Below are 288,358 nucleotides of genomic sequence, written 5' to 3' on the forward strand. Positions count from 1 at the left end.
TGCTGACTTTGGAATAACATAGAATGATTCCCTGAATTGGGTCAGTACTTCAGGAGCTGGGAAACTTCTCACCCACCCTTAGCCTCATCTGATCCCACATGGATCCTGCAAAGCAAACAGGATCGATGTTACTCTTCACGTGTGATAGATAAGGAGAAATATGGCCATAAGGAGTTACAGAAACAGACCAGCAAGCTCTAGGAAATGGAAGAACAGACACAAAAAGACTGCTCTTCTGTCTTCAGGGTTTTCTCCTGTGCTTTTCATGGGTTTCTCTTTCTTCCTCTGTAAAGTGGGAAAAATACTAACTTTGTGGTGTTTTGAGGAAAAACGAAAACAAAAAAAGAATCTAAGTAAAACACTTAGGACAGTGCTTGGCTCCTAGTAAGTGCTCAGCAAAAGTTTACTGTTATCTTTGACTTGTCATAGAACAGATAAATTAGCGGACAAACATGCACATGAAGCTGCTTTCTGTCCACATCATGATGTCTTAGTCTACAAAGAAGAGCTTTGCCTTTTTTTTTTTTTTTTTAATTTTAAGTAATCTCTGACCCAACATGGGGCTCAAACTCACAACCCTGAGATCAAGAGTCACGCATTCCACCAACGGAGCCAGGCAGGCGCCCCCCTAAGCAGAGTTTTTAAGTAGCCATTGACTAAAATATAATGATTGGAAATTTATGTTTGGTTCCAGCTATTCAGCAATAACAACTCTCCTCCTCTGCTCCCATAAGGAAAATTACACATATAGGTTGATTCTTCTACACAATGAAATCAGCTAATCTAAAGGCAATGTGGTGTACATGTGAATAACAGATTCTGGACTTGTATGCTGTCTCACAATTTACAAGCTGTCTGATTATGGTTTGGACAAATTATTTCCTCTCTCTGTGACTCAGTGTTCCTACCTATAGAATGTGGTTCTTGACACCTATCAAACAGGTTTGTTGAGGGGACTAAATGCATATAATAGGGATGTTTAATTGGCATTTTTTTTAAACAATTAGACTGAGGACAGGTAGTTGTAATATTTTAACCCAATTTTATTTTTAAAGATTTTTATTTATTTATTTGACAGAGATTATTCGTAGGCAGAGAGGCAGGCAGAGAGAGAGAATGGGAAGCAGGTTCCCTGCTGAGCAGAGAGCCCTATGTGGGGCTCGATCCCAGGACTCTGGAATCATGACCCAAGCTGAAGGCAGAGGCTTTAACCTGCTGAGCCACTCAGGTGCCCCTAATTGGCATTTTTGATCAAGACACCAAGATATGATAGACATCAGATATAATAGATGCTCAAAGTGTAGATTTACAGACAAAACACTGAAGTCCTTTGAGATTATGAGTCCTTTACCCAGGGGCCTTTCATTCAGAGTGCGTTCAGGTGGAAAAGGACCAGATAAGTTGAGATTTAGGGCAGATTAGTCAGGAGACTTTTCTGTAGGTGAGAGATGCATTCTTACCTCCCAGGTGGGGAAGGGTATGGTGGTGCTTCTTCCCAGTGGTAGGTCAGGTGAGAGGAGTTTCAGCGGAACCACTCAGAAAGCATGAGAATTGTTCCCGAGCCCATGGACTGTGAATTAACTCACCTGTGAGGAAGTGAAAACATCTGATGACAACAAAGCAAACAGAGGCCCCTGGGAAGTAATTGCATCTGCCTTGTTCTATAGTAAGTGAAAGCCCTTATTGACCCCAAAACAAAATGTCGAAACTATGATTGTGATGCCAACCTGGGATTGTTTTTAAAGGGATCTCCCTCAAGTACACGGTCTATCAAGGAAAGGAGGTGGTGGGCACGTGACTATACCAGCTAGGGCAGCAACTGAGGGAGGACAGTGAGTCCAATCAAAGTTGAGGCCCAGCCCATGACAAGGGAGTCCCCAGAGACAAAAACTTTCCTATGCAAGAACAAGTCGGCATCAACGCTGGCTCCGACAGGCTCCTGAGGACACGAACCATCCTAACAAATATGCCTGTTGGGGAAAATTGTTCCTCTGCCCCCTCTCATGCCTTGCCTGAGCCTTCTTACACTGCAAGCTGCCAACCACAGGCAGGCTCAGGCCCATGAGGACATGAAGGCAGGAGTGTTTTCACTTTAAATCGAGTTTTAAATTTTGATCAAAACACGATAATGGATGTTTTAAATTATAAATTAGATCATGTTTGTGATTGGAAGTGACTGTAGAACTGTTATTTGAGTATAACTTGTGAAGTCACAGACTGGCCCAGGATATCATCCAAAGAGGGAAAGGAATAGCCCCACTGAGCAGGATTAAAAGGAGGGAGAGAAACAAAAATAAGATCATTTTGTAATTATATCCGTGGCCTCTGACTAAGATTAGTTAGTTAAAGAATCTTGAATATAGTATGTTCTCCAAGCTATTAGTATTCTTTTCTCTTTACTTTGCAGACCTATTTTCTTAATCCGAAAAAGAGAAATTCTGAATGCAGAAGAATATTAAGAAAATTTAAAATATTTAAAAATCTTTCACCCAATGGAATAATAAGCCATCGAGTTTCTGCCTGATTACTTCCAGGAGTAAGGAACCCAGTAGCTCATTAAACTGCCTGTTGGAAATCCACAGATGTTAGAAAGTTCATTCTTATTCCAGAACAAAATGTATATTCGTATCATTTCTATCCATGTGTTCATGTTTTATCTGCCAGAGGCATACAGATCATGTTTAGCTGAAGTTCTGTGGGTTTTCTTCTCTCTTCTACATAATATTAGAAGACAGTTATGTCTTCCTTTAGTCTCTATTTTCAGCCTAAATATTACCGTTTCCTCCAACATAGCATACTGATCATTTTGATCTCCCTCATCTTCAGGGTTTCTGGTTTGCTGATGTCCCTCCTCTGAACTAAGCATGAGGCCCAGATGGAACATGAGGGCAGAGCTAACTAGCAGCCATACAACATGCATAGTAGGTCTGCGGTCAATTCCAGCTCATTGGGTAATTTTCACAGGAAATTCCTCCACAAGTCAGATCTTCCTCGTCCCGTATATATATATAGTTGGCTGTTACAAAGTGAAGAAAAAAATGTATCTTTGTTAAATGTCATTTTGTCAGTTTTAGACTTGCACCAATATTTGGGATCCTTCTGATTCAGATGGATTTTTTAGAAATTATTTTCTAAATAATCCTGGCTTTGGCTATTTGACATTTTATAAGTGGTCTTTCAAATTTGCCATATAAATCAGTGGTGAAGAACTGAAGAGGACAATTATCCTTCTTTTCTTTTTTAAATTATTTATTTATTTGAGAGAGAGAGAGAGAGGGATCACAAGTAAGCAGAGAGGCAGGCAGAGAGAAAGGGAAGAAGCAGTTTCCCCGCTGAGCAGACAGCTGGACCTGGGGCTTGATCCCAGGACCCTGAGATCATGACCTGAGCCAAAGGCAGAGGCTTAACCCACCGAGCCACCCAGGCACCCCGAGGACAATTATTTTTCAGTAAATATCCTTGGATATGTAGATCCTTGTACATACTGAGTTTCACCAAGGCATATACTCTGAATTACTGGAATTACTGGGTGATACAAGCATCTTCATTTTTATTAGGTATGGATAATTGCACATTCTTCAAAGAAGTTAAATACAAACAATTTGGTTACAGTTAGATTTCCTTATATGAGGCAGTTGCTGCTTGGGAAATCACTGTTCACACTGAATATGTGTGAAACGGGCCACAGAACACATATGGCATGATACCCAGGGTCTAGGGCTGAGTGGGCACACGGCAAGGTCCAGATTCTTAGGGTGACAGAAGAGGTGTCATCACACTGGCTTGTAGCATGATTTGGGTTCTGGTCTGACCTTGTTTCTGCAACAGATTCTAAGCCTAATTTTCTGGCACCTTTATGAGCTAAGCTATATTCTTTCTTTTCTTTTCTTTTTTAAATATTTTATTTATTTATTTGACAGACAGAGATCACAAGTAGGCAGAGAGGCAGGCAGGGGGGCGGGGAAGCAGGCTCCCTGCTGAGCAGAAAGCCCAATGCGGGGCTCAATCCCAGGACCCTGAGATCATGACCTGAGCCGAAGGCAGAGGCTTTAACCCATTGAGCCACCCAGGCCTCCCTAAGCTGTATTCTTTCAACAAACTCCATTTCTCCTTAAGCATAAGGCCAGAATTATTTTCTGTTGCACACAGTTAAGAGAATATCATAACTATTTTCCCACTGCTTCTTAATGATCATTTCCATTTCTTCTCCCCAACAGTTTCAGAGCAAGATTTCTCACTTCTGTTAATCTGCATATTCATAGCAGTCTAGGCTCTCCTGCAGACTAAACACATGCTATCATAAATGGGATTCACTTCGTTCCTTTCTCTCTGAATGTCCATGCTGCTGCTTCATCTAGGAAATCCATCGGTTCTGAAGAATGGGGTTTTACATCGTTTCCATGCTCTACATATTTTTTCCTTCTCTTGTTTACTCTGTGCCTTCATTTAGGTTTTGTTTCCATGTTTATTTCTCACACAGGCAAAAAAAAACAAAACCAAAACCAAAATAAACCCCAGAAATAAATAGACCTAATATTAGCCAATTTAGCCATGATCAATACTTGGGGAGAGTTGCGTGTGGACCAAAAATATGTTAGTTTTTTTTTTCTGTTGGAAGTTTACATAATCAGCGCCGTGTATACATGATAAGTCAAAAAAATTAAATAGTAAGAATCCTGTCATGTCCTGCTGGTGTTAAGTGCCATTCTGGTTCTCTTAGTTTGCTTTGCCTATTTATATTCCAATCCGTGATATGACTGCATATCTTATAATGTTTCTCAAAGGACAATTTTATTTCTTGTACTTACTAACTCTTAGGGAAAGGAATGCCTTTGTTGTACACAACTGCATTTTAGTAGGAGAGTTTTACACAGACTTTAAATAAATGGTTGAATTAGGAGTCTCTCTACAAGTTCTGGTCACCAGCTCCAGTGTGTGTGTATGGGGTCCACACCACCAACAAGCCATTCTCCAACACCGGGGGCAGGGGGCGAATCTTACAACTCAACTTAATTCCGACCCTATCCGTCTGAGATAGTGTCAGATCCCAACGGTATGGGTTCAGTCTCACCTAATGACCCTGCCCCTTGTTAGATGACAGTTGCAAGCCTAGGATGTCACGTGTGCTTCTGACCCACGAGCTATAAATTAGAGGTCCCCCTCCTGAGGCTGGAGTAATTTGCTAAGCTGCCTCACAGAACTCAGAGAAACATTTTCCTTAACTAGTTCATCAGTTCAGTATAAACATATGTAATTCAGGAACAGCGAGATGAAAGAGAGGCAGAAGGTTAGGAATGTGCAAAGGGCATGGAGCTTCCATGCCCAATCCATTTGTCATTCTTCCAAATCTCCACATGTTCACCAACCTGGAAGCCCTCCAAACCTACTCCTGGGTTTTTATGGAGCTTCTTTACATACGCATGATCGATTAAATCCTGAACATTGGTGACTGATTCAACCTCCAGCTCCTTTCCCCTCCCAGGAGGTCGGGGGTAGGACTGAAAGTTCTAATCCTCTTGGTCGGTTACCCTGGCAAGTAATCACCAGCCCACTCCCCACCCTTAGATGCTCTTCAGAAATTACATCATTAACACAAACTCAAGTGAGTCTGAAAGGAGCTCACTAGGAATATCGAGACACCACTATCACTCTTTATCACTTAGGAAATTCCAAGGGTTTAAGAGCTCTGTGCCAGAAACAGGGATGAAGACCAAATATGTATTTAATCACGATGTCACACTCTCATTGGTGTCTAATAACTTACACTCCAAAAGACTGTATCTCATTAAACTATCAAGTAAAAAAGAAAAGTACCTCTGAGCCGAGTCCCTGGTCTCTGTAACCTGGAACGGCTTCTGGGAAGTATGTAATCAGGATATCTGAGGGTAAGCCTCTGGCATCTGTAGTTTTTAATAAGCTCCCACGTCCTTTCAGTGCACAGCCTCATTGAGTATTAGTGGCCCAGCGGAAGGTTGATAATACTGTAGTGGACTTACTAGTGTTGCCTGCCTGGAGGCCTTCTTCTCTTCCGGGGAAGCCACCTTGATTTTCTTCCAGGAAGACACCCTGCTTCACTCCCAGCCAATAGCTCAAAGGTGGTTGGTCCCAGGCTGCCTGCTGGAAGGGGAAAGAAGCAACCTGTGCAGTAGTAACCAATCCATAGGGACTGGTTCAGGGACCTGATCCAAGCTAGCCGAGTAAGGCTCAGAACTGTCAGTAAAGAGAAGCATTTTTCTCTTGTAAAATCCCTGGGATTTTACTAGGATCGTGCACTAGGGTTGACTGGGGTCAGCTGGGAACTGAGAATAACAACGTCGGCCTGTGGGAGTGGGGGCGCTTAGAGGACGCTGACCTGAGAATGTGGTCAATTCAGAGGAAAACAAAAACTAGAATGGGTAAAAAGGAGAGCAGGAGAGGAAGGGAGGGATTGAGAGCCTAATATTATTTGAGTCCCAGAATCCATCTGTGTGTAATTAGATTAACCCCAGGACTTTGCAGAGTTGTAATGTATTTTAGCCTGCTCCAGGCTGCCATAACAAATACCAACACTGGGGGGCGTAAGCAGTTGGAATTTGTTTCTCACGCTAATGGAGGCTGGAAGTCCAAGATCGAGGTTCCAGTGAGGCCAAGTTCATTCTGAGGCTTCTTCTCTTGGCTTGAAGCAGCTGTCATCCGGCTCACAGAGCCTCCCCTTTGTGTGTCCCCAGGAAGACAGAGAAAGACGGGGGTTGGGGTGGGGCTGTCAGGTTGTTACTATAAGACACTAATCCTATTGTGTCAGGGCCCTACCTTTATGAGTTTACTTGACCTTAATTAACTTTTTTTTTTTTTAAAGATTTTATTTATTTATTTGACAGAGAGAGATCACAAGTAGGCAGAGAGGCAGGCAGAGAGAGAGAGGGAAGCAGGCTCCCCGCTGAGCAGAGAGCCCGATGCGGGACTCGATCCCAGGACCCTGAGATCATGACCTGAGCCGAAGGCAGCGGCTTAACCCACTGAGCCACCCAGGCGCCCCAACCTTAATTAACTTCTTATAGGCCCTTTCTCCACATAGTACCATTGGGAAATAGGGTTTAACCTATGAACAACACAGTCCATAGCATGACTCAAGAAATTCTCCTTTTCCCCCCAAGTCAGTAGGTTGGGTTTTTAGTCACTTAATATGACAGAGTTGTAAAGTCACTGCTGTTGACTTCAGCATTCAGCCCACAGTTCTGTCCTTTTTTTTTTTTTTTTAAGATTTTATTCATTTATTTGACAGAGAGAGAGAGAGATCACAAGTAGGCAGAGAGGCAGGCAGAGAGAGAGAGGAGGAAGCAGGCTCCCTGCGGAGCAGAGAGCCCGATGTGGGGCTCGATCCCAGGACCCTGAGATCATGACCTGAGCCGAAGGCAGAGGCTTAATCCACTGAGCCACCCAGGCGCCCCCACAGTTCTGTCCTTACGAACTAGTCTGACTTCCAAAGCAGACCACAGTAGTGGGCAACAATGCCTTTAGGACAGAAAAGGCCTCTAATGCAATGGTTCAAAAAAAGGCCTCCGGGGGCACCTGGATGGCTCAGTGGGTTAAAGCCTCTGCCTTCGGCTCAGGTCATGATCCCGGGGTTCTGGGATCGAGCCCCGCATCGGGCTCTCTGCTTCACGGGGAGCCTGCTTCCTCCTCTCTCTCTGCCTGCCTCTCTGCCTAGTTGTGATTTCTGTCAAATAAAAAAAAATATTAAAAAAAAAAAAAAAAAAAAGGCCTCCGGAGTCCGCCTGCATGGGTTTCAATTCCAGCTCTGTCATTTGTGTAATTTTCCTCCGTCTGAACGTACTCATCTGTAAGTGGTATGGACTCCCTACTCCTGGAGTTATGAAGATTCGATCTATGAATATTCATAGGATACTTAGAATAGTGACTGGTGCTGTGCTACAACCATGTTTGCGAAATACACAGGCTGACCTGCATTAAATCTCTGCTTGTGCATCTCCAGCGTGTGACTGCATGTCACCCAGCTTCTTGGATCCTTTTTCTAAGGAGGAAAAAGAGGAGCTGCCTTCTTTGGGTGATAGCATGTGTACACTTACTAGCGCAGGTCCCGACATTGTAAACACTGAACAGATGTGTGAACAAATGGGTAAATTGCAATTAGAGAAAGAAGTTTCCCTTTTCGTCTGGAAATTTTCACTTTGAACTTGAGCATATTTAATTTAGAACTACTTCATAGATCTATTAGATTCATCTATTTTTCTCTCTTTACTTAAGAAAGCATCAGTTACCTAATGCTCAGATGTAATTACACGGAAATGACAGTTGTGCCCAAATGAAATAGAATAATTTAGATAAGCATTTGGTAATGGTGCTCTCCACAATTCTTACAAAATCTGGTGCTGAAAAAACAGTAGTGCAGGGGCGCCTGGGTGGCTCAGTGGTTTAAGCCTCTGCCTTCGGCTCAGGTCATGATCTCAGGGTCCTGGGATCGAGCCCCGCATCGGGCTCTCTGTTCAGTGGGGAGCCTGTTTCTCCCTCTCTCTCTGCCTGCCTCTCTGCCTACTTGTGACCTCTCTCTCTGCCAAATAAATAAATAAAATATAAAAAAACAAACAAACAAACAAAAAAACAGTAGTGCAAAGTGGAAGTCTAAGGGAAGCTCTGTACTTAGCGAGCATTTAGATGGATTACTTTTCTAAGAAACTTTCTGTAATGAAGTAAACCATTAGGCTGCCTATTAAAATTATACTCTGTGTATTGAAAATAAAGTCCAGAAAAGCAGAATGGATTGCCTCTTTCTGACGTGTTTAGAAAGGCTTATTCGAAGTCAGGGTTCTACCTGACTTTAAATGAGATTTATAGAATGGAATTCCACTTCAAAGATTTTCTTGAACTGCTGACTTGAGTTGGAGAAAAAAAGATGATAATTGCACGATTTTGCAGGCAGATTCACATTATAAATTAAGTTTTCTCCACTTCACCAGAGTTGGTTAGTCTCAGAAGCAGACCTCTTTTTCTTATCAGGGAAATGGATTCTTGTCCTAAATAGACTATGAAGGTTATTAGAGATTTTGTTTCCAATTTACACCTTAAAATTTTTCTATTTTAAAACTATTCCTATAAAAAGTCAAACAATAAAGATATGTTTAAAGAAGTTTAAATAGTCTTTCATCCTTGACTTCCTCCTCCAGTCTTATCTGCCTGAGGAAACTAATGTCATCAGTGTATTCCCCCCCCCCTTTTTTTTAAGATTTTATTTATTTATTTGACAGACAGAGATCACAAGTAGGCAGAGAGGCAGGCAGAGAGAGAGGAGGAAGCAGGCTCCCTGCGGAGCAGAGAGCCTGATGTGAGACTGGATCCCAGGACCCTGGGATCATGACCTGAGCTGAAGGCAGAGGCTTTATCCCACTGAGCCACCCAGGCGCCCCAGTGTATTCCCTTTTTTAATGAAAACTGAATCATATTGTACGTATTACTCTGCAATTTGTTTGTTTGTTTGTTATTGGTATTTAATGAACCTCTCTCCTCCAGGGCAGTACAGGCATAATATTTCAAGTGAGTGTGCACCAGAATTTATTCACCAGACCATTTGTTTTCAGATTGTATTTTTTGGTCACCACAAAGAATGTGTCCAAAAATATGTACATGTTCTTATGTTGACAAAACATGAAATAGATTTCTCTAATTTGCAGTTATTTCAGGTAGTTTGAAGGTGCTACCACATCCTTATTAACACAGAAGAAAATAATGACCTTTGTTGACAGAAGAAATTGATGATAAAGATAAAAGAACATAAAAAATTAAATAATTTAGGACACGAGTGATCCCATTCACTTTTGCAATGTGGTACTTGTAATACCTGATCTTTGTAAATTATTTCTAGATCTCCGAAGAGGCCATGAAGTCTCCATATTCATGTGAAGGCCTTAGGTAGTTTATCAAAGTGTGGTTCCTCGAGCATGTTCACAGTGAAGATTCCATTGCCCACTACCCAGATATTTTTATTTAGTGGGTTTGGAGTGGGGTTCAGGTAGCTTTACTTTCAACAAAAAATCCTAAAGTGGAATTCCCACGTGAAAGCACTGGGGTGTGCAAGCTTTGGACTAGACCAGGGGTCAGCCAAGTTCAGCTGTCCACCTGTTTTTTTACAGCTTGCAAGCTAAGAAAGTTTTTCACATTTTTAAATGGTTGAAAAAAATCAAAAGAAGTATATTCATGATATGTAAAAATTATCTACAATTCAAATTTCAGTGCCTATAAAGAAAAGTGTTATTGGAATATAGCCACACCCATTCATTCCATATCATCTATGGCTGCTTTGGTGCTGCAACAGCAGAGTCTCATAGTTGCCACAGAAACCATATGGCGATAGCCAAAATATTTACAATCTGTTTCTTTAGAGAAAAAGTTGTGCCAACTCCTGGACTAGATGATCTCTAATGTCCCTGCCATTTCTGAATGTGTTCTATTCACTGTAGTTATTTACCTCCTTTAATATGCAAATACCCTGGAGCTGGTGCAGACACATAGAGGCACGCAGTGTGTGTGAAGGTCAGACATCATGATGACTTTCATGATCAGTCACTTAGAAATTAGGAGGTCATGTGACCAACATAAAATAAATTACATTAGCACAATCAGAAAATGAAAAACAACCACAATAGTTAACACTCTTGTGGCGCATTATACCTATCAGGCCCTGTTTTCAGTGCTTTCCATACCTAGACTCAAGGAATCATCACAACTCTATGGGCAGGACCTATCTTTACCTTTTACAGTTGAGGAAAGTGAGGCATAGATAGTTAAGTAACTCGACTGAGGACACCTAATTATAAGTAGCAAAGTGGGGAATTGAACCGATGCAGGCTAGCTGTGGAATCTGGGCTTGAAAATACTACGCTATTACTGCAAGGGATAAGGTAAAAGAAATTTAAAGGTAAAAATAACTACATTTGGAATCTGATCTTAATTCCAATTTGAAAGCCAGGGGAGTGGATAACTATCCTCAAATGAATATTCTGCCACCTCAGGGTCATGAGGTCTAATATCCTCGGGGCCAATTAGAAACATCACTGAAAGAGGAACACTGCCTTCTCAAACTCAGTTCCTTTTTCTACTTTGAATAACACCGTGGAAACAGTCTTTAAAAAAAAAAATTTTTTTTTAATTTATAATTTAAAATTTTTTTTAATAAACACATAATGTATTATTAGCCCCAGGGGTACAGGTCTGTGAATCGTCAGGTTTACACACTTCACAGCACTCACCATAGCACACACCCTCCCCAGTGTCTATAAGCCTCTCCCTACCCCCCTTCCCCTAGCAACCCTCAGTTTGTTTTGTAAGATTAAGAGTCTCTTATGGTTTGTCTCCCTCCCAATCCCATCTTGAAACAGAGCCTTTTTATCACAGGAAAACTTGGTCGTAAGCTGTGATGGTAACTAGTAGTTGCAGGAAGGAAACCATCATGTGTGTTGGGGATTGCATTCAGCCAGAGAGGGCCTGCCCCACTGAAAAAGGGCCTGCCTCTCATCTCTAGTTTATTACTGACATGTAGAAATGAGGACAATTCAAATTTTTATAGTGTAATTTCCCAATACTTAAAAGTTCAACAGTTAACTCAAATATTAAAAACAAATAAAGCCCACTGTCTGGGCCAAACAAAATAAGACTTCGAACTACAAGTGTGTGACCCATACTTAAGCAATTTTCTCTTTAGGCTAAACCATCACTTTTTTTTTTCTTAAGATTTTATTTATTTGACAGACAGAGATCACAAGTAGGCAGAGAGACAGGCAGAGAGAGAGGAGGGGAAGCAGGCTCCCTGCTGAACAGAGAGCCTGATGTGGGGCTCGATTCCAGGACTCGATCCCAGGATCTGGGATCATGACTTGGGCCAAAGGCAGAGGCTTTAACCCACTGAGCCACCTAGGCGCCCCTAAGCTAAACCATCTTAATTACAAACTTTTCCAAATGGATCTCTAGGTCCAGACCTTTAAGAATCATGGCTGTACCCTTGAACCGTTGTCAAGTTTTGCAGTCCTCTGGAGTTGATGTGAGTTACAAAGTTAACTTTTATTTGACAGACAGAGATCACAAGAGGCAGAGAGGCAGGCAGAGAGAGAGGGGGAAGCAGGCTCCCCACTGAGCAGAGAGCCCCACGTGGGGCTTGATCCCAGGACCCTGAGACCATGACCTGAGCCAAAGGCAGAGGCTTTAACCCACTGAGCCATCCAGGCGCCCCTCAAAGTTAACTTTTAGAAGTTGAAGTCCTACCTGCAGATAGTTACACTATGTTCAAGCCTAATGCGCTTCTCAGGCATGTTATAAGAAATGTCTGCTTTATATTATAGTAGGCAATCTCCACCTAGACCAGCACCATTGATAAGTGTTTTTCCTTAATGGAAAAGTGTATTTTCATAGCTTTTCCAGGAATATCTTGATGCCTTTAATGGAACCATAATCCGCTTATTTAATCTTCAATCATGCAATGCTTATTTCACTGAATATAATGGCTTGTGCACATTCACTAATGGCTCCTAAATAAAAGACTTTTTAAAATTTGAAAGTGCTTCAGAGTACACAAGGAAAAGAAAAAAAACAGAAAAATGCCAGTTGTTTAGTTGAAGTGAAAAAAAAAAATGCCCAAAGTACTGAAACTTGAGTGATAAATCACTGTAATAAAATCATTGAAAAAAATTTGTCATTCTAACAATCTGAAATAGTATTTAAGTTGTTCAGACATTTTACTAAAAATCTACCTAAAGAACTTTCAGATCCTATAGGAAACAGTTTTTTTTTTTTTTTAAGATTTTATTTATTTGACAGACCACAAGTAGGCAGAGAGGCAGGCAAAGAGAGAGAGGAGGAAGCAGGCTCCCCGCTTGAGCAGAGAGCCCGACACGGGGCTCAATCCCAGGACCCTGAGACCATGACCTGAGCCGAAGGCAGAGGCTTTAACCCACTGAGCCACCCAGGCGCCCCAGAAACAGTTTTTTAAAGATTTTTTTTTTTTTAATTTATTTGAGAGAGAGAGATCATAAGTAGGCAGAGAGGCAGGCAGAGAGATAGGGGGAAGCAGGCTCCCTGCCAAGCAGAGAGCCCGATGCGGGGCTCGATCCCAGGACCCTGAGATCATGACCTGGGCCGAAGGCAGAGGCTTAACCCACTGAGCCACCCAGGCGCCCCGAAACAGTTTTTTATAAAACGATATTTTAAAATATTTTCCATGAGGGTCTCTTCAGAAAATAGTGCCTTAAATGGAATTTCAAAATCAATCAAAACTTATTGCTCAAATTTGACTTTTATGTGTTCTGGTTGGAGTTCATGAACTCTGCACAAAGTAAGCATTATTTTGAATATTTTCAGTTAGTTTAATAGATAGTGTCATAAATAAAGGACAAGTTGTCTTCAGAGGCCTGCCTACGAATTTGGAGTGTGAAAAACACGGCACTTTGGCACACAAAAATAATTCTCAAATGAAAATTAAGTAATTATATAAAAGGACAAATAGGACACTGAATTCTTAAATGTGGACCTTTATAAAACATCGATTAAAACAAAATCACAAAACTCTAAATACAATGTGGTATCCTGGATTAGATCAGAAAACAGAAAGAAGACGTTCGTGGAAACCTGCTGAAATATGAATAAAGCCTGGAGTTAGGAGTAATGTACCAATGTTGGCTTCTTGGTTTTGACAAATGCAGCATGGGACTGTAAGATGTTAACGTTATAGGAAACTGGGTGATAGGTATATGGGAATTTTATTTTGGAACTTTTTTGTAAATCTAAAATTATTCCAAAATAAAAAGGTCATTTAAAAAAATCACAGAACAATAGGTGTACTGATCTGTGCCCTTAAAGCTTTCAACAGAATAGGGTAGGCTGACAAAAGTCACATGCATCTAAGTGCCATTTGTGTATGGTATGTATGTGTGGGTGGTGTGTGCAGGTGAAGTGGACGGGGGGAGATGTGTGCAAACTGTTAACACACGTCAATCTTTTCCTCTGAGCCCTACTGCTTGAAGTTTAAAAGGACATAAATGAGGGCAGAAAGTGAGTTCCTAAACATTTTATTCATAAGATAAATATTAATAAATAAAATATATTAGTAAATGATAATAAATACATTTAAACTTTGGGAATTTGTCACCATGTTTAAAAAGATAGATCATCTTAACTGGACAACTTACAATTTTGCTTTCTTCTGTATGCTTTTGATTTTTTAAAACAGTTTTGTGCCTTTTTGTGGTATCTTTAAATGTATACCAATGAAAATGATTATGCTTTGTTTCCAAATTCTATAAAGCACAACTTTATCCTAATTTCTGTCCCTTCACCAAAAAGACTACTTTTTAATAGGAGGTTTCTCGTTGCTGTACAGAACAGAGACATTAATGAGGTGGATGAAACATAGGTCAGCATGCTAAATTTAACAGGTCTGCTTTCAGGCAGGATACAGTAGGTCATGGCAAACTAACACATTCACTGCAAAACCAAAAAAAAGGTAAGAACTACAAAACACATATTTTTAATGATATCAGCGTAAGGAAATAGCATAAACAAAAATTCCAGAGAAAGGAGAACCACGGTCTGAAATAGACTGGCACTTGTTGGCCATCATTTTGCTTAGGGTTTGAGAATTAATCTGGATTGAGGCAGAGAACTCCCACTGGGGAAAAGAGATCCGAGCAGATCTTTCAGCTTTCTTTTGGGCTATGGGAATTGAAAGGAAGCGTGAAGGGTCTTGGTGATAGATGAGAATGATGGGACATCTGAAATGCAAGCAGAGTCTGAATTGTGCCAAATGACATTCTGATATGGCTGAGATCTCAAGAATCAGGATAAGGACCCATGGATCTAGCTGACACAGGTCCCATACAGAAACAAAGGGTGGAGTACATTCATGGCACCAATGACTCCTACTCACCACCTGCTGTGATCGCAGCAGCCAACTGTATCCCCTTTCTCTGTACAAGCACCAATTCTGTGTCAAAGGTTCCAGCAAATGCAAACCATCAGAGGAGCAACCTTAGGTTCAGCGGTGATGGACTGTATGAGTGAAGAGGGCGAGGCTCCTTCCTGGAGACCAAAGGAATCTCAGATGGAAGCAGCCCAGGGTGAGCTCATCTATACACTGACCACTGGGTGCTCTGAAGACGTCCCATATTCCATGAGGAAAATGCATGTCAGCTGTCAGTATGACTCCACCCCCATGACATTAAGAACTGATTCCTGTTTGGGGCTTTCAGTCTTCTGGATTAAATAGGTGTAACATTTTTTTCTCTCTCAGTAAAGATGAATTCACGGTATTTGCCTCGAGGGAGCCAGAATCTTTCATTTATACACAGAGTTGCATTTAAGAATAACAGCCGTGACTCTGCTGAAAATGGTGCAAAGCTAACAGAAGAGCTGAGCTGCAACTAGTGATTGAATGTGGAAACATTTCTTGATGGATCCAGTCACTGTTTTTGTTTTTTAATTTGTTTTCAAACTCCACTACTCTTGGTCTTATTCCAACATGCATTGTTCTAAGGAGCCACGAAGGGAATGCCAAATTCTAGCTTCTTGGGGTACTTCATTTGTCACCAGAAAAGAACAACTTAAACCAAATCAGCAGAAAGATTTGTTTCTGGGCTTGTTAATTACAGTGAAATTGAAGAATTAAAATGCAATGTCATGACTTCCGAAAATATTTCATTCCCTTTATTTCATCCTCATCTCAATGTATAACCAGCCATATTTCATAGCCTAGGGTTTATTTATTGAAACAGAGCAGGTATGTGGTTTTCTCTAAACCACTTCAGCTTGGCCTATTTGTCCATCGAGGCGTTTGCTCAAGTTAGAATGGCTTCTGCTCACTCAGGGCTCTCTCACATGCTTGGTGGTTAAAGAGTTAGATTTATATAAAGTTCTTGACACCACAATAAAAGAGGCCACGTTTATATCAACTGCAAAGTACAATAAAAGCTCAGAAAAACCAAATAAAATCTTGGAACACTGCCAATATATGGAAAGATGGTATAGCATATATTTTTATTTTATTTTGCTTTGCTGATTTGTATACCGAGTTCTCAAAAATGGGGAAAAAATGATACGTTCTAAAAAAACTTAAAAGCAGCATTGCATTGTTTTGTTTAATGAAGGCCTCAATTTGAATTTTGATTATAAACAATAGGAAATTGGAGCCATTTTAGTAGTTAATTTGTCACAAAAGTTTTCCTGGCCACCAAATAGCATTTAATTTACACACTTTTACTCTTATAAAAGATTCTAATAGAGGAAAATAAAATGTCAAACATCAATAAATGTTATTTTAGCAAATATAATTTTTAGAGGTACAATTACTTCGCATATATTAAACAGACAGTAGATAGGAATATCATATATTTAAACATAAATCCATTTAGAAATACTTGCTAGATCTTTTATAGCATCTTTCTCACACAGGTCAACTAGAAAGTCTATAATAAACAGTAGTTGCCATATATTACAGATCAATATTAGTTGCAGATAATTTATAGTTTTTAGAATCAAGTCAATCTTTCACACAAGTTTAGGGTCCTCTGTTACTTCCTTTCATAACATCCTGTTTAGTTTTTCATTTTATTTGTTAAATTATAATTGCTGAATTGTGCAATTTTTGTTAGTGCTTTTCCTGTCATGTTCTGAACTCCATAAGATGTGCGACTACATTTTCTTGTTCACTACACTTCGCTTAATATGTACCCCAGTGCTTAAATCATAGATGTGCTCAATAAAGGTGTGCTTAATGAATCAAGGACTGAAAGGTCTGCACTAGGGGTGGGCAAACAATGGTTCAAATCCAGCTTGTTGCCTGCTTTCTACAGCCATCAAATAAAGAATGCTTATTTTCTTCTTCTATCTTTAAGTGGATCTATTTTTCAAATGGTTATTTAAGTACCTAAATAGCAGCCTCAGTTTTGCTTTTTGAGCCATAAATTCTAAAATATTTACTATTTGGCCCTTTAAGAAAAATGTTTCCTGACCGTGATTTAGACCACTCCTGACCAAAAGAACTATGGCAATGATGGAAATATTACATATTTGTGCCCTCCAATAGGATAGCTACAAACCACATATGGCTATTAACCACATGAAATTTGTTTAGTGTGACCAAAAAAATGCAACTTTTCATTTTAACTAATTTAAATAAGTCCATGTGGCTAGCAGCTAGTTTATTAGCAGCAGATCTAGATATACAACACAACAGACATCACGTGAACACAGTAAAAACTTGGAGATCAAACATATCTCCGGAAAAAAATGAGAAATATTTGAAGGTAGTTTGGCCTTTCTGGCAAAACTGAATAAAAAAATAAAATAAATTATCACCGGTTCATGAAAACAACTAACATGACAACAGTACAAGACCTGAAGGTAAAAGTTAATTCATTTATTTTGGCAGTTACATAGAAACTCATTTAAAATAAGTGGTGGTTGGTTCTTCATTCTATGAACTACGAATGAAAAAAATTATTTTGGATAAGGCAGATAATGTTACTGTTCTATTAATAAGTAAACAAAGGACATTGCTTTTTTTTTTTTTAAAGATTTTATTTATTTATTTGACAGACAGAGATCACAAGTAGGCAGAGAGGCAGGCAGAGAGAGAGGAGGAGGCAGGCTCCCTGCTGAGCAGAGAGCCCTATGTGAGGCTGGATCCCAGGACCCTGGGATCATGACCTGAGCTGAAGGCAGAGGGTTTAACCTACTGAGCCACCAAAGCGCCCCCAAAGGACATTGCTTTTATGAAGATTTTGAAGCTTCTCCTCACTTTATTGAAAGACACATCACTCACTTCCAAAGAAATTCTTGAAATACACAGAATGCTATTAAAGCAAAATGTTCTTCTAGCACAGTAGGAAAACATTAAGAGCACATAAACAAGTAAAAACATTGATATAATCCAACAGTATCCTCAAACAGCATTAAAAAGGTATTAAAGTGGCCTGAGAAGTAAAGATTCAAATTGCAAAGTGAAGTTTAAACACCCACATTTATATGTAATTTCAAGCCTTTTAAGTTGAGAAGCGTTTATAAGGGAAGCTAAAATATGTGCTTTTTAGGACTGAAATTGTTTGCTGCTGTTATTCATAACACTTAAAGTAACTTAAAAAATTTAAAAATTAGAGTATATCTCCTTTTCCTGTTTATATTGTTTCTTACATGTCTATATATGAAATACTACCTCCCTGAGTAAAACTACTTTGGCTGCCGCCTTTTATTTCAAATGATTTTATCATTAGGGAAAAATTTGAAATCATAGTGGACAAATAATCCCTTAATGCTCTTCCTGGCCAGCAAGTAATTTGTCAAAGCAATCCAATTTCCAAATAGCATACAAACTCAATAAGACACTGAGCCAATGCATCTGTTTCTCTCTGCAGAGTATGCACAAATGCCTTTCCTTCTGGGAGAAAATCCTAAGACTGAATTCTCTGAAAGGACAAGTTAGCTCTAGTAACAAAATATCATTTATAATGTCTCTCTGATAAAACTTTAGAATTTTGTAAAAAGTCAAGTTTTATTGAGATACAATTATTTACATGCAGCAATATTCACCCATTTTAAGAGTACTGTTTAATGAACTTGACAAACATACAAATCATGCATTTACTATCCAAATAACATATGGGACATTTTCATCACCCCAAAATGTTCCCTTATACCCTTTTGTAGATGATCCCTTTCTTTACCCACAGTCCACTGGCAACCAGTGATCAATCTGTTTTCTGTCTCTTTTCTAGAATGTCATATCAATGGAACCATAGAGAATGTAATCTGTTGTGTCTGTCTTATTTCACTTAGCCACTTGGTGTAATGCTTTTGAAATTCATCCATGTTGTTGCACGTGCATGTAGTTCATTGCTTGTTGCTGAGAAGTATTCCATTATATGAATATATCACAATAATTTTACCCATTTTGCTGGTGATAGACTTTCAGCTACAGGAATAAAGCAACTATTAACATCTGCTGTGTGGACATAGGTTTCCATTTCTCTTGGGTAAATATCTAGGAATGGAATCGTTGGGTCATATGGTAAGTACATGTTTAACCTTATAAATATCTGCCAAACTGTTCTCCAAAATAACTGTAGTATTTGCATTCGCATGAGCAATCTTCACAGCTCTCATTGTTTTATGTGGGGATCTAACAATATTATCAATCCTTTTAATTTTCATCATTTGAAAGGTGATATGGTGCTATCTCCCTGTCTTCTTGTGCTTTTAATTCATATTTTCCTGACGATTAAAGATGAATACTTTTGCATATGTTCATTGCCATTTGTATATATTCCTTTGTGAAATATTTGTTCAAATCTTTTGTCTTTGTTTTTACTGAATTTTTTGTTGATTTATGTATTCTGCAAACAAGCTCTTTATCAGGTAGGAGCTTTGCTAATTTTTTTTTCTTTCACCAATCTGTGGACTATTAACAATGTCTTTTGAAGGTCAGACATTTTAAATTTGTTAAGTCCAATTTGTGAAATCTTCACTTATGGTTCATGCTTTTGGTGCCTAAGAACTCTTTCCTTAACCAAAGGTCACAAATATTTTTTCCTAGGTTTTCTTCTAGTAGTTTTTTTTTACATTCAGGTCAAAGATCCATTTCAAGTAACTTGTATGCGATATGTGGTAAGGGTTAAGCTTTTTTTTTTAATTTAAAAATTTTTTTTTATTTTGATATGCAGTTGTTTGCAACACTTGCTGAAAAAAAGTATTTAAACCCACTGAATTGCTTTGGCAGCTTTGTCAAAAGTCAACTGACTGAACAGGTATGCACTGATTTCTGAGCTCCCTAGATGTGCCATTCATCTATAAAACTATCTTTAAACAAATGCCATCCTGCTGTCATTATCACAGTTTTCTAGTAAGTCTTGTAAATCGTTATATTTTATATTAAAAAAAGTGAATATTGATATCCTTCAAAGTACCTCTGAAACAGTTGTTCACTATAGAGTGTGGGTAGAGGCCTGCACTGCTTTGAGAAGATGTCTTTCCTCTGAAGATGAAAGAGCTGGTAGTTACTCCAGGTGTTCTACATCCCTGTGTTCCACAGACAGGGGGTTTGCTGAGCCCAGGGGATCCACAGATAGAATTCAGGGCACCCATGATCTTGGTTCTGGAGAAAATGTTCTTCTTTATTTTCACTAACTGCTAATCGTAATTTAGGCTTTCTGTCAGTTATAAATGTGGACAACAAACCTCAGTAGTACTGGTAGTACTCGCAACTGCTGCCAATAGAAGGTACAGATATTTCCATGTCACATTACAGATATGGCTGATATCTTCAAATATTGTTGATATTTATGGTCACTTAAAAATCAGAGTTTTAGAACTGCTACGTGATCTTTTTATTCAATGAGTTAATAAACACACATGTACTATTAAATCATAACTTAAAAAAATTCTTCTAGCAGTGATCTTAATATGATTGGTTTCCTTTGTCATATTATGTATTTCACTTTTATTCAAAAGAAAATGTTTGAGAAGAGGCCCAGAGTCACTTCTAGATAGCCAAAGGGGTCTGTGGCACAGAAATGGTTCAGATTGGTCCTCCGTATTCCCATTTCACAGACCTACTACTTAGGCTGTCTTCCATTACAAGGGTCTTTACTACTACAGTTTAGAATATTGCATTACTACCAGCTCTGCCTTATTTCATCTTATACTATATATAATCATAATATATTGTACTTATTTCTTTCTTTTTATTTATTTATTTGACAGAGAGAGGAGAGATCACAAGTAGGCAGAGAGGCAGCTAGAGAGAGAGAGAGAAAGAGAGAGGGAAGCAGGCCCCCGCTGAGCAGAGAGCCCGATGCGGGGCTCGATCCCAGGACCCTGGGATCATGACCTGAGCTGAAGGCAGAGGCTTTAACCCACTGAGTCACCCAGGAGCCCCCATTATATATTGTATTTCATCTTATTAAGAAAGGTTCAATAAATCTTTATTAAACTCGTGAGATTAGATAATGTTGTAGGTCCAAATCTAGAGATTCAAAGGTGTATCACATGGCTCCTGCCTTTGAGGAACTTCGGTTCCCCTAGGCAGATAAGGAAGTAGGCATGCAATTTACAGTCTCTGTGCCCTAATAAGTATACGTGGGAATGACCTAGATGATGTTCTTACCCTTCACTTGGGTGGTGGTGGAGGTGTGGGCAGAATATCAGCAAATGCCTCCCACAGGAACTGACACACATGAGGACACCTGGAGAATAAGAAAGCAGTAACTAGAATGGGAAGAGACTGCATCACAGAGGAAACATGAGCAAGCATCCAACTCCACTCTGCCTGGAGCCCTGGGGCAGAAGAATGGCCAAGGAATGAGGAGGAATGAGGCATTGCCTATCCCCAGCTCCCCTGCGAATTGTCAAGGAAGACAATCCTTCTCACAAAGCGGAAGCCAAAAGGGCTTCCCACTGTTGATTAGAATACTCAGCTTGCATTGGCCAGTGTATCTGGACAGGCAAGGAGTTCTTTTTCAGTTCCTTCTTTCCCCAGAAGCCCTTAAGCCCTTCTTGCAAGGGCCCCTCCCTATCTTCTGTGCCTTCTTCAGGGTGCCCTCCCCAGGCTATTTTAGTGTGTCTCCTGGGCTGTAGCGTTTCCTTCACTCCTACACTGGTGGTGGCACATGCTCGTGTGTTTAGACATGGGCAAAGTGTAGGGACACCCGAATATAGACTTAGAGCCCCGCGCTCTCCTTTAGCACTTCAGCCGCAGGGGACCCTAGAGCAGCGCAGGGGACCCTAGAGCAGCGAGATCCTCTCCTATCCTGGATTGAATGAGTCATTTATTATATCCTAAACAGAGACTGTTACTAAGAAACATCCCTATTTAAACTGTCCTCAAGCCGGGCAGCAGCAGGGGCTGCTCAGCTAATTAGGGACTAATGGACTCTTTAGCAACGTTATCAGCTGTGACAGAGTCTTTCCTGCCTCTGTCTGCCAGGGTACAGGGACCATTCTCTGTGATGGGCTCCATTTTCACTTTGTTTATCAGGATCTAAATGGAGCAAATTCCAGCCTCATATCCCCGATATCTCATGAAGGTAGGAGTGTAGATATAAAATCTTTCTATTTTTGAGGGTTTCTATTTAGTCCGGGAAACTGCTTCATCTTGCCCAGTAGTAATCCTTATGGGAAACAGACTGCTTACCTTTTAGAGGTTTCTGCTTCCAGTTACTGAGGTGACATTACCTTTTCTGAGGAAGAGATTGGTGCCCTTTCTTGCTCTTCTGTAGGAAAGGACTTTTTTTTTTCATTTTTGGTAGGCATTTTTAATTATGACCACAAAATTTCATGACTTCACTTACCTGGCATTATTCTTTTCTCTCAGAGGAAGGGGCTAGTTTTTTCCCATGGAGGATCAGTGTATTCATTTCCTCCCTTTTCTCCACAGCATGTTCTGAACATGTTCACTGCTAGGCATAGGACAAACAGTAAAAATGATATGTTTTCTGCCCTTCTAGGATGGACAAAGGAAATACAAACATTTTAAAGGTAAGTGCAATAAAGTCATATTCATGTGTACAAAGTTGGGACATCACAAAAAAGACAGTGACTTATATGTGGAGGCAACATCATAAATATTGAAGGACAACATAGGAAAGTGTTGACCAGAAGAGAAAGGGATGTTAGCCTTCCTGGGAGGGATCAGTAAGGGCAAAGTCCAGATGGAGGCAACACTTGAGATATTACAGGAGTCACAGAAAGTCTGAATACTGAAACTATGATGAGATGGAGCGCAGCAAAGGATTATGCTGATGAAGTAACCAGGAAGAGCATCACAGAAGATTTGGACGCCATGTCCATGTTGAAGAGTTGGGATTCTCCCGTAAGAAAATGGGAAGCCCACAGAAGAGTTAAAGGCAGGGGTAGGAGACTGATGCCAAGGAAACCAGGAGGGTACTTATGAGACCCTGAACTTAGAGAGTAGTGGGACTGGAGAGGAGAGGCAGTGAAGAGAAACATAAGAGGTTGAATGGAAATGACTTAATGTTTAAATGGATTGGAAGGAGAGAGAGAAGTCTAGGGTGATTTTGGTTTTCAGAGGCAAGTTCCCTTCACTGAAAAGGAGTATCAGAGGAAAAGTGCTTTTGACAGGAAAGTTTAATTTTAGACAGGTTGATTTGGAGGTGCTAGGGGAAAACCCATTGGGAAAGGCAATGTCTATCAGGCAGGTGGGTAAACATGGCTAAAAGCATAGGAGAGAGATTCAGGAGGGAGAATTAGCCCAGAAATTACATCTGAGTGAGCATCACCAGATTCAGGCAGTTTTGGAAGCCAAGACCATGTTTCTTGGAAAGAATATAGATTGAAAAAGGCCCAAGGACAGAGCCCTCAAAAGAAAAAACTAATATTTGAATGATGAATAGAGAAGAGTCTGCAAAGAAGGCTGGGAGGGAACAAATAATGGGAGAAAACTCTAAAGTAAAGTGGCTCTTTTGGTTTCTGGGAAGCAGGTTCTTGGGGGTCAGATGTCCCCTCTACCTCCCTAAATCTTATGCCCTGTTTCTCTCTGTGTTGGCTTTATCTCTTCTCTCTCAAGATCTCTTCCTCTGCTCATTTGCAGTTTCTGACCCTCTTAATTTTGGCTTCACGTGATGAAATGTTGCCTCCAGAATCTCTTTATACATCATGACCTTTTAGCTCCCATGCCAAATTCCTGAGAGAGAATCTGTTAAGTCTGACCCTTCTATTTTTTTATTTAATTTTTTTTTCAGTGTTCCAAAATTCATTGTTTATGCACCACACCCAGTGACTCTTCTTTTTGAGCCGGATCACAATCAGGGATCTAGGCTACTCCGACCAGGTCTCTAATCTCACTCCTATCTCCTACGGTCTTAAGTATAAAATATGGTTGCCCAGGTTCACCCTTTGGTAGAAGATATGGGCAAGAAGAAAAGAATGTGGTGAAGCTGAACAACATCTATAGTTTAAGAAAGATGAGAATCCTCAACAATGGCAGATACCAAAGCATGGTAAAGAAAGAGTCCTTTGGATCTAATGATATGGATGCCACCTAGGCCCCTGGTCAGTTGCTGGAATGGCAAAGAGGTATCTGGTTGCTCTGAGTTGGCAATGAATAAAGGCAGGAAGTGGAGACATAGAGTTGTGGCTTCCCCTAAATCAGGATCTTAACCTCAAACTTTATAATATAAAGGCAAGGAAGGGGGGTGATATTGATATAGAACACAGAGTCTAGTGGTAGCTCTAACTATCCTATGGGTTCTATGTTGCATATTGGATATCTTTATCATTTGGGTGTTGCACAGACAGCATATCCAAAATTGAACAATACCCCCCTAATTCCCAAGCAACCCTAGACTTTCTCCCTCAGTAAGTGGCCATACTACTCAGCTAGCCAACCAAACTAGAAACCTAGGGGGGAGGTGAAGGGTGAGTATCTTAGACTTCATTCTCTCCCTCACTTATGATACACAATCAGTAACATACATGATAATTTTGTCCCTTGGATTATCATTATTTTTTATTTTCCATTTCTACTTCCTCTGCATTAATCCAGGCATTATCACTTTTCATTTAGGTTTCTGAAATGGGCTCCTAACTGCTGTCCCGGCCTCCTGCTAGATGCTACTCCAATCCATCCTTTAGCCTATAGTCACGGTGATTTTTCTAAAATAGAAATATATAATCACATCACTCTTTTCTTAAACTCCCTCAATGAAACCTTATGCTGTGAAAGGAAACATACGTCTTTAGCATGGCATTCAAAGTCTTCTAGATTTAGGATCCTGTCAAACCTCTTTGTGATCTTATCTCTGTACTCAACTGTTCACATCAAATCTACCTTCAGGCCCTTATAGGAGCATGCTCTCTCACGTTTTTGAAATAATTGTTGCTAATCCTTATTGAGAGGTTACTATTTACAAAGATCTCTGTTAATTGATCTATTCTTTCTCACAACCCCAACTGGTCTGTTACCCTAACCCAGTTGACAGACCAAAAAATGAGCCACAAATCAGTTATGTAACATAACCAAGGTTACACAGCTAGTGAGGGACACAACTAGAATTTGAACTCTTACCAGTTTCTCTACAGAACCCATTCTTTTAACCACTGTACATAGTACTACCACACTGCCCCTTCTTCTGGAAGACCTTTCTTTTTTCACTTTGCTTACCTCATACTTACTTTTTATCTCTGGCTTCTCCTTCCATCAGAATTCTGAAAAACCTCTCACAAAAAATATCAGTGAACTCCAAAGGAAAATTTTCCATTCTCTTCTTACTTGATTCTCAAATGCTTTCAACCACTCCATAGGTCACTGAAATATCATATGGTCACTCCATAGGCCCTGAAATATCTTCTTCTGTGGTTCATGTGATGATATTCTTTGGTCTTTCTAATTTATCTGTGAATGTGCTTTCTCAGCCTCCTTTGTTCTTCATCCTCCTCTACAGAATCTTCGTACTGTCATCATTAAAGATTCAGTCCCACTTTTCCCATTCTTCTTTCCCTGTGCTTTTTGTCCTAGCTTCAATTTCCATCTATATGTTGATAACTTCTAAACTTGTATTCATGCTTCCCTTTGTTCCATATAGACCCTTACACATAAGTGCTTCTTTAACATTGCTTGAATTTCTCAAAGGCACTCTACACTCAACATATTCAAAATGGAATTGTCAGTTTTCTCCCAAATATTGCTCTCCAGTGTACCTCAGCACTGCTTTTCATCTAGTTAAATAATCTAGACAACTGTTACATCCCATTGACCAAAGAGGAGTAGGAAAAAAACCCCGTAGTCCACCTTAGATTTATTTCACTTACTGCAGCTGAGGGAATGCACTCCAGGGGAACTGTAGGTTGTCTCAATAAAGTAGAGTTTTAGGAGCTTTTTTCAGGCTTTAGGCCTATACTGCATTGTTATAGAGAGGATTGAAAACCATGGGATCCAGTTTTGAATTGGAGGTTGTCAAAAAGCTAGGGAAATCTAATGACTAGCTTTGCTTTATTTTTTAAGATTTATTTTATTTGTGTGTGTGAGAGAGAGCATGTGTATGCATGTGCAAGAGAAGGGGGAGAGGTAGAGGGAGAGGGGAGGGAGGGAGAATGTCAAGCAGACTTTATGCTAAGTGCACAGTCTGCCATGGGGCTTGATCTCAGGACCCCGAGACCATGACCTGAGCCAAAATCAAGAGTTGGATGCTTAACTGACCGCACTCCCCAGATGCCCCTTTGCTTTTTTAAAAAAACAGGAACACTAAAGTGGGCTGAGGGTGGTCACTGCTAAAGAAGTAGGAGTCATTTACATGTTAGAAGAGAGGATGTTGACAATGACCTTGTCTTTGTTTCAAGTATGCCATTGAGTGAATATTAATCATATTTTTCATTTACTTTATATTTTAGTGTCTCCAAGTTTTAGCTAGGTAATTTTGGGAAAAATGACTTGAAGTCTCAGCTTTAATTTTCTAGTACAAAAAAACAAAAGAATTATCTATTATTTCAGACAGAAAACTCAAAATTACTTTACATATCGTTTTAGTTGCACACATATTTTCTTTCACTTTAGTACTGAAACATTCTTTAGGTTTCTAAGAAAAACCCCCAAATAATATTCTAGCCATTTGCAAAAAGAGTTCTGATTGGCAGACTATGATACCTACCCATTTAGAGGCAGGACATCCAAGAAATCATCAACTGCTTGAGGTCTAGAGGGTTATGCATCCACCAATATCTTGCTTTTCTCAAGAGGAAACTGAAAAAATGGAAGAAGACCAACACAGAAGACCCTCAAATGATCAAGAGGTAGGATAGTTGCTATAGTGGGTAGGTAGTTAGCCTGTCAAGCCAGAACATCAGGAATTGAATCATGCCTTTACTGTTTCATAGCTTTCTTCCTGCATCCTCCTCCTTGGAGTAAGTTGCTTGACCTCTTTGTATCTGAATTTCCTCTGCAGTACAGCAGCAGAAATAATACAGTCCCTTCCTCTTAGGATTATTATGAGGATTGAATAAGTTAATAAAGTACTTAGAACAGCACCTAGCACAGCATAGGCACTCAATAAATATTTACTTGGCATTATTATTTTAACCCATCATGTCATTTGGAGTTTAAAAAACCTTTTAAAAATTGAGTAGTTGCCAAGGACACTCTATGAATGGTATGTATGTAAGAGAAATATAAAGTTGGAGTCACCTCTAAAATTTTTTAAACAGATCTGGCCACTCAAGAAGACTCCTTCAGAGAGAGCTGCTCAGAGGCCAGCACATTTGAGAATAGTGAATCTGGAATTATGTTAACATATTGGAACCTTCCATGGAGACTGGGATGGTGAAAGAGCAATTTGAATAGTAGACTTTCAAAACTGTCAAGGAAATTGATGATGTATTCCTGCTTGCCAAGAAGGGGCTTATGCAACACCTTTGGACTGAATATGAGGCCAGTAAAAATGGAACTTCTGGGGAGATTCAACTTAATCTATAACTGAATTCTTCTCTTCCTGTTAAGCTGGCCATTTTGACATCTATTAACTATACATGTAAGTGGAGTAAATATTTTTTTGATTATGACATCTGTTTAAATTGGCCTTCTGTGTCTGTTCATACTTTCGGTTAAACTATACGCTGTTAGCATTTACTGGATTGGAGGTGGTTTCTTTGGTCCAGAGAAAAAGTTTGCAACCAAGAATAAATTAAGATTATTTTAAAAAATCATCTGTAGTACATAAGAAAGTTCTTTGTATCTTTTTATTTCGTGACTAGCCATTTGTGCATTTTTGGAGGGTATGTTTGAATTAAGTTTACCGGCACATTTATGTAGAAGACTTGTTATCTTATTTTTTTTTAAGATTTATTTTTTGACAGACAGAGATCACAAGTAGGCAGAGAAGCAGGCAAAGAGAGAGAGAGGAGGAAGCAGGGTCCCCGCGGAGCAGAGAGCCCGACGCAGGGCTCGATCCCAGGACCCTGGGATCATGACCTGAGCTGAAGGCAGAGGTTTTAACTCACTGAGCCACCCAGACACCCCGAAGACTTGTTAATTGATTTGTCAAGTCATTCACAGATTGCTTGCCTATGCTTCCTTGTATTTTATGTACAAATATCTAGGCTGGAGACTATTCAAGAAGCTAGAAACAACCTAAAGGTCTAACAATAAAATAATGGGTAAACAGAATATATCTCATTAAGATGGACTTTTATGAAATCATTAAAAATGATCATTATGAAGGCAGTGTAGAATCATGGGAAAATGCTTCTTATATAATATTAGGTAAAAGAGGCAAAATACAGAAGGGTATGTTGACTACTAAGGGAAATACAATGTATGCATTTGGACCAACTGAAAATAACTACTTGATCGTGGGAATATGAGAAATTTAAGTATATTTTCTTCACTTCTCTTTAACAATAAAAGAAAAAAGTAAAGAGCTTTAAATGGCATGACCAAATTATTTAAGAGCCAGATTCCTCACTCATTTTTCATGGATTTGTAAAAATGACAGCTTGTGTGTTAAAGCAACTTGAACTTCAGCCCAAAAACCTGACTTGTTTGCCTCAATAGATTCACTGTATCTTGACTTTCTTAAATTCTGTGCAAATTTCAATCCCAAAGGTTTGCTATCTTTATTAATATGAAAAGATCTCATGGGTGAAAAGATACCATAATCAGAGATAAACAGGAGAAGCAGAACACAGGGTGTGGAATGTCCACCAAAAGATATAATGGCCTTTTGAAGAGCTGTTCATAGTTGCTATATAAATTTTTTAGAAGTTAGAGTTTTGAGAGATATATAGATAAAATACAGAATATTTTCACATTCTTAAAATTTACTTCCACATTAAATCTTTTACATTGCAATTAAAAGACACAACTATTAAAAGAAAAGTGGTTGCAAAAAACCCACAACTCAAAACCCAAAATTTATTAACAAGCCCTCTTGGAGTAATGCCTGTTAAAGAACGTTAGCTAAAGGCAGGGGGGGGGGGGGTTGTGAAAATCTGGTTTCCTTTGTATTTATTCTTCGGCAGTGACTGAAGAAAGGGGGATCTAACCTTCTTAGATACAGACCTCTTGAGCATGAGCCAAGATGGAGGTCCATTTAGGGCAAGGTTGTGAGTACCCTTAGGATTTGCATTATCCTGAGCCCTGGGATGGAATGCAGTAGACACTACAGGGCCTGGCAGGGTATTCCATGTTCTTGGGCATAAAACTATCTCAGAGGAACCATTTTAAGACTGACTTATTAAATGATAAACGCTTGGAGATTCCCTTAAGATGCCCATTCTAACTGAGTAGATTTGAGGTAGGGACTGAGGTCTTGTATTATAAGAAGCTCCCAGGTGATGCTGATGCTGTTGGTTCATGGATTGCATTTTTGAGTAATAAGCTCTAAGCTTGGTTTACCTGAGAAAAATAAGGAATGAAGGAAATTTCCTGCTTAATCTTTGCTTTCCATATATTATCTATAGCTGGTAACTAATCTTTGGACAGGGAAGTACATCATGGAGTGGACTCCAATTTTTTTTTTTTTAATCACTCTGGGGGTCAGAAAGATCAGTATTGGTCACTAAGAAATACACCCTGTAACTCTTACATTGAAGTCTTTATTCATTGCTCTGTTTTCACCGGCTTTTGGGAAGTTATTGCCTTAACATTATGATGTGTGCACATCCGCTTGGATGGCTACTTTCAAAATTTCATTTATAAACAGATCTCTTTATAAAATCCCTTCTCTGATTCTTTTCATGACCCTTTTATATATGATATGTAAAATGCCAGGGTTTTGGTATTTAATAATCAGCAATTGTCTTTAGGTTTGTTCTTAGTAATTAATTAAGATTTAATTAAAAAAAGTAAAGTTATGGGGCCGCCTGGGTGGCTCAGTGGGTTAAACCCTCTGCCTTCGGCTCAGGTCATGATCCCAGGGTCCTGGGATCGAGCCCCGCATCGGGTTCTCTGCTCAGCGGGGAGCCTGCTTCCTCCTCTCTCTCCCTCTGCCTGCCTCTCTGCCTACTTGAAATCTCTGTCTGTCAAATAAATAAATAAAATCTTTAAAAAAAAATTAATGTCTTCGGCAGGAAACCTATTGATTTTCATTGATCTTCCTAACATTTTTTTAAAAGATTTTATTTATTTATTTGTCAGAGTGAGAGAGTGGGGCAGGCAGAAGGAGAAGCGGGCTCCCCGCTGAACAAGGAGCCTCATGTGGGACTCAATTCCAGGACCTTGGGATCATGACCTGGGCTGGAGGCAGATGCTTAACCAACTGAGCCAACCAGGTGTCCCAGATCTTCCTAACTTATAATTAACCACTATTATTTGTGTTCAAGTCTTTCAAAAGTGGCCTCACAATGTAACTTTTAATTTTAAATTACAAAGTTCTTATTATACCTTATCATATACTTATGAGACAATAAAAACTAAGTATGAGATATAGTACCCAAACTGGTAAAAATGAATACCTTATTTCGAATGTCAATCGGTTCTTATTATTGAATTATTTTATTAAACCTGCAAACAGTGAGCTGAAATAGCTCTTATATTTCCTATGAGAACACATTTAAAAAAAAATATTTTATTTATTTATTTGACAGAGATCACAAGTAGGCAGAGAGGCAGGCAGAGAGAGAGGAGGAAGCAGGCTCCCTGCTGAGCAAAGAGCCCCATGTGGGGCTCGATCCCAGGATCCTGGGATCATGACCCGAGCCGAAGGCAGAGGCTTTAACCCACTGAGCCACCCAGGCACCCCGAGAACACATTTTTATAGAAAACATATCTACATATTTTTTTTCTATTTGCTTTATTTGTATGCTTCAATATAGTATATTTATATTGTATGCTTCAATATAGTACTAGACCTTAATTCTTTGGCTCACAAAAAACTTGGAGACCACAAAGGTAGACAAAAGTAAAAGACAAAAGTAAAAAACAAAAGGGTGGTCTTTAAACAGACATTGGGCATTCAAATAACTATGTTTGGGGCACCTGGGTGGCTCAGTCAGCTAAGCGTCTGCCTTCGGCTCAGGTCATGATCCCAGGGTCCTGAGTTGAGCTCCTTGCTCAGCAGGAAGCCTGTTTATCCCTCTCACAGTCCTCTCGCTTGTGTTCCCTCTCTTCGTGTCTGTCAAATAAATAAATGAAATCTTAAAAAAAAATCACTATGCTTTCAGGATAATAATTCCTAGAGTGAATGAGGAATGGGTGAACCATTCTGAAGTATTATTGCTTGCTCCGTGGATGTATACTACGGTTATGATTATTAAAGATCTATATCCCTAATGCATGTTATTGAACTACTCTGTTGTTCTAAAGATGTTCAATGAAGTTTTGTTGGATTTTCTAATGTCTTACTTGATGAAAACACACATACTCTGTTCTTTGAAAGCTACAGAAATTCGGTCTTCTGTTTCCTATCTTTCAAAGATGGCACTTCTCATCTGGCCAACAAACAGCTATCCTATCCTCCTTATGCATTTGCATCTCTCTACAATAGAGAGGTTGGAATCTAAAAATCAAGACATAAATGTGTATACAATGTCACTCCACGAGACACCTATGACCTAAGGCTCTGTAACACTGCTCTATTTACTTAACAAAACTCCATGAGATTTTGTTTTAATTTTTATAATAAAAGAATGGTTAAGGAGATCTTGGTTGAACTTTCTATGGTTTCATTAATCTTAAAGGTAGAAATTATGCTATTAACAGCAAAAATTTTAATGAAATCCTTTCTTCTCTAAGCAATTCTCTAATAAATTGCAACCAATTTATTAGAATGAAAACATTACCAATAATCTCATCAACAAAAGTAGATATCAAAACTGTGCTAAAGATCTAAAATATGAAGCATATTTTAAAAGAATTTCAAATCTGTTTATATTCAAGACAAACAACAGTATTTGCTATCAATGAGAGCAAAGTTAACTAAGAAAATAATTTACCTTGCAGTAGTTTCAATATCTACACTCTAAATGTTGACCCTCAAAAAGTCTAAATATCATTTCTCAGTACAGTGTAATGGGCACTTCAGGGATGGCTTCTCGAACCTAGCAGAAACTGGTAATGTGAATAGTTTTAGAGCCTTTAAAGGGAACAATTTATATACACAGAAAGATACTTCGCATTCCAATATATGTTAAAAGTAAATCTCTTTGCCTTCAATATTATTTTTAGTTCTGTTCTTCTAAGTTAAAGTAGAAATACAACACTTAATTTTTTCATGATTTAAAGTCTCTTTGTATGCCTTTATTCATAGAGGTTTACCTGCAGCTACTGTCTATTAAAAGTAGAAATATTCTGAAGTCACCAGAATGCAGAGATGTTTGTTGTTATAATCAAATGGTATCTGGAATTGTTTTATCTTTCCCCTGAAACACATTATTTGAGTATACTTTGCTTGATGGAAAACCATCGTTGAGTCTTTTGCTTAAAGAGTTGTAGCAGTAATAGAAGACTGGATACTTTCCCGAGAGGGGAGCTAATTCAGAATATATGTGCACTTAGTTCAACATGATTAGCTAATGCACACCAAGTCCCATGTTGACCAAATGGTGAATTTTAGATTGGAATTTGTATACTTTTTTTTTTCTCAAATTCAACATGTTCAATCATAACTGTCTGAGTACAAGTTAAAGGCTTCTCCTCCCATGAGATTTAAATACATGCTACTTTGTTCTGTGCTGAAATGTGTTAACTCTCTTATTCTGGATTGTCCATTGGAAAACTCTAATAAAAACAGAATAATTTTTTAAAGGTCTTCCACTGACAGAACATCTGCAAACTTAATGAGGCAATCCATTGAGATAAATACACCAACTAATAAATCCCCGTACATGCAGCCAGTAGCATCACTGGCCAAGTACAAACCATCTGGGGAGGTTTGGAGACTTTCAGTTCCTTTGGTCACAGGTTAGCAAAGCACATATTTCACATAGCGGATTATTTCTTAAACAGTCCTCCTACCTGAAAATAAGCCCTTCTACTGACTACATTTAGAAACAACCTAAAGGAACCCATAATTAAGGAGGAGAATGGAACAGAAGCGAACAGTTTAGGACAAAGGTAGTTCAGAGTAAAGGACTATGTGTTTGTGTACATACTTTTTTTCCTTCCCAAATATCATTATCTAAATCTTAACTCTTCCATATGCCTCTTATATGTGTTTTAATGAATATATTATAAACTCCTCAAGATTAGGAACTGTCACAGTCTAGTTCTATGAATCTTTCTCCCAATCTATAGTGTCTAGAATAGTCTTAGTCATAGTATTGCAAACAGACAGTGGTTGACTGAATTTTGTGCCACATCTACAAAGTACTTTTATTGAGATGTGGGAAATTAATAAAAGATTAGTTGCAGATTCAATTTAATAGTTGTATGAATATTCATATTTTATTTTCCTTCTTGAGGCTGTTTTGGCATACTGTGTTTCTTTGAAAACTTTTTCCATTTCATGCATTTATTGTCATAAATGTATTGGCAAATTTCTTGGCATGCTCCCTTTTTTAAATTTTTATGTTTTTAAAGATTTTATTTATTTATTTAACAGAGAGAGAGAGAGAGAGATCACAAGGAGGCAGAGCAGTAGGTGGGGGGGGCGCAGAGCAGGCTCCCTGCTGAGCAGAGAGCCCAATGTGGGGCTTGATCCCAGAACCCTGAGATCATGACCTGAGCCAAAAGCAGAGGCTTAACCCACTGAGCCACCCAGGCAACCCGGCATGTTCCCTTTTATACTCCTGATACTGATTATTTGTATGTTTATCTTTTTAATGATTAATCTTGCCAGAGTTGTATGAGTTTTATTAGTTATCTAAGAACCAACTTTTGAAGGTGTTAATCGTCTCTGTGTATTTCTTTCACTAACAATATTTTGATTTTTAGTCTCTTCCTTCTCTAATATGTTTCAAAGCTAATGTTTTCTTATGTTACGGTTTAGCTCATCTCACAAGTTTTGATGCGCAGTGTTATTATAATTCAGTTATTTTATTACTCAAAATATTTTCTGATTTCCACTGTGATTTCTTCTGAGACTCAAAAGTTGTTTACATGTATAATTCTTAAGTTTAAAGCATATGGGAATTTTCTACTTAGATTTAAAACAATTTTTTTAAGCTTAAGTGCATTGTGGGTCAGAAGCTATAATTTCCATTTTTTGAAAATTTATTAAAATTTATTAATTTATATTGTCAGGAGACAATATTTACAGGATTGTAAAGTCTGGGCTCAAGTGGTTTAAAAAGGTGGCTCTTTTCAGGTGGGGACCAGACCACAGTTTGGAAAAGTTCATGACAATAGTTTTATGATTGGTATCTCTAGCAAGGGAAAGGTCTTGAAGCCAGTCTTGGTAAGCAAACTGTTACTTGATAAGTGAGCTTTTTGCCAGGGTGAGTGGATTGTCCAAGATAAATTAATATATGAGTTTTTCCTGAAACAATGAAGTTATTTATTGTCTTAACAGTCCTAACTTTCCTGGGCAAAGTTTTTCTTTTCTTTTTTTTTTTTAATTTTATTTTTCAGTGTTCCAAGATTCATTGTTTATGCACCACACCCAGTGCTCCATGCAATACGTGCCCTCCTTCATACCTACCACCAGGCTCACCTAACCCCCCACTCCCCTCCCCTCCAAGACCCTCACTTTGTTTCTCAGAGCCCACAGTCTCAGAGTTCGTCTCCCCCTCTGAAAGTTTTTCTTTAACAAACAAATCATGTTGGTATAGGTGGTCTCAGTTCTTAGACCCCTTAGCTCTGTCAGATTAATGCAGATGGTTGCAGTTCTCAATGTAAGAGTACCTTCAGAAACTGTCAAGGCAGAATCCTTTATTACTACAGAGAGTTCTAATAAACTTAATTTTGCTTTATTAACAAATTGGGGATATTTTGGGGGAGTTCAAAAACAAATTTATTCCTTTAATCCTCATAACAACCTTGTAAATAAATTATATTCTTGTGTTTCTTTTACAGATGAGAAACTGAGGCATACTGAATACTAAAGTGGCTTACACAAGGACACACAACAATTTAACTCACATGAATCTAAACTATTCTACTAATATTACTGAGTCTATCTGTCCCCGAAGTCTACCTTTGAAGATACCATAAAGGATCCTATGTCCTGACCCTCTCTGCCCTATGCAATAATTACAGTACTGATTATAGTAATTAGTAATTTTGTTGTCTTCCTCACTAGACTGTGAGCTCTTTAAGAACAGGGGCATGTCTTGTTTACCTCCATGCTGCCAGAACTGAGCATAACCTCTGACACATGATAATCATTCACTAAATGTTTCCAAAATGAAAACTAAATGTTTCCAAAGTGAAACCCCACTTTACAAATGAGGCTCAGCCATATTAAGAGTCTTGCTGTAGCCCAGTTAGAATGTAACTGTCATGACTTATGCTCCTGCCAGTACCCCGCAATCCTTAGCTCAACTGTAAATGAGTTCTCCAACAGCAGTTTTTATGAGATGGGAGTCTACACACACTGCAATGGGGATTGATACTTATAAAGCCACAGTCCTATCAAAATATTATATTTCTTTGTTTTTTTGCTGAAATATTATCATCTCAGTGTGATCATACAGGTTATCTCATGTGGATTAGCTTGAGTCACACAAATGTCTCTAATAAAAACAGAAAGTATTAATTGGTAAATGTACTTTCTAACAACGTTTTAAGACCCGGGGAAGTTACTAAAAAGTTCTCTTGGTTTTGAAAGAGCTGGAATTCACTTCTCTATACTAAACAGGGCTTTACATATATGAAGTTTTTTTTTCTTTATTATAAGGAGAAAATAATGTTATATAAATATTTGGTCATCAGGGGAAAAGTTCAAAATTTGACATATCTGCGAGTGGGGCCTGGGGTGGCAAATATGAGTGTGTGCATGCTTGCTTGTAACTGTATAGATGAAAGAAGACTGGTAAAAAGTTGATAATTACTGAAGTTTGTGATGAGTACATGGGGATTCATTGGATTCTTCACTTCTGAACACATTTGAAATTTTCCATAATAAGCTTAAAAATGGTTAATATCCCCAGTATTGTGCTAGATATATAAAGTACCTGATCATTCACATATATACTGGCTGCAAACTTAGTATCACAACCTAAAGCAAAAGTTACTCTTTTCATCTGCGGATAGACTCTAAAATTTAAGAGAGTAGCTACTTCTTCTGCTGGAAGAATTTTCATAGTCTTTTGCTGAGCATCAAGGAAGCTTTTCCCCAACTGTCCATCTCTTCTGTGTCCACCTCTATATTAGAAACCTCAAGATTTCTGCAGATGAAAGGAAGCTGCACCATACCATGCTCAGCACAGGCCTTCTTTCCTTCACTCCTGCTTTTCTCAGACTGGCTTTCTACAGAGCACAAGGTAATTCCATTAAGTGCAATCCAGCCCTTGATTTTAGTAAGATAAACAGCTTCAAGAATCCTGAAAGTGATGATCTCACAAGATGTATATTCCTTTAAGGGCACAAAATATTTCGTCATGTAACTTAGATTAAAACACACCTAGTAAGCACTTTTTATGTCTGCCTGGTTCCTGAGTGTTTTTTACCCCTTTAAATGTGGATTTTCTCCTCTGGATAACATGGAAAATTCTTCTAAAATCTGGAGAAAAATGCAAAAGATCTTCTGCACCAACTAATTTTATTATATACACACCTCTACCATTCCTGTCAATAAAAGTTTTTAAGTCAGTAAAAGTCAAAATGTGGTATGCAGCAAATATCTAAAGTCTCAAATATAGAACAGAAAACAAATGTCAGATTACAATGTCCTACTGATGTACTAATTCAGGAATGTGGGTCAATCCTTTTTTAAGATTTCCATGAGTTCTTATTTTATTAATGTATGCTTTGACAATGGAAAAATAGATTATGATATTCTGTTGTTAGCTAGTATTTTATTGTTTATTTAAAATATAGAGCAATGTTTTTCAAATATTTACATAACACAACACAAATGTTCAGAAGAGCAAAATTAGCGATAGGCTCCACAGATACATCTAATACCTTGCTTCAACTGAAATCATTGCTGCTTCTTCAGGGCAATAATAGCATAACATCTGGGAGATTTCACAGGATCAAATAACTTCACAAGTGCAACCCATGCAATATCTTCCTGCAAATTGATAAGTGATTTAGCAATTTGTTGAAGATAAGAATGAAAGATGAGTCAGACTATACACTGTAATATTTAAAAAAAAGAACATAAAAACCAAACTATGTAAAAGAAAATTATTCTTTGTTGAATGGAATTAACATTTATAATTTCACCTCTGCGGAAATAAAGAGGTATATAGCTAGTGAACTACAAGGTTACTCTTTGCTGCAATTGTGAAAAATGAAGTGGTCAAAAAAAAATTGGGTATTACTGAAACAAATTATTATATGATGAAACATTATCCAGCTTCTGTAGTATATTTAATGAGCTGGGAAAATTTTGAATAAAATGAAACAAATTATACGCAAAACTGTACTTATAATTTGATTCCAATTTTACTTAAAGCAGGCATAGTGTGCTCATACATATATGTGTTAGCATATATATATTAGAGAAAGGCACTAGAAAACATATCAAAAATTGAAATTAATGCTGAAAGATGAAATTTTTTTAATTTTTTATATTCTTCATTTAAAATCTCTAACATAAATATTACTCTTATAATAAAATATTATTTATATTATTTAAAATGCTATTTAAATATTTAAAGTATTTACAAATTAATATGATTTCTATCACTTCATTACCAATCTATTAATCTTCATGCATACCATTTACTTATTTTATTTCCTTATTTTTTTACCACTTACTTATTTTATTAAGGTCAATGGAAATTGTTTTGAAAAGGGACATAGGGAGTACCTAGTAAAACAGGCCTGATTCTGTCACCTACAAATTTGGAAAACTAACATTTCCAGTGACTCTAAGTTAGTTGGCAGCTTAAGAAAGTAAACAAATCCAAATATTTAAAAATTGCCTTTTTTCTATAAAAATACAAATTAGAACAAAAACAAATTTATTAAAATCCATTTGTTCCAAATGGCCTGTTGAAGAAGTAAAACTACTCACGATGATAAAATAAAATAGTTAAAATAAAGCACCGATGATGGAAACTTAAGACTGAATCCATGTGTGGATTTAATTTAAATAGTTCACATAACTATTTTGATCACAGCCAGAGTAAAATCTGCAAAAAAGTATTTTCCCTAAAGATAACCAAGAAAACAATTTTGGGGGGCGTTCAGCAAAGGTAAAACAAACAAGACTGTGAAAAAAACAAAAGTAATTTGCACTGATAAGAAGAAGTTTTTATACTGTGGAGTGCATATGTCCAAAATCCAAAAGTGATTTAAAAGGTAAATTCTTATAAAATGAAAAAAATACATATTATCTTTTATATCTGGCCTTTATTATTTTTAGCTATACAATATGTCATATATGATGGTTATGTGTACTGCCTACTGTATAGCAACTACCATACAATTAAAAGAATATAAACATTTTTTCCAGAATTTGTAAGTGCTTTTATTTCAAATTCCATTAGTTTTGATTTGAATAAAAAACCCATCCCACCCCTCTCCTGTAAGAATATAAACTTTTATAAAAGCAGCCTTGCTGAAAACATCTGTTGTACATGTTTATGTTTAAAAAGAGATAGAATGAATATTTAAACGTCAAAAATATAATGAGAAAAATTATCTGACTAGTTTTAGGTCAAAGAAACTTACTTTAGATATAAGTGGGTCCATTTACTGGATTTTATGAAGATATTTACTATGTATTTTAAAATATCATAATTTACCTGTTCTTTTAGGTAGCAAAGTCGATCTAGAAGAATCAATGCCTCTATACAAGGAGCCAGAACAACTTTCAACTAAAAGAAAGAATAAGATAGGATGGTAGAACTTAAAGAAAAAAAAAAAAAAAAAAAAAGACTAGCTTAACACTTATGTTTAAGAAAATGTATCTACAAAAATTTATGTAAGGCCAAATCTCCAATACCAATTGTATATCTTCAGAAAACGAATACTGCAGAGATAAAAAGTTTTTCTTTAATGGTAATAGGAAAAGAATGTCCTTTGTATGACTTTGAGGTAGTCCTACATATGTGATAGAGAGCTTTCAAAGGTACTAAAAGTAAAATTCATTAAAAGGAACGCTTGTGAAATAACTGCATTGAGACCAATATGTGTTCAAAGAACTCTGAAATTTCTTTCTGTGCATTTATGATACACTTTAAGAGAAATCTACCATGTGTTCTCTTTATTACATTACTGACACCTAATATAGTTCTGAAATAGGAAATGATCCAAAAGGGTTTTTCTGCAGTAAGAGAAAAACAACATAGATTGGTTGGTCCCATAATAAAATTTAATAGAACCCTATTCAAGTCTAGCAACATATCCAATTTAATAGGTTTAATTCTGAGATTTACCATATTAAAAGCTTCCAGCTCATTCATTCTAGGCTTATACTTCTCGTAGTAGTCCATTATAACTTTTTCTGGCAGCTTCAAGATAAAACAACAACAAGAAATTTAACAACAATTAAAAAAAGTTTTTCCTTATCAGACATAACCCCTAAAGTAAAATCAACATAACAATTTAAAACAAAACTCAGTGTCTGAAGAACTCTAAGGATATGCATGAAGCAGGTCAATATAACAAAGTTCTTTTGATATCTTCTGTACCTAGTTTATTTAGCATATCATAAATAAAATCAGCAGTAACATCCTATTACTATTGTTTAATTTTAGTAAATAGATGAAATATTTACTTTCACTTGTTTCTATGCTTGGAGTACACAGGAGCTCAATAAACCCTTTTTTCAGTAAAAGTAAAGATTTAAAATGTTGTATCTATATGTCCTAAAGAATAATCTTCAAAGGCAACAAGAACACAATAAGGACATATGTTCACATTTAAGGTAATTTCCTCTAACATCCACTTAACAATCCACCAACAAGCATTACTTTCTGATGTTTCTCCAAAACAGGATGCCTACAGTACACTGAACATTTGTGGTTCGCAGGCCACTTTTAAAAAATACACGTGCTTCTGTTCACACCAGCTGAACTTTATCTTTACTGAGTCAACTGTATTCATGTCTAAACTTGATATAAGTATTACATAACTAATGAAATACTAATGCAAAAGCAGAAGTTTTTTTTCTATAAATTGGATGCCTTTTTTAAAGGCATGATAAAGGAAAGCCATCAGAAGAAACTGCTGTCAAATTACATACGGTCAAAACAAATGAAAGACTGGATGAAAAGGAGTAAAAAATCTCAAAGGATTTGTATTTATATTTTTTTGCAGATGTTGAAATGAATTTATTATTTTTTTGAAAGCCTTTATTCTTTTTCTTACTGCATTAAATTTCTTTTGAACTTCAAAAGTACAAAAAATTAACAGTGAAAAGTTTTTGTCTCATTCAATTTCTAGTGCAGCCTTGCAGAAAAGATTTCTCCCTTGGTACAGAACCCAAGCAGATTATACCTCCTTCCCCAACCCTTTTAAAATTTTGTCCATCTTTCAATCAAATGACTACCTCCTGAACCAAATTTTTGCACTAGTGTATACCGAACTGGATCCAGGCCTGAACTTCAAGCCAGCAGAAATTCTCATCTTACAAAATTCTGTGTGTATTTGAATTATAGCCTTTATTTGGTCTTTACTTCTCTCCTGCCATCTGAGATCAGCAGTTACAGGACAACTCAGAACTCACACTTTTTAAAAAATCTTGCTTCACCAGCACATTGCTTCCTATAAACATGGTTTTTCAATGTGATTCCATGGATTCTCCAGTATTCTTTGTTTCTCTTTTATGCTAAATTGGGAAGCACTACCCTGGTCATCAACTGCATTTGTTCCAAACTAGGAATGGCTGACTTGGCTCCTCAGCATATTCCACTTTAGAGAACTGTGTTCTGTTGGTTTTGTCAGTGATCTGTGACCCTCGGAATTTTCTCTTGGTATCCTTCTGCATTCATAATACACATGATTTGAGATTTAACATGCTTTCTGATTTTGTTAATGAAGGAGTTTGTGTTTTGGTTTCTATTTGTTAGTTTTGTGTGATTCTAAAAAATAATGGAAGTCTGTTGTTTAAATGAACCAAAGCTGGAAACTGGAGACTGATACACTGTTGTCAGCTAAAGTCCACACTATCTCAGCCAGGTACTCAATGTCAACATCAATGATGGTAAGTTATATTAATAGATACACTTGAGGGACGCCTGGGTGGCTTAACCATGGCCTGGTTAAGGGCCCAGGTCATGATCCCAGGTCCTAAGATTGAGTCCCACATCTGGCTCTTTGCTCAGTGGGGAGGCTCCTTCTCCACCTGCCTGCTGTTCCTCCTGCTTGTCCTCTCTCTCTGACAAATAAGTAAATAAAATCTTAAAAAAAAAATAGATACCCTTGATATGACAGGAACATGGCACTCTATCTTTCTCTCAGAAACCTTTAGCCCTAGTCCAATTATGAGGAAAATAAACTGCAAATCCAAGTGAAGGAACATTCTACAAAATGTCTGATCAGTACTCCTCAAAACTCTCAAGGTCATCAAAAACAAGACAAGTCTGAGAAACTGTCACAACCATAGGACTAAATGCAGTGTGACATCCTGGATGGGACTTGGAACTAGAAAGGCATTGGGTAGGGTGGGAGGTTGAGGAAACAGGTGGTGGGTAATAGGGAGGGCACGTACTGCATGGAGCACTGGGTGTGGTGCAAAAACAATGAATACTGTTACGCTGAAAATAAACAAAAAAACAAAAAAAAGGCATTGGGTAAAAACTAAGGAATTCTGATTAAAATAGGGACTTCAGCTAACAACAGCTTATCAGTCTACAGTGTCCAGCTTTGGTTTACTGGTTCTTGTGCATTTGCCCTTAAAATGTTATTAGGCGTGGCTTTTACATATAATATTGAAATACTGTTTTTGATCTCAATTTGAAAGTATAATTGTTAATTCTTGTTTTGTTCTTCTACCAAATGTAATGGCTACAAATCTATACAATCATAAGTTACAGGACACTTCATTATTAATAGTTCATTAATTAAAATGTTCATTTTCAAAGATAATTTGAAGTTCTTTATAATATGATGCATAAAAACATATCAAAGGTAGGGCCTTAAAGAAAGGATAAATATTCAAGGGTGTATAATTAAAAGGCGAAAAACATGACACCAAAGTCATCTAGCTAAGGACAGCTGCTAGAATCAAGTATAAATGTACAATTGAGCCTCCTGATAGCTAAGGCAAAAAAGAAATAAGTTTAGTGTTCTCTGGAGGAGATTGTCCTATTATTAAAAATTAAATTATCATGTAGATTGTTATATAACAGAACCTAGATAATATGAAAAAGTTTTGAAATATTGTCTTTATTGAATGTTCAAAAATATCCTCATACAAAATACATTAAGACCCTGAATGCCTCTAAAACCTAAGCCCCATTTTAATGTGTTTCTGCCCAATCACTGCTTCAGGAAAGACTCCTAGGCTGCAACTTTTGTAAAAATCTTCCTGCAGGTACAGTTTCGCCTTCCTACCTCTCTCACCTTATTTGATTTAGAGTGTTTGTTTATAAAAATTCTACCCAAACAGCTGTGAAAGCAATCAAATGAATCAACTAGATCCTCTTTTTCTGGGTCAGAGAAAAACTCTCTGGGCCTAGAGAGTAGGCTATGCAGTGAGGGGAAGTGATAAAAGTGATATACAAAGTTTGCTGCAGGTGGGAAGCAGAGGCATGAATAAATAACTTATAAATAAGCAAAAATCTGGAGAGAAATTTTACCTAGAACAGAAAGTGAAATATCTTTAGTGTAGAGCTCTCATTAACAAAACACATTCTGAGGAGACTAGGCTGTATATTACTTTCCTAGCTTTTGTGAAGCCAAGAGATCTCAGTCTTTCTTTTAAGTATATGTATTCCTAGAATAGCCTCCCATGAATTACTTAGAAAACCTGAGTAAATCTTTATTTCTTGCAATCAAATGACCACATAACTTCCTTCTTAAAACCATAATAAAAGCAAACAATTTAATCGTAATTCTGATAATGCATCCCTACAAGGATGACTTACTGTAGGCATAGGATTGTAAATAGTGGAATATAGTTCCTCAATGATGTGAGTTGATACAGAGATTTATGACAACATAGACAGATCCAGAGGGTATCATGCTAAGTGAAATAAGTCAGACTGAGAAAGAAAAATACCATGATTTCACTCATATGTGGAATCTAAAAAAACAAATGAATGAACAAACAAAAAGCAGAATCAGACCTATAAAATACAGAGAACAAACTGATGGTTTCTAGAGGGGAGGGGAATGGGCAAAATGGGTAAAAGGGAATGGAGATCCAGGTTTCCAGTTATGGCATGAAAAAGTCACTGGAATAAAGGTACAACATATGGGATGTAGTCAATGGTATTGTAATAGTGTTGTATAGTGACAGATGGTAGCTACACTTGCGGTGAGCACAGCATAACATATAAAGAAGCTGAATCATTATGCTGTATACCTGAGAGTAATAGAACATTGTGTGTCAGCTTTACTCAAATCACAAAATTCAAGAAAAAAGATAGGGGCTGGGTATCTAGAATTTGGATGGGTAGTATGTGCATTAAAAGTGGGGAGTGAAGGGTGCCTGGGTGGCTCAGTCATTAAGTGCCTGCCTTCGGCTCAGGTCATGATCCCAGAGTTCTGGAATTGAGCCCCGCATTAGGCTCCCTGCTCAGTGGAAGCCTGCTTCTGCCTCTCTCACTCCCCCTGCTTATGTTCCCTCTCTGGCTGTGTCTCTCTCTGTCAAATAAATAAATAAAAATCTTAAAAAAAAAAATGTGGGGAGTGGGGTTTAGTTCAAAGTTCTTTACTGTCACTGAGGTAAGACCAAGAAATCATGGGACATTCATGAGATACTATAGGTAATTCATCTGCAGCTGCTGCGGGGTTCAAGGCCACATTCTGAAGTAATGAGGCTTAACTGAGATAAGATTAGAAGGTATAATAGGTGAAGGATTAGGGTTTTACCATTAAGAATCAGAACTCTGCTGAGAATCCAAAAAAACACAATGGACAGGTCGTTCATGAGAAGGGGGAAAAAAAAAGCACGAAAACTGAACAAAGGGGAAAACTAGAAATTTAAAGCCTGAAGAGGAAGCTGTGCTGCACGACAGTGATGACATCAGGGTAACAGAAGCAAAGGCAAGGATTTGAACAGTGTTCTGTACAAATCCAATCTGTTGCTATGGTTAGACTTCTGAGGTCTGAATTTGCACTTGGAAAAAAAGCTCATGCACTTTCTGATTTCCAAACAGGACTCCCTCAAAAGCTCCCCCAACTCCTTAGTACTTATTTGACTGCATGAAAGGAACTGCACATGTGCCTACAAGGAGGGCCAAAAGTTTCCTAAAGAAGTATCTGAGCTGCTCAAACACTTGAACAAAGTGCTCAAAGTCATAGTCTTGTCACATACATCAACCTGTTCTCCTAGATACAAAATATACAAATGACATTCTTGCAAGAAAATAAAGTCTTCAGAGCTCTCAGATCCTGGTATGGGAGATCAGAACTGCTGAGTTTCTGGAAAAAGGAATAAATTACTACAAAGTTCCCAGAAAAGTGATCTCCAAATCACTGACCTATGATTTCTTTTTCTCCCAAGGTCCACTGAAAGTTCAGGATAACCTTCCAATTAATTTTGCTCTGAACTTTTTTCTTCCCTCCTTCCTTCTTGAACTGGAAGAACTTGGCAGACAAAATCGTTATACAAGACGTTTTACATCCATGGTATTTTTAACTACTGACAATCTATAAACAAATAGTCAAGAGATGGTCTGCTATGGCACTTAAAAAAGAATTATTAAGGGGCACCTGGGTGGCTCAATGAGTTAGGCCTCTGCCTTCGGCTCAGGTCATGATCTCAGGGTCCTGGGATCAAGCCCCACATCGGGCTCTCCTCTCAGTGGGGAGCCTGCTTCCCTCTTTCTCTCTGCTTGCCTGTCTGCCTGCTTGTGATCTCTCTCTCTGTCAAATAAATAAATAAAATCTTAAAAAAAATATTAAAATGGGATCCTTCACAGCTATTTTCCAATAGGAAAAAGTCAAGTTCATTAAGGTATGAATTCTAACGGGGAGCACCTTTCTATAAAGAAGCATTAGAAAAGATGGTCTAAGGAGTACCTGGGTGGCTTAGTGGGTTAGGTTTCTGCCTTCAGCTCAGGTCACGATCCCAGGGTCCTAGGACTGAGCCCGGCATTGGGCTCCCTGCTCAGTGGGAAGCTTGCTTCTCCCTCTCCCTCTGCCTCACCCCTGCTCATGCTTGCTCTCACTTTCTCTCAAATAAATAAAATATTTATTTTTTTTAAAGATTTTATTTATTTATTTCACAGAGAGAGAGACAGCAAGAGAGGGAACACAAGCAGGGGGAGTGCGAGAGGGAGAAGCAGGCTCCCCACTGAGCAGGGAGCCCGACTCAGGGCTCAACTGTAGGACCCTGGGATCATGACCTGAGCCTAAGGCAGATGCTCAATACCTGGGTGACCCAGGCGTCCCCTAAATAAAATCTTTAAAAAAGAAAGAAAAAAAAATGACCTGAATATAAACTATACTGATGTTCTACATGCTTGCTGTACTGTTTTCCTAAAATGCAGAATTATAGTTACAAAATATGGACAATGATTAATATTTTATGTAAGGCAAAAGGATGTTTGATTAGTAAGTGAGGAATCTGTCTAAATGTGGCTTTTGACAGCTGGTAGCCAGCAGCTTTGGCAGGTAAGTCACAGTCAACAGGGGTAATGAGGTTAGTGGCAGCACAAAGGTACACTTGTATCAGACTGAGAGGCAGGCTTAGGCTGGGCCACAGTATCTCCGAGGAGAACATCTAATAAAGGCCTTTAAAAAGGCCTGAAATGATTTCTGTCCTTTACCAGAAGACGTTTATCTTTTCTAAGGCTCCCACCCTTCTCAATATTAAGCAGGCTAAATTTTAATTCTCCAAAAACTTTTGTTGTTTTTACTTTATGTGAGGTTCACTTCCTTTGGGTTTAGTGGTTTCAGGTTTCCAATTTTTTTTTTTTTTAATTAAAGCTTCAGAAAGTGCAACATTTATATACCCATTACTTAGATTCACCTATCATTACTATTTTGCTACATTCATTATAACCATCCACCCATCCATCTTTATTATTGTTATTATTGCTGATCCATTTGAAAGTAAATTACAGATGTTATGACTCTTTATCCTTAAATGCATCAGCAAGTGGATTCTAGGAACAGGATATGCTCTTACATGACTGCAATAATCAAGTTCAGTAATTTAACAATGATCAAATATTATTATCTATTATATAGTCTATGTTGAAATTTCACCATTTGTCCTAATAATGCCTTTTATAACCTCCTACCCTTTAAAGATATTTTTTTTTTAAAGAGTATTTTTATTTATTTATTTTTAAGAGAGATAGAGAGAGGGAGGGAGAGAGGAAAAAACGAGCATGGGTGGGGGAAGAGGCAGAGAGAAGCAGGCTTCCCAATCAGTAGGGAGCCTGATGTGGGACTTGGTCCCAGGACTGTGGGATCATGACCTGAGGCAAAGGTAGACACTTAATCAACTGAGACACCCAGGTGCTCCCCCACCTTTTTAAAGCATCCAATCTGGAATGGGGCATTAGTATCTGTAGTCACATTTAATCTGGAACAGTTCCTCAAGTCTTCTTAGTCTTTCATGAAATTGATATATTTTTTAAATTGAAGAATTGGTATACCATATGCTGTTAGTTTCAGGTATACAACATAGTAATTTAACATTTACACACATTACAAAATGGTCAGCACAATAACTCTAGGTACCACCTGCCACCATATGAAATTGTTATATTATTGACACCCCTGTGTCTTATATATTTTAAAACTGAAAGATTGTGCCACCTAATTCCCTTCAACTATTCTCTGCATCCCCGTTTCCTTTGTCAACCAACAGTTTGTCCTCTGTATCTACAAGTCTGTTTCTGTTTTGTTTGCTCATTTGTCTTTCAGATTCCTCATATTAGTGAAATCATATGGTATTTATCTTTCTCTGACTTATTTCACTTAGCATAATACCCTCTAGGTCCATGCACATTGCAATTGACAAGATTTCATGCTCTTTAATGGTTGAGTTATATTCTATTGTGTATATATACCGTATCTTCTTTATTCATTCATCTATTTATAAACATTTAGATTTCTTCCGTATCTTGGCTACTGTAAATAATGCTGTGATGAACATTGTGGTGCATATGTCTTATAGTGTTTTCACTTTCCTTTTTTTTCCAGATAAATACCTAGAAATGGAATTTCTGGATTGTATGGTAGTTCTACTTTTATTTATTTTTTTAAAGATTTAGTTATTTTAGAGAGAGAACGCGTGAGTGTTGGTGGGGGGATGGACAGAAAGAGTGAATCTTTAAGCAGACTCCCCGCTCAGCATGGAACCAAACATGGGGCTTGATCTCACAACCCATGAGGTCATGACCTGAGTCAAAACCAAGAGTCAAATGCTCAACCACTGAGCCACCCAGGCACCCCTATTTTTTAATTTTTTGACGAACCTCATATTGTTTTCTACAGTAACTGCACCAGTTTGCATTCATACCAACAGGGAACAAGGCTTCCTTTCTCCACATCCTAGCCAACAGTTTTTATTTCTTGTCTTTTTGATGACAGCCACTCTAACAGGTATGAGGTGATATCTCATTGTGGTTTTAATTTGCATTTCCCTGATGGTTGGTAATGTTGAGCATCAATTCCTGTGCTTGCTGACCAACTGTATGTTTTCTCTTAAAAAATATCTATTGAGATCCTTTGCCCACTTTTTAATTAGCTTGTTGGTTTTTTGTTTTTGTTTTGTTTTGTTTTGTTTTTTGGATATTGAGTTATATGAGTTCTTTATTATTTTGGATGTTAACTTCTTATCAGATACATCATTCATGAATATCTTCTTCCACTCAGTAGGTTGCCTTTTCCTGATGGCTTATGGTTCCCTTCCTTATTTGGCACTGACATGTTTTGAAAAGGTCAGTTACCTGGGTGTTTTCTCATGAGTAGATTCAAGTTATGCATTTTTGGCAGGAATGTTATGTAAGTGATGCTGTATCTTCTTCAAAGCACTGCATTATGAGGCAAATGATGTACGTTTGTTCATTACTGATGATGCTAACTTTGAAGGTTTATCACCTTTTTGAAATGAATAAACAATCTGTGGTAGGTACTGTCAGTCTGTGTAAATACCCTGTTCCCCCAAAAATATTTTACCCAATGGTTTTAATCCCTTGGTGATTCTCCTGTGAATCAATTACTACCACGGTGGTCGCAAAAAGTAGCCAGAATTTACTTATGGGCATAATGCACATGTCAAAAGGATTCAATCTGTATCACTTATGGATATATCAACACATGGAAGAGTTCATGAGCTCTCTACACTTGTTGACTTTCCTGTGGAGTAATTCCTGCCCTCTCACCCATATTTAAATCACCTGGTGCTTATTCTTAGCTCTGATAAAATCTCTGATTTAACATCAAAAGATCAGTTTACTTGGCCCCTCCAGATGTGCCTATTCCTTTAGCCTCATCTCTCACTGCTCCCTCTCCTGCTGGCTTTGTGTTCTAGCAATGCTGAGTTCAGATTCAGATTTCTCACATCTGTGTGTGAGATGCACAAGTAACCCCCAGTCGGTACCTGCAATGAATTCCTTGCTCCCTACTTGCCCACCTTGTCTGCTTGAATTCCTATACATTCCTTCAAGACCAAACAAAGCCATGACATATCCTTTGTGAAATCTTCACAGGCAAAATGAGTTATTCCTTTCTCTATGCTTCCATCCCACTTTATATATGTGTCTATTGTTGTAGGTTCACGCTTTATTGTAACCACTTATTTTCTTTCTAAATGGGTTATATCCCCAGAGTTTATACTGTTCTTGACACATGGGAGATTTTTTCAAAATAACTGTTTGTTGATGAATAACTAAATAATTTTGGTCTCAAAAGTTTTCCTTTTGCTTTTCCATTTTGGAAACATAGTTAAGAATATTTTTCTAAACTATTCTTTACTGCTCTTTCTTATCTTGAAAGATGGCAGGTAAAAAAGCTAAGAAGAAACCTGAAACCAAGAAGGCTGATCCTGGTGGCAAGGTTAAGAAGGGTAACCTCAAGGCCAAGACACCAAAAAGGAGAAACCCTGTCCTAGTCAGAGGAATTAGCAGGTATTACTGATCAGCTATATATTGCAGAAAGGCCATAGATAAGAGGAAGTATTCAACAGCTGAATTCTGGGCTGAGAAGCAAAAGAAAGAGAAGGTTCTTGCTACTGTTACTAAACCAGCTGGTGGTGACAAGAATGGTGGTACCCAAGGTTAAACTTCGCAAAATGCCTAGGTATTACCGGACTGAAGATGCACCTTGAAAGCTGCTGAGCCACAGTAAAAAACCTTTCAAGCAGCATGTGAGAAAACTGTGAGCAAGTATCACTTCTGGGACCATTCTGATCATCCTCAGTGGGCGCCACAGAGGCAAGAGGGTGGCTTTCCTGAAGCAACTGAGCAGTGGTTTGCTACTTGTGACTGGACCTCTGGCCCTCACTTAAGGTCCTCTGTGTAGAACACACCAGAAATTTGTCATTGTCACCTCCACCAAAATTGATTTCAGCAGTGTGAAAATCCCAGAACATCTCCCTGATGCTTGCTTCAAGAAGAAGAAGCTGCGTAAACCCAGACTGCAAAAAGGTGAGATCTTCAACACAGAAAAGGAGAAATATGAGCTCATAGCAGTGCAAGGTTGATCAAAAAGCTGTGAACTTGCAACTTCTGCCAAAAATCAAAGCTGTTCCTCAGCTTCAGGACTATTTACAGTCTGTGATTTCTCTCACAAATGTAGTTTATCCTCAAATTGATGTTCTAAATTTCTTACAAGGAACCTAATTAATTGATCCATTAAAAAATAAATTATCTTTTACTTACTTCCATTAAGGTTTTAGGTTAGTAGTTTTTCAGCTCTACCCATTCAATAGCATCCCCATCAAATCACCAGTTTTATTGTCTTCTACTTCTCAATATGTGAAATTAACTTCAATTATTTGAGTATTCATTATGTAACACACAAGTTCTAGAAAATAAACTTTACTTTCTCTCTTCTTATCAACAAATACTACAGCTCATTCTTTGTCTAGCAAATAATACCAATTCTGATGCTTTTAAAATCTAGAGGATATATGTGTGTTTGCAATTGTATATTTGTGTACATGCACTATAAACCAGGGAAGAGACAGAAAAGCAGAAAAGTAATTATCAACTGACAATAGAAGGGAAAATGCTATGGACCATGAAGAAATCATGAAAACTTGAAGACAATTTTGAAGTTTTCTGAAATTGGTGATATACCCAAGTTTGGGAAGATAAAGTTTGAAAATACCTAATCTTTTTTTTTTTTTTCTTTCCCACATTCAGGTAAAACTAATCATAGGATGTTAATATTTAGACACTTTTGAACTCCTATGAGAATGTTTTATAAAGAAGCAACTGAATGTTACAAGAACTTTACTCAAATGTTTCATTCTGGGGCACCTGGGTGGCTCAGTGGGTTAAAGCCTCTGTCTTCAGCTCAGGTCATGATCCCAGGGTCCTGGGATTGAGCTCCGCATCAGGCTCTCTGTTCAGCAGGGAGTCTGCTTCCCCTCTCTCTCTGCCTGCCTCTCTGCCTACTTGTGATCTCTGTCAAGGAAAAAAAAAAATCTTGGAAAAAAAAAAGTTTCATTCTAAGAAATTCATTATAAACAGTTTACTTGTTGATACAAAGTAGTTGATGTTCTGCCACAATTTATTGTTTTCAGTGGTTATATAGAGTTAGGCTTAACTTTACTATAGAATCTAAACACTCTGCTTAAATAGACCTATATTTTATACTGAGCTGAAACAATATTTCTATAAGCAGTTAGAGCTACAAATGAAAGATCAAGGAGGGGACTGTTTTGAATAAAAAGTCTTCAAAATATAAGAACAGAATCATTGATTTTTCCCCACTTCCTCTTTGTGTTTCTTGGTGTAACATGTAAAATGCCATTTAAAAAAATATATGGGGTTTATAATGGAAATGTTAGATGACTGCAAATTGCATCACTGAGATGACAAATGCTTGAGGACAGTGGACCTCAACTGGGGGTGGGGAGTGGGGATTTTCCCCCCAGGGAATTTTTGGCAATGTCTGGAGACTACCTCTTTCTTTTAATTAATATTTTAGTAATAATCAATAATAATAATTAATATTAATTATTATAATTAATAATAATAATATTAATTATTATAATTAATATTTAATTATATAGAACATATTATAATATATAATATATAATAAATATATTTTAAAGTAAATAAATAAAATATATTTATAAATAAATATTTTATTTTTATTTTATTAATTTTATTTTTAAATTTATATATAATATATTAATAATATATAAAATATAAATCTATATATAATAAATTTATTAAATTTACTGATTTTATTAATAAAATATATTTATTAATAAAATGAATAGAAATAAATAATATAATGACTAGTAAATAAAATAAACAAAATTATATAATATATAATTATAATTAATATTTACCAATTATTAATATAAATAATTAATATCTACATTAACACTACAATATTTATATTATATTAATAATGATTAATATTAATAATTAAGTTAATAAAAATTAATTAATTAATATATATTTAAAAGATTTTATTTATTTATTCGACAGACAGGGATCACAAGCAGGCAGAGAGGCAGAGAGAGAGAGAGAGGGAAGCAGGCTCCCCGCGGAGCAGGGAGCCCAATGCGGGGCTTGATCCTGGAGCCTGAGATCATGACCTGAGCCGAAGGCAGAGGCTTTAACCCACTGAGCCACCCAGATGCCCCTTAATATATATTTTTTAATACCAGTGGGGTGGTACTGCCGACGACGTTTAGTGGGTAGAGATCAGGGACGCTGCTAAATATCCTTCAATGCACAGGACAGCCTCCCACAACAAAGACTTATCCAAATGTCAATAGTGCTGCCAAATCCTGCTCTAAGAGAATTGTCCAATGCTGTCTTTCACAACTGACTACAGGAATTATAGACTAAGCTTTTAAGCTGCACATAAGCCACTTACATATCTAGTACATGGAGCTCTGGTTTCCTTTGGAATGATTATTTGTTTGGGAATGTTTTCTGTTTACTTCCATACAGTTAACATGATTTCTTGTAACTAAAAATATATCCAGAGCACATTAAGAGATTATCTAGATACTTCATAACTACATAGTTTTGAGTATTAAGATATTTGCTTAAAAAGATTAGAAACACATCAAGGCATTCAACACACACCAACTATATGTTTATCAATAAATGATAATAAATTTAGTCAAAGATCTTTTAAGTACTGTGGTATATTTAACATTTTAAACTTAAGTGGTTTTGATATTTTTCAGTGCTTACTTTTTACTGCTTGCATGTAAAATTAAATTCATTTTTAAAATGAAACCATACACAAACTTCTTTTTACTGAGCTTGTCAAAACTTTAATTTGAGAACTGATACTTCATGATGTGGGAGAAAAATATTAGGAGTTTGTATTGGATCAAAAACATAACTTTGGTTTTGTGCTCTTTCCAACAACTCTGACCTGACATAAAACCTTCTCAATTCCTCTTGCTTAAAATTCAAACCAACCTCCCACCCCCAAAGCACCTACTCATCTGTTTTCTACCTTTCACCAGTACATGATTTTAAGTATTTGTTATGTTGTTATTATGTTGTTCTGTACCTTCCTCCCCCAAAGTGTTCCAGCTTGGGTTTCTTGTTCCTTTTTGTCTGACATATTTGTTCTTAATGAGCTTAAACAGTATTATGAGAAAATCAGTAGGGTACTATTATTGCCTTTATTAACTAATACAAAGAATAAGACTAATTTTACATGGTGATATCTATGTACCTTAGTCTTTTTTTCTCTTGTTTTACATTTCACTTCTCAGTATAGTGGTGGTTAACAGTTGAGGTTTTGATGTTAGTTGAATCTGTGCTCAAGATCCACCTTTACTACTTGCTGGCTCCTTCACCCTGGGAAAATGACTTGCCTTTTTTTACACCTCTCTTTCTACATCATTACATTGGGAATAATGATAGGATCTACTGTAAGTGTTTCTATGAAGAGCTAATGAGATAATGTGATGTTCTTAGCACAATAACTACCACACAGCAAGTACTTAGTAAATATTAGTTATTAATTAATATTCCTGTCAGGGGTGCCTGGGTGGCTCAGTTGGTTAAGCATCTGACTCCTGGTTTAAACTCAGATCATAATCTTAGGGTCGCTTTGCATAGGGTGACTGACCCTCACATCAGACTCTGCACTCACTAAGGAGTCTGCTTCAGATTCTCCCTCTCCCTGACCCTCCCCCTGACACCCTGCTCTCTCTTTCCCTTAAAAAAATTCTTATCAGTCATATAATAAGTGAATGAAGGAATAATTACTATGGTTATTAAAGACAAATTTGTAAAGAGAAAGCTATCAGAGAGGATAAGCAACATTTTTTTCTGGATTTTTGCTGTTTAGTTTTTGGCAAAGGGTAATATATTTTTAGTTTAAGTAAAAACTTAGTTCTTCATCTGTGAAAATAATGCTTAGGTCTGTGTTCTTAACATTACTGCAATATATAAAATTGAGTTATGGAATAAAGATGTATATTAAATAAGACTATGGAAGGAAAACCAGTCTGATTTATTAAAAATATTTAAAAAAAACCCAGAAATAAAATAATCAAGATAAAAGTTGTCCATCCTCATTCATTTATGTAAGACTAGAAGGATTTTCATTTAGTTACTAAATAAAAATATTGACAAGAGTCATATCAATTGTGTTATTACTGGTCAAATATACACAAAGATCAGAATAATAAAAACTATGCATAAAGTATAATATTATTAAAATAACATTAATAAATAATATCCTAATATAATATATGTCATTATATTATATTAGGATATTATTTATTGTTATTATATATTATAATATAATAAAAACTATATATAAAAATGAAACAAACTAATACTATCTTGCTTGCATTTACTATGTAAAAACATTGTGCTTGGTATTTTATATATATTACCCCATTTAATCTCACATCATATGAGTTCGAAACGCTTTTGAATAGCCATTTTATAGAGGAGGAATCTGATTAATAACAGTCTAATTCTTTAAATAATAAAGCAACTGGGAAGTAAGTGAAAACTGGTACAATAAATAATACCCTTCAGCGATTCAATGTAATCATACCTGTGTTACTTCTTCAAGAAATCCATCTCATTCCTTTAACCACCTATTTTACTCTTTATTTCAGTTTATAATAAATTCAAAATACATAGTGGGGCACTTGGGTGGCTCAGTCGGTTAAGTGTCCAAATCTTGATTTCAGTTCAGGTCATAATCTCAGGGTTGTGAGATGGATCCCTGTATCTGGCTCCACTCTGGGCATGACCTGCTTAAGATTCTCTCTCCCTCTTTCTCTGCCCCTTCCCCACAAACAAACAAAAAACCTAGACCAACAAACACAAAAACCCAAAATACCAGAGTGGTCCAAGTTCAACTTAATACTTTGGTAAATAACTCTGAATTGAAAGTTTATTTTTTTTCTCAGGGTTAGAATATTTATTACTACTGGCCAACCAGCTTACCATTTTATCTTCAACATTATGTTCTCAATGATTAGCTTGGGCCCCCCATTATGATGTCACCACCTTCCAGGATTCTCCCACTCAAAAAGGCTTTTGAATTTAAGATTTTTTAATTAGTTATACATATTTTTTACAAGATTTTTAAATTAGTTATACATATGTATGTACATATACATACATACATATATAATCTTTAAATAAATGCAGTTTATTGTTTTATTGCTCCTCTGTACTTATAATTTCCATTTGTTCTGTTACTTGTTTTTTAGCTGTTTTGGTTTGAGAACTGGTACATGGTATCTGAATAAACCTAAGGAGGAGTCTCTCTAGAGATGTATGATCTCAATATAATTAGACGTTTTTCACAAATGGGAGAAAAGTAGAAGGTAAATTATTTTGTATCATCTCAATTCATTACTCCTAGAAGTTCTCCTGCTTTGTTTTTTATGAAAACAACAATCATATACTGACCTTGGACTCATCTAATCCAAGCTTCTTTAGAGACTTTCTGACATAGTCCGGAAAGGAAGAGGATTTGGAATAAATTTTACCAACGTGCCGATCACTGCAAAATAAAAGTGAATCACTTTTTCCCAATTTAAGTTATAGATGATTTTAAATTCAATCATGAAATATTTTTAAAAACTTCCTGTGTATATGGCACAAGCTTGAGATTTGACAAAAATGGAGTAATATTTTTGTAAACATTTTAAAATTATATATTATAAAGTGTTTAAGATCTGCTTCTGAGAATTCCTTCAACATGCAGCAGTGGAAAACAATATCTGAAGACAATACTATGAGAAAGAACTTGTAAACTTACAATATTACAAAGCTTAATTTTTAAAGAGAACTATAGGTCTTTCAAAAGTTTCCATTATGCTACAAAACACATTTAATTTTACTGGCAACATTAGAGTGCATATTTCACTGCAACACCTGTTAATGGTGGCGATAATTCAACAGCTATGCAAAGAGAACTCTTTCAGTGCCAGCCATTAAAGCACCATATGCTGAGTTGAGTCTGACTTGATCTCATTTATGCCCTGCAGATTTTCACCACAGTTTAAACAAAATATCATCAGATGGTTTTAAATTTAAATAATGAAATGCTAGACTATCACATCACACAATTTTGGTTGCAACTGAGGTAGAATATAGAAAAAATTAAAAGAATAAAAAATTCACCACTTTCAAGTTATCAAAAACAATGAATAAAACCTCACTTACTACTTTTCTTTGTTAACATATAATGTATTATTTGTTTCAGGGGTACAGGTCTGTGATTCATCAGTCTTACACAATTCACAGCACTCACATACGCTCCCCAATGTCCATCACCCAGACACCCCATCCCTCCCACCCCTCTCTACTAAAGCAACCCTCAGTTTGTTTCCTGAGATTAAGAGTTTCACTTATCACTCTTGGCAGTATAAATATTAATCCCTCTAATTAGACATGAAGGTCTATCAATTCTTCTTTTGAAATATACCTCAAATATATTCTCTTAGCTCCATTTCTAGATGGCCACCTCAATTCCAATAAAGATTACCACAAATCCTAAATATTATAGCTACTTACTATTTAAGCCTGAAGTCTGTCCTCTTCATTTCTGCCTGCACTGTCATATTTTCTTAGAGGAACATTTTTATTTACTACTTCCTTGCTCAAAAAACTTTCAATATCTTTGCCATTTCTTGGGGTAAATTTGAAACTCCTTAGTTAAGTGATCAGGGCCCAATATTTTCTGGCTATTCCCACACTTTCCTGTTATAATCCAGAATTCAGTTTTCTCTACTCAATGTTTCAGATTATTCACCACAGTTATGTGTTGGTGAATTTGTTTATTTACTCACTTCCTAATAGATTATAAGGTTCTTCACTCTCTTCTTCAGTTCAGCTAGAGTCACCTATACAAACAAGTTCAAATTATGTATTCTCTTTGGTAACATGACTAGCAATAATCTTTTCTAGTTTCTATAGCCTGAATCCTTCTTCATTTGTTATTTCATCATTGCTTTTAAATAATAATTGTTTGATTAAAAAAAAACCTATATTTTTGTTATGTCTTTGTTAGTGACAGTGCATTTTGTAGTACTGTACAAGTGTTGTGCTAACAGTAAGCCATTTCTTAAGTTTTTTGCCTTGATTAGGGTGCCCTAATTTGAGGGTTTAAAAAAAAATAATAGTTGTTTGAATAGGTATAAGTTCCAGGAAACAGAAATTATATCTCTTATAAGTTTTTGTGTAATTTTCAGTTCCTACACATACTTATGTATCTTATGTGTAACAGATACCATATAATAGGTATGTATATCTTCCCTACTATAGGTAGTGAAAACAGAAGCAGTAAGACCATTTAGGAAGTTATTACAATAATCTAGAGGAGAGGTTTAAATCAGGGTGGTGACCTTGAGGATGGTTAGAAGTAAGACAATTTTAGATATATTTTGATGGTAGAGACTATAAAAATAGTTGAAGGACTGTATCTAGGCAGTGTGAGAAAGACGTCAACACTGCCTCCACGATTTCTAGCCTGAGCAATGGGAAGAGTAAGACTGTTAGTAACTGGACTGTAGTTCGGGATTCATCAGCATATAGATGGTATTTAAAGCCATGAGCCATGATGAAATCACCTAGGTAGTAACTACAGATTAAAAAAAAAACAAACAAAACTTTAAAAAAAGCACTCTAACAATTAGAGCTTTTAAAGAAGAGGAATCAAAAAAATAAAGCAAAAAAAGAAAAGAGAGAGAGAGAAAGAGAGAGAAGGGAAAAAAGGACTTTGAAGGACTTTGCTTACAATATGAGAGAAAAAGGACCATCACTTGAGTGTTAAATTATGTAAAAAACTGATGAGGGCCAAATAAGATGTTTGAGAACTGACAATGGGATTTAGAAACATGGGTCATTAGTGCCCCTGAAAGGGTTGTTTGATGGGTGATGGAAGTAAAATCTGATTGGAATTCAAGAGAAAAAGGGAAAGAAATTGGCAGCATTTTCTTTTTTTCTTTTTTTTTTTTTTTTTCTCATTTTATTTATTTTTTCAGCGTAACAGTATTCATTCTTTTTGCACAACACCCAGTGCTCCATGCAAAACGTGCCCTCCCCATTACCCACCACCTGTTGGGAACAGGCAGCATTTTCAAGGAGTTTTTCAGTAAAGAAAAGAACAGATAAAAGATTGTTGAAGGGAAATATGGGGTCCCAAAAGGATTTTCAGAATCTATGCTCTTAAGCACTATGATAGTCGTTTTTCATTTAATAAAACTAAAAACTGGCCACTGAGGAACTTACTAGGTGGTAGAGGAGTAGAAACAAATGACTAATTGTACTATCAGGTTCGATCAGAACTGCTAAGTCCTATGACTTTGACACTATGACACTGATTAAGTCCTATGGGAGAAGAGGGTGAGAAGGAGAAAAGAAAGATATCACAGAGATGTCTTCTAAACTGGGTTTTAAAGAGCGCCTAGATTTTACCTGCCAGAAGCTGTGGAAGGAAAGGGTGGCAGAAATGGGGAGGATATTCCATGTAGATAGAGGAACTCCAAGGAAATACAGCAGATTTAAAGCTAACTGCGTGGGAAATGATGAATAATCCAGTGTGCCAGGACAGTGTGCATGGGTAGCTGCTTTGGGTGCAGAGGGAAGAAAAATGGGGTGATGGGTTAGGCTGCAAAGGATCTTACTGACAAAGCAGAAATGGCCTTGAATGCCATAATAAGGATATTTTATTGTTTGAATATAAAGAAGAATTATCAAACATTTTGAAGTTAGAAAAGTGACATGACTGTTTCTGAAAGATAAATGATGGGACTTGAAGAACAAATTTAAAGAGGGCCCTCTGTCAGAATAAAGCACGGTCAGCATGCTAAAAAGGAATTAGTATTCTTTCGTTTAATAAAAGTGAATGCAGTAGATCTAATTAAAATTCTACTCAAGTGAATCCAACACCACCCACACGCTTTTCCAAAAATACAATTGCAAGAACATGGTTTACATGTAGCACTTTCCAAAGAGGCAACATTAGTGTAGGAAATTTTAGGAACATGTGAAGTAGATATATACTAAATAAATGAAAACAAGCACGTGCAGGACAGAAAACAGTTTCTCCATCACTACAAAATACTTATAAAATAAATTATTTTGTGCCTTTTTATGCTAATAGATACTGAAAGACTTGAGATCCAAAACATAAAATTTTGCTGAAAATGGTCTTCAAACCACTCTTAAATTTAAAAGACAGACTTCCTAACTTCAATTTGGCCACACATTATAGATTAAGTAACTAGTTTTAATTTTGTGAGCCAGTTATTATAATCTGGCTTATAACTTTTATATTTGATTATAGAAAAATCAAAATGAAATTATGTAATATATAATGGTATCAAAAATTATAATATTTATTATACAGCTATATACCATACTCATTATGAAAGAGAATAACTGAGTAAAGTGTATATATTTCCCCTGCTCTCTAAGTGTTTGAAGAGATTTTTACACCATGAAATTCCTTCTTTCATACTTTATTCCTCTTAGAAAGTTTCCAGATAAGGACTGATTATAAAATCAAGAGTTTCTATAAATTATTGAGTTTGAACATAAATGTTAAATGCTCAATCACAATTAAAATTAATAGAGTAAAATGGTATTATTTAAGTCCATGAAAAAGTTTACTTCTCATCTTAGGCTATAAACAATTACACTTAAACTTTTAGAATAATGTTTCAGATATTCTAAAACTATGTGTTACTTGCACATTATTTTAGTTAACAAGAAAATAAATTAAGCAAAATGAGAAAGAAGTAATTAGGTAATCTTATTTTCTGTTTCTAGCATTCATACTTTTTAAAAAATTGAGGTATACTTGACATATAACATATTAGTTTCAGGTATACAAGGTAATGACTCGATTTTTGTATACACTGTGAAATGATCACAAGTCTAGTTAATATGCACCATACATAGTAAGAAAAACATTTTTTTTTCTGGTGATGAGAACTTTTAACATTCGCTCTCTTAGCAACTTCCGGTAAGCAATAATAGTTGTATTATTAATAAACAACAGTCACCATGCTGTATGTTATATCCCCATGACTTACTTATTTTATAATTGAAGGTTTGTACCTTTTGACCCTCTTTACCTACTCTGACCACTTCCTACCTGCCTCTTCTCTGGCAACCACCAGTGCGTTCTGTGTATCTACTAGCTTGTTTTTTTTGTTGTTGTTGTTTTATTTTGTTTTGTGTTGTTTTGATTTGTTTTGCCTTTTTTAGATTCCACATATAAGTAAAATCATATGGTATTTATTTTCTCCACCTGACTAATTTCACTGAGTATGATGATGCCCTCAAGGTCCATCCACTTTGTTAGAAATGGAAGATTCCATTCTTTTTTATGACTGAGTAGTATTCCATTTGTGTATGTGTTTCTTTATCCATTCATCCATCAGTGGACACTTAGGTTGTTTTCATATCTTGGCTATTGTAAATCATGCTGCAATAAACATAAGGATGCAGGTGTCTTTTTGAATGAATGTTTTCATTTTCTTCAAATAAATACCCAGAAGTAAAATCGTTGGATCACATGGTAGCTCTGCTTTTAATTTTTTGAGGAACCTCCATACTGTTTTCCATAGTGGCTGCACCAAATTATATTCCCACCAGTGCACAGGGTTCCCCTTTTTCCACATCCTCACCAACACTTGTTATTTCCTGTCTTTTTGGTAGCACTCATTCTAACAGGTGTGAGGTGGTATCTCAGTGGTTCTGACTTGCATTTCCCTAATGATTAGTGAGGTTGAATATTCTTTCACATGTCTGTTGGCCATCTGTAGGTCTTCTTTGAAAAACTGTGTCCTTTGCCCATGTTTTAATTGGATTGTTTGTATTTTTGCTATTGGGCTCTATGAGTTTTTATATATTTTAGATATTAACCTCTTACTTAGATATATGACTTGCAAATGTTCAGCAGGTTGCCTTTTCATTTTGTTGATCATTTTCTTTGCTGTGCAGAAGCTTTTTAGTTTTATATAGTTCCACTTGCTTTTGCTTTTCTTGCCTCTGTTTTTTGGCATCAGATCCAAAAATTGACTGCCAAAACTGATGTCAAGGAGTTTATTGCCCATGTTTTCTTCTAAGAGTTGTATGGTTTCAGGTTTACATTTAAGTTTTAAATCCATTTTTGAGTTAGTTTTTGTGTATGGTGTAAGATGGTAGTATAATTTCATTCTTTGGCATGTGACTGTCCAGGTTTATTATTTTATACATCTTGATGCAATTGCAAATGGGGTCATTTCCTTCTCTGATAGTTCATTGCTAGTGTGTAAAAACAATATCTTGTACAATGATTTATTATCCTACAACTTTACTGAATTCAGTTTTTTCAATACTTTTTTTTTAATTTAAAATTTTCAGTGTTCCAAGATTTATTGTTTATGCACCACACCTAGTGCTCCATGCAATACATACCCTCCTTAATATCCACAACCAGGCTCACCTATCCCTCCATCCATCACCCTTCCAAAACCCTTAGTTTGTTTCTCCGAGTCCACAGTCTCTCATGCTCCGTCTCCCCCTCCGATTTCCCCCAATTTTTTCCTTTCCTTCTCCTAATGTCCTCCATGTTATTCCCTATGCTCCACAAGTAAGTGAAACCATATGATAACTGACTCTCTCTGCTTGACTTATTTCACTTAGCACAATCTCCTCCAGTCCCCTCCATGATGATACAAAAGTTGTGTATTCATCCTTTCTGATGGAGACTTAATATTCCATTTTATATATATGGACCATATTGTCTTTATCCATTCGTCTGCTGAAGGGCATCTTGGCTCTTTCCAGTTTGGTGATTGTGGTCACTGCTGCTATGAACATTGGGGTACAGATGGCCTTTCTTTTCATTACATCTGTATCTTTGGGGTAAATACCCAGTAGTGCAATTGCAGGGTCATAGGGTAGCTTTATTTTTAATTTCTTAAGGAATCTCCACACTGTTTTCCAAAATGGCTGCACCAACTTGCATTCCCACCAACAGTATAAGAGGGTTCCCCTTTCTTCACAGCCTCTCCAACACTTGTTATTTACTGTCTTGTTAATTTTGGCCATTCTAACTGGTATAAGGTGGTATCTCAATGTAGTTTTGATTTGACTCTCCCTGATGTGACTGTTGGCCATTTGTATGTCTTTGGAGAAGTGTCTGTTCATGTCTTCTGGCTATTTTTTGACATGATTACCTGTTCTTTTGAGTGTTGAGTTTGAGGAGTACTTTACTGATCTTGGATATCAGTCCTTTGTCTGTCTCCAACACTTGTTATTTACTGTCTTGTTAATTTTGGCCATTCTAACTGGTATAAGGTGGTATCTCAATGTAGTTTTGATTTGACTCTCCCTGATGTGACTGTTGGCCATTTGTATGTCTTTGGAGAAGTGTCTGTTCATGTCTTCTGGCTATTTTTTGACATGATTACCTGTTCTTTTGAGTGTTGAGTTTGAGGAGTACTTTACTGATCTTGGATATCAGTCCTTTGTCTGTAGTGTCATTTGCCAATATCTTCTCCCATTCCATGTGTTGCCTCTTTGTTTTTTTGACTGTTTCCTTTGCTGTGCAGAAACGTTTGATCTTGATGAAATCCCAAAGTTCATTTTTGCTTTTGTTTCCTTTGCCTTTGGAGACCATGTCTTGAAAGAAGTTGCTGTGCCCAATGTTGAAGAGGTTACTGCCTATGTTCTCCTCTAGGATTTTGATAGATTCCTGTCTCACATTGAGGTCTTTTATCCATTTTGAGTTTATCTTTGTGTATGGTGTAAAAGAATGGTTGAGTTTCATTCTTCTATACATAGCTGTCCAATATTCCCAGCACTATTTATTGAAGAGACTCTTGACTCTTTGTCAAAGATTATTTGACCATAGAGTTGTGGGTCCATATCTGGACTGTCTACTCTGTTCCACTGGTCTACGTGTCTGTGTTTGTGCCAGGACCTATGAAAAACCCACAGCGAATATCATCCTCAAAGGGGATAAGCTGACAGCCTTCCCTTTGAGATCAGGAACATGACAAGGATGCCCACTCTCGCCACTGTTGTTGAACATAGTACTAGAAGTCCTAGCAATAGCAAACAGACAACAAAAAGAAATAAAAGGTATTCAAATTGGCAAAGAAGAAGTCAAACTCTCTCTCTTCATAGATGAGATATTACTTTATATGGAAAACCCAAAATACTCCACCCCCAAACTACTAGAACTCATACAGCAATCAGTAATGTGGCAGGATACAAAATCAATGTACAGAAATCAGCTGCTTTCTTATACACTAACAATGAAAATATAGAAAATAGATTTAGAGAATCAATTCCATTTACTATAGCACTAAGAACCGTAAGATACCTTGGAATAAACCTAACCAAAGAGGTAAAGGATCTGTACTCAAGGAACTATAGAACACTGATGAAAGAAATTGAAGGAGACACAAAAAGACAGAAAGCATTCCATGCTCATGGATTGGTAAACATTGCTAAAATGTCTATACTGCTAAAAAGTCTATACTTTCAATGCCATCTCAATCAAAATTCCACTGGCATTTTTCATAGTGCTGAAACAAACAGTCCTAAAATTTGTATGGAACCAGAAAAGACCCCAAATCGCTAAGGAAATGTTGAAAAACAAAACTGGGAGCATCACATTGCCTGATTTTAAGCTTTACTACAAAGCTGTGATCATCAAGACAGCATGGTACTGAAATTCATTTTTTAGTTCTTACAGTTTTTTGGTGGAATCTTTGGGGTTTTCTCTGTATAAAATCATGCCATCTGCAAATAGTGGCAGTTCTACTTCTTCCTTCCCAATTTGGCTGTCTTTCATTTCTTTTTCTTGCTTACATCTCTGGCTGGGAATTCTAATACTATAAAAGTGAATAAATACTGAATAAAAGTACTGAAAGTGGGCATCTTTGCCTTATTCCTCATCTTAGAGGAAAAGATCTAAGCTTTTTACTATTGAGTATGATTATTAGCTGTAAATTTATCATACATATATGGTCTTTATTACATTGAGGAACGTCTCCTCTATACCTATTTTGTCAAGAGCTTTTATCAAAAATGGATGTTCAATTTTGTCAAATGTTTTTGCTGCACCTATTGGGATCATCGTATGATTTTTAGACTTCACTTTGTTAATGTGGTTGACTTGAGTACATTTGCTGGACAGAGATTCCACTCAAGTTAACCTTGGTTTACAATCCTAATAAAAAGATCTATGCAACTCAAATCTTATTAAAAATATTCCAAAAAATGTAAATTAAAAAGAAGTATGGGATAGTGAAAATACTTATGGACTATGAACTTAGTCCTAATCCTAGTTTTTCAGGCTGTATGACTTTAGGCAAGCTTTTAATCACTTTTATCTTAGTTTTTCTTATCACTATAAAGAAGGGACTATAATAGATACTATGAGTATAACTTGTTGCTCAACTAAGCTTGGGGTATAGCCTAATAAAAAATTAAAATGTTACTGTTATTGAACACAAACATGTATTTATAAAATATGTATAAAAGTACAAAGAATGTCAGTAAAATGAACTGTTGTACCCAATACCAAACTAAAAAGTAGAACATTACCAGGATACTGAAATCCCTCTGTACCCCTTGTCTTCCCTGTCTCATCTCCCTGTCTACTCAAATGTCCCCTCTCCCATAAGAAGCTACAATACTGAATCTTGTTTGTGTTTATCATTCTTATATTTTTCTTGACTGTTTATCATATATTTATGTTCCTAAATAATTATACAGTTGTGCTTGTTTGAATTATACAAATGGAACCATTCTATAGAAGTTTTACTATGACTTTTACATTCACAAGATTCATCTACACTGATGCATGTAGTTGTACTTAATATATTTTCACTGTGGCATAGTATTCTATTATAATTTATTCATTTTCTTATTAATGAACTTTAGGTTCCTAGATTTTTGCTCTTATAAATATTGCTATTGATCATTCTTGTAGAAGTCTCTGGGAGCACATGTACAAGAGTTTCTAGGATATATACTTAGACATGGAACTGCTGAGACAATATTTTCAACATTAGTAGGTAAAACTAGGCAACTATGCATTTTTAACTTTACTGGGTAGTGCTAACTTGTTTTCTAAAAGACTGAAAACTTTTTTCCCTCTCACCAGCAATTCTAGTTGCTCTACATTCTTGCTATCATTTGATAACGTCAATCTTCTAAATTTTTGCTTATTTAATGGTTTTAATTAGAAATACCTAAATTATCCATTTGTTTTTCTCCTTTACTCTCTCAACACTTTGCTTCTGTAAGAGCACAGTTACAATGCTTCTGACACTGGACATGTGTGTTTTCCAAGCAATTCCACAACACCAGCTGGGTATTCTACAATTCAAATCAATTCTGGCACTATCTACCTAGAGATAGCATTGATCCATAGGTCAAGGACTCAGTCCTACTAGACTGCCTCCCACTTCAGATGCCAACTGCAAGTAGTAGTTACTGAGGTTACTTACAATGTCTGTCCAACCTAGCTACAAACTTTGGGTCCCCTCCCCCTTGGATTCAGTTATTTCCAAGAACAGTTCACAGAACCCAAGAAAACACTCACATCTCCCAGTTTACTAAAGCACATGACAAAGAATACAGATGGACAGCCAGAGAAAGAGATGCATACAGCAAGATCTGGGACAGTTTCAAACATAAGTACTTCTGTTCCTATGGAATTAGAGTGCATCATTTTCCTTGTAGCTGGATGTCATGTTCACCAACCTAAGAGCTCTCTATACCTTACACTACTGGAATTCTTATGGAGGTTTCTTCACATAGGCATGTCAATTATTAATTCCATTTCCAGGCCCTCTTCCCTTTCTGGAGAAGAGGTGAAAGTCTGAAAACTTCAAGCTTCTTTTATGATGACCAGAGTTATTTCATAGAACAAAAGATGGTCTAAGTATCCTTATCACTTATGAATTTACAAGGGTTTTAGGAGTTCTGTGCCAGGAACAGGGATGAAGACCAAATGTATATTTCTTATTGCAAATAAAAATATCACATGGTTATTAAGAGAATATCCTATAGTGGTTTCATTTTAAATTATCCTGATTACTAAATAAGATTGAGCACTTTATCCTATGTTCCCATTGGGTGTCATCTTTATGAACGAACTAATCAAGTCTTTTCACTATTTTTCTTTAACATAAATTAATTTTCCATAAATTTGCAGGAATTATTTATGTGTTTTAACTATTAGTCTTTTTCTAATTATAGTACTTGCAAATAGTTTCTATCAGTGGTCACTTTTCTTTCCACTCTTTCTATGACATCTGAAAACAGAAGTTCTTAATATTAACGTGACTGAAGGGTGCCTGGGAAGCTCAGTTGGTTAGGCATCTGCTTTCAGCTCCGGTCATGATCCCAGGGTCCTGGGATTGAGTCTGCTTATCCCTCTCCCTTTGTCTCTTGCCCCACCTTCATCTGTGCTCTCTCCTATGTGCACACTCTCTTTCTCAAATAAATAAAATCTTCAAGGATTTTGATGGATTCCTTTCTCACATTGAGGTCCTTCATCCATTTGGAGTCTATTTTCGTGTGTGGTGTAAGGAAGTGGTCCAATTTCATTTTTCTGCATGTGGCTGTCCAATTTTCCCAGCACCATTTATTGAAGAGGCTGGATATCCAGATGGCCAACAGACACATGAAAAAGTGCTCCACGTCAAATAAATAAAATCTTTAAAAATATATTAATGTGATTGAATTTTCAATCTTTCAAGATTTGCTTCCTTCCCCTATCTCAAGGTCATAAAACTATTCTTCAATATTGTCTTCTAAAAGTACTGTAGTATTGCTTTTTATACTTAAATTTTAATCCACTATGAATTGATTTTTGAGTTTATTGTAAAGTAAGAGTTCTAATTTTATTTTTTTGTGTAGTGAGCGGAATAATAGTCTACCAAAGATGTCCACATTCCAATCCCCAGAACATATATATATATATATATATATATATATATATATATATATCATGAAAAGAGAAATTAAGGTTGCAGATGTAATTAAATTTTCTAATCTGCTGACTTTAAGATAGAGAATCATGGATTATCCTGGTGCTCCAAGGTAATTTCAAGGATCCTTTAAAGTGGAAGAGGGAGACAGAAAGAATGTGAGAATTACAGAAAGATTTAAAGATGCTATGCTCTGGGCTTTGAAGACTGAGGAAGGAGCCATGAGCCAAAGTATGCAGGGTCCTCTAAAAGCTGTCAAAGATAAAGAAATGCATTATCCCTTAGAGCCCCCAGAAGAAACACAGCCTTGAAGTTACCTGATGTCGCACACTGAAACTGACTTTGGACTTCTGACCTCCAGGGGGCTAGATAATAAATTTATGTGGTTTTAAGTCACTAATTTTGTGGGACTATGGTATAGCATCAAAAGAAACTAATATACTGTATAGCTGTATAAGTCACTACTGTCCTAGCACTATTTAATGACTACTCCTTCTTCTAATGATAAAAAATGATATAACATAGTGTTTGTTCTGCACTATTAGCTCCACCAGCTAGCCAAAAAGACAATCATCTAAATCACTATTGTTTAAAAAAAAATAATGCTGTTATATGGGTAAGACAAGTTTCTCAACCTTGTTTTTCTTCTTCAGTCGTGTCTTGGCTTTACTTGCTATTTAGCTCTCTCACATGTATTCTGAAACAACTTACAAATTCCATAACACACACAAACACACATGTATACACATACTAATAAATTTTGGGAATATTTATTAGATATACTGAATTGCAACAATCTAGCAATCACTTTGTTAAGAGCTGACATTTATAATACTAAGTTTTTTAAAATTCATGAACACATTTCTGCATCTATTTAAGAATTCCCTCTCAACTAGTAACATCCAAAAAAAAAGGCTCTTGTGTTCCCAAAGCATATTCATTTTTAAGGATGGCCTCACTGTTGCAAGAATTTAGCTCTCCCAGTACTAAATGGTCACGTTGGTTAACCATTAAGTAACTTTGGTACCTGGTCAGGTACCCCCATGCCTGTTTCTTGACACATGTATGACATGTATCCATCATTATGGTATCACACAGAGTATTTTCACTGCCCTAAAAATCTCTGTTTCATTTGTTCATCCTTCATCCCCCTGAGCCCTGACATTTTTGTTCTCTCCATAGTTTTGCCCTTTCCAGAATGTCATATGATTGGAATTCTAAAGTATACAGTCTTCTCAGATTGGGTTTTTTACTTAGCAATATATATTTAAGTATCTTCCATGTCTTCATGGCCTCATACCTCTTTTTTTTTCTTTCCATGTTACACTGTACACACAATAGTACACACAATAATGTTACACTGTCTAGATGTACCACAGTTAATTAATCCATTTTCCTACTGAAGGATATCTTGGTTGCATTCAAGTTTGGGAAATTATGAATAAAGTTGCTATAAACACCAATGTGGAGATTTTTGTGGGGACATGTTTTCAACTTCTTTGGGTAAACACCAACGAGTGTGATTGCTGGATCATATGGTAAGAGTAGGTTTAGTTTTATAAGAAACTACCAAACCCTTCCAAATTGGCTCTCATTTTGCATTCCCACCAGCAATGAATGCAAGTTCTTATTGTTCCACATCCTTTCTAGCATTTAGTGTTGTCAGTGTTCTGGATTTTGATATTCTGCTGTTTAATTGCATTTCTCTGCAATTTCTCTATTCACTTCTCCACAGGGTTACTGTACTTTTTAAAAAAGATTTTCTTTATTCATTTGACAGAGAGAGAGAGAGCACAGAGGGAGAGTGAGAGAGAGAAGCGGACTCCCCACTGAGCAGGGAGCCCAATGTGGGGCTTGATCCCAGGACCCTAGGATCCTGAGCCAAAGGAAGACAGATGCTTAACCAACTGAGACATCCAGGCGCCCAAGGGATTAGTGTACTTCTTAAATCTCTTGGACTCATGTATTTTTTTCCAATATTGGAATATTCTTACTATTACTACTGCCCTATTTGCTCTTTCCTTTTTTCTCAAACTGCAACTAACATGCCTGTGAAGCCTATTCACTGTATTCTCCATAGCTTAGTCTTTCTTTTGTATGGAGATCTTTTTGTTTCTTCATGCTTCACTGTGAATGTTTTCTTCTGACCTGTCTTCCAGTTTACTAACCATTTCTTCAGCTGTGTCTATAATGCTATTACCACCCACAGATTTCTTAATTTTAAATATTTTATTTTTCAGTTGCAGATTTTTTACCTGGGGTATTTTTTTGCATGTTTTGGTTCTCTGACAAAATATTTTTATTTCAACATAAATTTTAAGTAGTTTTTTTAAAGTTTTTTTTTTAAATTAACATATAATCTATTATTTGTTTCAGGGATACAGGTCTTTGATTTGTCAGTCTTACACAATTCACAGTGTTCACTATAGCACATACCCTCCCCAACATCCATCACCCAGCCACCACATCCCACCCAACCCCCTCCTCAATGGCAACCCTCAGTTTGTTTCCTGAGACTGAGTCTCATATGGTTTCTCTTCCTTTTGGGTTTCATCTTGTTTCATTTTTCCCTCCCTTCCCCTATGATACTCTGTCTTGTTTCTCAAATTCCTCGTATCAGAAGACAATATAATTGTCTTCCTCTGATTGACTATTTCGCTTAGCAAAATACCCTCTAGTTCCATTCACGTCATTGCAAATGGCAAGATTTCAGGGTTTTTTGAGGGCTGCATAATGTCCCATTGTGTGTGTGTGTGTGTGTGTATATATATATATATATATATATATATATATATATATACACATCACACCTTCTTTAACCATTCACCTTTGATGGACATCTGGGTTCTTTCCATAGTTTGGCTATTATGGACACTGCTGCTGTAAACATTCAGGTGCATGTGCCTCAAGTAGTTTTTTAATAAAAATGTTTAATTGTAGATTCACATGCAATTATAGGAGAGAATTCAAAGAGACTGTTATTCCCTTTATCTGGTCTCCTGAAAGTCTCAAAATGGTAACAACTTGCAAAATGATAGTATAGTATCACAACCAGGATACTGACATTAATGCTGTGAAGTTTAGGAACATTTCCATCACCACAAGGATCACTCATGTTGCTGTTTTCTAGCACACCCCATTACATTCCATCTCACTCCTTCTTCCCCAGAAACAACTAACCTTGTCTCCATTTCTATAATTTTGTCACTTCAAGAGTGTTATTTAAACAGAATCGCACAGTATATACCCCTCGAGACTGGATTTTTTTTCAAAACTTTTTTGTAGTTTCATCCAGGTTGTTACATTAATAGCTCATTCCTTTTTATTGCTGGATAGTATTCCATGATATGGATTAGCGCTGTTTAAACATCTACCTGCTGAAGGGCATCTGGGTTGTTTTCAGTTTGGGATGTTATGAATAAAGCTGCCATAAACATTTATATACAAGTTTTGTGTCAAGATAACCCAGCCTCTGCTGAAACCTTGTTGGTGCTAGGAGTTCCAGCTTCCCACATCTTCTCCACTGATGTTCTGGTAGGGGTAGCTGTGTAACTCCTGGGAAATGGTGAAAATCCTCTCTACTAGGCCTTCTCTGATGCCAAACTAGTGGGAAAAGAGTGTAACACCTTTTTATTGCTGGGTGGGCAAGAAGTTCAAATTCCCACATGGTGTCTGACATTGTGGCAGCAGTGGTGGGGTGCTTGTTACCACCTGGTGGGGAGGAAATCCTAGTTTCCTACTTGGCCTTCTCTGACACCATTCCCTGAGTGGTGTTCAGGAACCTCATTACAGTGTGGCAAGAATGGGACTCTAGGCTCTCCATTTTGCCTTTGTTGACATGGGTGAGAGGGGGGACACAATGTTTTCTTTGGTTTCTGGCTGCAATATGGTAGGTCTATCAAAGGTTTTCCTGCACCTCCCTCTTTCCTGGTCCTTTGGATAGAAAGAGAAGGTTTTTTACTAGGGCTTTATTTGTTTGTTCATTTTTTTTTTTTTTAATATGCCCATAGCATTTCTGGATTGCAGTTTACTTCAGTTCCAATATAAGGTTTTTTAAGGCAAAAAGAAGTGGGTGTTACGTGTAACTAATGAGTCACTGAACACTACATCAAAAACTAATGATGTACTATACAGTGGCTAATTAAACATAATTAAAAAAAAAAAAAGAAAACCCAGGAACTCCCACTATACTATTTCTTGGGTCCTGAGATCTTGAGCTAGTTTGCCTTATTCTCTCCAAGATTCTTTCAGAGTCTTCTTATATTTTATAGATAGTTCTAGATTTCTAGCTATAGTTACCAGGAAAAACAGAAAACTGTATATCTATTCCATTTTCCCAAAATGGAAGTTTCTCAACTTGTTATTTTAAGCTTTTCTCTAATGAGTCCAAACTACACTGCATGTAGTTTACCTTGGTTTTTGGTCATGTCCTATTTTATCATATGGCTGGTTATTTTGGGTTGCTTGCCAAATACTATATATAGCAAACTATAGTGATACTGGCTTAGATTTATATTATTTTTGTCCAGAGCAGGTCTGCCAATAGTAGACAGCTAGAGCAAGTAGTAATCCGAAATACTTTAATCACAGCTTCAGATAATTCCAAGTGGGGCTTTAGAGCACTTTATAGCAGTTTTATTTATAGCTCATCTTTACTCATACTGTGGACCTAACTCAAGATATGAGTGGTGTGCCTGGCATAAGGAGTCCTCCTTCTAGGGCAGGCCATGAATTTTCACTTTTAACTGTTATTCTACTGAAAGTTGTGCTCCCCTTCTCTCTCTGCTTTGTTAACTGTTAGACAGCTACCTTTTCAAGAATTGGCAGATGCTGCTGGGGAAATGCAGCCCTAGAAGCTGGGCTTATCTTTCTTGATTCCCATCTTCTTCTAGGTATTTGCCCTATTGTTTGTTGCTGTTGTTGTTGTTTTCCACTAATAAGAAGTATTTTAACATCTAATTTTGACTTAACATACAGAGGCCTGATTTTTTTCCAAGTGTCTCAGAAAAGGATTCACGTCATGTACGAATAAACTAATTTCATAAGATACATGGTGAAAATCAAGTACCTACATAAACACAGAACTTATATTTTTTTCCCTAGTTTTATTGGGAAATAATTAGCATACAAGTTTAAGGTATATAGCATGATGGTTTGATATTACCACAAAGGTTCAGCTATAACATCCATCTTCTCATATAGGAACATTTAAAAAAAGAAAGAAAGGAAAAAAAAATTTCTTAGGATGAGAACTCTTAGGATTTACTCTCTTAACATTTCTATGTATCATATAGCAGTGTTACCTATAGTCATTGTGTTGTACTTATTTATCTTATAACCTAAAGTTCGTACCTTATAGTCACCTCTCCCCAACTCCCCATCCCTCTATCCTCTGTCCCTGGTAACCATATGTCTGACCTCTTTCAATGAATTCAGGGTTTTCTCTTTATATTTGTTTTTGTTTTGTTTTGAGATGCCACAATAAGTGAGATCTTACAGTATTTGTCCTTTTCTCTTATTTCACTTAGCATAATGCCTTGAAGGTTCACTCATGTTGTTGCATATGGTAAGATTTCCTCATTTTATAATTCCATTATACTTTCATCCATCAAAGCACACTTAGATTGTTTCCATATCTTAGCTATGGTAAACAATGATGCGATGAACATGGGGGTGCAGATACCTTTTTGAGTTAGTATATTCATTTATTTCTGATATATTACCAAAGGTAAAAATGCTGAATCACTTGGTAGTTTTATTTTTGAAGTTTTGAGGATTCTCTATATTGTTTTCAATAGTGGTTGTACCAATTTATAATTCCACCACAGTGCACAAGGGCTCCCTTTTCTCTGTATCCATACCAACATGCTATCTCTTATTTTTTTAATGATGGCCATTCTAACAGGTGTGAGGGGATCTCTTTGTGGCTTTCCTTTAGTAAAGATTTATTTATTTGAGAGAGAGTGAGCAAGCAGGGGAAGGGAATAAAGAGGAGGAGAGAGAGAAACTCAAGGAGACTCTGCACTGTGCATGGAGTTGATGCAGGGCTTGATCTCACAACCCTGAGATCATGAACTGAGCCCAAACCAAGTAGGGACATTTAACTGACTGAGCCACCGCAGGCACCCCAAACTCATTGTGGTTTTAATTTCCATTTCCCTAATGACTAGTGATGTTAAGCATCTTTCCATGTACTTGTTGGTCTTTTGTCTACCTTTGGAGAAATGTCTATTCAGGCCCTTCGTCCATTAAGAATTTTGTTATTGCTGGGGCGCCTCCATGGCTCAGTGGGTTAAGCCTCTGCCTTTGGCTCCGGTCATGATCTCAGGGTCCTGGGATGGAGCCCCGCACAGGGCTCTCTGCTCAGCAGGGAGCCTGCTTCCCCCCTTCTCTCTGCCTGCCTCTCTGCCTACTCGTGATCTCTCTGTCAAATAAATAAATAGATCTTAAAAAAATTGTTATTGGGGCGCCTGGGTGGCTCAGTGGGTTAAAGCCTTTGCCTTCAGCTCGGGTCATGATCTCAGGGTCCTGGGATCAAGCCCCGCATCGGGCTCTGTGCTCTGCAGGGAGCCTGCTTCCTCCTCTCTCTCTGCCTGCCTCTCTGCCTAGTTGTGATTTCTCTCTGTCAAATAAATAAAATATTAAAAAAAAATTGTTATTGCTGTCATCAAGTTGTATGAGTTCTTTATATAACAGATATATAGTTTACACATATATTTTCCCATTCCATAGGGGTTTTTTTTTTTTCACTTTGTAGATGGTTTATTTTGCTGTGCAGAAGTTTTTTTAGTTTGATGTAGTCTCATTTGCTCATTTTTTTATTTTGTTGCTTGTACTTTAGATGTCATAACAAAAAAATCATTATCAACCCCCATATCAAGGACCTTTATTCCTATGTTTTGTTACAGGACTTTCATGGTTTCAGGTTTTACATTTATGTCTTTAAGCCATTTTGAGTTAATTTTTGTGAGTGGTGTAAGATATGGGTCCAGTTTCATTCTTTTACGTATGAATATAAAGTTATCCCCGCACATTTACTGAAGAGATTGTCTTTTCTCCATTGGGTATTCCTGGCTCCTTTGTGAAATATTAATTGACTATATATGCTTCTGTTTATTTCTGGGCTCTCAATTCTGTTCCATTGGTCTATTGGTCTGTTGGTCTGTTTTTATGCCAGTACCATCTTTTTGTGATGAGTACTTTGTTATTCTTTCTCAGGAATTCTCTGACTACTCAGGGTCTTTTGTGGTTCCATATAAATTTTAGGAGTGTTTTTTTTTTCTTTTTTTCTTTTTTTAAGTCATTGGAATCTTGATTGGGACTACACTGAATCTAAATGGCTTCTGGAAGTATTTACATTTTCACACTATTCTTCCAATCTATGGACACTGGATAGTTTTTCATTTATTTGTGTCTTGACTTGGCTTGTCATGTTGAATTCTTTCATCAGTGTTTTGCACTTTTCAGAGTAGAGATCTTTAACCCTCTTGGTTAAATTTATTCCTAACTATTTTATTGTTTTTGCTGTTGCTGTATTTGCATTTCCCTAAGTTTCTTTAATTCTTTTTTAGAAAATTTATTGTTAGGGTTGAGAAACACTACTGATTTTTGCTATGTTAATTTGTATTCTGCAATTTTATTGAATTCAGTTTCTCTCACTGAATCATTAGGATTTTTTATACATAAAATGTCACCTGCAAATAGAGACAATTTTACTTTTTCCTTTCCAATTCTGATTCCTTTTCCTTCTTTTTCTTGTTTGACTGCTCTAACTAGTACTTCCATTACTATGTTGAACAGGAATGGTGAGAGTGGGCATCCTTTTATTCCAGATGTTAGCAGAAAAGCTTTCTACCTTTCACCACTGAGTATGATATTAGCTGTGGGTTTGTCCTCTATGGCCTTTATTATGTTGAAATAAATGCCTTCATTATGCTGAAATAAATGCCTTCCATGCTGAACTTGTTGACAGTTTTATCGTAATTGGATGCTGAATTGTGTCAAATGTGTTTTCTGTGTCCATTTAAATGATAATGACTCTTCCCTTCTATTAATATATCACATCAACACATTGCATATGTTGAGCCATGCTTCTATCCTGAGGATAAATCTCACTTGATCATGGTGAATGGTCCTTTTAATGGCTACCGAATTTGGTTTGGTAGTATTTTATTGAGAATTTTTATACCTATACTCATCAGGGATATTGGCAAGTAGGTTTCTTTTCAACAGTGTCTTTTTTTCTGGTTTTGGTATCAGGATAATGCTAGGCTCATAAAATAAGTTTGGGAATATTCTCCCCTTTTGGGTTTTTTAGAAAAGTTTGAGAAGAACTGTTGCTAATTCTTCTTTAAATGTTTCATGAAAGGGGCATGTGGGTGACTCAGCTGGTTAGGCTTCTGACTCTTGGTTTCGGCTCAGGTGATGTTTTCAGGGTGGTGGGATCAAACCCTGCATCTAGCTCCGTGCTCAACATGGAATTACCTGGTATTCTCTCTCTCCCTCTGCCCCTCCCCCGACACACATGTGTGTTCACTCGTGCATGTGTTTTCTTTCTAAAATACATACACAAATAAAATCTTTAAAAATAAATAAATAAATGTTTCTTAAACATCATCAGTGAAGACAGTTGGTCCTGAGGCTTTCTTCATTGAGAGGTTCCGATTACTGATTCAATCTTCTTTCTGGTAATTAGTCTATTCAGACTTTGTATTTCTTCCTGATTCAGTCTTCATAAGTTGTGTGTTTATAAAACTTTTTCCATTTTCCAAGTTGTCCAGTTTGTTGGCATATAGTTGTCATAGTAGTCTCTTTTGGTCCTTGAATTTCTGTGGTATCAGTTGTAATGCCTCCTTTTTCATTTATAATTTTTATTGATTTGGGTTCTTTCTCTTTTTTCCTTGGTTATTCTAGCTAAAGGTTTGTCAGTTTTGGGGGTGTGTAGGTGGCTCAGCCAGTTAAGTGTCTGACTCTTGATTTTGGCTCAGGTAATGATTTCAGGGTCATGAGATTAAGCCCTGATCTGCCCTGTGCATGGAGCCTGTTTAAGATTCTGTCTCTCCTTCTCCCTCCCCAACTTCCTGCTCATGCTGTCTCTCTCAATCTCCCCCTCAAAAAATGGTTTGTCAATTTTGCTTACCTTTACAAAGAACCAACTCTCAGTTTGGGTAATCTCTTCTATTCTTTTTATATTCTCTAGTTCATTTGTTTCTGTTTTAATCTTTATGACTTTTCTTCTAACTTTGGGCTCAATTTGTTCTTCTTTTTATAGTTCCTTAAATCACGAGTTACGGTGTTTGGGATCTTTCTTGTTTCTTTTTTTTTTTTTTCCTCCACCCCCACCTTCTTTCTTGTTTCTTAATGTAGGCACTTATTGCTAAAAACTTTCCTCTTAGAACTGTTTTCTCTGTATCCCATAAGATGTGGTATATGTTGTATTTCCATTTTTATTTGTTTCAAGAAACGTTTTAATATCTTCTTTGATACTAATTTTCATGTATTTGTGAACTTTCCAGTTTTTAATTTTCAGATTTTTAATTTTATGCCATTGGGGTCAGAGTATACAGTTGGTATGATTTCAATCTTCTTGAATTTGCTAAGTCTTGTTTTGTGGCCTAATATATGATCTATTCTAGAAAATGTTCATGTGCACTTGAAAAGTATGTGTATTTTGCTATTCTTGAACAGAATGTTCTGTACATGTCTGTTAAGTCCATTTGGTCTAGAATGTTCAAATTTGCTGTTTTCTTATTGTTTCTCTATCTGAATGATCTAGCCAGTGTTGAGAGTGGGACATTAAAAGTTTCCAACTATTCTGGTATTACTATTCATTTTTCTTTTTAGGTCTGTTAATTTTGGCTTTATATATTTACGTGCTCCAATATTGGGCATATAAATATTTACAACTGTTAAATCTTTTTGGTGGATTGGCCCTTTTATCATTATATAAGTGACAATGAGGGTGTCTGTTTTTACCATTTTTATTTTAAAGTCTATTTTGTCTGTTTAAGTATGGCTACCTCTGCTTCCTTTTAATTACTATTTGCTTGAAGTATCTTTTCACCCCTTCACTCTCAGTCTCTGGGTATTTTAAGGTGAAAGTGAATCTCTTATAGGCAACATTTTGTTGGATCTTGGCTTATTTTTGTTTTTTTTTTAATACAGTCAACTACTCTATATTTTTCAACTGGAGAATTTAACCCATTTTTCATTCAATTGGAGAATTTCACCCATGTTCACTCAAAAGTAATTATTGACAGGTAATTACCACTGACATTTTGTTAACATATTATGGTTGTTTTGCAGACATTTTATGGTTGTTTTGTTCCTTATGTTTTCTCCTGTTGTCTTTTGTTTTGATGTCTTTTGGTATCTGTATGCTTTGAATTCTTCATTGTGTTCTCTTATGCAATTATTACAGGATTCTTCCTTGTGGTTACCATGATACACCTCTTAAACTTATAACACCCTATTTTAAATTGATAACAACTTAGTTTCAATAGAAATCACAAACTTTACACTTTCATTTCTTCTCCCCAACATACATTTTTTTTGTTACAATTTAAATCTTTTTATATTGTGTAACTAATAACATTATTATAGTAGTTGTGGTTATTTTTACTACTTTTTTTAAACTTTTAAACTGGAGTTTTAAGTGAACTATGCACCTTTATTACTATATTGCAGAATATAACTATATATTTATCATTATCAATGGTTTATACTATATTTTTATGATTTAATATTCCTATACTTCCATTCAAAGAACTCTTATTTAGCATTCCTTATGAGGCAAGTCTAGTGGTAAAGAGCTCCTTTAGCTTTTGTTTGTTCAGAAAAGACTTGATCCCTTCTTTGTTTCTGATGAACAGCTTTTCCAGGTATAGAATTCTTGTTTGACTATTCTTTTCTTTTTTTCAATATTTTCAATATGTCATTCCATTCTCTTAGCCTGAAAAGTTTCTGCTGAGAAATCTGCCAACATTCTTATCAGAGGCTGTAACTTGTATATAACCCCTCTCTTCTCTTATTGCTCCTAAAATTCTTTGTCTTTGACTTTTAACAACTTAATTATGTCTTGTAGTGCTACCTGGGTTCAATCTATATGAATTCCCTTAGATCTTAGGGATCAGGATGTCCTTTTCTCTCACCAGGTTTGAGAAGTTTTCAGCCATTATCACCTTAAATACACTTTCTGTCCCTTTGTTTCTGATCTGGAATTCTTATAATACTAACACTGTTTCTTTTCAATGTGTCCCATTTTGCCATAACGTTTCTTCATTTTTTTCACTTTTTGCTTCTCTGACTGGGTAATTTTTAATGCCTTAGCCTCTAGGTCACTGATTCTTCCTTCTATATGAACAAGTCTACTATTGAAACTCTCTGAAATTCTTCCATTCAATTATCATATGGTAGACCCTTGAATGCCATGGGGTTAAGGATATTGAACTCCCATGTAGTTGAAAATCCATTTATAACTTTTGATTCCCCTAAAACATAGCTACTAATAGTCTACTATTCACTGAAGCTGTACTTATAAACAGTCGATCAATACATATGTTATATATATTGTATATCATATTCTTACAATAAAGCTAGAGAAAAAATATTATTAAAAAAGTCATAAGGAAAATATGTTTACAGTACTACACTGTATTATCCAAAAAAATCTGTATATAAGTGAACTGTGAAGTTCAAACCCATGTTGTTCAAGGGTCTTCTGTACTTTTCCAACTCTAGGATTTTTTTTTTTTAAATGGCTGCTTTTTCCTTGTCAAAATTCTCATTTTGTTCATGCATTGTTTTCTGAATTTTTTTTTATTTGTTTGTGTTTTCCTATAGTTCACTAGATTTCCTTAAAAGGATTACTCTGAATTCTTTTTTGCTAGATCTCCATTTCTTGAAGATCACTTACTGGAACTTTACTAGTTTCCTTTGGTGGTATATTTATCTGATTTTTTCATGATCCTTGATTCTTTATGTTGATATTTGAGCCCTGGAGTAATTGGGCTCCTCTTTCACGTCACAGATTTTCTTTGATAGAGACCATTTATTACTCAGCTCAATTTGAGTTTCTGGGTTTGCCTACTGGTAACATCCACAGGTAGCAGGGACTAGCTATTATGGTCTATTTTGGGGTGAGGCAACTGTTCAAGCTCTGAGGATGGGGAGTATGCCTCTGCTTGAGAATAGGGGGATAGAAATGTTGGCTTGGTTCTCTACTGTGTGAGGCTATGGAATGGATTCCATGGTTGCCTGGATTCTCTAGTCATGCTAAATAGATGGTTAGTAGTATATGGGGCTATCAATTAACTTCCTTGCCATGGCAGGGAAGCAGGATAAGACCCAAGGCCTATATAGCTCATTGTTTGGGGACCCAAATCAGGCCAGAGTGTGCACTGAATTCCCTGGTCAGGTGATATTACTGGTTTGATTCTGCAGCTAAGGGATGACATGGGCAGTGCTCTCTGTTCAAGTGCCACTAGAAGTAGGGCTGTTGAATGGGCTATGTGGCTTTCTGTGTGTTCTGGTTAGGTTTCCTGGTTGGACAGGCTGAAGGCTGTATTCAGCAACGAGTGGGTCTATGAATTAGATTCCTTGCCCAGGTGCAGTGGGAGAAGCAACTTTAAAGCTGGGAGAGCTCTGGAGTTCCCTGGGGTTTAGTGGTTACCATGCAGTGTTCTCTAAAGTTAGGAAAGCTCTTTGCTGTCTTAACTCAAGCCAATCTGCACCCCAAGTTCCCCAGCTGAAGAGGGCCATTGGCTTTGCTTTGTAAACTACTGGCTTTGGCTTTCTCTAGACTCAAGCATTGCCGGACCACACACCATCCTGGAGTTGTTGCCAGCCCTTTTGTTCAGATGGGTCAAAAAGACACATTCCACAGTGATGTTATCTGTCAGCGCCCTTAACTAGGCAAGAGGGAAGAGGCTACTCTAGACTACTCTCCAAATTTTCCAATATTCTACTATTTCCCAAATAGGTTCTCCAGTTGGGAGGGGCTGAGAGTTACCTTAACCCTTGGCCAAATTAATATTCCTGTCTGTGCCTAATAAATCAATCCTTCATACTTGGTACTGGATTTGTTGTGGGGTTAATCAGCTCTGCCAGCCTGTCTCCTGGCTGGAATGCCACTGAGCTTCCAGAAGTTTTCACCAACTTATGGTCAGATGGCACCAGAAGATACTCTCAACAGCAGATGGGTCCCCTGCCTAGGAGGGCAAACCAGGCTCTACGGATGGCAAAACTTCTCATCCAAGGATCTGAATCAGTCAGAGGTGCATGCATCCCACTGAGTTTCCTGGTCAGAGTGAGCCCCTGACTTGGTTGTGCAGATGAGCAAATCCACCAATTGGGATTATTACTTGGGCACTACAGGTATGAACCTGGTCTGCCAATATCCATGTGCTGACTATTGCAACCCCCTTCCTCCTTCTCCATCTCAGTAAGATTATCAGTGGTTACACCCCCACAGACTTCCCTGCAGTAACTGTGGGGCAAGATCAGAATATGGGCTTTCACAAAGTAACCCCCAATTCTGGTGGGGTGGCTGTGCTAGGTTCTTTTCCCACTGGAGGAACCAGAGGCTCAGGGGAAAACTCTCCATATGCTGGCTACACTGGCCTGAGGGGAGAAGCAATGTAGTCAACATGTGGCTGCTTCTCTTGCCCTTCTGATGAGTCTCTCTTGGTCTCTGAGGTACAGGGAGGTGCTTTGGCCTTGCCCCCATGTTCTAGGATTCTTTCAGTGGTGTCTTATTTTTTAAGAGCTGTTAGTTGTTCTCGTAAGGGGGAACAAAGTGAGGAACAATCTCAATCTTGGTGAAATCACTACCTGCCCTGTAATTCTTAACTTTCTTGATAGGTCTTTGATGTTCTCAAACCAATTAAAAACAAACACACACACACACACACACACACACACACACACACACACCCCTTCAATGTTTTTCACTTTTCTCGGGATGGATTCTAACGATCGTCTGTCGTTACTGGAAGTGGGTTTCTATCACTGTCTTTGTCTTTTGCACATGTTATCCTGACTAGAATACAAAATATTTCTCTGTGGAAAAAAAAATCCTATGGATCCAGAACCTCACAGGCTGCCTGCCATATAACAAATTAGTTGCTGGATTGAAAGAATAACAATGTGTAAGTCTTGGCAAGTAACGAGACTATTTAGGTCCGATGATGGAACAATAAAATTAAATATAACAGAGATTTACAAAGCTTGATAATGGTCATGGCATTCCTAGGTTTAACAAAAGAAGTCAAGATAAGAAAGAAAGAGGACTAGAATTGGTGGGGAGTTGACTTTTAGATATGCTGAATCTGATGTATTGGTAAGGTACTTAAGTAAAGTGGTAAGAATGTATACTTGATTTAAGATATCAGTTGTGGGGGTGCCTGGGTGGCTCAGTGGGTTGGGCCTCTGCCTATAGCTCGGGTCATGATCCCAGGGTCCTGAGATAGAGCCCTCTGTCGGGCTCTCTGCTCAGCGGGGAGCCTGCTTCCCTGCCCCCGCCGCCTGCCTCTCTGCCCACTTGTGATCTCTCTGTCAAATAAATAAATAAAATCTTAAAAAAAAAAGATATCAGTTGTGAGGGAAACTTGTAAGAGAAAGAGGAAGTATTAAGAGACTGGCACTGAGTATAAAAATATTAGAGAACATAATCTATAGAAACAAAGGCTTCATAGGCAACATGATGACAATAAAATCGTACCTTTCAATAATCACTCTCAATGTGAAAGGCTTAAATGCTCCTATAAAATGGCAGAGGGTTGCAGATGGGATAAAGACAGGACCCATTTATATGCTGTCTACAAGAGACTTATTTTGAAGCTAAAGATACATCCAGACTGAAAGTGAAGGGATGGAGAACCATCTTTCATGCCAACAGACCTCAAAAGAAACCAGGGGTAGCAATTCTTATATCGGACAAATTAGATTTTAAGCTAAAGTCTATAGTTAGAGATACAGAAGAATACTATATCATTCTTAAAGGGTCTATCTAACAAGAAGATCTAACAGTTGTAAATATCTATGCCCCCAACATGGGAGCAGCCAACTACATAAGCCAACTGTTAACCAAAATAAAGAGACATACTGATAATAACATGTTAATTGTAGGAGACCTCAACACATTACTCTCAGCAACAGACAGATCATCTGAGCAGAAAAGCAACAAAGAAACAAAAGCTTTGAATGACACACTGGACCAGATGGACCTCATAGATGTATACAGAATATTCCACCCAAAGTTCCATGTGTGCAGAATATTCAAGCACACATGGAACTTTCTCTAGAACAGACCACATACTGGGTCACATATCAGGTCTCAAGGGATACCAAAAGACTGAGATTATTCCCTACATATTCTCAGACCACAATGCTTTGAAACTGGAACTCAATCACAAGAAAAAGTTTGGAAGAAATTCAAATACTTGGAAGCTAAAGACCATTCTGCTCAAGAATGTTTGGGTTAAGCAGGAAATCAAGAAGAACTTAAACAATTCATGGAAACTAATGAGAACAAAGACACATCAGTCCAAACCTATGGGATACAGCAAAGGTGGTCCTAAGGGGGAAATACATAGCCACCCAGGCCTCACTCAAAAAAACAGAAAAATCCCGAATACACAAACTATCATTACACCTTAAAGATCTGGAGAATCAACAACAAATTAAGCCTAACCCATACACAAGAAGGGAAATTATAATAAAGATTAGAGCAGAGATCAATGAATTAGAAACCAGAAAACAGTAGAACACATCAACAAGACTAGAAGTTGGTTCTTTGAAAGAATTAATAAGATAAATAAACCACAGGCCAGGCTTATCCAAAAGAAAATAGAAAGGACCTAAATTAATAAAATTATGAATGAAAGGGGGAAAGATCATGACTAACACCAAGGAAATAAAAACAATTATCAGAAATTATTATCAACTGCTATATGCCAATAAATTAAGCAACCTGGAAGAAATGGATGCAGTCCCAGAAACCTATAAACTACCAAGACTGACACAGGAAGAAACTAACCTGAATAGACCAATAACCAGTAACAAGATTGAAGCAGTGATCAAAAATCTCCCAAAAAAAACAAGAATCCAGGACCTGATGGATTCCCTGGGGAATTCTACCAAACATTTGTAGAAGAAATAATATCTATTCTCCTGAAACTGTTTAAAAAAACAGAAAACAGAAAGAAAATTTCCAGACTCATTCTGTGAGGCCAGCATTACCTGGATCCCAAAACCAGGCAAAGACCCCATCAAAAAGGAGAATTTTAGATGACTATCCCTGTGAATATGGATACCAAAATTATCAACAAGATCCTAGCTAATAGGATCCAACAGCACATTAAAAGGATTATACACCAGACTAGGTGGGATCTATCCTTGGGATGCAAAAGTGGTTCAACATTTGCAAATAAACCAATGTGATAAAACACATAAATAAAAGAAGAGACGAGAACCACATGGTCCTCTCAATTGATACAGAAAAAACATCTGACAAAATATAGCATCCTTTCCTTGTTAAAACTATTCGGAGTATAGAAATAGAGGGAACATTCCTCAACTTCATAAAATCTATTTATGAAAAACCCACAGCAAATATCATTCTCAATGGGGAAAAGCTGAGAGCTTTTCCCTTAAGATCAGGAACATGACAAGGGTGCCCACTCTTGCCACTATTATTCAACAAAGTACTAGAGGTCCTAGCAACAGCAATCAGACAACAAATAGAAATAAAAGGTATTCAAATTGACAAAGAAGAAGTCAAACTCTCTCTCTTCACAGATAACATGATATGTTATGTGGAAAACCCAAAAGACTTCACCCCTAAATTACTAGAACTCATACAGCAATTCAGTAATGTGGCAGGATACAATCAATGCTCAGAAATCAGTTGCTTTCTTATAAGCTAAAATGTAACAATAGAAAGAGAAATTAGAGAATCGATTCCATTACAATCGAATCCATTTACACCAAAAACCGTAAGATACCCTGAAATAAACCAAAGAAAGAGGATCTATACTATAGGAACTATACTATAGGAACTATATCTATACTATAGGATCTATACTATAGGAACTACAGAACGCTCATTAAAGAGACTGAAGAAGACACAAAAAGATGGAAAAACGTTCCATGCTCATGGATCAGAAGAATACACATTGTTAAAATGTCAATGCTGCTCAGAGCAATCTATACTTTCAATGCCATCCCGATCAAAATACCAATAGCATTTTTCAAAGTGCTGGAACAATCTTAATATTTGTATGGAACCAGAAAAGATCCCAAATCACCAAGGAAATATGGAAAAGGAAAAACAAAGCTGGGGGCATCACGTTGCCTGATTTTAAGCTATATTACAAAGCTGTGACCACCAAGATAGCATGGTAGTGGCACAAAAACAGACACATAAACCAATGGAACAGAACAGAGAGCCCAGATATGGACCCCCAACTCTATGGTCAAATAATCTTTGACAAAAGAGGAAAAAATATCTAATGGAAAAAAGACTCTTCTTATAAATAAATAAATGGTGTCTCTTCAATAAATGGTGCTGGGAAAATTGGATAGCAATGTATAGAAGAATGAAACTTGACCATTCTCTTACACCATACACAAAGATAAACTCAAAATGGATGAAAGACCCCAGTGTAAGACAGGAATCTATCAAAATCCTAGAGTAGAACATAGGCAGTAACCTCATCGACATCAGCCACAGCGGCTTCTTTCAGGATACATCTCCAAAGGAAAGGGAACAAAAGCAAAAATCAATTTTAAAAACCTTTGGCACAGCAAAGGAAACAGCCCACAAAACAAAGAGGCAACCCACAGAATGAGACGATAATTGCAAATGACACTACAGATAAAGGGCTGATATCCAGGATCTATAAAGAACTTCTCAAACTCAACACCCCAAACCAAATAATCAAGTTAAAAAAATGGACAGAAGACATGAACAGACATTTCTCCAAAGAAGACATAAAAATGGCTAACAGACACATGAAAAAATGTTCATCATCATCCGTCATCAAGGAAATTCAAATCAAAACCACATTGAGATACCACCTTACACTAGTTAGGACAGCAAAAATTGAAAAGACAAGAAACAACAAGTGTTGGAGAGGCTATGGAGAAAGGGGAACCCTATTGGGCTGTTAGTGGGAACACAAGTTGGTATAGCCACTTCGGAAAACAGTGTGGCCTTTCCTCAAAAAATTAAAAATAGAGCTACCCTATGACCCAGCAATTGCACTGCTGGGTATTTACCTCAAAGATACAGATGTAGTGAAAAGAAGGGCCATATGTACCCCAATGATTATAGTAGTAATGCCCACAACAGCCAAACTGTGGAAAGAGCCAAGATGCCTTTCAATACACGAATGGATAAAGAAGATATGGTCTATATATACAATGGAATATTACTCAGCCATCAGAAAGGATGAATACCCAACTTTTGCATCAACATGGACGGGACTGGAGAAGATTGTGCTAAGTGAAATAAGTGGAACAGAGAAAGTCAATTATCATTCAGTTTCACTTACTTGCGGAACATAAGGAATAGCATAGTGGGCATTAGGAGAAGGAAGGGAGAAATGAAGGAGGGGGGGAATCCGAAGGGGAGATGGACGATGAGAGGCTATGGACTCCAAGAAACAAACTAAGAGTTTTGGAGGGGAGAGGGGTCAGGGGATTGGTTAGCCTGGCATGTATTGCACGGGGCACTAGGTGTTATACACAAACAACAAATCATGGAACACTACATCAAAAACTAATGATGGACTGTAATGATGGACTAACATAACATAATAAAATATATATATATTAGAGAATGTCTAGCTATACATAGGAGACAAGTAAGAGGAAGAATCTTTCATTAAATAGAAGACTGTGCACAGTAGAAAAAAGAAACTCAGAATGCAACTTAATGGAAGAGAAGGAGGACAAGCGTTTGGGAAAAAAAACCAATTATCAAATGGTCAAATGTGACTGAGAGGTCAATCAGGCTCTGAATGAAAGAAGTCTTATAATACATACTATCTATCTTCTGAGTAGTAAAAGAAGACAGGAACATGGAGGGCTGGAGGGTGTTTAATTTTCAAGTGAGAAGAAAGATTCACAAAAGAATGGAGACAATTTTAAGTTGTCATTAAGAGAATAAAAAAATTATAAAGAGATTTGAGGTCTCAAAAGAGGCAGGCAGTCAATATTTGAGTGGACATAAATTTGCAAAATTATGTGACTTTTTCAAGCAGGCTGGTATCTTGTGGTGAACTCCAGAGAGGGAACTACTTCGCAGGAAAGCATGAGAAATTCACTTGTAGACAATTCTGAAGATTGGTAAACATGGGAAAGAACATGGAGTCTGCAATCAGATCTGGGAGTTATCTACATAGAAATGATAGTTTAAACCAATGGTATATGTAGTATTGATATGTCACAATTTCTATCAGTAAAAAAAGGTTATTTTCTCTCTTACAGAGAAATAATAACTAATCTAAAAGTAGTTTCTATCTCTGTTAATATGTATGGATTTGTTTTCGAGAACCTTAAAATTGTCCTATTTTATTTATTTATTTATTTAAAAAGATTTTATTTATTTGACAGAGAGAGACACAGCGAGAGAGGGAGCACAAGCAGGGGGAGCAGGAGAGGGAGAGGGAGAAGCAGGCTTCCTGCCGAGCAGGGAGCCCGATGTGGGGCTCAATCCCAGGACCCTGGGATCATGACCTGAGCCAAAGGCAGATGCTTAACGACTGAACCACCCAGGCGCCCCCAAATTATCCTATTTTAACTTCAGGAGTAATCCTATTGCAATCAAATGGTTATCAGAATCCTAAAATTGTAATTAGCAAGGGCATATTGTTGAAATTTGCCAGAATTGCAAATGTAAGCTTGAGTATAACAGTTACTGAACCAATGTATTATGGAAAAATTCTCCCATCCCTACCTCTTTGTCTATATAATGAATTACTTACATATAACATTCCAGTGCTTCTAAAATTCTAAATTACAATTGACACAGACTACTTTATCATGACACCAACTTTTCAGAACAAAAAGGAATCATTAGAACCCCCACTTTAATAATGATTAACCTAGGATACAGTTGCTGCATACTTCTTTGTTACTACTGACATTATGCTCAGATTCAAAGCTTCTTCTACCAGTAACAGAGACCCTGAATAAATTCACCTGGGCTAAAAGTCACTTCACTTATAAGACAACATGGTTACTCTTATTAAAATTCTCATACCATTTGGTGATGCCGTAACATTCTTTAATAATATCCTGAAGGACGGCTCGATAAAAGAGTGATTCAGTAGGCAGCTGAAAAAAAAGTAGATATTTATGAGCACGAGAAAGAAAAAACATAAATCGAATCAATACTAGAGAATCAGGACCATAAGTGAATGTTAGAAACCTGACTTCGTTGCAAAACACAGAAGAGACTTTAAAGATTTTTCTATTCTAAGTTACATTAAAACCCTTAGACTAATATTCACTGAGGGAGTAATTCTGCATGAAAATAGAAGAAACTATAAGAGAAATGGTAGTGAATGAGGAAGAAAAAGCAAAATTAAAGAAAAATAAGCTAATGACTCAAATGGAGTGCCATTCAATTTAAAATGTGTAAATACAATGGAATACTATGCAGCCATCAAAAGAAACGAAATCTTGCAATTTGCAACAACGTGGGTGGAACTAGAGGGTATTATGTTCAGTGAAATAAGTCAGTCAGAGAAAGACAATTATCATAGGATCTCTCTGATATGAGGAATTTGAGAGGCAGGGCAGAGGGTTGTGGGGGGAGGGAAGGAAAAAAGGAAACAAGATGGGATTGGGAGGGAGATAAACCATAAGACACTCTTAATCTCAGGAAGCAAAGTGCGGGTTGCTGGGGGGTAGGGGTATAGGGATAGGGTGGTGGGGTTATGGACATTGGGGAGGGTATATGCTATGGTGAGTACTGTGAAATGTATAATAAGCCTGATGATTTACAGACCTGTACCCTGGGACAAATAATACTTTATGTATTAATAAAAATTTAAGAAAAATAAATAAAATGAGGAAATAAAACTTTCACTACCAGCCAAATCATTTCTGGAGCCTGTAAGAGAGCAGTCAGGTAGAATAAATGCACAAGAGAAGAGAACATGGATTTGTCCTAATGGCGGTAGAACAGAGTATCACCTAGGATACTTAGGATAGTACCTGAAAGAGAAGGTACTATTCTAACTAAGGACATTCTAAAAAGATGTCTTCGGTCTGAAAGGTCATAGCATTGGCTACTCTAGAGTTTGAAAGGGCATGCTTTTTGTTCTTTGGAAAGGTTAGGATCAGGTGTCCGTGAAGGTTTTCCAAAGGGAAGAGGGTATGGCGGAAGAGAAAGGTCCCAGTGAATCATGGCATTTCTGAAGAAGCAGAGGTAAAAAAAAAAGGTATTATACATAACATAAAACACTTCACTGAAAAAATGGAAGTGGTAATCAAACTAAAAAACTACAAAAGTCACCCAAACTCCAACCACATCCCCACAGACCTCCTAATATTGACAGTATAAATAGATCCAATATAAAATACCAAATACTGTATGGTGATTAACATAACATAGTAAAAATTTAAAAAAGAAGAAATATCAAGATCAGCAAGAACCCTGGTTCCTTACTAATGAAAAAAAAAAGAAAGAAAGAAAAGGTAAGAAAACAGAAAAGAAAAGAAAAGAAAAAAATGAGCCAGAGTAGAGGGAGGTCAACAATATTGAATTGTTCTGATAAGACTAATAAGGTGAAAACTCCAAACTGTGCAGTGACTCATAAAGTTTTTTTTTTTTTTTTAAGATTTTATTTATTTATTTGACAGAGAGAGATCACAAGTAGAGAGGCAGGCAGAGAGAGAGAGAGGGGGAAGCAGGCTCCCTGCTGAGCAGAGAGCCCGATGCGGGACTCGATCTCAGGACCCTGAGATCATGACCTGAGCCGAAGGCAGCGGCTTAACCCACTGAGCCACCCAGGCGCCCGACTCATAAAGTTTTAAAGACAGAGGTCAGTATATATTCTCTGAGTTATCCTTTTGTAAGTTCTATTCTCCTTCAGAGCACAAAATTGTTATTTTTATCTGTTTGGATTCTAATGGAGTTAAGCACAAAATAAAATCTTGCCTGTGTGCTCAGGCAGAAACACTACTGCCTCTCCACTCACCTTACCTCAAGTTCCTACACTGTGGGCCCCTGGTGCTGAAACTACAAAAAAACACAAGTTGGGAGTTGAGAGTCAACCATTATTTCTCCGCTCTTCACCTAATGGCACTGCCTTCTTAAGTCACTGGGCAATGTCTGACTTGCAGGATCTTGATAGGACACTTGGAAAGAGCACATGGTATATCCTTTATGGATGGTGGGAATAGTGGGGAGGGTGATTCTAGTCATAAATGGGGTTAGAAATACCACAGTCTTGGGGCGCCTGGGTGGCTCAGTGGTTTAAGCTGCTGCCTTCAGCTCAGGTCATGATCTCGGGGTCCTGGGATCGAGTCCCGCGTCGGGCTCTCTGCTTGGCGGGGAGCCTGCTTCCTCCTCTCTCTCTCTCTCTCTCTCTCTGCCTGCCTCTCTCCCTACTTGTGATCTCTATCTGTCAAATAAATAAATAAAATCTTAAAAAAAAAAAAAAAGAAATACCACAGTCTCCAATTCAGCTCCTAAAATAACACACTGACAGCAGATATACATACATACTTGAGTACCCACAATAAAACTTATATCCTTCAAAAGATACACTTCTAATATAAAATTTCTTTCTAAATACAACTCCTTGACTTAAGACAAACTAATTTCTAAAGTTTTTTCTGGAAAACTGCTCCAAAACATTTCATTCTAAATTTCCCATCTCTGGATATACTTTTCATTTGGCATTTTTTTCACCTTGAGTATTTCTTTTTTGCAGTACCAAAAATCTCTATCATCTGTTCCTCACTTTCCCCAAATCCCTTCAGTTTTCTCACAAAAATGCTGAAATCCCCTTTCATACATTAACACCTATTATTCTAGTGATATTCAAGGCATTCTGGGAAATACAACATTACATGAAGTAAAATATTAGCATTAGTATTATAAATGGCTTACAAAGTTCTTAATTTTTATTAAGAAAAGAAAGAAAAGGTAAGAAAACAGAAAAGAAAAGAAAAGAAAAAAAATGAGCCAGAGTAGAGGGAGGTCTAGGTTAGCTATCTAATAAATAGGAAGTTTAATTTTATATAAATATTATATGCAATTCTAAAAATAGTCAAGCTGGTATTTGAACTGAAGAAGCCTAGCTCAGATATCCCTGTACCAAGCCATGATGATCTTTTGCCTCTTGGACACTTGAGCAGGGATGAGGTATCATTAGTTTTATTATGCACTTCATTTGGGGAAAAAAACCTCTTAAAAATGTGGTATGCCTTGGTGGCTCAGTCTTTAAGGGGCTGACTCTTGACTTCGGCTCAGGTCATGATCTCAGGGTCCTGGGATTGAGCCCCTTGTCCAGTTCACCCAAACTCAGTGGGGAATCTGCTTAAATTTTCTTTCTCCCCCTCTCCCCTTCCCTCCACTCTCTCTTTCTCTCTCTCTAAAAACAAAAACCAAAAAACTCTTAAAAATAAAGCTTTCCAGAGTGCCTAGGTGGCTCAGTGCATTAAGCCTCTGCCTTCCGCTCAGGTCATGATCTCAGGGTCCTGGGATCGAGCCCTGCATTGGGCTCTCTGCTCAGCAGGGAGTCTGCTTCCCGCCCCCCACCGCCTGCCTCTCTGCCTACTTGTGACCTCTTTCTCTCTCTGTCATATAAATAAATAAAATATTTAAAAAAAATTAAAGCTTTTCATTCCCTACCTTTGAGGAAAAAATAACATAAACAGAAACAAGGTAATTTAGAAATAAATGTATATTTATACTGTCATTAAAAACTGGTTGAAGATGACCAAAAAAAACCAAAAAAACAAAACCCAAAACCCCAAGAAATGAATTTAAGTAAGAGATCACACAGAAATGCATATAGAAATACAAACAGGATAGAATAAATCGTCATTCCCAAGTTATCCTGAGTAAATAAGAACTTTACAGCTATTTCCTAAGAAAAAGGGAAGAGAGTTATGAAGTACCTTCAAATGTGCATTCCTAGAATAGCTACGACTATCCATCCTGGTAAAGATGGAGTGGGGTAAGTGGGAATGGAATCAACATCTCCCCCACTCTGTGTGTCTGACTATTTCAAGAATAAACTGGATGTGGCTCAGAGTTTGCTTTCTTTCCTTCACAAATGATAAATCAACTTAACACTTTAATGCATCTTAAATGGGAGGGAGCAAAAAGAGCATACCCTTAAAGTGTATTATCTTAGGCATGCATTTTACGGGTCTAATGGAAAGAGAACTAAGCCGGAAGTCAGTGACTCTGCAATTAATTAAGGGAGCTACAATGCACTATTAAACTTCTGCTGTGTATCATGTTCTCATGCAAGTTTGGGATAATACCCAACTAATAAGATTGACTGTAAACATGAGTAAGCACTTGGGAAATTGAAAAACATCACAAAAATGCACAGGAACATTATTATGATAAAGGCTCTTTCCTCTTCTATATCCCTAAGGAACCACCAGGTTGATAGGCAATATAGCTGTTAACTGCAAACCAGGAGTTTGAGACTAAAGCCCACACACCTAAATATGCTCTAACGCCTTTAAAAATCAGTTTTTAATCAAACTTTAGATATGTATGATGAATACATTTTTTAAAAGTTCTTAGCATTGTGCCCAGTAAGTACTCAGTAAATCATATTTGTTGCTGTTGTCATTTTCAAATTATTATTATTTAAAAAAATTCAAATTGACATTAACGTTCCTTTAAAAAAAAAAGCAAAAAACTGATTTCTAAAATTTAGGTCTAACAAGAAAACTCTTGTGAAAAGTTTAAAAAGAACTCTTAAAAATTTTTTAGAAATTCTTAGTATATTTCATGAATTATAATGTAGAGGATAAGGCAATTACATGGATATTCTGGGGATACTTTTAACTTCTTTTAGTATGTACAAGCCCATTTGGCTATTTCAACTAGTGACTAATCAAGTAAAGTCAGGAAAAAAGTTAAATAAACAACAACAAAATGTGTGTTTTGGACTACAGGTAAAAAATGAACTGAATGCTATTCCATATTTACCTCTTGAACTAAGTCCATAAAAGCCTAATAGTTAGCAACAGCAGTCTTTAGAAATATCTATAGACTGTCTGGTATATTACGAAGAAATGAGACATTAGTATAGGAATATAATGTAGAAGTTTTCTTAAAAGTTCAATTTACTTTTTCTCAAAGTTCACTTCTCTTTTAAGTAAACTTACAGAAAATGTATACATTTGAATATGAAGAGGTGAAAGAGGTGATATTTATTAAAAGTCATCAGGGTTTTAAGTTCATCAGCAGGTCATGTACAGAGTCTTTAAGAAAACTACCATGTCCATCTGTTGTACTAGAGTAAGCATTCTTACTTACCCCTTGGCCAACTGCAACTCGTTCCAATGCCTTTGGAGAAAAAAATAAGACAGAGACTGCTCATATTTTTAGTCTTACCTTATAAGACTTATAAACACATTATATAAGGGCTTATAAAAGTGACACTTAAAAAGATTGACAAAATCTAAGTTTATACATTTAAAAATGTTAATGTCATTAACATTGTTAACTGGTTTACTTGTATAATTTAGGGTTGATTTATAATAGGTGTGTGTGGGGCGCCTGGGTGGCTCAGTGGTTTAAGCCGCTGCCTTCGGCTCAGGTCATGATCTCAGGGTCCTGGGATCGAGCCCCGCATCCGGCTCTCTGCTCCGCGGGGAGCCTGCTTCCCTCTCACTCTCTCTGCCTGCCTCTCTGTCTACTTGTGATATCTCTCTGTCAAATAAATAAATAAAATCTTTATAATAGGTGTGTGTCATGTACACAAGCACGAACACACCTCAACTATATATACTTCTTGAATTTTAGAAAAAATAAGAAAACAGAAAAGAAATGAAATAACTTTTAGTTTAGTTAAAACAATCAAATAAATCCAAAACTACTATTTCTTAATCCAAAGCTATTATTATGTATGTATGTATGTGTGTGTATGTATGTATACATATATATATGTTTACATACTATTTTAAAGTTATTTTCATCTAATTATTTTATAAGCATGTTTCATATTTTATTATACAAGGTTATATTGAACAGATTGTAGTTGAAAACTTAGTTCAGCTAAGTATGTATAGTTTTGATCTGCCTGGTGGTCTGCAAATTCAAATCAAGTTCGCATATGTTCAAGTTCCCAGTAGAAGAAAAACTAATACACATTTTTACAATTTTATATATAGCTAGTTTTATATTTATATTTAAGATCCAGAATGTTTTTAGAAAATATTTCTTAATATTTCTAATAAATAATCATAATATAACACATATGAAAGATATGTATGAAAGACTTGCCATAATTTAAATATGGAATAGAGGCTTCTAAAACTTTCATTTTTTTCAAGAGACATACATATCCACACTTACATAGTTTTATAACTGAATTAGATTAAGATATTTTAATATTTAACTTTATTTTAAAATTCTAATCAGAGTATTTGAAACACAAAGTAGTAAAATATAATAGATCTTCATATATCTCCTATTCAATTTTAAAATATTCATTTTTGCTTCAGATTGCTATTCTTCATAAATAATACTTATAAGATAGACCTGAATCATATACTTCTAAAGCTAATTTATAGATTATCCTGTGTAAGTACAATTTTTGCAGCTGTACAAGCTCAGTGACAAGGTAAAGTTCTTGCCACAAGTTGTATAGCTAGTTAGCAAGTGAGCAGGAGGCAAAAGCTTGTTCTTTAAACCCTGATTAACTTCTTCTGCCCTAACACCATGAAGATTTAGTGAGAAAATGAGTTCACTGTATAAAAAGTTGCTTCATAGAAAGTGTTCAAAGAAAAAAATGGCAATTTTTCCATTGATTTGAAGGATACCTTCACTGAACATCTAGAGCCACAGATTTGTGAATACAGGCAAAAGATATTATATAATTTTCTTATTAAATTAAACAGCAAGAGGCCCAGAATAAATTTATTATTGAAGAAAACATTGATTTTCATTTATGGTACTGTTTGTGCTCATTTCAGTTTAGATTTTTGTGTTATAGCTTTTGCTAAAAGACTGAACTGAATAAAGAAACAAGAATTTTTAATAAGTTGCTTGGTGTTGGTAAGAATATCTGCTTTTAGATAAGTATAACTAGTTAAAAGTAGTCAATAACAAGACTATTTTTAGTATGTGTTGCTGATGAGGGATTTTAGAAATACAAATGATAAATTATGATGACATAATAAAAGATAACCAGGTAGGTGATAAGAAGTTTCTTGCAAACATTAATATTTTTCTTGGCCAATAAATAAAGATAATGAAGAAAATAAACCAAGTGTTCATATCATACTAATCTACAATATTTTGCAGTTTTATCAGGGTTAAAGTATGCTGACAGGATTATATTAATCTAATTAAAATTTTATCTCTGGTTAGCAGCCTTAACAATTTCCCTCAAAGTGTCACCAGAAAGGTCTCTCTCTCTCTTTTTTAACCCTCAAAGTTTTGATTAGTTGTGGAAAAGGTCAGGTATGGTGCAAAAGGCAATAAAAAATGCACCAAAAAACCTGTTTCTTGGACTGCAAAAAAGAAGTCAAGGTAGCCAGGGAATGGGATGGAGCCAAGGAGAGGGGCATTCCATAGGAAGCTGACATTAGTCAGGAAAAGTTATTAAGTGCAGTGTGGTCTATACATTCTATATTCTGAAATTCATTTTTCAAAATGCTTCATTTTGTTTCTTTGAATGTTTATTTTCATAGCAACCATTTTTGTTTTGTGAATGCAGTATATATTCTTTTACCTAAGGGATATTAATAGTTACTTTACATTATTTTATTTTTTTTCTTCACATTATTTTATTTTATTTAGTTTCCATTTCCTCCAAGTTTCTTTTCTTCTGCTCATCTGATCTCTGTTCTTTCGTGTTAGACTTTCTTTAGATACCTAGTGATTCTTGGCTCTCTGCTGATAATTAAAATGGGGGTATCATAAACTTGATTAGAGGTATTATGCTTTTGAGTGAGGACTGTTAACTGTGGGCTTCATCATAAAGGTGGCATGTGTCCTGCTTTATTGTAAAATCCCTGTTGCCAATATCTTTAGGTCTTTTCTCTTAGGCTAGTGAGATTCCCTAGGAAAGCCTATTTCATTTTATTTTTTTTCTTAGGGTTTTTTTTTTTTTTTTAAAGATTTTTTTCACTCACTTGTCAGTGAGAGAGAGCACAAGCAAGGGGAGAAGCAGGCTCTCCACTGAGCATGTGGGACTGGATCCTAACACCCTGAGATCATGACCTGAACCAAAGGCAGATGCTTAACTGACTGAGCCACCCAGGTGTCCCAGGAGAGGCTATTTTAATTTCTTGCCTGAAGGGTATAATCCTGGTTGCCAGCATTCTTAGAACCAAAGTCATTCCAAGAATGACCTGTCCTTCAAACATGACCCAGAACAAATACCACTAACAGACACAATGAAAGAACAAGACAATTTCTAAGAAAAGCAATTTAAGAAGATTTACAAAAATTATTATTTGAGCATAAATAGATTTCTAAAATAATTCTAGGATCCATGACCTAGAACACTAGTGTACTATTTTTTATATTGGTGTGTAACTGGTATAAAAATAATGGCCATAGAAATTAATTTATCTTGGGATTGGACATTAAATACATTAGTTAACTAACCATATTTTAAATTTCTCATGATAAAAAATAGCTTACACTTTTTAACTTGCTTTTATCCTTTGTAAACTAATATAGGCCCACGAATAGAGAATACCACATGCTAAAGTGTTCTAGGTCTAAGGGCATTAGCCAAATTAGGCACTTTAAAAGTTTTATTTAAGTAGATAGTTATTTCATATTCCAGATAGCTTATTAATATTTTCCCATTCTGTAAGAAATTTAAGGGACCAAATGATCTACTACAAACATACACAAACATACCACAGAACTATGAATAAAGCACTGAACTAATTGTGTATTTAATACTTGGTAGTTGGTATATTTTCTATGATAATTAAAGTAATTATATATAAAAATTATAAGTAAAAAAGTATAATGATAAATTGCTACCAATTGTAAGGTAGTAGACAATGTTAGAAGGGCAAGTCATTTTTTTTTAAATTTGCAATGCACAAAAGTATTAATAATGATGTTCTGCAAAACTTGGCACTTAATTCATTATATTAGCCAACAATAATAAATTCCTCAACATCTGGATAAAGCTCTTAGTCCAGAAAAAACACATAGTCATACCAAACATGCTGACATTCTGGCATTACGACCACAGCACCATCTCTCTTCCTTTAAATACTGGCACATTGGAAATCCCCACTTTTCTTGGGTACTTTCTGCAGATGGGGGAAAAATACGGATTATTTAAATAAGATTCTTCCTCTTTCAGTTAAAGTAAACAATCTATTGAGAAAGAAAAGCAGTCATTGAGAGTCAAACAGTAGTTAAACAAGGAGGTAGTAATGTTTAACAGTTCATTCCAATCTGTTAATTGGAAGCATATTAATGTTATGAAAGTGGTATTTTCAACAACAGCTGTTTTGTGTTTAAGCTTTAGGTCTGATACTAACCAAATTGCCAAAATTATTTTTCTAAGATTTAGCAAAAGCAATTTAAAATGGAAGTACTCTTCATGTTCAGTGTAACTACAGGAAATAAGTAATGAGATACTGGACATTTACTGCTGAACTGACTTTCTAAAAAAATGATTTATTAAATGACATTTGGTAATTTATTATAGAACAATATTAATTCATCCCTAATAATGATGAAATTTCAAATTTTTTTCAGCCACTATATTCATGTTCCAGGAAAACAGCAGCTGTATAAGCTCTTCTTTCTTCATTATATTAACAGCTATAATATTTTCAATTGTGATGCAATTTGGCTCAGTTGCATATATGGTTTAACTAACAACAACAAAAATCAACATTCACTACTTAATCACACGTATCTTTTGCCTAACTCACAGAGTTGCAAATGCAATCTATTGATGTTCAAACCCTTAATGCAGCCCACTAATTACACAGGGATTTTGAAAAGGAAAACAAATTCTTTTTTAAATTGAAGCCTAAAAAATAAGAGCTTAAATTTATCAAGACTGTGACAACTTAGGTTAAAAAGTAAAAATGGAACTAAAACTTTGAAAACATAAAAACACTTCAAAAGAAAATACTGTTTAAAAAGTAAATAAAGAAAATAACGTTGAAGTAGAATTCATGAAGTAAATTTCACTGCTATGAAGGATGACTTTTGATTAAAATAGTGAAAGTTTAAATTTCATGCAGATCATATGCCTGTGAAAGTGGTTTCTTTCGTTCATAAATTAAGATTTATAACAGACCTTACTGATAATCAGTTGGAAGATACAGAACTTTCCCGGGGAATATAAATAATAATAATGCGAATGTTTATACAGCACTTAATGCTGTGAGGTAGTACTGTAAGTACTTTAAATGTATTAACTAGTTTTAGTCCCTACAGCAACTCTATGAAGTAGGTACACTATTATTCTCATGGCTTAGCTAGGGAAACTAAACATAGGCCGGGTAAGTAAATTGTCTAAGTTGCAAAATCAAGCACATGGTGGGATAGGGTTTAAACAGAGGCAATCGGACTCCAGAGGCCATGCTCTTAACCACCAAGCTATATAAACAATTTCAACTACACATGCACAGGACTTTTTGAGCCTTAAAGCCTATCCAGGTTCTGGGGACCCTTCCTCTATTTCCAAAATGTCTTGAAATAGCAGTTTGAGTCTCATTTAAGGCTTTACAATTTGACTGAGACATGATTACTACTAAATAAAAGAAATTACTACAAGGTTTTTTATTCTTCTAACCAATTTCTATTTCTAACCATTTCTAACCAAAATGAGAAATATCTAGATCTTACTATAAAGCGTAAGGGGCTAGAGAGAATAGTTTGTGTTACTTTATTCAGAATAGTTAGGAAAGGTGCTAACCAATAAAACAGCTATATTTTCCCTTTTCCCAGCCATTCTCTTGTTCCTTATAGACAGGAATAGAGATCAAAGGTATGGTGGGATTAGTCTTGGCAGTCCCTAGACAGTGGTAAAGCTGTGAGTGCATGGTAGAGGTAAGATAGGTGGGAATTATTCAGAGGAATACTGAGTACTGGGATTCCCAGATTTCTAGTAATAAAGGGAAAATGAAGGCAGGGATACCTAGAACCTCTGGTATCCCTCTTCGTTTCAAATGACACAAATATGGAAGCCAACAGCAGAGGCGGCTGAGCACATGGGGCTGTCGTTAGAAAAACGGAGACTAGTAAAAGATGGTTTTATTGCATGTTCACTAACTTGTACTGATGAAGGTATTCAGAGTAAAGAAAGGCTATGGTGTTCCTAAGGGCCCATAAAGCTATTCTTTTCCACTACAATAAAGGCCTACAGAAGGGTACTTTTAGCATATAAGGGAGCTTCCTCTCCAACCCTGCATAACTGTGATGGCGGAAGTGCAATGTTATTCGATATATATGGCTCCCTGAATCTAGCCAAAACACCTAAGATCCTAGGGCTTTTATAGTTTATAGGAATTGTCAGCCTTGGTTCAGGGTTATGTAAAATCCCATCAAAGCCTCTCTCCCTTGGACACCTGGTGGTTGTGGAATCTCCTTGAAGTTTTCTGAATCTACATCACAGTTTCCTCTGTGGTTGAGGTCATGGTGGCCTCACAGCTCTGCTCCTTTTTTAAAAGTAAGTGCAAACAACTGATAGAGAGGCAGGACATCCTCAAAGTCAAACAAAGCCTTTCAAGTACAGGTTCAATATTATCTTTGGAATCCATTTCAAGTTCTTATATATACAACCTCTTAATTATACCTGCTTTTCCTTTTCTATCTTCATTAGCTCGTGACTGGTTAAATGTAATACCTACTTACTAATTCTCTATTTCTCTTTCCTTGGTCTTGTCCATTCTTTATATATATCCTTTATATTAAGAAGAACATTATCTTTTTAAAATAGACACATCTAACCATGTCACTCCAATAGTTCTTGTTTCCCTCACCACTAGCACCGATGAGACAAAACCTAATGGGTATTTTTCTTACTGTGGATTTTCAGGAGGTTCTGATAGTCCTTTTATAATATTCTATCCCTCTGATTCCATGATACCATGCTCTCTTACTTGTGTCTAATGCTCTTCATATCCCCTGATAGTTTGTTATTTTGTGTCTACTTAATGTTCATAAGGATTACTCCTATCCCCCCTTTATGCTTTTTTGAAGACCGATTCAAACTCTAATGATTTCAGTTGGTAAATAAATATATGAAGCAGCTAGACAGAATAAAATAAGTACTAATCAATTTGTATAGTAACTAAATATCTCATTTGGCCAGTCTTATTCCTATTTAAAGCATAATTTGGGCATAATACAATGGTCAAACTTGCCCAAAATGAGTCTGGGGGCACCCACTATCAGTGAGAGCCACTGTGTAACCCCTGCTTTATCTGTATGCTTTCCCTAGGCACTGACGATTTTCCCTACACTGACGATTCCTTTAGTAATTTCCTAGGGCTGCTATAACAAATTACTACATACTTGGTAGCTTAAAGCAACAGAAAGGTATTCTCTTATAGTTCTGGAGGCTAGAAATCTGAAATCAAGGTATGGACTGGGTCATGCTCTCTCTGAAGGCTCTAGGGAAGAATCCTTTCCTTGCCCCTTCCTAGCCTCTGATGGTTGTTGGCAATCCTTGGCATTCCTTGGCTTGTAGCTGTGCCATTCCAGTTTCTGCCTCTGTTTTCACGTGGCTGTCTTCCCTCTGTGTCTCTCTGCATTCTCTCCTCTTTTTATAAGGACATTCACCACTGGATTTAAGGTCCACCCTATTCCAGTATGACCTTATCCTAACTAATCACATCTATAAATACCCTATTTCTAAACGAGGTCACATTCTGAAGTTATGAGTTGATGTGACTTTTGGGAGACACCATTCAAGCTACTCCAATTCCTAAATTCTATCTTCAACCTCTTCTCTAAGATCTAATTCTGCATCATGAATAGCCTAACTACCATCTCCAAATAGATATTTCATGGGCACCTCATGATCAACATGTCCAAAATCTAAATAAATAACTTAATGGTTATTTATTTAATAACTGAATGACACAAAACCAGGTATCCTAAAGTTTCCTATTTTCATGACTGGCAACAACATTTATCCATTTACATGAGTCAAAAAATTCAGGAATCTTTTCAGACACTTCCTTGTATATAGCTTATTTTAGAAATTCCCCTAAATATTTATTTTTCTCCTAAATATTCCTCAAATCCATTCATATTCTCTATTTCTACCATCCCAAACTACTATGCTATGAAACTGCTATGAAAGCCTCTTGACTAATTATCAACACACACTTTTGCTCCCTTTTATTTCGGTTTCAATAAGGCAAAGTGATCTTTTAGAATATAAACCTCATCAGTTCACTTCCCCATTTAACAGGTTCTTTTTCTCCTTTCAGACTGAAAACCAAGAAACAGACTCTTAATACAGAGAACAAACTGACGGTTACCAGAATGGAGGTGGATGGGTGGATGGGTTAAATAGGTGATAGGAATTAAGGAGGACACTTGTTAGGATGAGCACTAGGTGTTGTAAGGAAGTCTTCTAGCACTGTATTGTACACCTGAAACTAATATCAGATTGTAATCATAACTAAATGGAATTAAAAAAAATTTATTTATTTATTGGACAGACAGAGATCACAAGTAGGCAGAGAGGCAGGCAGAGAGAGAGGGGGAAGCAGACTCTCTGCTGAGCAGAAAGCCCAATGTGGGCCTCGATCCCAGGACTCTGGGATCATGACCTGAGCTGAAGGCAGAGGCTTTAACCCACTGAGCCACCCAGGCACCCCTGGAATTTAAATAAAAACTTGAAAAAGAAAAATTAAGACCTTGTTCCTTAATGTGATCTGCTTGTGACTACCTCTCTGGCATCATTTCACACTTTGTTCTGTTTCACCCTCTTGTAAAATTTTCAATTCCCTTAAATGGCAAAATACATATCTCAAAGCTTAGGAATTTTCTGTGGTAAGTCCTAGATTTTTATACTATATCCTACGATTCTCCTACACCCACATCTTTGTAAATAGCCCCTTTGTGAATAAACTCATTTCAAATTATTCTAATTGATGTGTACCATTCATCTGCTTACTGTTAACTTCCTGATTCCCATTTCACTTAGAATAAGAATTATGATATCCTATGCAGCTCTACATGATCAGTATTCTCCACCCAGAGCTATTGCCTCTCTGAGCTCCTCTTCTACTATTCTTTTTGACCTCCACTCTGGCTTCTTGTTATTCCTCAAATATGCCAGGTTGAGGGCACCTGGTTGGCTAAGTAGGTTAAGCATCTGCCTTTGGCTCAGGTCATGATCCTGGGATCCTGGGATGGAGCACTGAGTCCAGCTCCACAGTCCTGCTCCATGCTCAGCAGGAAGTCTGCTTCTCCCTCTCCCTCTGCCTGCCACTCCCCCTGCTTGTGCTCTCTGTCTGTCAAATAAATACAGTCTTAAAAAAAAATATATGCCAACTTGTTCCTCTTGTGTGGAATGATTCCCGCCCCCCACACCCCCTCAGCTATTCACTTGGTAACTCAATTACCTCTTTCCAGTCTTTGCTGAACTTTGATCATTTAGCAAGGTTTCTCCTGACTCCCTATTTAAATTACCTACTTAGGTTATTTATTGTTTATTCTTCTCCTAGTGTTCTTTTCCAATGTAGTCTTGATCTGAACTTTTAGAACTATTTCTTAACTAGTCTCCCTGTCCCTGATCTAGCTCCATGTCAATCTATCCTCTATAATGCCAAAAATTACTACCTTTCAGGGGCACCTGAGTGGCTCAGTGGGTTAAAGCTTCTGCCTTCAGCTCGGGTCAAGATCTCAGGGTCCTGGGATCGAGCCCCGCATCGGGCTCTCTGCTCAGCGGGGAGCCTGTTTCCTCCTCCCTCCCTCTGCCTCTCTGCCTATTTGTGACCTCTGTCTGTCAAATAAATAAATAAAATTAAAAAAAAAATTACTACCTTTCAGAAATGTAGATGAATGTATGAAATTCCTTTGCATTAAACCAACACACAAGAGATATTTTTATGGAACAAAATGAAATATATTTTGTCTCCCACTGAATAATATTCTGACACACCACATTAGCATTTATGGCTCTCACAGTCTGGTCCTAATTTGTTTCTCAGCGATATTTTCTGTTTCCAACACTCTCATCCTCAACTCACTCTGTTATATATCCACATGGACTTGTTTTATTCAGAACAAGCCACACAGTTTCTGCCTCTGTGCCTCCTTTCTACAAAGTTCTCAAAATGTCCTTCCCTACTCATTCATCTTTCTCAACGAAGACCAAACATCTCCTCTTTTAGAAAGCTTTCCTTCATCCTTTAGTTATGAAAACTTACTCTCTCTTCTAGTCATAGCAGTATTTGGTTTAGACATTCATCATTTATCACTTCTTTCATTCATTTTTTTCAAAAATTCACAGTCATAGTTGATTAAGGTCTATGGGCCAGGAATCTATCACTCTCAGATATGCATGAAAGTTCTCTGGAATTGCTTCTGAATTCCTCACTAGATCAAAGCCTCCCAATGGGGATAGACAGTGTCTCACTTATTTTACATCCCTTAGTGCCTCCTACAGAACTTTGTGTAACTGAATAGAAAGAATCAGATGAATCAAGATTATCTGCATGTCCTCATTACATTTTGGAAAAAAAATATTCCTTTTAAATTTCTTTAAACCTAAATGAAATCTGACTGGAATGATTTCATCTGGGAAAAACAAACAGGTATTACGCCTTTAGAGATACAAATTTCTGTCTACTAAGTGAATAATCTCAATTTACATTATGCCTCCCTAAATAGAGAACTTTAGACTATCTTATTTAAAACCACAATAACCATTATTAAATATGGTGGGAAGATAGGAAAAAACACAGGTAAGTGATTTTTGAAAAATTTTGCTTTGATCATTACATACCTTACCCTCCACTCACCTGTTTATTAGTTTCTTTTTCTGTTTATAACACAACATTATACATTTACTTATTTATTTTTCTATTGCCTGATGTCTTCTTATTAGAATATAAGCTTGATAAGGGCAGGGTCTTTGTTTTGTTCAATCTTGTATCCCTAGTACCTAGAACAGTCACATGACTAGCATGTGACAGGTACCCAAAACATATTTCTTATGAGGAACGAAAAATTCACAAAATCGTGACAAGTAAACCAAACTAAAACTGGGAAAGATTAACATGAATGTCTGAAACAACAACAAATAAATAAAGATACAATTTATATTTCAGAGAGGAGAAACTGACATCCTAAAGACAATTCTCTCCCTAATGATCTTTAAATTCAATGTATGCCAATTAAAATCCCAACAGATTGTTTTATGGATATTAATATTTTAATTTAAAATCCATTCAATACATGCATCTAAATCAGCTTTTACTTTGCATTTGGTCAGCAATGTTTATTATGATTCATATATTATAAAGAGAATGGCATAATTTTAAAATCATTTTTCTAAGCACAAAACATTTTGTGACTCTTCATATAAATTTGCATTATAACTACACATACTTTAATCCTAAATGAATGATTCAAGTAAATTTATCTATTTAAGCCTTATTAAATGTTTGATGTGATCAGCATTTCAATTCTCCTCTAAGCAAGCTACTTGGATAAATAAAAGATTTCTTCTCCAAACATTATAATTGTTCCAAATTGCTAATATCTAACAAGCATTTTTGGTATAAATTATGTCCTTCCTTCAAAGATGGTCTATGCTTTTAGCATCCATACTATAAATATGAAGAAGAGCTCTAGTAAAATATGAAACAAAATGCCTTATTATTTGACTTTCCTACTTGATGTTGTTCACCAAGTGTGAACTGAGTCATGCCATCTAGAATTGCCAACCCCAGACCATGGCTGTGCTGCTATCATTAAGCCCTGCTTAACTCAAATCTCTTCCTTTGTGAAACTCATTTGGTAATCCTGAACCTGGTCTCTAAAAAGAATAAAATTATATCTGTATGTCTAATAGTTGGTAGAGCAATGAAAGTAAAATTATCACTCTTTTAAAAATACACAAATAAGTAAAACCCCTTTGAAGGAGAAAATACATGATGTTAGTTAAGAAAATTCTCAAAAAATAAGAACTTTGAGGGAATTCCTCTACCAGATTTAAAAAGTTCCAATAAACTATACTAATTAAGGCAGAATAGTATTATCAGAAGAATCAACAAATTAAGTGAATATAAGAGAACTTATAAATACATTGTATGTTAAAGCTGTTATTTTATATTAGTGTGGCAAAGCACAGATTATTCAATAAATAGCATTTACAAAAATATAAGCTTAGAGCTATTTCTTGACTCATACACACAAAATAAATCCAAATAGATTGTGGAATTGGATAAGACAAAAACTATAAAAGTTAGAAGAGAAAATTATAAAAACAAATGTTAATCTATACAGGAGAAGCTAAACAGAATATGATACATCCATTCCAAGGAATATTTTGTAGTATGTAAAACAAATTTATGAAAAGAGGTCCAAAATACATTGCTAAGTAAAAGGGCAAAACTAGATATAGATATAGATCTAGATCTATATACATAGATCTATATACATAGATCTATATATATAGATATATATAGAGAGAGATCTATATACATAGATCTATATATATAGATATATATAGAGATCTATATCTCTATGTATATAGATACATAGATAGAGATCTAGATCTAGATCTAGATCTATCTAGATCTAGCATGATTCCTGAGCTCATTGTGGATAGACATTACTCAGAGAATCACACAAAATTTCAGTAATGATGCAAGGTCTGTGGGTGAAAGATCTGTGATACTATAAGCTGTGGTATTAGGATATTATGAGAGGGTATAAAAGAGGGATTTGACCTCATCAATGAAGGTCTAAGAAGACTTTCAAAGAAACTCAAAATGGGCCTGAGAACTAAAGGATGGGGAGCATAGAACATAAAAAGAGGGAAGAGTATCTATGCAGAGGGAGCTGCACGAGATAGGAGGGAGCATGTGTACAAGGATCTGAAAGATGGCCTGAGGGATGTGGAACAGAGGAAAGGGAGTGTGAAGCAGGGCCGGAGATTCAGTGGGAGTCAGAGCGGCAGGGCCTTGATGCCCACATGAAGGATGATTAGCTTTAGCTTAAGAGTCAAGTAGAACTATAAATAGAGTTTCTAAGCAAAAGAGCAATGATCTCACAAATTTCTTATCTTTAACCCAGATTTGTCTTCAGAAACCCATAATTACTTATCCAATTCATAATGAAACTTCTGTACTTTAATTTCTAAGAGTCATATCAAGCTCAACCTACCCCAAACCGAAAAATTTCCCTTTCAATTTTACTCTTTCTGCAGTCACATCCAATTCACTAAATGATAATTCCATCTTCCCACTATTTCAGGTCAAAACTTGTATGCTTTTTTTGACACCTCCATTGTCAATAATTTCTGCTGACAATACCTTAAAAATATACCCAAAACTTAATCATTTCTTTTAAAGCTCCCCTCTGACCTAAACCACCATCATCTCTCACCTGGATAATAGCTCACCTGGTTACAGCTCCCTAAAGGCTCTCTGTGCTTTTGCTCTTGACTGTGTTTCAGTCACACCCATCTCTTTGGTGTTCCTTGAAAAAAAAAAAAAAAAAAAAGCCTTTGGGCTTTTTACCTGCTATTCCCTCTGCCTGGAACACTCTTTCTCCAAGATAACTGCATGGTTTCTTCCCTTATCTTTCAATGGTCTATGTAAATGTTATCTTAAAAAGGCCTTCCTTGACTACTCTATATAAAATAATATTCCTCCTCCCTCTACTTTCTCTTTGCTTTATTTTTCTCCATAGCACTTATCACCATCTGATATACTGTATCTATATTATATGATATGCAAGCAGGAACTTTTCTTTTTCCTTCCATCTCTCCAGCTCCCAGAAAAGTACCTGGGACACTATAAATACGTAATAATATTTGTTGAAAGAATGGATAAATGAATGGATGAATGATTACATTCAGTTGATTCCTTTTGTCAAAAACCCAAGATACTTGTACATATACATATTTGTACATATACGTGGATGGAAACATGAGAAGGGAATGCCATTGTGGGTAGTGATGCTGAAACAGACTTTCACTTTATACTGTATGTTTGTATGCTGTCAGAATGCTTAATGTTTTGAGTTCACTCAGTTTAATTACTTTATTAAAGCTTATTTTTTGTATGACATGCATCTATGTCATTTCTGTAATGCTTTATGACAATAAAGATAAAATACAGATTGATAGTATCGTATTGTTTTTCACAAAACATTATTTTTAAAAAGGCCAAATATATATTATTTGCCAGGCCTTTATCTGTTTTTAAATTTAGTTTATGTTCCATGTCATTCTCTTCTAGGATGGAATAAGACCACTTAGGTTTCCTTAAAAGCATTCTTTAGGAGTATCTGAAGACTTGACATGTAGAGACTGGTAAGTTCTCAAGGAAACACAGTATTGGGATTTTAGCTGTGAAAGTTTAGAAACTTATTTCTCACCTTAGAGCTTTATAGTTCAAAATTAGTGTAGAGACTACAAGACAATTGTACGAAAATTTCTTGATTTTCATTTCAGCTTTTAAATGAGGTTAGTGCCTATGGTATTCAAAATATTACCTAAAGATAAAAGACATACTGGAATTATAATAAACTGTCCAGATTCCTGAAGCATTTCTATCTTGCCAGGTTTTTGAGTATATTAAAACTAAAAGAACACAATCAAATGACTATGTAAACCAGACCTATACTCCTTAGCATTAGTAGCAAATATGTTAAAGAGTATATTTTTTTAAGATTTTATTTATTTATTTGACAGAGAGAGACACAACAAGAGGGGAACAAAAGCAGAGGGAGTGGGAGAGGGAGAAGCAGGCCTCCCGCTGAGCAGGGAGCCGGATGCAGGGATGCAGGGCTGGATCCCAGGGACCCCAGGATCACGACCCGGCCCGAGCCAAAGGCAGACCCTTAACAACTGAGCCACCCAGGAGCTCCTTGAATAAAGTCAAGACAGTACAACTAGAAAAGGAATAACTAGATAATTTAAAAGTAGGTAAATTCTAAAAATTGCTCTATTCTCTTGAAATGATTAAATATGGGTATAAAAATTTAATAACTTAAAAAGATAAAATTTATGCATAGCTATCAACAATGATTTAAGTCGTAAAGGAAGTACTAGGGAAAGATCCTAGAATTCAAGAGATTTAAAGAAAATCACAGCACAATTATTGTATTTTCATGTTAATTAATTGATACATTACATAAACATGGATTGAGTCCCTAGCGGTTATCTCCTTCTGCCTTCACCAGGATGTACCTTCAATTTAAGACCCTAAGATTTATATTCCACGTATGGACTTTTCTACACAGATTATTCTAAAACAGCAGAGCTGGTTAGTCAATGGTAAAAGAGTAATTTACTATTTCTCATTTGTTTCTCTCTAGACCGTAAGAGGTATAGCCGTATTTATAACATCTTTCTTTCTGCAGCTCATCTCTACTTCTGGCTCCATATATAATCAATGTATTAGTACTTCACTTATCCTTTGGTTAAAAGTACAGCTAGGAATGTTATCTCAAGGGACAGAATATGTAAATTATAGGATACATCCAACAGAAAATAAACAACTAGTTAAAATGTATATATTACTTTGATAGAATCATATCTATGGTAAAATATTTTCTTTTTAAAAAATATTTATTCATTTATTTTAAAGCAAGAGAGCCAGAGAGAGAGAGAGAGAGCATAAGCAAGGGGGGGCCCAAAGGAGAAGGAGTGGGAGAGAATCCTGGAGCAGACCCCCTCAATGAGCCCACAGTCTGACTCAGGACTCAATCCCAGTACCCTGAGATCATGACTGGAGCTGAAATCAAGCATTGGCTGCCCAACTGACTGCGCCGCCCAGGCGCTCCCTAAAACACCGTTTCTTAGTGAATCCATCTGGACACTACTGTCTTGGTATTTTTGTGCATGACTATAAGAATGGCAAAGTCTGGGTGCTGAGAGAAAACATTGTGTTGGTCTGGCCACCAATGTGATAGTAGCTCCTCACTGGTGCTTCTCACTGTGCCCAAAAAGTTTCTCCTGCTGTTCTTGATGGGCTCTTTCACAGCCTTTTATCAGTCTTGATAAAACAGTTTACATTGAGACACATATGGAATATCTGAAACATTAAGTCAGTGAGACAGTTTTTAGACTAATATTATGCATCATGGTGTGACTTCATTCCAATGAGAATTTTACTCATCGTGCCAGACTGATGATGAAACAAATTTAGAAACTTGCTTATAATTTATTTACCATGGAAAAAGAAATGTGAGAATACTGTATTTGCAGCAAAACATTTTTCAAGATCATGTGCTCCATATATACAAATCCAAGTTTGTATATAAACCTAGTAAAATGGGGGTGCCTGGATGTCTCTGTTGGTTAAGCACCTGCCTTTGCTCAGGTCATGATTCCAGTGTCCTGGGATCGAGCCCTATACTGGGCTCCCTACTCAATGTGGAGTCTGCTTCTCCCTTGCCCTCTGCCCGCCCCCTACCCCCACTGCCCCATGCCCAACTCATGCTCTCTCTCTCTCTCAAATAAATAAATAAAATCTTAAAAAAAAAAAAAAACCTAGTAAAATGTAGATTAGGTTTTTAAAAGCCTGTTTTATATTAGTTTGATAGTCAACTTTCTGAAAAGAATTTCTATTAGCTTTGACTTCATATTACTCTATATTTGAAACATAAATTATTTCTTTTTACTATTTCTTTTAAGCAGATGTATTAATTTTCTATTTTAGTTTAATCACATTTTTTACTTCTTTTATTTACCATGAGCACAGGGAGAACTTTTCTTATGCTGAATAAATACAAACTGCATGAGCTTCAGAAACCACTTTCTATTAGTCACAAGAAATAACGAGGTGCAAACTAAAGAAAGAAAGGGGCAAATGTATTAAAACTCCTTATTTAACTACTTCTAAACAGCAAGAAGATGCCCTATGGCAAAAGTAAAAATCAGTGCCAACACTGTAGAAAATGTACAACTGACTAAAGATTAGATACAGCTGTCTATGTGAAGTAATTGTATAAAGACTGCCAAGTACATCTAGAAATCTCTATATTTTCCCCATATTAATTGGCAAGAACTATTGAGACATAAACCCAGCTGAATAGTGAGAAGTAATATGATATTGTAACAAAAACTTATAAACAGCTGAATCTACAAAACTGACAGTAAAGTCTACTTATCTGCTATAAGATTACAAGAGCAAATACCTTGTTCAAGCTGAGATTGCTCCTGATGGTTTCTAACTGAATTACTAAATAAGCTAATAAACTGTTAATATTGATAGTTAAGTAAATAAAAATATAAATATGCCCTTTCTACAAATTATTGTTAGGTAATTTAACCTCTTAGAAACCAAACTCTGGGAAAAATAACACTTATGGCCATTATTACACCGATTTCCCAAAACTCCACATTCTCATCCAAATGCGGAATCATGGCAGGAAAGCAGATATCTGTTTATGCAAATCCAATATAATTAAGAAAAAAAAATCATGAAACTAAACCTAAATGTCATGATAAATATAGGTGAGGTTCAGTTGAAACAAAAGGCATATTTTGGAAAGGTACATCCAAGTCACAGAATCATTACTGGAGCCATGAGAAACCTCCAAGGTCATTGAATTGACCTTTTCTTTTCACTAATTTATAGATGACCCACAAAGGCTAACTGGTTTATCCAAAGCTGTAGCACTACAAAGACAGAAGTAAAAGTAGGCAGTCAAACCATGTCCTCTTCTGTGTGGTGTTCCTGGACTCCCCTGGGCATTTAAATGTCACCATCTCTACATTTCCCGTGTAACTTATAACTCGAATATAGCACCTAACACACACTGTTACAGCTGTCTTCCCATTAGGCTGTAAATTTCTTTAAAGTGCTTCATCTAGAAATCCTTGGTCTCTAGGAAAGAGGGCAGTTACTGGGTACAAAATTCCTGGTATGTCTTCTAAATCTCAGCACACTCTGTGTTGAATAATTGATATTCTCAATGCCCACAGCTTTTACTAAATCGTTTCTTATGTTTTCATAACTGTTTCAGAGTCTTCATTTTAATTGCTGGTTAGTTTTAAATTAAAAGGAGTTGCTAAATAAAATTCTATGTCCCAATATCCAGATTCTGGATCAAATATTAATGATTTGTAGCAAGGTTAAAAGACAGTTCACTGAAAAGAATATGAAATATAATCCATTCACTTGTAACTTGTTTTTGAAGTTTTCTTTTCTTCAAAGAATTGTTTTGAAATATAATCATTTACAGTTTTTTTATTAGTTTTTTTTTTTCAAATTTTAGGCTAAAACTCTTAGAAAACAATTTAAGTGATGAACACATGATATTTAGTATGCACCGTGACACATGAATAAAGTAAAATATTTCCTCTTCAACTTTAAGTTTATGAATATAAAAAAAAATCCCTGTGACATTCAGGTAAGAAATTACAGTCCTTATATGAATAATAGGACTGAAAAAGAAACAAACTTGGGGAGATACAAATACTCTTTTATACCTGTCAAAATAAAGCAACTCATTCTTCTAACAAATACATATTTGTTATATGCTATATAACAGATATTGTTTGGGATGCTTAACAGATAAGGCAATCTGAAGTTTAAATGAGCAAATTCACTTACTTATAACAAACATAACATAAATTCATATTTACTTTACACTCTGTGTTACAGCCAGTGATGTGGTAAAGTTGGCTCCTAATGGCTCCAGATAAAGCTGATTATGTCATTTCTTCCCAGTTCAACATTTAGTGGAGAGTAGCTTGAAACTGGCCAAGTAAGGTGTATTTACACCATGGAAATCAGAAAACACTGACATTAAGGGGCTTTTATTCAGGTGCAAAGCCAACCACTATACCATCACACTACTGGCTGCAACCCATTAAGGGGTCACAAAATCAACTCAGTGGATTGTGATCAACATTTTCTAAAATTTAATAGAAAAGAATAAGATAAACATATCAGCATGCACTGTGTGTTGTAAGATCCAGCATCTTTTGAAGAATAAATATTAATTAACCAAAAAGAAAAAAAGAATAAGCACTTTTTTGGTGAAATTCAGTACCAATTTTATTTACCTATTAATCTGTAATGACATAAAATGTATTTCTTAATTTGGATCTGATGAAAAAAATTATGAAACCACTATTATAACCAAGAAAACAAATACATTCTTCTCTCACAAACATGTTTTACAACCTCTGTGGCCATCATATGCTTTGTGGTTAAAGATTAGATGCTTTAGAGAGAAATAAAAACTTCATAGTTAGTAGGTGAGTATTTAGAAGTTTTTTCGTTCTTCTCAAAGAAAACCAAAGAGGGAATGACAATTTATGACACACAGGACTCTTGAGTTTATGTATAGATTTAAAATTAAATAAGACCCCTGTCTCACCAGGATAGTGTGAAATCATTTTCATCATTTTGCTCCAGTGGCTTCTGGAATGTAAACCTTCTCTAACCTTCTGTTTCTTATCTTTGCTAAGAAGGGCAAAGCCAGCTTAGTACCTTGAGAATTCCCAAACCACTTATGTCAACATAATGATTTCTTCTCAAGATGCCTCATCAAACATACTTGTTTTTTCTTTAGTTTTAGCCAGGACTGAATCAGTTTTTTTCTTAATTCATTATTTTATTTCAATGTTATTCCTTTATTGAGTACTTGCTATATATCACATATTTTGGTGAATGTGAGGCATTAAAAGAAAAGTTTTAAAGATAAACTTTTTGTTTTAAACTGTGTCAGAGTCTACTATGAGGAATAAATACTAAACTATCCTGAAGAAATTAAACCTAAACCATTATTTAACCATGATTAAATAATGTGGTAGGTGCCAAAGCAAAGGAGCACACAAAGAGATCATTGCCCCTCTCCTTTCACAGAGTTAGTGCTCTCATTTTACTCAATCCTCAAAATCAGTACACAACAGAGAGGAGACAGGAAAGAAAGCAGGAGAAAGTAGGAGGGGTGGGAGAGCAGAAGAAAAAAATATTTTGCAGATATAGCCAGCTGTTCAAGAGTCATTCTTAACACCTGTCTCCTTTGCTGCCTCACCAGTGAAGCTGAGAAAGTCAAATGGTTACTTTCCCAGACTCTCTTGCAGCTAAAAGTTACTTTGTGAACTACGTCTAGACAAGGAGACATAAAACAATTCTGAGAAATTTCTGGACATATTTTCTTCACCCTCCTAGACATAAAGGGAGAATGTACGAGGAGAAAGTCTCTAACTCATACCACTTCTCATGAAACTGCAGCCCTGACAGGGAAGTAGAGATGTGAACCCAGGGCCCCAATGTCCCAGAATCAGTGAACCAACCCTAGAACTGCTACTCCTGACTTCTGTTTATGTGAAGAAATTAAGGACTTTATTGTTTATGCCACTGTTGGGTGGACTTATTATTACAGAAGTATTTTAAAACTCACGTTCTGGCTTAGATTCTAGGTATGGTTAACCACTATTTTCTTTCTTTCCAAGATGGGGCTCTTCACAAGTTGCATGCCTCCTACATTATAGGCAGAGCTTACCCTAAAACCATGTTGGTCTCTTTTCTCTCAAGGCCCATGTGGCCCAAACAAATAGAAAATGAACAGAAAAACAGACAAAGCTTATTATGTGGTACAGGCTATAAAACCAAAAAAGGAAGGCAAAATCAAAGCAGGATACAACTATTCAAACCATGCCAATTTAGGGGCATCTGGGTGGTTCAGATAGCTGAGCATCTGCCTTCAGCTCAGGTCATCACCTCCAGGTCCTGGGATCAAGCCCCATGTCAGACTCCCAGCTTAGTGGGGAATCTGCTTCTCCTTCTCCCTCTGCCTATCGCCCAGCTTGTGCTCTCTCTCTCTCTCCATTTCTGTCTCTGTAGCTCTCTCAAATGAATAAATAAAATCTTTTAAAAAAATGCCAGTTTAATAAAATATTGATCCTAGCAAATAAAATATCTGATATCTACATGAAAAGAGAGTTTACAGAAAGTGAGAGATGCCACATTTATCTCATGTTGAGTACCTATATTGCTGAACTTTAACCCAAAACAGACATTTAAGGATAGTGCTGCTCCTAAAAACAAAAGGTGAGTACTACCATATAAGCTGGGCCAGAGACCCCTCACCCTTATCATATTCCAGAGAAGGAAATGGTGCCATGTCACTTTATGTGACTGTGAACAAGTTAGAGGGTATAAAACTGAAGAGAGAGAAGCAGAAATTAGGAAACTGTCCTAACCCTGTATGAATGAGGATAGATTCACCAATCTCCAAACTGTCTCGATCTCCACCAAAGTCAATGTCTTTCCCTAGTTCTCAAACTCAAACTAACGAAGCTTATCCATATTTAAGGACTGATATTCTTAAAAAGAGGTGAGGACCAAAATAAGTCTTCAGTTCTATGCTTGGATTCTCCTCTGTATCTAGGAAGACCTACCGTTTGTGTATCCCCTGAGCTTCCCTTATTTGCCCCATTTAATTCACACAGTATCTAAATAAGCTTTTGCCTCAGGTTGTTTTAGATTTTCATCCTCTAATAAGAACCAGAAATTACTCCAATGCTAACACGTTGGGTTTTAGCTCTGATATTTTAAAATTTAATAGAATTTTCCCAGAAGGCCAAATCTTATTTCTCTGTCCCAATTTCTGACTGATGTTTTAAGAGTGTGATTCTACAGCTAGACTGGCTGGGCTGAAATTCTAACTCCTTGATTTATTAACTATATAAATATATATATGTATATATATAAATATATTTACATATATTTATTTATTTATTTGATAGGGAGAGCAGGAACACAAGCAGGGATAGTGGGAGAGGGAGAAGCAGGCCTCCTGTGGAGCAGGAAGCCCAGTGTGGGGCTTGATCCCAGGACCCTGGGATCATGACCTAAGCCAAAGGCAGACACTTAATGACTGAGCCATCCAGGCACCCCAAAGATTTTATTTATTTATTTGAGAAAGAGTGAGAGTGTGTGTGCAAGAGAGAGAGCCAAGAATGGGGGAAGGGGCAAAGGGAGAGGGAGAAGTAGGCTCCTCATTGAGCAGGGAGCCCCATGTGGAGCTCGATCCCAGGACCTGACCCAAGATCATGACCTGACCGAAGGCAGCCACTTAACTGACTGAGCCAGCCAGGCACCTTGGAGTTTGCCTTCTGAATACCAATGAGGAACTGGCTACCTGATTTGGGGTGAATACTTCTACTGGTTTAGTTCCCCTAGCCTTAGTCCCACAGTTTCTGGTTGATTTTCCTTTCCCCACTATTAGGGTCCCAGTCAATCTCATGGTCGAGAATCACAGGTCTTAACTTTTCCTCTTGGTCACATAATTGCTCTGCTCAGAAGTATTCATTACCAAAATGGACTTTCTAGATGAGTCCCCTTTAATATTCTTCAACATTTCAATACTTCATATGAATCAGGTTACCACCTAGCTAGAGAATTCATCCATTTCCAGTGACTGACCTACTGCGCTTTAACTTAACCCACCTCATTCCTATGCTTGGAATGCTCCTCGCATTTTTGCATCTAAATCTTACACTATAAAGCTCAATTCAAAAGTTACTACCTTCATAAAGCTTTTCCTGATCTCTTAACAGGACGTAATCTTTCCATTTTAGCTGAAATGTTTCTTTTAACCCTTATATTCTTTTTTCTCACCTCTAAGAAATCACTTATAAATCATATATCTTCACAATTAATTCATAAATCACATATATTACTGTTTGTTGTTACTATTGTCAGCTTGTGTACATTTATAGTACATAAATACAGCTATACTCTCAAAATACATGTTTCACACAAAGGAGAGAAGCACTCAGAACAAGACCTTAGATTAACCCCAACTAGATAGGGTATCACAAAGGAGCTCAGAACTAAGAGGAGTTATAATTATTGAACAGAAGAAGAGGACAATGGATATGATTACATTCTGTTTCACATAAATACTGTGACATTCCCCAGTCTCCTTTACACTCTCCTCTTTCCTGTGCCTTATTTGTGCATTAATACAACACCTGGGCTTCTGTGTGTGCACACATACACACACCCATAAGTGGTAGAGAATGCTAACTGCCCACCTAATACCCAGTTTATCCTTTCTCACTCACAGAATCTTGATTTCATTTGGAGGTACAATGTACCCATGTAGAAGGTTACATTTCCTAGCCTTCTGAAGTAGTCTATAAGGAAAGGAAGTTCTATAAAGGACAGTGTCTCAGATGGGAGAAACTCCTTCATCTTCATATTATTTCTTTTCACTTGAACGGTAATGGCTGGAGCAGTAGCAACTATTATGTAATAAGCCATAATTGAAAGGCCAATAAAACTGGACCTTGGCCTCCACATTCTTGAACCATATGAAACACTGTCTGCTACCACTTTACAGATTTTCCAGAAAATAAGAAAAAAATAAATAAATCCTATGATTACTACAATAGCTCCATTTCCATGTATTTAGATACATTTATAAAACTTTCCCAAAACAGGATCACTCCTACGTAAAACAATCTCAAATATTAAACATGTTCAAAACTTTGCCCTGAAACTTGGTCTGTCCTTAGTGTTTCCTATCATGTAAGCTGTGCCATCACCTGCTCCCTGGCTGAAAATAGACACCTTGTAACAGTCCTTGACAATTCCTGCTTCCTTATATTCCACTCTAAACAATATTAAATGTTTCTTAAATTATCCTAATTGACTCTATTACTACTACTGCTGCCCTGACTTTAGTCCTCACCTTTGTGGTCTTGGCTTGTGAGAGTGTGTCTATGAGACTCCTTCTGTATGTGCCTAAGTATAGGTGTATCATTTGCAGCTTGCCGCCCCCACCCCCCACCCCACTGGACTATGACAGCAAAGCTCTCGTTTGCGGTGTGTGCAAACAACCTTAGAGACTTCAGCGCAGCCATCATCTTTGTGGACTCCTACATGTTGACCTGATAAATACTTTGTATCTTTCCAGTATTTCAATGCTTTTAAGAAACAAATTTATTTATATTCAGTACTTTTGGTTGAAGAGGGGCAAGGAGCATTCAGGTTATGTCCAACCAGACATATTTTGTGATTTAGTTTGTTTGTATGTTAAGTTTTGAGCTTATATTTGGTAGGTTTTAATCTACAAAAATTCCAAGGGCCTGAATTTGGGAAATATTCCCTCATAGGAATTTGATTTTGTTTCTGTACAGATCTGACTGGAAACTGTTTTATCTCATTCAAGGTCATAGCTTAGTGTGGACTTTTCAGGTTTAGCTCCCTGACCATGCAGGAGGCCCAGTATTAGTCTCTAGATCCTACTGTGACAAGCATTTGCCTCAGGACAACACTGCTACTTTATGGCTCCAGTTCTGTGCTCTGATTTCAACTCCTTTTCTTTGTCTCTCCTTTTCACTTTTAGGTTTTGATTTTTCTTGAATCATAGAGATTTCCCTATTTTTTGCAGACTCAGCAATGCTTAAAAAAATACATGTTCTAATTTAGCTGGGATCTAGCTGAACTGTAGTAGGAGGGTTCCTCAGAAAAATCACATCTCCCACACTGCTAGAAATGGAAATCAAATATATGCTGTTTTGAAAAGAGACACCAGCTTTGTTCCTCTACACCCCTCAAACTCCCAGTATTAAAAGACTGTAGTAGGCAAAAAGATTTATTTAATAAAATATTTAATAAAATGTGTCAGAAAATACTGTCTTTACTAAAAAGGCAGCAATTCTATGTATTGTTGCAATGACGGGAATAATTCACTTTACCTTGACTAAGAAATTAGTCATACGTTTCTGTATGATATAATGCATGGCTTAATGCTGATATTAACCAGCTAATATTGCCTTGGGAGTTTTTAATATCATATACTGGATATCTGAAGATCTCTAAATACAAGCTAAGCTTATTTTTAAACAGTATGCTACATTTTCAAATGACATGCTCGATATCTTTCTTTTCAACTTCCAGATGCCTTTCCCAGTGAAGTACCTCTAAATTTAAAGCAATTATATCAAGAGTTAATCCTCGGAGACAATAAAGATGACTATAGAAGTATCTAGCTCTCTTAAAACTCCTACTGGTGACAAAAATAAAGAAACCATCTACAATATGAGCGCTATCATAGGCCCTTAAAATATTTCCATTTGATATAGAAATGGCAGAACCAGACTGAAAGATGCCACTAAAAGTTATCTACAGCCCTCCTCTGGTTAAAAACAAAACAAAACAAAAACAAAGCAAAAGTAAATGGCGGGATCGATGGTAGAATCACCTTAATACCCTATAACATATTAAGGCTGGGTGTAAACATGAAGGTTTACTTCAGGCTTTCAAAGGTTATACCATTCATGTTATCTGCAAATCTGCAGTATCTGAAGTACATTAACAATTCTAGAAGACTGCCTGGCATTGGACTGGGGATGAAAGACCAAGCACAAATCTGTGTCCCCAACAAGAGGTGCTCCTAGTAGCGATTTCCTCCTGAGGCCAGGGAAGAGGTTTCTATAAAACCACCTGAGGTGACTCTCCAGGGTCCTAGATCTTTCTCTACTCCTCCCATACTCCTAAGCCTCTGCAATGATCATATAAACTTAGAAGAAAAGTAAAATTACCTCTTCCCCTCAGACTGGGCCTGAAGGACTCAGCACACTAACACCAATTTCTGACAGTATACATAACAGGCAGGTACAGAGATAATTCTGTTAGGCCGAACAAACACATACAGATGATCAAGTCCAGAGGCAAAAAAAAAAAAAAAAAAAAAAAAAGTGATTTCCCATCTTGAGGTCAGTTTTAAGAAAAACAAGAAAACAAACAAAACAAAAACAGAAACCCACAAAATTTCCTAGGAAACCCCCTTAGAGATATGCTTTCTCATGCTTCATTGGTAAGAATTGTGTCTCATATCCATTCCTAAATAAGTGAAATTACCATAATTAATTGAGATTGAATGTCATCTATTTTGGGGGAACCTGGCTGGCTCAGTTGGAAAAGTGTATGACTCTTGATCTCAGGGTTGTGAGTTTGAGCCCCACGTTGGATGTAGAGATTACTTTAAAAACCAAAAAAGAAAATCATCTATTTCTGAGGCTATAGAAGGGCATAATCTTCCTAAACACTGATGCCTTAACAAAATTATCGTTCAATTAGCAAGGAAGAAATGATATGTGGATCTAGACAGGTAACTTTTCTACCTTTACAGGAAAAACAACCAAAAGAATTTGGCTCTCCAATTTCAAGGAAAAGAAGTAATATAAGTATTTCAAGTTAATTATGACAATAATAATCAATATTAAAACAAAATGCTCCAACAATTCAAGCTTGGGAAAATATATATGTTCTATAAAGCACTGCAATAAAACTGTTTCTGGTATTTCTTGTTCTCATAGGAACTACTGGCTCATAATGTACAAATATTTAAAAGCAGTTTTTAAAACATATGGTATAACTTCAGTATTCATAATGACTCAGAGAGCTTTGAGGTATTTTTGAAAATTGACATTCATGGCAGACCACCTCTATGGTCTACCACAGCATGCTGGGTAAACATATCATGTAAAACACATACTGTTTACATAGTACATATCATCATAAAACGTTGCAGTGTACATACCAGACTTTTCTACTATACTATGTTGGACTATTAATAACTCAAATTTACATCCCAAAGGGCTACCATGCCCCAACTCAAACTTAAAAACAGCTGTGCAAACAAAGTGAGGGTGAGGGGCAGGTGTATAAGATATGAAGGGAGAGACACATGACACACTTGACCATTCAGAGATATAATTCCATGGAACCCAAGTGCTAGATGTATGACAGGAAATAAGCTAACTTTGTACATGCAAACCCCTTGTCCTGTAATTTAAATATAATGATCAAACTGTATAGTGATGGATTTCTATTTTAGTAAGGAATAGGAGAACTATATAGTATATACTGTATATACAAAATGAGACTATATCCATATTCTAACTTTCCACATAGTTACTACTATATAGTCTATAAAAACTGCTGTTGTCTGCCTTAACATACACATACACACACACACCAAACACATGTACCCCCTGCTCTTCAACAAAGTTAAGCTATCAAAATTCTAGTAGTATTCATAATAATTATCTTGGACATTTTTTTGCTTGTCCAAGCTCTCCCTCCTTGATTTTGTCTAGTTTCTAGCCCTTAAGTTTATTATGCATTTATCACATAGTGTCTTGCCCTCTATGTTTGGTTTCCCAGGTTTTATTCTGAGCTCCATACCTTATGGACTTTTTTTGGGCTAATTACTCTAGCACTCCATACTTTGGACTCTGATACACCCTCCTGGGCCCATTTGGTTTCAGCCTTTGGTTTGGATCTACAAACTGGCATGTGAGTAGAGTCTCTAGGTCTGTGCATGAGAAAGGCTGAAATGACTATAAATAATGTTGAATATATTTCTACAAATCATCTTTTAAAGTTCTATATGTCTCCTTATGGAACCATCATAAATATCTTGTTTTCAAACATGCTGTTCATCAGAATTACCTATAGAGCTTCTTAAAAATATTTAATAAGGTAATGCTATATATATATATATATATGTGCATATATATATGTATATGTGCGTATATATATATATAGCACTAAATATAGTGCTATTCCTGGAGACTGTAATTCAGAAGGTCAGAAGCAGGTTCCTGGGATATATATACTCAAAGTATCATATTTGACCAGAATTGAGAAACACTGTTATAAAAATTGCAGGGGATGGTTCATATCTTCTTCCTTTAACTACAGCCAAGATAAGGCAAGAAAATGGAGATAAGGGCATGGGAAAGAGAGAAGGGTATAAGTTACCTTTGCCATCTGGCTTTTGAGATGAGAAAATGTGGTAGTCCAAAAGTAGGCAAAAGTGCAAATAAAGGTTGCTTTTGTTATTCCTATCACTTATTTTTCTGTATTTTTCTTCTACCTTTTGGCTTCCCACTTCTTTTCTTGACCTCCAAAATATTTGAAGGTACTCGTGTTGTATACATCTCTACCTACTTCATCGTAATACTCAGTCCTGTTGCTTTCTGCTTGTTCTTCAGTTTCCTGACAAGCAAAACTACCAAGCTTCTGTTTGTTTCAGGCATGCATAAGGAAAGCAAGCAGCAGTAAGATATTAATATCAGCTTTTGGCAGTTAAGCCTAGTATTGTTTACCTGATAATCTCAATGATTCTCAGTTAAGATTTTTTTTTTCAGTTAAGATATTTTTGATAAGAAAGCCTCTCCCTGAATTAATTCTGCCTATAAAGAGGGAAAATGAGTCTGTAGCTGCCAGTCACTGTTGTTACAAACCTTCCCAACACTCTTTCTTATGTAAATCCTCCAGTTAAAAATGTCCTATCCACTCAGTGAACAATGGCAACTTCCACTCTAGAGAAGGAAAAGATCCAAGACCAGTGCTTGAGATCTGTTAACTGAGAGACTTCCATTTCCAGAGCCTGAAAATCTGTAGTTATTTGGTTTAACTAATTTTCCCAGAAGATCCAAAGGTTATTTTATGAATAACTAGGTACTAAATAAATAAACTAACTAGGTACTAAATAAATAAACTAAGAGAACCAAAGAGAGATTCTGAGGAAATCACTTATGGGTAAACTGAAATCAGAAAATGGAAGTATCAATCACTCTAAAAGCTACCCTTTTCTTCGCACTGAAATGACCATTAGAACTATCATTATCACTGCTTCTGAAGAAGACATAAGAAAAAACAGGATGGGAGAAAAGACAGAGAGAAACAGTGACTACAGAAAGCAAAGAGAAGGAAATGTGATTTTGAACACTTATCACCCCAAGCCTTTGTTTCCTGGTTGCGTTACCCTTCCCATGTTGCCTAATTAACTCCTACTGATCTTTTTTTTTTTTTTTAGATTTTATTTATTTATTTGACAGACAGAGATCACAAGTAGGCAGAAAGGCAGGCAGAGAGAGAGGAGGGAGCAGGCTTCCCGCCAAGCAGAGAGCCCGACACAGGGCCCGATCCCAGAATCCTGGGATCACAACCTGAGCGGAAGGCAGAGCCCTCAACCCACTGAGCCACCCAAGTGCCCCTCCTACTGATTTTTTAAGTCACAGTGGATGTTGCCACACTGGGAACATAACATCAATGCCCACGTACCCCCATCATAGACTAAGCTACATGTTACTCTGCTATAAAATAACACAGGTATAATATTCTGTCTTACAGCACTTATTTACATTCTTTTGAAACTAATGTTGGAGGATTAGGAAATAGAGGAAAACACTCTTTCCGTATTTTGTGTTCTACAGTGAAATGACCATCTGTTCACTAAATTATGGTCTGCTGGAAGAAAAGTACCATTGTTTTCAGAAAATATAACTATGTAGGATTGAGTAAATAAAAAATAGCATATGAAATACCTTGGAATCACTAAAAAGAATAAAGCAACATTGTATGTGCTGATATGGAAAGATCACAATATATTAAGTGGAAAAAGTAAGGAAATGAACTGTTTATCTTTTGGTTCCCTAAAATATAAGAATATGAAGCATGTACATATGTGTATACATTTTCTTTTCTAGAAAATTACATAAGAAACCAAAAATATGGGTTGGGAGACTTTATTTTCATTTTTAATATCTTTCTATATTATTTGAATTTTCTATTCTAAATGATTTCTTGCAAATTAAGTTACTAACAGGGACTATATGGTTCCTAGGATTAAGAGCTACTTTTTTTATCCCTTGAGGGTGAAGATGATATCTCATACATTTTAATACCATCACTGTTTAGCACAGTATGGAACATAGCTGGCATCCAATGAATGTTGAACTGAACTGAACTTTGCTTGGCATCTATTTGAGTTTTTTACTTCTTTCCCAAAGTACTGACTTTTTATGGGGCCCTCCCAATCTCTCTTTATTAGACTACAGTGTCAAGTTCCATGCCTTGAAAATAGTAGCTAGTCAAGAAATGTTTATTCAATTATATTATCTCCTACCAGTATGATATGTAGCTGCCAATACAGTGATAGTGAACTTTTTCTATTGCTAGGCACTTGTCCTTGATTATCTATTCAACATACATATTATACAAATATTGATCTCCATGTATCATGTTTGAGGCAATGTGCTTAGTTCTGAAGATACAAAAGTGAATAAAAACCAGTTTCTACACTCTAAAGACCCATATATATATCAGATTTTCCCATGACAAGAAAGAAGTGGGAGTGACTGAAGATGTAGATTCACCTATCTTCCTTCCCCTTCCAGATTCTTCAAAGGCCTCTCCACTGAACATGCCCTTTGCAAATATATTGTTCATTTTAATTCAAATACATAGTCAATAAATACTTGTCAACAGTTTAATGCAATGATCTCAGAAAAGGTACTGGGGCACCTGGGCAGCTCAGTCAGTTGGGCAGCCAACTTTCAACTTTACCTCAGGTCATGATCTTGGAGTCCTGGGATTGAGCCAGTGTTGGGGTCCACACTCAGCAGAAAGTCTACTTGAGGATTCTCTCTCCCCCCACTCCACCCCTCCCTTTGCTCACACATGCTGGTGTGCATACTCTCTCTAAAATAAATAAATAAATCTTTTTAAAAAATACCTAAAGGCTGATGTAAAATTGATTGGCAAAGAAGTAACTAATCATTCTCTTAATTTTTTTTCTACTCTAGCAAGCAGCTTTTACCAAGTCCTTTAGGAATAGAATTAAAGAACTAGACATGAGGGGCGCCTGGGTGGCTCAGTGGATTAAGCCACTGCCTTCGGCTCAGGTCATGATCTCAGGGTCCTGGGATCGAGCCCCGCATCGGGCTCTCTGCTCTGCAGGGAGCCTGCTTCCTCCTCTCTCTCTGCCTGCCTCTCTGCCTACTTGTGATCTCTCTCTCTGTCAAATAAATAAATAAAATCTTAAAAAAAAAAAAAAAAGAACTAGACATGAGATGAAAAATGTACCAATGGTACTTCCTGGTTGCCATAAAATAATGAGTCAGTTAAATCTGAGTTTCTTCACATGTTCTACAAAAACCAGATAGAGAATAAAATTACTCATTAGCTGTAATTATACTACAACTTTTGATTTAAATATAAGTTAGTAAATAAACATCTTAAACTAGCAGAACCAGCTGAGAGATCACTCCAGAGGGAGAATCAGGTGGGGAAAATGGGTGTAACAGAGAGCAAAGTACAAAGCCAAAAAAGAGGATCTCATCCATGGTGGGAAATATTGAAGCTAGGTCTGAGACGTGATGATACAGAGTAATAGCTGCAAAGGCCCAGAAGGACCAGAGACAGCAGTCCTAAAAGGGTACTGCCTGAAGAGGAGGAGGTCCTTTGGAAGGGGAAGGCATCTCTGGGGGCATGATGGTGATAAAATGAAAGAAGGAAGAAGAGAGCTGAAATTAAAGGTCTTATACTATAGAACAATACTTATGAACTGAAGAATACATCAGGCATCTATACCTACCCCAAATGAGCCAATTATTTAAAAAAAACAAAACAACAACAACAAAAATATTTAATTGTACCTACAGAACAGGAAGCTGTTGAACTAAGAACCAAACCTCCCCTACATAAATCTTATGCTATTGCTGATGCAGGAAGACACTATTCATTTAATATTTTTAGAGCTGTACAACTGTGATTGTTTTGAAGGTCATTTTTCATTTCTTTTAGGAAAGATAGGAAATAAGACTGTACAATAATGTAGTATATGTGCTGCTGAAGCAAGCACAAGACTGTACAATAATGTAAATACTTGTGTATATACTTTGCTATACTTTTTTTCTGTTTAAGGTTCACTTTTTTCCCCAAATGTTTACGTTGAAAATTTCTGCACTCAGAGAAAAGTCAGAAATAATGGCATAAAAAAGATATGAATATTCTCCATGTAAATCGAACTGTGGTTAACTTTTTGCCAATTTGCTTTCTCTCACTCGTGTATTTTTATATCTTCACAACTTTACTTTTGTGAACCTTTTCCTAAAAGATACTTTTTAAGACACATAAAAGAATTCAAACTCAATTAACTTTTATTTCACAAAAAAATCTTTGTCAGTTTTAAGAATATCTCTGTTTCATCCAGTCAAACTTCAGTAGAATTATACAATCATAATTTCTGTTTCTTGGACATGGCTAATTGAAAAATAATTAAAATTTCATATTCAACTGGCTTTTAAAACTGAGAAGAGCATACAATACCATCCATATGCACACATCTTCCTGATGTAAAAATTTAGCAAGGGATAGTGGATGTTGATAAAGACTTCAGTATACTAATAGAAAAGAGAACTGCTAATGTTAATAGACTAAATAACCATCTAATCTGAACCAGTGGTTTTGAAAGCCTATCTTATAGAGAGATAGAACATATAAAATGGATCAGACAGAGGAGTTTCAGGTGTTGCTCTGGATGAAGGGCTATGAGATGTTTCAAGTTCTCAGGTACCTTCTCAGTCCAGGGAGTAGTCTGAATACTATTTTGATGTAACTGCGCAGTTATGCAGACTTTTTTCAAGATTTTATTTATTTGAAACAGAGAGAGAGAGATCACAAGTAGGCAGAGAGACAGCCAGAGGGGGAGGGAGAAGCAGGCTTCCCGCTGAGCAGAGAGCCCAATGCAGGGCTCAATCCCAGGACCCTAAGATCATGACCTGAGCCGAAGGCAGACGCTTAACCCACTGAGCCACCCAGGTGTCCTAATCGTGCAGATTTTTAAAATCGGAGTATGCTGACTCTTCAAAATACGGTAAGGAACTTTTCTTCTTTTTTTTTTTTTAGAAATATCAATACAGCTTACAAAACAGAGGCTTTAGAAATGAAAGCAAACTTAGCAACTATATATTCATCTCAAAATAACTTAGCTTTACTATTTAAGTAAAGGTATATCATATAAGTATTTTTAAACAGAAGTTGTCTAAAATGTACCACATAAAATCTTTAAATATTTGCAGTTTTTAGCATTCATTAATGCTAATATGTTTCTTTATGAAAAAGAAAATACAATAAAACACATAACGTGATAGCACATCAAATTTCATTTGATGTAACATTAAAATCACAAGAATATTAGATCAGGTATTCTCTCAAATGTTCATTCAAAATGTTACTGTCAATAATAAAAAAAGGAGAGATAGAAAATAGCTGTTATGCTCAAATAAATATAATTAAGAGATATGGAAAACTCTGTACCTTTATGTGGGTTTTCAAACTCTTCAGATAAGAGGTGGTAGCAACAGCCCACACTGCAAACTCCCTTGATTTCAGATTTGGCAGTAAATATTCGCAGAGTGTTTGGAGCAAGATCACCACAAGTATGCAGACCTACCATCAAACAATCCTTTAAAAATGAGAAGAAAAAATACATTTTGGCAATTAAAAGGAAGGCTATAAAACATTTCAGGTGAAGATTTTAAATGTTCATTAGAATATACGGAGCTTTAAAAAATGATCAAATTCTACCTAGAAAGTAGTATAAGTTTATTTTAAATGAATAATTATTTCCTTCATAGGCAAAATGACTGTGATCTTTTATCACAACTAACATACTTTTGAGTTGATTTTCTAATGTTTTCGGTTACTTAACCATTTGAATTTTCTCTGATCTCTTTTACAACTAATACTTGCTTAACAACTAGCCAAATTAAAGACTGGACAATCAAACAAAGCATGTCTTACGAGGACAAACTTGTGATCTGAGACACATTTATAGCTTCAAGTCAATATTTTTATTTACTTCTTTACAAACTGCCTGCCAAAACTTAAAAAATGCTGTCATAAAGAATAAATGCTGCTGGGGTGCCTGGGTGGTTCAGTGGGTTAAAGCCTCTGCCTTCGGCTCAGGTCATGATCCCAGGGTCCTGGAATCAAGCCCTGCATCGGGCCCTCTGCTCAGTGGGGAGCCTGCTTCTCCCTCTCTCTGCCTGGCTCTCTGCCTACTTCTGATCTCTATCTGCCAAATAAATAAAATCTTTAAAAAAAAAAAAAGAATAAATGGTTCTAAGGTGGCATTTCTACTCCAACACCAAAAACTATAGTTTATTCATTTTATCAAATATGGCAATACTAAGTTCAGTAATGGCTCAGTGGATTAAAGCCTCTGCCTTCGGCTCAGGTCATGATCTCAGGGTCCTGGGATCGAGCCCCGCATCGGGCTCTCTGCTCCACAGGGAGCCTGCTTCCCTTCCTCTCTGCCTGCCTCTCTGCCTACCTATGATCTCTCTGTCAAATAAATAAAATATTTAAAAAAATTTTTTTTAAATGTACACATGTACAGAATGGGTACACACGTACACTTATAGATCTTAATCAATATACCAAGTTTGTTTTAACTCTTCCGTGTCTTAACTTGCTCATCTATAAAATGAGGATAATAATAGTACCTATCTCAATGGGTTGTTGTAAAACTCAAGTAAGCTAATACTCATAAATTAGTACAATCTCTAGCACACAATAAAATTCAGTGTTTTCTATTCTTATCATCACCATGTTACTATAAATTCAAAATAACAGACATGTTAAGTTGTGAATAAAGTATATTTTTATGACTGTCTTCAGAACAAATACAATTACTTTACTTAAGTTATTCTACTAAAAATGTCTTTTTAGCCCATGTATTCAGACCTTAAGCAAGGCTTAAGTCTAAACTTTCTAAACAAAAAATTGTACCTATAAGCAGCTTTAACCTGACAGAACATTCAGTTGCTTCAACTGCCACAGCCTTCAAAGTTTTTGGAGTGCTGTACAACTCTTTTGTTTTCCAGATGACTAGACAGTTTGGGTAGGTTTTACTTAGATGTTGCAACATTGTAAGCAGAAAGGAATTTAGAGAGGAAGTGTCTATTGCTAATTAGGGGTAGAACAACAGAGGTATAAATTTCTCTTTAAATTTAGCTAAGATCAGGGCACTTGGGTGGCTCAGTGGATTAAAGCCTCTGCCTTCGGCTCAGGTCGTGATCCCAGGGTCCTGGGATTGAGCCCTGCATCAGGCTCTCCGCTCAGCGGGGAGCCTGTTTCCCTTCCTCTCTCTCTCTCTGTGCCTCTCTGTCTACTTGTGATCTCTATCAAATAAATAAATAAAATCTTAAAAAAAAAATTTAGCTAAGCTCTCCTGAAATACAGGAATATTTAATATCATTCTTCACTACATTCATCATATAATATTAATTAATATTATCAGGTATCAGTCAAAAATATGCAATCACTATTTTGTTCTAATAGTAAAATATTTAAGTATTGTATATGGGCGTTATGGGGAGGGGAGGGAAAGTACTGGTTAATTTAGGTTATTAAAGTGCTAATTCACTATAGGACTCAAGAAACATTTTTCCATGGGCACCTGGGTGGCTCAGGGTGTTAAAGCCTCTTGTCTTCAGCTCAGGTCATGATCCCACCAGGGTCAGATGTAGGACTGAGCCCTACATCGGGCTCTCTGCTTGCCGGGGGGCCTGCTTCCCTTTCTTTCTATCTGCCTGCCTCTCTGTCTACTTGTGATCTCTGTCTGTCAAATAAATAAATAATAAAATCTTAAAAAAAAGAAACATTTTTCCAGCTAATCTTATATTAGATTCTTATAATAGTTTGTATATAGCCTCTGATCATATTTCTTAGTTCCTTAGACTAATGTAATAAGATTAAGTTAAGGAAACTACTATTAAAAGTTAATTCTATGTCTTAGAGCATTTTTACAAATTAAGGAAATCAAAAGTGAAATCACCTCCAGATCTTTAATAATATCATGTAGTTGTGAATCAGCAGTGATAACAGATGTTAAAGGTGAATATACATTTAATTCACTTGACTTTGATGTATGTTTTCTTCTCTCTTTATTTGTTTCAGACATTTTTGTCTTAGGTATCTGGAATAAAGCAGGTTCTATGGCATCAGTAGGCAAAAGGTCTACAAGAGAAAAGGCATTTTCAAAACACAAGTTTTCTTCTTGATGTGAATATACATGTAGGTTTTCCATTTGTGTTCTAATTTCAGAAATCACAGAATTTGAAAAATCTGGCAAAAAATCTGAGGTAGGCAACTTTTCTTGATTCGCAGGACTGTTGTTACATATTCCTTCAATATCTACTTTATACTTAATTTCATCTTGCACTTTCCTCTCTTTTGTCATTTTTAATACCAGTCCACTGGCATCTAAGTTTGACCGAGTATGGTAGACTTTCCAATGTTTCTTCAATTTCCTGTTTCTCTCCTCAGCTCCATGAGTATTGGTATTTGATGAATCAATTCCATAAACTTTTAAGCCATACTTCAAGGACAAAAAAGAGCTTAGGTAGCCTTTTCCAGAACCCAGGTCAATTACCTAAAGTAAGAAAAACAGAATGAAGTAAGTATTTTAGTCAGATGAGAACAGAAAGCATTCTCAGTATCTTTTTTAAAAGCAAGTAAAGAAATGGTCGTATAACTTATACAACCTGTTATGTTTTTTAATTTTTTGATTCCTATTAAAAACCAACCGTTTTCATCATTTTTATTAGACATTTTAAAAGAGATTCTAGACAGTATAATAAGTCAAGGAAAAGATGCATAAGATATAAATATGGGGGAAAACTGTCTTTCTTCATAGATGACATGATTTGCATCTGCAGAAAATCTAAAGGAATATACAAAATTAACAGAACTTGCAAGTGAATTTAGCAATGTGTCAAGATACAGGATTGTTAGAAATTAATAAAGAGCCATCAGAACATATATAATACAGTAGCAAAGAACAATGAGAAAATAAAATTTAAAACCAAGTGAATTAAATTAGCAAGAAAATAGAATACCTAAGAATAAATTTAATGAAGGTTCTTCAAGGCCTATTCACTGAAAACTATAAAAGTGGAGAAAAAATTGAAAGATCTAAATAAAGATACACCATGCTCACGAAATGGCAGACTCAAAATGAAGTTGCCCAAGATGACTTACAGATTCAAAACAATCCTAATCAAAATCCCAGCAGGGTTTCTTTAAAAAATTGACAAGTAGATATTATAGTTTATATGAAAAGGCAGAGTACCCAGAATAACCAAAACAATTTTGAAAAAGAATAAGGCTAGAAGATTCACCCTGATTTAGGAATTAATATAAAACTGCACTAACAAAAACAGCATAGTTCTGGTATAAAAACAGATAAGTAAATCAACAGAAAAGAACAGCATATGGAAATAGACCCAAACTTAAATAATTAACTGATTTTTTTTTTTAAAGATTTTTTAATTTATTTGACTGACAGAGATCACAAGTAGGCAGAGAGGCAGGCAGAGAGAGAGAGGGGGGAAGCAGGCTCCCTGCTGAGCAGGGAGCCCGATGCGGGGCTTGATCCCAGGACCCTGAGATCATGACCTGAGCTGAAGGCAGAGGCTTTAACCCACTGAACCACCCAGGCGCCCCTATAATTAACTGATTTTTGACCAAATGGCTAAGGTAATCCAATAGAGAAGATAATCTTTTTACCAAATGACGCTAGTATATTGGATGTCTGTCCAGGAAAAAAGTGAACTTTGCCTGGTCACACAGCAAAAACAAAACTTAGTTAAAAGTGTATTACATATCTTAATATGATAGTAAAAATTATTAAGTTCTGGAAGAAAGCATGAGAACATCTTTGTGACACTGAACAGGCAAAGATTTCTTATGTAGGACACAAAAAGTATTTGCTACAAAACTACTAATTGAAAAAATGGACTTAATTAAAATTAAAAATTTTGCCATTAAAAATAGTTAAAAAAAAGAAATATCAGGCTGCCTCAGTGGCTCAGTCATTAAGTGTCCGCCTTGGACTCAGGTCATGATCTCAGAGTCCCATGTCCGGCTCCTTGCTCATCAGGGAGCCTGCTTCTCCCTTTCTCTCTGCCTGCCGCTCCTCCTGCTTGTGCTCTCTCTCAATCCGTCAAATAAATCTTAAAAAAAAAAAAAAAAAAAGAAATATTTGTAAAACATGTATCTGACCAATGGTTTGTATGCAGAGCATATAAAAAATTCTTACAATTCAAAAATAGGATAAGTGGGGTGCCTGGGTGGCTCAGTGGGTTAAAGCCTCTGCCTTCGGCTCAGGTCATGATCTCAGGGTCCTGGGATCGAGGCCTGCATCAGGCTCTCTGCTCGGTGGGGAGCCTGCTTCCCCCCCGCTCTGTCTGTCTCTCTGCCTACTTGTGATCTCTATCTGATAAATAAATAAAATCTTAAGGAAAAAAAGGATAAGTAAACTTAAAAACTGGCAAAATATTTGAATGCGCACTTCACAAAAGAAGATAGACAAATGGCCAATATGAAAAGGAGCCCGAAATCACTAGTCATCAGGGAAATGCAAATTAAAATCATAATGAGATGCACACAAATGTAAAGTGGTACAGGCACTTTGAAAAACACTAGGTAGCTTATCATAAAGTTAAAACATACACCTATTATATGACCTACAAATCCCATTTCAGGCTCTTTGCCAAAGATAAATGAAAACATGTCCACACAACGTCTTGTATGTGAATATTCATAGTAGCTAAAAAAAAAAAAAAAGGTAACATCGCAAATGTCCATTAACTTGTAAATGGCAAAACAAATTGTAGTATATCTATACCATGGCATAAAGAAAAACAAAGAGTAAATACAACATTGATGACTCTCAAAAGTTATATGCTGAAGGAAACAAATCAAACACAAAAGTCCTCATCCTGGGGCACATGAGTGGCTCAGTTGTTAGGCGTCTACCTTGGGCTCCAGTCATGATCCCAGTGTGCTGGGACTGAACCCCATACTGGGCTCTCTGCTGATGGGAAGCCTGCTTCTCCCTCTCCCACTCTCCCTGCTTGTGTTCCTGCTCTCGCTCTCTCTCTCTGTCAAATAAATAAAATCTTAAAAGAAAAAAAAGTCTTCATCCTATTTGATTCTATCTATATGATATTCTAGAAAATTCATAACTACAAGTTGGTCAGGGGTGCCTGGCTGGTTCAGTCGATAGTGCATATGACTCTTGATCTCAGATTTGTGAGTTTGAGCCCCATGTTGTGGATAGAGTTTATGTCAAAACAAAGCAAAACACAACTACAAGCAGGTCAGCAGTTGCCTGAGAGTGAAGAAAGAAATAACTCGCAGAAGGGCATAAAGAAACTTTTTATGGTGGCAAATATTTTTATTATGGTGGTGGCTACACAATTGCACATACTGAATTCACCAAAATGTACATCTAGAACTGGCGAATATGTAAATTATACCTCAATAAAACGAAAAATAAAAGAAAGATTACAAGATTACAAGAAATCAAGATTGCTCCTGTACTGGCATATCATTTTGTAAGAAATAAATGAACAATTACAGGAATATCATCATAAGAAATCAGCATCTAATTTAATGTCTATCCTAAAATCAGTTAAACACTGATCTAAGTATGAGCCACTCAAGGAAACATGTATTTGAAGTAATGTCATTAATTAAATCCTCAAAAATTTCAGGGTCTTACAATTTAAGCAGTTTGTAGGTAAGACTCCATTACATAATTCCCATAAATAAGTTTACAAAGAATTCCCTCTGCCCTTTTTAATGTTTACTTCTGGGGTAGGTTTATGGGAAATACAGAAGCATTATATATCTTGATTTTAAGGAATTACAACCTAACTGAAGATACCAAACCCATATGCAGGAATACAAGGGCTATACAGTAGAAACTAATAGTCAGTTCTCCCCTGTCTGAATCTCCAAAGAAAGCAAAGCTCTCTATTCCTTTCCTTCTATGAAACACTTACTGATACTGATGACAGCCTTCAAGTCAGCAACCAGTGGGTTGCTTATGAGCACCAGCACATTTGTTCCTACCAGTGTAAATGTTTTCTTACCAAGAGGTAACTGATTTTGTTTCTATATCTGTTTATGGCAATTCCACATGTGAATCAAGAATATGCTGGCTCCAAGTACCAGAACATCAAGTTTTGAACAATGAAGAAAATTCACTTCACTTTAAGAAATCTGGTGGTACAGTGGCTGAACCATTCAGAGGCTCAACCGCATACAGCCTTTGGGACATCTTATTTGTAACTTCTCCGGTTCTAAGATGGCTGTGGAAAAGAATCATGCCTTCACAATATTATATCTAAAAACATTTTCAGTAATGGGCGAATTTTCCTAGGAAATCTGTCAGCTGATTTACACTCCTATTTTATTAATCCAAGTTGACTTTTATCCCCCTCCAGACTGGTCTTTTAGGAGCATATGTCAGGTGAGCAATACAATGAAAACCTCTATGCAATTAGGTACCATAAACTGTACAACTTTTTGCCTTCAAACTATCTGGTCTGAATAGCAAAATCTCCACCATCCTGATCTCCTGTCCTTTACTCAGAGTAGGTTTGTCCTTGCTGATCATCTTACAGGATTGAAAATAAAGGATTTTCCAGTCCAATGCCTGGTGGGAGGTATCTTCCTAGTCTCCTAATTCTGTTTAGGAGACTTTACCACAGAAACATTGTTACACATAGTGATGACATTTCTTAACACTATTAGTATGGTAATACACTTCATATAGAAGAGTTATAAATTTTTTGAGTCTGCCTTTTTAAATAGAAATAGTATTTAAGGCATACAATATGATGTTTTGATATACATAATGAAATGATTACTACAGGCAAGCTAATTAACATAGCCATCCCTTCACACAGTTACATCTTTTTTGTTTTGTTTTTAAATAAGGAGACTCACAGTATCTTTTTTTTTTTATTAGTTTCAGAGGTAGAATTTAGTGATTCATCAGCTGCGTATAACACGCAGTGCTCATGACATCAAGTGCCCTCCTTACTGCCCATCACCCAATTATCCCTCCCCCCACCTTCAGCAACCCTCGGTTTGCTTCCTAGAGTTCAGCATCTAGAAGAGTTATATTTTGTTGTCTGACCTAGAGATCTAATTACCATTCGAGGTTAATGACTTCCAAATTTATAATTCTGTATGAAATTCTTCCATGAACTTCATATTCATATAACCAAAGTCTACTAAACATTTCCACCTGAATACCTAGGAGAAGTCTCAAATTTAATATTTTCAAAACTAAGTTCTTGATATTATCTGTAAAACCTGCTCTTCCCATAATATTCTCCATCATAGTTGATGATATCTCTATACTTACTTCCAGGTGGAAAATACAACTCATTTCTTTCTCTCATACCTTCCATGCGAACTGTGAGCAAATCCATAAACTTAGCAACTGCCCCTATGCCTGCCTTACTGCAACGACCTCCTCAGTAGTCTCCCTGCTCCTTTCCCTTAAGTCTATACTCAAAAGAACAAAACAAAGTCTGATCATAACACTCCTCTTAGCAAAATCTCTCATCAACTCTTTCGTCTTATCTCTTCCTTACTAACCTCCTTTGTTATTGGGATTTATGTCTTAGCTCTGAAAACTCTTGACGTGCTCAAGCAGGAACCAATTTCTGGAGAGAACCAGCCTGAATGTCTAAAAAGACTATGGTTAAAAAGGGCAAAGACAGTGAAAATATCTGCTTTGTAACAGCCCTCAACACAGCAACCAGAGTGATCCAGTGTGTCCAACAGTTTCACACCTCATCAGGATAAAAGCCCAAAATATCACAATGGCCTCTGAGACTCTACAATTTTATGACCTGCCTTCTACCACTCCAACCCCAGCTCTTACTACTTTGCCCTTAATCTCTCTACTGGAGTTGACCTGGCTTTCAGGCTCTTTCAAGAACACACAGACATATTCCTACTCTAGGGCCCCTGAGCATGTTATCCCTTCTATCTGAAAAGTTTTCTGTCCAGATATTCTAATGGGTAACTCTTACCTCCTGAAGAAAGCCTTAATTCAAATGAGTTTAAAATGAGTTCTTATTTGTTCCTTCCTAATCAAAAACTTTAATCTCCCATCTCTGAGTTAGCTACTTCCTTTTGCTTTTTACTTTATCTCTTTAAACTACATCAACACATACAAAAATATACACTTTTTTAAAAAAAGATTTTATTTATTTATTTGTCAGAAAGAAAGATCACAAGTAGGCAGAGAGGCAGGCAGAGAGTGGGGGAAGCAGACTCCCTGCTGAGCAGAGAGCCCAATGCAGGGCTCGATCCCAGGACCCTGAGATCATGACCTGAGCCAAAGGCAGAGGCTTAACCCACTGAGGCACCCAGGCACCCCCCCCAATATACTTACAATCACTTTATTATCTATCTCTTCCCATTAGAATGTAAATACCATGGGGCAAAGATATCATTCGTTTTGTTCACTACTCCATTCTCAGTATCTATAATGTTGCCTGACACACGGTAGGAGCTAATGAAATATCTATTAAAGTATGCATGTATGCAGGTATGAGTGAATAAAAACATTTTGGAAATAAAAATTAAGAAGCCTTGGTAATGTGAGTGAGAAAGGCAAAAGTTTTTGGCAAACAGGGAGCAATGTGGCTGAGGCAAAAATGAATTCTGTTTTGTTTTCTTCTCTGGTGTCTATGGTCACTAGTAAAGTTAGGTATTTCAGAATCTGGGTTTCCATCTATCCCCATGAAATCTGTATTTATTAAACATGCATTTTAAAAGTAAAAGCTGTACATATACAATAGATCTTAAACTTTACTATTGTGAGAATTAAATATTGCTATAAAGTGATTTCAAGAGAAAGACTTTGTAAGTCTGTAACTTAGGTTATTTCATTCCCTAAGAACAGGACTTAGTGCTATAATAGAGTCCCCTGAAAGCAGGTCTAACATGATATATTAAAGTATTTCAAAAATTTTTTCTCTACACTTTAGAAATACAATAATGTGCTGTATGAATTTAAAGTTATTTATTATGTAATAGCTCATATAAATAAAGAATAAATGTAGTTTAAAACTTTTTTTTTTTGTTAAGATTTTATTTATTTGACAGAGAAAGAGATCACAAGTAGGCAGAGAGAGAGGGGAAGCAGGCTTCCTGCCAAGCAGCAAGCCCGATGAGGGACTCCATCCCAGGACCCTGAGATCATGGCCGGAGCAGAAGGCAGAGGCGCAACCCACTGAGCCACTCAGGTGCCCCCACAGAGCAGATTCTACCACAAAGATTTAAGTATAAGCAAATTATTTGGGAGGGAAGTAGAGAGCTGAAAAGGAGAAAGGAAGGCAGCCCAATAAAAGCTGTGCTATTGGGGCACTTGGGTGGCTCCATGGGTTAAAGCCTCTGCCTTCGGCTCAGGTCATAATCCCAGGGTCCTGGGATGGAGCCCCACATCGGGCTCTCTGCTTAGCAGGGAGCCTGCTTTCCCCGCCTCTGCCTGCCTCTCTGCCTACTTGTGATCTCTTTCTGTCAAAAAAATAAATAAATAAAATCTAAAAAACAAAAAAAAAAGCTGTGCCATTAAGAAAGATACTACTTTAGAAGCTAGCATACAACACATACCTCAGAATCATCCTACTTGAAATGTCAAGGAGTTGATGTATTTGTATACCAACTTTCATCAATCATTAATTCAAGGCTGTTCAAAGGGAAGAATTAATATCCAGGACCTATAGACAAGTAATGCGTTGCTTTGGCAGCCAGAAAAAACCCACGGGGAAAATGCAGATACTGTCAGGTAGAAGGTAGGCTGGCATACCATGGAATGTCAGAGAATATTTGGGTTAGCTTCCAGTAGTATCTGCTATAACAATGAACTCACCAGCCATCCTACGAATGAAAATATGAGTATTTCCACTGCACATACCTATGTTTTCCTTCCATATCTCATCTCACTGCTTTCTCGGCCAGAAGTAACAACTATTCCCAAATTATGATTCCCTTGCTTCTTTATTAGCTGTTTTGCATGCATTTTTTTTGGCATTAAGAATATACCATTATTTTGCTTAAAAGCTTTAAAAAATGTTACCATAAAATATGTAGTCCTCTATAAACTGTTTAGTTTTTCACTCAATTTTATGTTTCTAATATCCATCCGTGTAATATGTATAGCACTAGTTTATTACTGTTTAATTGCCCCTTTTACTCCAGGTGAGTATCACTACTCTGGTGAGCCTGTTACTGATCCAGATAGGTACCACTAGGTATGATATGCTAAAGAAAAGGTTGAAAATTACTGCCTTAGCTCTTGCCTCTAGCTGCTAACCTAGAGATCTATGCTGCCACAAGTGGTTTTACATGCCTAGCCCGAGCTGTGATAGTTTTCTAATAATCCTCAAACTCTCCACAAGTCTGGAAGAATCCACAGAAAATATTCTAACACCTAACAGAAATTGAAGGAGGGAAGATTCTCCACTACCTGTACAACAGATGTTCTTGTAGAGGTAAGAAAAATAATTTACTATTTTTACAAGCCAGGGATAAGAAAAGTATCTCACTATTTTTATAGGTCAATATAAGCAATCTTTGATTTTATTTTAATATCTGTTTTTAGACATTACTGTTTCACAAAAGTTACTTTTTTTTTCCATTTTATTTATTTTTTCAGCGTAACAGTATTCATTCTTTTTGCACAACACCCAGTGCTCCATGCAAAACGTGCCCTCCCCATTACCCACCACCTGTTCCCCCAACCTCCCACCCCTGACCCTTCAAAACCCTCAGGTTGTTTTTCAGAGTCCATAGTCTCTTATGGTTCGCCTCCCCTTCCAAATTTTTTTTTTTTTTTTAATAAACATATAATGTATTTTTATCCCCAGGGGTACAGGTCTGTGAATCGCCAGGTTTACACACTTCACAGTACTTTTCACTACAGGAATGCACTGTGATTCTGACACCGTGAAAGAATTCTAATCCTAAAACATAGTTTCTTTGTGTTACTATAATGAGGCAGGTACCCCAGACCACAGCTTGGTAACCCAGATTCTGAGAACACCCAGTGGCAAACCATTTTGCAGAATGTCATTACCATAATGCTGCTTCAAGATGGAAACGTAGTGAAGATAATTTTAAAAAGTGAAACTGGTGGCAAAACGTGAATAGTCATACCTTATTTTTAGTATAAATTTTTTATACTCACACTGTACTGGGAAATGAGAGCACATATTTGAAGTGTCTGACATAACTAACATTAGCTATTATTTAATAACATTTAAAGGCTAGACAATGATCATAGATAAGAATGTAAATGCTACCCAAAAAAAAGCACTCATTTAACACCTGAAAATACAAAGAAATTCTCTTACCTGCTTTATCCCATAGTAATCAGTGATACTGCTGATCAGCTCTGACATAGCCTGAACTTCATGAGATTTTTTCAAATTCATAAATTCATCTGGTTTCATATTTTCAGCTGAACAAAAATAAAACAAAATTAAAATACTGCTATTTAAGAAACAAAATGTAATAAAAAATCATCAGTTAATATTCATGTTTTCTGTAATTACATATGAAAATAATATAGAGATTCCACTGTGTCTACATAGTAGATCTCCATTTATCTGCTATGAATCAAAATTTGAATTAAGAACATAAATAAGAAGACCCATAGAACATTATGTAAACATTAAACATTAAACATTATGTTAAGAAAAAAATGTTCCTTGAGGGGTGCCTGGGTGGCTCACTTGGTTAAGTGTCTGCCTTTGGCTTAGATCACGATCCTGGGGTCCTGGGATTGAACCCAGGCTCATCCGGCTCCCTGCTCAACAGGAAGCCTGCTTCTTCTTCTCCCTGTCCCCCTACTTGTGCTCTCTCTTACTATCTCTCCCTCTCAAATAAGTAAAATCTTAAAAAAACAAAATAAAAAATAAAAATGTACCTTGACACACAAAAAAACCCCAATTAATTACAAAGGAAAAGACTGATAACGACTAAAATGTAGGAAAAAAATGTGGAGATCTATAACTCAGTAGTTCTATACAACACGATGCATAAGAAAACCTACTTATCTAAGTATAAGCCAATCTACAGTGCTCATGATAGAAAAGCACTGACAGAACAATAAACTAAGAACATGTTGGATAGAATACATGAATATATATGAACAGTATATTGCTTCTAATACTAAAAAACATACATACACACTCACCAGTTCTCTGTTTTTGATTTCCTTGAAGGGCTATACGTAACTGCTCAAAAGGAGTACATATTCCCAAGTTTTGTACAGAATAGTATCTCACAGCCAGAGCAAAGGTTTCCACACTCACCAGCTTCTGGGAAGTTTCACAAAATATTTTGGGAAAATTAGTAATACCTAAAAAGATCAGGATAAAAAGAGAAATGTTAGCAATAACTAGTTAATGCTAATTTGTGTGAGAGTTAAAAAAAATGAATGAAAAACACTGGATCTTTAGAACAAACTACAATATTTTCATTTTGTTTGAATTTTGACAATATCTCTAATGGTTCCACTATATTTGTTAATTCAGCTATTAGTTATTTACAGCACTCAGTTTTCTCTTAATAGTGTATGCAATTATAAAACTAAATTCCAAATTAAAATTTGGCCTTTTTTTTCCTCCCAAAGACAAAAAAAAAAAAAAAAAAAAGCAGCAAAATAAAAGTTTAAAATCCTGCCACACTGTAATGTGGTCATTAAATTTATGGATGGTCCTGGCTGACCTACAACTGTGAATTTAAAGGCAATCAGCCTGCACTACACTGTTATTCCCTGTGCACACTGTGTGTGGAACAATGGCAATGTCCCCAGTGGTATAGATGTTACTATAAAAGAGCCCCTGCATCATTCGGACCATGGAGAAATTTTGCATGTGTGGGTGTTCAACGCACTGTCAATACGAGTTTTAAAACTCATCATGTTAAAATCAATGAAAACAGTTCATTTTTTTTCCCTAGTCAGTTTTAAGCCATAAGCCATATATTCTGTAAGTTTACTATAAGACCTACTGATGATTCCCACATGCTCACTCCTCAAGAAGAGTATGGTCAACTGTCATACTGCAAACATCGGAACCTCTCTGCGTGAGCATCCTGTGTCCTGTTGAATTCTGGTGTGGACACATCTCACTCAAGTGAACTATGCCCTTTTCAAACAGAAGTTTAAGAGAACTGGAGGATTTGCTATGCCTTCTTTTCCCAGAACTGTTAATCACTTAAGCATGTGTCAAGATGGAAGCTGAGTCCTTGAGTGACTACGACATGGACATCACTGATGCCAAACTACCATGGGCTGCAATACATAGGAATAGTAAACTTCGTTCTTTTTAGTCACTGAGCTCTTAGGTTTATTACTGCAGCATAATCTCATCATTTCTAATGGACTAGATGGAAACACATATACACTGATAGAGTTGCTTTTTATTTGCTCAATTTCAATTTTCTATGGCCATTTTTATATATTTATTTAGGAAGCTTACAAAAAGGGCATTCCAATGTGTCTGTAGTGGTTCAAATAAACTCTTTGGATGGATCAGTCTAATTGAGTTCATTCACTGAAGAGTCCTTTCAATAATTAAAAAGCCCCACACATCCAGTGTTTAAATAAAATATTAAAATGCTCACCCTATGAAATGAAAGAATGGTACAATCCAGGAAACAACTTTGGTTCTACCAGAGAAACCAAACTATACACTATGAAGTCTATTCTAGCATAGCTGACGTTCCACAGTTACTTATAAAATTATAAAAATTCATTCAAACACAAAGAATAATGATTCTAGCAAAAACAAAAAAGAAAATTCATGAAGGCTTATAAAACTCTAAACAAAACCAACATGTTTAAGATAGTATCCTTTTAAAGCTACTATCTACTAAGTTGTTGGTGATGTTTACCATGTTAATCAAGAATTGGTAGAGACCTGTAACTTCCATTTCTGAATCAACTAAATAGAAATTTAAGCTACAAAATTACTATAGTGAATTTATTTAAGATATATTTTGTGTATTATAAAGTTCTTTGGATATTTTACAAACTGAATTTACTAGCACAGCCAAAAGTAATAAAATTCACATCAAAATATTTAGGCATGATACAGAGGGGAAAACTCAGTCAACTATTAAGTGAGACTCTCAGGTTTAAGGGCAGTCTCAACATCCCCAAGTTCCAGGGCAGCAATTTCTCAGAGTGTGATAGAATAAGAGTATTAAATCTCAAAGTGCAGAGGGAATATTATAGTAGTCAGTTATTGGACAATGTTGCCAACAGAAAGAAATGTGATGTTTCTGTTGGAAAAGTAATGGTTCAAATCAACTTAACTATCCTACTGAAAATAGTTGAAAAAATCCAAATCCAACCTGATCTAAATGTTGTTTATCTGCTTTTAATTTTACGCCTCACAGAAATTTCAGAAATCTGGATATCTAATTTACAAAGCTATTATCTTTTTTAACAATACTTGCTTTAAAAAAAAAAAAAGGATAGTGTTTTGATTCAATCCATTAATTTATGTCATTTAAGGCTATACCAGTTTATTTAGATAGTCTAGAACCTGTGAAAACATCTTTCTGAATTACCAAAATATAGCCTCTATACTTTCTTTGTTTTCAAGTGACCCAGCCTGTAATTTCTACTAGCAATTTTTAAAGATTCAGAGAGAGAGAGAGAAAGGCAGGTCATGTTCTTGGTCTTTACTTCTACCTCTGAAATAGTCTGTAAGGAAAATTATGCGGCAATGGTAACAGTGTATATAGTCTCCTCATGGTGCTTCTCTAGGTACTTGTAGAAGGAGTTTGGGTTTCGCAACTGGCAAAACAGAAACCACAGTGTTACTCAACCAATATTTACTTAATTTTTAGTTAGCTGGATTTTTTTTTTTTTTAATTCAGGGAAAGCTTTGTTTTTAAATTTGTTGCCACTGTACCAGCATATTAAGTGGCTTGAATATTTTGTAAATATCCCCCCCTACTGGAAGTACCTGTTCGGCTTGATTGCATGCTTTGTCTTTATTTACTCTTATTTTTTGTACACCCTGGATCACTATTCCACAGAGGTTTCTTGTAATACAAGTTAATTGGGAAAGAGAGCAGGGGGGGTAAAGGGGCAGGGGAGAAGCTATTTTCTGTAAATATGTGATCACAATATCTCTAGATATCTTTTTTTTTTAACAGAGATCAATGTACAAGGAAAGATAGAAAAGTTACACATACACATACTGATTATGAAAATCTCAAGGTACAGAAATAAATAGTGCTTCAAAACTAAAAAACTACAATCAATATATTTATATTTTACATAGTTTACATATTTACATTTTTTAAAGTTTCAAAAATAAATGTCTGTTATTTTATTTGAATGTTATCTAGCACCTTAAGGAAGACAGAATACTACTAAGATTCACAATAACTCATTGAAATTATAACTGATATTTATTGTGCATATGCTACATGCCAGGCACTGTGTTCAACAGTTTACATTTAATGGAACAATCTTATGAGGTGATTTCCAGGAAGAAATCAAAACTTAGAGAGGCTATATGTTAGCCACATTTGCACAGACACCAAATGGCAAGGCATGTGAACCAAGGCAATGTTCAGCCCTTGCTTGTAATTCCCAGATTTGATTATTAGCATGCCACAGCAATAAGGTCAATGGGCAACCAATGAAAACAGGAAAGAAAGCAGTCAAAACCGCTAGGCAAGTGTATGACTGTCAGAATCAGGTCTGGCAAGAATTCCCTCTGGCAGAGAGATCCATACCATGGTACTATCTTAAGATGGTTCATATTTACTTTGTTCATGTTCTTAATTCTTTCACTTTATTTCCCTCAACACCTCCTGCTCTGCCAGAAGTGATTTTAAGGTTTTGAGAAATTTATAAAGTAATTTTTGCACACAGAACAACTGATGTCTCTGAAAACAATATAAAAAGGCTTTATAATGAGATTTTGTTGTAGTACCTATTTCTAGAAATAAAGCAATGCAACCGCTTCATGCCCAGTTTTAAATGGCAGGTACTCAGGGGGTGAATGGATGAGTGAAAGCAATTCTTTAATATACTCACTACTGCAGCATCAGCAGCTATACTAGAAGAAACAAATTCTACGATTCTGAGGTGGTAGTGATCACTGAGGCCAGCTGGGAGGACTTCGATAGCACTGCTGAGCCTGTTAGAATAAAATCTCACCTCAGCCCTCATGTCTACAATCATAGGTGAGACAAGAGTGATTTAGAACATTTAGAACATGATACAAGCTAAAATATAATTATGTGCTAAATGATGAGGTTTAACCATGTTACAGGAGTTAGGACAAGGGTCACTATTACTATCACACAGCCTAGAACTGTCCCATGGCCCAGAATTTCATGAAAAATCAACAGTGCCCTCTTTAATAACAATCTTCAAAGGACATGGAAATGTTTTGTATTCATTTCTACATGCATATCCTACAGATGCCTCTAATTCAAAAGGTTCAAAATTGAAATGCACATTCTCATGCTCTCCAAAACCTTTCCTTTCCTATCTTGTTTAATAATGTCCTTACTCACTCAGTGCTCAAGTCTTTATGTTATCTTAAATGCTCCCTGTGCTCTCACTCCACATATCCAGTCACCCATCAATCTTAATGTAAAACGGTCTTTCATTGTGGAACTAACCACCATCCTTCCCCGTGCCCCACTATCACTGCCAGAGTTCAAACTCTATTAACTCTCACCGGTGCTCCTGCAATAGTGTCACGGGTGATTTTTTTTTCTTATTGATAAAACCACCAGAAGCACAATAAGTGCTCGTAAGTGTTGGCTGAGTTGAACTGAACATGTTTTCTAAAACAGAAATTTACTTATTTTCAATGCAAATGTAACTGAACATTTTAAGGCTATGAGTTTCACGATGATTGACTTAGGCTTTAATCTTTTACACTTGTTCAGTAGAGTTCAATCAAAAGTTAAAGTCTGTCTTGCTGAACTTGAAAATTATAGGTGGGATGCATTAAACTTTATGAATATCTGAGTATCTCTATAATCCTATCACTTACATAAGGAAGAAAATAATGTATATACTGCTGTTTTTTAAAAAATTAATTTATATCATCGAATTATATGCTAGGAAACTTTTTGCCTATGCTACTTCAGAATAATTTCAGGTTGTATACGAAATGAATGTATGTATACATTTATGTATGTATGTATACATTTATACTGTATGTATAAAGCATGTGTAACCATAATCATTTCAAAAGCATTTTCACATTTAATTAGTCACTTATAAAGCTAAAAATGGGAAAATCTAACTACATATTTTAATTGCAACAGAACATTTTCATAGTTTAATTTTGAGGAAAATTAAAATGTCATACAAAGAAACAGCAATTTAGAAATTGTTTTACAATCTAGGTGCTAAAAAGTAACCTGATTAAAAAATTAACAATTCTAAGGTGCTTACTCTGTGCAAGGTAATAACTGAAACTGAATAAAGCTAATTTAAGATTCATTTATGGGACACATTGTCTTAACATTTACAAAGCACATGTTCAATGTAGATTCTAGGGGGCACAGAAATTCCCTGTTAGAATACTGCTGAGGGGCACCTGGGTGGCTCAGTGGGTTAAGCCACTGCCTTCGGCTCAGGTCATGATCTCAGGGCCCTGGGATCGAGCCCCGCATTGGGCTCTCTGCTCAGCAGGAAGCCAGCTTCCTCCTCTCTCTCCCTAGGCCTGCCTCTCTGCCTACTTGTGATCTCTCTGTGTGTCAAATAAATTAAAAAAAAAAAAAAGAATACTGCTGAGATCCCACAAAGGATGTGCTTACTCAGGCCTCTGGGCTTGTTTTTAACTCTCCCGGAGACCATCTTCTCTCAGGTATTTTCATGGTTCACTCTAACTTCCTTTAGGTTTGTGTTCCAATGTCAGCATTTCAGTGAAAATTTCTCTGAAAATTCTACTTAAAACTGCAACCCCATTCAAAGACCCTTACCCTCTCTGATCTCTTATTAATTTTTTTCACACACTTATCACCATCTGACATAGCAAGTAAGATCCAAGAGGACAAGGATTTTTATTCATTACGGATTCTCAGAACCTAGAATAATGCCTGATACTTAGTAAGTAGTGATGAATAAATAAGTAAATGAGCAAGAACTAGGTTTGAATTGTGGTTCTCAGACTTATCTATCTCTGTACAGCCATGAATAATGCATTTATTTGCTCTAAGTCTCGATTTATCTATAAAATGGGAAGAATACACATATTTTATAAGGTTGTTAAAGAATACACATACACATATACATGAATATGTATACAAGTATTTAATGTAAGTACACACAGATGTGCACACATACATGCATATACACATATATATATACCATCTTAAGATGGTATCTAGGTTCTAGGTTGCCTAGAACATAGTAGGCAACCCCCAAACCATGAATCCAAACTCAGTAACTGTGTGTATTTCAGGATTTGTTGGAATACAAGGTTGAAAACTCAAATATTTAGGCCCAAAATATCATACAGGTTACTATGGAAGAATGCAAAAGAAGGATCAATACATATACCCAGTTCCTAAATGTGGAACCTGCTGGGAGAAAGGAGGTTTAGAGTCTGATACTTGGGTGTAAGACCTCCGTCACTAGAATGAAGGCACAACTAGGGACAAGTGAGCTGTAACTTGAAACACAACATAGGAGTCCAAGAGCCAACCCTGGGTTCTACATTCTAGGTAGGGTGACAGCAAGAATTATTCAATGTTGGGATCCCAGTGGTTAACACTAGGCACCACTATTGCAGCATCAGCTTTAAAGTATAGGAGAGAATTCTAGTACTAATGATATTTCTCATGGGATTTAGTGTGAAATTTAATAGACAGGTAACAAGCTGGACTATGCCTTAAAGACCTGAGGTGGGCTTTCAACTTCTACTGTGTTTTAATTTTCTGTTATCAAAAGTCTCTATTTTCAGAAAACAACTAAAACCAAGAGACAGATTACTAGAAATCCAACAACTTCAAACTCCATTTAAAATTAGAAGCATTTAAGAGTAAAGTATTTGTAAATACTTTCTGAAGAATAAATTTTAAATTTAATAAATCAAATCAAAATTTTATTTATTTTATTTTATGAAAATAAAAATTCCAGATTGAAAAACTTAAAAAGCTGATGTTATAATTGCAAAACATACCTTAAAAATCAACTAATAAGTGGTTTGAAATGCATCTGTACTTCTCTTGTTCCTAACACAGACCTCTCATTTCCTATTTTGAACGTCACTTCTAAACACCACTCTTGGCTCTACCACGCACAGTGCCACAGCAATGCCGGTATCTTACTAACTAACATTACCACTGATCTCTTACAGAGAAGACAATTTTTTTTTTTTTCTATACATGGACTTGGACCTAGATTTCTAAGCTTTCAAAAATGAAGACTTTTCAGTTTATTTATTATTTGAGGCAGGACACAAAGAACTTTGTCCCATGTAAACTGTAATTGCAAGCGTAATAGGGCATTTTGAGAGAATAAAATTAAGTCACAACTCTGTCTTAAAATTGTACTTTTTTTCCTTATGCATTTTACTAACTTCAGCTTTCATATACTATTGTTAGCTAAAACTCTATTACTTACATTTCAACATTAATACAAAATATATATGTCTATTCCACTCTTAACTGAATTTAGTTATAATCATTTGCCAAGTAGGAGGATGAGGCAAAAGTAATTCGCATTAATAATACACTTTTGTCTATCTAGTTCCTACTATACTTCCAGCAGATCTTATTCTTTACTTAATTTTTATAATGGTACAAAGAATTAATAAAATCAAATCAATTTTATTCTTTAGGAGTCATTATTCAAGGTGGCTACAAACAGCTTAAATAAATAAAATGCCAAACTAAACTTTAAAATTGCCATTTTGGTTTCAATAATTAAGAGGGAAGAATTGAGATTCAGTAACTGTCACGGGTGTTGCCCAGAGATACTGGTCTGCTAATCTACATCTGCATCTGAAATGGAGCTTCCCCTAAGAAGAGGAGAGACTGTTTTCAGCACTTAAAATTATCTATAGCAGACGAATTATGGAAACAGCCTAAGTAGCCACTGACCAACAAAGAGACAAAGAAGATGTGATGTATACATGCAATGGAGTATTATTCAGCCATCAAAAAGAATGAAATCTCGCCATTTGATGCAACAAGGATAGAGCTAGAGAGTATCCTGCTAAGTGAAACAAGTCAGTCAGAGAAAGACAAATACCATATGATTTCATCTGCATCTGGAATTTAAGAAATTAAAAAAATGAGCGAAGGGGAAAAAGAGAGAAAGAGAGGCAAACCAAGAAACAGACTATACAGAACCAACTGATGATTACCAGAGGGCAGGTTGGGGGGGAATGGAGGAAACAGGTGATGGGGATTAAGGAGGGCACTTGTGATGAGCACAGGTTGATGCATGGAAGTACTGAATCACTATATTGTACACCCGAAGTAATATTACACTGTACATTAACTAACTATAATTTAAATAAAAACTGAAAAAAGGAAAAAAATAAACTTTAAAAAAGGAAGACAAACTATCCAAAAAAAGATTAGTTAAATGAAAGTTTGCAAATATATAAATAGCTCATAATATAAAGAACAAAAAATTATGAGAAAAAAATGAAGAATGAGCACAAGTGTTGGTCTAAACAAGAAGAATTCGAATAGCTCTGTGATACTAATAACACTTTCAACCAGTGTTTCTTACCTTGAGGTCGAAGAGTTAAAGAAGCCTATGAATAGCCTAGAGCTGTATGTAGTTTTGTGTCTATTTATGAACATAGATACTGTATTTTTTTTCTGAGGAAGGGGCTCTATAGCATTCATTTAATACAGCCTTTTAATGGGATTTGTGACCTGAAAGATTAAGAATCACTGTATTTTACAGTTTTTTTTCATCTTATATATTGCCAAATGTTAATATTGTAACATGCAATTCAACCAAATATTTTTCCTCTGGCTTCCAGAGATCATTTTAAATGTTCAAAAAATGATAACTAAATAGTGACTACCAAAACAACCTAGGATTATTCTTTCTTTCCTACTGGTAAAGAGCTATTGATTCTTTTTTTTTTAAAGAATTTTATTTATTTGAGAATGAGAGAGAGCGCGCACGTGAGTGTGCATACTCAAGTAGGGGGAGGGGCAAAGAGAGAGGGAGAAGCTCGATCCCAGGACCCTGGGATAATGATAGGAGCCAAAGGCAGACGTCCAATTGACTGAGCCACCCAGGAACCCTGAGAGCTATTAATTCTTAACACAAATTTTGTATTTTTGAAGTTACTCTAACTTTGAAAAGATAACCCTCTCTCCTCCAGTATTTTTATTATTAAGCAGAACCTGTGTTGATGGTCGAAGTTTCTAGGCTAGCTTTCTTAGATAATGCCCATCTAAGCAAACCAAATAAATAATTTAAGGTACCAAAACATATCAGTCAGTCTGTTCCATTTGACAAAATATATGTTAAAAATAAATGGTTTTAAATAAATTTGCACGATCTAAATTTAAATCTCCAATGAAAAAGGCAAAATTGTTGCTTGTTTGCACAATGCCAGAGATATCTCAAGTGATACATACAAGCACCCAATCCAGGAGAAGAATGAACCACATATTTTATTTTATTATTATTTTTTAACAAATATTTTATTTTTTGACAAAAAAAATAAATAAGTCAACTTAAGCCAAATGCACATACTAAGTAAATAGGGTGGAATGGGGATGTCAAGGAAGACTGAAAAGAACTAACAGAGGTAGAAGTAATTTGGGGCACCTGAGGGGCTCAGCTGGTTAAGTGCCTGATTCTTGATTTCTACTCAGGTCATGATCTAAGGGCTTTAAGATTGAGCCTTACATCAGGCTCCATGCTGGGCAGGGAGACTGTTTAAAATTCTCTCTCTCCCTCTCCTTCTGCCCCTTTTGCCCTCTGGCCCTCTTTAAGGAAAAAAAAAAAAAAAAAAAAGGCAGAAATAATTTATGCAGTTTAAATTTGTCTGATTAAAATGACCCTTCTTCTGTTGTACCAGGGTGACTCAGTTGGTTAAATGTCTGCCTTCAGCTCAGGTCATGACCTCAGGGTTCTGGGATGGAGCCCCACAAGGGGCTCTCTGCTCCATGGGGAGTCTGCTTCTCCCACTTTCTCTGGCCACCACTCATGCTTCTCTCTCTCTAATAAATAAATAAAATCTTAAAAAAAAAATGACCCTCCTCCTACAAAAAGAATTATTTCCAGATAATTTAATAATGGAATTATACTTTCAAGTCTGTCTTTGGTAGAAAATACTATAAAATATTAAGCAGTATTAAAGGTTTATAAATGTTGGTTTGTAGACAAAAGGACAGATTCACTGTGTTTAGGTAACGCCTTTATAATCCATCCACAGATGCAAAGAGCAGACAATTAAGAATAATCATCTTTGGGAAATAACTATTGACAAAGAGCCAGCTGTAGTGGAATTCTGTAATAAACTGAAAATACTGTCACTTTTTAAATAAAAATAATAGTTGTCATGGCACATTACCTCACTAAAATGGCACAAGTATTCTTAAGAAACACATACAGATGAATAAAACAATAAATGAGGAACAGCTTAACATGCCAGGAGGGAAAACTAGAATTTTATTATGGAGAATTATAAAAACCCATGAAAGCAATACAACAACTGAAACACACACAGCTGGACATTTTAAATTTCAAATATAAAGAATGATAAAAAACTTATTTGAAAAATGAAATCAACTGGTTTTGGATAAAAACACTGGCACACAGCTGGAAATTAAATAATAATATATATTTTATTGATATATAATAATTATATGTTAAAACATCTAATAGATAAAGCATTCTCTTGGGCAATGCTTAGAACATAGGATTTTCAAAGATCACTTTGAAGTGATCTTTGTCTAGGAAGTATAATACTATAATTCTCAGACTATATCAAATGGAAAGAAACTAGAAGAAAATTCTGCTTAGAAAGGAAAATATTCATCTTCCCATTTTGTTTTGTACTACAATTACTGATGTCTTTTCTCTCTCTTACTGGAATGTGATCTTTTTTAAAAGAGATTATGCCCGGTTCACCTTTGTATTTTAACCACAACAGCTAGTACCATGTTATACTAAGAAAATGTTAAGTAATCTTTGCAAAAATAAATCAGGATATAAAAATAATAATGATTCCAAAAGTTGTGAAGCTTAGGAACTACTGACCTACTCTTAATTCTAATGACCACCACAAATTTTGAGAAATACTGAACTTGTAGAGGTAATAGAAGCAATGCTCAAGAACTGCTTATCTCTTCCTCTCACCTCTCAACTATCAGGAAGGTTAAATTCATTTCAATCAACATCTGGTCCTTATGGCCTAGAGAAGTGATAAATATTCAAATAAAATATGTAAACTAATTCTAAAAACGTAAGGCAGCAGGTAAGGATTGAAGAGAAATGAAGGTGAAATCTTCAATCTTAAATATCTCTACTTACAAGACCTTAAATACAATATATCTAAAACTAAATGCATTATTTTCCCCAAAGAGCTCCATCTACCAATTTTCCTAATTTTGTCAATGATACATTCATCATTATTCTTGACATTTCCAAAATCAAAATCTTGAAATTATTCCTCTATTTCCCTAAACCCTACATAAGTATCAGTCACCAAGGACTACAAATTTTCTCTGTACAAATTCTTTTAAAACTCACTTCCTTTGCATTTCCATTGCCAGTATCTTGCCCCAGGTCCATATTTCAAATCTACAGACTATCACAAAAGTGACAGCGTCGCATGGAAGAATGATTCCAAATAATTTAACACAGCAGTCTCCAGAAACTGGCTGCAATGTTTCCTGATTTTATTTTTAGCTATTTAAAAATTTATGAATGCTCTGCTCTCTGTTCCTATCTCCACATAAGTTTTATAGTTTTCATCTTTACCCTTTTGCTTATACTGCTCTACCTATTGGAATTCCCATGCACTCTACACTCAGCAGCTATATCAAATTTAACAAACAGGGGTACCTGGGTGGCTCAGTGGGTTAAAGCCTCTGCCTTCAGCTCAGGTCATGATCTCAGAGTCCTAGGATCGAGCCCCGCATCGGGCTCTCTGCTCTGCAGGGAGCCTGCTTCCTCCTCTCTCTCTGCCTGCCTCTCTGCCTAGTTGTGATTTCTCTCTGTCAAATAAATAAAATATTAAAAAAAAAATTTAACAAACATATAGTGAGAACCTACTATGTGGTGCTCACCATATGCTAGAGACCAGAACTCACATACAAGGAATGTCAAAAGAAGCAAATCAATCTAATACAATGTAGTAAGTGCTCTAATAAAGGAAGAAATAAAATAATGCACAAAAAACTAGTTTTGTTACTAATTTAGTATAATTTGATCTGGGCTTTGATAGAAAATGAAAAATAAGTGGTTAGTTAATAAATATTTGGGGTGGGACAAAGAGTATTGCATGAACAAAATGGGGGAGGGGAAGACACATGGCACATTAAGCAAATAAGGCAGCAGAAATACAAGGTATTTGGGCAGAGAACAGCAAGAGAAGTGCTGATAATACTATACCACGGCCTTCTACTTTCTCCCTTCAACTCTGACTGAAGATGTATCTTAAAAGTGAGAACTGACATCAAATTATTTCACCACTTTCATAATTAAAGTTGATCTGAAGTCAGACCATGTGGGAAGTTCAAAAAATTTATTAACTTGGTTGACCCGATTATAACTGGTCATAGGCTTTTTCATCCAAGATTCAGGTTGAGCCAGGCCCTCAACATGATCATAGGTTTAACACCAGGGACTGATAAGGTCTGGAGATAAAAATTTTAAATCATTACATTCCACAGGGCTTAAGAACAAGAAGCAATCCGAAATAACTTTTAGCCAAGAGACCCATACTATTTTTGGTTGATGGTCTCCTTGGAGAATGTGAAACAAACTCCTGAAATCATTCTCAGGGGCTGCAAGGAAACTGACTGGAGGCCACAAACCAAGAGCCATACCCTCTAGTACTTTGGAAGGCCAGGGAAATTCAGACAGTGATGCTATCTAGGGGATGAGGATACAGTTGAGGGTATAAAGAGAGCTATTTGCCACATAGAGATATGCAACAAAACAGCCAGAATTTTTTGCTTTGTTTTCCAAGAGAAGCTACAATTCCGTGTGTGTGTGTGTGTGTGTGTGTGTGTATGCACGCGTGCATGTGCATATGTTAAATCTGTCAATTTTGAAAAGTTGGCTGAAAAAAACAGTTAACACTTAGCGGTCGTGTGACATGTCGACAAGCCATGTGAGACTGGGGACAGCTCTTTTCCACCTCAGTCCCTGAGGAACACCCTAGGCAGTTACTTCTTAGCTGAGGAAACTAAGGCCTACAGTTAAATATCTGTGCAATATTCACAGCTAATCAGATTTAGCGATGGATTAGCCAAGTCTTCTGACTCTGGGTCCAGTCTGCCCCTATCTGAGGGGAGTAGAATATAGAGAGGATTGCTAATATTTATCAAATGCCCACTCACGTGGTAGGTTTTAACATCTACCTCATTTACTTTTACACAGCCCCTATAGGGCAGGAATTATGATTCCCATTTCTCAAATGAGAAAACTAAGGCTCCAAAGCTGAACAAACTTGCACAAGATAATACAGCAGTAAAGTATAGGAACCAGGATTCAAAACTAAATGTAATGACCACAAAACCCATATTGTTTCTCTGCTGCCTCCTATTTGCTTATATTAACAGCTGAGGCTCCAGCTGCAGAGGAGATAGTGGATAAGGCCAGAGATGAAGAACTTTATTCTGTAGAAATGCAGACCTATGGATGCCTTTTGAGCAGAGAAATGACAGGACCAGAAGTATGACTCTGGAAAAGCATCTGAATGGAGAAGCAATTGAAATACAGAGTCGGAAGGCAAGAATAACAGCTCAAAGTGATTGCTAAAATCCTGCTGCAAGATTTAAAAAGGAGGGAACAGAACTATTTGCTATGGGAATGAGAAGCAGCAGATGCAAGAGAAATTGTGGGAGAAGAGTTGACAGATTATGAGCTAGAGTAACAGAAAAAATATTAATGCCTCTTATAGAGAAGCTCTTTAACTACTGAGGTGATGAGGTCAAAAAACAAAAACAAATGCAGACCCTAGCAAGTATGAAGCCATGCAGGCAAGCAGGGTGTTTTTGTAAACCAGGAAAATAATCTAAATCAGGATAAGCCTTAAAGACAGGTTATCATAATTGCAAGCTTCTGAAAGGTTAATGATCTGACAAAATTTAAATAAACAATAATATAAAATGAATATCTAAACACATAGAAGGCACTCAAATTTATTTCAACTGGCTAAAGTGTAATTTAAGTAGAATGAGGGGAAAAATGCCACAGAAGAGAGGAATCTTCATGAACTTTGTTTTACTAAGCATCTTAATAATGGAAAGATACAGGGGAGGGAGTGCCTGGGTAGCTCAGTCGTTAAGCGTCTGCCTTCGGCTCAGGTCACAATCCCAGGGTCCTGTAATCGAGCCCCTCATCAGGCTCCTGTTCAGTGGGGAAGCCTGTTTCTCCCTCTCCCACTACCCCTGCTTATGTTCCCTCTGTCACTGTATCTCTCTCTGTCAAATTTAAAATATATATATATATATATATATATATATATTTTTTTAAAACAAAACAAAACAAAAAAAGTGTGGTGAGGATACACTAAAAACTAGAATATAAATTCAAGTTCTAAATGGTCTCATCTAAAAGGAACAATCTGAAAACACTTTCTATATATCAAATTAACAAAATATGATAACAAATTACTCTGGGTTCCCAGATTTGCTTGCTTTTTTTACTCTCCCTTACTTACAATTACAGTAGCAACCCAGGAACAGAGCTGACACTTGCCACTATCTTATGGTGTCATATCATTTCCATACTTGAAGTCTCCTAAAAAGATCCAGAAAAACTGAAAAAGGGAAAATAGAGTTCAGGAAAATACATTAGGAAAGTGAATGAATAAAAGTTGAATACAACAGAGTAAAACAGATGACATTAATTATTTCTCTGCTGTTTTCATTTTATATTTCAAACACATTTTCTGGCTTCATGTGTTTTGAATTAAACGTTAGCACAATGTCAATACACCACAATCACCACCATCACCACCACCAACAAAAACTACTTAGGACGGCCAAGAAGCAATGTAATCTATTAAGATGCAATAAAAATAGTTAAAGAGAAAGCTCAACAAAATAATAACCTATCACAGGCATATACTTTCTGCATTGTTCAATTAAAATGATAGTAAATTAATTACACAGATGCTCACCAAAAGGAACCAATTCTAAACATTTATTCAGCATCCAATCCTGGAAAGGGTCATTTGAGTGACAATAATAAGAAACATGAGAAGTAGCATATGGCCTCAAGAAGCTGGAAGAAGAGAGTCAAGAGAGGCTCTGGAGGCTCAGGCTGGGTCTTAGAGCGGCCCTGGGCTTTGGCAGTCACCAAGGATGGCTTTGCAGGTATAGAAACTGGATTTCCTGAGAGATGAAGAGGTTTTCCACAACAGATTCTAAACAAAGTTACAAGAAATCGAGATACAAATTTATTAATATACATTGAGAAATACAACATATATAATAACCCATATCATTCATTTGCCAGACAGTCTCCTAATTTAAAAATCAAAAATAGAATAAAGACAGATATTCTTAAAGAAAATTTTAATCAAGCTGGATGACTGGTTGTCTCTGTACTCCAGATCTATTTCTACTTCATAAAACATTTTGGCTACTGTAACTCAGACTATCATTCCTCTCTTATTTTTTAGAATAATTTACCAGACTTTATAAAAACCAGTAAATTTCTGAAGACCAAGAGATGATTCATTTGAGAATATTTATATTTATATACCTAGTATTACTTCCTAAAGATACAGCCTTGTTCACTTGAAAGGGGTATAACAAAATCTTACCTCTGAGATGAGACAGAGGAAACCCCTTTGTCCCCTCAGAAAAGCATTTAGAGGCATCTCGCTGGGTTTTTTTCCCTGCACATGGTTAATCCCACCTATATATGTAATGACTTTTAGAAATTTTAACCTGAAGTGATGCCTGTCTTGCTTTTACCTTCAAAATTCTCAGGGTATCTTATTATAATTTGCAATGTACTGAAATAAGTATGACCTTCTCACAAAGGGAAAAAGTAATTACTGATTTCTATCCCCTCAAATTAAAATACTTGGAACAAATCATATATAAATAAAAATAATAAACATAGTATAGACAGAGACCGTACCAGAAATAATAGCTGTCTAGTTCAGTACAACGTTTCAAGGGGTACCTTCAGTAATACTCATTATAGTTCTATGCTTCACTTCATTCATTTTTTTGAACACTTTTTAATTTAAATTCACTTAATAAACATATAATGTATTGATTTCAGAGGTGCAGGCCTGTGATTCATCAGTCTTATATAATACCAGGTGCTCATTGCAACACATGCCCTCCTTAATGTCCATCACCCAATTACCCCATCCTTCCAGCAAACCTGTTTGTCTATGATTAAAAGTTTCTCATGGTTTGTCTCCCTCTCTCATTTTGTCTTGTTTTATTTTTTCCTCTCTTTCCCTATAATTCTCTGTTTTGTTTCTTAAATTCTACATATCATTCATTTTTTAAGAATCATTTACTTTCCTCATCTGTATGTCAGAAACTGTTCAAGATGCTGAGAATACAACAATGAAAAAAGCAAACACTGTACTTTGGTGTGTATATGACTAATGATGTAGTTCCAACTACAGACAAGCCAATGGACAATAACATTTGTTAATATGGTAGAGAATACAGGTGTTATAGGAGGCATATACATTTCCAGAAGTTCCTGACAACTTCTTTCCTTCAAGAAAAGATACCATCACCACTAGAAGTATCATCACCACAACCGTCATCATTTACTAGCCACAATTTATTGCACCCATACTATATTTGGAGTTCTACATTGAGTGTTATAGTATATCATCTTTAGTCTTGACTACAACTCTACAAAACAGGTAAAATTTTACTTCTGAAAAAGGAAAAAAAAAATCAGCTGTGACAGATAAATGTCAGTTTATAACTATCTTGGCACTGACATATATAGGTCATATATAGGTCTTCCCTACTGAATACGAAAAATGTCATAGTATACCAGTATCAGAACAAGGTCTGTGACCATGACTACTCCATAATCATGTCTGAGCACAGAGAAAAACAAGACCATTGTGCAAATACAAAAGTTTCCAAGCACATGATGAGAAAGGAGGCCTTATGCCAATGGGCAGCACCAACTAACCACCAATGTGAGTGAGATATCATGAAGCAAATCCGTCAGCCTCAATCAAGCCTTCAGCAACTGCAGCAGCCCAGCCAACATCTTGACCATGACCTCATGAGACCACAAACCAGATCCACTCAGTTAATCTGCTCCTGGAATTCCTGGCCCATAGAAAGTGAGATTGTGTAGTTTTCAGTTACTTGTTATACAGCAAGAGATAATATAAAACATTAATATAATCGTGTGTCAATATGCATGTACTTTTCCAGTTAAAAGAATTATGAAGTAGATCATATATTTAAATAGTAATGCTACATTTTCCTTTAATTCTTCAAGATTACTCTAAGACTATGCCTTCTTCTAGTTCTTTGAATATAGTTATAATAGCCACTTAAATCCTACACCTGAGCCCAACAGGATCAGCTCCTATTAACTCATCACCCCCCCCCCCCCAACTCCAGGTCACAGTATTCTTTAATTCTGTGAACACTGGTACTTAAATCCAACATTAGGGCTCATTTGGAATTAGTCTCCTAAGTATGAATCACACTTTCTGTTTCTTTGAACATCTAGTAGTTTTGAGTTAAAAAGCAGAATTGCAGATAATTTGTTGTAGTGAATCCATTTTGTTTTTCTAAGGGTTTTGTTGTAGTTGAAATTAACTCGTCTGGACTCAAACTGTGAAACCAATCTCCCATCTGTGTGAAGTTCTGATGTTTCTGCTCAATTACCAATTTACTAGCCTGCACCCTTCTATGGTAAATTCTTTCACTTACCTTAGGTCATCTTCCAGAACATTCCAGTAGTTGGTTTTTTTTTGCTTTTTAAAAATTTTTTAAAAATAATCTGGCCACTGTTTATCATTATTATCTGCTAGAGAAACTATCTGACCTCTTCAAATTGCCATTATGTGATCTTATTTTATTAGCCTCGTATCCTGTCTCCCTGCTTCCACCCTTCCCTTCGGAAAGCCTCTTCTCCACACAGAAGCCAAAGTCATACATTTAAAACATAAACCATGTATCACACCCCCCCACAAAATCCTTGAAGAGCATTCTACTTCACTCAGAGTAAAGGCCAATCCCTCATATGGCCTGCAAAGTCCTATATAACGTTGCCCCAGACCACCTCTCAAACCTTATCTCAGCAGTCTCACCTGGACCATTCTCCTGTGCTTCTAATACACCAAGAACACTCCAGCTTGCTCTACACTTGGCCTAAAACACTCTTCCCTCACTTAGTTGCATGACTGGCTCCCCTCACTTTCTCCAAGTTTCTGTTCAAATTTTGTCTTGCTAGAGAAGACTTCCCCGGTCACCCAATCTAAAATAGCATTTCTCTCTATCACACATCCATCATCTTCACTTTCCCTTCCTTGCTTTGCTTTCCCTCATTGTATTTACCACCATTGATCTCACTTACTTATGTACCATATACACATATGGTTTACTATACACCCATGCTCACTTAAACATAAAGTCTATGTGGTGGGAATTTTGTTGCATCCAGTATCATAATTGTAGGGCCTAGAATAGAGCCTGGTAGGTAGAAGGTACTCAATAAACATGAGTCAAATAAATGAATGGGTTAAGTGCTCTTCTCTCTTAGGCATTATTGTATTAACTCGTGTTACTTTCATAGTACCCTATCAATAGGCCTATAATTATCCTATTACAGATAAAAAAATCAAAGCACAAAGATCTGAAGTCCAAATTAACAAAACTAACAAGAAGTGGAGCCAGGATATGAACTCTGGCAGTATTATCTGCAAAGCCCACTGCACTACTCTGCTCTGGCTGTGATAATAAAATATCAGACTGGGTGGCTTAAACAACAGAAATTTATTTTCTCACAGTTCTAGAAGATGAAGGATAGAGGTGATGGCAGAGTTAGTTCCTGGTAAAACTTCTATCCTTGGTTTGCAGATGGCTGCCTTCTCACTGTGTCCTCATATAGTTTTTCTGTGTGCCCTCCTGGTGTCTCTTCCTCTTTCTGTTGGATTAGGTTTCCACCCATACTGACCTCATTTAGTCCTAATTGCCTCCTTAAAGGCTCTATCTCCAAATAAAATCACAATAGGGCATTAAGGTTTTAACATATGAATTTGGGGGCGGGGGGGGGGGGTCCCAATTCAATCCACAATACTTGTAATTTATACCCATAAAACATAGTTGTTTTCAACATCTTTTGTTTTTATTTCAGAGAATTAAGTTTTTTCTCTTTAGTTCTTTTTAGATGGACAGTGGAGAAGAAACTTCCAGGATCCTGACCAGGCCATACCATCACCTGGTAAGTGAAATCTACTAACATAGCTAGACTCAGGATCTTCAGAAACAAGGTGATCTCCTAAAACACCAAATAATTGGGCCAAACATCTGCTAGTGTACTTTCACACACTGTGCATTAACTCAGTGCAGCTCTGGGAATTATGTTTATTTGTAACTCCTCATACAGAAGCAGCAGAAAACCAGATAATTCTTGTGAGCCTCTAATGGAAATCCATTCCAATCTCCTTGGTGATCCTTAAACACAAGGTGCATGCTCCTACCTCAGGGCCTTTGCACTTCCCTTCCAGATAGCTTCATGACTCGTTTTTCTCCTTATCCAGGTTCCCTTTTTAATTATCTACATGAATTCTTGCTGGAACAACCTATTTAAAATTGCAAACATACCTTCCTCTTGCACTGCCCCTGTCTATTCCTCTGTTTTCTACCTGATTTTTCTCTGTGGCATTTAAAAAAAAAAGAAGTCTCTTCCTTCTAGAATACAAGCAAGATGAAGACAGGGGTTGTTGATTGTTTTATTTGCTGCTATTTCCCTAGCTCTTAGGAAAGTGCTCCTAGCACAGAGCACTTAGTAAATGCTTGCTGAATGAACCTCCCCAAAGTTAAAGAGCTAGTAAGTGATAGAATTGGAATCTGAACCACATCTGAACAAATGCCTAAAAGTTTAACTGCTAAATTATGCTGTACATAGCAACCATCCATGTGATGTAAGCTTTAATAAGACACAAATATGTTCAAAGAGCAAAAACTGCTCTTCTCTGACACAAACAACAGACCTCATACAGTGAGAGAGAAAATGCCGATCTTTAATCTGTGTGAACAAAAATTAATATTCCTTACAAACATGAATTATAAAAATGGCAGCTGGCCATTTGTACAATTGAATATTTTGCATAAAAGTTTGCAGGGCCAGAAACATTTCAAAAGTAAACAATGGGTAGTCTAGATTCCATCATTAGATAAATGAAAAATTGGCTGTAAGGTTTTCCCAAAAGATAGAAGTATTTTATTCCTAGCCCCAAGAGAATGAGTAAGTGGTGTAATTCATTCATTCATTCATTTGGCAAATACTATTAACCATTTACGCTGACCACGCATCATACTAGGGAGACAGCAGTGAACAAAACAATTTTTACATTTTTAAAGGGGAAACAATAAAAATGAAACAAACGAACAAAAAGGAATGTATTCATATCACAAAAACCTCGGTTTTGTAATAAATGGTCTTTGTAATTCACTCCTGAGTAACTCAGAGTAAACTTTTATCACAGTGGTAGAAATCTCTGATGACACAGGTTTATCTCCATTGCTGTGACCCTGGCAAACTGCAAACTTCAGGTTGAAATTTCACAAATGGAGGAAAATAGAACCCATCTTGCAAGCCTGATATTCGCTCAATGTTAAATGTTGAAAAAGAAAATATGCCAAGAAAATACTTAGCACACTGCAGGGTAAATAATAAATATCAAATAATCTTATTATAAGGATATATAAACAATTTAATTCTTCCATTTTGTGAAACCCAATATGAAAGTCTTGGGCTTCATATTTAATTACAATTTCCTTTCTTTTTTGGGAAGCTATCAGGAGTCACTCATTAATTCATCCATTCAACAAATGTACAAAGCCAGGTATTTCATTAGGTGCTACAAATACATCAGTTTACAGGATACACACAGTCTCCACAAAACTTGGGAGACTGTGTGTGTCCTTATTACCCAGAATAAGTACTGGGTATTATGAGAGCAAACTGATGTCTAACTTTTCAACAAGAAATAGTAATTTTCTTTCTTTCCTTCCTCCCTTCCTTCCTTCTTCCCTGTTTATTTGACAGAGAGCACAAGCTGGGGGAGCAGCAGGCAGAGGGAGAGGGAGAAGCAGGCTCCCTGGCTGAGCAGGCAGCCCGATGTGGGGCTCCATCCCAGGACTCCGGGATCATGACCTGAGCCAACGGAACACGCTTAAGGACTGAGCCACCCAGGCGCCCCAAAAAACACTTTAAAGAAACTTGTATTTACGAAGTCCTATTACAGGAGTCCCCCCCTAGTGGCACTTTGCGTTTTGGAAAATGCTCAGAGAATAAAGCTCACTACCAAGGGCAAGGTGCCAAGTAAGAGAAATCCCAGAAGCCTCTTACGGTGTCCTCTCATCATTCTATTTCTACAATGGGACTCACCCTAGCGAATCTAAGTTTCTTGAGGGCAAGAAACCCTAGAGCCTACGAAAATTAATGGCTACATAGTAGACACTCTGTAACAGTTTCAAGCGAACTAGTACATATTCCAGTTCTTTACTACCATCCTAATCCCTGATCTAATCGTCTCTTTCCTGTAGTACTGAAAAGCCTTCTAACCGGCCTCAGTTGTTGCTCCATTAGTCTGTTCTTCAAATAACCAAATAACTATAAAAATTATTTTTTTCAAATGTGAGGCTAAGTCCTTCCGAAGGTTTCCCATCACACTGATCATACCTGCCATTTCCCAGTGCCGGGCTCTAGCTACTCATACTTTCCTCCTGAACCTCAGCCAGCCCGCTCCTCTGTGCCTCTGCGGTTCTCAGGACCTGAAATCCTCTCCTGTGGCTCACGGCAGGATGGCGCCTTCTCCCGCTTCAGACCACCCGAATTAAAGCAGCCTCCCGCACAACCGCTATCACATTTAACTGTTCTTATTTTTTCTTGGCCATTATCAACATCTGAAATTATCCTGGGGTGTTTCATTAAGTGTTGATTTATCTTCCGCCGTTCCCATGAGGAATCTATAAGCATTGTTCCGCTTGTTTCCCTCCAGTCGAGAAATTGTCGAATTACTCAAACACCACCACCCACGCGATTTCCTGTTCTTTTTAAATTGGGACATACACAGGGACCCAGGGATGATCGTGATTACCCGGAAGAAAGTCCCAGGCCCACCCCGCCACGAACTTGACCCCACTTCCGCTGCCCCCAAGCCAGCCTCCGCCCGCCCTTCCGCACACCTGTTTCCGCTTTTCTAACGCTAGGGAGACGCTTTGTTAGGCTGGACCTTCTCTCCTCCCTGCCTGTCCCGCCCACCTGCCCTTTACCTGATCGCCTCTCGGCTTCCGCCAGGAGGCGCACCTCCAAGGGCCGGGCCTCCGCCTCTGCCATTGACTTCCTCAGTACCCTCAGCACGGTCTCCGGGGGCAAGTCGACCAGTTGCTCCCACACGGACTCCGTGTAGAAGTCCACCGTATGTGCATTGGAAATGGACAGAGCCTTCCTCAGGAACTGCACCAGCTCCTGCAACTTGGCACGCAACACGAACAGGTCCTGGGTCGCTGGGAGCGGGAAAGAAGCCGCCATAACGCTGAACCTCCGGGGCTGTAGGTGGCGCAAACGTAGCCGCAAGGCAAGGACTCGGTCGTAAGTAGCAAAGACCGGAGGAATAGAACTCCGATCTGGACATTAGTTGGGTGATGGATTGCTTTTGTCTCATGACGTCTTTTAACAGCGTCCGTTACGTTTTTCTGGCGAGTTGGTTGGTGTGCCATGGCGCCGGTAAGGAGGTTAGCCGAGTGGTCAGCAGAGGATTTGGGGATGCGTAGCCAAGGAGTTTCTTCGGTCGGATTCAAGAATAAGAACGTGAAGCAGAGGACTTGGCGATCTAATCACCCGCAGGCCTTCGTGGGGAGCGTTCGCGAGGGTATGTAAGAAGACAGCCTTTTACAAATCTTAAGGCCTGCGAAATTTTAGGATACGCTACCGGTCGAAGCAGGGAAGAAGGATTTAGGAACCAGACCCGGCCCCCTTTAGGGTAGAGGAAGCCATTCTTAAACCCGCTGAAATCGTGGGCTTCCCAGAACTGTGAATGGGAGGAAGAGTTAGTGTTGCTAACTGTAATTATTTTAAGTGTCTCCCCCGACTTAACCCCATTCTTAATCAGAATTATTTTTCTGATTTCTGAGTTTTCCGGTGAAACCGTAAGCGGAGCATCTATGGTTCCAAAGCATTCCAGTCTTTTATTACTGACCTTTGCTTTGTTTTAGTTTGTGTTTTTGTCTTGCTGTCAGCAAGTTTCCTTGAATTCCATTTGGGCTGTATAAGTCTTAAGTAAGTTCAGCTTTCTCATAACTGCTAGCTGTCCAGAAAACCATAGACTATCTCTATTGTAGGAATTACTTTAGAAGATAAGTCGTATAGCGTTTCTCTAAGGTAAAATAATCGATACGAGATGAGGATTAAGGATTAATTAAGGATTAATTAAGGATTAATAATCGATACGAGAAGATGAGGATTAAGTTTTTTAGGGGAATTAAAGAATTTGTTTTGACTTTGGGTGCGGTAAATTGAATTTGTGCAACACTAATCATTTTCTCTTCTTTGGGCTTGTCACTGAGTGTGCATGACTGATGTTAGCCAGGTGTTTTTGAGAAGGACTAACATACTATTCATTCCGTTACCTTAAACTTGTTCTCTTCAAATGACCTTTTAAAGCAAATTAGTGTAATTCTAGCTTCTGAATGTGATGAATAAGAAATTTTCCTTTTTAAATTAACAGCTACGTTTTTTCATGCAGTTTATTTTCTGAGAAAGTAATTTATGACTGATACTCTTTAATAGGACAAGGCTTTGCATTCCAAAGAAAGCTGAAGATTGAACAAAATTACAAGAAATTGTTATGGAAGGAAAAGAAGGCCCAAACCTCACAGGAATCCCAATTCATAGACCGATATCCTGAGCATCTGAAACATCTTTATTTAGCTGAAGAGAAAAGACTCAGGAAGCAACTTAGAAAAGTTGAACAGCCTTTGTCAGAAGAACAAGCTGGTCAGCCTTTGGGAAAGGAACAGTGTGACATCGACCAACCTTTGTCAGAATACTGTAGTTTTGAGCAGCCTCAGTCAGCAGAACAATGTAGCATAAGAATGAAGTAGGTATTGTCTTTTTTCCAAATCCTTTTTTAAGATTTGTTTATTTTAGAGAGAAAATGTGAGTGGAAGGGGGGAGGGGCAGAGGGAGAAAAAACCTCAAGCAGACTCCCTGCTGAGTGCAGAGCCCACCCAAAATGGGGCTCAGTCTCAAGATCATGAGATCATGACCTGAGTTGAAACCAAGGGTCACATGCTTAACTGAAGCCACCCAGGCACCTCTCAGATCCTTTGTTGTAGATATAAGCAGTGTCTTATGAAATAGATTATAGGACAGCTTATGGAATTGGAATTTTTCTTGTTTAAGGAGTTATAGAAATCACAGTGGGTTATGCAAAAATATTTTCAGGAAAGCTTTCTCTTAGCTTAAATGAATGCGTTAGGCTAGTTTCAGTTAATGGAAGAAGTAATGAAATTGGAATGAAAAGATCTGGGTTTTGGGTTTCAGCCTCTTGAGTATATTTAATTTTTTGAGACCATGGTTAACTCCTATTATGAATACATGTTTAAAAAAAAAACAACAACTTTTGAGAGGTATTATAATGTAGTGGTTAGTACCAGACTCTGGAGCTGGACACCTATTGGTACCTGGTGTCCTCTGAAATAGAAATGATAATAATTAGTATGTAATTCAGAGCTGCCATGTTTTACAATTCTAGAATGGATTATTCACAGAGATCCCATGGTATCTCTGACCCATCTCATGATGTTGGGAAGTGAGTTCATTTATATAAGGTACTTAACAAAGGCATTTGGCACGTAGGAAGTGCTTCATGGATGTTAAAGCTGCTATTAATACTATTCTGGATTTTGTTTCCAGAGGACATAGACTTGGTCACAGTTAAAAAAAAAAAATGGCACAACTGTATAACACTTTGGTTTTATAAAAGCTAACTTACGAAGCTTTCTCTACACATATCTCAAGTTAAAAAACTGTTGAAACCTAAACCAGCAGAAAATCCAGTTATTACTTGGGACTGTAACATTTTAGTTCACTAAAATACTGTGCTTTAAAGTTGCTAAATATTTGTGGTAAAAGTAACAGGAAATAAAGCCTTAGGAAAAAGTGTAATGGACGTAGAGACAGAGACATTAAAATTCAATTTTTTCAGTAGGTTTTGGAAAGATTTTAATAGATAACCCTTACTAAGATTTTGATCTTGCAGCCATGTGGCATCTGAAGCCATGGTGATGGTTATGACTGTGGCATGGACTGTTCATTAGAGAGAGCAAGCACCAGATTGCAAAGAGTTAATGAGGGACTGTAAAGAGAAGAAAAAAGGAGTGAGTGTGAAGTGGTCATCCATGACTGAGTAGATGAATTAAGAGATGATCAAAGCACTTTGGATTAAAGTTCATTTCATCTATAATTTCTTTCACATCCTTCAATTTAATGTCTTTTCCAGCCTGTCATTTCTGCCATTGCGCTGGTTTCCTGTTTGTTAACATTTTAGGAGCTTTCAAAACTCTTTGTATTGTCCCTGGTTTAATATTTCTCTAAGAGTTCTCCATTTACCATTTTTTAATTATATTTTGAAAGCTGGAACTCTATTTTTAGCATGTTATTTGGACATTTTACTATAAGGTGTTTGTTTCTTTTTGCCAACCTCTCTTCCCTGCTCTTATTAATTTGCATCACTGAGATTTTACTGTGCAAGTATTATATTTGACATAATTACTTCATAATTTTGGTTACGTCACTTTTTTAATCCCTTGACTTACATATCTTTATCTTTAAAAGCTCCATTACTGTTTCAAAGAAAAATAAAAAGAAAACATCGAATCAAAAAGCACAGGAAAAATATGAACAAGTACAGGCTGAGCGTGCTGCTAAGAAACAAGTAAGATCTTTTAAAATACTTAATTCCTTTTTTGAAATTTATTCTAAATGTAGCTGTATGTAAAGCTGTGTCTCTTAGTATGTGCATATAGTATGTCCTCTGTAAATATTTGCTGAGTAAATGAGTAATTTGAGCAGAGAGAATTTCACTGTTGAAATTCTTTGATTGTTTATATTATCTTTGAGAAGAGATACTAGTTGGTCAAGAATGGGATTTTTTAAGATTTTTATTTATTTATTTGAGAGGGAGAAGGGGAGAGAGCACAAGAGGGGGCAGTGTCGGAGGGAGAAGCAGATTCCCCACCAAGCAGGAATCCAAGCAGGAATCCAGTGCTGGACTGGATCCCAGGACTCCAGGATCATGACCTAAGCCAAAGGCAGTCCCATAACCAAGTGAGCCACCCAGTCGCCCCAACAATAGGATTTTAAAGGTTGTGAGCATATGGGGCAACATTTTTCAGGGGTATGGTCCAAGAAGTTGCACTTTTAACAACTGCCTCAAGAAATTCTTAGCATAATAAAATTTGAGACTACTAAGGAAAGTGTAGATGATTATCATAATGTTACATTGAAATAAAAATCGGAGGGAGGTGTTAGAATAAAATATTTCTTTAAAGAGTTGATCTTGGGGGTGCCTGGGTGGCTCAGTGGGTTAAAGCCTCTGCCTTCGGCTCAGGTCATGATCCTAGGGTCCTGGGATCGAGTCCCGCATTGGGCTGTCTGCTCAGCGGGGAGTCTGCTTCCCCCCTCTCTCTCTTCCTGCCTCTCTGCCTACTTGTAATCGCTGCCTGGCAAATAAATAAATAAAATCTTCAAGAAAAAAAAAGAGTTGATCTTGCCTATTAAAAAGCTTCCTAGATTAACAAAAAATTACCAATTTTTATTATTCAGAAACACATAATTAAAAGTCTTTTTCAAATGATACAATAAAATTATCCACAGCTTCAACAAAATTTTGTTTAATCTGTGGTTTTTATTTTTTGTATTGAAGGTTTATTAATCTGTCACTTTAAAAAGAATATCACATCAATCAAACAACTTTAAAGATCGTACCGACATAATTTATTTTATGTCTTAGCTTTAGAATTTGTATAAGAAATCTGGAAGTAGGGATTGTGATTATTTTTAAACTGGTAGACTAGGGTGAAGCAGAAACATTTCTCTATGTAAGTACTGGACATTTGTTTCATAGTTAGTTACATTACATTATTTTCTAACCAACCATCTGACGTCTGCCACCTTTGTAAATAGTATACCAGATAAGATAAGGCCCATTATACTGTAAAACATTTAGTATCCTTTAAAAATTTTCTTTATAAATACTAGGGCTTTGTAGTCATGAAAATTGACAGTTTCTTAGAACTTAACAGATACCGAATGTCAGTATAAAAAGCTATAATGCCCAATCACAAGAAATCAAAGAAGCACCCATAATAGACGGTAAGACTGTTTAGTTTACTTTTTTTTTGTTTGTTTTGTTTAGAGAAACTCCAGAGAGGTAAACTAGATTGCACATACCTTAATTCATAAATAAGTTATAGAACTTTTGTTCTTAGTAAAATGAACGATGTACTGAGCCTTAGGAGATTCTAAGTTTGAGTGCTAATCAGACTTCGAATTCACGAGATCTAGATATGAGACTTGCTGTACTGAGTATTTGGGATTTGGGGCAGGTCATTTTCAGTATCATTGAGAAATGAAGATGAAAATAATGGCCTAGCATCAAAGTTTTATAAGAATGGAATATGCTCTTACAGGAAGGCACTTTGATAATTATGTTACCATGTAAATACAAGCTGTGTCATTTGGAGGCTGTATATGTTACCAGGGTAATTACAAAACAGGGTACATATTGCATTATTTAAGAACCTTCATTTAACTTTCATATTTAATTTAGTAAAATGTTCTGCATTTCCAGTAGTGTTTTTCAGGTTTACATATAAATTTGAATTATTTTTCTTATGCTCTAACAAAATTGAGTCTTTATCTTAGCAAATCAAATGAATGTGATAATTCTTAATCAAAATAATAATGCCTAGCAGTGTTTTGCCTAGTGTGTAGTCAGTAAATGTTTCCTGAATTAAATCTGTCAAATGGCAAGTTAAAAACAAAAATACCAGATATTCTGGAAGTGAAGATTTTTGTATTATATGGAGTAGATAATCTTTACAGTCTCTTTTAACTCTAGAAGATTAATTAAATGACGAAATCTTACATAAATATGCCTTCTTTCCTCTGTGCTCTAATTTTAGTTGTATCCAAAGAATGAAAAATTTGTAATAAATTTATATTATTCTATGTTAATAGCATACATTAAAGTGTAAAGGGAAAGGGTACACTTCTTTGGTTACAGGTAACCCCTCCCATTTTGCAAAATAAAAGACAAGCCTAAAGCATTTGTATAGTGATAGCTATTTCAACACAATTACTGAAATATGTCTGTTGGTTATTACTAATGGAAATTACCTATGTTATTAATTTTAGGAATTTGAGAAGAGAAGACAACAGAGAGAAGAAGCTCAGCGGCTCTATAAAAAGAAGAAAATGGAAGCATTCAAAATACTGAGCAAAAAGACTAAAAAGGGCCAGCCAAACTTTAATTTACAAATGGAGTATCTTCTTAAAAAAATACAAGGAAAAAATTAAATCAGATATTTTCTTAATTAAGGATGAAAATATCTGCCCTCTGCTAAGTTCTTTTGTATTTGTACTGTACCTCCTAACAGTTAACTAAATTTGTTAACATAAAATAGACTGCAAAGCTGTGCTAAGTATAAAATGTCCAAATATTTTTATTCTTGTGAAAGAAAATTTTCTTTGTATGCTCTATATAATGTTTCTTATTTATTTGCTTTTGAAGGAAGGTGACTCAAAGAACTGAAAGAACTTCTCTATTTGAACATGTTTAAGCATGTAATATTTTTGTACCATATGAAATTCAGATGAAATAAAATGTTTTGAAATTAACAGAGCACAGCTTTCAATGAATCATTTCAATGAAATGCTTACATTTAGTAATCAGCCGTTAGGGTTTTAAATTCAAAAACCTTAAAGCAGGCTACATGCATGCTGAAGCTACCTTCTACTCCCATTGTATTACCACATGGTCTTTATAAAGTAAGAGTTCGGTGTAAGAGTTCCGTTTGGTATTTACGAACATTATCCTAAGTGGAAGCACATAGCTTGTTGGTGTCAAATCTTGAATGATGTTGGAAACTGAGCAGTGTCACAACAAGAAGTAAGCTTTTCAGATTCTGTGTGACCCTATTATGGAAGAATGTTGTCACTGAACATGAGCGGTGTTGTCTCCCTTGGTACCTTTGTGAGCTGAGTGAAAGGCCTGGGATACTGCCTCTCCTGCCTCCTTGAAATCACTACAAAGTGAGAAGGGCTATTTTATCATCATTAGAAACAAAAGGACCCTATAATAATATTTGTAAAACGTTGTATAATAAAGTTTTCTAAATGGGAGCAGATGCTGGATTAAGGTTTTAGGGAGCTCTGGCACTCTGCTGTTCACTTTGCATTTTAAAAAAAAGTGCAGTAGGAGACGCTGAGGAAACAGCTTACTAAGGAAGAGGAGCTCTTTATTATGTAGAAAAACGTGACTTAGGAATTTGTAATACATTATATTGCCTTTAAAAGGAGCCAACTCAAAAAGCCTAAATGTGGCTAATCAGTAAAGAGAATACATTGTGAAACAGTAAAATTTTTCAATTAATTGCTGTTACAGCTTGTGTTTTTCTTTTACTTCTAGACACTCTATCAGGATATGACAAGGAAGGCACTTTATCAGGATAGGATAGGACAAGGGAAGTAATCTAGTCCTTTTGGGAGGTGAGTAAAAATTAGTTGAGTTCATTTTTAAAATGTTGAAAAAAATTTTGAGCAGCTGCTGTTATGTGCAAGGTCCATGTTAAGGAATTAGTCTCAGAAAGCACTCCTTCCTCCAAGCAACTTAACAGAGCAGTAAATGCCAAATAATATCGTAGGATGAAAGTAATCTGTTACAGTTAGTTACAGAAAGTAACCTGTTACAGTCAGGTAAAAAAAAAAAAAGTTCAGACTTCACTAGGGAATCACACAATTTCTTAAAGGGCACATTCAAGGATCCTACTTCCAAGATTTGGATAACATCAATGGGCGCAGTAACATGTTTTAACAAACAGCTCATGATTCTGTTGTGGTTGGTCCCTCAGGACACATTTTGAGAAGTACTGGATGAGGTCCTCAGTTGTCTGAGAAATTTCATGTGGTTGAAGACATTAAGGATAGTTTCGTAGGTGAGATGGCCATGTGGGAAAAGCCTTTAAGGTTGAGAAGTGAAGAGAGTGTGAGGAAAAGACAAAGGGAAGAAAGCCTGGGACATATTTAAAAGTTTATTTAAAAGTCTTTTAAAAAGCAACATGGGGGGTTAGGGGGATAGGAGAAGAATAAATGAAACAAGATGGGATTGGGAGGGAGACAAACCATAAATGACTCTTAATCTCACAAAACAAACTTGGGGTTGCTGGGGGGAGGTGGGATTGGGAGAGGGGGAGGGGGCTATGGACATTGGGGAGGGGAGGCGAACCATAAGAGACTATGGACTCTGAAAAACAACCTGAGGGTTTTGAAGGGTCGGGTGGGAGGTTGGGGGAACAGGTGGTGGGTAATAGGGAGGGCACGTTTTGCATGGAGCACTGGGTGTTGTGCAAAAACAATGAATACTGTTATGCTGAAAAAAATAAAATGGGAAAAAAATATTAAATCTTGAGAAAACTCTAAAACACACACACACACACACACACACACACACACACACAAAAGTTTCATGTATGTTATTACGGTTGGGGGCTAACACTTTCTATCCATTGCTGATGTTTTCTTCCCTGTTAGGGTGGTGAGGGCACACTTACGGTCTCTGCCGTTCTTAATGTTTCTGCCCAGGAAAGTTGTGACTTAGCTAAATGATAATTTGGGGAGAACACCTGACTTACCTGCACAGTCATATACTCTTGATGACTATTCTTACACTGAAATTGTAAAGAATAGTTTGTACTGATGAAGGGTAGGAAGGAGATGGGCACAGAGGCAGAACAGGGGAAAGGCCCATGTTTGGGAGAATGTAACATCCATGTTACATGATGTGCCTGGGTCAGCACATCAAGAGATAAAATGAGAATGAAACAAGGGAACACGGTGTGCAAGTGCAGAAGCCTTGGGTGGCTAGAGCTTGTGGTTTTAGAGCTCAGACTTTAACATATACACAGGGAGTGTTGATCTCGGCAGTTTGTAGGAGCTTAGACTGGGCCATTAATTTGATTTTTATAATATTCAGTAGGCTTTTAGTTATTGCCATTTTGGCAAGATACTTTAAGCCTTAAGGCCCGTGGAATTTTGATCTGAAGTTCAGTGTAGCTTCATCTACAGAAAATTGGTTATTTCTACAGAGACGGGGTACAATATTGAGCCTCTAGAACTGTACAGGGCTCAACAAAGAAGCAGGGTGGGGATGGGAGTGGTGGAGACACACAGGCTTCAGCAAAGGCACAGAATGTGGGAGTGGGCTCACCCATAGCTTGACCTCCTGGATGCCCTCAGCTGATGCCAGCCAAGAGGAGACTCCATGAGCTGCCCTGGCTATGCTGGTAGTAAAGGCATTGGTGAGTACAAACAGCAGGGGAGGCTCCTGCAGCTTGACCTTGAACTGTATTTAATGTCTGAACATCATCAAGGGCCTCAGCGGAGGCTGTAGCGACACTAGAAAGCAATGTCATTAGGATTTAATGATAGAAAAAATATAGCTGTGCTATACCTTGACTGTATCAATATTTGCTGCTCTTAAACTTCAAGGCAGAAGATGTGTATGCAATACAGATTTCTGTATCCCCATGACTTACTTTATAACTGAAAGTTTGTACCTTTGGACTCCATTCATCTTCCCCCATCTGCCACTTGATTTACTGTAGTTTATAGATGAATTTTATTTTAAAAATGACAAAGGCATCCACTGTTACTGTGTCTACTGAAAATACAGCCATTAAAGCAGCTCTGTTACATAGTATTTGATCTTCCCAGGTAACAGAAGCAATAGCTCTGACTGAAGCCTGTACTGTGGTAAGAGACAGAAAATAAAACGATAGTAGATATGCTTTTAGAATCATTACAGACATTGGGGAAAGTATGTGCTATGGTGAATACTGTGAAATGTGAAAGCCTGATGATTCACAGACCTGTAACGCAGGAGCAAATAATACATTATATGTTTAAAAAAAAATGCTATGAAATCTGAAGGATTTATGACTTCAGATATGTGGACTAATGCTGAGAAAGATATTGATGACTTAGTGGAAGCTTTTCAAAACTCATGAGGAAGCAGTGGTTGTAAAAGGAGAAGTGCACAGGCAGACCAAAAACCAATGGCAATGCCCTCACAGAGCTACATGCTAAAAGAGCAACTTCTTCAAGATTTTATTTTATTTATTTGACAGATAGAGTTCACAACTAGGGAGAGAGGCAGGCAGAGAGAGAGAGAGAGGAGGAAGCAGACTCCCTGCCAAGCAGAGAGCCCGATGCGGGGCTCGATCCCAGGACCCTGGGATCATGATCTGAGCGAAAGGCAGAGGCTTTAACCCACTGAGCCACCCAGGCGCCCTAAAAGAGCAACTTCTACCATCCCAGTTCTATGAGAGGCCTTTAAGTCGAGGTCTCTCCCCACCAAACCTCCAAACAGATCATTTTCTCATGTAAGCTGGCTATAGTTGACTCACAGCAGCTAGATCAACTTTCTAAAAGACAAAATTGACCATCAGAGAGATGGAGGCCAGAAGTCTGAAATCAGGGTGTTGAAGGGTCATACGTCCTGTGAGGGCACTAGGGAAGGATCTGTTCCCGTCTCTCTTCTGGCTCCAGTGGTTCCTTGGCTTATGGCAGTATAACTACAATCTTCATATGCTGTTCTGTGTGTGTCTGTGTGTGTGTGTCTGAGTCCAAATGTCCCTTTTTTATAAGGATACTGATTATATTGTGTTAGGCTTCACCCCAATTATTTCATTTTTACCATGATTACCTCTATAAAGACCCTATCTCCAAATAAGGCCGGGCTCTGAGGTTCTGGGAGTTAGAACTCCAATGTGTCTTTTTGGGGGGACACAATTCAACCCATAACACATATCATCATCATGAAAATGCCATTTGAAATTTCTGGGACACCATTTCTGTTGCTTCTATGTGTTCATGTGTCAGTGTGCAAACAAACCACCAACCCACATCAGTGGATTTCCACTCACATGATTCCTTAAAATGAGGCTGAGTCAAAAAAGTCTGTAGCAGACTGTTTCAAAAAGCAGTCTGAACCAAAGGTGACAATTGGTGTGAAGCCCATGCCTGAGATTGACAAAATAAGACCGCACAATGATTTTTTTTTAAACTTTTCTCTTTTTATACTTATTGTTCTGGTATTCTTCTGGTGATTTAACCCAAATAACCCAAACAGTTTGTTTTCTGTCAGCATAGTTGAGTTTAACCATGTTCAGTTCTTGGTATATTCAAAATACATGGTTATAATTAGCCTGTGCATTTCCAGTAGCTTTAAATACAAAAATGTTTGTGTCCATGAGAACTTCCCTTTTTACACACAGAAAGTCTCCATGCTATTATGGAATTATCCTTGTAATTCCTAGTTATTACACACTGGCATCGGTGAGTGCTATGGTCCCCAATGGTCATATCTACATGAGGTTTGTAAAAGCCTTTCTGTGATTCTCTGTAGAGGCCAGTTTACTTAGTCATAATCCACACAGGTCATGGGGGTTGAGTGGGGACACCCTTTATTATACCTCAATTTCAGGGACTAAAAGCAATAGAGAATGATCACCACTAACTTACTTTCCAGTGCGCATCACTTTCAGTAACGTTCGGGAGATGAGAAATAATGTAAAAATGACAGGGAAAAAACACAAAGTATCATTAGTCCAAAGTTTCTTAAGGGCTGATTTCTTTGTATCTTCTTCCTCCCTAGGTTGCATTTGTACAGCTAGAGCTTATGTGATGTTGCCTGTTAACTGATTATGCTTATACTTTATCCTATCTTACTGTCAATTTGGCAGAGTGTACAAGGTCCTCTAGAGATGGTGAAGCAGTATTCCATTGGACAAAAAAAAGTACATCATTGGTTGGTTCAACTTCTACTTGTGGTTGTGTTTATACTAATGCCGTTCCATCATACAGGGTTCCGAATATTGTTATCTCAATAGGCCAGTTCTGTCACTGAACCTGTGATACAGAGACATACTCAAATGATGAGTCTATCCAAAATAAGCCAAATACTTTATGGTCAAACCTTCTCCCCTGGGATGGAAAAATAACCATAAAGAAGAGACTGACGAACTGTGGCCTCTTGGGCACACCACATACAAAGCAGAGACAGCCAAATGCCATAATCCTAAATTGGTGAAATCACATATATAGCAGAAGTGCTTTGCTGGTATAATCCTAAAATGGGCGTCATACAAACACTCCCAATTATCCTAGTGCTTACTTAACCCCGATATAGCCATCCAATGGGCATCACTGACACATTTTGTTTTTCTAATATGAACAAAGAGTGCTCGCTTCGGCAGCACATATACTAATATGGAACAAAGAGAGTTCACTGTCTTGTCAATATAGAAGACCTAGTCCATTTCTCCTTTCCCAGACTTTTTTATGAGAGCCTCCTGTATTTGGTCTGCTTTTATATGTAATTTTATTATTATACTTTATTATATATTATTAATATACATATTATATATATAATATTAATATAACAGAAATAGAGAATCTTGTAGAAGGAACTGGCTTGGGTTGAAAAATGTTGAGTTTGTTCAATTTACATTTGAGTAGACCTCAATTTATCTGTTCACCACAGTGAAGAAAGTCAAGTGAATCTTTAATACCATCCACTTCCTCTTGACATCCTTAGGTTGAAGAAGTCTTTTGGAAATTCTGCTTCAGTTAATTACCATGGCAGGAGATTTAAAAGGTTACTTTTTGAGTTTTAAGTGTAGATTAAAATTTGAATTCATTTAAAAACATTAGCATATTTGTGTGACTTGCATTTTGTGCTTGCATATTGAGAAGAGTAATTTGGATTTCTTTTGTTCCAGTCTATGTATAATTTGGCATAGTATCAAATGTATCATCTTAAATTGTAAATATTCAGAATAACTCTTTCCCTTAGTAAAAACTGAAAAACTGCTAAATTCATCCATTACATCCTTACCCCCATTTCCAAACAAATTTACTTTTTTGTATGCCTTATTGACAGATTCATTTTAAAAACCTTGGTTTTTAAAGTAAGCTCTATGGCCAGTTTGGGGCTTGAACTCTGGAACCAAGATCAAGAGTTGCATGCTCAACTGACTGAGCCAGCCAGGTGCCCCCTAAAAATCTAATTTTTAATCAGAGACGAGAGGTTACAATTTACAACAACTCATATTCAGCCCTTTAAAAATTTTTTTGAGATGTATTCTGCATCATGAATTACCACAATTTATAATTCTCAACATTTATATATTCTTCACAGGGTGTATATTCTGTCATCAATTCTAAAGTCTTATGTACATTCTTTGATTTTATAGGAATATTTTTACATTAGTGTAGTAGTGTAGTGTATTAGTCCCAATAAGTGAGCCACCCATATGAGTCATGATGACAACTCTTCAGTGTACATAGAGTTTGTAGCAAGAATGGAATATGTATTATTCTAGAAACCAGAAAATGCTAATTTGGCATGAAAGGAAAGAACTGTTCTTTGCTATTAATTGAAATATTTCATGAGCTTGCAGTTTTTTTACTGTCCCAGGAATAGCTAAAACAGGGAAACATTAATAGTTAATGTAGAGTGTAAAAGGGACAAATATGCTTGAATTATTAACTTACACATTTACAATTTGACTAAGAATGGAGTCTATATTTAAAGTTGTGTTTACAAATTATTATTGTTTTGCCACTTTCAAAAAAGTTATTAAAGAATATGAGAATAGTTTAAATGTTCTACCTTGGGACACACTGCAGATGACAAATTCAGAGCTTGGCTGCTGATACTGCTTCAGGATGAGACACTGAAATAGTAATAAATACTACTTCTAGGCCTTTCTAAAAATGGCTCAATTAACTGCACTCAGGTACACTTATTTCACCTAGATTTCATCAAAACAGAATTCTAAATGTAATTTAGAAATGAGAACATATGAAGTAGAATGCTGAATTATATATTCAAGGTCACACAACAATTTGGTTTCTGAGCTTAAACAAAAACTCGATTTCCTAACATTCCCCCCCAAGCTGCTATGTGAATAACTCTAGAAATTCCATCTGTGAAATTTCAATCAAGACAGATGTACTTAAGCCCTTTGAAAACTTGGCTTGCAATGTAATTCCACATTTCAGACTGATTATTATATAGTCATTCACAGTGGTCTTTTTTTTTTTTTTTCCCTGACAGTACATGCTGGCACAGCATTTGGCATCCTTTGCAGTAACCATGACACATACACTTTCAAATAAATGAACATCTCAGTCTTAATGGACTCATCTGGGTTGACCAATATGATCTCCACAGAATACAAAGTTGGGCTTTAGCTAGCAACATTGAAAGCAGTAAGCTTTCGTAGTTCCCTCTCCCTCTTAAATTCACCTTCCTGTTTACAGGTGTCCATCTAACATGCCATGTTTGAGATTTTGGAATCAGTGAAAAGGAAAGGAGAGATGGGAAAAGCATTTAAAACCAATGAAATGTTTATATGGAGATTAATCACATTTCTCCTATTTACAAGCTGGGTGACTGCGAAATGGCTTACCATCTCTGTGCCCTGATTTACCTATCTGTAAAATGAGCATGATAATATAGGTTCTTATTTTCCAAAACCCTTGGGTCCAAGAGTGTTTCAGATTCAGAGTGTTTTGAATTTTAAATATGTAATTCAGCACAAACATCACATATTGACATAACAATCACAGCAGGGTCTCAAGCAGCATATTAAAATATTAAAATTGCTGCAGTAAAATGAATATTCAAACTAAGAGAGTCAGGAATATAAATAGCCTTATCTCAATTCAAGTCAAATCTTTGCCTGTATTAAAAAACAAATAAACAAACAAAATCCCAAAGTTTTCCGGACCTGCCTCTTAAAACTGTAGGTAAAAAATCAGTGACTTGAAATAATATATACATAATAGGGTAACTGAAGTGGATAAGTAAATCATTGCACACTTTTTAAAGATGAAAAGCCATTAGAAAAAAGTGTATATGTAGTCAATATAAAGCACTTGCTATTACCCATGATTGCAATAATCTGACTCTGTAGTATTTTAGATATGAATCACTTATATTCTATATCAGTAATATTTAATAATAATTTTTACATTGTTGAATTGAAAATCACACCTGATTGTTTTTGTATCACAGGATATAAGCACATGCAATTAATAATGGCAATGATAGCCATTAAGAAACCATAAAAAGTCCTCAAGTGATCCTTGAGTGCTGGATCTCTCACAGATAAAACTTAAATTAATATTTGAATATTATTCTAATAATATCTGAATTGCTAATATTTGAATTATTTTCACCCCTATTTCTTTACCCATGAAAACTTTTGACACTTTTGTTCCTTAAAAAATGAGATTGTAAGTGTAGGATATGAATTAAACTTTATCTTCTTCCAAACCTAATTGCAGAGACTCAAGTAGGCTAATGCTAACACCACTTATGGTGTTACCTGAAGTCCATATTTAAATGTAGACTTCTAAAAAATTTTTATAGCTATATAAGCTAAAAGCTCAGACATTTTAGACTTTTAGAACTACTTTACTAAATGTTAAACATATTATTTTTCCCTCTCATAACATTATTACCAGATATTTTCATGTGAAATATAGGTTGGTATTTTGAGGCCAATTAATAGCAAATTAGTAATTTGAAGTCATGAAAGATAGGAATGTTAGAGAAACATAGATATTAAGATACTATTCATATGACACATATGTAAGATGTAAATTAATATCATTACTGTTATTATAATTAACTGGCAGTGTGCTAAGAAATTTACAAATAATATCTCATTTAATCCCAATGAACTGTATGATTCCATCCAACCCAATGATTGGCTAAATATCATAATATGATGATGATAAAAATAGTAATATTAATGTTGCCCAACATTATACTAAGACTTCTTCACACGTTATCTCCTTTAATCTCCTTAGCAACCCCCTGATAAATACTATTATTGTTGCCATTTTTGGTTGAGGAAATTATCATTCTTTGTGATATAACCTCTTAACCATAACTGGTAAATTAATTGGTATGCAAGCAGGCTTCAAACATTTCACATATAGAATAGTATTTACCCAAATTAAATTCCTCAAAGTTTGTTCTTTGTGTAGAAAATTTTCAAAATTAGTACCCCAGTTGGTTCAAGCATCTTGTTTCTAAATAGGAATGATATTCATTACTTACTTAAGGAAAGTTTTCTTTTTAATCCAGTGACTCATTTTATAATCACAAAAATGAAAAATAAAAGATATTAAAAAATGATCAACTAGTATGTGTTTCCAAAGAAATTCTAAAGAATAGCTATATTTGCTTGTCTTTGCTTATCTCCCAGTATCAAATGTACACATAAACCTGTTCTCTCAGCTATTTGGTGGCCAACAAATATATGTACAGTATTTAGTATTTTGCTAAAGAAAAAGCTGAATAGCAATACATTTAAAAATGTTTATGTATATGAACATTATATTTTTATAAATATTAGAGTCAGATGAAAGTGAAGATTTTTAACAAAGAGAAATTATGTAGAATTATGAACTATTAATGCTTTGGTGTACATTTTCCTAGTATAGTGTTTTATATTTCCCTTACCATATTACAAACATATTTTTACATCATTAGTCTGATAAGTCAGTATTCTAATGGTTTATAGTTGAATATAGTTTATTATAATGTTGAAACATCCTAATCTGTTAATTGGGTTACTGACTTTTAGATTATGACTATCCTAAAATAAAAAATAATGTAATGAAGTATGTACATTTAAATTTTTAAAGATTTATTTATTTATTTGAGAGAAAGAGAGAGAACCAGCAGGAGGGAGAGGGAGAGAGAGAAACTTAAGCAGACTCCATGCTGAGCCTAGAGCCCAAAGCAGGGCTCAGTCTCACCACCCTAAGACTGGGACCTGAGCCAAAACCAAGAGTCAGATGCTTAACTGACCGAGCCACCTAGGTGCCCTGTGTATTTAAATCTTAAAACACTTTTTGGATAAGTTTTCTTTATAGATTTCTATCTTATACAAAATATCCATATAGAAATTCATATCACATTTCATGTTAAGTTATTTGGCAAATTTTGACATTAACTCTAATCATAAATATATATCAGATGGAGAATGCAAAGTATTCCTTTTTGAGCTTTTAAAAAAATCCCCTTGGATCAAACTAAATAATCAATTTTAGTGGAAAGAAAATGTAAAGTAGTATAGTATATTTTCAGTTATGCGAAAGAAAGAAGATAGGATTATTCTCCCCAAAGCCTTCTTATGTAGGTTTATTGAAAGATGGAAGTTCTTTATTTAAAAAATTTATTTATTTATTTATTTATTTCAGAGAGAGAGAGAGAGAGAGAGAGAGAGAGCACGAGTGGAATGGAGGGCCATAGGGAGAGAGAGAACCAGACTCCCTGCTGAGCAGGAAGCCTGATGCAGAACTCGATCCCAGGACCCTGTGATCATGATCTGAGTCAGAGGCAGCTGCTTAACTGACTGATCCACCCAGGTGCCCCCAAAAGATGAAAGTTCTTAACCATATTACCACAGAGTTATAATATTTCCTACCATTTCTTAAAAGAGAGGACATTTTACTTTCCCAATTAATTTGAAAATAAGAGTTCATACAAATGGGAGATAGGGGAAAAAATTACTTCATGGAATTGGCTTTACGCTTCAAAAAAACATGAAGCAAAGTTATAACCACATTCCCACATTCCTTTCCAATAATATCCTGATATATTGCAGTGGGCCTCTAGAAACTTTCAGTTCTCTAGAAGATTCTATTTTACCCAGACTTCCAGAAAGAAAATATGCTTTTAAAAAATTATAATTTTTTTTTTGTTTAAAATAATTAACATTAGATTTTAAAACCATCTTTTGGAACTTCATGTTCTTTTAACTTTAGGGGAACTTTAAGCCTTAACAACAACAACAACAACAAAAGAGAGGGAGAGACCTCTTAGCTTGTATTTAATTTGCAGGCAATATAGCCAGCCACACATTATATTAATAAATGTCATTACAACACAGCTAGGAGACCACTGGTCATGCTTGACCCTCACATTTTATAGTTGATGTAAAGTTTATAGTATGTTATAGTTAATACAAAGTATATAGGCAATATAGCATGGGTGGAGGAACTATGGATATGTTTCACCCTGACACTCCATAGTTACTAATGGCACTGTAGCTGAGCTAGAGGGACCTCTAGGTATGTTGGCCTGTCCACCTTGTGTAACATAGTTTAACATTTACTCAGGAATACTGACCAAATTAAAGAATCCAATCTATACATTTCCTGTTAAAGTTTATAATTTCCAGGTCATTAATATAGATTAGCCTTTAATATAACACATTTTAGTTTCTAAGATGAGAACATGTAATTTGCATATTCTAAAGTCACAGCATGAAACGGCTTAAACTCTGCAGCTGGATGTTTATAGCTGCTTTTTTCCTAATTCTCCTTGTGGTGCTGTAATTGGATGTGCTAACATATTAAAATTCACATCTTTTGTGCTGATGTTGTATTAATGTATTTTCTCAAGTTGAGCATTCAATAGCAACAGTGCAAATAATATGGAAATATAAAGGGCTCTGCTATCCCTGTTTTTTTCTTTTGCTATAGATTAAAGGAGGATGAACTCATTATGGTATAGAAGACCTTCCATGACCTAGTTCCTCCTTGTTTCTCCAGCTCCCTCTCCTGATACTCTTGTATATACATAATGTTTGTTATACAAAAATTCTTATCATTCAGTAAGAATTGAACCATGATGCCACACTGGGTCGGGAGAATGTAGGAGAGAAAAGATAGTTTAGATGTATATCTAGTAGGACTTGGTATTTAAGTAATTAAAAGTGGGATGTGATAGACAAGGGATAATCTTGGGGGACTCCCAAATTTGTATTTTGTGTCACGTGGTGAATTAAGTCCTAAGGGGAGAGGGGCTAAAAACTTGGAAATGTTACCATACACAGGGTTCTGCTTGATTCCCTATGGTTTCTCTGTACCTTGCCCCTCCCTGTGTAAACTAGTTTCTTTATGAATCTCTTTTCTACTTTGTATCATTTCTTTCCTGCCAGAACTTTGGTATAATAATTGGTACCTAAATGGCCCCAAGAAGCAGAATTTCAAGTTTGGGAAATGGATTGCTCACATATTTGAAGAGCGCTGGAGGGAAGTGGGACATGGCTAATCCATGACGTGCAGTGACATTATGATTAACAAAATGGTCACTGACACTGCCATGGGATGAACTCTATGGGCAGGCTATAGCATTGGCATATCAGGTGATTATAAAACTCAGCTGCTATGGCAAAACCTGACTTTTTCTGATGAACCTGGAGAACGTAGATTTAGAAAACAAGCAACTGAGAACTAAAAATATCTGGCATGGATGACCAGAAAGTTTGAAGAGAAGTCTTGGAGGAATCCCTCATTTCCTGTGGCCAGAATGAAGACATGGGTGAAAACCAAGTTAAAGGTGCAATTGTGAGGATTTCAAAGTATTGACTCTAACTCAAAAGAGACTTCTGGAGGGGCACTGGGTGGCTCAGTGGGTTAAGCCTCTGCCTTCGGCTCAGGTCATGATCTCAGGGTCCTGGGATCGAGCCCCATATCGGGCTCTCTGGTCAGCGGGGAGCCTGCTTCCTCCTCTCTCTCTGCCTGCCTCTCTGCCTACTTGTGATCTCTGTCTGTCAAATAAATAAATAAAATCTTAAAAAAAAAACAAAACTTCTGGAGACGCCTGGGTGGCTCAGTCGGTTAGGTGTCTGCCTTTGGCTCAGGTCATGATCCTGGGATCAAGTCCCACATTGAGCTCCCTGCTCAGAGGAGAGTCTGTTCTCCTTCTGCCTGCTGCTCCCCCTGCTTGTGCTCTCTCTCTCTCTGTCTCTCTCACACACACACACACTCTCTCTCTGAAATAAATAAATAAAATCTTTAAAAAAAATCCATATTTGTACAAAGACTTCTATGAATATGTGAACATTATTCATACTAGCCCCAGATTATAACTCAACAAAGCTGTTTGTTTGTTTTAAAGCATGGAAAAGCAGTGCCTGGGTGGCTCAGTGGGTTAAAGCCTCTGCTTTCGACTCAGGTCATGATTCCAGGGTCCTGGGATCGAGCCCCGTGTCAGGCTCTCTGCTCATCGGGGAGCCTGCTTCCTCCTCTCTCTCTCTGCCTGCGTCTCTGCCTATAGTGATCTCTATCTGTCAAATAAATAAATAAAATCTTAAAAAAAAAATAAAGCATGGAAAAAATACAGCAGTGTGTCTAGAGTTCCAGGTTTTTAATTTTCTTCTCCCTGGCCCCATAACCATCTTCTCCTCTCCCTTAGGCTGCCTGGCCAAGGCACGCCACAGATTCCAGTTCCCACCTTATCACCAGCGTTAAGGTAATTTACTCTATTAAGGGTTCTTAGCTCTCACCTTGCTTCAGAATCACCTGGAGAGCTTTTATTTTTATCTATTTATTTATTTATTTTAAAATCTTATTTATTTCACAGAGAGCGAGAGAGACAACGAGAGAGAGAATACAAACGGGGGGGAGTGGGAGAGGGAGAAGCAGGCTTCTTGCTAAGCAGGGAGCCCGATATGGGGGTTCGACATCTGGAGAGCCTTTAAAAAATACTAGCACAATACAAGCCATCCCCAGCTTCAATACAGTATTCTTCTGTTTGTTCCTAGTGGATTCTACTGTGCAACCAAAGTTGAGGAAAAAAAAATACTGTACTGGTTTTCTAGAATAAATTTGAGGCCATTTTGGAAGTTAGTGTTGCTGGCATCTGTGATCACAGCCAGCCCCCAGGAAAACCCGTAGAAGGTTTTCTCTACCTAATCAGTAAATAGTTCTCAGCACAGGTTAGGCGTTAGAGGGTGGTTCTCAACATTCTTTGGGGAGTTTTCCCAAATATGGGTGCTTGGGGTGTCGTTGTATTCCCACTCCATACTGGAAATTCTCTTGCTACTTCTCACCTCCCTCCATCCAGATTTCATGGCCACACACTGCTGGGTGGTTTAAGTTTCTTTTACCATTTAGGGGGAAGAAAAAGGAATTAAGGTAGACCCTATGACTTCAATATGTATAGAATGTATGTACCTTATGTCCTGAAAGACATGACTACTTCATATTAGCTCTTTCTTTTCAAATTTTATTTTCTGAATTAAAATAGCAAGTTATAGATATATTGATACTTTTTTTAACTAGGAAAAAATTCAGATGTATAAATAAAAAGTTAAAATTTACCCCTACTATCCTCATTGTTATCCCTTAGTAACTACTATAAAAGGCCTAGTTCTCTTCCTTCCACAATGCCTATTATGCTCACACAAACATGAAAAATCATAAATAAATGATGTACTGTTACTGCTTTTTGTAATGATTCAACATGATTCACCCTAAATGTGATCAATATGTATTTTTGATCTCTCTATAATTATCTCTCTCTATATATAATCTTTCCTTTAAATAATAGCATAATCGAATGACTGTACCAAAATTTATCCATATATTTTATCTTTGATTAATATTTGAATGTTCCTGTTTTTGTCATTATAAATTTGTTACATTAAATGTCACTAGATACATGGCCTTAAATGTTGGCACTTTTATTTTTATTGGATAGATCTTCGAAGTGGGATTATTGTGTCAAAAGTTTGTGGCTGTGTGCGTGTATTTGATTTAAAGATATTGTCAAGTATTTTTTAAAAGATTGCAGCAGCTTGCCTTGTATTTCTGGTTTTTGCTTTTGCTTTTGTTTTTTAGAGAGGGGGAGGAGGGGGAGGGGCAGAGGGAGAAGGAGAATCCTAAGCAGGCTCCACACCTAGCATGGAATTCCACACGGGGCTTACCCCACAACCCCAAGATCATGACCTGAGCTGAAATCAAGAGCTGGTGCTCAACCGAGCATGCCACCCAGGTGCCTCAACTTGCACTGTATTTTTTAATATTTGCCAGTTTGAACAGGGCTTAAGATAATTATCATGTTCATGGTTTGTAACTCTCATTGTGCACTTCCTTTTCCTTGACTACCAGGGAGGATGAGCAGCTTTTCCTATGCTTGTTGAATATATGGGTTTTGTCTATAAATTTCCTTAGGAAAAGGCTTTATTTTTGTCTTAGATTCCTTTCTTTTTCTTAAATTTACTGAAAGTATAGAAGCCTAATAAAAGCCTTACAAAAGCCTTTAAATAGGGAATTTATACCTTTACCATATCTGTTGCAATATTTGCCCCTAGTCCCTTGCCTTTAACTTTGTTTATATGGTTTTCTTTTAATTAATTAATTTTCAGCGTAACAGTATTCATTATTTTTGCACCACACCCAGTGCTCAATGCAATACGTGCCCTCCCTATTACCCACCACCTGGTTCCCCAACCTCCCACCTCTGCCCCTTCAAAACCCTCAGGTTGTTTTTCAGAGTCCATAGTCTCTCATGGTTCATCTCCCCTTCCAATTTCCCTCAACTCCCTTCTCCTCTACATCTCCCCATGTCCTCCGTGTTCTTTGTTATGCTCCACAAATAAGTGAAACCATATGATACTTGACTCTCTCTGCTTGACTTATTTCGCTCAGCATAATCTCTTCCAGTCCCGTCCATGTTGCTACAAAAGTTGGGTATTCATCCTTTCTGATGGAGGCATAATACTCCATCGTGTATATGTACCACATCTTCCTTATCCATTCGTCCATTGAAGGGCATCTTGGTTCTTTCCACAGTTTGGCGACCGTGGCCATTGCTGCTATAAACATTGGGGTACTTCGATATCAGCCACAGCAACTTCTTTCAAGATATGTCTCTAAAGGCAAAGGAAACAAAAGCGAAAATGAACTTTTGGGACTTCATCAAGATCAAAAGCTTCTGCACAGCAAAGGAAACAGTCAACAAAACAAAAAGGCAACCCACGGAATGGGAGAAGATATTTGCAAATGGCAATACAGACAAAAGTTTGATATCCAGGCTCTATAAAGAACTCAAACTCAACACACAAAACAGATAATCATATCAAAAAATGGGCACAAGATATGAACCGACACTTCTCCAATGAAGACATACAAATGGCTATCAGACACATGAAAAAATGTTCATCATCACTAGCCATCAGGGAGATTCAAATTAAAACCACATTGTGATATCACCTTACACCAGTTAGAATGGCCAAAATTAGCAAGACAGGAAACAACGTGTGTTGGAGAGGATGTGGAGAAAGGGGAACCCTCTTCCACTGTTGGTGGGAATGCAAGTTGGTGCAGCCACTTTGGAGAACAGTGTGGAGATTCCTCAAGAAATTAAAAATAGAGCTTCCCTATGACCCTGCAATTGCACTGCTGGGTATTTACCCCAAAGATACAGATAGAGGGTTTTCTTTTCTTTTCTTTTTTTCCCTAGAGACAGAGAGAGAGAATCTTATCCACACCCAGGGCTGAGCCCAGCACAGGACTCTATCTCACAACTCTGAGATTATCACCTGAGCTGAAATCCAGAGTTGAACGCTTAACTGACAGCCACCCAGGTGCCCCTTCCTTATGACTTTTTAAATCTTTTATCTTATTGAGGAAGACTTTTCCCATGTGGAGATATGAAATTCCCCAAGATATTATTCTACTGTTTATATGGGTTTGAAACCCAACTTAAAAATTTTAAAATTTCACCTGGCATTTCCACTTGTATAGAGTATGAGATAGAAATGTATTCTTATTTTCCTTTACAAGTGTGACTATGTTAGCATACATTGTTATCAAACTCATTCTACACTTGATTAAATTATCTTGTTTGTCCCTTATTAAATTCCTAATTTTTGAATATTCTATTTTCTAGACTTACTTTTCTATCTCCCTCATACTGTTTAGATTACTGCGATTTTATGTTATTCCTTCAATATTCTTATAACACTGACCTATCATTTTGAAGTCTGAAAGAGGATAAATATACTTTTTACTGGAATTTTTTATCATAGTTGGAGTCATTATGTAACATTTAAAGTGTTTCTAAGTGTTTCTGTTGTTTTATGCTAGATTGTTATGCAAACACAGGAGTATCTTTATAAATTAAACTGCCCTCTAAAGCCAGCAGAGGGAGTACAAGGCACTGTTTTACTGGTGAGGAATTTAAAAGTCATTTAGAAATATGTCTTTTTACTGATTAATGGAATAAATTTAAGAATTCAAAATATTTATTTCATCAAATATTTTCATTGATCAAAATTTCTGCCTACATAAGCAAGACTTACCTAAATATTTAAAGGTCCTCCATAAGTCACATAATTTAGAGAAGAACCTAATTTTCCTTTTGAGGGAGAGAAATATTTGGCACTAGTTTGTGTATACAATGAAGATAACATAAAATTGAAATAATATATGAAGTATAGTAGATGGGATTCTGACTTATTTTTGAAAATCAAACAGAAAAATCCAGAGAAAATGACTATAGATTAGTTAATAGATGCTTATTATTTTGTCACTTGTTTTTGATCACATGAACAGCTTTCTAATGCTTGAATGTACATATAAAAGATGAAAGTCTTGCATGAATACTTCTAAACATTTTTGAAGTGCTTATTTTTTTAAAGTGTAAGAAGTTATAAAACACTGCAAACATGATAACCTAAAAGGGATTTACATTTTAGTGGGAACTTATAAATAGGCTAATTTATATTGGATATTTTGAAAGCTCTGGGTTATTCCAATGGAAGTTTTTGTCTGCAGCCTGCTGCTCTTTGATATTTATAAATATCAGAATGATGGAGACTGCCATGAAGCAGAAAATGCTTCACTGAACCTCTCAGTAGCGGTAATTCAATCAAGCAAAGGTTACAAAAGCCCTGTGGGCCGCTTGCTATGTGATAGCAGAGGTAGACCTGATTTTGCTGTATCAAATATTTTTTAAGCCAGGAAGCTTAGTGTTAAATTTAATGCTCTATCAGGGTAACTCCATTACTCTGAGTTTGATGTATCCATTTCATTTTGTTCCACATTTTGTTCTGTTTGTTGTCAATATATATTACCTGCTCTGTGTGTGTGTGTGTGTGTGTATTTACACAAGACAGTAAGTTTTAAATAAAATTAAATATTTAAAAGTACAATAAGTTGTTAATGATTTTATTTTAAAGCTAATATATCTCTATATATATACTTTTTAGCACAGCTAGAATTAAATTTTGAAATAAATATCCAGAGTGATATATTTTAACCATTATCATTGCTGAATTTTCTACATTTCTATTTCAAAATATTTTACCCAAGATGAGTATTTAAATTTTCAATTTTTCAAGAAACACAAATTTAACTACTTTTAAATTTCTAATTATCTTTCATGAAGTTATATAAGTATGTTAGCAAAATATATTCAGTTGAAAATAGGTTTATAAATAGGTTTATAAATAGGAAAAATATGCTTGATTATCATCTTTTCTTGGAGATAGTAAATAATTATTACCTCAAAGTGAATCAAAGAAAGAAATGGATACTATATAAATTTAAAAATATTTATGCATGTCAAAATAAACATAATCGAACTTAAAAGGCAAGCTCCAAATGGGAAAAAAATATACCATATATTAAAGATTAGAGAATACAGCTTAATATTAAAAAGAGCATACATTTAAAAATGTAGGCATTTCTTAAAAATACAAATGATTAGGGGCGCCTGGGTGGCTCAGTGGGTTAAGGCCTCTGCCTTTGGCTCAGGTCATGATCTCAGGGTCCTGGGATCAAGCCCCGTGTCGGGCTCTCTGCTCCGCAGGGAGCCTGCTTCCTCCTCTCTCTCTGCCTGCCTCTCTGCCTGCTTGTGATTTCTCTCTGTCAAGTAAATAAAATAAAAAAAAAAATACAAATGATTATTAGATGTACAAAAAAATTCTCATCAGAAAATGCAAATTTCAACAATGAAGTTTTTTTTTCTCCCTTTCAACATGGCAGTTAAAAACAATAATATGTGTTTTAATTTGGGGAAGTCATTACTCATATGCATTTCCAGTGAATGTCTAATCTGATGCAATTTTTCAGGCAGATGATACTTATCAAGAGGTTTAAAAATATCTGTGCACTTTGACTTGGTAATTCCATTCCTAGAAATTTATCCTAAAGATATATTCAGAAACTGGCACTTTACATTCACTCTTTCCTTTACCTGGAAGCTCTTTCTGGAACTATGTGGGTAGTTCCCTCACTGCCTTCTCATCCATCTTCAGCAGTCAACTATTCAATTAAGACCTTTCCTAACCACCTATTTAAATAGAAAATCCCAGTTTTCCATCCAAAATTTGCTTATTTTATTCTTTTTTCTTTATTCCTTGTACATAACATCTTCCAGCACACCCTCCAATTTAAATATTTATCATGTGTTCATTGAAAACTCAATAGGACTGAAATCTTTATCTTGTCCCCTGATGTCTTGTACCTCCAATTGTCTGCAGGAGTATCTGACATATAGTAGGTTTTTAATTAATATTTATTGAATGAGTGAATGAATGAATGTCAATGATTCTAGCATTATTTATGATAGCAAAAGAAAAAATATGGCAAAAATTCCTCTAAGAATGGTTACATAAATCATGGTCTGTCCACAAGTGTGCTAGTTTCCCAGCATAGTCCAGACAAATTACCACTAACTGGGTGTTTTAAAACAACAGAAATTTATTCTCTCACAGTTCTGGAGACTAAGAGCCTGAAGTCAAGATTTGGGCAGCATTTTGGAGACTGTGAGGGAGAATCAAGTCCATACTTCCTACCTTGTAGTGGTTGCTGGCAATCATTGTTATATTACTGTGATGCATTCTTCACATTACCTCTCTGCTATCTTCTTTCTTTCTATTCTCTTAAAAAGACACTTGTCATTGAACTTAGGGCCCACCCTAATCCAGGATGATCTCATTTCAAAAAAAATTTTTTTTCTGACAGTTCAGATTTATTTTTTTCTAAGATTTCATTTATTTATTTTACAGAGAGAGACAGCGAGAGAGGGAACATGAGTAGGGGGAGAGGGAGAAGCAGGCTCCATGCTGAGCAGGGAGCTCAATGTGGGCTTGATCCCAGGACTCTGGGATAATAACCTGAGCTGAAGGAAGACATTTAACAAATGAGTCACCCAAAGTCCCTCAAAATTCTTTTTTTCAAAAGATTTTATTTATTTATTTGTGTGTGAGAGAGAAAGCACAAACAGGGGGAGAGGCAGGGAGAGGGAGAAGTAGGTTACCCGCTGAGTAAGGAGCCCAATAGGGGGCTCAATCCCAAGACCTTGGGATCATGACCTAAGCCAAAGGCAGATGCTTAACTGACTCAACCACCCAGGAATCCTCATTTCAAAATTCTTAATTGCATCTTCAAAGGAACTTTTACTAAATAAGATCACATTCACAGGTTCCAGGAGAATACATCTTTTCGGGGGAATCACCATTCATCTGACTATAGTACATTACATTGTTAACAGTGCTATTAAAAATAGTAGGTTAGTTACAGGTTAAATTTTTGAAAAATATTCATGACATAATATTAAATTAAGAAAGGATGATGACAACTATGTTTATGTGTGTATATAAATATATAGCTTAACACACACACACACTAAGTAAACATAATTTTACTTAAATTTGTGAATTAAAAAAGCTCAGGAGAAAATACATCAAAACATGAAAGAAAATTAAATACTGAGATACTGGTTGACAGGAATACAAGTGGTTTTTTTCCTCTTCAAGATTTCCACAGCTTTCTAAAATTCCTACAAAGAAAACAGATTTTAATTTTCATATTTACAATTCTCTTATTGTGAGAAAAATAAAAATTAAATAGAAACAGCCCTTATAAATAATTTATTATGAAAGTAAGAAAAATTAAGTTTCAAAATGACATGGTGATTAATCATCTCTTTTTGAGGATAAATCATCTCTTTATGAGGATAAACCTCATAACATTTTTATGTCAATCTGCTCAAAAAGATGTGTAGTCATTTGTCTCTATAGTTCTAGAAAAGATGAGAGAACAATTTTGTTGGAAAGCTTAGAAGTGTACCTTTCTGAGAACAAGGGAGTGGAATTAATGAACTCTTAGACTCCCTTGTCTGAAGATTTTGTCAGTTTTAACATATTGCTTATGATATGATTTATCAAAAGCATATAGACTAACTAGAAAGTTCTCGTTTTTTCCTTGATGCTTTTTTTTTGCTTGCTTTTAAGAGCTGACACTATCATGCTCACTTTTTTAGATTCTGCCACTTATCCTTGTCATTAATTAATTAAATGATCAGATGAATATTCATTGAGTGCTCCTTGCATCCCGTGCACTGTAAATTGGAATTTGGTGGAATATCAATGCTGAGTTGGGGAGCAGGTGCTGCAACAGGGGGCTTGTGTTTGGGCTTTTCGAATACTGACATCCCCTATACCAGCTTCTTAACACATACATGGCCACCTCCTCTGAACCACAAGGGGTTCTGGATGGGAGCCTTAGAGGGAAATCTTGCAAATATAACTCACACAGAGATTCCTGGGGTCTCATCCTCTTTTACTTGCACTTTGCTTGACTGGTATTGGTTCTAAATGTCAAGAATTTCCCACATGAAATCTGAAACTTGTCCCCAGTACAAGAAAGGCAAGGAGAGACCAAAGAAAGAAGCAGGCCACTCCAGATGGCAGGTGGCTTAATAAGCAAGGGGACTTACATACGAAGCTTCTCCTGAATGGTCTCAAGACAAGTAGATCTCTGCACAAGACTGCCAGAATCTTAAAAGTTTATATAGAGGCACTAACTGGGTTTAATCAGGTCTAGATGGTTTCAATAACGCATTGCTCTCTCAAGGTTGCATCCTTGAATGGCTCTGGCTATGGGAATGGTTGGGCAGCATTTACATTCCAAAGACAGTGGAGGAGGAGCACCTGATTGTCTAGGACCAGCTTGGAGTCAACTGGTGGTCACATCCTCTAGATGAACTCCTCCAAAAACTGGGGTCCCATGTGCAAGAAACCTGGGTAGAAGCATATTCTCCAAGGTAAATGGCCATGTCTGTTAGATCATTCTGGGAGGAGAGTAAAGATAAAGAATTTAAAAATTAGTAAATAATTCTCCTTGTAATATTTTAATTCTAATAGTTAAATGCTATTTTATACAATCAGTAATGTTTGATTAGTGATATATAAGTAAGGCCTTTCTCTGGGGCCTAGAGTGTAAAACAATCAAATATACGTAAACATAATTTTATATTTATTAATAAACATGAATTCGTTGAAATAAGGAAGAACTTGGTTTGAAGAGCTTACCTGTATTATTGGAGGCACAGGTGAAGGCAGTTCCTAAATTTCCTAATTATTCTGTCCTGCTGCGGGCACTAGCCACAGATAGGACTTTTAACACCCACATGAACACTTTCATTTTGAATCTCCTTTAAAAGATGATCCCTCCAGGTATTTAGCAACCCTTCACTTCAAAAAAACCTTTCACTTCAAAAAAACCTATCTAGTGTACCTCTAGGCAAATCTACTGGATTGCCTCTCAATTAGCTTTCTAAGTCTATTTCTCCAAAAGCCATTTAGCACATCAGTGACCCCCAGAAGCTACTTGTATCAAATCACACTTAAACTGGTAAAAAGAGCCACTTCCTTTGTCCTGTAGGGGATGCCAAGTCCAACTCTGTTTATGACCATCTGGGGCTGTGGGGATCCCATGCCTCAGCCTTTCAATGTATGTCAGTAATGCATGGGGAAAGCAAGGACGTCTCTGGAAATGTTCTGTCTTGAGCTCACTCTCTGGTTCTTCCATTCACCTTTGATAATATTTGTAAATTGCAGAAGGGAAGGTTAAAATTTAAGATAATAACCTAAATGTTTTTGCATGCAATCTCTGATGGCTTCTGGAGGTAGACAATCATCAACCAGAATGAAGAGTGACTGAGACCAAGCCTCTGACTTATTTCCAGGCTCAGGTTTTCCAAGGGTTAGAATTTTTTTTTTTTTTGGTAGGTTAATTTTAGATGAGGCATGATTGCTTCTACCCAGTGACTGAGAATGGTGAACTTTATCCTGGATAAAACACTATGAAGTCAGGGCTATGCCATATTCATTTATAATATCCATCATGTGCTTGACATATCAAAGAATTTTAATACAATTTTCTTCAATGCACCTAGGTTCAAGTCCCAGCTATGTCACATAAACCTGGGCCAGCCCTTTATGGTCCCTGATGCTCATTTTTTCTAATTTGTAAAACAGATTTTAAAAGCTGCTATTCCTTCAGCTTGAGGGGAAAAAAAAGGTGAATATTAATAAATGAATTTTGAAGGTATGATTTTGTGTGGAAAACCAGTTATTGCTATGTACATATGCTAAAAGTGTTTACAGATCCCTCAAAGCTGAAGTTATGAGGGGCAGTAAAGAGGTGTTTTAAATACTCAATTTGAGTCCTGAAAATGGATGTAGATGTATTATATTTGTCTTTTTACCCAATTTAAATGTTCTTCATAGCACTTATATCACATATTTTTCTTTTATTTTAGAATATTTTTTAACTAGTTAATAACATTTACTGAGGTAGAGACCTTTCCTGTCATGTTCCCAGCTGAATTCCAAGCACTTAAAACAAGTCTGGCACTCAATAGACATTCAATAAAAATAAATCAATACCACCACATTGCAGAGAACCAGTCATCACTGGATCACTGTCTGCTAATGTTTACAGCTAGTTAGTATTTTTGAATCTACTTGAGACTAGAGATTACAAGTGATAAAGAATCACAATTTTAATATCTTACTTAAATAAAAAAGAAAAGTATTTTAAAATACGGTGGGTAGACAAGTATGTTTTGCTGCTGAAAATTAAGGGATTGTGTAAGAACATATAATTATTAAATCACTATCTATGGTCAGCAGTATGTGTTTTACTTTGGTTCATTAAACTTTTGTATAATTAATATCATACTGTTATTTATGTTACATTTTCTAAGAAACAGATTTCAGTATTTGTTTGATATTTAAAAGCATTATTGGGGGGGCACCTGGGTGGCTCAGTGGGTTGACCCTCTGCCTTTGGCTCAGGGTCCTGGGATGGAGCCCTGCATCAGGCTCCCTGCTCAGCAAGGAGCCTGCTTCGCCCCACCCCCCACTCTCTGCCTGCCTCTCTGCCTACTTGTGATCTCTCTCTCTCTGTCAAATACATAAAAAAAAAAAATTAAATAAAAGCATTATTGGCTCTCCTACTAAGAGAAAACATTTTTGAATGGAATCTAATAAATATATAACAAAATCTTATCTTTAATCAGCATATCCAAATATTGTTTCATGTTTATTCAAGCATGCACTAAAGTAGCAGGCATATTTTTGGCAGTTCTGATCAAATTACTTCATCTTTTCAGAAATGTTTAAACCAAACTGACAGCTTGGATCATCTGACAGCTTCTATCCATGATTGTCTAATTTTTTTCACAATGTAAAGCAAACGATGTTCTTGCTTATAAAATTAATCAAAGGGGCACCTGGGTAGCTCAGTGGATTAAGCCGCTGCCTTCGGCTCAGGTCATGATCTCAGGGTCCTGGGATCGAGCCCCGCATCGGGCTCTCTGCTCCGCAGGGAGCCTGCTTCCTCCTCTCTCTCTGCCTGCCTCTCTGCCTACTTGTGATCTCTGTCAAATAAATAAATAAAATCTTTAAAAAAAAAAAAAAGAAAAGAAAATTAATCAAAAATGTTGTCTCCCAGAACTGTTACTTTGCAACTGGAGAATGTATGAAAACATTATAGTTACACTTAAGAACATGTATAGTTGTTATGAAGTGTTCCTGGATGTACCATGTTATAGATTTTAGAAACTTTTTCTAAGTTTTTATTTAAATTCCTGTTAGTTAACATATAGTGTAATATTAGTTTCAGGTGTACAATATAGTGATTCAACACTTCCATGGAGCATCACAGCAAATGTCCTCCTTAATCCCCATCACCTATTTCACCCATCCTCCCACCCACCTCCCCTCTGGTAGCCATCAGTTTGTTCTGTAAGTAAGAGTCTATTCTTGATTTGCCTCTCTCTTTCTTTATCTTCCATTTCTCTGTCTCAATATCATACATTCTAATAATTTGTTCTCTGGTGGATATGAATTTTAACAATTTAAATTTTAGATGAAAACTGTTTGATTATTTGGCATTTTCTCAGCTCTTAAAAAAAGGATCTTGTAGGTTTTTGTTTGTTTCTGCTTTGGCAAAAAACTTTAAAAGACTGACAATTTGTTTTCATGAGTGCCCCTCATGATTAATGGCATTCTATTTTTTAACTTTGAGAAAAAGATCCAAATTCTCTAATATCATTATCTTCCTTTTTCTCATATTGTGATAGTAATTCCAATCCCAAAATAAATATCTGTATCAGTATGTTATATGCAGGAGGAAAAAAATTTAAGACCCACTAATGTGAGAAACAACTTCTGTATATCATGTGGGGCTCTATACTGTATTTTATTTGATAGAGAAATATTAAGGAACTAGTTAATATCTTCACCTTAATTAAAATTCTGCTGATTGCAAACAACAGAAATCAACTTGAGCAAATTTAGGGAAACCCAGAAATTTGATGACAGAATTGACTTACCCAATGAAAAGGGCAACTAGGACTCTCCAGTGACTCTGGGCAAGATCAAGAAAGCCAACAGTACTCCTCCTAGCTACAATCTGCCATTTTTCTTTTTTTACTGCGAACATCTGCCTTGTTTTTTCTTTCTTTGTAGACTGACTTCTGCTTCTCCATGACCAGAATGGGAAAATGGTTACTCACCGATACCAAGTTTACATCAACACTGTTTCATCTATGTTAATTGGCTGTCTTTGACCTTCAATTCCAAGTTCTTGGTGAAAGCTTTATTTATTAATTTGGTTTTAACATTGTGGTAACCGTTATCTCTTCACCACATATTTCTTTCTACTTTACAAGCATGACATAGGATTGTACTTCCTAGCTCTGTTGTAATTGGGCAATACCATGTGATTATTCTGGTCAATGAAGTGTGAGCAGTAGTGATGTGTGTCCTTTAAATACCAGTAAAAGACTCTCTCGAGTGTGCTTTTCTTCTACCTTGATAATCAGCAGTGTTATAGTTAATGGATACTTTGTCAGCTTAAGTTCCTGAATGAAGATACATCAGATTAGGGTTCCCATGAATCCATCAGTGGAGCAAGAAATAAACATTTATTGTTTTAAATCATTGAGTTGTTGCGTTTCTTTGTTATCTCAGCATAGCCAAACCTGTCTTGACTAATATATAAACATACTTGGACTTGTATTAGATTTGTAATATTTTCGGATTTGATTGGATATTTAAAACTCCTCCCTAGGCCTCTGCTTCATTCCTGTTTGCCCTGCACTCATAATATTTGTCTGCCCTGGCTCAGTACCCATTTTGTTCTGTCATGCTGTGTTGCTGCTGTAAAAATTCTCAGAGGACATATAGACATGGCATTAAAGGGTGTTGGAATAAACACTAGCTTAGGAGTTAGAAGACATATGTTCTTTTATTTATTATGCAATTACATGACCATGCAGAATTTTATATTTTATAATTTTAATACTGTTTCTTCATATGAAAATGACTATATTGCACATTACCTACCTCAATTACAATATGTAAAGAGTAAAGTATGCAATTATACAAATGTACGTTATTGCTATGTATCTATCTACCATCTCTTATAAATTGCCTAGGTATATTTCCTAGGGTATTGCTGTGTATGATTTCACTTGCTCAGTTTAGCCAATGAATATATAAGTGTATAAGATCATAAATGTGGATAATGACATGTAAGAAATTAGTCAGGATTCCTTTTAAATATCTGTATTGCTTCTAAGCCTGTTTTATTATTTCTTCTTCTTTTTTTTTTAAAGATTTATTTATTTGACAGATAGAGATTACAAGTAGGCAGAGAGGCAGGCAGAGAGAGAGAGAGGAGGAAGCAGGCTCCCAGCTAAGCAGAGAGCCCAATGCGGGGCTCGATCCCAGGACCCTGGGATCATGACCTGAGCTAAAGGCAGAGGCTTTAACCCGCTGAGCCACCCAGGCGCCCCTGTCTTATTATTTCTTAAATTATGCTTCAATATAGTGATAAAACCAAATAATAATAGTTATATAACTCTAATTACATACTTTGAAACAGGAAGCAACCTGTCCAAGCAGTGATTTAACTCTATTGCCTCTCTCATGCCAGTGGTAGCACTAAGTTTATACCTGTGTAGCTCTGTTTCTGGTTCCATAGTGGAATCTATCAATCATAGGCACTGGTGTAAGATTGAGAGGCAGAAGCCATCTTTGTGTCCTCTCTGACTGTTATTCTGTGAGAAATAAATTCCTGGATAGGTGAGATCCTTCTACTGTTGCTTCTCAGGCTCCAGCCTCCAGCTTGTGGTACTGAGGCGTACAGGAGGAGGCAGTAATGATGGCTTCTTAATTTCAGCATCCTGATGTGGTCACAGTATATGCTCTTGAAATCAGTCATTCCAGTAATGGATGCACAAGTTGGAGTTCCCCCACTGGGTCAGTTCTGTCCTAGTCTTTATTTCGGAGGCCCAGTGCAGAGTTTGCTTCTGCAGCAGCCTTCTAAATAAGTCTGTAAACTCCTAACCTGCATTTAATTTATTATTACATAAAATATCTAGAGCAGTGGTTCTCAAACTTTAGTGTGCCTCAGAATGACCCAATGGACTTGTGAAAGCACGAATTATCTGGCTCCATTTTCAGAATTTCTGACTTATTAGGCATGGGGGAAGATTCTAAGAATATTGTTATATAAGAAGTTCCCAGATTGCTGAATCAGAGACTACACTTTGAGAACCATAGATCTAGAATATTTTGTTTCTTACCCAGAATCTGTCATAAAATAAGCATTGTCCTTGAATGTATCAAATAATCCAGGCCAGTCACAATTGTTTCTCAAAAGCTGAATAACCAGACTCATTGTTACCTTAATATTAATTATAGGTTAATATAAATATGAATACCAGAATATTAACTGGATTTATAAAAATATATATTAAAAGGTGTTAATACAGATTTAATAATTAGTTATGCTAGATCAGCTTATATCATGCTGAGTATACTTTTTTCAAAAAAGATTTTATTATTTATCTGACAGAGAGTGACACAGGGAGAGAGAGAACACAACCTGGGGGGAGTGGGAGAGGGAGAAGCAGGCCTCTTGCTGAGCAGAGTGTGCACTGTGAGGCTCCATACCAGGACCCTGGGACCATGACTTGAGCCACAGGCAGAGGCTTAACAACTGAGCCACCCAGGTGCCCCTGAGTATACAATTTTACTTTTATTCTTTGGTATAAAGACTGAGTGATGTCATATAGTAACATTATTATATGGTAACATACTTTTTTCCTCCTCTGTATGAATATCAATTCAGTACAGACAGGTAATACTTTTGTCATATAGTGTTCTTCTATAAATTCTGTTTTGAAAATAGAAGCTTAAACAGAACTATCATTTAAGACTAATCATCCTTTCATACTGTGTATTTAGATAATCTTAAATTTTAGCTTAATCATTTGTTTAATTTTTACAAAGAAGATTTTGAGGCCCAAAAGACATAAGCATTTAGAGAAAAGAGTTGAAGGTAGCATCTAAATCTTTTGACACCTAAGTCTAGATTTCTTTTTATTACTGCTATTAATTTTCTCTGGAGTGTGGGCTTCATTGTGTAGTCAAATCAGCAATGGAAAATTTTTGCCATATTTGAAACAAAAGTTTAAAAAATACATTAGTCTGAATTAATTGCCAAACTCATGTTAATATTTAATATTTAACTAGAGATCACTAGTTGCTATCAATTTTTAAGTAGTTATTTAAATGCTATTTAAATATCATATTGCGTTATTTTATGTTGTTCTTTAATTCTTAGAAATAAGTAAGATATTTGGATGCCCTCCAGTATCTCCCTCTGAATTAAACTACCTCACTCTATAATCATGTCATTTAATCAAAAATTAACTTCCTGCCAGAATAGCTTGTTAAGGATTTGCTAATTCTGACTTTCTTCTCTGAAACTTAATTGAACTCAGCGGTCAATAGCTCTTCTCCCCAGGTCTCAGATAACAAAATGCATTTTGGCTTTTTCTTTTTTTTTCAGGTTTATCACTTTACAAACTTGTAACTTTTTTCTTTAAAAAATACATTCTTACAACGATTGAAGCAAGTGAAAAAGATAAACAAGCAACCATCAATTATCCTGAGGCTTTGCTATTTTTAAATCAATTTAGGATGATTTTCAATCTCTTCTAATATGATTTTGCATCTAATTAAAAATATATAACCGTCTGCAATTTTTAATACAGTCTAGCCTCTTGGGTAACTCATAGAGGTTTGGGTCATTCTTGTCTTTGTGTCAGCTCTGATCCACAGAAAGTATCCTTCCCACAGTGACATAGGCTACCTCATAATGTTTCAGAACACAGTAAACATCTCTCATGGAGCTGTGAAATGCTTTAAAAACTAAGATTGTGAGTTAAAGATCTAATCTCATAATGTGCTGAGGTTTGAAGAGATGAAATTTTTGCAAAAATAATTTCTGATTTAGAATTAAGTGATTGATAATTGTCACAGCTGGGTAATGGTACAGTGGATTCTCTCCATATCTGCATATGCTTGGAATTTTCTGAAATAAAAAGCTTTGAGAAACAAACTGTGAAATGATACTGACACGAATTGGTAGCAAGGTGAGGTGCATTATGCATAGGTATTTTGCACATAAAACACAGAAAAAATATGTAGATATCCTTGTTTAGTGAAAAACAAAGCAAATGTAGCTCCACTGTCATTTATTGGGTGCAGCTAGACTATACTAGTAGAAAATGAGTTAAAAAATAAGTTGATATGGGGTGCCTGGGTGGCTCAGTGGGCTAAAGCCTCTGCCTTCGGCTCAGGTCATGATCTCAGGGTCCTGGGATGGAACCCCGTGTCGGGCTCTCTGCTCAGCGGGGAGCCTGCTTCATTTCCTCTCTCTCTCTGCCTGCCTCTCTGCCTACTTGTGATCTCTGTCAAATAAAAAAAGAAAATATTTAAAAAAAAATAAGTTGATATGTTAGTGTAGGGATAAATTATTTCCTTTGGTGCTTATTACACCAAACAATATACTATTGTTTACACAAAAATACAAATTTTTAAGTGTACTTAATTTTATAAGTAACTTTTCATAAAGTTCAATGAAACAAAATTAAATTCAAGAAATGAAATTTAGTTCTCATTTTTTTAATATGTATTTTTTTTATTCGTTTATTTGTTTATTTACAGCATAACAGTGTTCATTGTTTTGGCATCACACCCAGTGCATTTTTTTTATTCGACAGAGATCACAAATAGGCAGAGAGGCAAGCAGAGAGAGAGAGAAGAGGAAGCAGGCTCCCCGCTGCGCAGAGAGCATGATGTGGGGCTCGATCCCAGGACCCTGGGATCATGACCTGAGCCGAAGGCAGAGGCTTTAACCCACTGAGCCACCCAGGTTCCCCTAGTTCTCATTCTCATTGCCAAATAACAATTAGTGATGAAGATTACATTCTTGCATTTAACAATGATAACTGAGGGATGCCTGGGTGACTCAGTCAGTTAAGCAGCTGCCCTTGGCAGGTCATGATCCCTGGGTCCTGGGATCTGAGCCCCATATTAGGCTCCCTGCTCCTTGGAGAGTGCTCTTCCTCTCACTCTGCCTGCCGCTTCCCCTGCTCATGTTCTCTCTCACTCTCTTAAATAAATAAATAAATAAATAAATAAATAAAACCTTAAAAAAAAATAAAAACAACTGAGTTTTGTAGGACAAATGAGAGCAAACCCCAAAGTCTGAAAAAAAATGCTTTAATACATGAAGAACTGGCTTTAACCTTTTTTGGTTAAGATTATGAACTATCATCCAGGAAAAATTGGCATATATATAACTCAAATATTACAGCATTAAAGCATTCATGGAGCACACCCATGGAACTCCAGGTTAAGATCACCTAAGAAAGCATTTCTTAATAGGCTTCTAAGCCAAGATACAGAACTATGAATATTAGAAATTCCTTGCATTAAAGATAGAAAGCACCACTAAAAAATTACCATAAGAGTGTAGGCTTGGGGCGCCTGGGTGGCTCAGTAGGTTAAAGCCTCTGCCTTCAGCTCAGGTCATGATCCCAGAGTCCTGGGATGGAGCCCCCGCATGGGGCTCTCTGCTCAGCAGGGAGCCTGTTTCCTCTTTCCGCCTGTCTCTCTACCTACTTGTGATCTCTGTCAAATAAATAAAATTTTTTTTTTTTTTTTAAATAAAGGTTTTGTTTTTTTTTTTTTAAAGATTTTTTATTTATTTATTTGACAGCGAGAGAGAGATCACAAGTAGGCAGAGAGGCAGGCAGAGAGAGAGAGAGGGAAGCAGGCTCCCTGCCGAGCAGAGAGCCAGACGTGGGACTCGATCCCAGGACCCTGAGATCATGACCCGAGCCGAAGGCAGCGGCCTAACCCACTGAACCACCCAGGCGCCCCAATAAATAAAATTTTTGAAAAAAAAAAGAATGTAGGCTTAATATATTTAGAGTTTAAAGACAAGAGAAATTATAAAATAAATACTCCACTAGATAAACGTGTGTTGACTTTGATCTTTCAATTATTGAAGGAGGTCATCCAGAGGACAAGATCTCCAATTGAGCTGAGAGCTGCACCTGGGTCACTGGAGGCTCCTCACGCCCTCCCCTGTCCTCTGAAAGTGGGTTCCCCCTACCATTCCCACAGCCTGAGCCATATTCAAGGACACAGTCTTGACAGAGCAATTCGTTGCTCAGAAGTTGTGGACTATACCTGTCGCTGACCCCAGTTAGCGCTTTTCTACAGACCTTTAAGATTCCGGTTGTGGGGTGCGGAGATCAACCCGTGTTGCAGCCCTCCCAGACAAGCCACATATGTAAGTTTTTATTTATTACTTACTTATTACAACTGCCACTTACCACCAATTCAGAGAGGTCTGCTTCTTCAATCTCTCCCTGCCCTTCGAGTTTGAGCGCCAATTTCCATTTCACCTGGGAAGCCTTCTCAAGGGTGCGAACCAAAGGTGGTAAATACTCGGAAAGACAGTAAATTTGAACTCGGAAAAGTGTTTATCCTTTGATGCAAGTTCTAAGGCCGGGGTACTAGGTTAGAAGCCAGTGAGATGCCTGGGGAGCAAAATTTAAAGGGATACTCACTTACTGCATCACGCAAGTGCGGCGCAGGCACCGGAGGACGAGGGCCTCCTTAAATTTTGCTCCCAAGATGCCTCACTGTCCTTGCCATTCTCTCAGCCCTGCTTTGCCTTAATCAAAGAAATTCAGGTTTCAGCTGGGATCACCGGTCTCTTGAGATGGTTCGCTTAGATCCCCTGCTCATATTGATGGCATTCACAAATATGTGGGATTCTGTAGGACCGGTAGAATATGTCTGACGTGACAGGTACGCGACATCCCGGCTCTCAGGAGCCAGCCGCCAAAGGGCTAAACAAACCCCTGGAGGCAGAAGTCAAAGTGTTTGTTGTTGTTGTTGTTGTTGTTGTTGTTTTTGTTTGTTTTGTTTGTTTGTTTTAAGAATTTATTTATTTATTTGACAGAGATCACACGTAGGCAGAGAGGCAGGTAGAGAGAGAGGAGGAAGCGGCTCCCTGCCCAGTAGAGAGCCCCATACAGGGCTCGATTCGAGAACCCTGAGACCATGACCTGAGCCGAAGGCAGAGGCTTAACCCACTGAGCCACCCAGGTGCCCCAGAAATCCCAGTGTTAAGGAAAGGACGGACGCCTTCTGCCAGCAGCTGTGAGAACGAGCCATCTTGGAAGCAGATTTTTTTTTTTTTTCAAGCCCCACTCAAGCCTTTAAGTGACTCTCGCTAGCCTCGCCAACATTTTAATTGCAAGCTCGTAAGAAACCCTGAGCCAGAACCATTCCAGCCCAGCTACTCCCGAATTCCTGACTCACAGGATCTTTGAGATAATAAATGTTTATTGTTCTCAGCCAGTGGTTATGCAGCAATAGATAACGAACACAATCCGACTCCAGGCGTTTTATCCATTGTACCTAAAGGAAAAGGAATTCTGTGTTGGCGATACAGTCTTAAGCACAGTGGTTCACACAGGCTCTGGGGGCGCCTGGGTGGCTCAGTCAGTTAAGCATCTGCCTTCCGTTCAGGTCATGAACCCAGCGTCCTGCGATGGAGTCTCTCATCAGGCTCCCTGCTCAGTGGGGAGTCAGCTTCTCCCTTCCTCTCTGCCCCTCTATCCACTCATGCTCTCTGCCTTGCTCTCTCTCAAATAAATAAATAAAATCTTAAAAAAAAAAAAGAACACAAGCTCTGGAGCTCGAGTCTCAGTTTGAATTCTGGATTGGTCTTTTATTAGTTGTGTCGCCTTGGAAAAATTACTTGTGTTTTCGTTCTTCATCTATAAAAGAAGGGAAACAATAGCGCCTATACTACAAGACTGATGAAAGAATTACACACAGGAATATATGCCAGGTGTCTATCAAATAATAAACATTATGAAAGCATTTGCTGTTATTACTATTTCTAACTACTTTCGTCAGTGCTTATTTCTCTATAGTTGCATGGATTATTGTTAACGCCTGAAATATAGCTTTCCTTATATGCAAATATGTTTCACTAATACCTTACATAAAAATACCCGAGGATAGATGTGTATGTCTTCTCGAAAAGGTATTTTGTACCTCCAGAGAAGGAGAAATGAAATTCCTCTCACCTTGGTTTTAGGTGGAGAAAATACTTTTCTTGATTATGGAGTCAGGAGAAGTTTCCCCCTATTATTCACATTTTATTTTATGTTTATTTCCGTCTTGCCATTTCAGACTTGCTCCCAGTTTCAGTAGCTGGGGTTAAATGTTTGCATGTTTTCTGTAAGAAAAGACTCAAAAAGGTTTTATTGTCCATACATCGCATGCCTACAACATGCAGCTTGCACTTCTCTGTAAATGAATGTCTTATTCCCTTGTATTGTACTTTTGTGTGTGTGTGACCTAGATGCATTCTTCTCTTTAAAGGAATGTTCTTATTGCTCTGCAGACATCATCTAGCCTGAGCTGGAGGTTACCATGGTGATATGGCCATACAGGATGACTTCAAGACTACATCATGCTGAGTTGTTTTCAGGGAAAATTGAGGACTGTTGTCTTTTGCTGATAGGCTCTACTTAATTTGACCCTCTCTGCCTTCTTCTAAGAATAATTAAAGAACTTTGCTGTTGGTGGATGTCCAGGCTGGCTATTGCAAAAAAGTAAAGTAGGTAACATTTATTTTTACACTTTCATTTTTTGTGACCTTTCCCCAGTAGTAGCATCCTTTTATTCTCTAGGTATGTGATGAGCATATATTATCTGAGACCTTCCTAACAGGGAATAAATTAATCTGGCAAAGTTATCTATGATTAAAAAATTATCACTGTATTTGAGCATTATTTAGGTTTACCACAAAAGTCATGATTGTAGAGAGAACTATTCTAGAGAAAAAAATTTTCTTGGAAACACACATGTGGCAGAAATCTCTGCATTTAGAAATATGCAATGAAATATTTATTTTAAAATTACAACTATAAAACATACACATAGCTTTCAGATAATTCCCAAAATATGTATACTAGGCAGAACCACCAAGTGTGCCAATTTCTGTCTAAAACAGCACAAGCTTTTTCTTCTTTGTCCCAAACACTAATCCTTCTGAAAATGACATCAGTTTAATTATTTCTTTCTTAGTAACAGTTACATTTTTTGTCTTTATTTTTCTTGAATTGTCTGAAATAGTTTTTAGGGTTTCTCAAAATTTTTTTTTATATTCAGTTGGGCATCAAAATCTTCAAAAAGTCTCCACTGGTTACACTTCAATAGTGAAGCAGACAAAAGTCACTATTCCTGGTAATTATCCTGTGAAGTAAATGCATTCAAATCTTATACTATTTCTCCTTATTCATAGTTATATCATCTGGCATTTAATATTTGTTGCCTGGTATGTGACTTCACGTGTGTAGTTGTCTCTTTCCTAAATTGAAAACTACTGGATGTAAGAGATCCTGCTTTACGTTTTGTTCTTTGTTTCCAGGCAGCATTTAATTAGAAAGTTCATAAACATTAATTAATTGAAAAGTTTATTTAGAAACAATTAAAAAATTTAGGGAAAGTTTCAAGGAAAGTGATTGCTCATCATTTTCCTCCAGTGAAATATCTTACACTAAGTCTTCAAGTTCTATTTTTCAGTTGTAGAGAGGAGTCATGTTTGTTTATGCATTTAGCATATTCTTTTGAATACTAGGGTCTGTTCTTTGCGATGTGAACAAGGTTTGAAGATCCCTACTTTGGGGGCACCTGGGTGGCTCAGTGGATTAAAGCCTCTGCCTTTGGCTCAGGTCATGGTCCAGGGTCCCGGAATTGAGCCCCACATCGGGTTCTCTACTCAGCAGGGAACCTGCTTCCTCCTCCCTCTTTGCCTGCCTCTCTGCCTACTTGTGATCTTTGCCTGTCAAAAAAATAAATAAAATCTAAAAAAAAAAAAAAATCCCTACTTTGATGGAGCTTACCTTGGTTGGAGGAAGTAAACAAGCAATTAAGAAGACGATTTATAATTCCAGTGAATAAAAAGAAGCTTATGATAAAGAGACCATGTGGCTACTTTAGAATTAGCCTCTCTATGCAGATAACAACCTGGGAAGGTTTAGTCCTAACAATGTTAGATTTTTTGAAGATACAAAGAAGCCAAAGTTGCTCAAGTGTAGAGAACCAGTGGCAGGATTATTAAATACAGTAATGTCCCCTTATTTGTGGTTTCACTTTTTGTGGTTTCAGTTACTGTGGTCAGCTGTAACCTGGAAGCAGTTAGTCCTCCATCTGACATATCATCAGAAGTCAATAATAGACTAACGTTACTCACAGTGCCTATGTCATTGATCTCACCTCATCTCATTACCTGGGCATTTTGTCATCTCCCATCATCACAAGAAGGGTGAGTACAGTACAATAAGATATGTTGAGAGAGACCACATTCACATAACTTTTATTATAGTGTATGGTTATGATTGTCCTATTTTATTATTAGTTATTGCTGTTAATCTCTTCCTGTAACTAATTTTTAAATTAAACTTTATCATAGGTATGGCTATGAAGGAGAAAACAATATGTATAGGGTTCAGTACTATCTGTAGTTTCAGGCATCCTTTGGAGGTCTTGGAATATATGCCTCCTGGATAAGGAGGGTCTACTGTAATGTTAAAGAGAGAGAAAAAGGCCTTTGTACACTAGGTAAAAGATTTTGGATTTTTTAAAACAAGTATAATAGGAACCTATTGACAGGTATTAAGGAAGGATAAAACAAGATCTGATTTACATTTTAAAAAGCCGTAGTACTAGGATGTGAAATGAAGATTTGGACAGGATATATTTGAGATAGGATTAGGAATATAGGTCAGGAGTTCTGATTTTTCTTTGTTAAGTTGGAAATATTTGTTTAATGTGGACGTAGAAATATGAGGTAAGAGAAAGGTGAGTGTAGGGTTAAAGACAGAGATTAGCTAGAAATATTACTTTATGAGAATATTGACGAGGTGACTTGAAATTGAACCTTGCAGCACCTCAACATGTAGAGATTCAGTAGAGGAGAAAGGATCATAGAGGAGACAAAGTGCTCTAAGTGTGGTGAGAGGACAGAAGCATAGGGAATACAAGATCAGAAAGGTGTGATGGGACTTGGTTTCATGGAAGTCATTGGTGACTTGACATAAACAATAGCAATGAAGTGGTGGGAACAAAACCTGACTAGGGTGATTTCCCTATGAAAACAGTGAAAAGAAGTGTCAAAAGATAATATACGTGTCTTCTAATATGTATTTATAGGTGATAACAGTAATGGAATGAAAACACTACTGTTTAATGGGTGTTAGCTTTATGTATGGCATTTTATAAGCACTTTTCAGGTATTATTTCAGAATATGCTTGTAACTTTGAAATCTTTTCATTAATTTTATTTTAAAAGTAAAGAAATTGAGATCTAGAAAATTTATGTGAGTTGGTAAGGTGACATTGCTTTATCACAAGCAGAAGATTTGCTACATCGGTCTTAACCTAAAGAATTAATGGAGTGATATATTTATTGTGTATTTTATTTTCTATAAATTTTTTGCTCTTTAATTAAGGTAACAGCCCACATATGTTAAACTCCATCTTTGGAGTTTGTCAGTATAATTGGATCACAAGAAAGTGATAATCACCCCAGCACTATAAAGAATTGATGGCTGCAAAAAAATGTGATATTTTTTTCAATTCTAAAATCCAAACTTGCAGAACTTAAAATATCTCTAAAATGTATTTATGTCAAAAGTCCCAGATATAATGAATGCATTTCTGACTGAGGGAAAAAATTTTAATACATTTCTTATTAATTTTTTTGATATCATTGTAAAATAGCTAGAATAATCCATATTTGACCAATATGTTAAAATCGACATGGGTAATTTTAGATGATTAGACTACAAATGTGAAAATGTGCAGTGATAATTTAATAACTTATGTTGTCAAATTAATAGAAAATAATTAGGTACCCACTTGGCATAATACTAAATTAATTTCCAAAAGACTGAAGATTTTATGAACACATAAACACATCAGGAAATATAGAGTCTTTAAAAAATAATGTTGGATTAGGAGTGGCCTTTTTTAAAAAAATTTTTATTTGACAGAGAAATCACAAGTAGGCAGAAGAGCAGGCAGAGAGAGGGGGAAGCAGGCTCCCAGCTGAGCAGAGAGCTTGATGTGGGGCTCAATCCCAGGACCCTGAGATCATGACCTGAGCCTAAGGCAGAGACTTTAACTCACTGAGCCCCCCAGGAGCCCTAGGAGTGGCCTTTTTAGCATGACAGAAATAAGAAAAGGAAGCATTGGCAGGTTTGACTACTCAAAATAAATAAATAAATAAATAAATAAATAAATAAATAAATAAATAACACTATACAAAACTTAGAAGGGAAAAACTGGAGAAAATATATAGAGAGTATACAAAAGAAAAATGGATAATATCCATATAAATAGCTTCTATAAATAAATAAAAGATGACCAGCTTAATAAAAGTGCGCAAAAATATGAAAATATAATTCACAGAAGACACCATGTCCGATGAACAAATAAAAAAGATGTTCAGTCACAGCAGTGATTCAAGAGATGCAGATTGAAACAGTGTTGAAGTGGTCTCCAACATAACAAAAGAAAGCAAAGAAAACTGCTAATAATAACAAAGGATATGAGGAAATAAACACTTTCAAACACTGTGGGTGTGAGTCATAAACATTTGTTTTGGGGGAGTTTTCAGGAAAATCCCCAATTAATGCCACTTGTTTACATTTTTTTTCTTACAATGGGACTAACATTGTCGATACCAATTACAAGTTGAAGCTGTCACCAAACTGTCACCAAACCCCCTTTTTCCTAACCTAGAGGTTCTCACCAGGCTGCACAAGAGAAACACTCAGGTAAAATAGCCCCAACTAATCAGATGAGAATTTCTGGGAGGGGGCCACAGGCACTGCTAATATTTAGAATCTTCCCTGTAGAATCTAATATGCATTAGGTTGAGATCTGTTATAAGTATCTTCACCTTTCCTATTAGGGAGAGTAAATAACAAACCTAAAGCTAATTTTCAAGTCTCTGTTGTTCAAGAAAATTGCTGACATACCCTACTTAAGGCAGAGGAAAGAATTTATCTCTTAGCTGAGCTATCTACAGAGTTTTATTTGTATCCCCTAAAGATTTCTCTTATCCCTGAAGGGGAATAAGCCTGGGGATGTCAGCTAGATTTCATCAGCAGCATGTGTTCCTGTCTACAGAAAACAATAGTGAATCAGAGAGTCTCTTCTCCCTTTTCCTTGTTTACCTTCTAATGTCTCTGGACATTAGACATTCTAATGTCTCTGGAGCTCCTTGTTTACCTTCTAATATCTCTGGACATCTAGACATTCTAATGTCTCTGGAGCTCCGGAACCTTCAGAGGAGCAGACTCCCACCTTCGGGCAGAAATCTGAAATCAGATTAGGTCATACTCAAATACCTTAGGTTCATTATGCTTAGTTAGGACTAAAATACAGATGAAGACATTTGATTTAGCTTGTTCTCTTGTGACTGAACATTTCCTTTTCATGGAATTAATGAGAATCATAGTAAAATCCATTCAAGAGAGGGAGGCTGACCAAGAAGTCCAGGCTAGAAAAGTGAATGATTAGAGGCCACATGGAGAGACCACATGGAGAAGACATCTTTGATAAGCTCCCAGCCGACCACAGCTGCAGATGAGTGAGACTAGTCAGCAGTCTTGAAAGAAACAAAAACAAAAACAGTTCCAAGCAGAAAAAAATGAAAATGTAAATGGGGATGTTCTAAGAACAGAAGAAAGGATTATGCGGCTGGTGTGCAGTGAGAGATGGGGAGAGGAAGTCAAGTAGTCTGTTTAGCATCTTGTTAGCCATATTAAGAATTTTAAAATTTTGTTTCAAAATTAAAATATGTTAGGCACACTATGGACTCATTTAAATATATATAAGTATATGAATACATTAAATTGAATATGTAATAAGCTCTTCATAATAGTTATCTCTGAAGATGGCTCTCAAGGGGAATTTTTACTTTTGAAAGTGTGTTTTTATAATGTTTTAATTTTATATAAGTATTTAACAGACTCTTTCTTCCAAAATTTCTCCCATTCTCTCTTTCTATATAATGAGATGTGGTCCTGAACATGTTTAGACTATATATCTCTAACTCCCTTGTGGTTAAAATGTGGTTAAAGTGAATGAAAATATTAAAGTAGCATTCTTGTCTGAGGCTTTTATAGTAGTGGGTTGGTGTCTTCCATGATTTCCTTCCTCTTTTAGCTGCCTGCAGAGATGGATGAGAATGATAGAGCCATAAAATGGAAGGACACTAGTCCTGAATAAATTTTATGGGAGAGAAACACACTAATATATGAACAAGAAAAACTTGAGTGTGTTAAGCCCCCCGAATTTGGGAATTTGTCACCACAGCTTAGTCTAACCTAGCTAAATACAATGAAGTACATGCATTGCTTTCATTATGGGATTATATTTAATGTAATAATTGCAGTTGTACCTGAGGTTAAACCTAAAGTCTTTATGAAGCTTTGCTGCAAATAGGCCAAGGAATTAATGAGAGTACTAGACCAAATGAGTATTTAAGGGTTTTGTGAAACAGTATTTAATAATTCCAGTGACTGATCTTATAGTTTTTGGGAGATACTCAAGGATCCTCAGTGCTCTTACCCTATTGCCTTATATGTCAAGCAGCTTCTACTAGTATGTAGCATGGACTAGGAAGTATCATTAGATAATACATTTTGAAATCACATTTCACTTAGTGTATTACAAAAATGTGATAACATATAAATTTTTTACCTTGTCAATTTTCTGAGACCATAATTAGATTATTAAGCCAAGAAAAAGTTTCTTGCTATAAAAAGTAACTTGTACTCCAGTGGCCAGCATATTAAATTGCATCCATATGAAACTTACACCATCTATTTACATTTTATTAGTATTTGTGTCATGTCTGCACAGAACTTGAGGACATAATTCTAAGTTTGCGTGTCCATTTAGATAACAAATCTAGAGATCATGCAAAAATAGTTCAAAGACAATTTCAGAGGTCATGCAAAACTTAGTTCATTCTCCTTTAATTTATATTCTTTCTGCCAAGCACATCCAATAAAAAAATCTTTTCTATTATCTTTTTCATTGTTTTTGGCAAAGTGCAAAAAACTGGGTTCATAGGATAAAAAATATATATATATTCCCTATTCCCAGCCTAATATTCTTGAAAATGACACCAAACCTAGGTCTGTTCTCTGCTAAAAACAAATCAGACATTTAAGGGAAATTTGCTGTGTTGTTACTCCTAAGACAGAAAAATTCGATTAAAAAACCTCAACAATTTAGTAAATTGTTATATATCTAGTAAAACATAAACAGCAGTAGAAATGCACAATTTGAACACTCTGGTAACCTAGAAAAATCTTGTGTTAAGGTATAATTAAGCAATGGAATAAAAATTATATTTGTGAGGCTGCGACTGAAACTATATAACTAAATAATTTTATAAGGAAAAGAAACACACCGGGGCGCCTGGGTGGCTCAGTGGGTTAAAGCCTCTGCCTTCGGCTCAGGTCATGGTCCCAGGTTCTGGGATCGAGCCCCACATCAGGCTCTCTGCTCAGCAGGGATCCTGCTTCCCTTCCTCTCTCTCTGCCTGCCTCTCTGCCTGCTTGTGATCTCTGTCTGTCAAATAAATAAATAAAAACTTAAAAAAAAAAAGAAACACAACTTAGAGACTTGATTTATTAGGATGGCAAAATTATGGGTTGATATTTTCCTCTTTTACTTAATATTTTATTAATGGTGCTATAATGTTTTTTATGCATCAGGTAATTCATTTATTCTTTATTTAATCATAAATAGTTTTCAAGTACCTACTTTATCCTATATTCTTTCTTGGGCATTGGGATTTTAACAGTGGAAAAGAAAAACTCACTGCCTTAATAGAACTTACATTCTATTGAGGGAGAGATGCAATAAATGAATATGGGATATAATTTGCTGTGTCTCTTAGATCCTCCAGGAAATAGACATAGGAGTGAAAATGTTTACAGGAGACTAAGACCAGTGAAGGGAAAAAAGAGGAAGAGGTCAGCTATTAATGCTGTACCTGACAGTATCTCTAACAGTCTACTGAGGCATTCCAGAGCAAGGAATTCTATTAGAAATGCCTAGATCCTTGTATGGACACATTGCTCAGCCATTGGCTGAAGTCCCCCAGAGAAGAGTATCTCACCTGTACTTGAAGATGAGGCAGGTCCTGATAGAATGAATACCTGGGGGCTGTTAGTTAACCCCACTAGTCATTTTTGGGTAATAGAAGAGATGTCTGAAAAGAGCATCTCTTTGTCCACAGTTTTTGTAGATGAAAATATGGTAAGAATAGAAAGTGATGTGGGAAGTTTATTTTACATAGGACAGTGAGGAAGGCCACTGATAAGATTATAATTGAGAAGAGACTTGGAAGTTAGCCTTCAATCCATTAGATGATCTAGGATAAGGATATTTCAGGAGATAGAATAGCAAATGAAAACATCCTGACAAGCCAGTGTGGCTGAAGTGAGGAGAGTTAACAGAAAAGGTAGGATATGAGATTGGGAAGATAGGTTGGGAGCGTAAGTAGGAACCTAAAAGCCATGCTCAAGATATTTTCTGAGTATCATGGAAGGCTCTGAAGAGGAGCATACGGTGAGCTGATTTACATTTTTATAAAAGTCACATTGGAAAATTGTAATTTGCACTAGGATGTTAGTGGTGGTGTGGTGAGAGGAGGAAGGATTCAGGTATACTTCCAAACTCTGCCTTTTTAGTGAGTCCAGTGTGGGAGATGAGGAAGAGACACATCAGGGGTGACTTCTGGGCTTGTGGCCTGAGGAAATGTGTGAATGGAGGGGAAGAAGAGGGGAAAAACAGGTCCTAGCGGGGAGATAAAATTGTTTTGGATACATTAAACTGTGTATTAGATTCCTAGTTGACATGTAAATGGTTAGTTTAAGAAGAGTAACAGGAAGCTCAGAGGAGAAGTAGAGATAAACTTTGGGAATCATTAGAGTATGGATGAAATTTATAGGAATCCAATAGGAATGAGATTGGAAGGGATCACCTGCGAAGTGAGTGTAAATAGAGACCTGTACCCTTGATTAAGCCCCAATGCATTCCACAATTCAGAAAGTGAGATAAAGAGGACTGGGTAGGAAAGGAGACAAGAGAAGGATCAGACTGGGATGAAGAACACCAGGAGATGGAATATCTTGGAAAAACAAGTATTTGGGGGAAAAAAAGGATGGGGTTGGGGAGGGTGGCGATGCTTAACGATGTCAGTTGTGGCTGAGAGGTCAAGTAAGATGAGGACTGGGTGTTGACTTTTGGAAATGGTAGAGTGGAGATCACTGCCGACCTGACAAAAGCAGTTTCATAGTGAAATAGTGAAAAGCCTTGTTTGAAAGCAAGGTTAAGGAAAGGGCACTGAAGCTTGAGAAAAAAGAAGCAATGCAAAGGTGTGTGCATGTGTTTATATTTTATCCCTGAGTTGAGTTCACCAAGCCAGTCAAATTCTTTGTTATAGTTTTAGAAGCTGGGTAGTACTGAACTCTTTCAAAGTAGTATGCTTTGGTAAAAAAGAGTTGGATGAATTTTCCTAATGCAAAAGTTTCTACCATGGATGCTGTTAATCTTAAAAACAAAATGGACAGTTATTTTACCAGCAAAAAAAAAAAAAAAAAGGGGTTTATTCAGGAATAGCAGAGAATTGCAACTGGGGACAGCACACTATAGCAAAACCTAGGCTGGTCCATTGAACAAAGGAGAGGAACACCCTTTTATAGAGGGGAGTGGAAGTAGGGAAGACTGTTATAAACAAAAACCACTGGAATAAACTAGAAAGTATAGTCACTTCTCACTGGCTGAGTTGTGACTATCTCTTATTGGCTGGGTTATTTCGTGGTAGGGTGGGGAGAGGTAAGCCTTTTTACCTCCTGGATATTAAAATCGTATGCACTTGTAGGCTCTTTCTCTTTCTCCTGTTTTTTGCTGTTGATGAGGAATGCTAGGATGTGAGCGCTCCCACTGCCAAACTTCTCAGCTCCATTTTAGTAAAGTTTCGCTTTGTTTTTCACAATGCCAGGGGCTAAATATATCAATATAAATGATATGAATTTTTTTTTTGGAGCAGCATCCAATTTACATTTCTGCATCTGTAATTAAACCAGTGGTAGTTAAGTTATAGTAATTGCCCTCGGCTCATACATACTATTATTATTAGATTGTTTCCACATACCTCCTTTAAGATTGAGAAGGATCCTCTGAAAGTTCTTAATAGATGAGAAAATGGAGGCTCTGAGCTTCAGCTAATTTTCTCAAAATCACATAGTTTCAGTCGTGGAATCTCAAGTCTGACTTTAGGCTCTTGCTCACTCTGGCATGCAGTGCATCTTCTTGATTTAAAATGACCAAAGGGGGGAAAAATGACCAAAGGGCTTAAAAGGGACAATCATTTATGCCCACCCCAGCCAAAACTTTTAAGTACTTCAGAATGAATTACAACTCAGTAATTAGAGACCTAGAATTACACATCTAAATTAAAGTCAATTTTTTTGGTTTTCCTACATAGAGAGTGATTGGTTGAATGATTATGATAGTTGACCTAATTAGTAGAAATGAATATCATATTAAAAATCTTTTGGGGATTTCTATGTTTTGTATAAATTCTTAGCATAGAAATGTTTTAACATTTCTTTTTTATAGCGATTCAGTTGTATACTGCTAACATCTTTAAGACCAATATAAATGCATATACACCATTATGAAATTTTATAAAATTCTTGATCTTGAGGGTAATAGGCAAGGAAGAACAGATTTTTAATTGGCACTTGAAATATTGACAGTGAAGGAATAGATAGGTGTATTTGTTTTGATAGATAAACAATGCAAAGGCGTTTACTTATGGTTGTAAAATAGTGATCTGAAGCTATAAAGTAGCACCAATTATGAATATAATGTTATACTGATTATGCATCCAGAGCTATGGTAACTATTACCTAGGTAACCACAAAAATATATAATCTTGAGCTGAATTTATTAAATGAAAAGTTTTGTTTTGGATTCCTGCTATTGCAATGTATAAAATGATAAGATGATTTAAGTGATTTGGAACTGTGTGAAACAGATTTTAAATTACATTTTACATGGTTAGAAAAGATAATTACAAAATTTGTTTCAATTACATATCCCAAACAACATGTGGTGACAATTTACATTTTATTATATATTTTCCCCTAAAGAATTGAGTATGCTCTATATTGTTCTTAGGGAATTCTGAGAATTTTTGTATGAATTAGCTATTAGAGATTTTTATTTTATATCCTCTTTTATTCAATGAGAAAAGAAGCACTGACAGAATTTTTAAAAAATCAAAGTTACATAGATATACATCTTTAATTCTAATTCTCATTTTTATTTCTTTTTAGTTATTTTTTAAGATGTTATTTATTTGAGAGGTGTGAGTGAGAGAGCATAAGGGAGGGGGAGGGGCAGAGGCAGAGGGAGAAGCAGGCTCCTGCTGAGCAGAGTGCTTGATGAGGAGCTCCATCCACTACCCTGGGATCATGACCTGAGCCTAAGGCAGATGCTTAACTGACTGAGCCACCCAGGCGCTCCTCTTTTTAGATATTATTGCATCATTTTTTCATCTTGATACTGAGACAAACTCCATTCTTCACCTCTAAGACGCCCCCCTCACCCCACAACCCCTGTCCCCTATCCCTCATTTAAGTCTGTTTCCAAATTAGGTGTGGTCATGTGACTAAATTTTCTGTAAACACGTATGAATAGAAATGATGTATGCCACTTCAGGAATTAGAGCTGGGTATGTGCCACTGTACTGTCTCCTGTTTGTTAGTCGAATGCAATCTTAATACGGCAGTGACCCGACTTTAATTATACTATAAAGACACATTGTGGGATGGTGGAGGAACATGAAGGAAGGAACCTGGGTTTTTGAATGCCCGCATGGAGCAGGGTAACCTTTTGACCTACACTGCTCATTTCAGACTATCAGATAAGAGAGAAGTAAATGTTTGTCTTAAGTTACTCAATTACTCTTAATTCTCTTTATTACAGCAGCCTAGCCTAAATAATATACACTGATTTGACTAGATTCATTGAGTGGAGGAATAAATCCAGATGCTTTCTCAAATTCATGAGTTCAAGTTAGGTCATTGCACACGTTCTTCCCCGTAATGACATCAGTCTTGGTGCTACACTCTCACGCTCCTCCCCACTTCTCTCATACTTTAGACAATACGTGGCTCTGCCTCTAATTAATGCTTGCTGTATTTACCTGTGCTTTTTCTTATTATATTGCTATTACCATAAGTAGAGTGGGGTTGGTGTCTTGTCACACATACATACATTGCAATTTTGTAAGAGACATTTAACTCAACTTGGTCAGTTTCTTTATGTGTTGTTGGATATGTTTACTCTTGCGATTTAAAAGAATCTGAAGTATCCCATGGCCTGTGTCCTCTCTGTTTTATTTTTTCTATCTCTGACGATTTCCATAGATTCTGTTAAAAATATAAAATTATTGATTGATGCTTTTTATAATGCAATGTATACCATGTATATTTTTCTAAATATATATTTCATACAGGATATTGCTTTATACTGGATATTACTTGTATATATTTTTGTATACAATATATTTAATGTATATTTCCTGTATAGTATTTATTATTTGTATATTTTCCCATACAATATATTCCTCTTTTTAATTTATTTTCTGGCCAACACTTCCTGATTTTACAGAGGAGTAAGCTGAGAGATAGAAGGAATAACTAGCTTAGGCTATTACACATAGCTGCTAGATAGAGGAGCCAGTTCTCAAAGATGGCCACTCTGACCCCAAGTTCATTTTTGTTTTCTAAGTAATAATGGAGTGAGGTGCCAGGATGTATAGTGGAAATAGAAGCAGAGTCCAGAGCTTGAGGGAAGAAGGGACATAGAATAGGAAAGAAAAGTAAGGGATACAGAGAGATTTGCAGGCATGTGAGGAAGCTGGCCTTGTTTTAGGTGACCTAGCATTGACACTGCCTGGTTGAGAGGCTTCCTGGGAAGTAACTGTTCTCAGATATCCCAATATTGGAAGAACACTTTTGTTATCAGAACTGGTTAAGCATTCTCAGTGATCTGTAGAGAGTAACCTTTTATGTCCAGAGTGGACAGAAGAGGCTTAGTCTTTTCTGGGAGTCTTAAGTTATGTAGCTGTGGGGAGTCAAAGATCTTGTTCCAACACAGGTTCTGTTGACAATAACAAGAATCTTTATTGGGTTTTGCTAATTTCCAAACTGAAAGCAAAACAGAAGGCATCTTTTCCTTGTGACTGGTCTTGGTTTGGCTCTCATTTCCAGCTTAGTTACAGATTTGTTTATGGCTTTATCATCTTCCTGGTCCTCTTTGACTAATGTCCCTATATTCTCCCTATGTGGACTTTAGCACATACTCATTAGAATGTATGAAGTTATAAATGTATACTTTTACTATAGTAGTATTTAAGATGGTACAGTGAGGGCAGAAAGGAAAATCTGTATGAGAAGCTTTAAAAAATCAACAGTTAAAAAAATCTAAGAGACGTTAACTATTTTAAACAATGGAAAAATTTATTTCACGTTCTCATTGATATCTTTATGTACAAATTTTAAGAAATTACAACTGAAATTTTTGGGATTGTTCAGCCTCTTAATAATGGCTAACACTTATTTGTATCAGCATTGGTTTGCTAGGGCTGATATAACAAAATACCACCGAGTGAGTGGCTTAAACAACAGAAATTTATTTTCTCAAGTTCTGGTGGCTAGAAGTCCAAGATCAGGGTGTCAGTGTGTTTGGTCTTCTGAGGCCTCTCTCATTGGCCTGTGGGTAGCCGCCTTCTTGCTCTAACCTCACATTATCTTTTCTCTGAGCACATGCATCCATGGTGTTTTTTGTGTGTGTCCAAATTTCCTCTTCTTATAAGGACCCTGTTCAGATTAGACCAGGTTTTTGAATGATGGCACGGAGCAGGGCAACCTTTTGACCTAGGCTGCTCACTTCAGAATGTTGGATAAGAGAGAAATACAGAGCCCCATTTTAGCATAATTAACTGCCTCTTTAATGGTCTGTCTTTTTTTTTTTTTTTAATTTTTATTTATTTATTTGACAGCGAGAGACAGGAGATCACAAGTAGGCAGAGAGGCAGGCAGAGAGAGAGAGAGGGAAGCAGGCTCCCCGCCGAGCAGAGAGCCCGATGTGGGGCTCGATCCCAGGACCCTGAGATCATGACCTGAGCCGAAGGCAGCGGCTTAACCCACTGAGCCACCCAGGCGCCCTAATGGTCTGTCTTTAATACAGTCACATTCTGAGGTATTGGGAATTAAGGCTTCAACATCAGAATTTGGGAGAGATGCCCAGTTCAACCCGTAATAGTAACTAACACTTAATAAATGGTAATGAGGGATCTGCATTGTTCTAAACCCTTCTTATGTACCGAGTTGTTTAATCTGTGCAACAACCTGTGAGCTAGCTACTATGAAACATTTTATTTTACGGATGTGAAAACTGAGTTACAGAGAGGTGAAATGATTTTCTCAAAGTCACAAAGGCAGTAAATGGCAGAGTTGGGAATCCATGGAAGTGGCCTGATCTCAGAGCTGCTCTCTCAGACACCACACTGTTAAATGTTAGTTTGTACTAATTTAAGGGTGAACATTTTAAGATTAGATCCTCAGGTCAGAACTTGACTTCATGTGTTGACTCTACTAGTGTATGCTTTTCAGAAAACCATCTGAGTTCTTCAGGTCATCTATAGTCTCCTCTCTGTGAGGAATAGCTGACAAGATGATATAAAGCTCTTTGGGAAATAAGGACTACATAAATGTCAGCTGTTGTAGTAATTTCATCAGTACAGGTGTGTTTGTCGTTTATATAAGGACAGCCTAGCTACTGAACTGACAGAAGACTGTGTTGATTTCCAGAGAAAACAGGTCTGTGACAATGGACGCAAAAGATCATACAGTATGTGGCAGTAAACCTTTTGACTCCACTAGTAAATCCAACATGGTACCAGAGATCTCAAGCCCAGTCTGTTGTGTACATTTCAACTTCACATTTAAGTGCAAGATTGAGTATTCCCCAAACAAGAAGAAATGAGAAAGAAAAAATGCAGCTCTTGACCATGGGGAAATGTCTAACATAGCTCTAGGTTTCAGGGTTATTCGAAACTGGCCTGGTACTTATACCTAATGGTGTAATGGTTGTCTTTTTGGGCATAAACAATTCTCATCAAACACCAACACAAGATGAGGCCATTCTGAGACCATGAGACCATGTCATGAATTTTTAGGCACACAGGAAACAAGGTCACTGTGCCATCCCAAAATAGCAAACATCCCCCTCTCTGGCTGACATGAGAAACTGCTGCTTCATCATCCGTGACAGCGCTAGGCCTCACTCAGGCCTGGCATCTATACTGAAAGGATTCACTGAGATATCCAACCACAGAATTGTCTCTGTTTTCTTATAGCATCTAGAGTGAATCCTTGCTTTCTTAGATTCTCCTCAAGAGCACCCAACCAAAGCCAAAATCCTCTCATAGATCCTTCCTAACACCCTCTTCCTAAAATGGCCCACCTTTCCCACACATCCTTTCCCTTGCTTCAGTGAGTAATGAACCTAACTTGTTCAGCTACAGGTGTGTGCCTGATGGTCTTTAGTTGAAGGGCATTGATAAAGGCAGTGAAGTTGCCCAAGTTAATTTTAGAGAAACAGTCCCATTTATGTTACTGTTTCCCCAGTGTGAAAGACTTAAAATCATCTTTTTAGCACATAAAGCTTTGGGGGTTTTCAGGAGAAAGGTCATTGGGAGTTGCCACTACTTCAGTAGGAGGGAAAAACCTCTATTTGAATATCTCTGTTTTGTGCTTTCGCCTTTGTAGATCACATAGGCTGTGTTTACATATATTTCTAGTGTATCTTTCATTTTTGCTTGCATTCTTGCAAAAGTGTGAGGTTCTGAATATCATGTATTCCATCTTGTTACAATGACTGTCACACATGATTTAGTACAAACTCTCCTTCTATATATTCTTATGTTCTTCCTACCCAAAATAGAAGAAGAAAAAAAAAGTTATACTGGTGTGTGCTGCCTGCCCAATTTAGTTGCTAACTGTCCACCCACTGTTCTTTTGTCTTTGCCGTATGCCTATGCTGTGGTTTGAGTGATCAAATTAAATGATAGACCTAATTAACTGAAAGGACTTTGTAAGCTTCTCACTGGAAAAACTGCTTCTTCTGGCTCCTTTTTTCCCCCTCTCACAGAAAAACTGCTTTATACTCTCAGCTCATTACTGTCTGATAATTTATACAGTATTTGCCTACACATACATGTACACATTCAACTAATTTTATTCTAACACCTTAATTCATGTGCCTGTGTTCTGTTTCTTGAAATTTCTCTTTCTCATTATGGTTGCATAGCAACCTCTGCAAGTTGTGAACAGCAAAATGACTTGTTATTGGGTACTAGGAGAGAGTCGTCAAGTACCATTGAGCTAGGGGTTCCACATGTAAATAGTATTGTCTTCTACTTTGGTGGAAGTATATTTAAAGAGGGGAAAATTGGAATGTGTGATCAATCTAGGAAAAATAGAGTTATTTACATCAAAGAGAAGTGTTTATATAGGTTGATAAATCAACGGACATGATGGATTCGAAGATTTCTGTCCTTTACTGAGACATGAGTTTTTACGTATTCATTTGTATTTCATTCATTCAAAGTATAGTTGATATGCAATGTCATATTAGTGACTTGAATTTCAAATGGTGTGAGTATAGAGGTTTATTTTTAAGCCTCTGTTTTGGATTCATTTGCTAATACATTGAGGCAACAATCAATCCTACTACATATGATGCCAGGGTACTGGAGGTAAAGATGTATCAGACATGAGCATTAGTGCCAAAACATTTTATAAAATAGATTAAATTCTGTTTTTCACAGGAGTTTATAATCTATCCTGGATTTGGTTTTAGGCTTTGAGTCTGACTAAAGGTACAGAGGTCAGAAAGCTCAGTGCCTGAGGACCCTACTCTTTCATTACAAGGGCAGTTTATTCTTTCAGAATAAAATCTATGGTTTTGCTGTGGAAGGTCCAGCCTAGAGGAATCCAGATTGAAAAAAATGGATATATTTTTTTCTTATTCAAGGAGGTTGCTTTTGTAGAATATGTAGTATAGACAGCCCAATTTTGTCTGCCTAATGTACCTCATTAAAATAGATACACACAGAGAAAACCCCTACTCCTGGTTGCAGCTCACAAGGGAGTATTTTTGGTACTGTGCTTTTCATCTGACTGCATTATACTATGCCTTCTCTAGTATCTTATTCCTCTAAAATTTTTTGAAGTACTTGTTTTCTGTCTGAGCTGCTTATTATTGTCTAAGTAGCTTCAATTTGCTAAAAGGTAGTGGCCACAATAACTATTTTTATCCATTCTGAATTTAGATCCTATCCATTTAAATTGTGTTTCAGAAAATTGTGCTGGTGTTAATGAACTCTCTTGATGTTCTCAGACTGTACTGTTGATGAGATCTATGCTTTACATTTTGTACTCTAAAAAATTTAAGAACAAATACTTCTGTTGACTCCAGATCTGATGTCTGTGATAAACTCATGATGGTTAGTTTTATGTGTCAACATGCCTGGGCCACAATAGCCCAGACAGCTGTTTAAACATTATTTCTAGGTATGTCTAGGAGGGTGTTGCTAGGAGATTAATGTTTGAATTGGTGAACTGAATAAAGCAGATGTCCCTTCCCAATGTGGGTGAGCATCATTCAATCCACTGAAGACGTGAATTGAGTTAAAAGACAGAGGAAGGATGAATTCATTCTCTGCCTAACTGCTGAGCTGGATCATCAGTCATCTCTTGCCCTTGATGCTTCTGGTTCTCAGGCCTTGGACCTGGAATCCATAGTTTACTCTCTGGTTCTCAGCCCTTTTTTTTTTTTTTTTTTAAAGATTTTGTTTATTTATTTGACAGATAGAGATCACAAGTAGGCAGAGAGGCAGAGAGAGAGAGAGGAGGAAGCAGGCTCCCTGCTGAGCAGAGAGCCCGATGCAGGACTTGATGCAGGACTCGATCACAGGACCCTGAGATCATGACCTGAATGGAAGGCAGAGGCTTTAAACCACTGAGCCACCCAGGTGCCCTGGTTTTCAGCCTTTAAACTACAATGCTGGCCTTCCTGCATCTCCAGTGTACATGGGGCAGATTGTGGCACTTCTCAGCCTCTACTGGTTCTGTTTCTCTGGAGGACCCTGACATATATAAAACTCTAGGATCAAGACCATATAAAATCAGTCATCTAATGGAAGGAAAGCATAACTAATGTTATTGAGCACCTACTATATGTCTGTATTCATACACTTTCTCACTTAATGCATACAGCAGTAAGATAGGTATTACTGTAGGACTGGTAACTGAAGGGATAATCACATCCCAGAGAAATTAGAGAAAATTGACTTTGGTCACATAGACAAGAAGTAGCAGAAGCAGGTATTCAAACCTGTTTGGCTGACTCCTAAACTCATTCTTCCCACCCTATTCTGAAGTTCAGGGAACTAGCATTTATTGACTATCTACTACTTGTCAGACATTGGATGGAATAAAAAATATATATATATTATATATATTTTATATATATAAATATATATATATAAATAGATATAAAAATATATATAATATATATATATTATATATAAAGGTTTAATATATACTCTCAGGTGCTCTGGATGCAGTGAACAATTCTAAGCCATGACTTCTGAACTCAAAGACCCTGTAATGTATTTAAGGAGATTAATCAAATGAGGCAACATTAAAGTGCCAGAGGAGAATTGGAGATAATTACTGTAGGAGCAGAGGGGAAGGACTTCACTAATCCTCTCAGGTCAACTAGCAGCTGGATATCCAGGAAGCATATGTTCATTTTCTACTTTTCATCTAAAATATCAATAGAGAGTTTGCTGCTTTTTCATAAAATAAAGCTGTTTTCAGCTCTTATGTTTCAACTATAGTTTTATGATCTTTTGAATCTTGAGTGACTGTGGTATAAATAGGTATATCAGCTTTATCACATGCTAGATGTGTGATTCTGGGCAAATTACTTACCTCTCTTTGTGTCCAAGTTTCTCCATTTGTAGAATGTGCATAATAATAGCACCTAGTTTATAAGTTTGTTATGACAATTAGAATGATCTAAAGTTATGTTATTAGGTACGTACACATTCAGTTTATAATTATAATGCCTTCCTGGTGAATCTTTTTATTATTCATTCACTCTTTTTTTTGCATAACAGTATTTTTATATACATATATTTTTTGGTCCATAAATCCTGTTATCTTATGCCAGCTTTCTTTTGATCAGCATTTTGCTATAGTATTTGCTATCTTTTTTCTAACCTTCTGTCTGCAATTGTTTGGGGTCCATATGTTTTAGGTATTTTAAAATTACATTTATATTTATTGTAGTTATTGTTAATTTTTATTTCCATCATTTGATTTTATGCTATATTTCCTATGCTTACTTCCTTCTTATGTATTCTATTGGATTACTAAATCTATTTTGCTTTTACTCTCTCTATTCATTTTGAAATTATGTATTTCCACTGAAGGGAGATTGTCCATTTTCCTGTAAGTGTTACCCTTAAAATTTTAACATACATATTTAACAAAGTTTAAAGAAATCAGAATTTCTGCTTACTTCCCCCCAAATATAACTTACCTAGAATGTTTTCTCTTTAATAACTCCCCCCAGCATGTTCCATGTTATTATGATCAAATATTTTTTTGTTTCACCTTGATTTTATGTCCCCTGTATTAATCATGGTTCTTGTATATGGTCATCATTTTCTTGGTAATTTTCTCAGCACTAACAATTTACTAATCATGTTTTCAGCTTCATTTAATTTTCTGTTTTTACTCTCTATTACATTTTTAATTTCTAGAAATTGTATTTAATTATTTTCCAAATCTGTCTGTCTTTTTCTGATTTTTTTAGTTCCATGTTTCTAATACCGTATTTACATATTTAAGCATTTAAATATATTTAGTATTTTCTTTTTTTTTAAGATTTTATTTATTTATTTGTCAGAGTGAGAGAGAGAGAGAGAGAGAAAGAGCGAGTACAGGCAGACAGAGTGGCAAGCAGAGTCAGAGGGAGAAGCAGGCTCCCTGCAGAGCAAGGAGCCCGATGTGGGACTCGATCCCAGGATGCTGGGATCACGACCTGAGCTGAAGGCAGCTGCTTAACCAACTGAGCCACCCAGGTGTCCCTATTTAGTATTTTCTATGAGATTGTTATGTTATCTGAAGTTATAGGTGTCTTACCTGCTGTTTATAGTATCTGCTGATTCTTGCTCTCAGTGGTGGTTTCCTTCTGTGCTTTTTAATTTTGGATTGCTTATCCTCAGTAGGCAATCTGTTAATGGGATTTAAGGTGTATCTTTTAGTAATGATTTTATATTTAGTTCTACCAAGAATCTTAAGAATTAACCATCTCCCAGGCAACATTTTATATTAATTGCTAAGCTTTGGAGATTTGGGCCCAGCAACCAGTGGGAATCCAAACACCAAATTTGGCTGAGGTCAGGCCTGTGGTTACAAATTATTGGCAAAGATTTGTTTTCCTATTATAGAGCCAGAGCAGAACAGTATCCAATCCATTTCTCTGGTGGGAGATGGGTGCATTTTTATAACTTATCATTTTGGATGAAGATGCCTCCTTTAACAGGTCTAGTTTTATGGAGGAGGGGCAAGAGCTCAAAGCAGGAAATCTGTAAGGCTCTTGGTAAAAAGTCTTTTTCCCAAGACTCCACCCATGTGTACCAGCAACTTGGTGTTTCCAGTTCTAGATTTCAGTTCACTCTTCACTTCTGAATTAGTCTTTGCTCCGCCCCCCCAAATTTCACTGAAATGTTACTTCTAAACCTGTGCTGTATTTTAAAAAAATACATTTCCTATATTTACTTAGTATGTACTTAGGAGTTTTGTAGTTTAAGGGCTTTTAGAATTTCTAGTTTACCATATTACAAGAAATGGATCTGCATTCATGGGCAAAAGAAGGTGGATTCAAAAAACAGTAGAGGTTGTTATGGCAGTGATGAAGAATGTTTTGTGTTCTTATTTTCCTTCTAAATCACAAATCTTCGTATACCTTTGCATAAAAACTTCAATTATTTTCCATTACTCTTGGGATAAATTCTAATTCTCTTAACATGTCTTTCACAGATTCTCATTATTTGTCCCTTATTTGCCCATCTTGTTCTCTTCTTTTTAAATATGATTTTATTGGGGTGCCTGGGTGGCTCAGTGGGTTAAAGCCTCTGCCTTTGACCTGGGTCATGATCCCGGGATCCTGGGATCGGGCCGGAGTTGGGCTCTCTGCTCAGTGGGGACCTTGCTTCCCTGCCTGCCTCTCTGCCTATTTGTGGTCTCTGTCTGTCAAATAAATAAATAAAATAAAATTTTAAAAAGATTTTATTTATTTATTTGAGAGAGAGATAGAGAGAGAAAGCGCGCACCCAGATGCGCACGCACAATCCAGGGGAGGGGCAAAGGGGCACAGAGCCTGACATGGGGTTTAATCCAAGGACCCTGGGGTCTCAATTTGAGCAGAAGGCAGATGCCTAACTGACTGAGCCACCTAGGCAGCCCAATCCAGTTCTCTCCTTCTCATGTGTCTTTTTTGTACAGCCAGAATGAACTTCCTTAATTCCTTCAAGTTTGTCAGGGGTTTTTTCACCCCCAGCCTTTTTATTATTCTGATTCCTCTGCTTGGAGCTCAGATTATTTCCCTATCTCTTCCCTTTACACCAACTCCTTTGATTATTGCTTAATTTTTAGGCTTCAATTTAAGCTTCACTTTTTGCAGGGAGCTTCTCTTGGTACTTCCCTATCCCACCCCACTCCAGTATGCATTCCGATTACATGCTTCTCTAGCATCCTGTACTTTCTGTTTTCTTTATTGTGTCAGAAAAATCAAGTTTATATGTACTTAGTAATATATTGGTCATTTTTGCCAGGATAGTAGGCACCCAAATTATTCCCTCACTATTGATTCTCTATATCCTAGCATGCTGTCATATTTTCAGCAGTTAGTAAATATTTATAGAGATTTTATTTTATTTTATAGAGAGAAAGAACAAGTGAGAGAGCATAAGCAGGGGGAACACCAGAGGGAGAGGGAGAAATAGGCTCCATGCTGAGCAGGGAGCCCGGTGTGGGGCTCTATCCCAGGATGCTGGGGTCATTATCTGAGCCAAAGGCAGACAGTTAACTGACTGAGCCACCCAGGCACCCCAGCAGAATATTTCAAATTAAAATTGCTATGATTATAATTACTATTTTTAGTGACCATCATTTATGTTCCAGTACTGGGTAGAAATTATAAGCATTGTGATATTAAAAGTAAGCTTTTGGGGGCACCTGGGTGGCTCAGTGGGCTGGGCTGCTGCCTTCAGCTCAGATCATGATCTCGGGGTCCTGAGATCGAGTCCCGCATCGGGCTCTCTGCTCAGCAGGGAGCCTGCTTCCCTCTCTCCCTCTCTCTCTGCCTGCCTCTCTGCCTGCTTGTGGTCTCTCTCTGTCAAATAAATAAATAAAATCTTTAAAAAAAAAAGTAAGCTTTTGGTGTTATTTATGAGACCCTTTCAGAAATAGAAAATGACCATGTCCTATAATCTTAATTACCTACTTTGTGAGGCTGTATATTCAGGTCTGTCATTGAAAATGGAGAACATTTTGACTATAAAGTTGACTTTCAAGCCATATATCAACAATCCACTTTGTCGAGAGTCCATGATGACAAGATTGGCACAAAGGTCATTAGGGTCATTGATACATTCTCCTATGGTTGTGCCATGTTTGTTAGTATGAAGACTGGGAAACACCTTGGCATTTTTCAGAGTAGTCTTTCATCTAGGCATAGACATCACACCACACTTAGGACCTGTTGAGTTACCAGATGGCAAATAAGGGTAGAGAAAAGTCCAGAGAGACATTGTGGAGAGTATGGCTCCAGGTAATCCTGGGCACACCAAAGTAGATGGGCATGGGCCTTCACTGAAGAAACATATACACAAAAATGCACATATAGAAGCATACCGATAATTGAGTATGTTTAGGGACACAAATAGGAGTTAATATGATTATCAGTAAGTCAGATGTGCCATTAGGCCAGTTTGTGCTGCTGTCAGGTAAGGAAGGTGACGTTCAAGGTAGGCTGAGTGATGATGAATTTCTTATTCTAAAATAGGGCTAAAGCTATTTTTAGGGATTAACAGTTCCAGCATGGTCAGATATTCTTGCTTTTAGACTAGATATCTGGTTTAGATATTTAGGTTTTGGGTTGGATTTTTGGCTTATTTATGATCTTGGAGTTGACATATACAAAGAACGATGATTACTATTTTTATCACCATTTAACTATGTAATTGTGCAGAGTTGTTCTAAGCTGTAGCAGTTAGTTCCATTTGTTATTTTGTGATATATCCCCACACTCCTAGTAAAGACATCCACATTAAATGTGGTTCTTGAGGTTTCATTACTCACATAGAGAGAATCTTTGTATTCTCTTAGGCTGAGTTCCTTTAAGAATTATATGAACAGGGCAAAGAGCCAACATTTAGAGATCTTCTGGGCCTCCAAGGAAGCCATGATCATTTAGGTCCATCAATCTCAATCTCAAGCATCTGACAAAATTTTTAAAGTGAAATTTGAATCTGGAGAATATATGATGCCATCAGGAATCACTAAAATTAGGCAGTCTTTTTCAGGAGATATGTACAAAAGACTGGGTGATGTCAAGGATTGACATCTATTACCAATAGAACCAATAAGAACCAAAGATCTCTGGAATCATTGAAGGTTTTCATTTCTAAGTGCTTTACTATAATACTAATTTTTTTTTCATGAATGTTTGGATTCCCTTAAGGAAGTAGATATAATATTCAACTCTAGGACAGTCAAGCACATCTTGCTTAGATCTTATATACAAATGATATTGTTACAAATGGCCCGGGATAAACATGCTAAAATGGTTTCCTGAGTTGGGAATACATATTAAGTTGATTAAGTTGCCATTCAGATAATTCCTTGACCCAGAATCCTTTGTGGGTTGTGTGTGTATGCGTGTGTGTGCGCACGCACGTACATGCATGCGCATACATGTGTTTTTTTAATTATTTATTTATTTGACAGAGGAAGATCACAAGTAGGCAGAGAAGCAGGCAGAGCCAGAGGAGGAAGCAGACTCCCTGCTGAACAGAGAGCCCGATACGGGGCTCAATCCCAGGACCTTGGGATCATGACCTGGGATCATGACCTGAGCCGAAGGCAGAGGCTCTAACCCACTGAGCCACCCGGGTGCCCCATACATGTGTTTTGGTAGAATGGGAACAACTCTTGGGTAATTGTGGTATAATTCATAGGCCAACAGTCCTCAATATGCAGTTCAGTGTTCCAATGTAATTTTGTAAAGCATATTATTTGCATATAATGAGCCCCAAGATATAGCAGCTCATGGAAAAACAATATTGGAGGGATTCTGATAGAGTTTTCAGAGTTTGAGGCAGAGTAAAACATTAGCTTCAGAAAGACAGAGTGAGGACAATTCTGGGGTCCAGAGGTACTAAGTCAGTGGCCTGAAAGCCATCAGGATGGTTTTGTTTGAGCTGTTAAATCTGTCATCTTGGCCTTCTCTGTATTTTGGCATGCAGATGAGCTTTTTATGTATAGGGGCAGGATAGAGCAATTTTTTGAGTTCCTTGCAATTTATTCATTAGGTATCAAAAACTCTTTATCCCATCTCATGCTCCAGTTATTAAAAATCCTAGGGAAGGGCTTAGATTGATCATGTATGGGTCATGTGCCTATTCCAAAGAGATAGAGGTCAGATCTCATATGAAATATATGGTTTTTTGGGGTACCTGGGTGGTTCAGTCAGTTAAGTGTCTGCCGTTGGCTCAGGTCATGATCTCAGGGTACAGACATCGAGCCCCACGTCAAGCTCCCAGCTCAGTGGGGAGTCTGCTTCTCCCTCTCCCTCTTCTGCTCTCCCTGCTTGTGCTCTCTCACTCTCACTCTCTCTCAAATAAATAATATCTGAAAAAAGGAAACTTTTTTTTGTTTTTATTTATTTTTTTAATTTACTTTTACTCTGTGACCTTCCCCCTTCTCACTAGTGCAGGCTGCTAAACCTGATTCATACATCATTTTTTTTTTTTTTTTGGTGGGAGGGAGTGGCTTAGTTTTCCCTAGAACATGGAATAAATGGTATGAATTCTTACTTTTAAACTTAGACAAAAAGCCATGATCCAGACATCAGACTACATTGTAGGAAAACATTTGCTAAATCAGTTTTTATAGCTACAGTACAAAGGGGAGAGAAGAGTTGGAGAAGACAGCAGTGTAGGAGAATGAATGGCTTGGGCCACTGAGAAGGACCCTTATGCTTTGGATCTCATTCTGGGATTAGTTCCAAGTTGGGTGGTAAAAACTTGAAGCCCCCTCCACCCCACTGAGTTTGAAGATGGGAGATTAGAGGGGACTTGTGATTCATCTTCCACCTGGTTGCCTGGGTAGCAGAATGGCACACCCCTCTGATATCCACAATGTGAGAAAATAGAGCAGGCATAACCATAGCAGACACCTGGGCAGAAGAGTGTACAGTAGGCTCATTAAATTGAAGTAAACCTTTTTACTGTAGGTGAGATTCTCCAGAAGCAGATCTGAGGCAGAGTTTGGGATACAAGATTTTTTTGGGGGGTTTAATATCTTTGAAGGGAAGGGGGAAAGAAACAGGACAGGACAGAAGTCTAGCTGTGATACAGCCTTGACCAAACTCAAGGGAAACTTTGGAGCAAGAATAGCCAATCAGAGTTTTTTTTGGCTTCGCTGAAATGGCTGGTCTGTGGGCCCTGATCTTGGTTTTCATTGGTATGAGCCACCCAGCAGTGTGTATGAGCACAGGCAAGACAGCGCACTGCTGGTGAGGCAGACTAAAAGGTGGCTGGCAGCGAGAGGTGGTCTGCTAACCACACTTCCTACAACTGGAGTCCAAATAGTTCTTTGAAAGGAGCTTTGGGGATGCATCTTTGGTCTACACATGTCCTCATGCGATATGGGAAGCAGCCATTATTATTTTTTTTTCCCTTTTTATTAATTTTTTCAGCGTTAACAGTATTCATTCTTTTTGCACAACACCCAGTGCTCCATGCAAAACGTGCCCTCCCCATCACCCACCACCTGTTCCCCCAACCTCCCACCCCTGACCCTTCAAAACCCTCAGGTTTTTTTTCATCATGAAAAAAACTGTATTTATATTTAGCCAGCTGGACTCAGTTTAGATGATCCCAATTTTGTTGACAACATCCAAAGCATCATAGTCAGGGGCCAGTCGAACGTATGCCTTCTTCTCTCCATCAGGCCTGATTAAGGTGTTGACCTTGGCTACATCAATGTCATAGAGCTTCTTCACAGCCTGTTTGATCTGGTGCTTGTTGGCCTTGACATCCACAATGAACACAACTGTGTTGTTGTCTTCTATTTTCTTCATGGCTGACTCAGTAGTCAGGGGGAACTTGATTATGGCATAGTGATCAAGCTTGCTTCTCCTGGGGGTGCTCTTTCGAGGGTATTTGGGCTGTCTTCGGAGACGCAGAGTCTTGGGTCTTCGGAAATAAGTGATGTGCGGATCTTCTTTTTTTGTGACTGGACGCTTTTCAGCACCACTTTCTTGGCCTTCAAAGCCTTTGCTTTGGCTTCAGCTTTGGGAGGGGCAGGGGTTTCCTTCTTAGCTTTCGGTGCCATCTTCCCATTATTTTCTTTTTGTGGCTGAGAAAGATGAAGACCTAGAGGATCTTGTGGTGATGACAGAGCAGAAAACAACCGTGGCTTATGTGGTTGTTGACTCAGTGAGAAGGCAGAATCCCTCAGCAGTCGCTAGTATAGTGAAAAGAACATACCACTAGACCCACCGGGATTTTGAACTTTAATAGATGAGAAAATAAAACAGATTTCTATTTCCTACCTCTACCTTCAGCCTCCTACCTCCATGTCCTGTGTTGTGTAGGTCTTCTGGAATCTCTTTAACTGAAGGAAAGGGTCTGAAATAACTTTACTCACTTGAAATTGAATTATTATGTTTTCTCCATCGGTAAAATGTTGATTCAAAATGAGGAAGAAAATGAGTTAATAGAGAAACAGAAAATTTAATTTGCATGTGCAGGAACATGGCCTTGAAAATTCATGACCACCTCAAAGTAATTGAAATAAAATTAACTTTTGCTATTTGCTTTTTCAGGAGAATATAGATAGTTCTCAAAGTTTTTGATTAAACTGGGCCAACTGTAGGGCTGCCTTCAAAAGTTTTATAATTTTCAGGTCTTATATCCTTATTTGACAAAAGTGAAACTTACTGTTGTGTTGTTATTTGAATCCATGCCCACCTCTTAGTCCTTTCCCTTTGTGTTCTGTCATTCTGGAACCTTCTTCAGCAATATTCTATTCCTCTGTTTCATTTGTCTTTTGTTCAGATATCACCTCCCAGAACCTTTCGTGGCTAACTTAAAGTATTTCCTTAACATGCTATAATTTTCTTGAACTGTATATCACTATCTGAGATTACATTCTATGTTTATTTGTATGGTTATTGACTATCTCCTCACAAGAAAGGAAACTGTAAGAGCAGGACATTCTTTATATCCCCCGTTCCCAACACTTGGTAGAAGCTCTATGAATATTTTTTGAATGAATGAATCAATGGTACATAAAGACTTACCAATTCTAGAAATTCATTTAAATTGCTTCTAATGGGAAAAATGATACAAATTACTTTTCTTTACATATCTTACCATATAAAATACTTCTGCACCCATTTCAAATAATGCTTCTGAAAGGAATTTTAAAATATCAAGACAATAATGGAGCCTCATATTAAACTTTCCAAGCAGTGTTAAATTGGAGCTTCAAATATATGTTTTTCTAGATTATTAAATTAGAATGAAATATTGTCAAATGCATTATTGGACTATTAGTGTTAATTATATATTTTTATTATGACACTTCATGCCATAGCAAGATCACATTTTGTTAAACAGAGGTGAGGCACTTTTGAGTGTAGCTCAATGTGGATATCCTCGGAAAAATGACATTGCGGCCAAAGGTAAAAGTAGACACTCACACTTTCCAGTCCTGGGATTTGAAAGGAAAGAGTGTTTTTGCTTTTTCTTCCCCTTCCTCCTCCTCCTATTATTCTTCTCTTTCCCCTTCCTTCTCTTTCTCCTCTTCTTTCTTTAATCCTTTTGTGAAGTCGTCCCACTGGCTGGAAGCACGGAGCTAGTTTGACCAAATAAGAGCAGTAGAAAACAACACTTCAGCACAGTGTTGCTGTTCCAACATATCAAAGCTGCAAAACTTAGAAAATAGTTTTTTATTTTTAGAACTTCTACAAATTGAGGAGAAATGACAAATCTCTTCAGAGGATGTTGATATCTGACAGACTGACAACACTCATCCAGATGGGATGGTTGGTACTTTCATTTACCTTAAATGTCTTCTGTTTATAAGAAGACCAGAAAAAAAAGAAAGAAAGAAAGAAAGAAAAAGTGCTCTAGAATTGACTGTGCTTTGGTGACATATTTCTTAGCCTATTGATTAATTTCCTAGTCACATAAATTATACAATTTCAGCTTTGCCCTTACCAAGAAAAAATGCTGAAAAAATGATAGTGGATTAATGAAATAAGATAGCTCAGAGGAATTGAAAACTGGCTAATGCTCATATTAAAAGTATAATATAAGTCTTTGAATTGGTGCCTTAAGCAGACAATCATGTTTATCTCAGAAGAAAATCTTAAATGTGTTACTGTGCATGGGATAATATTAAGTTATTTCTTATTTTCATGCCTTAAGACATATCTCAGAGAAATGTGTAAATGTCAAAGCAATAATATTTTATATTACTATATATATCTGGTTATTGACTGGAACTTTTGCATATAATTTTTTTTTCACCACCAGTATTTCTTTTAATGAGACATGGAAGGCTATATGACTGGGAAATGGGAAGGGGAGTCAGGTATGATCATTTGTAACCACAACAAGAAAAATCTCTGTACATGTCTTACACCTGGAAGAAGGGAGGGCAAGCAGGGAAGAGGCAGTCTGGGGTCAGGCCTATTTGTAGATGATATCACAGTCCAAGCTGATAGAGAAGGTAGATCATGGTTGATTCAAGAGCTGGTCATCAGTACAGGATAGCTGCACAGCAAAAATGTTTGCAAAACTATAGAAGAAGATTGTAGAAGACACTGCTTTTGTCCTGAGGCCAGGGATTGCTACTAAGATCCCATGGTTTGTGAGCAAGGACTCGGTTGCCTTAATGGGAGCAGACTCGGGAGATGACTACTTTCAGTGGATCTCCAGAGAAGATCTTTTATCCCAGCTTTTGAGAAGAAAAAACACATACAGAAATTAAAGGCCAAACTTACTGACTATGCTAAACACATCTGAAACTTGCAGAAGAGTAAGGAGAAGCTTGAAATTACATTAGAAAAACACCAGGATTCTTCCATGTGAAAATTTTTAGAGCAGAATGAGACATTCCAAGCCAACTGAGCCAAAATGGTGGAAGTTGGTTTGGGCATTAGGAAGGACAAGGAATGGGCAGAAGGAAAAAAAAAAATGGATCAGCTAGATAAAGGAAGAAGTTTCTGATAGCTCAACAGGTTCTGGTTCAAGATGGTGGCATGGGAATATCCTGAACTTACCTCCTCCCATAGACACACTGAGTCTGAAGCTAGATATGGTACAATTCCTCTTAAAAAAAACTTAAAGCCTGGCTGCGTGATGACTTCACATTCGACAAATGAGAAGAAAAGCAAGTAGGAGAGGGTGGGATACAATCTTGCTCTATGTCTTCCCTCCAGTGCTGTGACCCACAACTGAGAGAATTCAAAACCAGAGCTTCTTTTTTAAGAGAGAAGGATTTGAACCCCACATCAAGCACTCCAACTTTTAAGACATGGATTTACATTATCATTATTATATTTTAGAAAAAATGCTGCTTACATTTAATAAATTTCAGAAGCAGACACCACCAAGAGAAACTTGGTTGATGTGATGTTGTGACTGCAGACAAACCATGTTGTGAAAAAAAGATTCTAAAGGATTGTAAGCATGGCTAGCAGAGTCATTTTTAGAATGAGTCAGGAGGCCATAAAGGAAATGTAACTTACACATCCAGCTGCAACCTGGACTTTTGACTTTTGCTAACCACAACCTACCACATCTTAGAAAATATCTTGGCCCTTGACTGAAATAAAGATAACAGAATTCTGTTAGTTAAACAACCAACCATGTGTTAGATAGTAAATTTAAACTTAACAACATCAATCATAATTCTTTCAAAATACTTGTGTAAGTCCGTGGTTTTTATCTTTAAAAACTCCTGCCTCTTGCCTGTGATTTGGAGAATACTTTTTTTTTTTTAAAGATTTTATTTATTTGACAGACAGAGATCACAGGTAGGCAGAGAGGCAGGCAGAGAGAGAGAGAGAGAGAGAGAGAGAGAGAGAGAGGAGGAAGCAGGCTCCCCGCGGAGCAGAGAGCCCGATGCGGGGCTTGATCTCAGGACCCTGAGATCATGACCTGAGCCGAAGGCAGAGGCTTAACCCACTGAGCCACCCAGGGGCCCCTGGAGAATACTTTTGATTTTGGTCTACTCTTCACCTCCTGGATTATAATCCCTAAAACCCCGAATAAATGCATACATTTATTTTCTGGCTTTCAGTTTTGCCTTTCTTTAGCCAGCATTACCTATGGTAATTTAAACAGCTTTGGATATGAGAGTTGGGAATAAATACCTTAAATTTGATATAGATGTGAGAACAAGTCACCATGTACTCTGATGTATTCAGTGTGATGAAGGAATAATTTGCTCATATTCTGTAACAATTCTGGGCTCCAAAAGGGCAGAGAGACAAGAAGTAAGCAGAATAGAGCTCCAAACTGCAGCCAAAACAATCTTACAAATGAAAATGAAAAGATAAATCTGTTAATGTCATCACTTTGAATAAAGCCCTTTATCTCTTCGTAATTGCTTTCAGGTTCAGGACCAAAATCTTTATCCTAATCTATAAGGCTCTTTGTGGTCTCACCCCATCTTTTTTTTTTTTCCCCCCAGACTCTACCTCTTTCTTTCTCTTCTGTTCTAGTAACATTGGACTTTCTTCATTTGCTCAAATGAACTGTGTCTCCTCCAGCTACAGGCTCTTCCTGCTCTTTGGATATAGGGAAGACCCCAGTTCCCTTCCCCTCTTTACTCATGCTCATCCATCAGATTTCAAGTATCACTTCCTCTGGGAAGTTTTCTCTGCCCTCTCAGGCCAGTGAAGCTCCCCAGTTCCAAACTTTTAAGGCATCATATTTACTGTATGACTATTTGACTAATGTATTTTATTCAAGTTGACTGTAAACTCCGTGAAGTCAGGCACTGGGTTAGATTTTGGTCACCATTGTACTCACAGATCTAGCAGTTTGTGATCCCATTCCCTCTCTAACCAATTTCCCTACATCCTGCTTGTTTTTGAATGCTCATTTTTGAAATTCCCACGGTACTGTCAGACTCTAGTCACACCAGTTCCTTCTTCTACAAACATACAATCAGAGATTGAGGATATGCTTCAAACCTTGAGAGATACTCTACCATCAAGAAAGGTAAGGTGGCATTTGAGAAAAAAAAAAAAAAACAAAACAACTTGGTAGCAATACATGTAAAAAGCTGTAGTTTTTCATGAATTATCTTAATTCAAGTCATTAGAGAACAATTAGGTGAATATAGGAAAAGAGTCCACTCCAAACCAAAAAAATCAGAGTGGTTAAGCTTGTAAGCCACATCTTAGACTGTTCACATGAAATTGGCTTCCATGCTGAATTTACTGTAGTTGTCACTTTCAAAATAAATGCAAATAGAGTTAGTGTTAAGATTGGTACATGAAAGAGAAAAGTATTTTCTCCATAATTAATATTCATTCCCCCCCCTTTTTTTATTGGTTTAGTAATAAGGCCACCATCTCAGACCAAAATGATACCCATGTTGAGGTCATTGTGCTTCCTACTGGGGGGAAAGTAAGGAAAGGAATACAAAATACTATGATTTAATTATCAGTGGCATCACTTATTATTTCCTCAGATGTAATTACTTTCTTCATCGATTTTCTCAAAGTCCCTGACAAAAGTAAAGTGATTACAATGCCTCATACCTTCCAGTGTGGGAACTTTATGTATTGAGAAATTGTTTCTTTTTTCTTTTCATAGCCTGCCAAACTAGAAGTCATCTAATCTAAATTCCTCATTAACAGGTGAGAAAATAATACTTGAACTGTGAATGAGTGATATAAACATATGTAGGTTGTTTTTTCCATTTAGGGTATGTGTGTGTATGTGAGTGGGTAGGTGTATACATATGTACTTTTTTTTTTTTTAGTGAGATGGTTCACAGCTAACTAATTTTTTCAAAGATGTCTATATACCCACCACCATTTTAAGAACCAGACATAATCTTCTCTAGATAGTTGGGGTCAGAAAACTCAGGACATTCAATAAAAGGGGGAAGATAAAGAATAATCGAAAGGACAGAAAACTCGAGAGTTCTGTGTAGTATGTTATTGATCCCCTGTTAAATGTATACCTGTTACTGCCTATGAAATCTGAGGCTCAGTCTGCATTTGCTAACATTGCTGTATTTGGATATTGATATAGTATGTTTTATAATGACAAGCTAAGAAGTTACGCAAAGTGAGAAAGTAAGGAAGAAGTATAACTGTGTACTGACATCCAGGTGGGAATACAAAAATGTCTTGAATTTAGAAAAAGCTGCAGACAGAATACAAATAATGATGACGTGGACACACGACATAGCTCACTGCCACCAACTGATGATGAAGACCACAGCTGTACTGAGAAGTGACTAGAGGGATGTAATACATTGTGTATGGAAAATGCTTTATATTTTAGAAAATAAGAGATGGGGTAGTTTCAATCAATTGTCTAGATCAAAATTTGTAACCCTACAAAATTATTCTAAGCCTGCAAAATGTGTGTGAATTTAACAGAAAAATTTTACTTGTTGATATTAAACATTTTCTCCCCTTAGACCCAACAAACACAGGGAGAAGTAATTAAATATGTTCTGTTTTGCATATATCTGTGTTCTAAAAATAAGGTTGAAAATGTTCATTTTGGTTACTACAACATGTTGGTTACTTATAGTTTTGCAAGTCTTCAGACATATTTTGTGGACTTTTGTCGGTATTTCTTGATATGAAGGTTTTAGGATTTTCTTTTCAAAGATTCATCTATTTTTTTAGAGAGAGAATGAGTGAAAAGGGGAAAGGGCAGAGGGGGAGAGAGCTGAAGCAGACTCCCTGTTCAGTGGGGAGCCCAATTTGGGACTTTATCTCCAGACCCTGAGATTATATCCCAAACTGAAATCAAGAGTCGGATGCTCAACTGACTGAACCACCCAGTTTGCCCTGATGCCCTGAGTTTTTTTTTTTTTTTTTCCAAAAGTAAGATCTAATATACTAGTATAGGATTAGAAAACAGTGGTATAATTTATAGCTCTAAGGAGATCTCAAACATGAAATTATAACATCAATAGAAGCAATTATATTAATATTAAATAAATACTTACCAATCCAAGTAAGATTGAGATGCTAAGCAGGTAAAAAAGGCAATAAAAGTAATCAAACTTAATATGGCAGAAACCTGGTATAATCTTCTTGGAAATTCAGATTAAAATGACCATATACCGAATTATTTTCTATGAAACTTTGGTATAACTGAAGGGATGACCTGCTATATTTACATTATTGCACAGTAGCCCAGACTGTGGGCTCCAGATACAGGATGCTTTTATCTGGAGCAAGTAACTTGTCTTCTGTATGCCTCAGTATTGAATTCACAGAATTTTTGTGGAGATTAGAGGTCTTAGTATATTTAAAGATCTTAGTATAAGCCTGCACATAATGAATTTCTCCAAATGGTCTTTGCAGTCTTACTGTTGCTATCAGTATTGATGTTTACCATCTTTATAATTGATAATATTTCTAATCTGTAAGGAATTCTTAAGAGGGTGTATAAGTCTGAAGAAAGTTATGATAGTATTCAAAGAGATGATGAAAACAGGACCTATACATAACCTTGAGACCTTTGTTCTTGATGTCAACTCCTGACCAAAAAAAGAAAAAAAGGAATGAATTATTTAAATGGTGGTTTGTGAATAGCTAGAAAAGGAAGGAGTGGCCACCAGGAGCCAAAATGGATTGAATTTGAATGAATCATGTTAGTCTAAGTAAATTCCTTTTGACAGAGATGCTAGACTGATAAAACACCTCACCCCCTGAATATCATTAGGCATAGTGTTGCCAAACTTTAGTAAGTCACTCAATAAGCTCTTTAGTCTTGTGAACAAGATAGGCATTTTATTGTTGTTGATTCAATTCAAGATGCTGGACTTATTAATTAGAAAAATAATCAGTCTTGGAACTCTACCCAAAGCGTCTGGCTTAATGAATTAGTGTAGACATATAAGGCAACTTCTAACAGTGTCTTTCAGGGATTAACTTTGGCTGTCTCCTGCAGGATACATCTTATCAATTAATGTACTGAATAATAATAATGATGGTGAAGAATAGTAATAGAAACTTTAGAAGACTTTATTTCTACTCACAGCCCATTTCCTCCTCTTCTTCTAATAAAAGTCTAATTTTCTTCAGCTATTAACGTCTTATGGCAGCTATGTGCTCATGTGGAAAAATGTCATCCCCAACTCCAGAATCATGACTGGTTTAAGACAACCATTATGTCCAAAACCATTTGCCAATGACTGATTTGGAAATGGGCATGTTGACTTATAAGGAAAGTTGGCTGAGAAAGTTTCTGAGAGACAGAAGAGAGAGTGTGTTTCTTAAGGCCTTTTAAACCTTCCCAAGAAGAAAAATGGCTGAAGCTGCTAATACCATCTGGAGACCACAGAGGGGAAAAAAGGCAACATGCTTAAGAAGAGCAGGGAAGGATGATAGATCCCAATCACTGAGAATATCTTTGAACCACTGAATAAACTTACTTTATGACATGTGTGTGAAGTAAAACGTCCCTGCTTTGACAGCTGAGGCAGAGTTTTCTGTACCATGTAACTTAAAACATTTGAACTCAGGAATCTTGTGTCAAGTGCTGTGCTACATGTCTTAAACCCACACTCCCATTTAATCATCTCAGTAGCAACGAGTATCTACACTTTGCAGAGAAGTAAATTTGGCTCAGAGAGGAGAAGTGATTTGCCCAAATCTCACTGTTAATAAACTGCAAAGTTGAGATATATTATCAGGTATCATTGACTTCAGCATTTGCATGGTTGGTTATTATACTACACAACATTTCCAGTTAGATTAAAAAAGAATGATTATAAAGTTTTGAGGGAGATAACAAAAATGTCAAAGGGCAAATTCAAATTCTAAGAACTTTGACAAAGAGGCTGTTACAGCTGCTTTTGTGCCAAGGGTGTCTTTTTTTTTTAATTTTAAATTTTTTTTTTTTTTTAGATTTTTTTTTCCCTTTTTATTAATTTTTTCAGCGTAACAGTATTCATTGTTTTTGCACCACACCCAGTGCTCCATGCAGTATGTGCCCTCCCTGTTACCCACCACTTGGTTCCCCCAACCTCCCACCCCCGCCCCTTCAAAACCCTCAGGTTGTTTTTCAGAGTCCATAGTCTCTTATGGTTCGCCTCCCCTTCCAATTTCCCTCAACTTCCTTCTCCTCTCCATCTCCCAATGTCCTGTTTGTTAGAACTAGGCTGTCTTGAGTTTCAGATCTGATGACCTTGTGAGGAACTGTGTGTGGTGTCAAAGCTTGGGGATACCATTAAAAAGGGGGGGGGATTAGGAATTCTGAGGCCCCAACAGACTATAACCGCGGGATAAGTGTGAACTAGAAGCTAAACCTGTCCCTGCCCACTCTCTTCCCCAGGATCTCACTAGAAAAGTTTCTGTGCAACTTAGCAGGAGAAAAAAAAAAAAAGTTCTTTAGAAATTGTTGCCATATGTGAGATTTTGAATTCAGTTGTAGTAAAAATTCTCATCACTGGGGGAGTAAGAACAACAATAGCAAGAACAAACCATGAATAGTTTGCCATGCAAATACTAGCAGAGAGAAAACATGTGCAGCTCCATCACCATCATATTTAGAGTATGAAAGAATTGCTAGAGATAGAGCAGTTACTTCACAGAGATAAAAAATAAATTTCAATTCTCAAGGAAGATAGAAAAAGTCAACATATAGGAGTATGTAGTTGCATAGCCTCAAAATATACAAAGGATGAATTTTTAAAACTACCAAAATAAATAAATCAATCTCTATACATAGTGATAAGTTTTAGCAGGCATTTCTCAATAGTTGATAGAACAAACAGACCAAAAAACGAGTATGTGAACGATTTAATTAGCATTCTTGACCTACTGGACTTCTCAAGTCAAGAATATATATACTTTTCAGGTTGTACAGGGAAAAGTAAAAAATATTGACTGTGTTCCATAAAGACAGTTTCAAAAAATGTGAAAGGACAGAAATGCTATGCAATATGTTCTCCCACTGAAACACATTTAAGTGTAAGAAGCAATAAGAAAAAAAGTTATTGTGAAAATCTCCATAAAAGGGCACTTGGGTGGCTCAGTGGTTTAAAGCCTCTGCCTTTGGTTCAGATCATGATCTCAGGGTCCTGGGATCAAGTCCCGCATCCGGTTCTCTGCTCAGCAGGGAGCCTGCTTCCTCCTCTCTCTCTGCCTGCCTCTCTGCCTACTTGTGATCTCTGCCTGTCAAATAAATTAATTAATTAAATCTTTAAAAAAAGAAAATCTCCATAAGGTGGGAAACCCAGTTTTATATGATTCATGGTTCAAAGAAGAAATCATAATGGAAATTAGAGGTGTTTAAGAAATAAAATTCGACTGAGTAAATGTAAAGATCTAATTGGCTTTATTCAACCATCCATGAATGGAGTAGCACCCCATCCAAAGGAGTTCCAAAGAGCTGTACAAAATGGAAGGATTTTATAGGCAGAAACGGGGCAGAACAAGGTTATTAGCAAAAGAAAAGAAAGGATTATTTCAGGCCAGGTTACCTTCCCTTAGAGGAAAGCAGGGGATCTTATCATGCCTAGTACTTTACTAGTGCTGATCAGGAAATTGTAGATTACTTGGTTTAAAATTCCACTCCTGGGAGAGCCTGAAACTGCAGTTAGGTTAGTTATTAAGTCTTGGTGAGGTTTAACGTAAGTGACTCCTTTTTGAAACTGTTTCTTTTAAAGAGGATATTTTTAACTTAGTAATTACAATCCTAAATAGGAAATCTAAGGAGGTATAGGCTAACACAATAATTAGAAATTTGGAGCCTTAAATACTTAGAAAATAAAGCTGAAAGTTAATATCAACCACATGTCTCTAAAAGTTAGAAAAGTACAGGGGCACCTTGGTGGCTCAGTGGGTTAAAGCCTCTGCCTTCGGCTCAGGTCATTGTCTCAGGGTCCTGGGATCGAGCCCCACATTGGGCTCTCTGCTCAGCGGGGAGCCTGCTTCCCTTCCTCTCTCTCTCTCTCTGCCTGCCTCTCTGCCTACTTGTAATCTCTGTCTATCAAATAAATAAAATCTTTAAAAAAAAGTTAGAAAAGTACAGCAAAATAAACCACAACCATATATAAGAAAGAATATAAGAACCGAGATTAATGACTTAAAAACAAATATGCAAGAGAGAGTATCAACCGAGGCAAAAGTCAGCTGATTTGGATGGAAAAGATCAATAAAACTGACAAACCTCTGGCAAGTTTGATCATGAAAAAAGGAGAGGAGACCTAAATAATACATATAAAGAATGCAAAAGGGACATTACTACAGGTGCTGCAGACAATAGACAGGTAGATGGTATTATAACTAGTTCATACCAGTACATTTGAAAATATGGGGGAAAATGTTCAAATTCCTAGGAAAATGTAACTTTCCCAAAGTGAGTCAAAGTAAAATAGGCAATAGGAGTAGTTCTATAAATACATGAAATGAATTGAGTAACCAAAAATGTTTTCACAAAGTAAACCTCAGACCCAGATGGCTTTATTAGTGACTTTTATCAGATAATCAAACAAGAAATAATTCTTATCTTCTGCAGACTCTTCCAGAGAATAGAATAGGAGAAAACACTCTAGTTCATTTGATAAGGCTCATGCAGTTTTTTCAGTAGCATACCAGTTTTCCCACAAGATATTGAAAGCTTTCTCTGGCATCTGGAACCTGGATACCTGATAATACTAGTTCTATTTAACATTATATACATAAATTATGCAAATTAAAAGAAAGCTTCATCAAAGATTCTGGATGCAAAATCAATATCCAGCAATAAATTGATATATGATGCCATATCAGCTACAAACAGAAAATGTAATTTTAGACTACAACATTCACAAGAGCAACAAAAATGTCAAATACTTAGGAACAGGTTTAACACAAGTGTGCAAGATCTTTATGGATATAATTATGACTTTTTTGAAAGTCTTTAAATATGTAAACAAACAGATATATTACAATTATGGATTAGAATACTTAGTATTGTAAAGATGTCAATTGTCTCCAAATTGATCAGTAGATTTGATGCATTGGTCACTATAAATTTGTTTTTATTGCTGTTTTTATTGTTGAATTTGAGGAGTTGATTCTGAAATTTTAAAGAAAATGTGAACAACCTAGGTATTCTTGAAGAATAATACATGATTATTGGAAAACTTACTCTGACAGGTATTAAGACTTTTTATATACAAACCTGTAAAGTAATGAGTGCACTGTATTGAAGCAGGTTTAGACAAATAGAACAATGGAATTGAGCACAGTCCAGAAACAGATCCAGGGATATAATTCAGGTGGCACTACTATTAGGTAAGATAGTGATAGACTTTTCAATTTCTGATAGTAGGGTAATTGAGTTTTGTCAAAAAATGAACAGACGTTACAACTGGTTTCTTATGCCATACACAAAAGTCAAATGAAGGCATTTTAAAGTTAAGATTTTAGAATATCCATTAAAAGAGTATATTTATATATTGATATAAAGAAAGAGTTCCTCATTAAGACAAGAAATAAGACATGAAGATTTCTAGACATAAAGGAGTACTGGTTAATTCAACTACATTAAGATTGAGAATTTCTTTTAAAATTTAAAAGAATGAAGAATCACAGAGTGGAAGTTGCAGCAAATGTAAGCAATAAAATATCATATCCAAAATATTTAGAGATTCTTACAGATTACTGAGAAAAAAAAACACCCAGATGTTTCAACAGAAAAAACAGGTGGAAGAGTTGTACAGACTTTGATACAATAGGAGATCCAAGTGGTCGATGAACAAGTAAAAAGCTGATCTACCTTATTCATAGGTGAAAATCATAGCTAGATATCCTTACTTACTCAAGAGAGAAGGATGTGAAATTTGAAAAAAGAAAGTGAGGCAAGAATGAGAAGTGTAGGTTTTTCTGATAAGTATTTTTGGGGAACAGTATGCTATTATTTAGTAAAGTTGAAGATAGGTAAAATACTTATTCCTCTTCTAATATATTCCCTAAAGTATCGCCTATATATGTGTACCAGGGGATAGTTATAAGAATTTTTATAGCAGGGGCGCCTGGGTGGCTCAGTGGGTTAAAGCCTCTGCCTTCGGCTCAGGTCATGATCCCAGGGTCCTGGGATCGAGCCCTGCATCGGGCTCTCTGCTCGGCAGGGAGCCTGCTTCCTCCTCTCTCTCTGCCTGCCTCTCTGCCTGGTTGTGATTTCTCTCTGTCAAATAAATAAAAAAAAAAAAAAAAAAAAAGAATTTTTATAGCATCAGGTTTAAAAAAAACTCCCAGTTGAGAGCAACACAAATGTTTATCAATAGGAAAATGGATAAAAAAAATTGTGGTATCTCACAGAATCGAAAATAATACAGCAGTTGAATGTATGGTTAGATGTAAAAATGAATGAATGAATAATCTGACAAATGATAAACAAGATTAGTAAGTTATTTAATAATGTATACAGTATTATTCCAATTAGTTAAAGTTCAAAACCAAGAAAAACTAACTTCATTGTTTAAAGCAAGGGTTAATTTTTTAGAAAGTTAGAATATTGGGTATTTCCAAGCAGGAGGGAGAATGATCTGGTAGAAGGAGGCATAATTCTAAGCTTTCCAGGATGTTGTCAATGTCCTAGTTCCTCACCTGATTAAATTATGTGTCTGTTTTATGGATATACCTTAAAGTGTATGTTTTATGTAATTTTTAATGTATGATATATATCAAAGAGCTATGTTTAGAAAACAAGCTAAAAGTGAGTAATATTTGACATTTTTTTCATATATAGCCAATTTCATTTCATTTTATTTTATTTCATTTCATTTCATATCAATCTGGATATTTTACCAGTATTATGCCATATAATAATAATGATATTATCATGCATAATACCAGTATTATGCATGAATGTGTTCAGATGTGTGTGTGAATAGAATTAAGTGATATATATTGATATATTTTTAGCTTGAATGTTTCAATGAACAACATATTTCATTCCTTTATTTTTTGTTTTATTTTATTATTTTTGAGGGAGAATGAGAGAGAGTGTGGAGGGGCAGAAGGAGAGAGAGAGAGAGAGAATATTAAGCAGGCTCCGAGCACGGAGCCCATTGCAGAGCCCATTTTGAGGCTTGATCTCACCACCCTGAGATCGGGACATGAGCTGGAATCAAAATTCTGAAGCTTACCTGACTAAGCCACCCAGGCGCCCTGTTCCATCCCTTTAAAGATAATTTTACAACATTTAAATGAAGTATAGTTTCATAATTTATAAAAATATTAGGGTGAATTTTTACATACAGGCACACAAAATATATAGTTATGCCTTAGATTCAAAATAGTACTGGTCATGGGACTGTTGTATACACATAAAGAAAGCAGCAAAAAAATTTAGAAATTTCACTAATCTGTAAGATCAATATGATCCAGTAAGAAGTAGTGTTTGAAGTATAAACATTAATACCAAGGAAATAAAATTCTTAACTTCCTTGAACTTTTCTAGATAATAACTGAATTACCCAGTTCATACATAAAGATGGCTATGTTCATTATGGAAAGTAATGAGTGTATTGAAAAGACTTGATGTTAGACTGTTTGATAAAAAATCTGGATCCAGTGCAGTGTAGATTTAATGCAGACAGTAGAGCTATTTTCCAATATTGGAAGGGTCATTATGGGAAAGAGATAAATTGGACTTCAGCAGAATTAAAAACTATTGTGCTGCAAATAATACCAGCAAGAAAGTGACAAGAACCCACAGAACTGGAGAAAATATGTGCAAATCATATATGTGATAAAAGACTTCATAGAATATATACAGAACTCTTATACCTTGATAATTAAAAGATAAATAACACAATTAAAAAAACGGGCCAAGACTTGAATAGATATTTTTCTAAAGAATATATACAAATGGCCAAAAGCACCTGAAAAAAAGGTAATATCATTAGGCTTCAGGGAAATGTAAACCCAAATCACAATGAGACGCTGCTGTGTACCCACAAGAATGGCTACAGTAAGAAAGATGGATAATAACAAGTGTTGGTGAAGATGTACAGAATTTGGAACATTCATACGTACCACTGGTGGGAACGTAAAATGGTACAACCTTTTGGAAAACAGTTTGGCAGTTCCCCAAAATGTTGAATGTAGAGTTACCATGTGACACAGAAATCCCACTCCTAGGAATACAGCTGATCCTTGAACAACATGTATTTGGACTCTATGGGTCCACTTATATATGGATTGTTTTGAATAAATACAGTAGGTACTATAAATATATATATATATTTTAAAGATTTTATTTATTTGACTGAGAGAGTACAAGAAGGGGGAGCAGCAGGGAGAGGGAGAAGCAGGTTCCTGCTGAGCAGGAAGTCCAAGGTGGGGCTGGATCCCAGGATCCTGGGATCATGACCTTAGCTGAAGGCAGATAGATACTTAACCAACTGAGCCACCCAGGTGCCCCTGTAAATTTATTTTCTTTGTTACAATTTTCTTAAGAGCATTTTCTTTTCTCTAGCTAATTTTATATAATAATAAGTATATAATACATGTAATATAGAAAATATATGTTAATTGACTTTATGTTATCAGTAAAGCTTCTGGTTAATAGTAGGCTACATTGAAGTTAAGTTTTGGGGGAGTCAAATGCTATATGCATATTTTTGACTACATGATATGTTCATGTCCCAAATCCCTGCATTATTCAAGGGTCAACTATATACCCAAGAGAAATGGAAGGATATACTCACAAAAAATCATATATGCAAATATTTATAGTAATACTATTAAAATCGCTAAGAAGTAGAAATGACTCAAATTTAAATGCATCAGCTCATTAGTGGGTATATAAAATGTTTCAGAAATGCATTAATATTCATACAATAGAATATTATTCAGCAATAAAAAGGAATGAAGTATTGATACATGCTATAATGTGGATGAATCTTGAAAACTTTATGCTAAGGAAAAGAAACCAGTCCAAAAAAAAAAAAAAACCAAAATAAAAACAAAAAACCAAACAAACAAACCAAAACCCCCATGATTCCATATTTATGAAATGTTCAGAATAGGCTATCTGCAGAGACAGAAAACAGATTATTTGTTGCGTGGGCTCAGTGGATCACTGTAGGGAGATGGTGAGTAATTGTTAAAGGGTACAGGGTTTCTTTTTGTGATGCTTAAAATATTCTAAAATACAGCTATTAGAAAAGAATAGCTCCAAGAGATAAAATTAGGATCAACAAATAGTAGGTATAGGAAGACAGATTTTGGCTCAGTATACGAGAAAAATCTATGTAAATGCATTCCTAGTGATGGAATGGTCTTCCTCTGTATGTAGTGAGTTTTTATTCACTTCTGATGCTTCAGCCTATGTCGATAAATACATAGGAGGATTGAAATAATTTATGTGTGGTTAATGTAGATAGCATTCCAGGTTTCCTTCAACCTCACAATTCTTGGTTATATGAGGAGGGACCCAGCTTGATTTCATAATTAACATAGTATGAGTAATTCAATTCCTTTGTGGGATGGGGTAGGGCCTAAATATGTCAACAAGATAATAAAATATGGAGTGGCTATATGATATTTGTTAAATTGCATTGTGAACCAGTTATCTTTCTAAAGTATGGAAACAACTCATTTATTTTAGAGGACTTAGAGGATTTTAGAGGACTTATTTCCTTAAAGAGATAATGCATCAACTGCCTTATGCGCCAATTGAGGAGATATAATGCTTCCTCTTTACTCTTCTTCTGTTTCCTTGACAAAAAAAAAAAAGCTTAAACTTTAATGGGGGAAGTGCTTAGCTTTAAAAGAAAAGAAATGACTCATATATGCTTCAGTGACCCTTCTGATTTAGGACCCTTCTGATTATTCAGGAAGAAACCTTCAGCTTGACCAGAACACCTGTATTCTAGCTTTATCATCTTCTGCAAATTATGTAGCTCTTTGAAACTCAACTTCTTTATCAGTGAAATGGGGATAGTAATAGTACCAATCTCACTAGGTGTTTGGAAGCACTGAATTAAATGACATAATCCATGTACATCACTTAGCACAGTGCTTGATATATGTGTGGTTAAGGACTCTACACACATATATTCAAAAGCCCAAATAAAAACATGCAACCTCTGACCTGAGAATGGGTAGCATTTAAAGAAATTTTCAGAAATGCAATGGAGATCTAGGAAAGAAAATGGGACTTAATCAGGGGAACCACTATGGGATTTACTTATATTTACTTTTATCCTAGCACAGTTTTCCTTCCAGTTGCCCCACTTGTCTCCTGTTAGGAGGTGTACAGGATGGATCAGCAAGCAGGGATTTCTAGGTAGACATAAACATGTCACCTCAGATATGCCCCTTGAGGCCAAGGATGCATCTGTTAGTGGACTGGTAGAAGACAATAGGGAATAATGTGTTGTATATAGTTATCAGAACATATTACTGTCTTTCTGAGGACATATGTGGAACCTCACAGGACATTTTCTAGATTAAAGTCTTGAAATAACTTATCAAATCTGTCACTTCATTCTCGCTGTTTATAATACATTCAAGATAAATCCAGGAAAAATAGTGACAATTTCAGCTTCAGTACTGACACTAAAAATATAAAAGCATGAATAAGTTATTTTTTGGATGCCTGTCTACCTTAAATTTTATTTTCAGATTCCTTGAACAGTCTTTTGCTTTGGGCTGATGGGCAGTCACCATCTGAGTTCTGAATTTATAGCTTTTATGTTCAGATGCTTTCATTCACTTTCAAGATGATACAGAATTAAGTTTTAAAGACTAAGGGAATATGTACATCTGTAAATACTTGTAATATGTAAGTGATATATTTTCACTTTCTGAAAAAATTTTTTTAAAGATTTTATTTATTTATTTGATAGAGACAGTGAAAGAGAGCATGAGAGGGGAGAAGGTCAGAGGGAGAAGCAGACTCCACATGGAGCTGGGAGCCTGATGTAGGACTTGATCCCAGGATTCTGGGATCATGACCTGAGCCGGAGGTGGTTGCTTAACCAACTGAGCCACCCAGGCACCCCATTTTCTGAAATTTTTGATTCATTTCTAAAAATGAGCTTACGAAACAAAATAATTCTACAATAACAATCAGCCAATTTCTTTCTGATTGTTTTATTTTGACTTTCATTTTCCCACCTTTTTTGGTGTTGTAGATTTAGCTAATAATAGAGATACTGAAATGCACTACATAATTTAGATACAAAGGAAGCCAGCAAAATTGGTAAATATCTTGAAGAATCTGTATCTTGGTGTAAAGTTTTCTGTCTCCTCCTACCATTAAAACAGGGTTATGCGAAAAAAGTAAACTCCTGTTTATAGAATTTCTTTTTCTCAGTCTCCACATTCAAGGTCCAAGTTCAGATTATCAGAATTGCTCATCAGCTTTCTACCTGGTCATCCAGTTTCTTACTATTTTCTTTTCTTTCATTCCTCATATTGATATCACTCTCCCCTAAATCTTCTCTACTAACACATTCACACCCATTATCAAAGTGGGTAATAAAATTCTACAAATCTTGTAAGAAAGAGCCAAGAGATCTTTTTTCTTATAATTTCTTTTACTATCAAAACCAGAATTAATTTATTTCTTATGTATGACCCTTGGCACTAAAATACTCTCTTAAATTTAGCATGTATCATGTGGTCTTACAGTTTAAAGAATGCATGTTTTGGTCCATGTTGTTAAATTGAGAACTCTTTGAGAAATGGGCTTGTATCTATTTTTTTTTTTTTAAGTGTAGCTCCCAAACCTACCATGATTTTGGTTCTTTGGGGATGAAATGAAGTAGCAGTGGTAGAAATGAGAAGTAAAGACTTTCAAATATGTATTAACGATATAGAAATTGCTGATGGATTAGATCTAACAAATGAAAAGATTATAAAGATAAATCCTATGTTCTTGTCTTGGACACCTGGAGCTATTGAGTGAGATGTGGAAACATAAGGGATATGATGTGTGAAAATCGAGAATTCTTTTTTGTAGATGTTAAGAGAGCAGTTGATCAGGGAAGAAATGCACATTTGGATATCATTAAATTACAGTTAATATTTCAGTGCCATTGGAATTGTAGAGATAAAGTAGGAAGAGAGACTATATGTAGAAGAAAAGCTTGCTCAAATAATCTTAGGAATTTTTCAACTTTAAAAAGGAAGAGTATAAGGAATAGATAAAAAGAGAATAAGAGGGGCGCCTGGGTGGCTCAGTCGGTTAAACCCTCTGCCTTCGGCTCAGGTCATGATCCCAGGGTCCTGGGATCGAGCCCCGCATCGGGCTCTCGGCTCCGCAGGGAGCCTGCTTCCTCCTCTCTCTCTGCCTGTCTCTCTGCCTTGTTGTGATTTCTCTCTGTCAAATAAATAAAAAAATATTAAAAGAAAAGGAGACTAAGAAGGAAGAAATCAAATTGGAGCAAATTCAGAAGAATATTGTATCTCAAAAATTGTAACAGATTGTATCATTATACCTAGCTATCCACTCTGTCTTGCAAGAGGACTATTTATTTATCCCTGCCTGTTGCCATAACAAGTCTTAGAGAAGGATGCTTTCACACTCTTTTGATTTTGGGCTCAGCTGTATGACTTACATTGGCAAATGGACTGTGAGCAGACATGTATGCCATGTCCAAACAGAAGATTTAGAAGCATAGCAAGTTACTGCCAGGCCTTTTGTTCTAGAGCTCTCTGCCAAGAGAAGGATATGTCTTAGAGAGAAGCTGCCTCTTTGACCTGGGTCCCCAAATGAGAAAACACGTGTAACGGGTATGAACCTAACGTACAATCTGGAGCAGACCTATGACAGGCAAAGCACAGAGATGGACATATTTAACTAGACTCAGAAATAGTAATTATTCTTTGAAGTCAGTACAGTTTTGGATTTTTTTTTTAAATCATGATCCAGCAAAAGCAGACTAATAGAGAGGCAAAGAGACAAGAATTTCAAGGAGGGGGAGGAGTGGTAAGTTAAAATTGGGTAAGTAGATATGTATAGAATTTGTTTTTAATCTCCTTTCCCTTGCTGAAGTGTGTAGAATGCTGGTAATGTGGGGGAAATTCAGTCTAGAAAAAATACAGACACAGAGTATTGTGGATTAAGGTGTCAGTGCATCGCAACTTTACAAAGGAAGCCAGATGTGTAGTTGGAGACTGTTTGGAAGGGAAGCTGGACCTTTCTTTGAAATCAACTGAAACAGGGGCGCCTGGGTGGCTCAGTGGGTTAAAGCCTCTGTCTTCAGCTCAGGTCATAATCCCAGGTTCCTGGGATCGAGCCCCACATTGGGCTCTCTGCTCAGCAGAGAGCCTGCTTCTTCCTCTCTCTCTCTGCCTGCCTCTCTGCCTACTTGTGATCTCTGTCCATCAAATGAATAAATAAAAAAGTTAAAAAAAAAAAAAGAAATCAACTGAAACAAGACTTAGTACAAAAAGTTTTTACCTTGAGAATATGTGTAAAATCATATTCTAAGGACAAACCTACAGAAGAGACAATTATGTTACAACTTTATAAAGAGAATAAAGAAAGTTTCTGCAACAGCGCTTAACTCGAATTTCGTGATTCTAAAAAATAAAGCTGCGTGGATAAAAAAGTATGCTATAGGGATATATTTTCTGAATAGCTTGAACCATTGTATATTGACTTTCAAAAAGTTAATATTTAGAAGGCTGCTAAAGCCACAAACATAAAAATAGAGTTGAAATCTTTACAGTTCTTGTTTTTTATAAATGCTATTATAATAGCAGCCTTCTTCTCTCATGAAATCTCAAAATAAATGGATGAAAGCAACTTCCCAATATTCATTATTTATAATGTTAAGATATTAAATGTCTCATTAATATTTCCTTATAGTTGTTTTGTACTTTTTTGTTTAGGTACAAGTAAAATGAGTTTGTCTTATAAGTTTACTCATGGTCTTTCATCTCTTAACAGTATTTTTATCCATAGGCCTTGGGTTCCTCAACCATGGTATCTCTAGTTATGGTTTAAAAAAATTAACCCTAATTATTTTCAAAAGTCTTATTTGGAATTTGGGCAAACATTACTATTCAGAGTTGTTTGTGGGGTGAATGGGAGTAGGTAGTTGGGTAAAATGCAGGACACCCAGTTAAATTTGAATTTGAGATAAACAACAGATAATTTTTAGTATAAGTATGTTCCAGGCAATATTTGAAATTCAAATTCTATCTGAAATTCAAATTAAACCAGGTATCCTGTATTCTTATTTGCTAAATCTGGTGACCCTAAATAGGAGGGAGTGTCTACAACCTGCCCTTCATGTTATTTCCCCAGTGTTGCCTTAGACCCTCTGACTAATGTATCCTAGGACCTCCAACAGCCAGTGCGAATGACAGGATATGAACATAGTGGCCATTTTAGGACTTGATAGACATAAAATTAAAATGCCAACCAAAGAGAAATTGGAGAGGAGAGTAAGCCAATGGGTTGTAGTATGTAGCCCAGGGCCCAGTCAGACCTGGAGCAGAATCGCTGTTCAGAATTCCACTTTCTGTGCATTCGTAGTCATGGCTGTTTTTCTGAGATATTCCATTTCATCACCATGTGAAATGGGAATGATAATAATTACTTTTAGTATTTTTGTGAGGCTTGCATATAGTTATGTTTATATAATGCTTAGGACAGAGTCTGGCACAGAGTGTCATTGACTGCTACCTAATGACTACTTTCAACTAATAATTTTACATAAATTGTTGTGAGGCAGAAACTTAGAATAATTATTCTTTTTTTAAGTTTTTTAAAAATTTATGACAGAGAGAGAGATAGCGAGAGAGGGAACACAAGCACAGGGGATCTGGAGTGGGAGAAGCAGGCTCCCTGCTGAGCAGAGAGCCCAACATGGGACTCCATCCCAGAACGCTGGGATCATGACCTGAGCTGAAGACAGCCGCTTAACTGCTGAGCCACCCAGGCACCCCTAGAATAATGTATTCTGCTCAAAATGTCAAAAGATTAGCTTCAGTGTTGCTTGTACATTGTGTATTTTATTTAGCCATCAGATTTTAATATACGTCTAAATGTAATAGTTACTGATTTAACTATTAATAGTCTATATGTAATAATTACTGTCTTCATAATTTTCTTTCAGATATAAAGGACTGTGAATATCTACCTATATAAAATCTCATATTTATATTTAATATATTTATATTAAATGAAATTTAACAAATTAGTAGAATTAATTATATCCCTTATTCATATACTAATGGCTTCTTTATTAGACTGATAGCTAGCTATTGACTTGATAAATTTAGTGTGTCTAAGTGATGCTAACTATGTGGAAAGGTAGTATATTGGGTTCAATTTAATTTTTTCTACTGGTTATTATTGTTGATGTTTTTAACTACATATGATATCTTTAATTGCAAAAGAATGGAACCAACTACAAAAATCTTAGTTATAGACCAAGTTTATTCAGCTAAAGTTATGCAGAAGACACTGTATTTAACCAGAAAAATGAGTTATACAAATGTCTAAAATATAATTTTTCTCAATACTCACTTTTATTTGTCATAATTACATAACCTTTACATTCCCTTTTCTTGTTGAGAATACAAATGAGTGTGCTAAAATATATTGTAGACTATTTTAATGTAATATTATGTGGAATTTTAAGAATGATCTCACTATTGAAAGAATAGTGGGGAAATTCTTTGGAAATTCTTTGGAAAATAATATCTGCATTAATATTTTTTATAAAAGTAATAATTCAAATTCCTAAAATACTGTATAACTTTAGAACTACCTAATTAATAAGGAAAGAATGTCAGTTCTCTATCCTATGATCTTTTGGCTGAATCCCAACTAATGTTGAGCTTTTGCATTGTCATTCAATATGCCAATTTATAGCTAATTTGTTGCCATTTCACCCTTAGCTCTATATGGCATAGTCAGAGAAATTATTTAAAACTATAGAAATTCAAGATGCCTGGGGATTAAGTAGAGGAATGAATAATTGCAAGACTCAGTAGGATTCTGAAATATCTGGCAGATATATTATTTCTAAAAGATATTTTTCAATCGGATATTTTCATTTTAACTGATTTTATAGCAGATTTTGCCCAGTACAATATATAAAGGAGAACAAAATTTTCTGATTTGGGTGGAGGAAAAACCTTAATTGAAATAATGAGGTATTAGATTCACCAGTTACTTTGCTGTCATAGTAAGTTAAACTTTTAAAAATAGAGAAAATATGATGTAAATTTGAAATTACTTTTACTATAAACATTTTATTTCCAGTAGTGCTTAGGATGTAGTGTACTTCTCTTTAATATAACACAATTAATTCCATAGTATTTCTAGAAGACGCTCTCATGAGATTCCTATTTCAGAAACCAGAAAAAAGAACACTTGCCTATATCAGAGCATATGAGACAAAATTTTTTTTTCACCTTCTTTTTTTCAGAAAATGTAAGACTGTCCTACAGTGTTGGTTCTAAAACAGATTGTTCTTTAGGTAGATAATAATCACCAGATTTTGTCTAGGATTGAAAGGTATAGTGTCCTTGTACTAGGATCTGCTTATCTGAGATTCTTGGATAACTAATGGAGCATTGTGACAGATTATTAAAGCATATTTTCTTAAGCTAACAAGACGCGTTAATTTTAGTGACATCAACTTTAATCCTTTTCGATGGGAATTTTTACCTTTTTTCCCCTGAGCTAACAGACATATATAACTCTTCATGAGATGCATCTCAGGAAATAGTTTGCCTAATTTCTAACATTAATAAAGAGTTCAAAGTTGTGGTATTATAAAAATTAATTACCCTATAGTCTTAAGATCAAATATTAAGTGAGGATTAACAATGGGTCAAGTCCTGTTTTAAATTTCCAGGAGCACGTTGATTAATAAATCATAGCCCCAGTCCTCAGGAGGCTTATGGCTTAGAGGGAAAAAGACAATTAATCTGGCCATTAAAATAGTGATGTGTGATGTGGTAGTTAGTAGGTGTTCAGAATTCTGTGGAAACAAGGTCCACTTTAAACCACAAGGGCTCTGGCAATTTCCCAGAGTAGGCAATTTATAATCTGATTACTAAATGGGAGAAAGACAAATGGTATTGTATGGGAATGTTGTAAAAAAAAGGAGAACTTTGGTAAAGAACTCTCGAGGGGCATCAGAAACTTTGTTGCCCCATGTATTTGGAATTAATGTTAAATTGTGCTCATGGAGAGACAATTCTCTATGGGTCTCTCCTATTTTTGTATATTTTGTGAGCAGAGGCACTGCCGCTGTTTTTCCAGACTACCTTTTCAGAGGTGTGTGTATAGTGAACAGCTTAGAAGATGGAGTAGTATCTTCTTTTGGAACACAGGGCAGATTTGCTTATTGTTCGGTATAGTAATGTCTCCCTCTGGAGAAGTCAGGCTGATGTACTGTCCATTATAAAACCTGTCCTCAGGTTCCTAAGGTCAGGATTTTTCCTCCATAGTGCAGTCCACTAGATGGGTAGGCATTATGTGGCTCGATTCAACATTCCCCTTGGGAACTTGGACTCAGAGAACTGGCTCATATGCTATTACTCTCACCTTTGCCATTTCTGTGAGTAATGATATTTAGTCAGATGAAAAACTCCTATTTATTCAAAGTTTGATAAATTTATTCTTTATTATAATTTTTTAAACAGAATTAAGTGTTTATGGAAAAAGTGACAGGAACTATTATGAATTAAAAGGGGATAGTTATTATTGTAATAGTAACAAATTTCTTTCTACTCTGATACTTTTGAAATGAGTTATCAGAATTATTATTCATAAAGATACATAACAGAGGGCGTCTGGGTGGCTCAGTGGGTTAAAGCCTCTGCCTTCGGCTCAGGTCATAATCTCAGGGTCCTGGGATCAAGGCCCACATTGGGCTCTCTGCTTAGCAGGGAGCCTGCTTCCCCCCCACCTCTCTATCTGCCTCTCTGCCTACTTGTGATTTCTGTCTGTCAAAAAATAAATAAAATCTTTTAAAAAAGTCCAATTTCCTTTAAAAAAAAGATACATAACAGAAATGAAAATTATCTTGGAAAATATGGCTAAGAGGGAGCATTCATCTCATGTTTATTGTTTGCCTTTTATGTGCCAAGCACAGTTTTAGATAATAGAGGATTCAGAAATGACTAAAGACAAAATCCTTACTTGTGTGGAGCCATATTCTCATGGAGGAAGAGAGATAATAATTAAGTAGACAGAAATTTGTATAATATATCCAGCAGTGATTAATGCTATGAATAAAAATAAAACATGTTTAGTATATAGAGACTAACAGCAGGGAAGTACCAGTTTTATAGTACAGCAGGAGAGAGCCTCTGTGATAAGGTAACATTTGAGCAGAGAATTTAAGAATAGGAGAGAGCAAACTGCAGCAATCTAAAGAAGGTTGTAGGCTGAGGCAAGAGCAAGTGTAAATTCCTAAGGCAGCAGCTTGCTTGTGTATTTGAGGACCAACTTGAAGGCTGGTAAAACTGCTAGGCAATGTGCACGACAGTTGTAAGAGAATGTGGTCAGAGAGTAGAATGTGATATCATGGAAAGCCTCTGGACTTTGAATTTTACCCTGAATTAAAATCTTGGCTTTGTCACTTACTAACAATTGTAGGTGAGAAGTTCTTGGTTCCATAAGATAAGATGAGCTCCAGCACTTGTGGAGGAGTTAGCTTGAGAAAAGCATGAAGGGAGTCTGTTCTAATAACAGAGAAAGCCAAAGAGAATATTGGGGTTCATTAGACTGGTATAGATTCTGGTAGGCTGATAGATTTAGTGGTGGGAGCTTATGGAATTTTTATTTTTATTTTTTTTAAAGATTTTATTTATTTATTTTACAGAGAGAGACCCAGCCAGAGAGGGAACACAAGCAGGGGGAGTGGAAGAGGGAGAAGCAGCTTCTCGCTGAGCAGGGAGGCCGATGTGGGACTCGATCCCAAGACCCTGGGATCATGACCTGAGCCCAAGGCAGACGCTTAACGGCTGAACCACCCAGATGCCCCATTGTATTTTTTTTTTCCCCTTTTTATTTATTTTTTCAGCGTAACAGTATTCATTCTTTTTGCACAACACCCAGTGCTCCATGCAAAACGTGCCCTCCCCATCACCCACCACCTGTTCCCCCAACCTCCCACCCCTGACCCTTCAAAACCCTCAGGTTGTTTTTCAGAGTCCATAGTCTCTTATGGTTCGCCTCCCCTCCCCAATGTCCATAGCCCGCTCCCCCTCTCCCAATCCCACCTCCCCCCAGCAACCCCCAGTTTGTTTTGTGAGATTAAGAGTCATTTATGGTTTGTCTCCCTCCCAATCCCATCTTGTTTCATTTATTCTTCTCCTATCCCCCTACCCCCCCATGTTGCTTCTCCATGTCCTCATATCAGGGAGATCATATGATAGTTGTCTTTCTCCGATTGACTTATTTCACTTAATAAAACAAACAGGCATTCTCAGAAGAAGAGAGGAGAGGGGAGGATGTATTGGAAGTTTTAGGGCAACGGAGAGCAATGACATTGGAGAATGGGAGACTGATGGCCAAGGAAATGGGATAGGATATGTTGAGTTCAATAAAACATCACCAGACCACCTGTAAATAAATATTATGTAAACATAATTATTATGTTTATAATATATATATAAATTATAATATATATTATAATTTTATTACTATATAATATATAATTTTATTACTATAATATATAATATAATTTTATTACTATATAATTACTATAATTTTATTACTATATAAAATCTTATTATTATACAAGTAAAAAATAATTATTAGAACTTTCTCTGGTGAAGAAGCATACCACCTAAATAGAGTTTTAGCAGTGTTGCAGAAAGGAAAGGTCAGAAGTGTAATAGTTAGAGGTCTTTGTTGTGCAAACCAAACCAAACAACCAAAGTTGTTTAAGGTCTTTAAATGTGGGGAGCTAATTGGGTTTAAACAAGGTTAATGATATAATAGTTTAGAATGGGTGGACAGAGAAACAAGGGTCATGATGCAAAGTTTTGATAAATAAACTTTCCTAAGCAAGTGGTTTCTCAGATGAGCAGTCTCTTGCCTCTAATAAATTGATCTGTGGGAATTTCCAGAAGCAAACACTGAAATTATTTATAGGTTTGTAGCCTTATTTTTCCTTGGCACAATTTCTTGAAACAAACAACGAAGTCATGTTGACATAGGTGATCTAGAGTCTTATCTCATAGTGACACCGATGGTCTCCGTTTCCCACCTTTATTTGTCATTCTTCAGCCCAAGCTGGGGAATAGGTAGATCATCATCATATGGGGAAACAATCAATCAGGATCTGTATCACCTTTTGGAGAGTCAAGATTGCATAGCAAGTTGCTGGTGGCTAGTCATTTCAACCACTACATATTTCAGGTTTTCTTTTTTCTTTATTTTTTTTGTAAGATGATAATTTTTTTAAGATTTTATTTATTTATTTGACAGAGAGAGAGAGAGCCCACAGGCAGGGAGAGTGGAAGAGGGAGAAGCAGGCTTCCAGCTGAGCAGGGAGCCTGATGAGGGACTCAATCCCAACACCCCAAGAACATGATCTGAGCCGAAGACAGTCTTAACCAGCTGAGATACCCAGGTGCCCAGATGATAATATTTTTGAATCACTTGATAGGACACTGGCTGTACAACAACATTTACGGTTGCACATTAGAACCTTGTGCATGGAGATGCCCATTTGAACCATGCCATTCAGACAAAAGTAGGAGAATAACTATAATCAGAATTCACAGACTTCCAAGCCTAAATCCAGGAGTGCCTAAATTAAACCAGGAGAACAAGTTCCATCCATATTCTAAAGAGCTTGCAGAAGTAGATATGTGTTATCAGCTAAATCAGTTACTTTCATGATATCTTCATTGGTTTTTCCATTTTTATTAATGTTAAAGTTCTCATAAAAATCCATAGGGATGAAAGTACAACAGTTTTCCCCCCAAAGTAGCCTATCTGCAACCTCAAAAGGCCATTATTCTGTCTAGGGCTGCTCTGTTTAAATTATCATATTCTAAACCTCATGAATTTCTTGGTGATACTGTCTAGCTTTCTCTGCAATAAATGAACCATGGCAGGAAGGAGCTGCTCACATTGTATGTCTTTTAAAGCATGATATGAAAACTCTTGAGGACAGAAGAAAGCTATCTAGAATTCCTACTAAGTGATTAAGGTTTTGAACCTCAACTGAGACCTAGTTTTTCTGCCTCTTGAATCAAGTGGAATGATATGGAGCAGGCCTGTAATTTTTAAGATCTAAATTTAGCAGAACATTTAAAACAATTACAGAGATGACATACATACTTGATAGGTGTTTCATGAAAAATATTTGTTAAAGATAAATTCTATGACTGCAGGTAAGAAAGATCTACTTACAAAAATATTTACAATGGAAAGTTTACTTGTTAAGTAACAAAAGATGAGAATTGAGAATATCCTGTATTTAGTAGAATTGGCTTTGAGCTTATCAGGTAACCCAGTTCTGTAGAGAGAATATTTTCTTAAGGAAAAGTATTGTGATTACAGGAAAGATTCTACTAAAGGTACTAATAGTTTTAAATTGATTAACATTCCACTTGGTTTTGAAGAAGAGTGCAGACAATTTTATAAAAATATTAAATAATAGAATTAAAATAATTCTTTAAGAAATATCAGCAGTATGGTTTGGCGACAGATAAACTAAGAAACTGAGTAAAACTATTTGTGTATGTACCAGTAATATTTTTGCTTTTTGTCATTTTTAATATTTTGATAATCAAGATAAAGTACTTTCCCCCTTTATGGTATACTTGCATATGTTATCTCTACTTTCTAAATAGAATTTTAATTTTGAAAAGTTTTTTAAATAGAACAATTTTATATGTCCAGCAGTATAATAAAACCAAACTTTCTGCAAGGAATTATTAGATTCACTCTTAGAATTGTTTTAGTTTGGACTGTGGATGGTATGTTCTCTCCAGTTAATGGGATGAGTAAAGGGGTAGGGAACAAAGTGGTAGGACATAGATTTAAAGAGGGCGGCAAGAGCCAAATTATGAAGCACACCAAGGATGAGGATGAGGAGTTTGGATTCTACAGAAGAGGTAGGCTAGGAAAAGGGTTATTTCTCTCACACATTCAAAGGGCAGGAAATTGAGCTAAAATTGAATTTACTCTCAATTTTTTAATATTCTACTAACACAATAAGGATCTATTTTGAAAAGGAGAATAATAGTGATAATCATGATACACTTTTCCCAATTTTAATTGGTTATAGCAGTCACATGCTTTTAGTAACAGTAAGCTTTTCCTAAAAGCTTTCTGTACATTATGAGTTTGCTTGACCCAGTGTTGAACTGCCAACGCCTCTTCTTAAAGAGAGTTTTAATCCTATACCCTGGCTTTGCAGTCAACCAAAGAGCTTCCATATAATTCGTCAAAATGTGGTGTTCAGACTCACTTCAGTTCACCATTCTCCTTCCTTTCCCTGTTTAGTTTATTGGATTTAAGGTGTTTGAGTATTCTTTTTCTTTATTCTTTCCCAGAAAAATCCTTCTCCCTCAGGTGCTTGCCTCTTTATCTCTCTTCAGGTCTAGTACAGCACCTACATCAAAGTGGTGTTCATTCTTATCCAGCAATATCTCAGAGAGTCTGTTTGCTTAATGTCTTTTCTGCATGGTGAATCCATAAGAAATTACCAATTTTTGAGCTACAAAAATAACAATTTCATGTACTTTAGCCTATTGCTTCTCCTGTTTCTTACTTTCCTTGTTACCAAGACACAGATCACCAATCTCTTTTCTCTTCCCTTTTCTCCGGTTAGCTCCATAGCATCCTTTAGTACAAATCATTTTCATGCTTTTAACATTTGGGAAGGGGATTATAATTGGCTTCATACTATATTAGATCATTAATAAGAAACATTATGGAACACTTTCTACATGCCAGATATTTTCTGTGGGTTTTGTGGGTATCAACTTGTTTATTCCTTTTTTTAAAATTTAAATTTCAGTTAGCCAAAATATAGTACATCATTAGTTTCAGATTAGTGTTCAAAAATTTATCAGTTGTATATAACACCCAGTGCTCATCACATCATATGTCCTCCATAATGCCCATCACCCAGTTACCCCATCCCCTCACCCTCTTGCAGAAAACTCTATGAAGGAGATGCTGTTATTACCCTCATTTTATAGATGAGGAAATAGTTATTTATAATTGTTTAAGCAGTTTCCCCACAGTCACACAGAGAGTAATTATCCAAGTTGGAGATTTGAAACCTGGTAGTCTTTACTAATTAATTAAGGTGGAGAGGGGATTAGGAATTCATACAACACAGGGCAAAACAGGGGAAAATCAGTAATCCCAGTGAAGGGGCTAAAAATCGGCTATTTAGTTTAAATAGGTCAAATTTAGACCACTTTCTGGCAGCCATAACAATCTTAGGGGAATTTTAGAATGGTGGAGAGGTTTGGAGACCCAATTTGTGACCTACACTGTGGAGGTTTTGGAAGCATGGTATCGGAAAGAGCCCCATCCAGATACATCTATTTTGAAGACAATGTGGGAGAGAATGAAGGTGGGTTCTGTTCCTGAATGAGCTTAAAAGGGAGGTCACGTATTGCATGGAGCACTGGGTGTGGTGCAAAAACAATGAATACTGTTATGCTGAAAAGAAATAAAAAAATATTTTCAAAAAAGAAAAAAAAAAAGGACTCAGAGGAAGAAGGAAAGGGAATATGCAGCAGTTAGTAATCTGAGGTACCTACCAGGACTGTCCTTGCTCAAGGTATCAATGATCTGGGGGAGGAGAGTGGAGGGAAGTTCTGAAGTAACAAAGGCTCATGCAGGAGGGGCTCATATGAATGGGTGATTTCCTCCCGGAGACCTTGCAGAGGAACTGCCACTTAGGGTCTAGGTTCTGTATTTGTTACGGCAACAGGCAGTTTTGACACTGTTGTTGCTGATGGCATGCTCATCACAATCAGCTGGGATGAGGTTCCGATTGTGGTAATTATAACATTACTAAGAAGATCTTATCACACGTACAAAATTATCCAAACATCTCAAATTTATGCAATATGGTGTTAGTATGAGATAATGTAAAATTCCAAGGAAACAGTAATACCACTAGTAAGAGATTTAATTGTGTATATTTATAGGGTATGCTAGAAAATATATTTGACATGAATGCTGACTCTTTGAATATGGGTAAATTGAATAGATAAAATAATTAATTGTATAAAAGCTTAATTTCTGGCCTGATGGCCTAAAAATAAATTGTAATCTTTTTGAATATGTTTTTAGCTTATATATAACTGTAACAAAAGATAAAAGATACTCAAATTAAAGAGAGTTTTTCTTATGATCCAATTAGATTTAAAAAAAATTGCTTTGCAACAAGAAAATATTCACTTTTAGCCTATAGGAGCTTAAAATCTTGGTAATGACTGCTTGGTGCACCAAATAATACCAACCTATGAGGTTTTCCCATTTGAGCAGGATCAAGAGAAGGTAAATCTTTAAGGTTTATGGAATCCTAAATTCCTTAGAAATTTTGAGGACTTTTACAGGCAGTTTATTTATTGACTTTAAGTCACATTTTTCCCCCCATTGTCTCAGATAAGTCAAATATTCAGTATTTGTGTTAAAATGGGCTGTTTTGATACTGTTATATATACTTATGTTTATTACATAGAATATATAATAGGGTGATTGTGTATCATTAGGTTATAAACATTATTATTCTTACAGCTTATGAATTTGGATTAGTATAATTTAAAGTATTTCAAAACATTTTTTTTTTTTTTTTTTTGGACTTATGATATATCCTGGCAGGGGTTGACAGGTTTAGGAAACAGTGTGTAGACAGGAGTATTTTCTACAGGTAAACAGGTTAATTAAAAAAAATAAAATAATTAAATCTCTGTCCTTGGAGATTAAAAGAATATGAGATACCACTTTCCACTTATCTGACTGATAGAGACTAAAACTCTAATAACTAGTATTGGCAGGGATATTGTAGGTGAAAATTCACTTTTAAACTGTTGGCATAAAAACAAGCAAACTGATAGGACACAAGAGGTTTCTGACAGTGGATGGATCGCTTAGGAATGATTTGGCTGAAAGTAAGGGAAAATTGGACTTAGGGTGGCTTGCATAAATAAGGGTTATTTTCCCTTATGTGTCAAGAAATAGGAAGTTAATTTCTGGGTCAGCAGTTAATAATGTCAGGGCCAGCTCTGTGTGATTCTCTTCGCCTGCTCCTCATATTTGTTGCCTCATGGTCCCAAAATGACTATTGGTGATTCAGATACCTTTTCTGCAGCCAAAGCAGAGAAAAGGTGAAAGAGAGAAGGGCTATGCCAGTGTTGCGAAAATAAAGGGATCTTCAGGTGTTCCTCCAGAAACTTTCGCTCATGTTTCAAGGGCCAAATAGAGTCCTAAAGCCCTTCCTAGATTCAGAGGAGATTTGGAAAGCAAATATTTGGATTCTAGCCATTCTAGTGAAGATGATAAAGGAGAAGAAGTTTGAGTACAGCTTTGCGATAGCCACTCAACAGTGTCTGCCAAATGAGAAAAGCAAGAAGTATATTCTCCGTGGTCCGGCAAGTCCATATTCATGAATGTATCCTTCAGATATCTACCATAGTATAGGCTATGCAAAGGAAATTTTTCTCGTTTCGGAAGTTCATAAAGCTCCAAATTTGAAGATAATAGATAATAACTACTTCAAGGCAAACTGTCCCTCCCCTATATACACACTCATCAACAGAGCTTGGAAACTTAAATTGGTCCCCTGACTCTTGCTGTAGGCAAGTTTTTCTTTCCATCCAAGGTAAGAGGATGTGACGAGTTCTGCTTGTAGTGGTCAGAATGACATTCAAATTAGAAGAGACAGAGACCACATTTCCCAGCAGGGATGCTTGCTGAGCTATTAGTCATTTGCAGGCCCATCCTAATTCTTAGAGATAAAAAATTGGGGGAGCTAATAATTCAAGACTTGTGGTGTTTGGGCCCAAGGGTATTGGTGAAAGGTGTCATGAATATAGCGACCATTGTGTCCTTTATGCCTGGAAAATTCTCAAATCTGGAAGTTGGCTAATGGTAGGGAAAGCTTACCATCCTTTCTCATTATTTGCCATGTTGAGAGTGTTGAACTAGACCTGCACTATCCAGTATAGTAGCCATATTGGATATGCTTTTACTGAGCAGTGGGATGTGAATGGCAGAGGCTGGAGAGGCAGGAAATGGGGCTGACGGAGTGGATAGCCACAGAGGTCATCTGGAGAGTGCACCACGCTACCCTGGTGTACACAGTAGAGATGCCTGTGGGGGTCTTCCAGAAGATCCACATTTGAGTAACTGCCTTGCTGAGGATCCTATTGGTGGATTATAACAGCACTGATTATTTAGGAGATGACTTCCTCTTTCCCTCAACTCTTCTTCCAGGTTTTAGGATTTCAGAAAAGAAAAAGAAATTTAAAAATAGCGTAGTCAATGGGGAGTTAAAAAGAAAAAAATGTGAAAGAAAAGATGATCCATTCTTCTGCAATTACTAAGTCATAGATTAGGTCTTGAATGGATTGTAAAATCAAATTTTTTATTTAAAATATATGAGACGTTTAATCTCCTTTATAGCAGTTTTTCCAAGTTAATCTTTGCTCAGTAATCCCACTGTTGTGGGCTAAACTGTCTCCCTCCCAAATTTATATGTTGAAATTTTATCTCTTACAATATGACTGTATATGGAGGTGGGGCCTTTAGAGAGTTAATTAAGGTAAAGTAAGATCATATGGTGGGCCCTAATACACCCTCTACTGGGGTCCTTGTAATTGGGAGAAAAAATGTTTCTACTGTTTAAGCCACCCAGTCTGTGACACCTTGTTATGCAGTCCCAGGAAATTAATACATCTATAGTACTTTGTTTATTCCATTCCTAAAGCATTTGCCATATAATGGGTTTATATTTCTTGTTTTCCACTGGATTATAGCCCCTTTGTATTGGTATTCTGTTGCTGTCATAACAAATTATTACAAAGTTAGTGGCTTAAAACACCACTAAGTTATCATTTTATTTATTTTTCTTTTTTCTTACTTTAACACTAAGTTACTATTTTAGAGTTCTGGGGATCAGAGGTCCAGTGCTATTCTCTCTGAGCTAAAATGAAGGTGTTGGCATATTTCTGAAGGCTCTAGGGGAGAATCTATTTCCTTGCTCATCCAGGTGTTGGTAGAGTGAGTTCTGTGTGGTTGTAGGACTAAGGCTGTCCTTGCTCCTAAAGTCCCCCTGCATCTCCGAACTAGCCAGAGAATAGTGAGTCCTTTTTATTGCCATTTCTCAGATGACTGGTCATCTTGTTCCTCTCTAACTGCAGCCAAGATGTTCTTTGCTTTTGAAGATTCATGTGATTAGATTGGATCCTCCCAGATAAGCCAGGATTAAATCCTTACCTCAAGGCTTGTAAACTTAATCTTATTTGCCAAGTCCTTTTGCCATGTTAAGTAACATGTTACAGGTTATGGAGATTAGGGCATTGACACCTTCAAATTTAAGAATATATTTCATTCATTTTTTGCATCCTTAACTTTTATGAAGGCTTGAGAAATATGACTTCTTTTTTGGCAAATATGTTTTTCAGCTAAATTTCCCAATTGAACATGTAACTGAAAGCCAGAATAGAGAGATGATGAGAGTGAAAGAGGGAGGTGAAAAGGAAGAAGGAAAAAGAGACGAAAGAAAGAACATAATCTCCCGCAGAATTTTACATTATCAAGTAGAAGTCCTAGCATAATGTCCAGTACATAAAAGTGAGCTGCTTTCTACATTACAGCAGACATATAAAGGCATTTAATAATTTTTTGAACAAATCTGAATCATAATTGTTTTGAACTTAGCTATTAATCAGCTCACCAATGACTAACCTAGAGAGGTAATTACAATAAATTTCAGTAAATTGTATTATCTGGCATGGTTGGAAATGAAATGCTTTGGCTGGACAGTTATTCTTGTTATGTTATAAACCATATGATCCTCCTTAATTTTTAAAGTGCTAGAATAAAATGCTCTTTAAAATAATTTGTTAATGATTAAGGAAACCCAGAAAATCTTGAAGTGAGTCATCCTGGCATCATAAATAACTTTCAGGGTTATGTCACCACCTAGGGAGACTTTTTAACAAAATGCCAGAGAAATAAAAATCTTCTGTATTCTTTTTTTGGAAAAAAGTGACATATTCTTCAAATGCTGTTTAACCTTGGAGTTGCTCATAGTAATTTCTAGATTTAGGTGTAATCACCCTAGAAAAAATTTTAGGGGGCAAATGGAATTTGTTACGTATTATTTTCATGAGAAGTTAGTCTGTTTTAGCCATCTTGGTTGGGTTTTATGGAGATATCCTTGAATAAATGCAAAGGACTTACTCAGCATCAGATAATTATCAGAGTGGGATGGTTCATAGAACATCTGAGAAAACATGATGTCCTTGATGAAAGCATTGCCGGATTTTTCAGCAAGATAGGGATTATGGTCATAAAGTTGCTTTTTTTTTTTGACAGTTTTAGATTTTCTTTAACTGAATTCTCATAGATCTCTTAGTAGGAGTGTTATAAGTACTTAAGTTTTTCTGTCAACCATTTTCATGGCAAATGATCAAAAACATTCACTTTAAGGTAAAGCACTGTGGCTACATATTTATTGGCGAACTTCTTGTTTACTTATTTTTTTACTCTGAGAGAAACAACATTAGGTTCTTTAGGGTAATATTGCAACTCTAAACACATGACGTGAGTATGGCTGAAATGCTTTGCTGCTAGGGTGACCCACAATGCTGAGGTGAGCAGGGGCTGCTTTTCGCGCTCTCTTTCTCACTTAGTGTACAGAAGAAGCTCCCTGCAGCCTTGGAAGAAATAGATGGTAGGGCTGGGCCAGAGGTGGGAGTGGAAGGATGGATTGCCTGACTTACAATTGCCTCAGTTTTCTCTTCCAAATTGACACTGTCTGATGAGAAGCATTTTTCTTAATGCCATCAAGATGGATCTCAATTATCTGATAATTGAGGCAGAGCCAGAAAAAAATGAAATTCACTGGTAATGAAAAACACTAGCATAATTACAAGTTTCAATTTCCCCTCCCAACAATATTTAACAAATTTGCTGCAAAGAAGCTAACTGGGGTTCTTTCCTTGACTCACCATCGCTCCTTCCCTTTTTTGGTTTCTGCCACAAGTATCAAAGAAATTGAGGGATAATCCACAAGTTAAGTCATCAGCTTCTGAGTGGCCTAGATGGAGAACAAGTCAAATGAGGCTTCCGTACCAGAAGATGTGTGTACCACACAGTATTTTATTTTAATGATATTATTTTCTGGTCATGAACTTGATTCTTCGTATGGTCCATTTTGTGCTCATCAGTTGGCAGTGTGTGTGCGTGTGCAAGTCAGGAGCTGACAGTGACCAGTGCGTGATGTGATGAGGTAATGCTGGAACTCTGGATGACCTAGCAGTCAGAGCATTGCTCTTCCATTTTCATCTGGGTGAAACATCCTTGCTGTTTTTATATTATCAAAGAACAAATAGGATTTTGGCTTCATAGTCCAACTTTATTGCTGATTTTATGTGTCATGTCTGTTATGGTTGCTATAGTGATAGTGTAGCTTCTCTGTGAGTTGGGAGCCTAACACTGAGTAATTGCCTCCTGCATCTTTCTGATTTTATATTTAACGCTAGCTCTAACAAGTAAGTAATAAGCTCAGTGTCATACACAGACTGGCTGAGAACAATTCTTACTTTATTCTTTTTTCAAGTCTTCCAAAAACTGCCAGTGATTTATCAGTCCCAAAGGTGTCATTTTTGTAATTGCAAAATAAAAGCTCACATATAAACTCTGTAGTTCTTAGAGAAATCTTGATAACCTGTTTTTACCAAAGCGTCCCTGGAAAGTTAAATTACTACTTTAGAACTGATTTGTGCTTAGGAAGTAGAAATTTATTTTTAAAGCTTCCTGTGTAACCTGGATCTGTCCGTGCTCTGAGTGCTATATGGGTACATGTTTCCATCATGCACCGGTATTTAAAAACAAAACAGAACTTGAATTGCTCAGAATTTCCAGAGGCCCCTTCTTTTCACAGATATTTATTGATTGATGACTATGTGTGAAAATTAGTCTTGTCCATAAGCCTGTCCACAAAGAAATTGGATATGAGGGTCATAGGCCGTGTACATAAATAACTAACATAAATTATCATATAGAAAGTGGAAATAAAAACAAAACCCCAAACAGAAGAGGATATAGACAAAATGCTATGGGAGTTTAGAGGAATAAGTGATTATTAGAGATTAGAAGTGATTTTTATAGAAGAGATTAATTAATTAGTTAATCAGATATTTACTAAGTGTCTACTGTATGCCAAGGAAGACTGGTACAGTTCTTTACAATTTGATGGGAGCTAGCAGTTGAGTTGGGCTTTGAAAATCAAGTAAGAGGGGCGCCTGGGTGGCTCAGTGGTTTAAGCCGCTGCCTTCGGCTCAGGTCATGATCTCAGGGTCCTGGGATCGAGTCCCACGTCGGGCTCTCTGCTCAGCAGGGAGCCTGCTTCCCTCTCACTCTCTGCCTGCCTCTCTGCCTACTTACGATCTCTTTCTGTCAAATTAAAAAAAAAAAATCAAGTAAGACCTAGAAACATAAAGATTTTAAAAAAAGACAATACAGTTAGTAACTTTGTTAGAGTTCATCTTTTAAAATATGTCTATCATCTACCTATGAACCTACTGTTTTTAGAGTTGAACTGCCTGGATTAGGAACTTCAATTTGATTTTATGAATATTTTTTTAAAATACTGGCTTGAAATGACAAATAGACAAGCCTTTTTAGTCTCTCCTTACACACATGGATGTGTGATCCATTTTTGCTCGAGTCTTGACAATATTGGGAAAGCCTTTTGACTCTAAGCATTTGTTGCTTAATTTATAACTCCTGGGGGGAATGCTTGAGCTATAGGGTTCTCTTCTGTCCTGCATATGCTGAAAGGTCATATATCGTGGAGTCTGGGACTACTTGCTTGCTATCTTGTCTTTCCTGGCATTAACTGACACCAGTATTTTAGTAAGGGAAGATGTATTACTGTCACCCAAATCTTAACCTAAATATATGTTGTCATGGAAAAATACACGAGTGAGAGCTTTATGGAGCAGAATCAGTGGTATTAATATTTGTTTCAGTCGTGTTTGGTGAAATTGACTTTTATCAAGGGGTGACAAACTTAAAATATTAGTTTTCTGGGGGAAATGCAGTTGCAAATGACCAGGTTTTAAGCAAACTTTTGGAAATTACTTATATTCACAAATGGTGGGCTGCATGTACTTGTTAAGAAAATACTCAGTTTTGATGAACTTACTTGTATGGTATTTTGCTCAGAATAAAGAATATACCTTGAACAGTAGTGTGATATCTAAATATAATCTATGAGCATCTTCCTTCAGCCCTGCCAGTTACTTGTTTTTAGTAGGTGAGGAAGACAATGACATTTATTTATTGTGATAGTTGTTTTAGCAGCCTCAGGGTTGATGTAGCACTGGTAGTTTTTGTTTTTGTTTTTTTTCTCTCCTCTATGTATGACTCAATATATTTCTTTCTGGAGGCTCACACAGAACTATAAAGGATGAATAATACATTGAGGAGGTGTTTATAATTTCTTCCTTTAGGAAAATTACTTTCATCAATTATTAAAACTGATAATCAATGTTGATTATCTGGGAATGGACAAAGAAAATTAGGACCTTGGTAGATACATATGCAATTTATATATTGAGGGAGATAAGTACAAATTAAAGAGGAAGTTAAAGGATTTAAAAGGGCTTTGAGACTTATCTATAATTTTAGTAAGCCTTTGATGTTTGAGATAGGGATGCTGTCAGAGTAGGCTGTGGGACAGGTATGAATAGTTTGAGCTAGGCCGTTTGTAAGTAGCAAGTTGAGCTCAGGTAGTTAAAATTGTTAGTATGAACAGAAAGGATACATAATCAATAGCATCATGAACCATGTACAGATGTGGCCATGCCCACGTTTGTAGAGGATCAAGAAGATTAAGACTAATATTGAGGGGAAAATGGCTCAAAGAGAAAGGATTTAGCCTTGAGAGTGCTTGTGGAATAAACAAGAAAGAGAGGAGATTGAGGGAAACTACATTCAACATAAAGCTTTGTTATACATGAGCACATTGAGTCAGGCAAACAAGGCACCATTGCAAGAGCAACGCAAAGCAGCAGGAATCATAGGAATGGTAAGAGCTGGTATGGGAAGAAAGAATTACTAGTAAGGACTGGTTCCTTAAAGATAAATGTATATGTAAGGGTAGTTAACACAGTGTAGGATATATGGTAAATGCTCAACAAATATTTGAATTTGAACCTGAAATTCAGAAGGATTCCAGCAATCTGTAGCAGCCAACTTGCAAAGACTACTGTCATTAAAAGGACAATGAAAAAATATGTGATACTATTGAGGGATCTGCAAAGATGCTTCATTTCTTCTCATAGCACCTAGATCTAGATGACCTAGAAAATCTTGAGACTGGTTTGATATTCAACTGCATTTGGAGGATCCATGCAGTAAATTAAGTTTATTTGTGACCAATTATTATGTAATATTGCATAGGAAAACATTTCCCCCATCTCTCTGTTTTTTTTTCTCCCCAAACTTATTCCTTTTACAGTTTCCAGTCTTCTTTAAAGAATTCTGTAAGTGTTGGAAATCAGATCATTTAAAATAGACATACTGAATCATTCATTCATTCATTCATTCACTCAGCAGTTATTTATTGCCTTTTAGATGTCAGACATTATTAAACTTGTTGTCAGAGAGGGAGACTAAAACTTAGAAAAGAATAGCAGTACACTGTAAGAGCTTTGGAAGCATCAGTGAAACAACCAACCCTTCCTGGAGGAGACATTTCACATCTAAGTTGTGATTTGGAGGGTAAAGATGGTGAAGAAGGAGCTGCCAGGGCAGGAAGACTAGATTACAAAAGACATGGAGATATAAAAGGGCCTGATGTGTTTGAGGAAAAGTGAGAAAAAATGGCGTGGCTGGAGCACCGCATTCAAGAAGATGAGATTCATTGGCATTGGCTGGAAAGCCTTTAAGATACTAAGCCAAGAAGTCTGGGTCTCATTTTTTCCCATCTGTCAAACCAACAGTAGTTTTGAACTACAGAAGTGACTTGATCTGAATTATGTTGTAGAATGTTAACTCCAGCAGCAGTTGGAAGTTAGATTGGTGGGAGGAAAGACTAGGTTTAGATGGCAGAAAACAGAGACAGTTACTGCAGTTTTCCAAGGAAGAGATAAATGCTTTACTATGAGGGCACCGAGGATAGAAAAGAGAAACCAGATTCAAAAATACTTCGTAAATAAAATTGGTGGGGTTTGTGTCTGGTTGGATAGGAGAGGTGGAGAAGAAGTAATTGAGAATGGCTTGGAAGTATTTAGTAGGAAGCTAATTGATTTACATCAATGGTGATGGTAAATGAAGATTAAGAATAGATCCGCTGTTCAAGGTGGGAGGCAGAGAACATTCTGGATTAGCCATGCTAGACCATTGCTTAGATAGAAAAACATTCTTATCCAGCTGGCATCCAAACAGGAACTAACACTGGCAGGGTATTGCTTGGTAAGCCAGACTTAAATGTAAAATAGAATTCACACATAAGAGATATGTTCAACTACTTATGCTTTGGCACGAGTGGCAAGCAACTTTCTTATGCAGTGGTATGAGCAATGGCAGCATCTCTTGTTTCCATATTTTTTCTTTAATGTTTTCCCATGCATGGCAAGTTTTCCATATGTTTTGCTGGGTAGATTCTTGTTGCCATATGGCAGCGTGTAATATGAGAAAAAAAATCATAAAGAAGATGTTTCTAATTGTCTAAAGGGATCGCTCCTGGAAAATAATAATTTCATGCTGGGTTGCAGAACTATTCATAGTAGATATAATGTCTAGGTTAAGTTGTTGGCCAGTGCAGGAGCCATTAAAGTACAGATGCTAAAAGATCTAGTCAGTTTCCTGTATTTCTTACAAAACCAGACAAGTTTAACCCCAAATCAATGGTTGATACTCTGAGAGGGAATAATTTTAATCTTGCCATAGGGAAAAAGTAGAAAAAGAGGTAAAGAGTAAAGCTTCTGCTGATTTATCCCATGTAGAATTGAGCATCTGTCCTTTTGCAATTCAACTCAGCAAACATTTTTTTATGAATATCTAGGTATTTGGAATATTAAAAGATGAGTGGCCTTAGAACACTGTAAGTAGCATAGTGATTATATCAGACACAACTTTTCTGTCTGAAGCCTGGTTTAGTGGCTGTGTATTCTCAGATGGATCACTTCACCTTTTTGAGCTGCTGTATCCCCATCTCTAAAATGGAGATATAAATGTTTACCTTGCAGAGCTCTCCAGAACATTAGAAATAATATACATAAATGACTTATGGCACTGCCTGTCACAGTAAATGGAGGTTATCCTTATGTTAGCTTTTACATCTGTACCTCAACCAAGACTGTCAATTAACTTTGGTGATAGACAGCTTCCAACTATATTTGGAATTTATTGTTTTATTTTGTATGTATTGAGCAAATACATTTAATGTGCATTTAGAAAGTCCCAGAATGCTGTTTCATTAAGCTTCAGATCTACGTGATGTTTTATTCACTGGTGCTTGTGATAAAACTAAGTAGTTTAAAACATGACATTCTCTGATCATTCAAAATAGGTTTCTCATCCTTCAAAATGATATGACTAGAAAGACTATATAGTGATAAGTCTTGTTTTACTAAACGTAGAATAGATGAAAGGCTACAGGGGGATACTGACCTACTTTTAAAAATGAATGTGCAGGTTCTAAATAAAATTAATTCAACAGAATGGGAGAAGATATTTGCAAACGACATATCAAATAAAGGGCTAGTATCCAAAATCTATAAGGAACTTAGCAAACTCAACACCCAAAGAACAAACAATCCAATCAAGAAATGGGCAGAGGACATGAACAGACATTTCTGCAAAGAAGACATCCAGATGGCCAACAGACACATGAAAAAGTGCTCCACGTCACTCGGCATCAGGGAAATACAAATCAAAACCACAATGAGATATCACCTCACATCAGTCAGAATGGCTAAAATTAACAAGTCAGGAAATGACAGATGCTGGCGAGGATGCGGAGAAAGGGGAACCCTCCTCCACTGTTGGTGGGAATGCAAGCTGGTGCAACCACTCTGGAAAACAGCATGGAGGTTCCTCAAAATGTTGAAAATAGAACTACCCTATGACCCAGCAATTACACTACTGGGTATTTACCCTAAAGATACAAACATAGTGATCCGAAGGGGCACGTGTACCCGAATGTTTATAGCAGCAATGTCTACAATAGCCAAACTATGGAAAGAACCTAGATGTCCATCAACAGATGAATGGATAAAGAAGAGGTGGTATATATACACAATGGAATACTATGCAGCCATCAAAAGAAATGAAATCTTGCCATTTGCGACGACGTGGATGGAACTAGAGGGTATCATGTTTAGTGAAATAAGTCAATCGGAGAAAGACAACTATCACAAAACAAACTGGGGGTTGCTGGGGGGAGGTGGGATTGGGAGAGGGGGAGGGGGCTATGGACATTGGGGAGGGGAGGCGAACCATAAGAGACTATGGACTCTGAAAAACAACCTGAGGGTTTTGAAGAGTCAGGGGTGGGAGGTTGGGGGAACAGGTGGTGGGTAATAGGGAGGGCACGTTTTGCATGGAGCACTGGGTGTTGTGCAAAAACAATGAATACTGTTACGCTGAAAAAAATAAATAAAATGGAAAAAAAATTAATTCAACAAAATTGACAATAGATGTTTAGCTATTTAACATTTCTGGTGTCACTGGCAGGGAACATGATGTTTCACTTGATAGTAATACTTATAGTAATATTTTTGAAACACAGATTGGCATTTCTAAGTTCTATTTTGTTTTCACTGAGATAATGCTGGTAACAAGCAACCACAAGGATCTCAGTCGCATCCAACGATAAACATTTGTTTTTCTCATTCATGAGTCTTTGGATTAACTGCTATTTGGTTGATCTTGGCTGGGCTTCTCTGTGCATCAGCTAGTATAGACTGAGCTTCTGGTTTTGGTTTGGGTTTAGATCTACTCCACATCCTCTACTCCTTGGGTCAGGCAGGAGCCATTTCTGAAGGAGAAATGGCTGCATGGAGCACAGTTTCCTGATAGAGGCTGAAAATTCCATGAGGCTAAGCCAAATTAAACAGTCACCTTTATAGCCTTTCATAGCATGTGGTGTGTACATTTCCACTTATCTTCTACCTGCCAAGGTAGGTCAAACACCTAAGCCAAATGTTTGCAGAGGTGGGGACGATAGTACTATGTCTAAGGGAGATACCACAAAAATCACATGCCAAAGGGTATAGCTATAGCTGTAACTCTATTAGGAGACAATAATGAAGAATTGGGAACAATGACCCAGCATATCATGTATTATATACTAAGTGAATAAAAATAATGTTGACTCAAACACACAGTGAATCAAATGAGATTTATGTTAGTCTCTTTAGAAGAGGCTAACATGGATACATTTAATAATTTCTGCCCTTTTGTGTGATGAATATATTGTTCTTACTTCATGTAATAGATCTTTACGGAAGACTTTCTTCTAGGACTGCTGCATAAGCTAGTGTCACTTGTATTCTAGGTTGCTATGTGAATGGAGCCCTTGGAGACTGTGCCACCTGATTGCCCTGCCTCGTGATATTAGGTAGCATATAAAGAACGGAGGGAAGACACACCCAGAATCTGGGCCACACTGCACTAACATTAGATTCCAGGGTCACAGTTCAAATGGTTTTAAGAGACCACCTAATAGTAACGTAGGCAGGAAGGCAGATTGGTTACTGTGCAATAGGTGTAATCCTCTGTATTATGATTAAGAACAACATTGATGTGTACCTACTGGATGCTTTTTTAAAAAAAAATTTTATTTATTTCTTATTTTTTTATAAACATATAATGTATTTTTATCCCCAGGGGTACAGGTCTGTGAATCACCAGGCTTACACACTTCACAGCACTCACCATAGCACATACCCTCCCCAATGTCCATAACCCCACTCCCCCCTCCCAACCCCCACTCCCCCCAGCAACCCTCAGTTTGTTTTGTGAGATTAAGAGTCACTTATGGTTTGTCTCCCTCCCAATCCCATCTTGTTTCATTTATTCTTCTCCTATCCCCCTAACCTCCATGTTGCATCTCCACGTCCTCATATCAGGGAGATCATATGATAGTTGTCTTTCTCCGATTGACTTATTTCGCTAAGCATGATACCCTCTAGTTCCATTCACGTCGTCGCAAATGGCAAGATTTCATTTCTTTGGATGGCTGCATAGTATTCCATTGTGTATATATACCACCTCTTCTTTATCCATTCATCTGTTGATGGACATCTAGGTTCTTTCCATAGTTTGGCTATTGTAGACATTGCTGCTATAAACATTCGGGTGCACGTGCCCCTTTGGATCACTACGTTTGTATCTTTAGGGTAAATACCCCCTACTGGATGCTTTTTAAAACACTGACCTGCACCAGACATTCCCATCAAGGACTGGTTTGCCAGCCTCATTTAATAGGATAAGCAGACATTAAACAAAAGAATTACATGAATTAATATGTAATTTGTTATGATGTGTACTAGCAAGAAAATAATTGTGAGAGGAGAAAGTAGATTATTCAGGTGGGAGAAAGTAGATTATTCAGGTGGAAGAAAGCAGAAGTAAACCCCCTGGGTCAGAAAGGAACTTGGAGCTGAGGTGCAAGTGAAGTGATAAGAGTGGCAAGGAGCATTTCCGTCCACTTGTGGGGAACCATGATTTCAGTTTGAAAAGCGGCACCTGTGGTTGCTGGCTGATGGTCGTTGCATGTTTCAGTGTATGGCTAGGATATAGGACATTCTGTAAATGTTACCTACAGAGAAAAGAATTAGGTGACTGGGACACAAAACAGGAGGTAAAATTATTATTTTTTTAAATTAATAGACTTATTTTTTAGAGCAGTTTTAGATTTACAGAAAAATTGAGCCAAAAATATACAGAACTCCCATATGGCTTTCCGCCAGCCCCCAAAACCAGTTTCCCTTATTAACAACTTGCATTATGGTGTGTACCATGATAATATTAAAATTATATTATATTATTAATAATTATACATTATATTATATTTTTGTTACAATTGATAAGCCAATATCAATGCTTTATTATTAGCTAAAGTCCATAGCTTACTTTAGAGTTTACTGTTTGTGGTGTTCATTCTATGGTTTTGACAAATATATTATGACATGTCTGCACCATTACAGTATCATACCGAGTAGTTTCACTTTCCTAAATATCCCCTGTACTCTGCCTATTCTTCCCCTCCTTCCTCTCCTTGCATGGGATATTAATTTTTACAATATATCTTTTTGGCCCATTTAAAACTCTATAGCCTAGTTATAAGTAAACTAAAATCATTAAAAATAATAATGAATGGTTTTAATTCCTAAGGCTTATAACAATAATGGGAAGGAAACCGCACAAATCAGTACCAGTAATTATACCAAGATAATTAATTACACAGATCAAGACTGGTGTTGGCAAAAACAAAGAATCAGAAGTATGATATCAAGTAACAACACAAGTAGGCTATTGGTAAGACTCAGAAACAGAAGGTGAGAAGTCAGAATGCACAGTCACAGCATGAATTTTCAACAAGGGCAGATGTTGGAGAGTTAAAAATGTGGACCCAGAGGGTGCAAACATGAACCTTTCACACAACGATGAAGGCAGTTGAACCCATAGGTGTTGGAAAAGCTGTATCTCATCTGATAGGATCCACGATTCTTGGATCAAGGATGACTGAGTTGCACCAAGACCATCATGGCCTGTGCAAGTGTGTGATAGAATTATGGTAGTATCTGTGGGAACACAGAGGAAGACACAAAATAGAATTTTTTTTAAAAAGGTCTCAGAAACAGAACATAATGAAGCATTGGATTTCATTGACGATTACAAGTACCCAACAAAGCAAGAGATATTGAAGTCTGAAGCATTATCTTTAGGAAACAATGAAAAAACATTCAACAATCAGAATATTTTACATATTTTTACTTGAGAGTATGAGTAAGTAATTTCTGTATTTTTTAAATTGTTAATTGGATTTTATTGTTTAGAGGCACATTAAGAATCACCAAACCAATTCTCAACTCTTTTACTTATCCAGCTTCTGAATTTCTTTTGGTTATCTCTAGAGCAAGTTTGTGCTTTGATTTTTTTAAGAATGCATGAAAAAAAAGGTTTACGTTGATATTGGAGACATGATATGTTATAAACTACTGAAGAACAACTACATGAAATGCAAAAGAACTTAATTTAATCCTTTTAGGTTAAGAGAACAGGGGAAATAACAGCCTTGTGTGCTCACTCTGTGATTCTGCTCACTATATTTGGCTTAGGAGAACATATGCAAATCAGACCAGCCAGAGAATGCATGTATGTTGGAATTCCTCCATCTGTCATCCACTTTTGTTGAACAAGTAACAGGTTGTTGTGTAAAATGTTCTACTCTTACACATCTGACCTCTTGCCAAAACCCTATTTCTTTTACTTCACAGCATATCAAAAATCTAGCTTTAACTACAGTAATTTCTGGCACGAAGTCTCCAATCACTAAGTGACCTTTAAAATGCAAATTTTATTCTGTCTCCTGCCTGCTTAAAACACTTTCTTGATTTCTCCTTGCTCTTAGAATAAAGTGAAGAATCCTTTTCATGCCCTCAGTGCCCTGTCTCTGTGGCTCCTGACCATCTCACAAGCCTTATCTGTCACTTTCTCCCTGTCAGCCACGAAGGCTGCTCGGGCCACAGCACACTTAACTCTCACCTCCACTAGGGATCTCTCCTTACTCCCTCCCACCACTCCTTTGCTTGGTAAACTCTGACCAACTTAAGGAGAAAAAAAATATTAAAAGCTGTTAGGAGGCTCACAGAATTATTGGGCAAACGAGGGGGGTCTAGAGAATAAAGCTTATGGCCACGAAGCCAGGAACCACATGCCAGATCACTCCAGAATCAGTGCAGTGCAGACATGATGGTCCTCAACGCCAAGCCCCATATGTGGCTGTTCACTCTGCCAAGTCTGTTGCCCAAGCAGCTCATTATTGCTACATCAGCTGATACCCACAGAAAATATCCCTTCCATTGCCCATTCTTTTTGTGTCACTCATTTTCAGTTGTTTTTCATATTTATCTCTTGAGAATAGAACCTTTGCAAATGTAGCCATACTTTAACTTCAACGGATGCTGGGAAATTGAGTATCTGGAATTTTTTATTCCTTTTCTCTAGGATGGGCTCTGCCCCCACCAAAACTCATTAAATGGTGAATTTATTAAATAAAGAAAGCAGATTTAGGTATTGCCTGGCCAAATAACAGTTGTTGTTAATTCCTACTCATTCCTCAGCACTCAGCTGAAATATAACTACCTCAAGGATCTCTATGTATCACCCCTTCCTCCCAGTATAGTTCAGTTCTGTTAGTAATTTACTTTCACAATATTCTACTTATCTTCCATAGTATTAGCACTATTCTTATGAAATAATTAACTGCGTATTTCTTCGCTTAATTCTTGACTCTCTTTACTAGAATATAAGATCTTTGAAGTCAACTACTGTATCTCAGAGAAACCTTTGTGTCTATAGATTAGTAGGTAGTGGGTACCTAGTAAATATGTTTTCAATGAATAGATAATACCTTGAATGACACACCCCACTTCAGAATGCTTTCTAAACAACATTGTCTACAGTTTGAGGGATTTTCTACTTGATGACAACTTACAAGAAACCCATTTCTCTTGGTGAAAACCTAGAGATGGAAAGTGTAGGGTTGGAAAAAAAAAGTTTCCTCTACCCTCTTAGGTTTAGTGAATGGGCCCTGCAAACTAAAATGACAAAAGAAATTAACAGGAGAAAGGTTTATGAAACATGTACACGGACCTTGCAAAAAAAAGAAGTGAAAATCCAAAGAATTTATTGGCTAGGCTGGAGAGCTTATATACTATTTTATAACATTTATTTATCATTCATAGGCCATTTTAACAAAGGATAGTAAATTGTGGGAATGTGACAAGATAAAGGAAAAGAGGTTTGGACTTCTAGAAACAGGAAATTATGTGAAGGTTAATATATGAGGAAACTAATGGAAGGTAAGAGTTACTTAGTAAGGTTTGTTATGCAGATTCAAGTTGGTGCCATCCTCAGGGGTAAGAGTTGAGCTGTTTTCAGTATTTAAGAGTCATTCTTCTCTTTTTGGAATGGAGGATGGGAGAGGCAAGACCTTCAGAGTTTGAAATATATATCCTGCTTTTAGGAAGAAAGGGAGAGGACAGAGAGTTCCTCTGTTTTGATGTTCTTAATTGCTTTCAGCTCAAAATAATCCTTATGCCAAAGTGGTATGTTTTGAGGTACCATATTCTGATCTCCTTCAAAGGAAAAACCCTACATGTATTAAAAAATTTATACCAATAGTTTAGATTAAGAAGACTCCAATTGAGCATGCACATAAAATAACTTAATACTTTGCATTAAATTTTTACTTGTACTTTTATTATTTTAAAGTTTTCGAGTTTGGACACATGTACAATTTTCTCAACCCACATGTTTGAGCTTTGTTACCCAATTCTCATACCTCTCCTTTAATTTCCAAAATTATCTTTTCTGCCCATGTTTTTCCTAGTTGTCCCATTTTTTAGGATTCTGAAGGCCTTTGCATTACTTTATTGTTGATAACCAGTCCTTATATAGATGAGTTCTTGGAGTTCTTTGTAGAGAATACATGAGACCACATTTTCATATAGACTAAAGTTATGAAGATCATGGATCATGTTTCTTAAAAGCAGTGTCATAATGCTGTGTTCACTCCGACCAATGGCTAAACAACATAAATAACAAGATAACCTGTTAATATGTGGCAACTATAAACTTTCGTAATTATGCAATTAGGGGAATTATGTCCCAAGCTCCATAAAATAAATGTACTTCAGTAAGGGGCTCTAATTGTATAGTAAAAGAGGTAAAGAGGCTCACTATTAAAATTTGCTGTATTTAAAACTAGCATACTAGCCATTAAATTGACAGTTTTACAAGTATGAAAGGTTGAATGAATCTGGTTTTCTTATTAATTCTGTTTTAATTGATCTTACCTCTTTTCCATACCTTTTCTCCTCTCACAACTTTAGGTATTCTTGGAAAGGGCCCAATTAGTGTTTATTGATTCACTCTGTGAAAACTTCTGGAATATCGTGTTGAGCAAATCTCCTTCGCTATCCCTCATGGAGCTTATAATCTATGAGAACTCGGGAATTTTACTGAATGATTGGCAGGTATTTATTAAAGAATCACATAGGCCTACAATTAGAGTTGACACTTACATGATGTGGGGGTTGAGGTGCCTACCTTCTGTGTAGTTGAAAATCCACATAAAATTTTTAACTCCCCCAAAATTGAACTACAAAAAGCCTACTGTTGATGAGAAGACTTACGAATAACATAAACAGTTGTTTAACACATATTTTTATGTATATATATTATATCCTGCATTCTTACAATACAGCAAGCTAAAGAAAAGAAAATAATTAAGAAAGTCATAAGGAAGAGAAAATACATATGTAGTGCTATACTCTCATTTTAAAGAAAAATTGAACCCATGTATAAATAAATGGCCCTGTGTCCTTCAAACCTGTGTTGTTTAAGGGTCAGTGGTACTGTCTACAATTGTACCATAATATAATGACAATCTGCTGGGAAAGACAAATATGGGGAGGATGAAAGCATTTAGCAGGGACTTGTTATCTAATATAAAAGAATCAGGAAAACCTCCCCTGAATGGTGTTAAGGCAGACAAAAGTGCATACAAGTATTGGGGTGAGACACACGGGACAATGAATGTGACAAGATAGAGGCATTGGCACTTGATGATATTGGAAGGTACCTGTGGACTGAATAAATAGAGGCCTGGTGTTTGTGTATGTGTATGTATATGTGTGTGTTCATGCGTGTGTGCATGCAAGCAAAGATTCTCTTTGTGAGCAGTCTCTAGTCAGGCTTCTCTGAACTCTCTTTTCACCTAGGCCCTGGCATTGGGCTTCCATGTTCATCTTTTTGCTGTCCAAATTTAGCAAGAATCTTGCTACCTCACTTAAGCCAGGATCTTTCCCCCTCAGTATCTGATCACTCTTGGTATCTGATCAGGTTCCTCATCCTCCACCATCCCCCAGGTGATGTCCAGTGACCTTTCAGCAAGAGTCCTTTAGTTTGGCTTCACTAGAATTTCCCCATAATGTGTCCTCCTAGCAATTTCCCATCCTCAGACTCCCCACTCCTAACCTTTGACTATAAACACCCCCTCTTTCCTTGTTCTGTTCACGGTCGAGCCCAGTGTCTCTCTGCTGCTGCTGAACTCAATTGCGGTGGCCTGTCTATCAAGCACGATAGTCCCCATGAATGAAGTCTGACTTTCTATCTTTAATAAGTGTCATGAATAATTTTCTTGTACAGTTTATGTATTTCCTTTCGTGCTGTTTCCCTAGATGTTGACCTTTTGTGTGGCTTGTCACTGATAGTTTAGAAACATGAGGTAGAAATTTTCAGATAGGTTGTTAGGTAAAGTTGGGGTTGGGTAGAGGATAGGCATGGCATAATCCAAGATGAATGAGAGGAAAAAGTGAAATATGAATAGCTAACTGTACTCTAGAGAGTAAAGTATCTTCTATTTGCCTGGTAATTATTTATATTTCTTTTAACCAGAGGAAGGATGCAGCTTTGAAGGAAATTCAACTTCTGGATCCATTACTCCCATATCTGCCTCTGTTCATCTCTCATACCATGCTCTCTGCCTGAGATGCCCTTCTGGCCCAAATATCAAGCTTTTATTTTCATAGCAAATAACATTTGAAATATTTTGAATTTAGTGTGTTTTTGTTTTCCTCTTTTTTTTTTAAAACTTCAAAGTTCATGATTTTCCAGCTATAGTTAGAGGTTGACTCTCCTGATTATTGCCTTTGTGCTATATGCTCTAAACTCCCTGGTTCCTTTATATAAATATATTTAACCACTTATATTTCTATTTAAATTGTTCAGGGTCCACAATCCCTTTGTTATGCATGCTTTAAGCTCTTAGAGATAAACTCCTATAAGGATTTAATTTGCTTCTTGTGGCTTTGCTTGCCTCAGGCTGCTGCCAAATGTATCCAGGAACATTAGCAATTTGCAGCAGTTCCAAAGCACCATCGTTTATAAGACAAAAACCAAACCACACTGTGATTACACAGAAATTAGAGCAATCAATAGATATAGTACTTCCCTCCACAATACATACGACCCAGGAGATTATAAAATAGCTTCTTAGTACACAACTGTGTACTTCTATTATTCTTTATTTTTTGTTCACATATGTATGAGCTATGACAAGGTATAATGAAAAGAGAACTGAGTAATGAATTTAGCCCTGGTTCTATATAAGGCAGCCTTATGACCTTGATAAAGCTTTACAGATCCTCTTGTCCCTATGTAAAACGACTATGATCATACCTGTCCTGACAGGGTTAGGAAGCAGAGTGAAAATTCTTTTCAAATGCAAATTTTAAGATGTGATAATGGTTATTGAACTCAATAGAACAGCCAAAGACACACCTAGTAAAGCATGTTTAAATTGGTATTGATGTTGTATTCATTTCCTGCAACTTGATGAAATCATCTGTACAGAGGGAAAACTGAAGCTGGATATGTAGTTTTCTCCTTGGCAGATGTTGCTATGTGATACACATTGTCCCACTGGGGAAGCCTCAGAAAATTGTACATTCATTTTAGTTTTTGCTATATGAATATGTGAGATACCAGGAAAAAGATTAGCTTTCTGTAAGAAATAAGCTAAACAATGCATTGAACCCATTAATGTACTGAATCTATCAGACCTAATTTCTGGAATGTTTGATTTGTAGTTGCTAAAATTTACATGATATTGCAATGAAAATAAAAATAGGCATTTAAGCAAATTTGTTGTTTGCAGAAATTAGCAGTGATTTCATCAAGATGCATTCAAGATCTTCTTCTAGAAGTTTTGTTTACCAATGAAAAAATAAAAGAGATTAAAAAATATTTTACAACCATTGAAAAACAACAACTGATTATCAAAGATGAGAAGGCTGGTTCTTGGCACATTCCAAAAGGAATTTTACAAAATCTACTGGCTACATAAGAAAAAACTAATTAATCCTCTATTCACTTCAGCGACGAACCCGAAGTAATAAAATATATGATCCCAGTTTTCTGCATAAGGACACAAAAGTAGAAAGGTTATTACATGCTGTAGGCCATTCTGAGAATCAATGCCTGAGCAGGGAAAAAAAATAATAACTCTGGCATTCTGGCTCCTGAGAATGAAATAAAGGCATTTGGACTTAGTTTTCTACTTAGGGCTTGTAGTAGTCTATCTCAGATTTACTCCCCTGCATATGTTTTTTTGTAGTCCTCTCTGTTCAACCCATTTAATTTCCTTCCGAAAGGTATTTAACATAGGAAAGGAACCTCCTCTATCTGTGGTATCATGCATGTAGTTTGCTTAATATATATGATCGAGTTGAGTTACTACCCGTATAATAGAAGAGGCATCTATTTAATGAAATCAAAAAGAGGGAAATGTTCAATTTGCGATTTCTCTTTACTTGGTAAGCTCCTGGAAGCTGATGACTTTTTCTGTGTTGCTTATTGAATACTATTCTTCTCACACAGGCTGCTTTGATTTGGTGTTAGGTGAGGCAGGCTGTGTTTAGGTGCAGGTGGGAGGGGAAGTCATGCTGCATCTATTAGATTAGCACCTGGCTGGCGTGCCTGGTCCCAGAGTTGGCTCTATTCCCAAAAGGCAGTTGGGGAGTTCATCACACAGCTGCTCTTGACAGATAACAATAGAGGCTGCTCCACTCATTTTATGCCATCTCACTCAGCGTTTTTAGGAATACTGCATTTTTATTTGATGTTGTATATATCTATCAGAAAAGAAGCTTCAGTGAATTGTGAAAATCCATCTGTTACATTTTTGTGTGATACTTGGTTCTTAATTGAACATAGTTAACACTAGTGTTTGTCCTACCTGGGTTTTATCTATATACATATCTATATATGTCATATATAGATATAAATATATATATTCCAAACACTTGATTTTGTTAATTAACCAATGATACATAACATTAGGCAAGTATTTTCTATTAATTTATCTAAAAACATATGTTATGAGACAGCATAGTTTATTTTAACAGATTTGACATACCAGCTAGTCATAACCAGATTTGTATTATTATAAGAGAGACAAAAAAAGAAAGAACATAAAAAAAGCAATACAAATAAATGAAAGCTGAAAATGAAAGCTTACTCGCAGATCAAATGAGGTGAGGAGAAAAATTTTTTTATTATGTTTCAGTCCATTAGGTAAACAATCTCTCTATTAGCCCATGGTGAGCTGAATCTGGGCCATCAAAAATAGCTGTGGAGAGAAACAGATTGATTCATACAGGAAGGATATAGGGTAATTTTCATGACCACACCAAGCAGTTCATTTAGGTCTCAAGAGATGGCAGTTTCATATCTGAGAAAAGATGTGAAAAGAATAAGGAAGAGCAAGAAAAAGAAAGCAAACTATTAAAAAAAACCCAAAAAACAAAAAACCCTGGAAATGAAAACAAAGAAGAAAGCAATGCAAATGAATTTAGACTCAGAAGAGAGAATGGAATATGAACAGGAGATACCTTTGGGTATTTCCAGGTCTGTTAGGGAGAAATATTGTCAAATCTATTGTGACCTGGGAGCCCAACTAATACCTAAGGCTCTAAACTTCCATAGGTGATTTTGATCATATGAAAGAGTTAAATTCAGCTGCAGGAACCTGAGCATGTCTTAAGAAGAATCATTAAGAAGAGCTTTGTCCTTTGGTTTGGTTGATCATCTCTTATTTTAGCTTCTTGACTAATGGAGCTGTGATAAAGATTCCATGGTGTCAGTTTGTCCACAAGCGGACTAGGAATCTTGTAGTATGTGATCTTTTAACACAGTTTACAGTATTTTATTATGTTTATTATAAAAATGATGTTTAATGTAGAAACATTAGAATAAGCAAAGAAACAAAGAAGGAAATTTGTCAGCTCTCCATTGTGAGATATATAATGTTAGTATTTTATATTATGTATTTTCAGAATTTTGTTTTTCATATACATGTATATGTTGACACATACACATGCAGAACTGTATTTCACATGGTTTAACAACAGTTATTTTCCACTTTCTTAAATAGATTTCTGGTTTGCTTTTTTTTTTTTTCCCAGTGAGAGAGAGCACAAGTGGTGGGGAGAGGAGAAGAGAGAGTGGGAGAGAGAGAACCTTAAGCAGGCTCCACACTCAGGCCAGAGCCCAGTGTGGGGCTCTATCTCATGACCCGAGATGCCGAAATCAAGAGTAGGACGCTTGACAAACTGAGCCACTTGGGGGTCCCTGAGCACATTTCTATTTTAAATACTCCTCTTTGGTCATCATTTAACTTCTCTCCAGATTGAATTTGTCAGTCTCATTCATTTTTCATGCGACAATTACTGAGTACCTGTGATGTTCCAGGTATTAAATAGCATAGGTTAAGTCCCTATTCTCACAAAGCTTCCACTGTAGACAGATAAGTAAAATCATTTGAAACAAAAAGATAGTTAATATATTTAGTTAATATTATAAATTATATGTTATAGTTAATATTATAATATTAATATTATAACTCAAAGAGTTATAATTGCTAAGAAGAAAATAAAAGGAGTTAATATGATAGAGAATCACTGGTGTGAGGGGAGTTGTCCTGATATCTAACCTAGGGCTGTTGTGGGAATTATGTATATGGTGCCTGGTATATGGTAAATTGTTGACAAATATAAAAAATGACAGTAATGGTATTATGAGTGAGAGTAATCCATTATGGTAATGCCTATCATCAAAAGATAAACTGAGGCATATTAAAATTTTAAGTTTATTTGAGCAAAAATTGATTCCACTTGGACAGTTTCAAACCAGAAATGGTTAGGAGCTCTCCATGGTGAGAAGCTGTGGTGGGGAGGAAGCCTTTTATAGAGAAGAGGCAGAAGCAACGTCAGGAAATTATTTGATTTGGTATAGTTTAAGCAGTTAGACTGCAGAAAGCCTAGTTGGCTATTGTGATTTGTTGGCTTTGGTTTCAATTTCTTAACCTTGAGGGATTACAGGCTTAGGTTTTGCTTTTCTCACAAGGCTACTAAGGCGTTAAAGCCACCTCAGTCTAATGGCTTCCTTGTTTACTTAATTTAATACTACACTAGAATGTTATGTAGTTGCTCTACTCATTCTATTTCCTGCTGTCCCTGTCCCCAGGTAGCCATCTTCCAGTCGTGCTATCCCATTCCTGTATACTCATTTTAAAGTATTACCCGTCTTGCTACTCTTATTTACAATTTTAAGTTTCTGGAGGTCAAAAATAATCTTAGAAGTAAAATAAATAAATAAATAAAATTAAAACACCATATTGTAAATGCCTTACAAACTTTTATTTTACTTTTATTTGACAGAGAGAGAAACAGCGAGAGAGGGAACACAAGCAGGGGGAGAGGGAGAGGGAAAAGCAGGCTTCTTGTGGAGCAGGGAACTCAATGTGAGGCTCGATCCCAGGATCCTGGGATCATGACCTGAGCCAAAGGCAGACGCTTAATGACTGGAGCCAGCCAGGCACCCCTTATTTATTTTTTTTTTAAGGAGTAAAAACAACTGGATTTGCCAGTTACAAATAGTGAAATTAGTCTTCATAGCAGTCTATCAACTTAACAAACTTTTTTTTTCAAAGTGAAGTTGTCAAATAGTTGAATTAAACAGATTTCAGAGATTTCTGGGCAAAAATGATCCTCTGCATCAACTCTTGCTACCTCCCAATTGTGCTTTCCAGGAACAGCCACTTACAACTTTTACTTGTTTTAATTTTCCTAGGCATTTATCTTTGGTTCCTTCAAATATTCCTATACTGCTTTTAATCAGTTGTTCATTTTTATTAACAACTTCCAGTTCCTTAGTTGAAGATTGGCTCTGTTGTGTCACTCTAACCCCATATACTTATTTTCCTCCTTCCTTTCTCTTCATATGGTTATATCATAGTTTTAGTTACATCATTCATTACTTTTTACATTTGAGGTCTAAGTAGTCAAGTCAAGAAGCAGTTATCCTTTCTTGTGATAATTCCTGGTTTTTCTTAAAATTCATTATTACTTATCTGGTGCCTATCTTTAGTTTTGTCCCTATGCTTTACTGAAGCCTTTATAAATATGTTAATAGTATTTTCCAAAGTGTCATCATCTCAAGTCACTGTTGTATTGCTGTTTTCATGGTGGTCGTCATCCCAGAGACCTCCACCCTCCTGCTCCCACCTGGACTAGTTAATCTTGAGGCCAGATGCACAGCTCCCATTTTGGGATCTCTTTGCCTTCTTCATGGGAATTCCTTCTTATTATTTTTTCCCTTTCCTTTGTTGGTTTCTCTCCTGGAGGGCAAGTCCTCTAATAAGTTCCAAAGAAAGGGTAATGATAGAGAAATTTATTTTAGACTTTTACACCTGATGTTCAGATACATCTGAATTTCTAAATTAAAAATTGTTTTCCCTCAGAATTTTGAGAGCCTTTGCACAGTATCTTTCCAGTGTCATTGAAGTCCAACAAAAAACACATTTTTATGCCTTCTTGAGTCACCTCTTTTAAAGAATTTTTAGAATCATTTTTTATCCTTAATGTTCTGAAATGTTATGAATATTTGGCATAGATTATTCTTTTCTCTCTATATATAGCACATTCTGTGAGTCTGTTTATTTTTTTTATTTTTTAAAAAGATTTTATTTATTTATTTGAGAGAGAATGAGCACAAACCAGGGGGCAGAGGCAGCAGGAGAACCAGATCTCTACTGAGCAGGGAGTCCCATGTGGGGCTTTATCCTTGAATGTTGACTCGAGCAGAAGGCAGACACTTAACTGACTGAGCCGCCCAGGTGCCCCTTGTGATTCTGTTTAATTGGGAGATTTAAGTCCTTCAGATCTGGACACATTTAAAGTTAATATTTTGGTTGTTTCCTGCTCATAAGTTGGTTTTTTCCCCCTATTCTCCACGTTGGTGCTTCTTTTATCAGGTGTTGAACTGTTATGATTCTCTGATTTTCTAATCTACTTTTTTTCACTTTGATTTTTGGAATTATTGTTAGCTTTATTTTCAAGCCATTACTTTGATGTTTTAAAATCTTAGACACACATATATACACACATATATGTTTATGTTTATTCATTGAAGATTTTTTTCCTGATTTTGTTTCTTTCTCATACCCTCCTGTTCTTTTTCTTAAAGATGTACTATTCAATTATGTCTCTTAGAATATTAGGTTTTGTTTGATAAATAATCTTCTGTTTTTTTTATTTATTTCTACTTTTTTGTTTCTTTATTTCATTTATTTTGGTCTTTTTCTTTCAGACTGCTATTACTGAAACCCACATGACAACTCAGCTTGTATAGTCACAGAGGAACACTTATTTGGAGCAGTTTGACATCACCTCGTGTTGCATACTCAGTAGTTCAGCTCTCTGGCAGAGAGTTTGCTCCAGAAGCCAGATGCCTCACATATCGCAGGTTCACTGACACTTCACTTTCCATCCTGTATCTGGAGACTAGCCCTTGTGATTAAGGGCACACCCTTCTGGCAAAGTGTTGCTGGACTTCTGGAAGCGCTGTGATTAGACACGGTATCAGTCTACTGGAAAATAAAAGGGTCCAAGGAGAAATTTTTGAAATTTGCTTCCTATCTCAGGAACATGCGGGGATAAATTAATTTCTTTTTACGCCAAGACAAACCAATATCTTCCCATGCAGGAAAGAGGGCAACCTTCTCTTTAGGTCATACTTATGGGGACTAGACACTTCTAAGAAAGTCTTTCCAGAGACCATGCAATTGATCAGCAAAGGAATAATTTTCTTTCTCTCTCTATATATTAATATATATATTTATTATATATTTATTATATATAATTAATTATATATATTTATTAATATATTTTATATATATATATATATATATATATATATCTGAATAGAGTCCAGTAGGACCTATTCTAGGCTGTTCTGTCCTTTGCCTGCATGGTCATTACATTGTAGAAGAAAGGGATCAGATCAGTTTATTCTAAGGAATGAGAGGTGGTTTGTATGGTCCAGCATGAGACTATCTGGATTTGAAGCCCCTAGTCAATACTTGTATTAATTTGGGTAAGTTACATTACTTCTAAAACTTGTATTCCTATCTATAAGATGGGGATAATAATATCTAGTTTATAGAATTGCTGTGAGGTCGAAATAAGAGGATTTATTTATTGTCTTTCAGTCGTGCCTAGTCCATAGTAAAAGGGCAAAAAATGATTGAGTGTTATTGTATGTGTTAAAGGGTAGATTCTAAGTTAAGAGAATCTCACGCAGCTTATACTTTGATTCAGTCTCAAAAAACTCAGGCTATTGTAAAGGTGACTCTAGGTCAAGGATGTTGTGCTTGGAGATCATGAAATTGTAAAAGGTGATCTAGTGTCTTCCTCAGTGATTAGCAGTGCTTTGAGTGAGGAAGATTTGGCGTTATGAGTTCTCTGGATTTGGGCATTGATAGCCTCTCTAGAGAAGCATTAGCAATGGGAGTTCCTGCGTTTTTGACAGTGGCAGGCTATGTCAGCACAGTGACAGAGTGAAATGGAGAAAAATATAAAATGCTTTAGGGATGCTAAGAGGACCAGTCCATGGAACATACAGGAGCTATCCTGTGGGGATTCCAAGATCTATTGGGAGGTATGCTAATGCTGGTGGTAGTGGTAGTGATGGTAATGATGGTGGGGAGTTAACATCCTAGAAAGATAGGTTTGGCTGCATGTAGGAAAGCACTGTTTCTTTGTGACTGGTATCATCATGATCCTGTTTTTGTATTTAGTCCCCAAATAAGGTGATTTGGTTTATGAGGATTTGGTTTATGAGGTTTATGAGGACTGAAATTAAAACAGACTTTTGCCCCTACCTGAAGTCAGTTTGAAAAATTCAGTTGAATTTCTTTGTTGCTATCAAGAACTCCATAATCTCTGCAAAGCATCTCTGAAGTCCTTGTCCCGTTGGTGTGAATTGCCTCATTTTCAAAGACCTCATATTCTCATTTCTTCATGCATTATGTTCATAGTTCTTTGGGATTTGTTGTGAGGTCTGTATGGAGCTCTGAATATCAAATATTACATATATTTAATCCAGGATTAGAAAAATGTTTTTCGTTTTGGTGTACAACAACATCATGGGTTATGATGACTTTTATAGGGCTAACCACTAAAAGAAGAAACATTATAGCTGGTTTTTCACTTGCATAATTTGTTTAAAGCATTGCTAATATTTGAAGACTCTCAGGGTAGGATTTCTTTGCATCTTGTGCTTGATTATGTTTGACAGTAACTTCATGGTATAGTGATATGGGAAGGCATAACTTGTGCCATTTGGTCTAAATGGATCAAGAACCTTGATTTCTGGCCCAGTGGTTTGGTATTTTAAGCCTAAACTAAAGGATATCCTGCTTTCCTGTTTTTTTGCTCAACTTGTAGATTCTTATTGGCTGAGGAAAGATTGCCTGTTTAGCAGTCTTTACTTCTTCTTCTTTTTTTTTTTTAAATTTCTTTTCAACATAAAAAAAATTTCTTTTCAACATAACAGTATTCATTGTTTTTGCACCACACCCAGTGCTCCATGCAATACGTGCCCTCCTTAATGCCCACCACCTTTCTCCCCCAACCTCCCACCCTCTGCCCCTTCAAAACCTTCAGGTTGTTTTTCAGAGTCCATAGTCTCTCATGGTTCACCTCCCCTTCCAGTTTCCCTCAACTCCCTTCTCCTCTCCATCTCCCATGTCCTCCATGTTATTTGTTATGCTCTGAAAATAAGTGAAACCATAAGATAATTGACTCTCTCTAGCAGTCTTTACTTCTTTAGTGAATTTGAAAATAACTATTTCATAAGAAAATTTGGATAATATAGCAATGTCAGAAAAATATAGGAATTATCTTCAAGTTTTGTTATTATATTTCCTTCCTCCCAGATTACTACCACTCATATCAATTCACTGCCTATTGCTTCTCATTCTAATTTTGCACTGGACTTCAAATTTTTTTCTGCTACTGTAGTCTTTATTGTAGTTTAGACTTTCTTTACTTATTGTTTGCATTATCACAGCAAACTCCTCAGGCTTCTCCCTGTTCCCAATTTTGACCTTATTCACTTGTCAAATGATATTCTTACTGAAAATAATAAAAATTTAATAATTATAATTTCATACAGAAGTGAGACCAAAAAACCCTTTTTAAAACCCTTAACAGTGTGTCATTTAAAGCCCTTAACAATGTGAACTCTTTGAATTTTTCTTACC

At 36.5% G+C, this 288,358-nt stretch overlaps 2 protein-coding genes and 2 pseudogenes across 15 annotated transcripts; 2 read left to right on the forward strand and 2 right to left on the reverse strand.

Moving 5' to 3' along the window:
• Positions 1-1,489: 1,489 nt before the first annotated feature.
• On the reverse strand, positions 1,490-160,728 carry METTL25 (methyltransferase like 25). Of its 12 annotated transcripts, none has more exons than XR_006819589.1 (16): positions 160,470-160,728; positions 137,995-138,159; positions 137,150-137,256; positions 127,756-128,352; positions 125,232-125,379; positions 96,136-96,230; positions 92,260-92,289; positions 87,001-87,074; positions 55,192-55,285; positions 39,406-39,480; positions 38,773-38,844; positions 36,980-37,088; positions 22,317-26,722; positions 21,134-21,212; positions 5,997-6,117; positions 1,490-1,586 (listed from the first exon to the last, which is right to left on the reverse strand). XR_006819589.1 is itself a non-coding variant. In XM_046011187.1 (13 exons), exons 1-12 carry the CDS (start codon positions 160,726-160,728, stop codon positions 36,996-36,998), a joined length of 1,809 nt encoding a protein of 602 aa, XP_045867143.1. In that variant the 3' UTR covers positions 20,977-26,722; positions 36,980-36,995. The 12 variants fall into 12 exon arrangements, 1 of the variants encoding a protein (XP_045867143.1); XR_006819587.1 differs by lacking the exons at positions 1,490-1,586; positions 5,997-6,117 and adding an exon at positions 14,321-15,057 and having other exon boundaries at positions 22,317-22,424; positions 26,631-26,722; XR_006819586.1 differs by lacking the exons at positions 1,490-1,586; positions 5,997-6,117 and adding an exon at positions 14,321-15,057 and having other exon boundaries at positions 22,317-22,424; positions 25,159-26,722.
• Positions 49,094-49,986, forward strand: LOC123946095 (annotated as a pseudogene).
• CCDC59 (coiled-coil domain containing 59) lies at positions 160,649-167,105 on the forward strand. Of its 3 annotated transcripts, none has more exons than XM_046011190.1 (5): positions 160,649-160,788; positions 160,877-161,068; positions 161,986-162,295; positions 164,035-164,134; positions 166,618-167,105. In XM_046011190.1, exons 2-5 carry the CDS (start codon positions 160,915-160,917, stop codon positions 166,777-166,779), a joined length of 726 nt encoding a protein of 241 aa, XP_045867146.1. In that variant the 5' UTR covers positions 160,649-160,788; positions 160,877-160,914; the 3' UTR covers positions 166,780-167,105. The 3 variants fall into 3 exon arrangements, with proteins under 3 accessions (XP_045867146.1, XP_045867147.1, XP_045867145.1); XM_046011191.1 differs by having other exon boundaries at positions 160,682-160,788; positions 160,901-161,068; XM_046011189.1 differs by having other exon boundaries at positions 160,762-161,068.
• Positions 167,106-227,453: 60,348 nt separating this feature from the next.
• Positions 227,454-227,920, reverse strand: LOC123947513 (annotated as a pseudogene).
• Between the last annotated feature and the right edge of the window lie 60,438 nt (positions 227,921-288,358).

The sequence above is a fragment of the Meles meles genome, chromosome 7 (assembly GCF_922984935.1).
Source record: "Meles meles chromosome 7, mMelMel3.1 paternal haplotype, whole genome shotgun sequence".
NCBI classification, from domain to species: Eukaryota; Metazoa; Chordata; class Mammalia; order Carnivora; family Mustelidae; genus Meles; species Meles meles.

Coding starts and splice junctions, on each gene's coding strand:
- METTL25 (XM_046011187.1), bottom strand. CDS start 160,728: ATGGCGGCTTCTTTCCCGCTCCCAGCGACCCAGGACCTGTTCGTGTTG. Junction 138,160..160,469: donor GGAAGCCGAGAGGCGATCAG/GTAAAGGGCAGG, acceptor TGATCTTTTTAG/GTATTACTAATTTTCCCAAA. Junction 37,089..38,772: donor TTTGCTACCTAAAAGAACAG/GTAAATTATGAT, acceptor ATCAATTTGCAG/GAAGATATTGCATGGGTTGC.
- CCDC59 (XM_046011190.1), top strand. CDS start 160,915: ATGGCGCCGGTAAGGAGGTTAGCCGAGTGGTCAGCAGAGGATTTGGGG. Junction 161,069..161,985: donor CGTGGGGAGCGTTCGCGAGG/GTATGTAAGAAG, acceptor ACTCTTTAATAG/GACAAGGCTTTGCATTCCAA. Junction 162,296..164,034: donor CAATGTAGCATAAGAATGAA/GTAGGTATTGTC, acceptor TATCTTTAAAAG/CTCCATTACTGTTTCAAAGA.